At 49.2% G+C, this 243,793-nt stretch overlaps 4 protein-coding genes and 1 non-coding gene across 10 annotated transcripts; 1 reads left to right on the top strand and 4 right to left on the bottom strand.

The window, feature by feature from the left end:
* Positions 1 to 395: 395 nt before the first annotated feature.
* On the bottom strand, positions 396 to 77,862 carry C6H4orf50 (chromosome 6 C4orf50 homolog). The gene is made up of 12 exons (XM_069594698.1): positions 76,850 to 77,862; positions 71,039 to 71,435; positions 63,793 to 63,931; positions 59,232 to 59,825; positions 47,322 to 47,433; positions 45,919 to 46,046; positions 26,364 to 26,525; positions 18,245 to 18,301; positions 15,873 to 16,055; positions 7,472 to 7,520; positions 5,716 to 5,837; positions 396 to 1,292 (listed from the first exon to the last, which is right to left on the bottom strand). Exons 2-12 carry the CDS (start codon positions 71,332 to 71,334, stop codon positions 1,047 to 1,049), a joined length of 2,088 nt encoding a protein of 695 aa, XP_069450799.1. The 5' UTR covers positions 71,335 to 71,435; positions 76,850 to 77,862; the 3' UTR covers positions 396 to 1,046.
* JAKMIP1 (janus kinase and microtubule interacting protein 1) lies at positions 77,566 to 237,173 on the bottom strand. Of its 6 annotated transcripts, XM_069594691.1 has the most exons (22): positions 236,809 to 237,131; positions 206,919 to 207,087; positions 152,504 to 152,768; positions 143,699 to 144,193; positions 135,876 to 136,085; positions 134,901 to 135,020; positions 131,473 to 131,619; positions 130,422 to 130,562; positions 128,690 to 128,749; positions 114,994 to 115,122; positions 113,648 to 113,776; positions 112,226 to 112,309; positions 108,976 to 109,038; positions 106,932 to 107,030; positions 103,991 to 104,092; positions 103,201 to 103,254; positions 95,612 to 95,680; positions 94,131 to 94,208; positions 90,545 to 90,748; positions 83,755 to 83,820; positions 80,439 to 80,483; positions 77,566 to 79,301 (listed from the first exon to the last, which is right to left on the bottom strand). In XM_069594691.1, the coding sequence occupies exons 3-22, from the start codon at positions 152,630 to 152,632 to the stop codon at positions 79,272 to 79,274; spliced, it is 2,454 nt and encodes an 817-aa protein (XP_069450792.1). In that variant the 5' UTR covers positions 152,633 to 152,768; positions 206,919 to 207,087; positions 236,809 to 237,131; the 3' UTR covers positions 77,566 to 79,271. The 6 variants fall into 6 exon arrangements, with proteins under 6 accessions (XP_069450792.1, XP_069450793.1, XP_069450794.1 ...); XM_069594692.1 differs by lacking the exons at positions 77,566 to 79,301; positions 80,439 to 80,483; positions 83,755 to 83,820; ... (1 more) ...; positions 94,131 to 94,208; positions 95,612 to 95,680 and adding an exon at positions 102,304 to 102,672; XM_069594693.1 differs by lacking the exons at positions 77,566 to 79,301; positions 80,439 to 80,483; positions 83,755 to 83,820; ... (4 more) ...; positions 103,991 to 104,092; positions 236,809 to 237,131 and adding exons at positions 211,215 to 211,293; positions 212,019 to 212,067 and having other exon boundaries at positions 106,624 to 107,030.
* LOC138442846 (uncharacterized) lies at positions 119,702 to 119,963 on the bottom strand. The gene is made up of 2 exons (XM_069594999.1): positions 119,858 to 119,963; positions 119,702 to 119,811 (listed from the first exon to the last, which is right to left on the bottom strand). Exons 1-2 carry the CDS (start codon positions 119,961 to 119,963, stop codon positions 119,702 to 119,704), a joined length of 216 nt encoding a protein of 71 aa, XP_069451100.1.
* Positions 195,559 to 195,792, top strand: LOC138442935 (small ribosomal subunit protein uS14-like). Its single transcript, XM_069595053.1, has one exon. It carries the CDS (start codon positions 195,573 to 195,575, stop codon positions 195,741 to 195,743), a length of 171 nt encoding a protein of 56 aa, XP_069451154.1. The 5' UTR covers positions 195,559 to 195,572; the 3' UTR covers positions 195,744 to 195,792.
* TRNAC-GCA (transfer RNA cysteine (anticodon GCA)) lies at positions 199,371 to 199,442 on the bottom strand. The gene has a single exon. It is a non-coding gene; the product is annotated as a tRNA-Cys (tRNA).
* Positions 237,174 to 243,793: the final 6,620 nt, after the last annotated feature.

Genomic DNA, 243,793 nt, shown 5'->3' with positions numbered 1-243,793 from the left:
GGCAAGGGACTGCCCTACCTGTTTCCCCTCTGGTTGCACACTGAGAAGTTTCATGCCTCAGACTTTGGCCCCTGCTGTTCCCTCTGACTGTAAGACCCTTCCCCACCTCACCCATGTATTCAGTACCTCGTTGGGCTTAGGGACTCTGCTCAGCCATCCTTCCTGAATGACTTCCCATTCCCCCAAGCCAGGCAGAACTAGCCCTTGCCTTTGTCTCATGTCCCAGGGCACACTTAACCATGAGTGCATGGTGAACTGTTTACACCTGCATTTCTCTGTCGCCCTGTGAGCCCCCAGGGCAGGGACCAACGTGACCTCACTTCCTTCTCCCTCATATCTTATTGCCTGGCATACGCTGGATTCCACAAATGTCTGTTGAATGAATGGACTTATCAGAAAGTTCTAAGTGGTTTTAATGTTCGAAAATGTAAAAGAGATATTGATTTCAATCAAGCATCTCCTTTGGTAGACAAAAATCTTTTAAAACGTGGGGAGGGGCCTCAGTCAGGAACGTAACCAAACAGCTGACAAGGTTAGGAGCTATTAGATCAGGTCAGAACCTCCCAACCCGGCACTGCTGACACCTGGGGGGGATGACTTTTTTTGTTTTAGGAGGCTATCCCAGGCACTGGAGGATGGTGAGCAGCATCTCTGACTTCTACTTGCTAGATGCCAGCAGCAGCTTCCCAGTTGTGACAACAAAAATACTGACATTGTCAAATTTTGCCCTGGGGGTGGGGGTGGGGGATGAGGATCACACCCAGTGGAGAGCCACTGGGCCGGCCACTTAGTAGGTTTGGGAACAGTCGATACTCCCTTTGCTGCCTGGATGTTTGCAAAGCTGCGCTCCTAAGAATTTGCAAGTCCAGTGTATCTCCTGAGCTCTGACAATCACCACAGCTCCTTAAGCCACAGGCAAAGCCACTTGCTACAGAATGAGGGGTTTGATTGCTACCAATTTCTTAAAATGTTCTCTGAAAGTTCTGCTTCAAATTATTTATGGTGTGGAGGAAATGGCCCCCAGAGAGTGCACAGTCCAGTTCTATTTATAACTCCAGTGGTGATTTATTGACCTGGGAAGTGCTGCTGAAGCTCTGCTGAAGCTCTTGGTCCAAAGCCAGGATCTGTGCAGGGCTCAGGAGCTCGGGAGACGGCAGGAGGTCATCAGACTGGAGGCCTGGACAGGACGTTCTGGCTTTTTCTTGCAGACACTGCACAGGGAGCCCTGGTTCCATGGTGACGGAAGCCTGGCATATTTCAGGATGGGCCATCAGCCCCAAGGGCAGGGGAAGCTGGAGGCAAGAGCACAATGAAATGGTTTCTGATTCTAATGTTCGTAAAAGCCCCTCTGACCCCACATTTTATCCAAGGAAGAGATGGCAATGGTAATGAACATTTATTGAGCACTTTCTGTGCCTGGAAGCTTCTATTACATTTCAGCAAGGCACACGCCATCAGCACTGAGTTATGGATGGAAGCGGAGATGGGGGTGGGGAAGGCTCAAACCCCGGATCCTCTAAAGTCCTGGGAAGACCGTCACTGGTATCTCTGTAGTGATGTCCTCTGTAAATTTTGTGTGTGGTTCACAGTGACAAGAGATGGTGACCTTCTCATTACAAGGAAGCCAGTGTCCACTGGATGCCAACCTCCTTCTTCCCCTTTTTTGTTTTTTCCTTTAAGCTCAACCATAAAATAATTGTGACATGTGACAAATTTAGTTACTGCCCTTCAAAAAATGACCCCGTTTTGCTTCTAGGTCATTAATCCCCTGGTGTCATTTAGAGTTCATTTTCACTATGGGAAGCTCTTACCCAAAGCTGGCCCAGAGAGACGGCTGGCAATCTATTTTTCTGCAGGGCAGAGAGCTCTGCTCAATGCCTGTTACAACTGAACAGAACCAAGGCTGCGGGCGAAATGCAATGCTGGGGATGGACGAGGTGTGAGCATGACCTTCGAGAGAAATCACCCAACAGCCCCCTCCCACTGCCTCATTCTTTTTCCAAATCCACTCAACAAGGCCTCCTATGGGCTTGGTACTATGTACAGTATTGAACAAAGATATTTACATCAACCATTCTGTCATTTCGCAATAAACTATCCTATGGCCTTGAGATCATTCCAGTAAAGGAGATTATCCAGCGGCCTTCTATGGTATGGCAAGAACTCTGAGGAAGGTTGAGGAACACCTGGGAAACCTGGAACCCTAAGAGTATTAAGATGCGCCTGGGTTGGTTCATTCATTCGATTTATGCTCCAACTCTTTCCTCAAAAGCTTGGCTATCGGTTTCTGCCCAATATCACTGACTGCAGACATTGGACGGTGTTTTCTCACATTGAACTCTAGACTGTAACCTTAACGAGGGCAGGAGGGACAACTTTCAACCCCCCTAATGAAGGCCCAGCACAATCTGGACGCATGATGACTGGAGCACCAGCTCGCGAGCCGGGCTGCCCGGGCGGGAACCCCAGCTCTCCAGCTGTGTGACCTGGCTAGTTATCCTCTCTGTGCCACACCTTTACTCGCAGATGAAGGGGAGCAAATGTTGATCTGTTTTGTGGGTTTATAGTGAGTACCGGGGAGAAGGCAATGGCACCCCACTCCAATACTCTTGCCTGGAAATTCCCATGGACGGAGGAGCCTGGTGGGCTGCAGTCCATGGGGTCGCTAAGAGTCGGACATGACTGAGCGACTTCCCTTTCACTTTCCACTTTGATGCATTGGAGAAGGAAATGGCAACCCATTCCAGTGTTCTTGCCTGGTGAATCCCAGGGATGGGGGAGTCTGGTGGGCTGCCGTCTATGGGGTCACACAGAGTCGGACACGACTGAAGCGACTTAGCAGCAGCAGCAGCAGCAGCAGTGAGTACTGGATAAGCTGATGTACTGCACAGAGTATGCAGTCAAGAAATGAAGGCAGGACTTCCCTGGGGTTCCAGCGGTCAAGCATTTGCCTACCAGTGCAGGGGACATGAATTTGATCCCTGGTTCGGGAAGATTCCACATGCCATGGGGCAACTAAGCCTGTGAACCACAACTACTGAGCCCATGCTCTAGAGCTCTATGGGCCACAACTGCAAACACTGAAACACCCATGCTCTGCAATGAGAAGCCGACACACTGCAATTAGAGAGTAGCTCCCGCTCGCCACAGCTAGAGAAAGCTCGAGTGCAGCCACGAAGACCCAGCACAGCCAAAAATAAAGGAACAATAAAGACATAAATGTTAAAAAGAGAAATAGGGGCCGGGGCTCTTTCTCATGGCTGTTCTCATCAACAGCATCATTACGATCTCCTAGACTCCCCTCTCCTTCAGGCTTCAGCCTCGTTTAATTTCTTGCCAGTCCCCCAGTGCTTTAGGATTGCTCTCCCCTCTGTCTTTGCAGTTATCATTCCTTTTGCCTAAAATGTCTTCTACCTGCTTGTGATAAGGTAGGTCTACGATCAAAAGTCAGGTGTAATTTTCCTAGAAAAAGATCAGAGCTGGAAAGATGTTCTCACTATTAGATAATAAGCCTGTTGACAAGTAATTCAAAATGAACGTCATCAGGAAAAAACAAACAAACAAACAAATTTTAAGGTCAGTCAATAACACAGCTGTCACTTATTGAACACCTCCTGCGTCAGGCAGTATGGTAATTGCATTATGTGCGTGATTTCATTGAATTTCCCCAGAGACCCTGAGAGGTAAATATTGGCTCCATTTGTTAGATTAAAAAAATTAATATAGCATGAAGGCAGGAGAGAAGCCACAGGAAAAAAAACAATAATCATAGGTTGAAATAAAATGCTCAGAATAAGATCAGTTTCCTCCTAAGTAATGGTTGCTATTCTTTTTTCTCGAGCATCTCTTATATTCCAGACACATATTCAACTCTGCTTATCTGATTCTATCCTCATATCAACAGTAGGCGTCATTATCCCCATTTTACAGACACAGTAAGTAATCTGCCCAATGTCACACTGAATTACAACTGAGATTTGAACTCAGACCTGTCAGGCTTCAAATCTCATAAGTAAAATAGGTTTTCTCTGGGAAAACAGAGTGCTGCTCTGGCTCCGACTGCGTGCTACTAAGTCAGCTTCAGTCACGTCTGACTCTTCGGGACCCCAAGGACTGTAGCCCATCAGGCTCCTCTGTCCATGGTATCCTCCAGGCAAGAATACTGCAGTGGGTTGCCACACCCTCCTCCAGGGACCTTCTTGACCCAGGGATCGAACCTGGGTTTCTTAAGTCTCCTGCACTGGCAGGCAGGTTCTTTACTACTAACTAGTGCCACCCAGGAAGCCCTGACTCTGGTTTGGACATTCTGGACCAAACCTTGAGTAAATGCAACTAGGAAAGCTGGACAAAATGTAACGAAAGATCCACTTGAAAGCATCTGAGAGCCCCAAAGACCGTAAGGATCCATGGGACTAAAATTCAAGACAGGAGAGAAACCAAGTGTAGCTGGCCCACATTTGAAGGTTGTATTTCCCCTTCAAGTGAAGGGGGAGCCTGTGTGTGGTGGTGGCAGCTAAGAAGTATTAATAGAAAGCTAAGCAGAGCTTTTGACAGCCTCATGGGGTGGGCAGGGGCTAGGGGAAGGCCACTGATAAACATTACAGGCTTTTGCTTAGAATCCTGAAAGGCTGGGCCCTATGAATGAAAGTGACCAAGAAACAAACAAATCTTATAAGTATGAAACTCATCCCTGAATCAGTTCTGGTGTGAAGAATGGAAAAAGCCCTGTCTGGATGAAGATACTATCAAACAGATTCTCAAAATATGCCTTCACATTTTTTCACACATGATGTCTAGCACTCAATGAAAAATAACCAGACACAGAACACACAAAAATAACCAGACACAGAACAAAAGATAAAATTAAAAAACAGAATAAAAAGAGACTATAAGGGAAACCTGGCAGCTCAGCTGGTAAAGAATCCACCTGCAATGCAGGAGACCCTGGTTTGATTCCTGGGTTGGGAAGACCCCCTGGAGGAGGGACAAGCTACTCACAGTGTTCTTGGGCTTCCCTGGTGGCTCAGATGGTAAAGAATCTGCCTGTAATGTGGGAGACCTGGGTTTGATCTCTGGGTTGGAAAGATCCCCTGGAGGAGGGCACGGCAACACATACCAGTACTCTTGCCTGGAGAATCCCATGGACAGAGGAGTCTGGAGGGCTACAGTCCATGGGGTTGCAAAGAGTCAGACATGACTGAGCAACTAAGCGCACACATAAGGGAAACTGGGGCCGGGGGGAGGGCAGGGGGGTGTTTTGTGGTCACTTTCTAGTTCTTGACCTGGTGATGGCTTTATGAGCATAAATTGCTTCACAGCAATTCACTGAGCTGTACACTTCTGAGTTGTACCCTCTTCTGTATGTGCATTACCTCTGAGCCACCAGGGAAGCCTATATCTTCAATAAAACTGTTTATTTAAGAAATTAAGTGACTGGGACTTCCCTGGTGGTCCAGTGGTTAAGAATCTGCCTTCCAATGCAGGGGACATGGGTTCAATCCCCGGCTGGAAAATTACGAGTCCACGTGATGCTGGGCAACTAAGATGGTGTGCCACAAACACTGACCCTGTGCTCTCTGGAGCCCGCTTACCACAACTACAGAGAAGCCTGCGTGCTGCAATGAAAGATCCTGCATGCTGCAGCTAAGACCCGAAGTAACTGAAAAATAAATCAATATTTTTTTAAAAAAAATTAATTGACTGATGTCTTCTCACCTTCAAATAATCCAGTTGAGCTGTCCATGCTGGCCACTCAGCCTCAGGAATAGGCCAGGACTCTGAATGCAAAGGTCTCTGCAGGACACTGTCCATTTGGGGATTCAGGAGGCATTTCTGAACTAGAAGAGGATATGCCCACACAAACCTCAATCCAGAAATCTATTCTAAAAACTAGCAAGTCTCTGAGCCTTTTCATTCTCTTTCATTCCCAGATCCTTCACCCCATGACAAAGTCCCTCTTCTAAAGGGTGCTTTTGAACTCTATGAGTGCCACACCCACACCCCTCTGATGGTACTGCCATGGTCTTCGGGTATCCTCGAAAACTGCCTGCCTGCTTCACCGTCTACTATCTGGCTATAAGCTCCTTCAGCACAAGGACCACCACCTCTGCAAGCCAGCTCATCTTTGTAAACCCTACAACACTGATAGGGGTCTGGCATGCAGCAGCCTTTTGGAAATGCTGAGTGAATAAGTAACTTCATCAATCTGGTACACTTCTTTCTTTCAAGGATGAAGAAGCTGAGCCCAGATAAAGGAGGAGACTTGCACAAACTAGTGGCAGAAGCAGGACCAGCTAGAATTGATGTGCCTCCAACTGTGAAAACAGATGCCAACCCAGACAGAGGTTGGCAGAAGGGGAGGTCCATCCTGAGCAGCTGAAAACTGAAGCCAGGTCTCTCTTCCTATTTGTTGGCACCGTGCAACATACCAGGCACTAACACATCTGAAAAAGATCACGTTATCCTCCTTTTAAAGATAAGGGTCCCAGGCTCAGAGAGGTTAATTAACTCATCCAAGATCACATAGCTGGTAAGAACAGAATCTAGTAATAAGAATCTCTAAGCAAGCAGTTATCAAGAGCAGCTCAGTTGCCTAAAGGTAACATTATCCATACTTTCTTCACTTTTATATTGAGCATCTTAAAACAAAATAACCCTAAATACACCCTCAGGAAGCCCCGTCCCCCAGGGCTGACAGTCCACTGCACTAGTAAGCTAAGGCTCAGGGAAATTCTTTTCTTTTTAATAATAATAGAACAACAAAATCCCACCCATGTTACCATCTAAGTAACCATTGTTGGCATTTTAGTTTATCTTCTAGCCTAAGCTGCCAGTCACTCACAGATATTCATCTACAGTTTTATCAGTGGTGTATATGTTCACTCAGTCGTGTCTGACTCTTTGTGACCCCACTGTCTGTAGCCCATCAGGCTCCTCTGTCCATGGAATTTCTCAGGCGAGAATACTGGAGTGGGTTGCCAGTCCCTTCTCCAGGAGATCTTCCTGACCCAGGAATCGAACCTGGGTCTCCTGCATTGCAGGTGGATTCTTTTACCACAGAGCCACCAGGGAAGCCCCTCATAGTTAATAAATAAGAGTTAATTAATAATACTGGAGTTTTCCTGAATAGTTTTTCACTGTTATAAATAACCTGGCATGTATATGCCTGTCCACTGAGCTTTTCCACACATAGAATTATTTACTCAGGATGAATTTCCAGGAGTGAAACTACAGGGCTGCAGAATTTGGCCATTTGGGTATGGCGGTATTTTTCTAACATGTCCTCCTTAAGAGTGAAATGAAAAGGCAGAGCCAAGCAGGAGAGAGAGTGCAAGACAGCAGGCTCTGGTTTCCTTTAGTCATCTGCACTTGGCCGTGGGTGTTTCCCCACCCTGGCCCACCTGTCAGATTGTCTTGCTGGCCTGGAATGGTCTGAGTATGCAGACTCTTCCTAACTGAAAATCGCACTGACCTCTGACAAATGCCGTCATCTCAGACTCGATGTCCAGGTGGTGGCTTGTCTGGAAGAAAAGACATCCCAGCAGTTACTCTGCATGACATGGGAGGAAAAGCCTTCCATACTTGACTACAACTGGAAAGAGCAGCCCCTGGCCCCTGCAGAAAGTGCATCCTATAGCCGGATCCAGTTTCCCATGTGTGCTAACATGTAGGCAGGGCCCCCTTCCTCCTCTGCCCAGGACCCCCAGGGGAATCCAAGGATTTGCTCCCAACGATACAGGTGTAAGGAAAGCTTCTATTTCCTTTATTCAAACTGAATCTCCAAGTGGAGACTGATGAATAGGTTTTAAAAGCAGTTACAAACATAGACAATGTGTTACAAAGCAAATATATCACTTTGTTGACTCACGTCTGTATACTCAAAGGTCTATGGTCTTTCCAGATGTGAGAGTTGGACCATAACGAAGGCTGAGCACCAAAGAATTGATGCTTTTGAACTGTGGTGTTGGAGAAGACTCTTGAGAGTCCTTTGGACTGCAAGGAGATCAAACCAGTCAATCCTAAAGGAAATCAACCCTGAATACTCATTGGAAGGACTGATGCTGAAGCTTAAGCTGCAATATTTTGGCCATTTGATGAGAAGAGCTGACTCACTGAAAAAGACCCTAATGCTGGGAAAGATGGAAGGCAGAGGGAGAAGAGGGTGACATAGGATGACTTGATTGGATGGCATCCCCATTGCAATGGACATGAACCTGGGCAAAGTCCGGGAGATGATGAGGGACAGGGAGGCCTGGCGTGCTGCAGTCCATGGGGTCACAAAGAGTTGGACATGACTTGGCAACTGGCCAACAACAAAAAAGGCCAGGGAGCAGGGCAGGGCGAGGAGGGCAGCCACACAACAGAGTCTCCAGGAGAAATACTCTCTCTGCATGAAGGTCCTTCTGGCCCCTTGTGAGAGCTGATCACTGAGCTGCTCCTGTGACCCCTGACTCAGTACCCAGGAATCCAGGTCAGGCTGGACCCAAGTCCCTGCACCACTCCATGGACCAACTGTCCTCCTCTTCCCCACAAGTGCACAGGCTCTGGAAGAGCTGAAGTGGCAATAGGAACTCAGCTGGTCAGCCTGGCAGCTCCCAATGGGTCCAACAAGAGCAACAGCTGGATCTTCAAGGCAGGTTACAGTTGATTCCAGACCAGCAGCCCAGATCTTGCTTCCTCCTGGGTTTTCCAGTGGGGAAGGGGCCCCGAGTGCAGTGTAGCTGTGATAGCTCCCTTCTCCCATTTCCACTGTGTCCTCCAAGTATCTGCACCAGCCACCTTCCTGCCCAGAGGATCCTGCGCTCTCATTCTCTGGTGAACTTGTATGCATACATCAATAACTAACCCAAGTGTCCCCACCTCTATGAAATCTTCCCTGACTCCACTTGGCTGAGTTCAGCCACCTGCCTATCACACAGCCCCTCTATGCTGCACTGGAACACCTGGGCTCTTTGACTATTCCTCTAAATGGATTGACTAATCCAGAGACAAATATACAAGGGCATGGATGATGGCCCTACCATCTTCTGATACTAATCCAATCACACCACTGCTCACTGGGAGCCCTCTGCACCAGGCCCAGCGCCTGTTCTCTCACTGCATTTCCTGCCCTCAGAACACTCCACTTACCTCTCCTAAAACTCTGTGTCTTCGAGGACCATGACCCTTCACGCCCCAGTGCCTTTGCACATGCTGTTCTCCCAGCCTAGAGGGCCTTCACACCATCCATCTAAATCCTTAAAAGCCTAGTTTTGTGTGCTTCCTCCTCCAGGAATTATATTTCCAAATCAGACTCCTTCTCTCTGCTCACTGCTATGCTTCAATTGAATGCTTTTGCTTGCACCTGGGTTTGGAGTTAGTTTTATTAGACACAGATTTCTTCAGGTGTCCTTGCCTTTGTGTCCAGAGTAGCCTCATAGGCACTAAACTACTTCCAGAGGCACTGCATTCAGTACGTGATCAGAGATCGATCTTTCTCCTGCTTCTCGTTTATCACATCAGCCTGGAGAGGCACGGAGCAAGGCAACCTCAGGTTGAACCTGGCTCTGCCGCTTACTGGTTCCATGGTCCTGGCCAAGTGAGTTGAATTCTCTGAGTCTTGCCCTCTCCATCTGCAGAGTGGAGCCATGAAAATGCCCCTTGCAGGGTTTTGTCAGAATCAAATAAGAATAAACATCTACTAAATGTTCCACGCAGAGTAACAGACGGATAAAGCCTCACCCTACACACTCCACTACCCTGCCTCTCTCCCCAGGTAAATTTTTTGGGGCGATATTCTCCATAAAAGGCAGCAGATGAAGAGAAACTAATTGCCTGGATCCTTGGAGGCCCAGTCTTAGGGTCATTGATTTAATGAATTAAGGGAGTTTAGGGCCCTCAGTCTCGCTGTTTCTTTCAAGATGAGATTCCATTTCCAAAGGCTCATATATAGATCTTGTTGACCAGTGCCCAGAGGAGAGCAAGATGTTTCCAGGACGTGGAGAATGGAGGAAAAAGCAGGGCAAGAGGAAGTGGAATTAGCAGCTTCCTCCTCTGGTTGCATGTGTCTTTTTAAGGCTGGGGTCTCAATGACCCTCTGGTGTTAGTACACCAAGCCCCTGACCACCCTCAGTGGAGCAATTTCTGCTTGACCTTATATCCTCTGTGAATATCTTTATGTGATGGCAACGTGATGGGCATTTGAGGGGGGGTCTCACAGAGCCCTACAAGAGATTAGCAACCCCTACCCTGTGCTATCCAGGCCTAAAAAAGCAGGTGACTTCAGGAGGTGAAGGGTGAGCATTGGGCCACAGGGTGGCTATTCTTCAGGGTCTGGGTTTCTTTATCTGCCAAAGGAAACTCCATGCTCATAGAGAGGCCAGGGAACCTCAAGTCCCAGAAACAGCAGGGAGCCAGGCAGGGCTAAGACATCTAGTGCTCTGATGGATCTTCTGTTTGCTGAGCTGACCCCACCCCCACTGGAGCCTGCAGGAGGCTGGGCATGGGCCGTAGGGCACCCTTTCTCCACCGCCCCTTGGCACCCAGGCATCTACCTTCAAAAGCGGATGACACCCGAGCACAAGTAACAAAAATGGTGTTTCCTTCTTAGCTTGAGAATGTCAACAGCCTAGGTCCTGGTGAAATCCAGAAAAAAAGAGATGTCCTGGGGCTCGGGGTCAGGAAAAAAGTTAAGGGGGCCCCTTGAAGGTGCCCAGAGACATGCCCAGTCAAGTCAGTTTGAGGATGAGGTGGGACTGAGAACCCCCATGTCCATTTGAGAGTCCAAGAATGGAAGGAATCTGCCCTCCTCGCACTCCCATCTCAGCTGAAGCCAGGGAGGTACCAACACCCTGTGTTCCCAGCTGAAAGACAGCCAATCTGGCCTCATGGGATTCCCTGCTTCAGGACCAACGCTCGAGAGAACCTACAGAGCTGGGTAAGGGCACCAGGTCGGATGCAGGGCTGACCTGGAGACAGTGGCAGCCTGGACAATGAGGCAGGTCAGGAAGATGGCAGCTCTCAGGGCTGGCCGCCCCCATCCCACCCACATGCTGTCCTGTGCCCTGAATGTCTGTGTCCCCCTGAAAACTCACATGCTGAAATCTTAATCCCAAGTGAGGGAATTTGGAGATGGGGTCTTGGGGAGGTGATCAGATCATGATGACAGGGTCCTCTGGCTGGAACCAGTGTTCTTGATAGAAGAGATGCTAGAGAGCCGGCTTCTCTGTCCACCATGCGACGACACAGTGAGAAGGCAGCCGTCTGCACCCCAGGAAGAGAGCCCCCACCAGAATCCCACCATGTGGCTGATCCCCAGCTTCCAGTCTCCAGGACTGTGAGAAATAAGATGCTTGCTGTTTAAGCCACCCAGTCTGTGGTATTTTTGTTAAGTGAGCCCAACAGACTAAGACACTTTAGATGCAGCCCCGAGAAAAGGGCCTGGGGCCTGAGCCCATTGAGGCTCAATTTCTATCACCCACCCAACCAAGGTGAGAGGAGGAAGTTGATGGGAGGCGATCACTGACCCTGAGCCACTGCTATGGCGGGGGGGGGAGCACCCTCTTCCTGAAAGGGTGGAGCTCAGATGGACCCCAGCTCTGAACCCCAGCCTGCCACCCCTGGGTGTGACCTTGACCAGCTTTGATGCTGGGGCTCAGTCTCCTCCTTGACGAGGGGGGATGTTGGGAGGATGAAGTGAATAAACCACAGAAAGTGCTGGCTCAGGGCAGGCTCTGTGAGTCTCCCATTATCACTGACTCCCAGGAATAAATGAACAGCAGCCTGTCCATATGGGACGCCCCCCTCATAGCCCATACCCTGCCTTCCCTCAGGAGGCTGTGGTTAACGGGAGCCCACTCCCGAGCGCAGGGCTCCCAGGACCTGCCCTCTCGGCTCTGGCACGTGCCCCCCCTCCTCAAGTCCGTTAAGTGTCCCCCCAGCCAGTCGGGCAGCCCTCCTGGGCTCTGAGCCCAAGCCCAATATCCCCACTGGGAATTCCATCTGTGTTCTCTGAAACGAAAATCAGCACCAGTAAAACCCACTTCCTGCCCAGCTGCCAGCGGGAGGAGCTGCTGCCACCATCACGAAGGGTCTCTGTACCCCCAGGGCTCTGCTCGGCTGCCTGGGCCTTGGGTATCTGCGGCCTGAGCCATCTGGCTGCCATGCCCATGGCCTGCCTGGGACTCTGCAGCCCAGTCCAGCCCACAGGCCTGCTGGGATCATCCTCCCAAAGCACAGCAGTCACTGTGCACCTCTTTGGCAGCTCCCCATTCATTGAAGAACTGGGTGCAAACACTCCTGTGGCCAGTCAGGTGCCTGTGACCTCCTATCCAACCTCTCAGAACTTCTCCACTCGGAAGCCCCCTCATTCCAGCCAGCCTGGAGCCCTTTTTGCTTCTTAAATACATCACGTTTATTTTTCACTGCGTTATATTAATATAGGGCTTCCCTGGAGGCTCAGATGGTAAAGAATCTGCCGGCAATGCAGGAGACCCAAGTTCAAACTCTGGGTCAGGAAGATCCCATGGAGAAAGGAATGGCTACCCACTCCAGCAGCTTGCCTGGGAAATATCATGGACAGAGGGGCCCAGTGGGCCACAGTCCCTGGGGTCACATATTAATATCTGCACACAAGGATCGGCCTTGCAGGGACAACAGGGATGGACTCACTGAGGGCCTGGCCTGTACGTGCCAGACCCCTGCTGCTGCCCACATGCCCCAAAGGCCCACACCGCACCCAATACACACTGCCTTTCCACCCTGCCGTGGCCCTGCACAGAAACCCACAGCCAGGTTCAAACCCCAGCTCTGCTTATGCAAATGACTGAACACACAAAAGGCTGAGCTAGACAGCTGCTTGTAGACATGTGTCTTTGGGCATAACCTTCTTGAGCCTCAGTTTTCCCATCTGGAAAGGTGGGGGATGATAATAACAGCACCTCCCACACAGGAGGACTCCCTAAGTCAGTTACATAAAGCCCCCGTGGTGACACATGTCAGTGTTCCCTCCTAAGGCCACAGAGTAAGACAGTGGCAGAGCTAAAATCTGAACCCAGGGCTCCTGGATGCCAGAGCCCACCCCCTTGACAACTGCTCACATGAGGACCAAGTTCCTACCTGTGGGACATCCCTGTACAGGGTGTTTCATGAGTTATCTCCAACTTCTTCATGTTCATTCTACCAAGTAGGACGTAATATTCCTATTTTACAGATGAGCAAAGCAGGGCTCAGAGCAATTAAGGCACACACGCAGTCTCCATCTTTTCCTTTTTGACACTCGCTGTAATTTATGATTATTTCTCTCCTTGTCTGTGTGCACATTTTGGCCTGATTCATCATTTCTCCCCAGACCCCAGCACCATGCTCAGCTCGTGACAACAGGTGCTCAATAAATATCTGTGAAGTGAAATGGCGGAGCGAGGCTTTTGTGGTTTGTGGAGGGGACAGTAAGCTATTCCTCAGATCAAGAAAATGGGGGTGTTCTTGGTGAGCTGCAGCCATGAAATTAAAAGATGCCTGCTCCTTAGAAGAAAAACTATAACCAACCTAGACAGCAGATTAAAAAGCAAAGACATTACTTTACCAACAAAGGTCCGTCTAGTCAAGGCTATGGTTTTTCCAGTAGTCATGTATGGATGTGAGAGTTGGACTACAAAGAAAGCTGAGCACTGGACGGATGCTTTTGGACTGTGGTGTTTGAGAAGACTCTTGAGAGTCCCTTGGACTGCAAAGAGATCCAATCAGTTAATCCTAAAGGAAATCAGTCCTGAATATTCATTGGAAGGACTGATGTTGAAGCTGAAGCTCCACTACTTTGGCCACCTGATGTGAAGAACTGACTCACTGGAAAAGCCCATGATGCTGGGAAAGATTGACGGTGGGAGCAGAAGGGCACGACAGAGGATGAGATGGTGGGATGGCATCACCAACAGGATGGACATGAGTTTGGGTAAGCTCTGGGAGTTGGTGATGGACAGGGAGGCCTGGCGTGCTGCAGTCCATGGGGTTGCAAAGAGTCAGACACGACTGAACAACTGAACTGAACTGAATTTGGTGAGCTGATTTGTAAAATAATGCAAAATGGGTCACAGCAGATTCAAAGTCACCTGAAAAGGAGGGAGTATAAGTTTATGATTGGCCATGGCCTTTCAGAATATCCACAGGGGAGACATCCTGGCCCCTGGGGAGGCCTATCCAGGCCCAGAAGCACATCCTTCCAGGAAATGAACGCTTCAGGCTGATGACACCACTAACCCTCTCTGTTTTCATTCCAGGCCCCCAAATGACCTTCTGACTACAAATGCTGATTGACTTATAAATGAACCAATGAACCATGAACTGGACTTTCCAGATAACTTCACTACAGGGAGAGAACGGGCTGATTGTTTTTCCATCCATCCAATATTTCAGCCTGTGCATAGCTTGATCTTGCGTGAGAAATGATTGTTAGTGTTCAGGTTTATACCTCAGACTCTATGAATTTGGTCAATGTAAGTCAGTCTGTCCGGTCCCAGTGAACAAATCAGGTCTAGTTTCAGAGCCTGCCAGACAGAACAGCCCCTGGGTGGGTGGGAGGGTTCACTGCAATGAGGCCTTCTCAGCCCACAGCCAGCCTCCCTCCCAGGAGAACCCTGGCACATCCAACAGCTTTCTTGGAACTCTGCTTTCAGTCCTGCCTTAACTGAGACATGGGGACTGTGCCAGGCTCCTCAACAAGATGCCAACCTCTCTCTCCACCCCTATTCTGCCTCTGAAGAAGCTTGAAAGCCTCAGGCAGAGGGATGAGCACTGGTCTGGGAGTCAGGGGCTCTAGGTTCAAATTCTGACTCTGAACCAAGTTGCTGTGGCCCTGAGCAGGTCCCTTGGCCTCCTGGTGTTCACATGGCTGTGTGGCAATTTGGATTAGAGGACACCTAAAACCCTGAAGGCTGTAGGGGAAGGAACGGACAGAGAGGATTGGCCTGCAGAGGCTGGGCTGGGAAGGCCATCAGGGAGATGCAGACGTAGGGCTACACTATCAAAAGCAGGCCCTTCTGACTGCAGAGCCCCGGGGAAGTGGTGGAGAACAGGGCCGGCTATATCCATAGCAGCAGCTGCATTTCCCCCTCGCACAATCAGGAACTGAGCTAGTTTGGTAGGGGTGCTGCTAGCTGGTCCCCAGGAATGGGGTTGTGTGCCCGACGAGTGTGTGTATGTGTGTGTGCTGGCATGTGAGTGAGTCTCCCAACCTCTCTGAGCCTCAGTCTCCTCTTTCATCGACCACTGAAAGAGGAGATTCTCATTCATTTAGTTCATGACTTCATTCATTCAACAGCTAGTCCCTGAACAGCTTTTCTGTGCCTGGGACTAGAGAGACAGAAATGGTTAGGGAGTAGCTCTGGCCCCAACAGAGAGGCTCATAAAAGTCTTCTAACAGTAGGGGGAAATTCCTCTAACTTGCCACATCGGTCGTGCCCACGTGCCATGTAGGATTCAAGGCCGGCTCCTGAGCAAGGCCACACCTGAACTGGGCCCTAAAGGACAGATGGGAGGCTGCAGGGCAGACAGGAATCCTGCCAGAGGAAGCGGCAAGTGCTAAGGTCCTGGGGCACCCATGAAAGAAATGTCTGATGAGACAGAACTTGTATGACACTGAATTAAAGTCACGGTTTCTGCGTCTGTCTCCCGCACCATGTCATGAGACTTTCTGAGGTTAAGGATAACTGGATCACGTCCGTATGCCAGCCCTAAGCAAAGGCGCTGGCACGGAGGAGCCATGTTCCAGGCAAGGTCAGCGGACAGAAGGAGGGAGGTCAGGGAAGGTGGATGACAGGGCAGGTCAGGAGGTGGACAGGCAGGTGCATGAGCCCACAGTCCCTACAGGAAGAGGGGCAGGGCAGTCTGTGGGACCCTACCTCTGGGACCCTGGGAGCCAGGAAGGTGGCTGTGTACTCGGCCAGTGCCACGTCGTTCACCATGTTCTGCACCATCCGGGAGAGCAGATGGTTGTCCGCCCCGTGTCTGCGCAGCTCCTGAAGCAGGTGTGTGATCAGGTGGTTCCTCTCCCAGCACTTGTGGACCAGGGAAGCCAGCTTGGCCTGAAAGGGTGGGAGTGAAGACACAGTTGGTGGGTCCATGGATGCCGGGCTCCTATGGGGATGGGGCGGCTGAGCAGGAGGGGCGGGGCACTGGCTCCAGGTTTTGCTTCCCTCAAACTCCGGGTGGCTCAGCTGGTAAAGAGTCTGCCTGCAATAGGGAAGACCCAGGTTCAATCGCTGGGTTGGAAAATCCCCTGGAGAAGGGAATGGCAACCCACTCCAGTATTCTTGCCGGGAGAATGCCATGGACGGAAGAGCCTGGCGGGCTACAGTCCACGGGGTTACAAAGAGTCAGACACGACTGAGCAACTAACACACACACACACACACACACACACACACACACACCCCTGTCTTAGCTCAGCCTCCTTTCGGCCATCCCTCCCTTCACACAGAAGCCAGAGGCAGCTTTGAAAACAACGGGCCACACTACTGCCCATCCCCTTCTGGATGCCTTCTGGATGGGTCTTCAGCCCCTCCACCAGCCAGCTATGAGACCAAGCTCCTCTCTATCCCGTGACTTGCTCATCTGTACAATGGGCACTGTTGCCACGCCAAGACAGAAGGAGACGATACAAGACAAAGCACGCACACCGGCCGGCCCAGGCAGGTGCCCACGCATGAAAGGTCGAACCATGCCTCTCCAGCCCCAACACAACGATGACCCTCTTTTTCATGCCTCGTGTTCCAGACACACTGACCCACTCCCCACCCTCGACACCCCAGAACTTCCTCACTACTCCTCTGTGGCTCCGACATGTCCTGAGCCCAGGAAAACCTTGTGCAGATCTGTTCAGAGGCCAGCCTGGGCAGTGCCTCCCTGGGCAGGTCCCCCTCATGCTCAGAACTTGGGTCCCTCTGTGCCCAGGCTCCTGGCTCCTACTGTCCCAGGAGTAAATCTTTACATCTGTGGTTCTGTCTCCTCCATAGCCTGGGGGCTCCTTAAGGGCAAGGCTGACATGCTCCTGGATTCCCTGCACTGTCCTCATTCCATGGCTCCGCACAGGAGAGATCTGTTTCGTGGGTGATGTGAGTGTGTGACCCTCTGGCCATGAAATGACCTCCTGCTTCTGTGCACATTTGGAGGAGCTGTTCCATCGGAGGACATGGTGACCCCTTCCTGCCAGAACTCCCTTCCAAGCCCAGCCCAGAGGGTCTGGGACCCTTGCACATCAGTTTCTAGGCAGTGATGCCCCAGTGCCCAGTACTGCTGATACACAGCAAATGACGAAAATAACAGAGGAGCAAGAACACCTCCCATTTTCAAGAGCATTACAGTTTGCACTCTACTTTTCCATCAACGCCATATTCACTGAGGGTCAGAAGAAGCTGTGAGAGCAGGCCAAAGGGTATCACTATTATTTCAGAGGGGGTGGGATTCGGCAAAGTCAGTAGGGTCTGGGGGCTCAACTATGTCCTTCTAATTCCCAGCCCAGGGCCCCTTCCGGCCCACCTTGCCTAGAGAGTGGGAAAAATGGACAGTCCCTCCAGGGACTTGGCACTGCCCAAGTCCAAGTGCCATGTGTGAGCTTGCACGTGTCATCTCACCCAAACTACATCTTCAACTAGCATATTGAACCCTATGAATCCATAATGCCTTATCTGGAATGTGTCCTCAAGAAATGTCTAGATGTATGGAGAAAACTTTTCTAAGGAAAAAAAAGTGCAGCATGGTGCTTATGCGGGATAATGCAAAAGAGACAGGCAGGGAGCAAGAGAGGCAGGGAGCAAGAGAGGCAGGGAGCAAGAGAGGCAAGGAGACTGGACAGAGGGATTTGAACACCCGCAGGGTCTGGAGGCTTTATGAACTGCAGTCTCCTGCTTTAGATCTGGCAAGAACGGCAGCTTCTAAGGCTGGTAAAGACCCACGTGGCACAGACATACCTACGCAGGTAGAGTAGGGTCTCAGACACATGTAAAATACACTAAAATAAAATACATGAAGACGCCAGATTCAGAAGGGAACCTGGGGTGCTGTGTTTCTCTTTCTTCTTCTTTCCAGTGTTTTTATACAACAGACATGCACTAGTTCCTAATGGGAAAAATATCGGGTTGGCCAAAAAGTTCGCTTGGATTGTTCCATAACATCTTACAGGAAAATCCGAACAAACTTTTTGGCCAATCCAGTACTAGGCTCTCTTTTTCTGTTTTGAAAGAGGTATTTCATGCTGATTTCACACATGTATTACCTTCAAAGGCGTCACAGCCAAATTCACTTCATGGTGCTTTTTCTGAAGCTCATCAAGCTGAAAGAGAACCAAGATTTTTGATAACACTGAGTGGTGGGTTCCACAGCTTGCTGCATGTACAGGCAAGCTGTGCTCAGAGAGCTTGGCTCTCATCTCTTTTCCCCCAGTAGTTGGTGGTGAGAACACAGGCCTTTCCCATCAGCTGCTCAACCAGAACAGAGGAGGAAGGATTCTCTGAGCACCAGAGTATGAGCTCTGCCACACCGCAGGTGCTGAAACCATTCTATTGCCTCTTCCTTCAGGAAGCAGGGCTTCCTAGGTAGCTCGGTGGTAAAGAAATGGCCTGTCAATGCAGGAGCTGCAGGAGACACGGGTTCTATCACTAGGTCAGGAAGATCCCCTGGGGGAGGAAATGACAACCTATCTGTTATTCTTGCCTGGAAAATCCCATGGACAGAGGAGCCTGGCATGCTATATAGTTCATGGGGTTGAAGAGTCTGACATGGCTGAGCATGCAAGCATGCAAACAGAAAGAAAGATTTCCCCATTCCCCATGCAGAGGCTGCCAGAGTTTTTTGGTGCAGTGTCAAACCTATAGGTTTCCTAGACAGATGTCCTGAGTCCTGTGACTTTGCGAAAGTCAAGTCTTTCTGTGCCTCAGTTTTCTCATCTGTAAAGTAGGTGCAATGCTGTTGTTGTTTAGTTACTAAGTCATGTTGCACTCTTTGCGACCCCGTAGACAGTAGCTTGCTAGGCTCCTCTTGTCCATGGGATTCCCCAGGCAAGAATACTGGACTGGGTTGCCATTTCCTTCCTTAGGGCATATTCCTGACTGAGGGATCAAACCAGTGCCTCCTGTGTGACAGGTGGATTCTCTACTACTGTGCCACCTGGGAAGCCCAGGGGTAATATTACTGTCCACCTAATGAGGAAGATTGGATGAAGATTCTATGAATCAATTCCTATAAAGCACTTAGAACAAGGACTGTTATCTGGCCAACATTCAATGAATATAAACCATTATTATTCTCTGAGGCAGGCACATGTATGAAACCACCTTGGACCGTCCAGCCTAGCCCAGTGCCCAGCTGAATACCACTGAGTGATCCTCACTGATGCTCTGCAGAGTAGAATTGTGCAGCCAAGTCCTGCCTGAAATTCCTGACCTACAAAATCATAAGCTACAATAAGATGGGTGTTCTGGGAATCCTTCTCACTCACTCTCTGATTTTCTTTGTAATCACTACAAGAAAGCTAGATGGATAAAAGTCCTCTTTCCTCTCCCCCAAGCTCTTCTGACCTCTAATACTATTTTCAATCCTGCATACCCATAATCAGAAGCCATATGTGTGTATACACACAGATGAAACTATATCATATAAAATGCTTTACATCTTGTTCTTACAGCTTGCTGTTGTCATTTAATATAAAATCAGGGGTGTCTATTCCACCTTAATACATACAAACCAATCATATTTTTAAAAAATCTTGCATATTATTTAATCATGAGATTGGAACAAAATTATTTAACCAATTCTTTGTTTATGAAAATTTATATTGTTTCTACTTCTTTGCTTTAAAAATAAGACTTTAATGAACATTTCCATATATCTATTTTGGCACACTTCTCTGAATATATCTAAAGATTAAAATGCCAGCTCCAAGCAGACTGTCTTCTATTCAAAATGCACACCATAATATTTGCAGGCTTGGATGAAATCTTCTCTCTACTTCAGTGTAAGAAATAGCATGAATATATTGCTGTGAGCCATTCCCTTCTCTTCCCATGGAGAAGGGAATGGCAACCCATTCCAGTATTCTAGCCTGAAGAATTTCATGGACAGAGCAGCCTAGTGGGCTACAGTCCATGGGGGTCGCAAAGAGTCGGACGCAACTGAGCGACTAACGTGTATACTGGGTCATTTGCAATTAAAAAACAAATGAGAAGTAAAAAGACAACAGAATGGGAGAAAACACACATCCTATAGTTAATAAGAACCCTGTATCTATAATATATAAAAACTCTAACAACTCAACAGCAAAAAAGAAACTATCCAATTACAAAATTGAGGGAGGGAGGATCTGAATGGACATTTCTCCAAAGAAGACACATGAGTTGCACATAAATACATGAAAAGATGCTCAAGTTATTAGCCATTAAGGAAATGCAAGTCAAAACCACAATGACATAGCACCTCACACCCACTAGGATGATTAGCAACTAAAAGACAGACAGAAGCAAATGTTGGTAAGAATGTGAAGTTGGGACCTTCATCCATCACTAGTGGGAATGTAAAATGAAGCTATCAGAGACAGATCTGACAGTAACTGTGATTAAAACACTTAATAATTATATTACAAGACTTTCATCAGAGAACTGGAAGCTATCCAAAAGTAACCAAACAGAAATTCGAAGACTCCAAAATACCATACCTGAAATGAAGAACTAAAATAATGAGTTTAACAGCAAATTTGATCACCTAAAGAGTATTATCGGAGAAGGCAATGGCACCCCACTCCAATACTCTTGCCTGGAAAATCCCACGGACGGAGGAGCCTGGTAGGCTGCAGTCCATGGGGTCACGAAGAGTCGGACACGACTGAGTGACTTCACTTTCACTTTTCACTTTCATGCATTGGAGAAGGAAATGGCAACCCACTCCAGTGTTCTTGCCTGGAGAATCCCAGGGACGGGGGAGCCTGGTGGGCTGCTCTCTATGGGGTTGCACAGAGTTGGACACGACTGAAGTGACTTAGCAGCAGCAGCAGCAGCAGCAGCAAAGAGTATTATATAACTGAAAGGTGGATTATAAAGAAATATCCAAACTGAAGCAGAGAAAGACAAAAAAGAATGAAAGCAATTGAAAAAAAAAAAGACAAACACATATTGGATATGGTAAAAAAAAAAAAAGTTCTAACGTGTATAATTGGAGCTATATTTTTCACACATCAGTGACAGACAGGACAAAAACGTCAGCTTACCTCCCACATTGGTTGAGGGCACAATCAAAAATATCCCCCCGTGAATGGCTTTGACTGTGGAAGTGGGTGCCAGCATTTTATGGAAAGCAAATTTGCCATATGTATTTAGGATGAGCACTATTTCTTCTCTTTGAACCAGTAATCCCACTTCTCTGAACTACTGTAAAAAAAAATGATATATGTGCTAAGTTGCTTCAGTTGTGTCCAACTCTCTGCAACCCAATGGACCTTAACCCACCAGGCTCCTCTGTCCAACAGATTCTCCAGTCAAGAATACTGGAGTGAGTTGCCATGCCCCTTTCCAGGGAATCTTCCCAACTCAGGGATTGAACCCATGTCTCTTAGGTCTCCCACACTGGCAGGTAGGTTCTTTACCATTAGTGCCACCTGGGAAGCCCCCTTTTCCTTATAAACATACTTGAATATGTAAGAAACTCCCCCCAACCCCCTACTTCATTTTCTTTAAACATTACACCCGTTTGAAGGATCTCAGTTCCCTGATCAGGGAAGGAACCTGGGTCCCCTAAAAATGATTTATAAATTAATGGAAATATCTATAGATCCAACAGTAGGGGAACAGAAATCACAAACACCCTATAGATTACTGCACAGTCCAAAAAATAAAGGACAAAAAGGCTATGAAGCAATATGGATAGAGGACATAAAACTCCACGTATAGTGTATTCGATTATACAAAGAATGCATTAAAAGGAGTCAGAAATCACATCAAAATGTTGATAGTATATTTTCATTCATCAGTTTGTAAAAAAAAATATAAAGTGTGATATGATTCCGGGTAACCAGTTGTGGGCAAACAATTGCACTCATTCCTGGTGAGAGTCTAAATGACATAACCATTTTGGAGGGCTATTTGCCATTATTGATCAAAGTCAATATAGCCTTTGACACAGTAATTCTTTCACTAAGATTTTAGCTTTTGCATATGTTGCAGAAACATACTCTAAGATAGATGCATAAAAATGCTTGTAGAACAAAGTAACAGAAACAATTTAGATTTCCTTAAACAAAGATTCCATTAAGGAGGTTATGGTTTGGCCTCTGGAAAAATTATATGCAAGAGTTTAAAATACTGTAGTTCAATTTGCATGTATTGATTTGAAAATATCACCAAGATTTTTTATTAAATGATAATATCAAGATACAGAATATTTCTGTATGGTATGATTTCAGTACATGAAAACTCAGCAGTGGCCACAGGACTGGAAAAGGTCAGTTTTCATTCCATCCCAAAGAAAGGCAATGCCAAAGAATGTTCACATTACCACACAATTGCACTCATCTCACACACTAGCAAAGTAGAGCTCAAAATTCTCCAAGCCAGGCTTCAACAGTTCGTGAACTGTGAACTTCCATATGTTCAAGCTGGATTTAGAAAAGGCTGAGGAACCAGAGATCAAATTGCCAACATCCACTGGATCATCCAAAAAGCAAGAAAGTTCCACAAAAACATCTACTTCTGTTTTATTGATTATGCCAAAGCCTTTGACTGTGTGGATCACAACAAACTGTGGAAAATTCTTCAAGAGATGGGAATACAAGACCACCAGACCTGCCTCTTGAGAAATCTGTATGCAGGTCAGGAAGCAACAGTTAGAAATGGACATGGAACAACAGACTGGTTCCAAATTGGGAAAGGAGTACGTCAAGCTGTATATTGTCACCCTTATTTAACTTATATGCAGAATACATCATGAGAAACGCTGGGCTGGAGGAAGCACAAGCTGGAATCAAGACTGCCAGGAGATATATCAATAACCACAGATATGCAGATAACACCACCCTTAAGGCAGAAAGTGAAGAGGAACTAAAAAGCCTCTTGATGAAAGTGAAGAGGAGAGTGAAAAAGTTGGCTTAAAGCTCAACATTCAGAAAACAAAGATCATGGCATCCGGTCCCATCACTTCATGGGAAATAGATGGGGATACAGTGAAAGCAGTGGCAGACTCTTTTTTGGGGGGGGGGCTCCAAAATCACTGCAGATGGTAACTGCAGCCATGAAATTAAAAGACGCTTACTCCTTGGAAGAAAAGGTATGATCAACCTAGATCGTATATTCAGAAGCAGAGACATTATTTTGCCGACTAAGGTCCGTCTAGTCAAGGCTATGGTTTTTCCAGAAGTCATGTATGGATGTGAGAGTTGGACTGTGAAGAAGGCTGAGCGCTGAAGAATTGATGCTTTTGAACTGTGGTGTTGGAGAAGACTCTTGAGAGTCCCTTGGACTGCAAGGAGATCCAACCAGTCCATTCTGAAGGAGATCAGCCCTGGGTGTTCTTCGGAAGGAATGATGGTAAAGCTGAAACTCCAGTACTTTGGCCACCTCATGCCAAGAGTTGACTCATTGGAAAAGACTCTGACGCTGGGAGGGATTGAGGGCAGGAGAAGGGGACGACAGAGGATGAGATGGATGGATGGCATCACGGACTCGATGGAGGTGAGTCTGAGTGAACTCCGGGAGTTGGTGATGGACAGGGAGGCCTGGCGTGCTGTGATTCATGGGGTTGCAAAGAGTCAGACACGACTGAGAGACTGAACTGAACTGATGCAGATGACACCACCCTTATGGCAGAAAGCAAAGAACTAAAGAGCCTCTTGATGAAAGTGAAAGAGGAGAGTGAAAAAGTTGGATTAAAACTCAACATTCAGAAAACTAAGATCATGGCATCTGGTCCCATCACTTCATGGCAAATAGATGGGGAAACAGTGGAAACAGTGACAGACTTTATTATTTTGGGCTCCAAAATCACTGCAGATGGTGACTGCAGCCATGAAATTAAAAGACGCTAGCTCCTTGGAAGAAAAGTTATGACCAACCTAGACAGCATATTAAAAAGCAGAGATATTACTTTGCCAACAAAGGTCCGTCTAGTCAAAGCTATGGTTTTTGCAGTAGTCATGTATGGAAGTGAGAGTTGGACTATAAAGAAAAGCTGAGTGCCGAAGAATTGATGCTTTTGAACTGTGGTGTTGGAGAAGATTCTTGAGAGTCCCTTGGACTGCAAGAAGATCCAACCAGTCCATCCTAAAGGAAATCAGTCCTGAATATTCACTGGACAGGCTGATGCCGAAGCTGAAACTCCAATATTTTGGCCACCTCATGCGAAGAGCTGACTCATTGGAAAACACCCTGATGCTAGGAAAGATTGAAGGTGGGAGGAGAAGGGGATGACAGAGGATGGGATGGTTGGATGGCATCATTGACTCAATGGACATGAGTTTGAGTAGGCTCTGGGAGTTGGTGACAGACAGGGTGGCCTGGTGTGCTACAGTCCATAGGGTCGCAAAGAGTCAGACATGACTGAGCAACTGAACTGAACTGAACTGAACTGAGGCACACAAATAAGTACTGAAATGTGGGTACATAGGATTGAAAAGATAGAAGTCAGAGAGGTTGGGGTTGAGGGGGAGAAAGGACCATATTGTTCTGCCTTTTTAAAATATTGAGATAATTTTAGGTTTATATACAGTTTTTTCCCTTTTTTATTTTTCTTAATGGAGGATAATTGCTTTACAATATTGTGTTGGCTTCTGTTATGTACAATTTAAAAAAAATAATAATAATACAGAGAGATCTCTTGCATATTTTGCCTGCTTTCCTCTAACAGGGAGGAAAGTTTTCTGTAAAACTATAGTATATTACAAGCAGGTATTGATGTGGATACAATGTACCATTCTTTTTTAAAATTTATTTTATTGAAGTATAGTTGATTTGGGGTTTCTGTTGTACAGCAAAGTGACTGTTACACCTATGCTGCTGCTGCTGCTGCTGCAAGTCGTTTCAGTTGTGTCTGACTCTGTGAGACCCCATAGATGGCAGCCCACCAGGCTCCCCTGTCCCTGAGATTCTCCAGGCAAGAACACTGGAGCGGGTTGCCATTTCCTTCTCCAATGCATGAAAGTGAGAAGTGAAAGTGAAGTCGCTCAGCCATGCCCAACTCTTTGCGACCCCATGGACTGCAGCCCACCAGGCTCCTCCGTCCACGGGATTTTCCAGGCAAGAGTACTGGAGTGGGGTGCCGTTGCCTTCTCCAGTTATACGTATATTATGTTCTTTTTCATATTCTTTTCCATCATGATTTATCACAGGATATTGAAAATAGTTCCTTGTACAGTACAGGGCTTCCCAAGTGGCTCAGTGGTAAAGAATCCGCCTGCAATGCAGGAGACACAGGTTTGATCCCTGGGCCAGGAAGATCCCCTGGAGGAGGAGAAAATGGCAACCCACTCCAGCATTCTTGCCTGGAAAATTCCAAGGACAGAAGAGCCTGGTGTACTATGGTCCATGAGGTTGCAAAAAGTCAGACAAGACTGAGCAACTGAGCAACATACACGCTAAACTGTAGGACCTTGCTGTTTATCCATTCTATACATAATGGTTTGCCTCTGCTAATCCCAAGGCACCATTCTCACTTGGATCTCTCTAGTGTGTGTGCGTGACTGTATGTGTGTGTGTCCCAAGTTATGAACAATGTTACCACCTACACAACCTTGTGTCTCCACCCCCACAGACACAATACCAAACCACTCTAACGACTGCTCTTGTTGCTCTTTTATAGTCACACCCACTTCCCTCCTACAGAGAAAAGACTTTTATTTATGTACCATTTGACTTTTTTTGTTTTGTTTTTTGAATGTTGAGTTTTTTTTTTAAATTGGAGGTTAATTACTTTACAATATTGTATTGGTTTTGCCATACATCAACATGAATCCGCCACAGGATGGGGAACATGTGTATACCATTTGACTTTTTAAAAAGCCATATACATGTATTCCTGGAGGAGGGCTGGCATCCCACTCCAGGCTTCTTGCCTGGAGAATCCCATGGACAGAGAAGCCTGGCGGGCTACAGTCCATGGGGTCGCAAAGAATCGGACACGACTGAAGTGACTGATGTACGCACACATTTGCTATTTTTAGATCCAGTAGAGGTTACCCAGATGGAGGAATTACAAGTCTTGTTTTTCTTTCCTACACTGCTCTGTACTTTCAAAATCTAATAAATGCTTGCAAACTGCTAGAAATGTCCAGTGAGCTCTTAATTTGTCTACTTTCTAGTCTTGCCGGAGTGAGGGAACGTTAGTTTACAGGCTGGAAAGGAAGTGTGCGCCCGGCCTACCTTGCCCTTGAGATGCTCCGCTTCCTCGCGAGAGGCCTGCAGCTCGCGGTGCACAGACCCCTGGCCTCGGAGCTGGTACTGCAGGGTCAGTACTTGGTGATGGAGTCGTCTGACGCGCAGTCTGAGGTCCTCCTCGGAGGCCGAGGCCTCCTGGTCCTGGAGCTGAGGAATAGGAGTCGAATGCAATTCTTAGGTTATCTTCCAAGTAACGTGCCTTGTGACAGACAGTACCTGTTTTCCTTCTCGTGTTCCTGGTTGTATGTTTCTCATAGTCCACAGATTTTATAAAACAAAGTAATAGAAATCACTCCAAAAACTATTAGTCAGCATAAACATCATTCCCACCCATTTATTTTCTTATATTTCCAGTCCTTCATCACTGACTCAATGGACATGAGTCTGAGCAAACTCCGGGAGTTGGTGATGGACAGGGGAGCCTGGCGTGCTGCAGTCCACGGGGTTGCAAAGAGTCAGACACGACTGAGTGACTGAACTGAACCCATGTACACATACGAGTGAGCAGCCTTGCTGAGTTTCTTGAGTAGGGGAGTTGGGGAAGGTCCAGGGAATCACAAAATAACATTCTAGAGTGTTATTTCTTAAGCTTATTTTGGCATATGAAAAATACGCAAATGGCACAGCATCCCGGAGTTTGTTTTAATAGACGCCCATCACCATTGTACTGAAACACAGTATGATGACTGAAATTTAGTGTTCACGTCCAATTATGAGATGCTTATTACACTAAAGTTTCATATATTCATAAGAAAGAAAAGATACTGCATTTTCCTTAAGTACTTTTCTTAAATCAGTACAAAACATCCTCTGACTCTTCTTGGGTCAAACCTGAGCAGGTTTCATATGAACATCAAGTAAGGAATTTCTGGGAGTGCAGAAAGTGAGAAGGGAGAGGCTGATTTATCACCTTGAGATATGTGGTCAAATAGTGGTGATGCTACTGCCCCCAATGGTTCTGGATGTGTATGTATAAATACATACGCATAGGCAGGCTTATATGTGTGTATGTATGTGTATACACACACACGTACACAGAGGGCTTCCCTGATGGCTCAGTGGGGAGAGAATCTGTTCTGCCTTCAATACAGGAAACACAGGAGGCCCAGGTTCTATCCCTGGGTCGGGAGGATCCCCTGGAGGAGGGCATGGCAGCCCACTCCAGGATTCTTGCCTGGAGAATCCCATGGGCAGAGGAGCCTGGAGGGCTGCAGTCCACAGGGACTCAGAGTCAGATATGACTGAAGCAACTGAGCATGCACACACACACACATAAGTAGCCACATATTTTTTCTATATAACATTTATATGCCACATATATCTTTTGTATCCTGCTTTTCTCCCTTAATATCATGTCATGGGCATTTTTCCATATCATTAAATAATGTCTAAGACCCTGTTGTTAGTTTCTATATGGCATCCTGTGGTATGCCGAATACTCAGATTATTCTAATATTTCGCTGCTGTAATTGGGACTGTGACAGAAAGCCTTATCTGACACAGCTCTCATTCTTCCCCTAAGGTCATCAGAGGGTGACTTTCTGTATCAAGGGCCTGAGCATCATTAAGCTCTTGATTCATGCTACTAAGGTGGCCTTGGGAGGGAGCAGTCCTGCTAATAATAAAAGCTCCAACTGCAATGAGTCAGGGGCCCCAGAAACCTGAGACGTCTCACACAACCTTGCTCATGGTCCCAGCTGTCTGCTTTCATTGGAAGCAGCCTCCCTGGGAATTGAAAGTCCACAATACATCTCTTCCACGTGTTCCTGACCTGAGTGTGAGCTGGCAAGAGGAGAGAAGAGAGAAGATGGCAGGGAGGTAGAGAGGACAAAGTGTGACTTGGTGGCTTGTAAGCCAGGAATACGATAGCAGAATGTGTGTGTTTTTTTTTAATTAATAGAAATCCATAAAGCGTGGGCCTGAGATTCACAGACTGGGCCCCCTCAAGAACAGATGGGTGCTCCGAATGGCTCTGTAAAATCTAACACTTGCAAAACAACTTGGCCTTTCTGGGAAGTTTTGTGTCTTCACTGCCTCCCTGCTCTGCAGTGACTTGAGTTTCATCCCCAGCATCCTGGGAAAGCGTCCACAGGACATTCTAAAGTGTGTGGGGTGGAGGCCAGCCCGGCCTGCCATGTGGGACTGCCCCAGACAGTGACCCCTGTTACTGGAAGAGATGGCCAGAGCCTGGGGCAGGCCCACTTTCAGAGGCTCTCTCCACTCTCCAGGGAGGTAGGACACACAGATGTGCAGCATTTGCTGACTTTTGTAGTGTAAACAGCATCACGGCCAACTGCAAGCTACAAAAATGGCATCATGGGAGTGATGCGCGTGAGCCATCTCTGCACAGAATCCATCCTGGAGGGTTGGGAGGAGATGCCCTAAAGTGAAGGCTTCCCAGTTGGTACTAGTGGTAAAGGACCCACCTGCCAATGCAGGAAGTATAAGAGATTTGAGTTTGATCCCTGAGTAGGGAAGATCCCCTGGAGAATGAAATGGCAACCCACTCCAGCATTCTTGCCTGGAGAATCCCCTGGATAGAAGAGCCTAGTGGGCTGTAGTCCACGGGGTCACAAAGAGTCAGGCATGACTGAAGTGACTTAGCCCGCATGCAAGCCCTGAAAGGAGACCTGGAGGGTGAGTAGCAGTTCCCAGGAGAAAGCTGGGATGTGGGAGGAGCAAATCTAGGATCCAGAAGTGTAGAGATTGGGGACCTACCTAGCAACAGCTCACATTTCCAAGGAGCCAGATTATAACTCACGAAAACGAATCTGGACTTCGTACCAAGTGCAACAGGAAGACACAGGAAGCTTTAAGGGTTTTTATTTTAAACAAATAAAAACACAATCAGGTTTGTGACTTGGGATGAAGGAAATGGAAAGCTTTCCTCCCCCTCTGCCTTCTGTCCACCAATTCCACTGATTCCAACTCTGGTTTTTGTCTGGAATCCTCTATGTTTTTTTTTAAAATTTCAAATTCCTCTATGCTAGCATCATCTCTCGGCAAATTCCTCTTAACTGTTCTCCTTGTGTCTTCCCTGTGCCTTTAGAGCAAACAGTGTTCTTTTTACCATAGAAATGTAATCATGTTGTTCTGATGAAAACCCTCCAATAGTTTCCCACTGCATGTAGAAGTGATCATAATTAGAGCCTACAAGGCCTTCTGTGGTCTTTCTCATGACAGCTTTCCCATCTACACCTCAAGTTATACCTCACACTTGCCCAGTGTGACACAGCCACGCTGGCAACTGTCTGCTTTTCCAATAACCCAGGCTCATTCCTGCCTCAGGGCCTGGCCACTTGCTTCTCCCTCTGCCTGGAATCTTCTTCATCTGCTTCTCCTTTCAAACCTTGAAACTCTGAAGCTTGAAATTCACCTCCTCAGAGTTCCAGTCCCCAACTGGTCTGACTAGCTGGGATTTGACAACTATAAGATATGAGGAAACTACATAAAAACAGTTCTCTGCAGGCACGAATGGCGACCAGTGCAGGGCTACCATCCTTGAGAAAAAAGGAAGCCCAACAAGACGAGCTCCACATTCTCCCTGGAACATTTTGCAAACCATGGCTTAGGGAAATAAATAGATCCCAAGCTGAACACTGCAGTCCTGTTAAGTGAAACCAGAGACTGGGGTCAGGGATGCTATGACAGCTGGGATGTGTGGGACAAAGTAGCAGAGAGAAGTGAACTGCAGAGAAAAACTCCAGACACTGTCTTAGAAATATCCTTGGGTACTTGGTTGAATCATAAGCAGCACAGCATAGTGCAAGACTCTGAGATGGTGAAGGACAGGGAGGCCTGGTGTGCTACAGTCCATGGAGTTGCAAAGAGTCAGACACAACTGAGTGACTGAACAACAGCAACGGAAGCCTAGCAGAGAATAGAAGCTGGGAGGTCAGTTGCTGTAGAGATTTTGGAGGTCATGCCCTGCTACAAAGATGGCCAAGCAAAAGTGGAGAATCTTTAGTCAATGCTCTGAGAACTCGCCTGATGCCACTGAAAGGCCATGCCCTAGAAGCAAGGGCCATACTTTAGGAGTAAAATCAAGCCCTGGTACTGAAGGGGAAGCTGAAATAGACATGCAAGGGAATAATATGGTCTGCTGGTCATTCAGCTCCCTACTAGGACAAAACTCACTCAACCTACTCTAGAGGAAGCTAATAAACAGGAATCCCCACAGTATGTTCTGCATGGTGTCCAACATTAAAAAAAAAATTACTAGACACATGAAGAAGCAGAAAAGTGGGATTTAACTGAGAAACAAAATAGTCAATAGAAACAGACTCAGAGTGATCTACATACTGGGGTTAGCAGATAAGAGCTTCAAAATAATTATGATTAGATTTCTTTAAAACACAGGAAAAGATGGAGCAAAATGAATGGCAGTATGGAGTATTTCAACAGAGAATCAGAATCTCTTTTGAAAGGGTAAAAATGAATATTTGATTGCAAAATACAATAAATGAAATTAAAAACTAATTGGATGGATTTATTAGAAAACAGGACATGGCAAAACTTTTAGTGAGCGAGAAGACAGGTCAATAGAAAACTCAAACTGATGCACAAAGAGAGAAAAAAATACAGAAGAGTTTCAAAAGATGTGGGGATAAAGTAAAAAAAAAAAAGCCTGGGTTTCTAGGAGGGAAGAGAAAAATTGAAAAGAACAAAATATTTAAAGAACTAATCACCAAGAACTCTGCAAATCTGATTAAAGACATGACTCCACAGTTTCAAGAGGTTCAGAAAAACCAGAGGAGGATAAACATAAATAAAACCTCGTGTAGACACATCATAGTCTGACTGCCAAAACCCAAAAATAAAAGGCAAATCTTTAAAAATAGTCTGTGGTAAAATGACACATTTCTGTCAAGGGAAAAAAAGGCAAATTATTCAATTTCTGAATAGAAATTGTGAGAACCAGAAGACAATGAAATGAGGTTTTTAAAGTGTCAAAAGAAGGAAGCATATCTGCCTACCTGAAATTCTGAATCAAGGGGAAGAAATCTTTTAAAAGTGGAATTGAAAAATTGTCCTCCTAAAAAGAAATTTGAGAGAATTCATCACCAGCAGACCCTAAACTACAAGAAACAAAAAAGCTCTTCAGGTGAATGTAAAAGACATCCACAGAAGTAGAAGAAAGAATGAATAGTACAAGAACGTAGAAAGATATGAGTAAATAAAAAAAAATTAGTGAGCGTTTAAAACAATCTTAACAGTGCTTTATAAGGGATGTTATACACAGAAGCAACATAGTTGACAAAAATAAACAATGGAAAGGATAAAAAGGAATAAATGGAGTTAAACTATTAAAAGATTTTTGCATTATTTGAGACATGGTAGAAGTACTAAAGTAAATTTTAATGATTAATAGATACATTTTGAAATATTCAGGGTAACCACTAAAAGAGTGACACTAAAATGCATGAAAAAGATATCATAGGAGGGGAGGGAAAGATGGCGGAGGAATAGGACGGGAAGACCACTTTCTCCCTCACAAATTCCTCAGAAGAACATTTCAACGCCGAGCAAACTCCACAAAATAACTTCTGTAGGCTGGCAGAGGACATCAGGCAACCAGAAAAGCAGACCATTGTCTTCAAAAAGAGGTAGGAAAAAATATAAAAGACGAGAAAGGAGACAAAGGAGGTGGGGAGGGAGCTCCGTCCCGGGAAGGGAATTTGAAGAAAAGAGGTTTCCAAACACCAGGAAACACTCTCCCTGCCGAGTCTGTGGCGAGCCTTGGAAACACAGAGGGCAACATAACAGGAAGGAAAAATAGATAAATAATTAAAACGAACAGATTACAAGCCCACCAGTAACTCCCCCAGCGGAAAAGCAGCACAGACGCCTGCATCCGCCATTGGGAAGTGGGGGCAGGGCAGGGACGCGCGGGAGGCGCGGGCTGCAGAGCTTTGTAAGAATCGGGCAGGAACGCCCCACGCGCAACCAGAACGATCTAACTTGGGCTAGCAAACCAGACTGTGGGATAGCTACCACGCGAAAAGCTCAAACATAAGACACCGCCAGGACCGAGCACAGAACAAAGGACGGAACGGAAAAGCCGGCTGCAGACCATCCCCCGCCGGGGACAGGCAGCCAGAGCCGTAAGGACTGGAAAGGGGCAATTGCAGACCCGGAGAGACTTTACTTACCTAACTGCAAGCAGGCTCCTTTGCTAAGACTTCTGGAGGTGCTGGACAGTCACAATCTGCCTCACGGGGTGCGCCAGCGGTCCACCCAGAAAGCTGAGCAGCAGCGGCAAAAAAGGTGACAAGCCGCGGCGATCGCGCTTGCCAAACTCCTGAGCTACTCGGACCTGGGAAGGGCACAAAGCGCAGTCCCAGCCGAATTTGTGCCTCTGAGGGATGCCTGAGCGCCGAACCTGAGCGGCTTGGACCGGGGAAGTGCACGCAGCCTAGGGCTGGCCCCAGACGGTTCCCGGCTGAACATCGTAGAGCTGGAGCGGTTTGTGCGCCACGAGAAAGGACAGGTCAAGCGGGGCTGAGATACTGGGTGCACACGACGGTGCTATTTGTTTGCAGCATCCCCCCTCCCCACAGCGCGACTGAACTAGTGAGCCTAAAAAACCAGCAAACAGAAGTTAAACAGAGGGAACCACCTTGGAAGTGATCCCACACGGCCCATAACATCAGAGAAGGGCTAGATATATTTTTGACTATTTTTAAAATCATTCCTTTTTTTTTTTTTTTGCTTTTTTTTGTTTTTTTTTTTTCTTTTTTTTTCTAACTTTTTTTAAATTGTTAAGTCTTCTATTTCTCCTCTAATTTTTATTTCTATAACCTATTATTACTATTTTTAAAAAAAAGACCTTTTTTTTTTTTAAGGCAAACACCATATATAGTCTTTGGATGGCTGTTGGTGGTTTGTTTTTGTTTGTTTGTTTGTTTTTTAATTCTTTTTTTTTCTTTCTTCCTTTTTCCTTCTGCTTTTCTTTAATATTGTATCTTTGAAAATCCAACCTCTACTCTAGATTTTTAATCTTTGCTCTTAGGTTTTTGTTGTCAATTTTGTACATTTAAAAACCCAAACTTCACTACCCAAGTTTACCTGAGAGCGAGATTACTGGCTTGACCACTCTCTCCTCCTCTGGACTCTCCTTTTTCTCCACCAGGTGGCCTCTGTCTCTTTTCTCCCCCATCTCTTCTCTATCCAACTCTGTGAATCTCTGTGTGTTCCAGACGGTGGAGAACACCTAAGGAACTGGTTACTGGCAGGATTTGTCTCTCTCCTACTCATTCCTCTCTCTTATCCTCCTGGTCACCTCTGTCTACTTCCTCCCTTTCCTCTGCCCCGTATAACTCTGTAAATACCTCTGAGCGGTCCAGACTATAGAGCGCACATAAGGGAGTGACTACTGGCTAGCTTGCTCTCTCCTCTTTTGATCTCACCGCATCTCATTCCAGTTACCTCTAACTACCCCCTCCATCTTCTCTTCTCCTTGTAACTCAATGAACCTCTCTGAGTGTCCCTCAATGTGGAGAAACTTTTCATCTTTAACCTAGATGTTTTATCATCAGTGCTGTATAGATGGAGAAGTCTAGAGGCTACTGTAAAAATAAAACTGAAAACCAGAAGCAGGAGGCTTAAATCCAAAGCCTGAAAACATTAGAGAACTCTTGAATTCAGGGAACATTAAGCAATAGGAGCTCATCAAATGCCTTCATACCTACACCGAAACCAAGCTCCACCCAAGGGCCAACAAGTTCCAAAACAAGACATACCACTCAAATTCTCCAGCAACACAGGAACACTCCCCTGAGTTTCAATATACAGGCAGCTCAAAATTATCCCAAAACCGTTGATGTCTCATAACCCATTACGGGTCACTCCACTGCACTCCAGAGAGAAGAAACCCAGCTCCACCCACCAAAACTCCAACACAAGCCTCCCTAACCAGGAAACCTTGACAAGCCACTAATAGAACCCCACCCAAAGTGAGGAAGCTCCATAATAAAGAGAACTCCACAAATTACCAGAATATAAAAAGGCCACCCCAAACGCAGCAATATAACCAAGATGAAGAGACAGAGGAATACTCAGCAGGTAAAGGAACAGGAGAGCTGCCCACCAAACCAAACAAAAGAGGAAGAAGTAGGAAATCTACCGGAGAAGGAATTCCGAATATTGATAGTGAAAATGATCCAAAATCTTGAAATCAAAATGGCATCACAGATAAATAGCCTAGAGACAAGGATTGAGAAGATGCAAGAAAGGTTTAACAAGGACCTAGAAGAAATAAAAAAGAGTCAAAATATAATGAATAATGCAATAAATGAGATCAGAAACACTCTGGAGGCAACAAATAGTAGAATAACGGAGGCAGAAGATAGGATTAGTGAAATGGAAGATAGAATGGTAGAAATAAATGAATCAGAGAGGCAACAAGAAAAACGAATTAAAAGAAACGAGGACAATCTCAGAGACCTCCAGGAGAATATGAAACGCTCCAACATTCGAATTATAGGAGTCCCAGAAGAAGAAGACAGAAAGAAAGATCATGAGAAAATCCTTGAGGAGATAATAGTTGAAAACTTCCCTAAAATGGGGAAGGAAATAATCACCCAAGTCCAAGAAACACAGAGAGTTCCAAATAGGATAAACCCAAGGCGAAACACCCCAAGACACATATTAATCAAATTAACAAAGATCAAACACAAAGAACAAATATTAAAAGCAGCAAGGGAAAAACAACAAATAACACACAAGGGGATTCCCATAAGGATAACAGCTGATCTTTCAATAGAAACTCTTCAGGCCAGGAGGGAATGGCAAGACATACTTAAAGTGATGAAAGACAATAACCTACAGCCCAGATTACTGTACCCAGCAAGGATCTCATTCAAATACGAAGGAGAAATCAAAAGCTTTACAGACAAGCAAAAGCTGAGAGAATTCAGCACCACCAAACCAGCTCTCCAACAAATTCTAAAGGATATTCTCTAGACAGGAAACACGAAAAGGGTGTAAAAACCCAAACCCAAAACAATAAAGTAAATGGTAACGGGATCATACTTATCAATAATTACCTTAAACGTAAATGGGTTGAACGCCCCAACCAAAAGACAAAGACTTGCCGAATGGATACAAAAACAAGACCCCTCTATATGCTGCTTACAAGAGACCCACCTCAAAACAAGGGACACATACAGACTGAAAGTGAAGGGCTGGAAAAAGATATACCACGCAAATAGAGACCAAAAGAAAGCAGGAGTGGCAATACTCATATCCGATAAAATAGACTTTAAAACAAAGGCTGTGAAAAGAGACAAAGAAGGCCACTACATAATGATCAAAGGAACAATCCAAGAAGAAGATATAACAATTATAAATATATATGCACCCAATATAGGAGCACCGCAATATGTAAGACAAATGCTAACAAGTATGAAAGGGGAAATCAACAATAACACAATAATAGTGGGAGACTTTAATACCCCACTCACACCTATGGACAGATCAACTAAACAGAAAACTAACAAAGAAACGCAAACTTTAAATGAAACATTAGATCAGTTAGACCTAATTGATATCTATAGGACATTTCACCCCAAAACAATGAATTTCACCTTTTTTTCAAGTGCTCATGGAACCTTCTCCAGGATAGATCACATCCTGGGCCATAAATCTAAACTTGATAAATTCAAAAAAATCGAAATCATTCCAAGCATTTTTTCTGACCATAATGCATTAAGATTAGATCTCAATTACAGGAGAAAAACTATTAAAAATTCCAACATATGGAGGTTGAACAACACACTTCTGAATAACCAACAAATCACAGAAGAAATCAAAAAAGAAATCAAAATATGCATAGAAACTAATGAAAATGAAAACACAACAACCCAAAACCTGTGGGACACTATAAAAGCAGTGCTAAGAGGAAAGTTCATAGCAATACAGGCATACCTCAAGAAACAAGAAAAAAGTCAAATAAATAACCTAACTCTACAACTAAAGCAACTAGAAAAGGAAGAATTGGAGAACCCCAGAGTTAGTAGAAGGAAAGAAATCTTAAAAATTAGGGCAGAAATAAATGCAAAAGAAACAAAAGAGACCATAGCAAAAATCAACAAAGCCAAAAACTGGTTCTTTGAAAGGATAAATAAACTTGACAAACCATTAGCCAGACTCATCAAGAAGCAAAGAGAGAAAAATCAAATCAATAAAATTAGAAATGAAAATGGAGAGATCACAACAGACAACACAGAAATACAAAGGATCATAAGAGACTACTATCAGCAGTTGTATGTCAATAAAATGGACAACGTGGAAGAAATGGACAAATTCTTAGAAAAGTACAATTTTCCAAAACTGAACCAGGAAGAAATAGAAAATCTTAACAGACCCATCACAAGCATGGAAATTGAAACTGTAATCAGAAATCTTCCAGCAAACAAAAGCCCAGGTCCAGACGGCTTCACAGCTGAATTCTACCAAAAATTTCGAGAAGAGCTAACACCTATCCTCCTCAAACTCTTCCAGAAAATTGCAGAGGAAGGTAAACTTCCAAACTCATTCTATGAGGCCACCATCACCCTAATACCAAAACCTGACAAAGATGTCACAAAAAAAGAAAACTACAGGCCAATATCACTGATGAACACAGATGCAAAAATCCTCAACAAAATTCTAGCAATCAGAATCCAACAACACATTAAAAAGATCATACACCATGACCAAGTGGGCTTTATCCCAGGGATGCAAGGATTCTTCAATATCCGCAAATCAATCAATGTAATTCACCACATTAACAAATTGAAAAATAAAAACCATATGATTATCTCAATAGATGCAGAGAAGGCCTTTGACAAAATTCAACATCCATTTATGATAAAAACTCTCCAGAAAGCAGGAATAGAAGGAACATACCTCAACATAATAAAAGCTATATGTGACAAACCCACAGCAAACATTATCCTCAATGGTGAAAAATTGAAAGCATTTCCCCTAAAGTCAGGAACAAGACAAGGGTGTCCACTTTCACCACTACTATTCAACATAGTTCTGGAAGTTTTGGCCACAGCAATCAGAGCAGAAAAAGAAATAAAAGGAATCCAAATTGGAAAAGAAGAAGTAAAATTCTCACTGTTTGCAGATGACATGATCCTCTACATGGAAAACCCTAAAGACTCCACCAGAAAATTACTAGAGCTAATCAATGAATATAGTAAAGTTGCAGGATATAAAATCAACACACAGAAATCCCTTGCATTCCTATACACGAATAATGAGAAAATAGAAAAAGAAATTAAGGAAACAATTCCATTCACCATTGTAACGAAAAGAATAAAATACTTAGGAATATATCTACCTAAAGAAACTAAAGACCTATATATAGAAAACTATAAAACACTGATGAAAGAAATCAAAGAGGACACTAATAGATGGAGAAATATACCATGTTCATGGATCGGAAGAATCAATATAGTGAAAATGAGTATACGACCCAAAGCAATTTACAAATTCAATGCAATCCCTATCAAGCTACCAGCCACATTTTTCACAGAACTAGAACAAATAATTTCAAGATTTGTATGGAAATACAAAAAACCTCGAATAGCCAAAGCAATCTTGAGAAAGAAGAATAGAACTGGAGGAATCAACTTGCCTGACTTCAGGCTCTACTACAAAACCACAGTCATCAAGACAGTATGGTACTGGCACAAAGACAGACATATAGATCAATGGAACAAAATAGAAAGCCCAGAGATAAATCCACACACATATGGACACCTTATCTTTGACAAAGGAGGCAAGAATATACAATGGAGTAAAGACAATCTCTTTAACAAGTGGTGCTGGGAAAACTGGTCAACCACTTGTAAAAGAATGAAACTAGATCACTTTCTAACACCGCACACAAACATAAACTCAAAATGGATTAAAGATCTAAATGTAAGATCAGAAACTATAAAACTCCTAGAGGAGAACATAGGCAAAACACTCTCAGACATAAATCACAGCAGGATCCTCTATGATCCACCTCCCAGAATTCTGGAAATAAAAGCAAAAATAAACAAATGGGATCTAATTAAAATTAAAAGCTTCTGCACAACAAAGGAAAATATAAGCAAGGTGAAAAGACAGCCTTCTGAATGGGAGAAAATAATAGCAAATGAAGCAACTGACAAACAACTAATCTCAAAAATATACAAGCAACTTCTGCAGCTCAATTCCAGAAAAATAAACGACCCAATCAAAAAATGGGCCAAAGAACTAAATAGACATTTCTCCAAAGAAGACATACGGATGGCTAACAAACACATGAAAAGATGCTCAACATCACTCATTATTAGAGAAATGCAAATCAAAACCACAATGAGGTACCACTTCACACCAGTCAGAATGGCTGTGATCCAAAAATCTGCAAGCAATAAATGCTGGAGAGGGTGTGGAGAAAAGGGAACCTTCCTACACTGTTGGTGGGAATGCAAACTAGTACAGCCACTATGGAGAACAGTGTGGAGATTCCTTTAAAAATTGCAAATAGAACTACCATATGACCCAGCAATCCCACTGCTGGGCATACACACCGAGGAAACCAGAATTGAAAGAGACACATGCACCCCAATGTTCATCGCAGCACTGTTTATAATAGCCAGGACATGGAAACAACCTAGATGTCCATCAGCAGATGAATGGATAAGAAAGCTGTGGTACATATACACAATGGAGTATTACTCAGCCATTAAAAAGAATTCATTTGAATCAGTTCTGATGAGATGGATGAAACTGGAGCCGATTATACAGAGTGAAGTAAGCCAGAAAGAAAACACCAATACAGTATACTAACACATATATATGGAATTTAGGAAGATGGCAATGACGACCCTGTATGCAAGACAGGAAAAAGACACAGATGTGTATAACGGACTTTTGGACTCAGAGGGAGAGGGAGAGGGTGGGATGATTTGGGAGAATGGCACTCTAACATGTATACTATCATGTAAGAATTGAATTGCCAGTCTATGTCTGACACAGGGTGCAGCATGCTTGGGGCTGGTGCATGGGGATGACCCAGAGAGATGTTATGGGGAGGGAGGTGGGAGGGGGGTTCATGTTTGGGAACGCATGTAAGAATTAAAGATTTTAAAATTTAAAAAATAAAAAACTATTTAAAAAAATAAAAATAAATAAAATAAAATGCATGAAAAAGCAAGCCAGTGGAGAAGAAAATGGAATAACAGAAAATAGTTTACCAAAAACAAAGGAAAGAAAGCAGGGATAAAAGAAAACAACTGATCAGACAAATAGAAATACCAACAAGGCAAAAATAAAGCCAATTATACCATTATGTATATGAAACAAAAATGGAACGAACGCTCCAACTAAAAAGCAGAGGATGTCAAACTTACTCAGAGCTAAGTTTTAAAAAAGCCATATGCTGCTTCTAAAAAATATGCTTTATATATAAAGATACTGATAGATTGACTGGAAAAATATGGATGTATAAAAGTTATATACCATGGAAACACATACGAATAGAAACTGTTGTGGTTATTTTAATATCAGACAAAGTCCATTTTAGGGCAAGAAAAGTGAGAAATGAGAGACATTTCATCATCTTTAAAGAACTGATTCACCAGGAAAACATCATAAACCTAAATCTGGGCGTAGCTGAGAAATACCTTCAAAAACAGAAATCAAAACTAACATAACAAAAAGAAGAGATCCTAAAAGTCATCTCAGTAGATGACAAAACGAATAGGCCACACATCAGTAAAGTTATTGGAGATTTGATTAGCATAATTAACCAGTCTGGCTTAATTAATACTCAGCAATAGCAGAACATTCATTCTTTACAAGGGCACACAGAATATTTCCCCAAATAACCATCATATGGTCAATAAAACCAGTCTCAATGAATTTCAAAAGATTACAATAATATATATAGTATGTTTCTGACAACAATGAAATAAAACTAGACATCAATAACAAAAATATAACTAAAAAATTACACAGATGCTTGGAAATTCAACAACATGCTCCTAAATAACCCATGGGTCAAGGGAGATATCACAAGATAAATTAGAAGCTACTTTGAACTGAACAGACATAAAAAGTATAACTTATCAAAATGTGTGGGTTGTAGTTAAAACAGTGCTTAGAAAGAAATGCATAGATTTAAATGCATGAATCGCAAAAGAGCAGTTGAAAATCAGTGATCCAAATTTTCAACTCAAGAAGCCAGAAAAAGAACAGTCAACTAAACCAAAAAAATGTAGATGGAAGGAAACAATGAAGTTATTAGAAGAAATCAATGAAATAAAATATAGACATTCCTTGGTGGCTCAGATGGTAAAGAATCTCTCTGCAATGCAGGAGACCTGGGTTTGATCCCTGGGTTGGGAAGATCCCCTGGAGGAGGAAATGGCAGCCCACTCCAGTATTCTTGCCTGGAGAATCCCATGGACAGAGAAGCCTGGTGGGCTACAGTCCACGGAGTCACAGAGTCAGACATGACTAAGTGACTAACCATATACAATAAAGAACATCAATAAAACCAAAAGATGATCCTGTGAAGTGATGGATAAAATTGGAGAGAAAGAGAAGAAAGACAGAGGCAGAGAGATCAGATATGAGTATACAAAGGGTACACTGTATATCTTACAGACACTGGAACAAGGTCATGGGCATTTCATCCTAGGAGGCCTGAAAGTGGAGTATTGTCCACGGATGAGGAAAACAACTCAGAGAAGTCATGGACGGATGTAGGCAGTGCAGAGGTGAGTTTGAACCTTGTTTAAATTCTAAAGCCCCCTGCTGTCTCCTTTTTAAGCCCCAGTGTGCAGCGTGATAGAGGTGTTGGCTAAAGTTGTGGTGGTAATCAGATTACAATGTAGAAATGTATCAAGTCAACACACTGCACACCTTAAACTTCCACAATGTTGGGTGTCAATTATACCTCAATATAAATAAATACATATATACCAACAGAGACTTGATAAGTAGAATAATGACTTGAGCTGTTTGAAAAACTTCTTGGTCTGAAAATATAAGCTCTCATCTTAAAGGATAAACACCTTCTCCATGTCCCACCAGTTACCCATCTGAGCAGCCTGAGCAGAGAGGCAGACTCGCATCTTCTTGTCGTAGGCAAGAATACAGACTCTGGAGCCTGAACCCCCAGGTAGAATGTGGGCTCCATCCCTCCCAGCTGTGTGACTTGAGGCAAGTCACTTAACCTCTCTGTGCCTACGTCTCCTCTTTTGGTAAATGGGGATGGCGACTGTTCCTCCCTCTCAGGGCCACTGGAGAACGCGGGAGTAAAGGATGTGGTCAGTTCTACAGAAAGTCAGCAAGATGATTCAACAGCCACGCAGAGTCAACCTACCCGGATGCCACCACGCGGGGACCTCGGTGCTCGTCCTTGGTCCGCAGAACAGCTTGGTGCTTTTTCCTCTTTCTCCAAATGTGCTTCTTTCACTCCTGACCCGTCCGCATTTCCTTGCAGGGCCCTGGATCCTGTGGCGTCTCCCCAGACCAGTGACGGAGCAGTAGAATCAGCGCCGCATCTGGAATCGTCCAGGCCTAAGCATGGTCCCGTCCACCCCTCAGCCAGACCCATATCCTGCTCCGAGGGCGGCCCGGGGCCTCTGGCAGTCGGTTGCCCTGACATCTGAGTCACCTGCACCCCTCTTTCTACTGTCTTCACCTGGTCTACCATGCTTTTCTCCTGGAGATGCTCCTCTGCTCTCACCAAAGGCCCCCCACCTGTGCTGCTCCCCAACACAACCTCCCCTTCCAGGACTTGGATCCTTCTTAGAAGGTGTTCATTCTCCCCTCTGAAGGTGCGGATCATGTCTTCTATTCCCAGGACGATATCCTTTATCAGCCATTTGTAACTGATCCCGAGCTCCGAAGTCAATGCATCGAGCTCCCAGTTTTCCAGGGTGACACGCTCCATCACACCTTTGGATTTCCGGATGCTCGTGGACATGGCTTTCTGGATTTGCCCCAGGTGCCCTTTCAATCTTTCGTTTTCCTCTTCGAGCTCAGAAATCTTGCAGTAACTCTTCCCATTGCAGTCTTCAAGCTCAGAAATGACCTGCACATACTGGTCCAGTTCCCTCTTTAAGTGAGAGATGTCTCCTAATAGCATGCTCTTATCCTGTTCGAGCGCGGATATTTTTTTCACATTTCTCTCCCTCTCTTTTTCCAGGGCGCGCAGTTTTTTGTGGCATCTCTTCTGATCTCCCTGAAGCCTGGTGTTATCACTTAAAACGTTGTTTCTCTCATTCTTCAGTACAGAAATGAGCTGATGAAACCTGCTCCATGCTCTCTCAAGGGCTCTCAGCGGCTGCGAGAGGTGGTTCCCACCATGCTCGGAGGGCCCCGCTGGAGGGCCTGGGCTCAGGTCAACCAAATCCAACATCAGTCCTGGAAGAAGGCTGCAGGTTCCCAGGGCCTCAGTCTCTCCCCGCTTAACATCTTCACCAGGCTCCTTGGGGTTTGTTCTCTCAACAAAACAAATATCCAAACCCAGGTGTGTCAAAGCCTGCTGAGGGTGCACGACCCCTTGGCAGCTGCACCATCTCTGAGCAAAGCCCCAGGTTTCTCCTGCCAATGAGGAAGCTCTCCGTCCACACCCCCAACTCCCAAGCTTCAGGATGGAGAGGCCTTGGAAACAAGCCTCCATCTCCCTTTCGAACTCCTCTATTCTGAGTGCAGACTGGTCAAGGACTCTACTTGGAGCTGAGGGGTGACGGGTGGCTCTGGCCTCCTTGGACCAGAAGGCCGATCCAGGAGATGGTGGCAAACCTTCTTCCTCCAACAGGGAAAGCATTTCCTTGGCCTCACTGTCCTCCGAGCCAGGCTCCTCCAGGACATCGCTGCGACCCAAGCTGGACAGCTCCTTCTCCCCCTCTTCTTCCTGTCCTTCGTCCCCAGGGCTTACCTCTGGAGGAAGCAGAGCATTTCCAGACCACACAGGGTCTTCCTCCTTGCCCTGAACTCTCCCGATGGCTCTGCTCTGCTCTGTAAAGGGCTGGGCATCCACTGAAGATGGCCCACTGGTGCCCAGAGACCCAGAGAAGGTGGCTGCGGGGGCCTCTTCCTCTTCTAATGATGATAAAAGCCTTCGTCCTCCTCCTTCTTCTCCTCCTCCTTGGAGGCCCCAGACATGCCCTTCCTTGTGTCCCCACCTGCTCAGGGATTCAGGACCCTCCAAGGACACTGAGGTCTCCCCCTGCAGAACAAGCGGTGGAAGCTCCCGCTTGTGCCCAAGGCAGGATGCTGCGGCCAGGGGTTCAGAAGCCCCGGCCTTCATCCATGCGCCCTCCGGGGCCCTGACCCCAGCCTCCACCCTCAGATTCTCCCCGATTTCCTGACCCGGCTGACACCTGTCCCTGCTTTCTGCCTGCTTTCTGTCCCAAGTCCTCACCTCCTGCCTCTTCAATCTCCACCCTGACCCTGGGGCTCCTCCTCCCCACTTCCCAGAGTCTTTTCCATCCTTGGCTCCTCTCTCGGGAATCTGGTGATGTGAAATGTGCGAGGCCTCCTGGCCGAGCAAGGCAGTGCGGCCTCTTGCCCGGTGGTGGCCCCAGCTGGGGTGTCCTGCGGCGGAGGGAGTGGGCAGGGGCCGGGCCTCCAGCACCTGTCGGGTGTGCAGTGTTTCTGGGGGAGCTTCCAGGAGTAGCAGCGGCAAGGGAGCTGGGCCCACAGCCCGGCCCTGGGGAGGGCATGCAGATGCCTGCACATGGAGAGAGGATCCCTGGGCAGGCCTGGCTGTGAGCTTCTGCCCTGGAACCCAGGTCAGCTCCGCGGGGACTGGTGAGCCGTCCATGGACCGCCCTGGGGGGCAGCCACGAATGAGAAAGAGAGTCTGGTCATCCAGGCAGGGCTCCGCTGGAGTAAACTAGGGATGGGAAGGGAAGAGAAGGTGTGAGGCGCCTCTCTCCCCACCGGGACCCTCTCCACTCTGGCCTCATCTCCCCATCCAGCCAGATGGGTCTTCCTAGCACAGGCAGGCCTGTGAGCGCCCCCAGGGCCTTTACGCCCACTCTCCCCTCGGCCTAGAATGTCCATCCCGCCGCATACCTCTCTCTCTCTCTTGCTTCACTAACACCTCAGCTCAAATACTACTTCCTCAAAAGGGACCCCCTGGCCACTTCCTCCACTGTCTGTCCATTGACCCCACCTGACCTCCCTCCATCGCGCCCTCCACTCACTCAGATCATGTAAGATGTTTGTGCGTGTGTTGTCGAACCCATGCGACCTCCCGCCCTAGCCCCGCACCGCCCACATGGGGCTCCTCAAATGTAAACCAATTAAATAAAAGTTAACGCTCAGTTCTGCAATCACGCCAGCCACGTTTCAAGTGCCCAGAAGCCACATGTGGTTCACGGCTCCTCTGCTGGATGTCACGGACATAGAGCAGGCCAGCGCCATGGGAGGCTCTAGTGGACACACAGTGTAGACCATCTGCCCCCCGAAGGCAGGGACCCTGGGCCTAGAACAGTCCAGCGCACACGGGAGGGGTTCCAGAGATACTTTTGAATGTATTTTTATAGTTACTTGGTGGCTCAGATAGTAAAGAATCCTCCTGCACTGCAGGAGACCTGGGTTCAGTCCCTGGGTTGGGAAGATCCCCTGGAGAAGGAAATGGCAACCCACTCCAGTATTCCTGTGTGGAGAATTCCACGGACAGAGGAGCCTGGTGAGCTACAGTCCATGAGGTCACAAAGAGTCAGTCATTAACACTTTCACTTTTCATTCAATGCATTTAACCAGAGAGGAGGACTGGCCCAACTCAGAGAACAGACCCAGTCTGGGAGGTGAAACCCAGCTTCGTTCGGTCGCACCAGGAGCCCTCGGTTCACCTGTGATCATGACCCCGCCCCCAGCCCACGGCCCCTCCCAGCTTCGCCCCCTTTACCTGGCGGGCCCTCCCATCTGGCCTGCCCTTCCGCTGCCCTGCCCTGGTTTCCAGTCTGTCTAACTCCGTCCTTCCATTGGGGTCCAACTTTTCTACAAAGCTCTTCCCACCCCAGGGACTGCTCTCAGCTCTTTTCCACTTTGGACATGACACAGCACACCAGGCAGGGCTCAGGGCAGGAGGTGAGCAAATGCAAGTAATGCAGGAAGACCCCTCTCTCTAGGACCACACCAGGGCTAGTTGGAACCAGGCTCCCAACCCTTAGGGGACGGCATGGTGCAGAGTGTGGGCTATGGAGACAGGACCTCAGTCCCTTCCAGGGCTGGGAGGCCTTGGGAAATCACAGCCTCCTCCTCTGCAGAACGAGGGGATCATGGCTCTTGCCCCACAGATGGTAGGGAGGTTTCAAGGAGATGAAGTTTGCTATGTGGCAGCTGGGCCCATGCACACAGCTGGGGCTCCCTTCCTGTCCACTCCTCACCCGGGGCTCAAATTGCCCTCTCAATTATTTCCAGAATCTTCTTCCAACCCCGAGCTTCTTCCCCTCCCTCTCCCACTTGCTGAATGGTGGTCACACTGTGCACAGCAGGGCTGATCGGACCCAGGTAGCACCCCAGGCGTGGAGAAAGCCGCGGGCCTCACCTGACCATGGTCAGATCCTGCAAGGTCTCTGGGGAGCTTGTTCGTGGTCTGCGGGCCAGGAACCAAAACAGGAGGGCCTCGTCCAGCCCGGACACAACCCCATGCATGGAGCCCCTTGGCGGGCTGTCCTGGGAAGTGACAGGAAAGAAAGAAAAGAAGGAAAGTGAAGTCGCTCAGTGGTGTCCGACTCTTTGCGACCCCATGGACTGTAGCCCACCAGGCTCCTCCGTCCATGGAATTTTCCAGGCAAGATTACTGGAGTGGGTTGCCATTTCTTTCTCCAGGAGACCTTCCTGACCCAGTGATCTAACTCGGGTCTCCCACATTGCAGGCAGACGCTTTATCGTCTGAGCCACCAGGGAGGAGACCCTCCCAGGAACTTTTCGGAGAGTGTCACCAACAGCAACATCTGCCGTTAGGATGAGGCAGGATGTCTTGTGACTCAAGGCCTTTGAGCCCCCAAAGGTGGCCTTAGGGTCACCACTGCCTGTTTGGTGAGGAACCCAGCTCAGTGATGGCGAGTGACCATCCATTGATGAGCAGCAGAATCGGGTCTGGGAGCCACCTCTTCTGACCACAAAGCCCAGAACACCTCTCTCAGCCCTGCACCCTCGTGGTCACGCAGGGTCGTAACTCCCGGGCCCCAGCCCCACACGGAGTGGACGGAGGAGCTGATACCCAGGCTTCGCCAATGGATCCCGCTTGTTTCCCCAAGGACAAACTTGACCTTGTCTGACTTATCTGCTCTGCTCCCCAGAAATGTGGAGGGGAACGGTCAGCCTTGCCAGTCAGCAGCACCACTGGGTATAACTGACCTTATATGGAAACTGAACTTGACCTTGGAGGACTGCATGCAAACCACAGACAGCCAGGTGGACCCTGTGGCTTTGGGGCTCCCTGAGTGCACCGGCTTTTGCAGCAGACACCCCAGAAGCTGCACCCGAGACTGTGAGCAGACACACTGGTTCCCATCAGCTTAGAGACAAGCGGCTTTCGAGCCTGGTTGCTCCCAGACCTCACACCTGTCTCACACCTGAGCCATCACTGGGGTGGGCAGGAAACAGAGCAGCTCCTGGCCAATCACATGGTCTCCAAAGACAAATCCCCCTGAAAGGACCCTGCTGCCCAAGGCTGGCACATGTGTTGCCTGGCTGGCACCCTTCTGAGGGCTGAGGGAGTGAGCCTAAATGTTGGGTTGAGCTTGCATCACAGACCTCGTCATAGGCATTTGTGGAGGCTGAGCCCACTTTTCCCAGCTGGGTCGCAGTGAGCAAGGGACTCTACCTCTCTGAACCTCAGTTTCCTGTCTGCAGAGCAGGGACCACCACCCTGTTGGGTAATCAGGACATCATAAGTGAGCTAGCCCATCAGTGGCTGTCCATGAAGACCCCTCCTTCACGCACCTGCTGAGCCCCTCTGTTCAGGTGCCCGGTCAGGGTCTTGGCTTCCGCAAGCATCCAGCGCCTCCTCCCGGGGCGGGGACAGCGATTCATCCTGAACATGGCCCAGGGCATCCTTGACGAAGACACAAGAGGTCAAAAGAGTGGTGGGTGTCCCTGGTTGAACTGCTCTCTCCAAGCCTGTCCCCGTCAAGCCCTCCCAAAGACCCTAGGAGGGAGTTGAACCCCCTCCCCTGGTGAGGACAGCAGAGGGCACGTGGCCTGGCAGAAGAGCCCTGGCCCCGTGTGCTTGGTCCTGCCAATGAAACTGCCTCCTATGAGCTCCCAGACTCCACTTAGCAGACGACGAGCTTGTTTGTTCAGCCAAGACAACCCCAGGTTCCCCAAGGCAGCATCAAAGGCTCCAGGCCCTTCCCCTTCCTGGGTGGAAGTTTCCTCTGTGTCCACTCTCAGAGGTGGCACCTGCCCAGGGGCTCTGGGAATCCTGTCCCTCAACTTTCCACAGGCCCAAATGGCCCAGCCAGCTGTCCCCGCCCCAAAAGACAAGCAGGGATACATTCGTGGGGCTTCCCCGACCCAGCACACGCGCCCTTCCAGCCTGCGGAGCATGTGACAGGCAGCAAGCACCCTGACTGCAGCTACAGCAGAGAAGCATGGGCCCAGCAGAAACACTCAGCTCCGGTCAACGTCCACGAGGGGCAGGGGACAGGTCTCCTGCAGGCTCCCACGGCCTCGGGTACTTCTAGCCCGGTTCCAATGGGTGGTGCTTGCTTCCCCCCTGCATCCACACTAGCCCCGAGGTCCTTCAGGAAGGAAACTTGCCTTCATTCTGTCTTCACTGTCACCCCTGCCAGGCACACACTAGGTGCTGAATAAATGTTTGACAGTGGATGAACAGACAGAGCAGGTGTTTCGAACTCAGGGTGCATTTATTCAGCAAATATTGATTAAGCTTCTATATGGCTTCCCCTTATCAACTCATCTTCTTTCCACAGAAACAGACCCAGGATTTTATTCAGGGATATGATACATCACCCAAGAGACTGTTTCTGCTACTAAGTCGCTTCAGTCGTGTCTGACTCTGTGCGACCCCATAGACGGCAGCCCACCAGGCTCCACCGTCCCTGGGATTCTCCAGGCAAGAACACTGGAGTGGGTTGCTATTTCCTTCTCCAATGCATGAAAGCGAAAAGTGAAACTGAAGTCGCTCAGTCATGTTCGACTCTTAGCGACCCCATGGACTGCAGCCCACCAGGCTTCTCTGTCCATGGGATTTTCCAGGCAAGAGTACTGGAGTGGGGTGCCATTGCCTTCTCCATCCAAGAGACTACATTTCCCCAATATCCCTTGAGTGCACAGTTGAGTAGATCTGGTGTGTGTATCTTCTGGGAAAGCTTCTTATAGGAAACTGACTCAACTGAGCAGGGCTAACCCCACACCCAGAGATCTGGTGTGTTTGTCTTCTGGGAAAGCTTCTTATAGGAAACTGACTCAATTGAGCAGGGCTAACCGCACACCCAGGCTTCCCTGGTGGCTCAGAGCGGAAGAATCCGCTTGTGACACAGGAGATGAGGACTTGACCCCTGAATTGGGGAAGATCACCTAGAAAAGGAAATGGCGACCCACTTCAGTATTCTAGCCTGGGAAATCCCCGGACAAAGAGGAGCCTGGCAGGCTACAGTCCACGGAGTTGCGAAGAGATGACTTAGCAACTAAACAGGTGAGGAACGAGTAATCGGTCAGGTGCTTTTCTAGGGGGGGAAGAAATGGAAGTGGACAGGTGATGCCCCGTGCCCTCCTCACCTGTCCCCGGGCCCTCACCTGCTCTCAGCAGACTCCTGCATTGACCCTTAACTGGGTCTCCTGCTTCCCCTCCCATCCTGCCCACAGTTGCCAGAGACATCCCCTAAAATGAAGAACTGATGCTTTTGAAGTGTGGTCCTGGAGAAAACTTTTGAGAGTTCCTTGGACTGCAAGGAGGTCCAACCAGTCCATCCTAAAGGAGATCAGTCCTGAGTGTTCATTGGAAGGACTGATGTTAAAGCTGAAACTCCAATACTTTGGCTGAAGAATCCGCCTTCTTCCAATGTGAAGAACTGACTCATTGGAAAAGACCCTGATGCTGGGAAAGATTGAGGGCAGGAGGAGAAGGGGACAACAGAGGATGAAATGGCTGGATGGCATCACTGACTCGATGGACATGAGTTTGGCTAAACTCTGGGAGTTGGTGATGGACAGAGAGGGCTGGAGTGCTGCGGTCCATGGGGTTGCAAAGAGTCAGACACGACTGAGTGACTGAACTGAACTGAACTGACCAGCAACACCCCCCTCGGCTCCCCCTCAGTCCACTGTGCTGCAATCTGGCATGGGAGGCCATCCAGGGCCATCACCGCCGCCCCTGACACTCCCTACCCTGGCTTCTGCTCCAGCACCTCCTTGTCCCCTCCCCACCCTTTTCCTGCCTGCCTCTGCACCTCCGCACACACTGCTCCTCCCGCCTGCCTGGGAAGGGTAACTGGTCACCTGCTGCCTCCTCGCAAAGCCCTCCCTTCCCTTCCCTACCCGGCAGCAGCTGAGCACTCACTCACTGAAATGAAAACTGGGTTGGGTTGCCCTCCTGTTTCCAACCCTTCCATGCTTCCCACTGCCCTGAAAGATAAAACCCCCACCAGCTCGGCCTCCCCACCCCCATCTCAGCTCCCTAGATGGACCTTCTCCCGCCCGCCTTGGGGCCTGGCACCCCTAGTGCCTGCTGCCCGCACCTCTCCTCCCCACACCTCGGCTCACCTCACCTGCTCCTTGTCGGGGCCTTCCTGACTCTCCCCCAAATGAAACCCCTCCCTTCCATAGCACCCCATCCTCATACCCCAATCTGTGACCTTGCAGTTACTGTGTGACAGTCTGTGTCTCGTCTAGTTCTCCTCAGAGACCCAGGGGAGACCAGACCCTGGCCACACCTTAGAATCATCCACAAGCTTTTAACAAGTATCTGAACAAGGCCTCAGCCAAGACCAATTAAAAGCAGAGGGGTCTGGGCGCGGCCCTGCTAGGCACTCAGACGGGCCCAGCTGACCGGCCAACAGGTCTGTGGGTGTCTTCTGCCCACAGACCTTGGGTTGTTCCTTGGTTTTCTCCACTGGCTTCCCACATGATCAGAAGTAAACATTTTTGTCAAGAGCTTACAATCACCATTGGAACTAGGTGGAGGCGAGGAAATGAAGGAGAGAGAGGGAGAAGGTAAAAGAGGAAAAGAGAGGGAATGGGACGCAGAAGTGGAGACCAATTCGAAGATGCGAGAACAAGCAAGAGAGGAGCAGAAGGAAGAAGCAGGGAACAGATGAAAGGGAGGTGGAGGGAGGTGTTGATGGCCACCACCATTCTGCGGTTCATTTCTATTTGAATTTTGTTCTAACACCCAAGTTGACTTTGACTCAGTTCTACAAATACTTTGAGTCCCTACTACGTGGCCGGCCCATTTCTGGGGCAGGGACACAGCCATGGGGAACACACACAGACCTCTGCCTTGAGGAGGAGACTCAGGGGAGAACTCCTGAGAAGATGATGCCACACCCATTTCATGTCACAAGTGATGAAATCAATTCTCAGAGAGGGACAGTGACTGGCCCAAGGTTACCCAGCACAAACAATGGGAAAAGAGGACCAGAATTCCGGTCTCTGAACCTGATCCGGGTCTTCTCTCCACCTTCCTGCCCCTCTCTGCTCAGTCTTGTCAGCCCTCCCTACTTTCCACACTCTCAGAAGCATTTGCCTGTAACTTTATGTGGTTTTAGTTTTAACCTGTCAATATTTTGAAAAAAGAAAACAAGGAATACAGTGACATCTAGGCACAAATACTATAAATGTGTTAGACTATATCCCTCTGGGCTTTTTTCCCCCTTTTCTATGCATAGATATTTAAATTATTCCAAAAATCTGTTTCTACAAAATGTTGACTTTTGCTTTCTGAATTTATCATGGGATGGTATCAGAAAATCATTTCCACAACTTTCGTAATTTCTACAACCTCTTCTGCAAAGCAGTGCTTTAGGGTCACCTTATTATAATCTCTGATGTAAGGAATGCCTTCACTTACCAAATCAGGTCCTTCTGATCAGACATTGGGGTTGTTTCCAATTTTCACCAACTATAAACAATGTTGAGGTACTTTCAATATTTAAGAAATATTCAGAATCTTGAGGTTTTGCTCATTTGTATTTGTTTTACAAGTAATGGAACTGACGTTTTGTGTAAGACCACTGGCCATCTATATTACCCTTTATGTGACTTTTGCCTAGGTTTTTATTTTTGACATTATGGACACTATTTTAAAGCCTTTGCTTGCTATGGGAGTGAGTAACAAGTGTGTGACACGCACTTCTGCACAGATGCAAGCTCTGAGCATGGAGAGGTTGCCTAGACTTGAAGGAACAATGAAAAGATTCTCATACCCGCCACCAAGGATGTTCTATTCACACTGCTGGGGCTGAGAAGCTGACCGGAGCGTTCACTTTTCCTGAAGCCGCTGCCACCTGGAGTTGGGGGGGCGGGGCGGTGGTGGGATCTCAGCTCTGGGATGACAGCCTGACACTGACAAAATAAGAGACTGACTTTTAATCTCTGTACAGCCAACTTGTTACCCTCCAGGCCAGGCAACAGCCCCTGGGCTGTCCCCTGTGGCGGCGATCATCATGCCTGTTTCCCCTACAAGCCTTTGAAAAGCAGGGTCACCTCTCCAGCCCCTCATGTCCTGGCATGGTGCTTGGGACATGAATGGTGTCTGATGCACACTTGCTAAAAGCATTCAGACACATCTGCAGATAAGCCTTGCTTATCTTGCAAACCAGGCTTCCCTGGTGGCTCAGAGATAAAGAGTCTGCCTGATATGCAGGAGATCGCCTGCAATGCAAGAGACACACTGTCCAATGTGAGAGACCCAGGTTCAATCCCCGGGTCAGGAAGATCCCCTGGAGAAGGACATGGCAACCCACTCCAGTATTCTTGCCTGGAAATCCCATGGACAGAGGAGCATGGCGCACTGCAGTCCAAGGGACTGTAGAGTCAGACACGACTTAGCAACTAAACCACCAACATCTTGCAAGCCAGAGTCCTTTTAATTTTATTTCCCCTGGGATCCTGAGTAAACACTCCCTCCCCAAATTCCTCCCCAGGTCTGGACTTTGTCCTTGAAATGACTGTTTCTTCAGGGAGCTGGGTTCCAAGCAATTTGCTCTAGAAACTGTATACTATGTGATCCTAGATAAGGCAAGTGCCTCCTCTGTGGGGTTGGGGACAAGGACACTGACTCCTGCCTGGCAACCTCTCAGCATTGAGGAGATCTTGTTTGGGAAAGTGTTTTGTAAATATGAAGCAAATAAAATATCCTCTCATACAGATCATCTTCACCATAATTCACACCATGATGCCCAGAGTCTTCAGATGCAAGTAACCAACTGGGGGCGGGGAGGGTCCTGGGTGGAGGCACCCTAACAATTTGTAATAATTTTCTCTATGACACCCACTTGCCAGGGGCTAGACTGCCCTCTGGTTTCCCACTTTCTATACCTCACTTCAGCATTTCCATCTTGGGGTGGTCCCTTCAGCCAGAAGTTTCTATTTCCCATGGGCATGGAGCAAATATCTCCTTTGGGTCATCTATTCACTGAGTCACTTGCTTGCCAAGCATTTCACAGCGTGTGTCCAGGGGCTGAATGGTACCCAGCTGGTGATGATGAGGAAGGCACAGTTGTGGGGAGGTAGGTAGCCAAGTCTGGCACAGTGAGAATTAGGGCCCCCAAGGGTGGGTCATGTCATGATGGGGACACCAAGGAGGGAGTGAGATGATGTGAAATCAGGAAAGTCTTCCTGGAAAAAGTGGCATTCTCACCAAATGTAGAGAAAGAAGCAGGGGTTTACTGAGAGGCCAAGGGGAGCAGGTGGTGGAAGCCTTTAGACCCAGGGAAGGTGAGCAAGCTGGAGGAGCAGGAGCTCAAAGTGGCTAGAGTGGGCTGGAGGAAGGGCTCTGCAGTTAGCCTGAGTACAGGGCTGGAGAAGCAGGGCCCTGAAGGCCGTGGTTAGGAAGTGGAGCTGGAGCCCCAGGCGATGGAGCTGCTGGGGGCTTGTGAAAGGAGATCATTTGGGGGATACACCATTACCCAGATAAAAGGCATTGAAGACCTGCTGTAACTCTTAACCCCTTTGGGTCTAACCCTTTTGGAAATGCAGTCAGCCTTGGGAATTCATACAAGCACGCAATAATCTCAGAACTCCAAGTACAATTCCATATGTACACAGTCCTGGGCAAGGGGCAGACCGAGACCCTGAAGGACGCTCTCTGGCTTTACAGTGTGGTTATTGATACGTTGTAGCATTTCAACTTTAAACCTGCAGGTACTGCTCCTCCATGAGCTGGTGACTGGCTGGCACTTCCCATTGCCCAGCGGCCCCCTGGAGGATTTCTTCCTCTCCAAGTGGCCCTTTCTGACTCCAAGATTCACAGAGTCGGGGCTGTCAGTGCCCTCTGAGAGGAGGACAGCTGGAAGACTGTGACATACCCCGTGGCCCTGGGTGCATTCCCCTCCCAAACACCAAGGTCCCCAATAGTGACCCACAGACTGTCAGGCCCCTCCCCCTTCCTCTGTCGGCACCCTCTTGCCTTAGGCGGTCTTGCCATCCTGTGCGGGCAAGGGTCTTATCTTACTTCCCAGCCCCAGTACTAAGCTCACCACATCATGTGGAGTGGACACCTGTTAAATGCTGATTACTGACCCACAGACCAGTAAGTTACTGGAGGAGCAGAGTGTGGCACCCACCAGTGCATCCATCCACCAGGACGTAAATCCTTCCCCATCACTTAGTGTCAGTGGGAACCCTGGGGCTCTCCATGCCTCCACTTCCTCATCTGTAAAATGGGGGTAAAACAGCACCTCCCTTGAAGGTCGCTGAGGGACAAAAGGAGTGGACAACAGATGTCGAGCACGAGAAATGGCATCTGCTGCAAAGATTCCCTAATAAATACAGGGATCATTTTGTACCCACACGAAGCTGGTGAAGAAGCGCATCAAGGAACTAGAACCGATAGTTCTACCGAGTCATGGGGCCTCTGTGACAATGCATCCAGTAGGGTGCACTGGGTGTGGCCTCCAGTGTCCTCCCCAAACTTCCTAAGTTGATGTCCTCACCTCCAGGACCTCAGAACATGACCTGATTTAGAAATACAGTCCTTGCAGACACAGTTAATTAGGATGGGGTCATTAGGGCGGGCCTTAATCCACTGTGACCACTGTCCTTATAAAAAGGGGATATTTGAACACAGACACATACAGAAGGAAGATGACGAGACACAGGGAGAAGACGGTCAAGGAGAGAGGCCTGGAACTGATCCTCCCTCACAAGTCTCAGAAGGAATGACCCTGCAGACCCCGTGATCTCGGACTTCCAGGCTCCAGGACTGTTGTTGAGGTCACCCAGTCTGTGGTCCTTTGCTAGGGCATCGCAGGAAACTCTCATAGCACTTACCTCTCCATTTGATCAACAGGGAAATCGAGACATAAAATGGAATGATGTGCAAGGCTCCCAGGGCTCCCAGAGGGCAAGGCCAGGCTCCAGACCCACCAGGTTTGGGGACTTGACCTTGCCTGTCTCCATCTGGGAGAACTGCTAATGTCTGGAACAAGAAGCTGATCACCCAGGTTCCGGGCCCCCTCGGAAGCGAAAACAAGCCACTCGAGAAACACACAAACCATGATGAAACAGACACCGACAACCAAAGCAAGCCCTTGCCAATAACACTCTCCCAGACAAGCCGCTAGATTGCTAAAAGCCAGAATCAGTGACCGTCCCGTGACATTTTATACTGAAATGGTCCCTGACGTTTGTTCCATGTTTAAAGGGCTCTTGCATTCGTGTTCCAATGGGCTCTTCACTCTGACACACTTAGAAGGCAGCGAGCAGTGCTAGCCCTTCGCCCAGCAGACAGGTGCTAAAGACCCCAAGTTCACAGGGTCAGAGATGGCCGGGAACCTAGAGCAACTGAGCCGCAGGCTGAAAAGGGCCTGGACCCACCCGTGGGGCCCCAATAATAAGAGACAGTCTGTGGTCCTTTCTCCCTCCTTCCTTGCATTTCATAAATATCTAAGTTCCTTCCCATGTCAAGTGCTGTGCTGGAGCTGGGGTTATGGCAGAAAACGGAGAGGACCCGAAGGATTCTGTGTGTGGATGGAAGGAAGCAGAGAGGAAAGGAAGGCTGGTGAGAAAGAAGGCGGAGTGGGGATGGGGGCGACACGGGGCACCTCACATGGGGTGGGGGCAGGGTCCTTGCACTTGCACGACCACAGAGGGTGGCATGAGTCCAGGTATGTTTCCATGGGCTGTTACCATGCCAACCCCCTGCCTGGGGCGGTCTTTCAGGATGACTATGGAAGGAGCCTGAGGGCCCTGCCTGCAGCAGCTCACCCTGCGGTTCACGGGCACTTGCTCCAGAGAGGCTGGGCCTGGCACCAAGGATAGTGCATCATCTGGGCCTTCAGCCCAGGTCCCAGGAGGACAGAGGAGGAAACACTACCTGAAGGAGGCCGAGGAGGAGGAGGAGGCGAGGCCGGAGTCATCGCTGGCCATGTGACAGCGTGACTGTGGGCTGAATTGTGTCGCCTAAAAGTCAAGTTCAAGTCCGAACTTCCCCGCCCCACGCTCCCCGCCGCCAGCACCTGTGGCTGTGACCTTGTTTGGTAATAGGGTCTCTGCAGATGCCCCAATGACCTCCCTAATAAGGGTGAGGTCATCCTGGAGCAGGCCGGGCCTCGCCCATCTCACCTGCCCCTGCAGACTGCCTCTGAAACCAGGCAGAGGTTCTCAGCCCTTTGGCCAAGAGAACCACTCCTGGGGACAGCCCTGCCCAGAAAGCCACCAGTGCTCTCCGTCTCCCTCGGCCCATGGGTTGCTGTGATGGGGGAGCTGGTGATCACAGGCCCTGCCCACTCCAGGGCCTTGTCAGCCTGTGTTTCCATCAGCATCTTCCACAGATTGGAGGAGACAAATCGCAGTCACCTTTAACCGACTCCAGGGCTTCCCAGGTAGCACCGTGGTAAAGAACCCACCTGCCAGTGCAGGAAACGTTAAGAGATGCAGGTTTGATCTGTGGGTCGGGAAGATCCCCTGGAGAAGGAAATGGCAACTGACTCCAGTATTATTGCCGAGAGAATCCCATGAACAGAAGAGCCTGGCAGCCTACAGTCCATGGGATTGCAAAGAGTCAGACACGACTGAAGCGACTTTGCACGCAGTGAAGCCTAAGCTCTCGGGGCAAACAAAAAGACAAGAAAGAGGAAACCATGATGTAAGCAGTGTGAGTGATTCCATCCAGCCTCCGCTGGACGTGACAAGCCCATGAAGACGTGATGGTGAAGATGACGATGGTGATGGTGACAATGATGTGACAGAATCTAAATCCTACCGGGTACCAGGCTCTGTGCCGGGGCCTTCCCTGCACTTTCTCATTGCATCCTCATAATCACACTAGAAGCAGGTCTCAGTATCGTTCCCATTTCACAGTTGAGAACACTGAGTCACAGAAAGGCTTAGTAACCTGCTGGACTGGTAAGAGAGAGAGCTGAACTGCTCTGTCCACTTGGGGTCCCACTTGCCACTTAAAGCATGAGCCTCGCACCCCAGTGCATGTGGTTCCCACGTTTAAGGATCAGCATTTTCTATTCCACAGGCCCCTGCTCCCTCTGCTACTCATCTGATAACGGGCCAGCTTCTCCCAATGCTAGAGGCAAAAATGGCTGGGGACCACACTTGATGAGCAATTCAGGGAATTTTTGAGAGACTTTTGACTGGGCACCGCAACCTCCAGCAAAGTCTTGAGAGCATGAGCCCCTCAAGAGATGTAGCTCTCCTCCAGTTTCTTGAGAATTTTCAATGATAAGGCCTGAAACATCTAAAAAGTCACAGATGTGTGTCAACAAGGGGCTTGTAACTGATGGCACCCAAACCACTGAATGCAGCCACCGATGCTGCACCAAACTGCTCAAGACCCAACTCGGGCCCCAGGGTCCCAAGGTAAGGACAGCTTCTTGGAGTCACCGCCCTGATCTGGCCCAGGTCCCCTTGCTGGCCCTGATTCTTTGGCGACCCTCCTGGGTCTCAGTTTCTCCATCTAGTCAGTGGAATTGCACCTGGCTTGCAAGGCTGCTCCAAAGATTAAATGAGAGAATGTAAAACGTACTTACTCCTCACTACAGCATTTAGGTATTCAGCCTTTCCCTTTGATAAAAGAGAGAGCAGCAGGGCAGAGAGACTGGGAGAATAAAGGCTGTAAACCAACAGCCTAAATTAAAGCCTTACATTTAGGAAAATTACAGAAAGGATTCTAAAGGACAGTTTTCATCTCTACACCATTTATTTTCTGAAATTACAACAAGGTGCCAATATCAAAGGTACCCTACTTTCCTTTTATCTGATGAACTTAATGGAGAAAGAACGAACAGGAAACGCAAAGGTGATATTGGCAGGATGAAGTACTAAACAGAGAAACTGTGAGCACAGACAAACTCATTATTAAAACAGTCTAGACAGGATACACTTCATGATCTTGAGGAAACTCAAGTTCCAGTTAATTTGGAATAGATTGTCCAGGCCAAAAGATAAATGTGATTTTTTTTTTCCAATGAGCCATCTTCTTTGGGTTAAGGTGGCTTCCTGATTTTTCCTTAAATGCAAATCGAACCACTGGGACCTTGACCTCTTGGAGGGAGCTGACTAACTCTCTCCCTTTACAGGGAAGAGGCCTCGTATGCGAGAAACCGAGCACCCTGGACTCACGCGCAGCGTGGATCAAATTCCAGTTCTGCCTCTTCTGAGCTGTGTGACAATAGGCCAGTGCACTGCCTCTCTGAGCCTCAGCCTCCTCTGCGGAGTGCGGACATGAACAGTACCTGCTTCACAGATTTCCGAACATTAAATGATGCCTTTGAAAACACTGCAAGGTGCCAAGCACATGGCAGGAGTAATATTAAACACACATTTTTGCTCTTCTAATCAGTTAGATGATAACATAAATGTCCAGCCTGCCCTTGGCTCCAGAGCTTAAGAAACTTGCTCAGGGTCACATAGCCAGTAAACAGGAGAACTAGAAAGGGGCCCAATCCTGCATATTCTCTACTGCACCAGCCTTGGGGGTCTCCTGTGTGCTGCTGCTTGGACTGCGGCTATGGAACCCATCTGACCTGGACCTGCCCTTGAAGGGCTCACAGTCTAAAGAAGCAGAGATGAAGATGCATATACAGGACCACCAGGCTGGGAACCATGGTCACCTTTGGAGCTGTGAGAGAGGTGGGAAAGGCTGACTGCTTTCCCAGGGAGAGGGTGGATTGGGGAGGCAGGAGCACAGGACAGTTACTCCACATTACACGTGGAAGAGAGCACCTGGGGCCTGGCACAGGTGGGGACCCATGAACTGTCGGATAGATGGACGCACAGGAGGGACAAATGATGAAGGATGAAAGGAAGCTGGCTGGCTCCCTGGAGAGTGTTGGATGCAAAGATGGAACAACGAGATGGTCCGGTGAATGAGATGATGGAGGGTGAGTAGGAGAGCATGGATGGATGAACAAGAGATCGGGTGAGTGAGTGGAAAGGTGGATGGGTGGCTGAGCAGGTGGACAGATGATGGGGAGGTGGCTGGACTGGTGAACGGGTGAGTGAAGTTGTATGGGTGGACCGGTGGCACCAGGTGGGTAGATGGGTGGATGGGTGAGTGGATGGAATGAAGGAGGGATCGATGGGGATGGTGGTTTGGAGGGGTGGGTGAAGAGGAAGACTGGGGAATGAAGGAGTCCGTGACTTGACTAAGTGGCTGGGCGAGAAAGTTAAGAGGAAAGCAGAAAATCACTCGCGCCCTGGGTTGTGGTCACTTACCAGGCCACGGGGACCAGCGGGGCCCTTGCTGAGAGCTCTCTCCCCGGGCGCCTGGGCTCCCAGTTCCCCTCGTAGGCTCTCGTTGTGCTGGGTGAGCTCCTCCACCTGGGCCTGCAGGCCGATCTCCGACAGCTTCAGCCCATAGATGGAGCAGCGCAGCTCTTCCAGCTGCCCGCGGAGCCGCCGCTCGGTGGCGCGCTGCTCCCGCAGCCGGCGCGCCGCCTGGTCCCGCTCGCGCTCGCCGCGCTCGGCCCTGGCCCTCAGCGCGCGCAGCTCCGCGGCCCCTTCGGGGGCGCCCCGGAGGTCACCCGGGCCGGAGGATCGGGGGCCGCCGGGGTTCGGGGCGTCGAGCTCGGCCAGCAGGAGGCCGGCGGCGCGACAGAGGCGCCGCACGTCCAGCTCCAGCCGCTGCACCTGCGCCCGCAGGACGCGCTCCTGCTCGCGCACCAGGCGCAGCTGGCGCCGCTGGATCCGCCGGCCGCGCTCCAGGGCCGCCGCCTGCCGCCCCAGCGCCGCGTCCTTGCGCCGCAGCCGCTCCCGCAGCCGCTGCAGCCGCCACCGCTGCCGCCGGGCCGCGTGCTCCTTCTCCCGAACCTACGGGTTGGCGGTGGAGGAGGGCGTCAGGAAGGCCGCCCGGGGTCTCACTGAGCCTGTCTTTATTTGAAACTTCGATATTTTGTTGTTCAGCGTGCCTTTTCTTTTCGCATTAATTTTTACATTAAAATATTGCTTCGAACATTATTTATCTCAATGACGGTTACTGGCGCCCTCTTAAATGTTGCCCAGGATGCTAGTGCCTTCCTTCACGTCCTCTTGAGCTCCAAGGACAAGGGCTCAGGGAAACTTGGTCAGGATGGGGACGGGCTGGTGCACACTGGGAGGGCCAGTGGTTCCAACACGGAGTATCCTCACACCAGTTTGAAAAGAGCTGACACCTGGAACCCCCTGGGTGTCGCTTCTTCCGCGTCAGAACCTCCCAGACCTCTCCGTTGTTCAGTGCCTGAAAGGATCATGCCTGGTCCAGTAAGGGTCAGCTGAAAACCGTGACTTCTGGCCGAGACAAGATCAACAGTGTCACAGCAGCCATTCCTTACTGTGAATATTACCCCGGGAGCTACTGAGAAATGAACTGCAGAATGTCAATCAGCTAAAAGTCCCTGATCCACCACGTGTCTGTCTCAAGGATTTTTGTTTCTGCATGGCTCCTTGCCTATCCAAGAACACACCTCCCTGTTCTTAAACCTTGACCTCCCAGACCCATGGGCTATACACACTGGACCAGGGTGACCCACTCACTGCAAAAAAAACCAGGGTCCTGGCTTAACATTCAGAATTAATTTATGCACATGGGTAGACTTGTCTTCCTGTTAAGATCTCTTTCAACTGTTAGTGCCTACACATGTATTTCTTAAGAGCTTGCAGAAGACAAAACAAAGAAGAGCAAACGAGAAACAGGAAACCTGAGAAGAGCTAGGCAGGCTTTGCTTTCAGGGGAAATTGGGGCAGAAGGAACTGGAGTCAGATTCCCTGCAAGGGCTGCCTGATGGTGCGAATCCCCAAGTCAGTGATGCTTAGAGCCCAGAGCTCCGTTACCTAGACTGGTCTACCTCGATCACCTTTGGGAGTGACCACAGGTCGCCACAGAAATGAGGTGTCTTTGTATGCAAATGATTATGGCAAATACAGTCAACAGTGGGGCAAATTGTCATTTGGCAGATATCAGGTACAAAGGGCAGAGTTCACGCACTTCTGCAAACTTGCCCTGAAATGCAGATAGTTCCAGGCAGAGGTGGAGGGTTAGCATCTGGGCTGGGTTGAAGCTGGGCCAAGTGGTCTCTGAGGTGCCCCTGAGCCAGCCCCCTCACCACTCTGAACGTCTGCCCTTCACCTGGAAACAGTGTTTTGTGACAGGACGTTCCCAGGAGCATCCTGATGACAGAACAGAATGCAAGGCGTGTGGGCCACAGAGCTGCAGGTCCTGCAGTGTCTGAAGCTCACTCCCAGCATTTCTCTGGCTTGTCACCCTCACTTCTGTCTCCCCATCAAAGTATGAACCTCTGGTGATTGCAGGGCTTTGCATATATTTTTCAAATGTATTTTATTTTTTTGGCCACGCCACAAGGCATGAAGGAATCTTATTTCCCTGACTAGGGATCGAACTCATGCCCCCTGCAATGGAAGCACAGATTCTTTACCTCTGGACTGCCAGGGAAGTCCCAGGACTGTGTATGCTTACCTGGGAAATCCTACATGTATATAAGACTTTATTATAGGCTTTATTACAGGATTTTCTACAAAGAGATTACATGGTTGATGGCGGGAGCCCACACAACACCACTGTATTTCGGGTTAAAAAGTCCTGGATCTTGATGATGATGGCTTGTGAACCCAAGAGGACAGACTCAACTTTCTGCACCTAAAGTTCAACGTAAAGGGAGAAAGCGGCACTTGCGTGTCTCCCTGGTATCTCAAAGGCTAACTTCGATTTAATTGAACTTCTTATCTTCCCTGCTTCACCTCTATTTCCTTTAAAAGCTAATCGATCTGGTGTTTTTCAAACTTTTTGGACTGCCTCCCACGGTAAGAAACATCTTTTAAGAACATGACCCCGTTACACACGTGGCAGGTGTTGACAACTGGAACAAGCTTCACGAAACAGCACTTCCCTTCACACACATGATGTCCTTTCATATTTCCTAGTCAATTCCATCTTTAAATGCTGGTTGCAAGTTACAGAACTGATTTCACAACCCACTGGCAGGAGTCAACCTGCAATTTGACAATTGCTGTGCTCGCCTGTGAGTAGCAATTTGCTAAAAGAGGATGCCTCTCAGGATCTTTGGGTCTCCGCCCACCAAGTCTCTGCTCTCCAGCCTTCGTCTTCTCTCCCCTGGAACACTTCAATAAAGACTAGTAATTACAAAAGCGACTAGTGCTATTTAAATGCCTACTGTTGTGCGTGTTTTACACATATTAACGGATGCTGAAGTTGAAGCTCCAGTACTTTGACCACCTGATGTGAAGAACTGACTCACTGGAAAAGACCCTGATGCTGGGAAAGACTGAAGGCAGGAGAAGAAGGAGACGGCAGAGGATGAGATGGTTGGATGGCATCACTGACTCGATGGACGTGAGTCTGAGTGAACTCCAGGAGTTGGTGATGGACAGGGAGGCCTGGCATGCTGTGATTCATGGGGTCACAAAGAGTCGGACACAACTGAGCAACTGAACTGAACTGAACTGAGGGAAGCCTGACGTGCTGCAGTCCATGGGGTCACAAAGAATCGGGCACGACTGAGCGACCGGACTGAACTGAGCTCTCTTAATGTGTGCGTGTGCTTAGCTGCTTAGTTGTGAACGACTCCTTGTTAACCCCATGGAGCCTGTAGTCCACCAGGCTCCTCTGACCATGGGATCCTCCAGGCAAGACTACTGGAGTGGGTTGCCATTTCCTACTCCAGGGGAATCTTCCCGACCCAAGGATTGAACCCGTGTCTCTTGCATCTCCTTCACTGGCAGGTGGATTCTCTACTACTGCACTACCGGGAAAGCCTAACTCCCTTAAACCAGACAACAATTTAGGAAGGTTGGTGCTGTATCATTCCCATTTCACAGAGGAGGAAACTGAGGCCCAGAGAGGTTAAGTCATCTGGCCTACATCACAGAGCTTATGAGGGGCAGACCAGGGTTGGCTCCAGACATCTGCCTCCAGAGCCAACTCCCTTAACTACCCACTTCTTCTCCAGTTATGCTCTAACTTGCTCCCTCCGTACATCACCTCTCTTTCCCATTCGATTAGAGTGATATCCCTGAAACCCTGACTTGAGCCTCTCCTGCTCAAAGTCCTGCCCCCCTTGGCTTCCAGACTTTGGTTCACACCATGGTTCTGACGATTTGTCCTCCTTGGGACCCTCCTGTCTTAACTCCCGGTCCTGCTATGCTCTTGCATACCTCCATGCCTTGCCCAGGCTCTTACCCACCCTCTCATGCTGTTCCGCAAGGCCCAACTCACAGGGCCCAGATCACTGCAGCCTTCCCCGCTTCCAAAAGCACACTGCTGCCTGCACGTTTCCTCATGGCTCCATCACCCGGTTTTGGAGTTACTTGCCTTCCATCTGTGTCCCCACCCACAAGCCAGCTCCTGAAGGCAGAGACTCAGCATCAGTCTTTCTCCTTGTCCTTAGGCCAGAGCTGGCTCCCCTGATGTCAGGCAGCAAGCCCACAGAAATGAACCTCTGGCCAGAGCTCCTAGTGGGTGCACAGCTCCCACAGGCCACCCAGTGGACCCCAGCCAGAGCCCTGTGAGGGGGCAGGGCAGGACGCGAGCCCCATTTCACAGATGGGTCAGTTGAGGCCCAGGGAAGTCACGTGACCTGGCCCAGGTCAAGTGGCCCCTGACTGCATTGCTAGAAAGAGGACCCCTCTCACCCTTCCTGTCTGGCTCTCCAGGCCTGCCCCCATGGTCTATATTCAGGCGCAGCTGCTGCCACGTCCAAACCCATAGGGTGACTCTGCTGGAACAAGAAAAAAGTGCCGGAAAGAAGGAGGAGAGGCTGTATACCTGGCTGGCAAGCTCCCCCTGCAGTGCGTCCAGCTGCTCCTGGGCCCGGAGAGAGGCACTTCGCTCCTGGAACACGCGCGTATTCAGCTGGTCCACCTTCTGGAGGAGGTTCCTCTCCGACAGCTCCAGCTCTTGAATCCTGCGCATCAAAGCAGCAAGGCACTTACTCAGTGTTGAGTCCTGCCCCGGCCACAGGTGCAAGGCCTTGCACCAAGGCCACAGCAGCAATGCCCAGAACCAAGGACACCTCCAAGGCTAATTGAGCCCCTTTGTAACTGTTGCCAAAAAACCCCCTGATCACCACTAACAAGCTTCCTGACTCCCAGTTAGGCAAAGAGGCCCACTCCAGTAAACACCCTATTGCGCCCCAACCAGTCACCTAACACCAGCCTTCCAGCAGCAACGGTCTTTGTCTTGAGGCTATAAACATTGGCTATTGACCGACAAAAGCTGTCGACTCTGGCCCATCAGGAGTCGTTGGCCCTCTGCGCTCACAGCGACCACCTTATACCTGCTCTTTGTTCCTAATACACTCACTCTTTCCTGCGGTCCTCTGTGTCTGGAAATTCTTTCCCAACCCATGCGCAGACTGCCCCAACACTCAGGATGAGGTAAGCGTGGCCTAAGGTTTTCACAGACACTGGGATTATCTTTTTTTTTCTTCTGTTTTTTGGTCAATTTGATATTCAGACAAAAAATGACATTTTATAAAACATTCATATGTATGTTTTTCAAGATAATCTAAAATACTTTGGAGACCTCTTTTGAATAACAAGGCACCAGGAACCTTAACAGTGTTCTCAACCCTTCAACCCTAAACCAGTAATTCCCAGTACGGGTTATACCACCGAAGAAGGACTGAGCCCGGACCAAACATCTGCATTGTCTCAATAAATCCTCATGTGATCAGCCTTAAAGTGGGCTCCTTTTCTCCTATTTTGCACATGAGGAAACAGGATCAGAGAGGCCGGGCAACTTGCCCAAGGTCACACAGCATTATGGAGTCCAGGCTGCATGACTCCCAAAGTTAAAGTGTTAATCGCTCAGTCATGTCTGACTGTTTGTGACCCCACAGAGTGTAGTCCACCAGGCTCCTCTGTCGGAATTCTCCAGGCAAGAATACTGGAGTGGGTTGCCATTCCCTCTCCAGGGCATCTTCCTGACCCAGGGATCGAACTTCAGTCTCCTACATTATACAGGCAGATTCTTTACCATCTGAGCCATCAGGGAAGCCCATGACTCCCAAACTCAGGCTCTAATCCTGTGCTCTGATGCTTTCCACTTGAGCTACAGTCTTGCAAATCTCTTCTAGGGAAATGATTAAAATGCAGAAAGTTTTTTTGTGATTACAAAAACTCTGAATTACTTACAGAAGTGAGAAGTTGGAAATGACCTGTGTAATAGTTATGGAGTATTCTTGCCTAGAGAATCCCAGGGATGGGGGAGCCTGGTGGGCTGCCGTCTATGGGGTCGCACAGAGCCGGACAAGACTGAAGCGACTTAGCAGCAGCAGCAGCAGCAAGCCTCTGGAAGTCTTCTTTATTATCCCGAGGAAGAGCTGAAGTTGCATCATATGCAAAGTAATACCCAGGCTGGAAGTGAGCTCTGACCTCAGCTCCATAGACAGGAGAAGTACGTGTGAATGAAGGGAAGCCATAAGGGAAGGTCTGCCTGCTGGTCCCATTGAGAGAGGAGGAGCTACAGTGACTCACTTGTCTGTCTCCTGCCTCGTATCCAAGTCCCTTTCATGTTCCAGTCTTACTTCTGTACTAGATCACCACGAAACCCATGGAAAATACATCTGCTGCCTATGTGGACAAGCTCTACCCATCCTCATCCTTCACCCAGCTCCACACCATGTGACCTGCACCTCCAGGACAGACTCTGCTTCCCCGGGAGAGGGCCCAGATTTGCCTCCTGGCTCTTCCACTCACCAGTCATGAGGCCTTAATAGGGCTCGTTCACTACTCTGACCCCCAGGATCTTCATGTGTAAGAAGTAACTGCACCTTGCTCTGGGAGTTATTGCGATGATTAAATAAAATGATGCACAGTTATTAATGATCAGGCCAAGAGCCCCTTCTCCTACTCTAGTTTTGAGGCCCGGGGGGAAGGTCTCTAAGATGACAGAAGGGAGGGTGCTGTCTTGTATAGATGAAAATCATGTTCCTTCTAAAATGAACCAGAGGAACAGCGCTCATGCTTAGTCGCTCAGTCGTGTCTAACTCTGTGCGACCCCATGGACTGTAGCCCACCAGGTTCCTCTGTCCATGGGATTCTCCATGCAAGAATCCTGGAGTGGGTTGCCATGCCCTTCTCTAGGGGATATTCCCGACCAAGGGATGGAACTAGCATCTCCTGCATTGGCAGGCAGGTTCTTCACCACTGAGCCACCAGGAAAGGTTAATCAGTCAGAGAGTTGGGAGGAGTACCTTTTGATTGATTATAAAATGTGGTGATACCTGAATGAGAAAAGAGAAGCCTAACTTTTTTAGTTTTTGAGACCAACCGGAAATATTAAATCCGAGACAATATTTAATCCTGGTATTATCCCATTACTTAAATTAAGCAGAAAATGATTAATCTCATTGCATCAGGCTGAAAAATGGCCTCCAAATATAACGAGGATCTATGAATATAACCTTAAGGTGCCAAAGAGACTGTAGATGTGATTATGTTAGGTATCTTGAAATGGAGAGATTATGCTGGATTATCTGGGTGGGACTAACTGCAATTATAATTGTCCTCCTGAGAGAGTGGCAGAAGGTGAGACCACGTGACCACTGAAGCAAGATGCCACACTGCTGGCTTGAAGATGGGGACGGGCCAGAAGCCAAGGAATGCACCTATAAATGCTGGAAAAGGCGGACACAGATTTCCCCTACCCCGTGACTGTCAGCCAGTGAGGCTACTTTAGAACTTCTGCCTCCAGAACTGAAAGACGATGAATGTGTGTTGTTTGAAGGCAGCACGTCTGTAGTAATTTGCTTTAGCAGCTGTAGGAAACATTTTTGTTGTTTAGTCGCTCATTCATGTCCTACTGTTTGCAATCCCGTGGACTGTATGTAGCCCAACAGGTTCCTCCGTCTATGGGATTCTCCAGGAAAGAATACTAGAGTGGGTAGCCATTTCCTTCTCCAGGGGATCTTCCTAACTCAGGGATTGAACCTGCATCTCCTGCATTGGCAGGCAGATTCTCTACCACTGCACTACCAGGGAACCCCCTAGGAAACATAGACACCTAACAGATAAGAACTAAACAATGAAAATACTTTTTTCATTGATTAGTGATGTTAAAAATATATTATACTATGTAGAACTGCAAAGAGTGGTATGAAACTGGGAGACTCTATCAGGGAAATTCCACCAGGATAAATTGGTGCCTTGTCGCTGCAGGTACCATTGGGCAGGCTGCTTGGGTCTGAGGGCCAGCGTCCCCACGTGGTTGCATGTGTGACTGGGGAGAAGTTATTAAATACTTAAGCCAGCATCTTGATTTCCCTACCTAGAAATTGAAGATATCAATATTACTTTATTTTAAATATTTTTTAAGGATAAGTCACTCTGCTTATTTAACTTATATGCAGAGTACATCATGCAAAATGCCAGGCTAGATGAAGCACAGCTGGAATCAAGATTGCTGGGAGAAATATCAATAACCTCAGATATGCAGACGACACCACCCTTATGGAAGAAAGTGAAGAGGAACTAAAAAGCCTCTTGATGAAAGTGAAAGAGGAGAGTGAAAAAGTTGGGTTAAAGCTCAACATTCAGGAAACTAAGATCATGGCATCTGGTCCCATCACTTCATGGCAAAGAGATGGGGAAACAATGGAAACAGTGACAGACTTTATTTTGGGGGCTCCAAAATCACTGCAGATGGTGACTGCAGCCATGAAATTAAGACGCTAGCTCCTTGGAAGAAAAGCTATGACCAACCTAGACAGCATATTAAAAAGAAGAGACATTACTTTGTGCACAAAGGTCCATCTAGTCAAAGCTATGGTTTTTCCAGTAGTCATGTATGGATGTGAGAGTTGGACTATAAAGAAAACTGACTGCTGAAGATTCATGCTTTTGAACTGTGGTGTTGGAGAAGACTCTTGAGAGTCCCTTGGACTGCAAGGAGAGCCAACCAGTCCATCCTAAAGGAAATCAGTCCTAAATATTCATTAGAAGGACTGATGTTGAAGCTGAAACTCCAATACTTTGGCCACCTGATGTGAAGAACTGACTCACTGGAAAAGACCCTGATGCTGGGAAAGATTGAAGGTAGGAGGAGAAGGGGATGACAGAGGATGAGATGGTTGGATGGCATCACCAACTCAATGGACATGAGTTTGAGTAAGCTCCGGGAGTTGGTGATGGACAGGGAGGCCTGGTACGCTGCAGTCTATGGGGTCGCAAAGAGTCGAACATGACTGAGTAACTGAACTGAACTGAACGATTAAGCCTGTTAATACTTGTCAAGCACGTAAATAGTACCTTGCCCAGAGCAAGCACTCAACAAGTATTCAGTTGTTATTAATTTTGTTGCATGTAAGTTGGAAGTGAATTTGCAACAATGATGGTGTTATGGCCCTGTGAGTGGGGTTCTCTTTCTCAAATTTCTAACACTGTGGTTACATTAGTTTTACCATAAATACTTTAAAATTTTAACTCTTTAATGGAAGTGAGATCCAATGTACACTATCGATCTTTTACTGTGCCTTACCTGGAGGAAATCCACGGTGACATTAGCCTGAAGTCTATATTCACAGTTGCGTGATCAGACCCTGGCTTCAGCTCTTAGTGACCCTGGATAATGTATTCCATCCCCTGAGCCTCAGTTTCCCCACCTGGAAAAGGGGCTCATATCACTTTGTGTGTCACAGGGTTCAAGAAACAGCTATCTTCACCCGTGTGTGGGAGGACCTGCACTGTGGCCCAGGCCACAGGCTCTTGGTAAGCCTTAACTCTTTTTCTCCGAACCCTTGCCATGGATCTTGCTTCCCCTTCCACCCTGCTTCTGTGGGACACAGCCCACATTTGGGGAAGGGAATGGCTACAGAGGACATGAGAACTGAGGACCCAGCCCACATTTCCCCATAGGTGGGTACAGGATACCCTCCTTCCCAGGATAGCCTCACCCTAGCCCCAGCCACAGAGGCCCTTCCCCTCCATCACTCATGGTGCCTCCAGGCTGTCTTTTCCTCACATGGAAGGGTCTCCTCTGGCAGGGGTTTCCCACCCATCTTTTCCAGGCCTCGTGACCTCATTTACGCTGCCAGGTATAACCAGTTGTGGGTTATACTTTTATCTCTCCAGGCTGGGGCCCTGCCTTTTCCAGCTGTCAATCCCTAGAACTTGTGTTTTGGACTGTGTGTGTGTGTGTGTGCCTCTTAGTCATGTCCAATTCTTTATGACCCCATGGACTGTAGCCTGCCAGGTTCCTCTGTCCGTGGAATTCTCCAGGCAAAAATACTGGAGTGGGTAGCCATTCCCTCCTCCAGGAGATCTTCCTGACAACCCAGGGATCAAACCCAGGTCTCCCGCATTGCAGGCAGATTCTTGACCATCTGAGCCACCAGAGAAGCCCCTTTGGACCAAATATGTCCCCTGAAATACATATGTTGACGTTAGCTAACCCCAGTACCTTAGAATGTGACTGTATTTGGAGACAGAGTTTTTTTTTTAAAGAGGTGATTTAGTTAAGATGAGGTCATTAGGATGAGCTTTGATCCCATTTGACCGGTATCCTTATAAGAAGAGGAGACCAACATGCACAGAAGGCACAGAGAGAAGGCAAACAACATCAAGCCATGGAGAGCAGTCTCAGAGAAACCAGCCCTGTCCACGCCTTAATCTTTGACTTCCAACCTCCAAGACTAGGTGTCAAACAAGAACATAGGCTTTGGATAAAGACCTGGATTCAAATGCCCCACCTTTGGACCACGTTGCTTCCATTAGAAAAGAGAGCCTATGCCAGGAGGTTCAGCTATTTTCATGCTGTGCTGTGCTCAGTTGTGTCCAACCTTTTGCAACCCCATAGACTGCAGCCCACCAGGATCCTCTGGCCATGGGATTTCAGCAGGCAAGAATACTGGAGTGGGTTGCCATTTCCTCCTCCAGGAGACCTTCCTCATCCAGAGATCGAATCCACGTCTCTTGCATCTCCTGCCCTGGCAGGCAGATTCTTTACCACTGAACCACCCGGGAAGCCAGGAGGCTCAGCAGTGAGAATCAAACAAACACAGGAAATCTGCTACAAAGATGACAGAAGAGATGAAAAGCCAGACAGAGCGGACAGGCAACCCAGAGGTTAGCCACCACTGGGGCCACTTCTGCCCCTGGGGCTGGAAGGACAGATAGAGAGAAGGTGGAGACACCAGGGCCCAGGAGCAGGACCACAGAGGATGCCAAAGGCATGACTGAATGGCAGCCACTGTGGGAGATGTCACCCAGAGCAGAAGAGAGGTGGGAGAATCCTGGCTTCTCCTTTCTCCTCCCTTCAGCACCTCCCATTGGCTGGATCCACATGAAAACCAATGAGCAAGGGAGCCTGGGAAACAGGCTCAGTGTCTGTGGTACAGAGCAGAGGATGGGAAAGACAGAGGAGCCAGAGGCTGCTGTGGGCAGACTATGGAACACTGACTGTTTTGCCTGCATCCTTAGCCATAGAATGGCTTCCCTTGTGGCTCACAGGGTAAAGAATCTGCCTGCCAATGTAGGAGACCCAGGAAAAGTCCCTCGGTTGGGAAGATCCCCAGGAGAAGGGCATGGCAACCCACTCCAGTATTCTATCCTGCCTGGAGAATTCCGTGGGCAGAGGATCCTGGCGGGCTACAGCCCATGGAGTCACAAAGAGTCAGACACAACTGAGCGACTAACACTTTCCTTTCCTTCAGCCATGCTGCTAAGCTGCTAAGTCGCTTCAGTCATCTCCGACTCTGTGTGACCCCAGAGATGGCAGCCCACCAGGCTCTCCTGTCCCGGGGATTCTCCAGGCAAGAACACTGGAGTGGGTTGCCATTTCCTTCTCCAATGCATGAAAGTGAAAAGTGAAAGTGAAGTTGCTCAGTCTTGTCTGACTTAGCAACCCCATGGACTGCAGCCTACCAGGCTCCTCCGTCCTTGGGATTTTCCAGGCAAGAGTGCTGGAGTGGGGTGCCATTGCCTTATAGAAATGATTTAATACACCCTTCTACCACGATGAGGCCCTAGGATTCTTAACGTACACAAAGAAGAGGTCCAAAGGCTATATTTACCTGCTCCTCAGCCCAGACTCTGGCATCATGTACTTGTCCACAGCTGCCAACAGCTTCTGCTCTGAGGATTCCAGCTGCTTCCTGAGTGTTCCCGTGTCCACGTCTGGGCTTCTGGCTGCTCCTTCAGGAAAACATCCCTGCTCCTCATCACGCTCCTCTACATCATGGAAGATCCAGGACGTGTCGATCTTCACATCAACATTCATTATATCAAACCCATCACTGCTGGGGGCTCTGACAACGTAACTGAAACTTTTTTCAGTCCGTCCTTTAGTGTTCGGCTCCATCCTGTACATTGTTCATGGGCCAAGACTGAATAAAATTAAGTGAATCTGTAACATTGACTTTCTGGAGACTTCCAGGTGGCTGCAGTGGCTTGATTGTGCAGGAAAATATCCTTTGAGGAGGGCAAGAACAGGTGGATTATTTATGAGTGGGACACTTGGGTTTCACCTGCACAAACGTCATACAATATGAATGAAAGCCTCTCGTTTTACAAGCCGGCATGCCCACACTCATCCAAAGCAGAAAAGCTACTTGGAGTTACAAACTGAATCATGTGTACAAAGAGGTAAAGTAAAATTTCCAGGCAGAACCATGAGCGTGTTAGAGATTCTCAAGAGTGACACTCAGGTTTTCACCCAGCAATAAATGATGTTTTAAACTTCCTTTCTGAGTCCAGCAAACACTTATCACTGGCTTGGAGTTGACTAGGTGGAGGGGAAGGGAAACTAGCACTGCCCTGGGCCATCTTGCCTTACTTAGTCCAGTTCTCCTGCCTGATAACCCTGTGAGATGGGCATTTTCAGAACCATTTTATAGATGACATGATGAAACAGAGGCTCTGGAAGGTAGAAGAGCTTATTCAGGCCTCACAGATGGGCAGTGGCAGAGTCAGGATTCAAATCCAAGCCTGGCTCCAAAGCTCGAGGGGCTGGGCTTCCCTGGTGGCTCAGTGGTAAAGAATCCAGCTTTCAAGGCAGGAGACATGGGTTTGATCCTTGACCTGGGAGGATCCCACGTGCCACAGAGCAACTGAGCCCACGTGTCACAACTACTGAACCTGTGCACCAGAGCCCAGAGCCACAACTACTGAGCCCGTGTGCCCTAGAGCCTGTGCTTGGCAACAGGGGAATCCACTGCAATGAGAAGCCCATCACCACTAACCAGAGAGTAGCCCCGCCCCTGCTCTCCACAACTAGAGGAAAGCCCATGCAGCAGTGAAGACCCAGAACAGCCAAATAAATATTAAAAAAAAAAAAAAAAGCTCAAGGGGTGAAGGATGAACCAAGACCCTGAACAGGAGGAAACACATCATGTCGAGTGTAGGGGAGCCTGAAGCTGGAAAGGTGGCCAGGGAATGACCCATCACAGCCGGCAAAGGTGGGCAGAAGGCTCCTCCAGGGGGAAGCAGCATCAGGACCGGAGTCCCAGGACAGAGTCAGGAAGGTGAAGGCGATGGGAGCGATTGGGTTTGGCTGGCCCAGTGGACACAACTGAGGGGGAAATGAGGACCCAAGCAGGACAGGTGACTTGTGGCCATATACTTGTGGGCCTTGGGCTCCAGGATGTGGACTGTGGCATCTCTGTGTGGGAAGTGGGGGTCCCTGGAGTGTTTAGAGGCAGGGGGGCCCTGGTCAGATCTTACTTTGAGAATTGGAGCACTGTGAGGGTGTAGGAGGTGAGAACAGAGGCAGCTGGCCACAGAAGAGGAGCCAGTGCCATAAACAGGCCCAGTGGTACAGGAATCAGTAGAAATTTAAACTAAGAGGCTTAATTCTCCGTAAAATGATGGACATCATTAAAGAGATGTGTGTGCATGCTAAGTCACTTCAGTCATGTCTGACTCTTTGCAACCCTGTGGATTGTAGCCTGCCAGGCTCCTCTGTCCAAGGGATTCTCCAGGCAAGAAGACTGGAGTGGGTTGCCATGCCCTCCTCCAGGGGATCTTCCCAACCCAGGGATCAAACCCACGTCTCCTGTGTCTCCTGCATTGGCAGGTGAGCTCCTTACCACTAATGCCACTTGGGAAGCAAGAGTGTGTGCTTAGTCCCTCAGTCGTGTCCGACTCTTTGCGATCCTTTGGATGATAGCCCACCAGGCTTCTCTGTTCACAGGATTTTCCAGGCAAGAATACTGGAGTGTGTAGCCATTTCCTCCTCCAGAGTAAAGAGATGGACATCTCTAAAAATGATGGATGAGACTTCCCCTGCCCTTTTCTGAGAGCATCTACTTTAGAAAACTTATAGTTATTTCTTCATCTCTTTGAAATACATGTAAATCCTTTTAAAAGCCCCATAAGCCTTTTGCCAGTTTTATGACCCAGGAACATCTTTCTGAAGATCCTGGAAGCCATCTCTTTGGCATGCAAACATTCAAGGAAAATAGGACCTCATATCCCAGTTCCTGCGGGAGGTTGGAGCCTACATTCGTGATCACCTGGCTCCAAGTTGCACAACCACCTCTTGTTCTAAAGATATGAGGAACTCCATTTTCCTTTGTATAAAACAAATCAACAAACACAGAGGGTCACCTCAATAGCCAGATGGATTTAGGGCAACATACATGTAATAATTAGTGTTGCCAAGTTCTTTAATTTGAGAACAAATTATTGCTTATCCATAAAATCTGTATGAATAGGGTCTATCTCCTTGGCTCATAAGATTATGAATTCTTTTCTGTCTTTGAAAATCTCTTAGCAGATGGTCTGTGATGCACATCACATTCCGGTTTGGTGCTCATTTGATAATGATTGTTTTCTCTCTTATCTACCTCAGGAGAGAGGTAGTCTGGCTTGGGAGAAGATTGTGTTTTAAAATATATTTCCCAACCAAGCTGGGAAAAAATTTAAAATTACCCCAGCAAGATCCTATTGTATAGCACAGGGAACTATATTCAACATCCTATAATATATCATAATAGAAAATGAAAAATTTAAAATATTTTTCCCCAACAGTGGCCACTCTGTAGGGTGGCTCAGGGGCTTGCAATAGACACAGGGAGGTCAGAGGCGGCAGGGCGGGGTATTGGCCGCGAGGGGGCGCTGTGGGGCAACTTAGATATCTTGTATTTATCCAATGGAACTTCGGACAAATCATTTAACTTCTCATAAAAGTTAGGGGTGGGTAGTAAAAACAGTACCGACATCAAGAGCTGTTGATGCATAAATGGGTTGCTGTAGGCAAAGCACTCCTGTACAGAGCCCGGCACCCAGTGAACACAGCGGGCAGGTTGTCAGGTGGTGGACAGAGGCAACCCCTTGCAGTTACTGGCTGCCTGCCTGGGCTGTGTCCACCTCTGTCTCTTATGTGTCAAGTTCTTAGGGAATTAACTCTGCCTCTTGCAAAACAAGGTGAATAGCAGTCTCCTCCCTGCTGCTGCATGAGTCACTTAGCTCTCAAGTGCCTGGTCCTGTGCCTGGCACAGTGAGTCCCCAGGGACCCTGGCTCCAGGAGCCTCCTCAAGCAGGGGGATTGATTGACAGCTGACTGAGACAGGATGACCACCTAAAAAAAAAATCACAGTGCCAGGCCTGCGAGGAGGAGGGAGCAGGCAGCCCTTTCTTAGAGAAGCAGCTGGAGTAAAGGTGCATCCTGTCTCCTCCCTCCAGGACAGGTGAAGGGCGTTTGAGCCCCCAAACCTCCGCTTAACAATGTGTCTTCAGACTCTTTTTGGATAAGCCACTAAGACTGTGGGGTCCACTTGGAATGAACCGTCTGTGTCTGAGGGTGAAGGGCAGGAATGTGGATTATCAACTCTGTGGGCTTCTCAGAGCTGGAGACCTGGGGTAAGGAGACTGATGGCCGCAGCGCAGCTGTAAGGACAGGGCCCTGCATCTTCGGCAGCCTGGGTGAGGCTCCCCAGGGCTGAGGTCACAGGAAGGACACACAGCTTGACCTACAGCAGGGCACAGGGGTTCCCCCTTCAGACCAGACGGCAGCCCCAGAGAGGCTGAGGGGTAGGGGAGGGTTGAGAGGGAGGTGAGAGGAGGCTAGGGGTCTGGAAACCCACAGCTCTGCCCTTTGAGCTGGAATTGGGGGTACAGTGTGGGGTCTGTAGGAGTTCCCAAGGGGTCTTAGACAACTTCGGGGGAGAAGCACCCCAGTTTGGCAGGCATCTAGCAGGGTCTGGTTAAATGGAAGAAAAGAGAAACAAACATGCATTTTTTTGTACTGGAAACATCAGGCGGGGTTTCCACTCATCACACACTGAATCTGGAAGGAGAGTGGAGAGCAGACCTCCCAGATCCTGAGGCTCAACTGTGTACCTCAAGGATCAAGAAAGAGGGAGGCGGCTGACAGGAGGAGAGAGAATGCAACTGCCAGGCAGGCACCGAGTGAACGCTAAATCATGAAGCCCAGCTCCCCGGGTGACCAGGGCCCCTCAGCAGGGCCCGTGCACGTGCAGAGCACCTCCGGGGCTGTCCCCTCTCCAGCGGCACCTCCCCCCACCCTACCTCCCGGCCCTCAGGGCCATGGGCACCAAGTCAGTGCATCTGGGATATAGGACTCAATCAGCGCAACTCAGAACATGCAGTGGAGGAAAAACCGCCCAGTGAGCCCAGGACTTTCCTATTTTAGAACTGGAAGTCCTGACCTGGGTACACTCAATGGCTGGCCACCTGCAGGGCTGATCCCTGGGCCCACATGACTGCCAGAAGGTGGTGGCAGGGCACATTCTGTCATCTAAACTTCGCTGCTCTACCCCTCACAAGTTTCCACTGCCAAGAACTGAGGGGAAAGGAGGGGGAGGAGGAAAAGAAGGGAGGAGAGGAGGAATGAAGTGTAAGTTGTGAGGGGAGGGGTGAGGTGTAAGAGTGTGAGAGGAGGGGTGAGGTGTGAGAGGAAGGGTGAGGTGTGAGGGGAGGGGTGAGGTGTAAGGGTGTGAGGGGAGGGGTGAGGTATAAAGGTGTAAGGGGAGAGGTGAAGTGTAAGAGGAGGAGTGAGGTGTAAGGGGAGGGGTGAGTTGTGAAAGGAGGGGTGGGGTGTAAGAGGAGGGGTGAGGTGTGAGGAGAGAGGTGAGGTGTAAGGGTGTGAGGGGAGGGGTGAGGTGTGAGGGGAGGGGTGAGGTGTAAGGGTGTGAGGGGAGGGGTGAGGTATAAGGGTGTGAGGGCAGGGGTAAGGTGTAAGAGGGGTGAGGTGTGAAAGGAGGGGTGAGATGTGAGGAGAGAGGTGAGGTGTAAGGGTGTGAGGGGAGGGGTGAGGTGTGAGGGTGTGAGGGGAGGGGTGAGGTGTAAGGGTGTGAGGGGAGGGGTAAGGTGTAAGAGGGGTGAGGTGTGAAAGGAGGGGTGAGGTGGAAAGGTGTAAGGAGAGGGATGAGGTGTAAAGGGAGGGGTGAGGTGTGAGGGTATAAAAGGAGGAGTGAGGTGTAAGGGGAGGGGTGAAGTGTGAGGGGAGGGGTGAGGTGTGAGGGGAGGGGTGAGGTGTGAGGGGAGGGGTGAGGTGTGAGGGGAGGGGTGAGGTGTGAGGGGAGGTGTGGGGCATGAGGGTGTAAGAGGAGGGGTGAGGTGTGAGGAGAGAGGTGAGGATGAGGAGTGGGATGCTGGGCACTTAATCAGCATGGCATAGCATGAGATTCCTGTATCAGATCTGTTAGAAGGCAGGTGGTAAAGGGTGGACCCAAGCTTGCTCCTCTCTGAGTGAAGACTGACTTGGGTTCAGTTGACTCTGTAGCTCTTCTTCCCTGGAAACCACACTTGCGCAGAAGATCAGCTGCCTTGCTAGGCAACAACCACACCTGTAGCCCTGAGCCCTGTGCCTCACCCGGGCTCGTGGACAGCTGTGGATGGCCTCTGAGAACATGAGTACGCACCTGGTGGGCCACCGGAGCTCTGAGGCCTGCTGAGTTCAGTGGCTCTTGTGACTGGGCCTGTCCCTGGCAGGAACCTTGGAGGCGATGCCTAGGACTGTCACAAGAAGTGCTGGCTCTTGTTGAGGACTTTGGGCTTGTAGGCCAGGGCAGCTCCCACACCTGGCTGTGTAAGTCTCACTCCCTTGCACCTGGACTTTCTCCTGGGGGCAAAGAGAATGGCTCCTGGTCCCCTGTGGGCCTTAAGGTCTCCTTTGAGGACAACTCCTGCAAGGGTGTCTTCAAAGCTGTCTGCTACAGCTCCTTCCAGTGTCTAAGAGTCTTTGGGTCTGTCTAGTTGTACCCAAAGAAAACCTTTTGTGAGGTGCTGGGTGGGAATATCACCCCCTTTCCACAGATAGAAAAAATTAAGACTGAGGGGCAAGTATTTTGCCAAGTGTCCACTGCAGGGGAGTGGCAGGTCTGGGAGTGGACCCGGATGGGTCTGACATCAAAGCCACCATTGTTCGTATCCTCTTGTCTGAGTGGGAGAGCTGAGTAGACAGAAGTGTGGGGCAGGAGGACAGAAGACCCCACACTCCTGCAGCAGGGAGGTGATAGGTGCTCTGTGCTGTGGGTCCAGCTTCCCAGGGACCCTGCACGCCTCCCAGACTTGAGCTGCTAAGTTAGCAAAGCAAGGCTTCTCTGTGCTTCTTTGGCTCCAGAGAAAGCAGGTGTGCTTTTTCATTTTTGTTCCTTGTGTGGTTCTACATTCCCATTGCTACCTGGAGTGCTCAGATGCCTGCTTTTTCCAAGCAGAGACATCAGTTCATTTGCTTCTGGATGTCAGATGCTGGAAAGTCATGGGGCTGGTGTGGTGGTGCTTTGGGTTTAGATTTCAAAAGAGGAATGGTCGCTTCTCAGCTGTCTTGGGTGTCTGTTTGCTTAGAGCCCCCTAATCCTTTGGTTTTGTTTGAACATCCCTCTCTGTCCGGCTGGATGCCCCTCTGTACTGAGATCCATGTTCTCCATCCTTGGGTCTGTCCTTCTGAGAACTTTCAGCTCTTTTCTTAGATTCTCCTCCCCTCCTCAATTCCTCCAGTGGCCTGAATTTTGGTCATTTAAGTTTTCTCCAAAGGTTATTCTCACTGGAAAATACAGGATTGCAGTTGCAGTCCAACAAACACAGAGTAGTGAATCTTTCCATCCTTGGGATCAAACCATCCTTGCCTTCAGGTGCTTCTTTCAATAAGACACAGCTATCCTCTCCTTCACAGCCATTACCTTCTATTTCACTTTATCTATTTTGATTCCAAAAGTTTTCCTTCCAAGAGTTTGGGAGGGGGCAGTCATATGAGCAGGTGTCTTCTCCTGGAGACGCTCCCGCACCCACCCACTCACTGCAACAACATCCAAAAGGGACTTCTCTTCTCTGGGATTCCCTCCTAGACTTGGCTCCCACTAGCTGGTGTCCTGCCCTCCTGAGCTGCCCCACTCCATCTGTTCTCCTGAGAGGCTTGATGCAGAGGTGGGTCTCCTGAAATCAGGAAGGGCTGCCTCCTTCTCTGTGGTTGTAAGAGAGCAGACTTGGTCTCAGACCATGGCAGAAGGAGCCTCAGTCCTCACAGGCTCTCTAGAGAATCACTTCATAACACAGCATTTCTTCCTTGCCAACCCCTTGCAAATGACAACCCAGGTGCGAGACAGCCCAAGGGTGGTCTGGGTGGGGGCTCTATCCACCTCTCAGTCCTTGTTCCACCATGACCCCAAGTGCAGTCAGGCTCTGAAACTTTCACTGTGTTATACCCACAAGAGTGATGGAGCCTGTGGCTTCCCCCTTGTAAATCTGAGGTCCTGGAATCCACCATCCCCAGTGGGTGAGGCTCCAGCTGTCTCTCTCTGGCCTTCAGCTGCTGAATCCAGCTGCACATGGACCTGGAGGGCTTTGGTGAACGGGTCTTGACTTTGCATTCAGATCACAGGGACATTTTCGAGTCCCTCTGGCTGGCAGACTCTGGGATGCACAGGGTACAGCTCATGGAGACATATGTATACAGTCAGTGTCTAGCCGGACACATACACCACGGCCGGGGAGGCATGCCGTGTGGGGACAAGGACGCAGGTCTGTCCCGAGACAGTGCAGCGGCTCTCCAATCAAACAGTTTCTAGTAATTGCACTTGGTTTCCTGGTATTCGGGTCTCTGCCCTTCGGGCTCTTGAAGGTGCCACAGCAGGGACTCAGATGTGGCCCTGAGCTTGACAAATTCCCCTTGGTCCCTGCAGAGCTCCTACAGCCGACCCACCCAGGACCTAGCCGTAGATCCTAAATGCCTCCCCTTTGGACTGTCATCAAGTATCCACAAATTCTGGTTTCAGTCTCTGGGCTTGGAATAACTTGTTTTGCTGTCAAATTTTGGTTTGAGTGGGGTCGGGGTTGCCATAGGACTCAGTTTATTCCATAAGCTTTTTTTCTATCCTGGAAAATTAAAAAAAAATTGGAAATGACACAAGAACCCAGGGTTAGGATGGCTAGAGAAGTCCCTGCTTATCTGCCCTCACCTTTCCCCACCATTGTCCCGAACCTTCCAGCCGAGCCCCCTGAGGGACTTTCCCCGACAATCCAGGAGAAGAGGAAATGGGGTTCAGATAGCCTGTCCTCCTGCACCCACCCCAACCTATTATAGTGACCCCCACTCTGGTCTGATGAGACCTGGGGTCTTTCCTTTACTTGCCACACAAGCACTGAATGAACATCAACCACATACCAAGTGCTGTCCTAGGACTGGGCACAGAGGACCCGAGGAAAAGTCCTCAGGTGCAAGGGTTGGGCATCGGGCAGGGACACAGTGTCTGAGCTCAGTCTGGGGGTCCAGGCAGCTAGTGGGCTGTGAGCATCCCTGGAGCTAACAAGGCCTTCACCTGGGCTGGACTCAGGGGGCAGAACTCTAGATTCTAGGGGCCTTGGCAGTCCCTAGTCCATGGTGGGCACTCAGAACAGGGAGAAAGGGGGTAGGCCTGGGTGCCAAAGCAGGAACTCAGTGTGAGACAGGCAGGGTCCAATGATTAGAGAAGGACCAGCTGCTGGGATGGCATCAAAACCAGATCTGCAGTCAAGGGCAGGGCAGGGGGAGAGGCAAGGGGCTTGGGATCTTTACACAGGCTTCCTGGGCATTTTGCCTGCAGGCCATGGACTCCTGCAGACCCCTGACCCCAGAAGCCAACTCTTTGGTGAATTTACTGGCCCATGGGAAATACAGAGCCTATAATGGACCATACGGTGAATTTATTGGTTCACGGGCAATAGAGAGAACCAAAAACCAAAGCCAAAACAGAGAGGACCTTTGGACAAAACCGTAACCACCTTTTCAAGATGAAATAACAATAGGGTGACAACCAGGTTTCCACTGTCCAACCTTATTCACTGAGAACTCCCCAATCTCCCTCCCAGGGGTGGAACGTGCCAGCAGCCCCTGGATGCCTCTAGCCCAGTGGGCCTGATACTGAGCAATCTATCACAAGGCCACCTTCCACGTCACCTAAAGGAATGTTATGGTCAGAGTTGGGAAGAAATCTCCTTTTTAGAAAACATGAGTGAAAATGAAAGGATACCAACCCGAGTTCTTGGCTCACTGAAGTCATCAAGGCCACAGAATGAATGCTAGTGAGAAAAACAAAAAAAGGAACAAAAACTATAAAATAAGACCAAAAGAAAATGAGGAGGGGGGAAGAAAAGAAAGAAAGATGTGAGATATGTAGTATGGAACTCAGTGACAGCATTTCACAAGAACCAGGGCCCTGGGGTTGGGTTTGGAAAGAGACCCAGGAAGTCCGTGGGCTTTAGAAGCTGATACCACCTGAGAAACCCATTCTGTGGGATTCCTTGCCCAGGGTGGATTATCCCCACACAGTCCGCAAACATCTGGCTAATACAGACGGGGGAGATGTACACCGTAGTGAAAGTGTTAGTTGCTCAGTCATGTCTGACTCTTTGTGACCCCATGGACTGTGTAGCTTGCCAGGCTCCTCTGTCTATGGGACTCTCCAGGCAAGAATAAGGGAGTGGACTGACATTCCCAGACCAGGAATTTTTGGTGCTGGGGTGTGACTTTCTTGAAGAATGTGGCAGGATAGTATATATCCAGGAAGAACCCTCTGATGGTCCTGGTTGATGGTCTCACCAAAGGCGGGGCATGACATGCATACAAAGATAAGGAAGACTCCACCCAGGTCCCAGGGACAAACAGACCCCCTCCCCCTCCCCCAGCCCTGCCAGGGCCCACTCTTCCAAGAGATTCATTGTTTAAAATCTTTTATGTCATTGGTTTTTCTGCTTTAAAAAGAAAAAAAAATCAGCCAAAAAAAAAAAAAGTGGCCCTAAAGGAGTGAAAAATTGTACAGATCAGTCTGAAAATAGAGATCTTCCTTAGCTTATTTACAACTTGATTTATTCAAAAAGAACTGCTGGTGATTCTTTTTGGAGATTAGGTTAGGAGAAACATGTCTGAATATTACCTGAGGTGTTTGAAAATAATTCATTGGTTTTTCCCCCCCAAATCTCAAGGTAATAGCTCCCCTAAATTGTTACTGAAAAAATGAACATCCAGATAGCCAACAAATTTTAAACACATTTTAGGATCACTGGAAGTTAAAGCTAGAAGGAACATTTAGAATCATCTAGCTCTTGATTTTCTACATGGGGAAACTGAGACCTGAGGATGGCGAGGTCCTTGCCGAGACCACCCTGTGGCATGTGGTGGGGAAAGAGTTCCTGACCTCTGACCAAGGTGGCTGGAGTTATTTTTCCACCAGCCCAGGCCAATAGTGTCCATGGGGAAATCCTTGAGGTGTCCTTGAGACCCCCTAGGCTGCTCCAGTCCATGGGGTCACAAAGAGTCTGACAGACTGAGCAGCTAATACTTTCACTTCAACTTATCGTTAGGGCTTCCCAGGAGGCACTAGTGGAAAAGAGTCTGCCTGCAATGCAGGAGATTCTGGTTCAATCCCTGGGTTGGGAAGATACCTGGAGATGGGAATGTCAGCTCATTCCAGTATTCTTGCCTGGAAAATCCCATGGACAGAGGAGCCTGGTGGGCTACAGTCCATGGGGTCACAAAGAGTCCGACACGACTGAGCAACTAACACTTTTGCGTTTACTGGCTGCTCAAAATAACCTCAGAAGTTGTGTGTTGAGGAGGGGGGAGTGGTGAGCAGCTGTTTGATGGGGATTCTGCTGCTGCTAAGTTGCTTCAGTCGTGTCCGACTCTGTGCAACCCCCATGGACCGTAGCTGCCAGGCTCCTCTGTCCATGGGGATTCTCTCCTGGCAAGAATACCAGAGTGGGTTGCCATGCCCTCCTCCAGGGAATCTTCCTGACCCAGGGATCGAACTAGAGTCTCCTGCATTGCAGGCAGATTCTTTACTGCTGAGCCACCAGGGAAGCCCGATGGGGACTCTAGGGGTCTCCTTAAACCAAATTCCTACGGGGTTTCCAGGGCACGCAGAAGAACCGGCCCAGATCCTCCAGCCATTACCCTCTGCTGCCCCCGTGAGGACACTGCCGGTTGTGCAGGCTGGGAGGCCCTGGGGTTCCAGGTACAGGAGGGAAGACGCTAGGAAGGTGAGTTAATCTGTGTAAAAGCTGACTTTCAGGACAGAAAGCTGGTGTAGCATCTGAAGAGCTGCTATATCTCTTTGGGCCATTGTGTTTGATTCCCTCTAGAAAGAGTGGGCTGTCGTCCCATTTGCAGACAGCCCTGAATCTGCCCTCTGGTGGCTTTCGTGACTTTGGCCCTGCTCTGTCCATGGAATGAGTCAGCTTCCTCTCTCCAAAGATCAGCCTCAGACACCTGAAGCCCAGAAATCTCCTTTCTCCATCTTCTTTTCCAGGGAGGCAGCACATCATCCCTCAAGCTTTTTTGGTGCATGCTGTCCCCAACAGACACCCCCCGTCCCAAGTTGGGGTCAGAGTCCATCACCTACTCCCAAACATGAGCTTACCTCTACAACATAAAATGTGCAATTGTGGGTTTTCCGTGTGAGTGTGTTTGTGTGTGTGTGTGTGTGTTAGTCCATCAGTCATATCCAACTCTTTGTGACCCCATGGACTATAGCCTGCCAGGCTCTCTGTCCATGGAATTTCCCAGGCAAGAATACTGGAGTGGGTAGCCATTCCCTTCTCCAGGGCATCTTCCTCACAACCCAGGGATCAAACCCAGGTCTCCCATATGGGAGGCAGATTCTTTACTGTCTAAACCATCAGGGAAGTCTGGGTTTTCTACTCATCTATTACTCATCCTGCAAACATTTCATGATGCCCTATTTCACGGCAAGAACTGTCTTGGATAAAGAGGTAAATAAAAGCTGGTCCCTGAACTCAAGGAAGTCCCGGCCACTGGGCAGAAGAATAGGACGTGGTAAGTGCCCTGACAAAGATGCCACGTATATGGACTCATTCAACCGTCTCAACCAGCAGTATGTGGCAGGGGCGCTGGTGGGGTGACTGTGGAATCCCTGGAGACCTGGGTTATCCCAGCTGTGGGACTGTGGACAAGTGTTTGAATCTTTCTCAGGCTCAGTGTCCTCACCCGTAAAGTGGTGACAACCATAGGGGCCAGTGGGACTGGGCATCAGCATCACTTCCTGCTGGAAGGAAGAGACTTCCCTGAAGGGAAGAACACTCATTGGTTCTAGGCATAAATGTCATTTAAGGAGAATGAGTCCATGAAGAAAGTGACGTCCCCCTTCCCGGTGAGGTAGTGTCAGAGGGGTTCAGACTTTCTTCCCTAGAAAAGTACTTATTTCTTGGACTGCCAGTATGGGGGACATGGGCAGAGAAGAGAGGGCTGAAGACAGAGCCTGTTCTTCAGAATATTCCACATGAGCGGTTCATGGAAGGAAGCCCGGGACTGGTGCAAGCTCACACCACCTACCTTTTCCTCCAGTTCTTTCAGGTGTCGCTTCTGGATCTCCAGCTTATCCTCCAGTTCTCGCACTCGCTGCAACACATTAAGTTCTGGATCAGAAAAAGTAAATTTTCCAGGTTCAACTCTCACTCTTCATTGTTTGCCTAGTGTAGAGTGTAAGCAGCGACTCGTTAGAAATGAGTCGGGAATGATTGAAGGCAAAAGGAGAAGAGGGCAGCAGAGGATGAGATGGTTAGATAGTATCACTGACTCAATGGACATGAGTTTGAGCAAATTCTGGGAGATAGAGGAGGACAGGAAAGCCAGGCATGCTGCAGTCCATGGGGTCAAAAAGAGTCAGACACAACTTAGCAACTGAACAACGACAATAAGCTGCTTAATATACAAACAGTAAGTGGGCAACTCGACTAACTTTTATATGTTGAACAGCCTTGTCTCTCCACCTCCTGAATCAAGACTGAGGGCCTCTTCAGCATTCAGGAGGCTCCCTGGCCCCCAAGTGACTCTATTCTGACCTCTCACTAAAGGTAGATTTTTGCATGTTCTTGAAATGCATGGAAACAGATTGCACTCTTAGGGCAGGATCTTTTGAAAACATAAACATCAAGATCAGACCAAGACACGGAGGTGCCTTTTGGGCAGGTCAATAAAGCTCATGGATTTGAAGCAGCACCAAATGACATGTCCAAGATTTATTTAGCTGGAGCCTGGGAGCAGGGGCAGAGGAGATGAGTGTTGATGGGGGGCATGGCTGCAGCATCCACCCAGGTTCTTAGGTTTAAGGATGACAAACTGTCCCCGTGAGCCTGGGCCACTCCTGGTTTTAGCACTGAATGTCCAGAGTCTTGAGAAACTCATCAGTCCTGAGCCAACAGGGAAAGATGGCCACCTGCCTGGCTCTGCTCCCTGGGGTGCACACCCACCGGTGCTCAGCAATTTACCAATCTGTTTCTTCCAGTTCCACGCAGCATCTCACCAGGAGGTCTGGCAGGCATGACCTTTTCCAGTTTGTCATGTGTCCAGTAGGGCTTCATCACCCAACAGGGCTGATAGGCCAGGATAGCTGCTAGCCTCACCAGCCCTGAATGCAGACGGACACCTCATTCCTTGGGAGAAGGCTGTCGGACTGAAGGCCAGGCAGTTCACATCAGCCTGAATTAAGCATGTAGACCCATCCTCAAACCTGGAGAAACCTTCTGCCCAGATTCCTAGACTCAGCTCAGCATCACCTGGAGGCCCTGCGGATCCCAGGGGCCCTGCCCCAGAGTTGCTGACTCATCAGTTCCAGGATGGAGCCTGAGAAGCTGTGTTTCCCCACAGATTCCCAGGCGATGGGAATGCTGCTGCTCTGGGGATCCAACTCTGAGAATCACCACTGTGGGCACATGCGCCCACTCAGCAGGTTTGGCTCAATAGGCCCTGTGCCCACTCAGCAGGAATGGCTCAATAGGCCTGGGGCCTTGAGGGGTTTGTGGTCCATCAGGTTCAGCCAATGGAATTATGGAAATACATGGATGATGCCCTAGATAAATACAGACGTCACAGAGAAAGTCAAGTGGGGTAGGGAAAGGGAAGGGGTGTTATTTACATGGGGTCTCAGGGAAGGTCAAGCTTGAAGGGGTGTTATTTACATGGGGTCTCAGGGAAGGTCAAGCTTGAGCAGAGAGGTGAGGGGGGTGAGGAACTGAGGTGTGGGCTGGGGGGCCCCGAGGAGGCCCACGGTAGCTTTCCAGATGCAGGAAAGGGGAAGGATCCAGGCAGAAGGGATGACACGTGTGTGCAGGGAGCTGGCGGTGCCAGGGGGCAGAGGGTCTCAATGTTCCAGTGAGAAGCTTTCCGGTGAGGAGCTTGCAGATTTAGGGGTGTCATGGGGAGTCTGTGAAGGGTTTTAAGTAGGGAAATGATGAGATTTTGATTTTGGAAAGATCACACTGGCAGCAAAATAGAGTGAATTGATAAAAAAAAGAAAGTGAAAGTCACTCAGTCATCTCGACTCTGCGACCCCATGGACTACTCAGTCCATGGAATTCTCCAGGCCAGAATACTAGAGTGGGTAGCCTTTCCCTTCTCCAGGGGATCTTCCCAACCCAGGGATCAAACCCAGGTGCCCTGCATTGCAGGTGGATTCTTTACCAGCTGAGCCACAAGGGAGGCCCGGATTGATAAGGAAAAGACACACAAAAAACCTCCCCTTAGATATGTGACCTTGGGCAAGTAATTCAGCCTCTCTGGCCTTGGTTTCCTTATCTGTAAATTGGGAGTAATAGTGTTGCCCACATCTGAGGATTTAGCAAATGCATCTGCAAAACGCTTAGAGTAAAGTTGGCAGAGTATGTGCTCTATAAAGGAGACCGGATATGTTTCTAACCTTCTTTCACCTGAGGGAGACAGTGACCGCTCCTCAGAGATTCCCTTGCAAGGCGGGGATGGTCTAAAAATGAGCACAAACTCAACTAGACTCTGGTTTGGATTCCGGGCCCCAAATTTATCAGCTGGTGGACTTTGGGGTGTCATGTAATCAATTAATCTCTCTGTGGAATCCCTCTTCTGTAATAACTGCACGGTGACCCTGTGACTCTGGGGGTGAAATGGGCACCCAGGGAACAGTGCCTTGGAAATCACAGTGCCACATGGAAGGGGGACAACCTCTTATAGTTTTTGAAGGATTTGCAAAAATGTCCCAGGAACAGCTTCTGGGCTTTGAAAATCAGTCTGAGTTCCTTTGTATCATTTTTTTTAGATCCCACATATAAGTGATGTCATGTGGCATTTGTCTCTCTCTGTCTGTGTTACTTCAGACAGAGAGCTATTACTTCTGTAGGATAATCTCTAGGTCCATCCATGCTGCTGCAAATGGCATTATTTCATTTTTAATGGATGAGTAATATTCCATTATATGTATGGACCACATCATCTTTCTCCATTCCTCTGTTGATGGACACTTAGGTTGCCCCCATGCCCTGGTTATTGTAAATAGTGCTGCCATGAACACTGGGGTGCATGTATCTTTTCAAAGTATGGTTTTCTATGGATACATGTCCAGAATTGGAATTTCTGGGTCATATGGTAATTCTGTGTATAGTTTTTGAAGGAACTTCCATACTGATGTCCATAGTGGCTGTACAATTTACATTCCCACCAACAGTGTAGGAGGGTTCCCTTTTCTCCATATTCTCCCCAGATTTATTGTTTAAAGATTTCTTGACAATGGCCATTCTGACAAGTGTGAGGTGATACCTCATTGTAATTCTGATTTACATTTCTCTAATCATTAGTGATGCTGAGCATCTTTTCATGTGCTCTTTCGCCATCTGTATGTCTTCTTTGGAGAAATGTCTATTTAATCATCTGTCCATTTTTTGAACTTACTTACAAAACAGAGACAGACTCACAGACTTTGAAAACAAACTTATAGTTACCAAAGGGAAAAATTGGGGTGGGAGGGATAAATGAGGAGTTTGAGATTAACATATGCATATGAAATATATTATCAACAAAGACCTATTGTATAGCACAGGGAACTCTACTCAACATTATGTAATAACATATAATAAAATAATCTGAAAAAAGTGGATATATGTATATGTAAAACTGAATCACTTTGCTGTACTTCTGAAACTAATACAACAATATAAACCAACTATACCCTCAGTAGTCATGTACGGATGTGAGGGTTGGACTATAAAGAAAGCTGAGTGCCGAAGAATTGATGCTTTTGAAATGTGGTGTTGGAGAAGACTCTTGAGAGTCCCTTGGACTGCAGGGAAATCCAACCAGTCCATCCTAAAGGTGATTAGTTCTCGGTGTTCATTGGAGGGACTGATGTTGAAGCTGAAGCTCCAATACTTTGGCCACCTGATGCAGAGAGCTGACTCATTTGAAAAGACCCTGATTCTGGGAAAGATTGAGAGCAGGAGGAGAAGGGGATGATAGAGGATGAGATGGATGGCATCACCGACAGATTTATTGTTTAAAGATTTTTTGACAATGGCCATTCTGACAAGTGTGAGGTGATACCTCATTGTAATTCTGATTTACATGGTTTTGGGTGGACTCCGTGAGTCGGTGATGGATAAGGAGGCCTGGTGTGCTGTGGTTCATGGGGTCACAAAGAGTCAGACACGACTGAGCAACTGAACTGAACTGAATACCCCCAATATAAAGTAAAAAATTTAAAAAAAAAAGATTAAGTGAAAAAAAGTATCTTTATCTAAAAAGAAGTCAGCCTGAGAAGCTGACTCATTCTAGTCTTTCATGACTTTAAAAAAAAAACAACCGGGGTCGGCCTCTCACCTGGTTATGGGAGGCTGGAAGGGGCAGTGTTTAAGAGTTTTGCCAATCTAAGGATATGGATTACCATCCCAGCTCTGCCACTTCCTGGCTGTGTGACTTTGGGCAAGTTGTTTACCCTCTCTGAGCCTCACTCACTTCACCTGTGAAACTGCATCAACGGCCCCCACTCGGAGGGTTGGCGTGACCCTCAATGGACCAACATTTATTGAGCCTCCTCTAAGTGCCAGCACTGGTCTGTCTCCCTGCTCTGGAATATAAGCCTCAAGAGGGCAAGTGCTGTGTCCCCAGCCTGGAGAACAATGCATCGTAAGCAGATGTCAGAAAAGTTACAAATGGAAACAGTGTGACATGGAGCAGGAAAAGCTGGTGAGAGGCAGCCGATGCATTTGTAGAGGTGAGCACGGGGCCCAGGGGTGTCAGGAGGTCAGGTTACGCAACCCAGGCTTCATCCTCTGGGCACTGAGGAGCCAGGGTGGGTCTTTGGGCAAGGGTGGTACTGCACTGTGTTAGGAAGTCTTCTGGGGTGCAGTGGATGGATTGGCAGGGACAGAGGTTGTGGGGCTGGGGAGGGATAGGACAAAGCAAGTTGGCATGAGTGGATTAGCTCCAATCTTCACTACAGCGGAACATGGTGCAGATGGGCCAAATGCGTCTGTTGGGAAAGGGGCCATGTGCTGATTGATTTTTCGCCCTCTGCATCCACTTTTCCCCTTAGTTAACAGCGCTTGAAAAATAAAACGTCCACAGGAGTCACAGTGGTGACGTCACTGCATCCTATGGGCTAGATGCAGGCAAAACGGACCGCCGCAGCCCACGGCAAACTGGGACGTGTCCTTCTGGTCAAACCAGGCATCCGGTGCCCCAGGCTGGGTCAGATACGGCCGAGTGCTGCCAGAGCCCCTGACGGTGCTGTGCTGTGCTATATTGTGTCGTGCGCTGAAAGTTGTCTGTTGCATGTGTTGTGTGTGCTGCAGACATCGGACTGGCTCGGGGCCACGCCCATCAGAGGCGGGGCGCTCAGGAGCCACGCCCATCTGAGCCGGCTAGCTCAGTAGCTGGCGAGCAGATCACAGCGGCACAGGAGCCCAGCGGCTCCTGCAGGGGCTGCCCGGGGTCCCTTTGCCCAAATCAAGAATGGAATGAAGAACTCGCGTTCATACCTCCAGTTACCCTTTCCCCTTTGGTCACGGCCCTTTCACTCCTCAACCAAATGCAGTCAGCTGTGCCTGCCCCGCCCTTTTCGCACTCAACGGGAATCCGGCCTCTGCTGCCTGGGACAGAAGGCACTTCTCCACCGGCTCCTTCTTCCAATTCTGTCTCCCTCTCCTTCGGTGCCATCGACTCCCACTGGTTATCTAGATCCTTCCGCACTGGCAAGATTCCTTATGAGCTGTAGGGCCTTCAGGCACATGAGTTAACCTTCCTGAGTCTCGGAGGTAATCGTCCCACCCGCAGGAGTGCCGTGGGGTAAGAGATCTAAAGCAGTGAGCCTCCAAGGACGGCCAGACCCTGGGGCCGCCTCAGCTCCAGCAGCACGACGGGTCCTGGGAATCAGGCCCCCGGTGGGCTCAGCAGCACAAGAAGCTCACACAGGACGCCGCACACACTTGGGAATACATTCGGTGTTCAGAGGTAACAAGTGATACAGCTTCCTGGTCCAGTCCTCAAAGCAGTCGTCATCACAAAATACAGCCCTAAAGTAAACTGGCCCGCCGGCGCCCCTGGTTACAAGAACCTGAGTTTAAACAGAAGACAGATGCTGGAGGAAGTGGGGACGCCTCCTTTTGGTTTGTGTTACCATTTGGCAGGGTGGGGACCTTGTTCAAATGTATGATTAGAAACAGTGGGCTGTATAGTGTGCCCGTAAGCAACACCCCCCTCCAATCACTGAGGGTTCACCGGGTTATGAGGGCGTCCACGGGAAGACACCCCCACTTCACGGAAACCTGCTTTACGGCCAGCTCTCCAGTGAATGGGCCCTCAGAGGTGTCAGTGTGCCGACAGGGGGCAGGAGGGGTGGAGAAGTGGGGACGGTGGACAGTGGTGCCCGGCGGGACGCCTGCTCCTACCTGCCAGGTCCTTGTCACTACCTGCCGGCCCCCGCCCCTACCTGTCTGCCCCTCCCCCTTCCTGCGAGGTCCCTCCCCTTACATGGCCATCCCCACCCCTACCTGCTGGACCCCTCCCCCTACCTACTGACCCCTCTCCCTACCTGCTGGGCCCCTCCCGCTACCTGCCTGCCCCTCCCCTCTCCCTACCTGCTGGGCCCCTCTCCCTACCGCCCCGCCCACCACCTGCTGGCCCCTCCCCTTACCTGACTGTCCTTTCCCCTACCTGTTGGCCCGTCTCCCTACCAACTGGGCCTTCCCCTCCCTGCCTGTCTTTTGCCTTACCTGTCGGCCCCTCCCCCACCTGCTGGGCCCCTCCCCCTACCAGTCCCTCCCCCACTTGCCTGCCCCACCCCTACCAGCTAGGCCCCTCTCCCTGCCGGCCCCTCCCCTACCTGCTGGGCCTGTTGCAGCAGCTCCATGCGCTCCCGCAGGATCTGACTGTCGAACTCCCGGCTCTGCCGCAGGATCTGCCGGCGCAGCTTTTCCACGGCAGCCTGCAGGTCCTCCCGCTGGCCCTCGCTCAGCGCCTCGCTGGCCCTCCGCCCCGGCTCCTGTTGCAGCGCATCGTACAGCGTGGCCTCCAGCTCCTGGATTTTCTGAGCGACCCACATGACACAGACAGTGGGAGGTCACAAGGTGAGGGGGACAGGAAACCCCAGGACCCTGCAGCTGAGCGAGGCTGAGCTGGGGGATCTTGGGCGGGGTGGGGAGGCAGGCAGGCGGGCCGAGCAGAGCGGGGTGGGGTGAGGGAGCCCCTTCCAGCCCCCTGCACAGTTTTGAGAACATGTCTTACTCTATTCAATCAAGATGTTCTGCTCTCTACAGATAAAGAAAAAATAGTCATAACCTCTCCTTAAAATATCTGATTCAAAGAGAGGTTTGATTGGACTCATCTTTATTTTTATCCTTGGCTTCCAATTTACTGTCTCCAGCTTGGGAAACAAATCTCTTTTATCTGGAGTAGCGTGGGAAAATGTGTTCCAAATTGCAGGCACTTGTCGTTCAGCTGGCTCATGAGAAAAGCGATTTCAACCCCAAGCAACTGGGGGCAATGTCCTCATTGCTCCCTCCTCCCCGCGAAAAGCAAGACTCCCTTGGTTAGCAAAGCACATGAGAGATTAGTAGCCAATGGAGGAGATCTTTGTGAAAGATTGGAGTTTTCATCCTGAGAGGATGTTATTTCTTTTCAACTTCATGGTGAGACACTTAAATACAGTTACCTTATAGGAATATCTAGGGATGAAAGAGAGAAAGAAGTATTTCCTTCTCTTTTTCCCTAAATCCCCACCTGAATCCCTTGCTAGGAGCAGCTCCTTCTTTTCCCAAGATGCTACCGACCAACAACCAGTTTTAATGGAAACTGCCAGGAAGAGGCAGGAGGTGGTATGAAGCAGAGGGTCAACACAGGTAGCCCTCTGTGCCTGTGGCCATTTGCTCCTGTAGCCTCCCCCATTTCAGCACAGCTGTGCCAACTCTGCAAGGGAATTCCAGGCCCACCAGACCAATTTTAGCCAATAGGCATTGGCTTCCTCTCTCCCAATTCCAGCGATCACCCCAGGAAACTAGAAGGTGGGAATGTGTCCACTGACACAGCTAAGGGGTCCCCATGGAGTGGGAGCTTGCCTGTGTCTGCTGGCTGCCCCCCTTCAGCAGCTGAACTCCTAGGAGGCCCCCAAGTGGCCAGTTTCCAGCCAGGATCTCACCATCCAATTCCAGAAGCTCTACTGTGGCCCTGTGCCATCTCACTCTGCACGATGACAAAGGAACACAGGTGTGTGTCTGGCACCTGCTGTCCTTGCTTCTGCCGGGGCACATGGTACTGCCACCCTCGGGAGCATTTTACTTCCCTGACTCTTCAGGTCGGCCTCACACTGATCACAGCTCCAACCTCAACATGTGCCTGAAATCCCACTTGAGGCTCTGGAATAGTCTTTTTCCTTTTTTTTTTTTTTTGATGTGGATCATTTTTAAAATCTTTATTGAATTTGTTATAATTTTGCCCCTGTGGTTTATTCTGATTTTCTGGCCTTGAGGCATATGGGATCTTAGCCCTCTGACCAGGGATAGAACCCACACCCCCTGCATTAAAAGGCGAAGTCTTAACCACTGGATTGCCAGATAAGCTCCTGGAATGTTCTTTGGGTAAGAATGTTGCTTCTACCCAGCAACAGGATCAGCCTGCCCAGCGGTCTCCTCTACAGAACCAGGACTCAGGTTCTCAGGGTCCCCCAGGGCCTTTCTGCACACAGCACTTTGACAGCCAAGGGTGGACACCGAGTTTCCCAGAGTGTGCTGGGGAACACCAGCCTTGCAAGATGTCCCTTGAGAAGAGGGTCTGAGAACCTGTGAACTTGACATATGACTTATTCTGTTCCTCTTGGAGTCTTAGCCCATCCTTAAGCATATTAAGGAGCCAGAGGTCAACAGAATTACTCTCCCTCTTTTTTTTTGGCCACAGGTTTCCATGTTATCCCCTGAAATAGTATTCCTCGGAACTTATTGGGGAAGCCCAGGGGAGGACAGAGATGGTGTATAATGCAGCAAGAAAGGGTATTTGCAAAAGGATGGAATCAAGATAGAATTGATAGAATCAAGGAAAACCCAAAAAAGTGAGAGGGAAAAAAGAATGAACAAGTTCTCATTTTTCAGTTGCTCTGACCACCATTACAACATTGTATGCACAGAAATGACAATCGAGAGGAAAACGCCTTGTCTTGATGAGGCTGAAACCTTCCGGACCTTCACCATCTGCGGCTCCCTGCCCTAGGGGTTCAAGCCTCCGGAGCCTGGACGTGAAGTGTCAAGGGGAGGCAGACCAGCCTTCTCATCCAGAATGTCCTGCCGGTGCTAAGCCCAGCCTCCTGCTCTCTGTATTTATGGAAGTGGGGATTGCAAGTTAATGTTTAGTTATTGATTCTGCGTTTGTTAGGTGGAAACCCTCTTTGTCAAAAGACTTAGCTACAAATGATCTAGGCAAAGTCTTGCTCCAGATGTTGCTACTCACTGCTTCTTCCTGAAAAAGCAGCCTTGAGCTCAGAGTTCTCTCTGATGTGGGGAACATTCAGGAAATGCCCCCTCAAAGCCATATGACCTATGAACCTGAACATGGTCCCTCCTTACACTCATCACCTGGAAGCCCACAACTAGTTCTGTGACCCAGGCTTGATGTTGCACAGAACCTCATGACAAATAATTCTTGTTCTGATGATCACCTGCCCTCCACTCACTGCTTTACCTGTGTTCTTTTTAAAAAAAAATTTTTTTTGCCATGCCATGTAGCATGTGGGATCTCAGTTCCCCAACCAGGGATCGAAACCCATGCCCCTGCAGTGCAAGCGTGAGTCTTAGCCACTGAACTGCCTGGGAAGTCCCACTTCTGTGTTCCTTTGTGACTGTCTCTTTCTGCTACTTATGGGAAAGCTTGCTCTGGGCTTTAAGCATGTAAATAAATATTAATAAAAATAAATAAGCAGAAAGTTTCTTTTCCTTCATCTCAAATGGTTACTAGAACTGAGTGTGTGTGCTGAGTTGTTCAGTGGTGTCCAACTCTTTGCGACCCAGTGGACTGTAGCCTGCCAGGCTTCTCTGGCCATGGGGATTCTCCAGGCAAGAATACTGGAGTGGGTTGCCATGCCCTCCTCCAGGGGATCTTCCTAACCCAGGAAGTGAACCCAGGTCTCCCACATTGCAGGCAGATTCTTAACTGGCTGAGCCACCAGAGAAGCCCAGAACTGAATAAGTATGCCCAGAGAAATTGATCAAGCTAAGTAAATATATTGGAAAAATCATGACTGACTTGGAAAAAGTGACCATTTATCTGTACAGTTGTTCAGGTTGAAACCGAAACGTGGAGGCGGCATTGCGATCTCGCCCATGCAACACGTCATGGACCCCACATTCGCCATCAGCCCCCAAGGGAGAGCAGCCTGTAGTGCTGAGTCTAAAGAACCAGAACATCCAACCCACTTCCGGTCCTACCAGGTAAGCCTGGTCGAGGGCTTGCTTCCTGTAATCCAGCTCCTCCTCCAGGTAGCCCTTCTGCCTGCTGAACAGATCCTGAAAAAGAGGAGGTGCCCAGGGTCAAGATCAGCACAAGGACTCATCACCAGGCAGCTCTTCAGAGCCAGCCTACTCACACTCGCTGGGGAGTGACAGTCCCACCGAGGTGGGGACCCATCAGGTGCTCGAGTGAGAAGGGGGGTCAGATCTGCCCTGGTCGCTTCTGTGTGAACCCCCAGCAGGAGCTTCCCAGGCCCAGGAACCTCCATCAAGCCTTTCCCCACACCCCCAGCTTCCTTCCTCTTGGGTGCCTGGCCTGGTTCCCAAGCCCAGGTTGTAGGAATCCTTCTGAAGACCATTTCAATAGTTCTCTGATGTGGCTCTTTCTCCCCCCACCAGCAGCATCACCCATCTCCTGGGTACTCTCCCTGCTGGACATGTTCTCCTCACCCTCCATCACTCAGTCCCCCCCAAGCATGAGTTCTCCAGAACCCCAATATCTTCCTGTTACTGACTGGAAGATTTCAGGGTTAGAGCTCAGCTGTTGCAGCCACTTGATTCTGTAGAGGAGGAAACAGAGGGCCAGAGAGGACCAGTGCCTTGTTCTAGATGCCACGGTTCACTGGTGATGGAGGTGGACTAGATGCCCAGGCCTGGGGATTCAGTTCAGGGCTCTTCCCATGCCACACACTGCTTCCAGGCCTCAGGCTCTTCCCATGCCACACACTGCTTCCAGGCCTCAGGCTCTTCCTTATTCCCCTCACTTCTACTTGGGGAAATTGGTCTTTGAAAGCTCAAGAACCATCTCTTCTGGCAGCCTTCTCCAACATCCCCAGACTGGGTATGACAGATCCTGCTCTATGCCCAGGGCCCCTGGTGAATAGCCACCATCACTGTTAATCAGGTGCCCATAGGTGCCAAGCACTGTGATAATGGGCTATGCGTCCAGCATCGCTCATCCCTCCAGCTCACCGAGATGGAGATAGAAAACCCCATTAGCCATAAGAAAAAGGAGGTCCAGGGTGTCTCTCCCAAACTCAAGTCCAGGAAGGGGCAAGCGAAGACGGGAGCCCCTTCTTTGTGTCTCCAGAGCCCCTGGTCCATCTGCTTCCATATCACTGACCTGCCTCTCGTAAGGTTCTCATGCTGCACCGTGGCTGTCCGCTCCCATGCACATGTCCCCATGGGCTTTTGGGCTAGACCCTCAAGGCAGGGACCCTGCTATTCATTACTGAACCCCTAAAACTGTCATAGTTTCCAGGATCACAGAGGCTCCAAAAAATGTATCAAGTGAATAACTGAGTGAATAGATGATGACCACACCGGATAGGGATGAAAGCAAAAGCAAAATTTAGAAATACATGCAAATCAACACAAAACACACGTAAATCCTTCCCGGGAAGCGAGTTATCTGCACTCTGTCAACCCCCTCCATCCCAGGGTCGGGGCATGTCCTTTACCTTCTCCTTCTCCAAGTCTAGCATCTTCTGGGTCAGGGCCGCCTCCGTTCCCTCTATTTGCTTCAGCCACTGGAAAACAGCAGGGACAGAGAGTGCAGCTAGTCAGAACCAGTGCCCATCATCGGGCCGCCCTCCTTGAGGAGGCTCCTGGCCCAGAGGGGTCCCCCCACATGTCCCATGGTGGTCCTTGAAATGGAATTTCATAGTCTGCACAGATGTTTCAGCTTCAACAGATGTTTGCTCAGGAATCATGGGTACACACATGTGCATATGTACGTGAAGGTGGGTGTGAGGTGTGTGTCCAGGTGAGCCTGTATGTAGAGGAGGTGGTGGGTATGCACGGTGGACCCGTGCGGAAGGCTGCGAGCGTGTGCCCTGAGAGCCCCCCAGGTGGGCCGGCAAGCCTCCCTGGGTTCTTCCCTGCTGTGTACTGGTGGCTTCCTGCCTGGGACCTCACCCATCCCCCTCACGACCACCCCGTGGAGAAGGCAGCGTCACTCCACACTGCAGGTGAGGACATGGCAGCTAAATTAAGTCACTTGTCTAAGGTCACACAGGTGAGAAGCGGGGTTTTGTACCCTGCCCGCAGGTCTGCACCCCCACAGCTGCCCCCTGCAGCCACCTGGGGCATGTCTGAACAGCCAGGGGCACCATGGGGTGCAGGAATGAAGGGGGTTCTGACCAGGTAGGCTGTGATGGCCTGAGAAAACCCGTGGGGGCAGCTGGATGGGCTGGTGATGGGGGTGTGTCTGCCCATTCTCAGGTCTGGGCTGGGGGTAAGCAGGCACAGGCAGCTGCCCCCCAAGTGTGGGCATGCAGGTGTCTCTTTACGAGGAGACCACCTGAGAGCCGGGGCGGGGCGGGGCGGGGGGGGGTGGGGAGGTCCAGGTAACTGGGTGACACTCTGTGGAGGATGTTTTAGGGTGTCCAGGAGGGTCGGGTTTGACACCATGTATGAATATTCACCTCCTCGTTGCTAAAGCCCACAGACGAACTCCTTGCCACGGGGCTTGCCTGCTACTCGCCTGTGGACGGGCCCCGTCCCGACACCCCAGACCTCTTGTCCTCCTCCTCTGGACATGGCTGCCCCTCCTGGACTCTCGGGGCCCTTAGAGCCCCTGTCCTTGGTCATCCTCTCTCCTCGAGGGGTTCTCCTTTGGGGGTTCTCACCTCCCTTATGGGTTCTCCCTCTTTGAAATGTCTCTGAAATGCCCCCTTTAGCCCAGACATGTCTCCCACAGCCTGACGCCTCAAGTCCCTGAGAAAGGGCTCACTGGCCCCCCTCTACAGGGAAGACCCCATCTCTTCTTTACCCTGGAAGGGAACTGAGAGCGACCATAGCTCTTCACCTTGACCCCGGAAGGGAAAGCTGAGAACAGCCATAGCTCCACCCTCTTCACTTCCCGTGTTGGTTCTACCTCCTCTTGGTTCAAAACCCCGCCCACCATTCTCCATTGCCACCGCCCAAGGCAGGCCCCCTCTCAGCCCCTAAGCTTGCGTCCAACTCCAAATCCCCTTCGGCCAGTGCCTTCCCTCAGAAACATTTAGCATCTACTTGTGGACCTTCCCTGCTCCCACTTAAAGCCTCCCAGGAGAGCCTGGCACTCCTGACAACGCTGGGGGAACAGCCCCGCCTTCCCTCACCTCAGGGGCTCTGCCCACCTCCTCTCTCTGCCCGGAACATCACCACTTCCATCCCCAGCCTCCGCCCGGGTCTGTATAGAGGTAACATCTACTCAGCCTGTGGACCTGTGTTAGGTGTCACTTCCTCCAGGAAGGCTTCCCTGTTGGCTCAGACAGTAATTTCCCCACAATGCAGGAGACCTGGGTTAGATCCCTGGGTCAGGAAGATCCCCTGGAGAAGGAAATAGCAACCCACTCCAGTGTTCTTGCCTCGAAAATTCCATGGACGGAGGAGCCAGGTGGGCTACGGTTCATGGGGTCGCAAAGAGTCAGAGACGACTGAGCGACTTCACTTTCTTTCTTTCTTTCCTCCAGGAAGCCTGCCCTGCTTCCTGAGTTTGTGGGATCCGAGGCCTTCCACGGATCCTGGCACAGCTCTCAGCTGACAGATTGCTGCTTCCCTTGTCCCACCACATGGGGCGTGCTCTGTTAAGTTTCCTCACCCAGCCCGGGGCCTGGCCTGAAGAAAGCTCCGACAGTCACTTGCTGAAGGAAGGGGGAGGTGGGGCTGAGGAGGTGTGTGGGGCGCATGCTGGCTCCATAGCAGGAACAAGCCTAGATAAAGCTGCACCCACAGAGCCTCCCCCTAGAGTTCACGTTTGCTGTGCCCCCAAGGGTGGCTACAGAGGCAGCCATGGGAGCAGGTGCCCAACACAGCATTTCCTTAGACTAGGCTGAGTGGGTGTGCAGTGTCTTAGAAACTGGGAAACATATTTTTGACAAGGAATGAAAAACACTTTCTTTGTACTATCCTAAGGCAAGCAATCATAAAATGAATAAACTAAAATGGAAAGAGAGTCCAGTTTCGAACCCTTACAACAAGCTGCTCTTCGCTTTTATAGAATATGATGCCTAGTTTTTTTCTTATTGCTAAGAAAAAAGATTTGCTATGCACATTATGCATTCAAAAAAAAAAACCCTAAAACATTTTGCTTTGTATATTAGCTGTCTGTACTTAGTCACTTAGTCATGTCCAACTCTTTCTGACCCCATGGACTGTAGCGTGCCAGGTTCCTCTGTCCATGGGGATTTTCCAGGCAAGAATATCGGAGTGAGTTGCCATGCTCTTCTCCAGGGGATCTTCCTGACCCAGAGATGGAACCCAGATCTCCCACACTGTAGGCAGATTCTTTACTGTCTGAGCCAACAGGGAAGCCCAAGCATACTAGAGCGGGTAGCCTATCTCTTCTCCAGAGGATCTCCCTGACCCAAGAATCAAACCAGGGTCTCCTGCATTGCAGGCAGATTCTTTCCCAGCTGAGCTACTAGGGAAGCCCGTGAATACTGGAGTGGGTAGCCTATCCCTTCTCCAGGGGATCTCCCTGACCCAGGAATCAAACCAGGGTCTCCTGCGTTGCAGGCGGATTCCTTACCAGCTGAGCCACCGGGGAAGCCCGCTCACAACAGGCACACACACAGAAAAACTTGACAGGTCCTTTCCACCCACTGAGGGAGTAAAGTGAGGACAGAAAGTGCTGGCCCTGGGCACCCGGGCATGTGAGGGCACGGATTTCATATCAGAGTCCCACCAGATGTCTATGGGCCCTCGCTCTGGGAGGGAACTTGGATGTTCAGGGCTGTGCCATCCTCCAGAAGGGAGAGGCTTGGGGATGGCACCTGCTGCACCCAAAACACTGAAGGAGAAGTGAGACAGCCCACGGGGCACGGGGAGAGGGCCTCTCATGGTAGGCATGGCCAGTGAATACTGCCCTCTCCCCCACCCCCCCGTTGGCACTTTGCCAACCAGTGCAGGACTCTGGTCTCAGAGCCCAGGGGTGGGGAACTTCCTCCTTGAAGACCCAACCCTCCTTTCAGAGAAGGGTCCCAAGGCCTTGATTCTGGGCCAACTACTAGAAAACCTGCCTGTGGCCTAAGCCACATTTCTCCAATCTGTCGTTACCAGTGAGAGCCCAGATTTTTAAAAACTTCCATCTTTGACTGATTTTGACCTTGTGGGAGCAGAGAAGTGATTTGTGATTGCTTGTATGCCCCTGGACATCCCGTGTTCTCTGCTCAGCCTCTGTGTGGTGGTGGGTGGCAGGCAGCAAGGCAACACCCCTGATCTTGGACTCCGTTGACCAGAGGTGGGTCTGGCGGGTGCTGAGATGGGCCAGACCTTCCAGGAGGAGAAGGGCTTCCCCAGGTGGTGATGGGAGAAGGGTGAGCTTCCCAGGCAGGACCCCATTTGCACACCCAGGTGGCTCTGGTGTCCATCTGCCAGTGCAGGGGACAGAAGCGATATGGGTTTGATCCCTGGGTTGGGAAGATCTCCTGGAGGAGGAATGGTGCCCCACTCCAGTATTCTTGCCTGGAGAATCCCACGGACAGAGGAGCCTGGTGGGCTACAGTCCATGGGGTCGCAAAGAGTCAGACACGACTGAAGCGACTTAGCACCTAGCACCAGCACCCGAATGCCCAGGGCCATGCAAACTAGTTTGAGTGGGACTTCACTCACAGGCTATGAAAGGGGTTTCATGCTCTTAGAGAGAAAATTGAAGTGTACCTCAGTTTGGTCGGATACCAGAATTGAATGGCAATTTTCAATGACTTGGTTGAGGGGGGCTGGCTGAGGATGTCACCGGGGCTCTGGGTCCCACGGCCAGCTTTCCTACAGCACCTGTCAGCTCCAGGGTGTCCAGCTTGTCCCTGTTTGCCTGGGACTGTCCCCGTCTCAGCACTGAAATCCCACATCCCGGGCAAACAGGACACTTGGGCATCCTGGCTGACCTGTAGGTGCTTCCAGGGTCCCACTGACCCACTTTTCCTCTGGCTGTGCGCGCTCAGCGCCATTTTCTCTGAGAGGGAGACACAGCACCTCCCAAACACTGGGTCTTCAATCACAGCAGCACAGAAAGTGAGACATGTCCCTGAAAAAATGAGAGGACATCTGTCTCTAAGTCCAGTCTCCATGGACTGTCCCAAATGAGGAGCTGGGCCCCTCTCACTGGCACAGAGTCCAACTTCTAAGCACCAGTCCTGAGTATTGTGCCAACCCGGCCCCCATCACTCCTGCCGCCACCCTTGTGGGGTGTCAGAGGGTGCTGGTAGGCGAGGCCGCCTGGCACAGGTCTCTGCATTTAGGAAGCAGAGCATGGTGCTGGCCGTCCAACTTGGGACTCTATGGTCAGCGACCAGCAGGGGCTGCTATAGGTGGGCAAGGAGTGGGCGATAGGGTCAAAGTAGATAGCAGCCGCATGCCAGGCAGGCCCCATGTTCTCAGTGTACAAGGGATCTATGCCACTCACCTTGCACAACTGTAGAGGAGCCCTGAAGGTCTGAGGTGGGGCCAAGGCTGTGAGTCTATAAAGACCTCTGTTTGCTGCATGTGGGGAGGAGCTTATTGGGAAGGGTACAGGTGGGAGAATTTGGTACCTGGCAGAGGCTGTTCTCAGCAGGGCTGGGGACTCCAGACAGCCTGCCACCCTCCAAGAGGCTCAGGGGGGTAGAAGAGAGGGAGACTCCCTCCCCGGGCCCACTGCTCCAGCCCCACCCTGGTCCCTGGTGTTGCCTGCTCTTTGCTCACCATCCTTATACATCGATCGGTCACCTCCCAGTACCCAGCCTGGCCCCAGGTGCTTGGCAGCGGTGCCTGGTCCCAGTTAAAAGTGCCGTGTCCTGGAGTCCTGACGTTCACCAGCAAGGCTAGGGGCTCAGGGAGATGGAGGGGCCGGCCTGCAGCAGCCCCTGCAGTTAGCGGGTGTGGGGCTGAGAGCCAGCCTGGGAGGGGCCTCTGGGGAACCAGAAGGGAGCCCTGGGCACATCCTCAGGCGTGCTGGGTAGTGCATGTTGGAATGAACATGGAATAAACTGAAAGCGCTTGCCGGGTTCTCTCCATGACCCCAGGAGGCTACACTGTCACGTTTGGCTCTCCTCTTGAGAGGATATTTTCGGAATGCATTCCATGTCACTGTCACCTACCATCACCTGGATCTGAGGGGCCAGCAGCCAGCCAGGTGTGAGTCCTCCTCACCCCGCTCACCTGAGGACACAGACTCAGCCAGGGGACTGTGACAGTGGCGTGGGCATCCCCACTTACCAGCTGTGTGACCTCAGCAAGGCTTTGCCGTAAGTCTGTTGCCAACATTTAAGGCCCTGTGCACAGGGAAGGCTGGACAGGTTCTCAGGGGGAAAAAAAAAAACTATTTACATTTTAAATGTCCTCCCAAAGATTCCAGAAGGAATCCTGATGAAAATAATTAAGACTTCATCATTATAAAAATAGCATTTTAAAATTTAACTTGTGTTTACAAGAGAAAGATCCACAGACAAGACCACATTGAAAAGTCGGGTATGTCGTAAAACACCCTAAATTAATGTAAAAGGCAAACCAGGAATGTATTTTTAAAATAAATATGGCAAAAGTTATTATCTTTGGCATGTAAACCTCACAGAGAAGTCAGTAAGAAAAACCATTATTACGACCAAATTCATATTAAAAAAGTGAATAGATGAAGGCATGATTGAATGAAGCTATGAGTGAATGACGAACAGAATGGAATGTAATTACAATTCTCAAGGAACAAGAAAATGGATAATACACAAAAAATTCATTATCACTAGCACTTGAACAAATGAAAATTAAAGTAATGACATCATATGATTTTTGCCTGTCCTATCAGCAGAATTCTTAGTGGCCACATATGCCTTGCTGAACAAGAAACAGGTTCATGTAGAAGGCGACTTGGTACCATTTTCCTGGAAACGACTGGACAGTGTCAAAGCTCTTAAAAACCCTCTTACCCATCGGCCCAGTGATCCCACTTCTAGAATCTATCCTGTGGAAGTGTTTTAAAACACAGATAGAAACTTATGATTAAAGATGCTTGCTCATCGCTGCATGATGATAAACAGGTAAAAAAAAAAAGAGCAGAAATACTCCACTATGTTAACAGCGGAAGAATATTTAACTGAGGGCGTGGCTGTAGGTAGAATGATGCAAGGCCGTTCGATCTCATCGGGGAAAGCTTATGAAGCAGGATTAAAAGCTATAGTCAAGTATGACCCCAAAGTTTGTTTATTTTTTTTTAAAAAAAAGGGGCGCGGGGGGAAAAAGTGGAAGGAAATAAAACCAACTGTCGCAGACGGGGTTCCTCGAGGGGAGTTTGATTTTCTTTCTCAGTCTCTAAGCTTTCTACCATAAGCATGAGTGACTTTCCCCTGGAAAACGAACAGGCGTGCACGTGCGCATGCAAACGCAGACAGGAAACCAGAACCATGCTTCCAGAACAAAGCGAGACGCCAATGTACAGTTTCTTGTATGGTGCCAGGAAGCTCGGACAAGGTGTATGGACAGAAATGCCGCTGGGCTCTACCTTTTCACACAGGGCAAGCACAGTTCCAGCCTGGATTATTGCAACCTGTTCTTCATTTCTCAAATTCTAAAACACAAAAATGGGCAAGGGCGTTTTACACTGCTCCCACATCCCGTGCAGACAGTCAGCCCTACGCGACTCTGAAAGCGGCCTCCCCAGGGTCAGCCCCAAACTCATAGAAGTGACAGGTCTGAGGACCGGCCCTTCGGGGGTGGGGACACCTCACACAGCGTCCCCGAGCCTTTTAGAAACAGGGCCTCGCTCAAGCCCAGTCTTTTAAGAAGGCAAAAGTCTCACTTTGGGATTTCAGAGATCTTGAGTGCTTCCACTTTCTTTCCGGGCATTTATTTTTAGGCCTTTTTAACCCTCATTACTCACACGCTGTCAGGATGACCTAACTTCTGAACCCCACTTCTGACGGATGCGGACCCAGCCACCCACGCAGGAACATGGCCATACAAAAGCCTTACATTGTACTTAGTCGATCTCTTAAATCAGGAAGAAATTAAAACAAAAACGGAAACAAAAGCCACAACAGAGTACACCCGAATCAAAACAAGGACACGAAACCGGAAACCGATCGCTCATAGTTACCCCGTTATCGCCAAGGATATCTAATTTCTTCATAAGGTCAGAAATATTCACATCCTGGAAAAGATGTCCAACGTTCATTTTGTGTGAGCTACAAAGGCCATCCACACCAATCTCTGGGGCCACAGCCCTCACTCCTTGTAAGACACCATTCCCTTCCTTGGCTCTTAGTATATAAGGCCGGGCGGAGAGTTATTCTTGGTGGTCCCTTCAAGCAGAGAGGGCTGCTAACTGCTGTGTATTGGCTGAGTTTTACACCAGCACAAACACTGCTTTCTAGAAATTCTCATGGGATCCTGTAGGTCGAAAGGACCTCTCTGTGCCCGCGGGCCTAGGATTCCAGGGTCACGGCCAAGGGTTGTGAGAACCACACCAGCTCCCGAATCTAGAACACTCAGCATGCTCTGAGCACTTCACTGAGTCTTCAGGTTCATTATCTAGCTTAAAAACTGTCACACCCCTTTCACGGGGTGGGTGTTGCCACTCAGATCTCCTAAATGAAGAGACTGAGGGTCAGACAGGCTCTCGGCCAGAGCCAGGAAGTGGCCAAGGTGGGTTTGCTTTCAAGCCTGTATCCCATGGCTCTGCTCTTTTTAACGTGAATACAAATTTGGTGACCCACCTGGAGTAATAAACTCTGACTTTCAAAACAGAGTGGAGCGACAGGGGGTATCTTATTAAAATCAATTCTAGCCCTGGCACAGGCACACAACCCCCTTTCCAGCTGAGCCTGGCATTCGGGCGAGCGGGCCATGGCCGTAACAGAGTGGGGGCACCCCCCCAGGCACGCTACCTTAACTCCTTCCTGGCGACAGAACAGCTGGAGGGCGCTGCTGTTGTTCTCGGGAAAGGTGGTGATTTGGAGGTTAAATGCTGGCGACCTCCGCTCTCTCTCCTGGGGAAAAGATTTGGTTTAAAAACAGAACTTTATTGTATTATTTCACCACGTCATTTTCCCACGTTATTCAGCAAAAAAACAAGGAATTCCAGTTGGCAAAGTTGTTCCTAGTAAGGGCACACTCAGGCTACGGTCTCGTCCGTGGTGGAGACGCTGTCCTGTCTGCCCCGCAGCGGATCCCCTGCGGACACTGGGTTACTTCTTAACCTAGTCAGCTGGGAAGAAATGTTTAGCAGAGTGTCCTGAGTGGACCTGTTGATCAAAGCCCAAGAAGTCACACAATCATCATTAAATACTTGATGAAGAACAATCGCGGGAAATTTCAATAGAAGTCATTGTTAGCTCACTTCATCGTCATATAACCCCAGGAGGCAGCTGTGAACGCTTCCGTTTTGTGGACAGAGAGAAGGAGGCTGTGAGACAGGACCCCTCCCAGGTCCCATGAGATTGAGTGACAAGGCCAGACCCCAGACCCTGGCTTCGTATCTTTTTCAATACGATCTTCTGACTTTGTTCACAAATTTTTTTTCTGATCTGCGCTAACCTTACAATGATCATTCTACCCTTGCCTTATAGTGATAAGTCAAATCTCAACTACTAAGAAAGGAGAGCAAGCATTTTCCCAGAAGTAGTACATTAATCATAGGTAAAGCGACAGATTTTTAAAAAGGAACTGAGATGCCCAATTACTTACAGAAATAAAGGACAGCAGCAAAACAGTGCTTTGGTCTCAAATGCATTTCCTACACAGAGCTGTCTTTAAACCCCGAGCAATGGACAGGTCAGCCAGCAGCCAAGGCCTCGCCAAATGATACCTTGAAATCAAACTGCTTTTATTTCCTCAAAATTAGAGTCAGTAAGCTTGCTTTGGACCACAGCTGCAGAATCGAGCCACAGAACCAAAGAGTTACTTTAGCCGTTAACTAAGAAATGTAGTCAAGGCAGCCCTGGATGGCAGGTCCCTAAGCAGATCCTCTAAAGGAGAGGGGGAGGGCGGGGCCATTAATTCAGTTAATTTCCACGAAGCCCCAATCTGGCTAACCTGGTTTGAAACAGTTTAGATAGAAAACCTTATTTCCCTCATTAGACTAGAACAGCCACATTCACAGTGGTTCCGTGCTATAGATGTCTCTTCTACCTGTAATACTTACTTACAGGGGGTCTCCATAGAAGAGCTGACATAAGAAAGCTCATGTTTTATATGAATGAAAGTCAGAAAACTGATTTCTAATGACTCCTCCAAAGGATGGTGGAAACGCTTGAAAGTTCTAGAAAAGTGCCAATGCTTATGGAATTCTCATGAGAAATGGCGGGTAGCAAAGAGCCGTGAAAGGTTTTCTGACAGTGGTAGAAGTATTCACCATAATCCTTCTTAACTTCTCCTGCTGCTGCCTGAACGAAGGACTCGGTTTATGTTTAGACAAGAGCTGAATCACACGGCAACACCTGGCTCTGAGACAGGCAGGCCGTGGTCCACGCTAGCACAACAGAGTACAGGATGAGATGCCCGAGGGAAGGGAAGTGAAGTGAAAGTGGCTCAGTCGGGTCCGACTCTTTGCGACTCCATGGACGATTCCATGGGATTCTCCAGGCCAGAATACTGGAGTGGGTAGCCTTTCCCTTCTCCAGGGGATCTTCCCAACCCAGGGATTGAACCCAGGTTTCCCGCATTGCAGGGGGATTCTTTACCAGCTGAGCCATAGGGAAGCCCTGTTCTAGAGAAAGCAGAATTTTAACTGCAGCGGAGAGGAGAAAACGAAATCTGAGAGACACCAACATCGCTAAGGAGCTCACTTTTACCGAGGATTCAGGACATGCAAAGGCTTCAGCCGAGGGAAAGGACAGCTGTGTCACCACAGATGCTTAGAGAAAACCAGACACAAACTCCGGCGATGTGTCACACGTAGATGCGTTTGAAATGGAAACAAACAAACGAAAAAGGATTATGAAGTCAGGTGGTAGCAAGGCAACACAGTAACATAGCTGAGGCAGGGTTCCAGGTGGAAGCAATAAACCCATCCATGTCCTCAGCCTGGATCCAGCTCTGTGTATCTGGGAAGTCACTGAAGGTTTGCAACAGGATTTCTACCTGTGGACAACAGTCAATCTCCCTTCACGCTAAGGGAATCATTCTGAGTTGCAGTCTGAGTTACAGATATATTTAGTCCAGTATTGCTCGCGATGCCCAAGTTGGTGCTCACTGCGTCAAGGAGTTGGAGTAATGTTACAAGCTTTCTCAACTACCTATTGCAAATACCTCCTCTTACCCTGTTTACTTACCTTGTGTTTACCTTGGCAAAGAGAAAACAGGCCAAACTAGCAGTAAACACATTATGGAGTCAGCCGCAGGCCAGGTCAGACCCCGCTCTTTGAAAAGGTGAGATTCATGCATGCAAGGTCACTTTAAAAAGGTGTGTTATCAATTGCAACAGTGCTTCTGTCCGCGTTTGCAGAAGGCATACCAGGTGACTATGCATGCAGGAAAGAAGTAGTTATGGAAATGAAACACAAATAAAAAAGGCAAAATATTGCAAAAACAAATTATTTTATTAAGTGCAAAAAACAAGCCGTAGGCAATAAATAGATTAGCTCTGGTACATGTCCAAGGACTTCGGTGAGCATTCTCTTCAGAACATATTAAGGCAGTGAAATTATTCTCAATGTACAGATTTAAAAAAAAAAAAGAAAAAGAAAAAGAAAGAAAGAAAAGAAAACAAGTGTCACACGTCCCCTTACACATGCTTGAAAAACATCTGGGACTTTACATGAATTTCAGTTTGGGCTCAAAGAGAATGTCTGCTCCGTTTGAGAGTTTACAACAGATAGAGTCTCTTACTTCGAGTTCTAGCACTCTGAATTCTAACAGCTCGTTCTGATCCTTTGCGTCTTGCATTTCATTCTTCAGCTGGTTCTCTTCCATTTCCAGCCTGTAAATCTAGACCAGAGACACCTGCAGGTTAATGGCGGGAGAAGCACTGTTTCTCATCAGGGGCCGTGAGAACGTATCACCCCGTATCACGGACCCCCGGGGTTGTTGACCTGGGGACACAGGGGCCATCACCAGGGGTAGGGTAGGAAGGGGAGGGTCTCAGTGGGTGTGCAAGGTGGGCCCTTTCTGCTCCAGGGACTGGGATGGCCCAGATCAGAGGCTGTGCCTGCTTCGTCCCTGCAGCCCAAGCTTGGCCGGGCATGGGGGCCAGGTATTTGCTGACTACACGAATGGTGGAGAAACTAAGCCACAGAGCAGTTGAGTCCCTTCCCAAAGGTCAGTCCTGGGGAAGCAACAGTGATCCCCAAGCCTGTCTGAATTCCTTCTATCCCAATCTCCCAAAGTCAGTCCACCCAGGGTCTGGCTAGTTGCAGTAGGAAGGTGCCCTGGACTCCCCAGAGGGCTCTGATGAGTAGGAGATCTGAAAGTCTGGGAAGTGGGGCTGCCTGGGTCCCAAACCCACTGGGAGACTCTGGGCCAGCTATGTAGCTCCTTGGATGACACAGAGGTACACAGCAGCCACCACTTGGCAGCCTGCAGTGAGGACCCAGACAATGCATGGTAATGAAGGTCCTGATGGTTCAGTTGGTAAAGAATCCACCTGCAAAGCAGGAGACCCCAGTTTGATTCCTAGGTCGGGAGGATCTGCTGGAGAAGGGATAGGCTACCCACTCCAGTCTTCTTGGGCTACCCGGGTGGCTCAGATGGTAAACAATCTGCCCACAATGCAGGAGACCTGGGTTTGATCCCTGGGTTGGGATGATCCCCTGGAGAAGGGAAAGGCTACCCACTTCCAATATTCTGGCCTGGAGGATTCCATGGGCTGTGCGGTCATGGAGTCGCCAAGAGTGGGACACGACTGAGCGACTTCCACTTTCACTGGTGGGTCTTGGTCACCTTTACTCCTGCCTCCCCACCTCTAATGGGGCGGTACTGCCCCCAGGGGGACATCTGGAAACAGCATAAGAGTTTTCCGGGCCTCTCAGAATTTAGCCAGAAGGACCAGGGATCCGAAATCTCTCCCAAAGCCTGCAGCTGCCTCACAGGAAATGACCAGCTCTGTCCCAATGCCCCAGATGCTGTGGAGGGACATGGGACAATGAATGGCCACAGGACAGGTCAGTACAGAGCTGGGACAGGACCCCGCCGCCCCCCAAGGGGGCAAGGCTGGGCTTGTCCGGTTGGGACATTTGAGGATGTTTAGAAGCTAAGGTCTAACACAGTCCACTCCCACCAGCACAGAAGGTGCAGAACAAGCAAATCCGCTGGGACAGAAAGGAGGTTTCCAGGGGCTGCGGGGTGAGAGACAGGGGTGACTACAAAGGGAGCAAGAGGGATCTTTACGGGAGGCTGAGAATGTTCTAAAAATTGCATGGTGGGGCTGGGTGCACAACTCAGTAAATTTACTAAAAAGAAAAAATAATCATCACTGAATTGTTCACAAATAAGAAAAAGATGAAGCTGAGGTCTCGTCCCAAAGCATTAGATTTACCACTTAAGCTGATTCCCTACAAGTTCCATGACCACAGAGGGAAGGACAAGCTTGGCTCTGCCAGCACCACGGCCTCCAGTCGATGAACTGGACCATGACTGCCCGAGGATCTGCCCACTGACCCCTGCCTGGGGAGCAGGTGGTGGGGGTGGGGGGGGGGGTGGGGAGTGGTCTGGAATCCAAGGCAATGGCAGAGGCGGCTTGGAAGCCCAGCATAAGGGGGGCTGGCAGGCCTCACCATGTCTGCAAACCAGCTCTGTGGGCCCCGACCCAGAGGACAGAGACAGGACCAGTGGGTAGGAGCCCTCAGGACGGGCATGGGTGAGACTCCGGCGGCCGGAGCAGGCCTCGGGCTCCATGATCCCCTGGGGCAGAGCTCAGGGTGTTGGTGCCACGTACCTTTTCCAGCAAGTCTTGGTTTGTTCTGATGAGTAGCTGCTTCTCTTCAACCCATTTGGAATCCTAAGGAAAAGTACTAAATATGTTCATACTCATTGAAGCAGACAGCTAAGTAACAAAGCATCAGTGGGAAAGGTGACTTCATAAGAACCTTTCTATGAAAAGGCCAGAGAGAAGGAGAGCAGTTAGAATGATCTCATTGTCCCTCTAAACCAGGGGTCCCCAACCTCCGGGCAGGGGAACCAGACTTCTTGTCAGATCAGTGGAAGTGTTAGATTAGAAATCAGTCAGTCCAGTCGCTCAGTCGTGTCTGACTCTTTGCAACCCCATGGAAGCATGCCAGGCTTCCCTGTCCATCACCAACTCCCAGAGCTTACTCAAACTTATGTCTGTCGAGTCAGTGATGCCATCCAACCATCTCATTCTCTGTCGTCCCCTTCTCCTCCCACCTTCAATCTTTCCCAGCATCAGGGTCTTTTCTAGTGAATCAGATTAGAAATAGAGAGCACAACAAATGGAAGGTGCTGAATCATCCTGAAACCAACACCCCCCCACCTTGGTCAGGGGGAAAACTGTCTTCCATAAAATTGGTCCCTGGTGCCAAAAAGGTTGGGGACCACTGCTCTAAACGTTTAATCCTGAAAAAGAGAATTGGCAGGTCTGCAGTGCATTCCTCCTCCATTCATGTTCCCTAAATTTCAGGGAGCTCATCTGTGTCAAAGCTACTGGTTTTTCTAGTAGTCATGTATGGATGTGAGAGTTGGGCCATAAAGAAAGCTGAGCACCAAAGAACTGATGCTTTTGAGCTGTGATGTTGGAGAAGACTCTTGAGAGTCCCTTGGACAGCAAGGAGATCCAACCAGTCCATCCTAAAGGAAATCAGTCCTGAATATTCCTTGGAAGGACTGATGCTGAAGCTGAAGCTCCAATACTTTGGTCACCTGATGTGAAGAACCGACTCTTTAGGAAAGATCCTGATGCTAGGAAAGACTGAAGGCAGGAAGAGAAGAGGAAGACAGAGGATGAGATGGTTGGATGGCATCACTGACTCAATGGACATGAGTTCGAGCAAGCTCTGGGAGTTGGTGATGGACAGGGAAGCCTGGTGTGCTGCAGTCCATGGGGCTGCAAAAAGTTGGACACAACTGAGTGACTTAACTGAACATCTGTTATCACTGACAGAAAAACACCTGAAGCACAACTGAGCTGGTCCTAGCAGACCCTTCCCAGGCTTGCTCTCTTAGGCTCAAGGGCGAGTGTCCAGGCCACACCCCCATGGATGTGCCTGTGGACCTGGTGTCATCACAGTAACACACTTCTGCTCATCTGAGACCCTCTGCCTAACCACATCTTTGTCTGGACAAGTTCTGTCCAGGAATGTTCCATGAGGCGGGGGGCTAATTCTGTCCTTATACCAGCATCTCTAGCACCTAACACGGTGCCCAGCACACAGCCGATGCTCAGTAAATGCCAGGGGATGGATGAAGGCATAAACGAGGGAACTTTCTCCCTCCCTTGCTTCCACCCATTGTGTCTCACCCTGTGTCTTCCCAGGATAGACACACATGCAGGCCCACAAGGCTGAGTCCAGAGCTGGGTCCATTCATCTTTTCTCCTGTGGGAGGTTGTTGGCAATGTCCCTCCCATTGCTCTGCCCCTTTTCAAGGTGACTCTGCAGCTCCTCCCAAAGAGCAAACTCACCGCTGGGTATGGCTGCAGCATTCTTTGGTGACTGGGATATTAACCAATGTGATGCAGGCAGAGGCATGGCCTATACTTATGCTTTGGAGGCTGCCCTTTCTTCCTGCTCCAAGACCTTTACTTAAAGGAGCCAGCTTCCTTGAGGACGAGAGACCATGGGAGCCTAGCCAACAGCTGGCACTAATGCAAAGATAGGACAGTGAGGTTATTTGGGGCCATCTAGCCCCAATCACCTGCAAAATGAAGCCTCTAGAGTGACCCCAGGGGAGACCAGCAGAAGAACCACCCAAACTGCTGACCCACAGAACTGTAAGCACACAAAATTTCTGTTATTTGTAAACAACTCAGTTTTGGGGTGACTTTTTAGGCAGCAATAGCAAACTGAGGAGGCAATGGCAACCCACTCCAGTACTCTTGCCTGGAAAACCCCATGGACGGAAGAGCCTGGAAGGCTGCAGTCCATGGGGTCGCTAAGTCGGACACGACTGAGCGACTTTACTTTCACTTTTCACTTTCATGCATTGGAGAAGGAAATGGCAACCCACTCCAGTGTTCTTGCCTGGAGAATCCCAGGGACGGCGGAGCCTGGTGGGCTGCCGTCTCTGGGGTTGCACAGAGTCGGACACGACTGAAGCGACTCAGCAGCAGCAGCAGCAGCAAACTGATACATTATCCCACACGCCGAGCACAGAGCCTAGCACAGGGCAAGGCTCTGGTAAAGTGCTTGCTGAATGAATGGCCGTGTGTTTTGTCCCAGACTGGCCCCATTATTTAGCAGGAACTGGGGGCAGAGCACGCCCCAAAACAGGGCCTAGCGCCTCAGGTGGGAGGTTAACTTAATCATAGACTGTGGTTGGGCGAGTTGCAACCTGTGAGCTCAGCCTGAAAGAGGGAATGGCAGGTGAGGACAGAAGTGTGAAAACAGCCTCATCTTTCACCTGGACTCCACCCAGGCTGCTGTTGAGTCTCCCTCCTCCCCCATTCCCTATTTAAGTACTATTATTAGCCCCATTTTAAAGATGAGGAAACTGAGGCACAAGAGATCATGTAATTTCCCCAGGGCTGTGCAACAGGTCAGGGGCAGGGCTGGCCTGTGGCCTGTTGGCTGCAGTGTATGGTCTGCACTGCTCTCCTGCCTCATGGAGAGTTTTGGACCGGCTCCCAAGGCCACCTCTGCCATTACTGAGAGCTGGCTGCAGGCTCATTTGCACAGCTGAATCCTCATGGGCAGTGTCTTCCAGATTCAAGTCAGAAAGACTCTGCTGATCACTTTATGTTTGGAGTTGTCTCCTATTCTTGTACACTTGGCAAACAAAGAAAAAGCCAAGTTAGACTCTCAGAACATGTTGGATTTTTAAAAACTTGGTAAAGAGGCAGATGAGCTGGGATAGTCCCGCCTGAACTCTGCTAGCATTTTTTTTTTCTCTCACATCTCCAGAGCAAATGATATAGCTTGACAGACCATCCCCTTGGGCACAAGACCCCCAGTGACACCACCAAGGGGACAGAAATGCAAAGAGCTACAGGTCATGTGACCGTTTCTGCTCACCTGGCCCTTCTCAACCAGTAACTTCTCCAGATCCTCGATTTTTGCCTGACACCTCAGCAGATCAGCTTGGAGCTGTTCCCGAGTCTGAAATGCAAAAGACCAGGAAGTCAGCAGGTCCCCCCGGACGATGACAGAGAAGGGGAAAGGACAAAGTGGCATCCGGTCCCGAGAAACGGGTCCTTTTTTTAGGAGCACAGGTGCCGACTGGCCTGCCTGGTTCCTCTGTCACCCACGGGTGTGACACCCGGAAGAACTGCAAGGCCTTGAGAGGCCGTCAGCGCTACCCCTGTTGAGAGACGAGCCTGCAGCCTGGAGAAGCGGCCAGCTTCTACACGAGGGCAAGTGAGGGGCCAGCACGTCAGCTCCCAGCCCAGCTTCCTGATCCAGTGCCGTGGCCATACCACCAACGCCAGCCACACTTTCACCCTTGCTCAGCCCAACTCCTGACAAAGCTGTCACCGACAGCGAGGGCTGAAAACCAGATACCCCGAGGACCAGGCGGGTAGTATAAATAAGAGAGACCACCTGGGTGAGGGGTACTAGGGAGTGGTGGGGACTGTGGCAAACCAGGGGCACATGTCTCAACTCAGGGGGGGCGCTGCCACTCAGCAGCTGCAGCCAAAGGTGACTACACGGAATGGGAAGACTGGTGCTGCCAGAGGCTCTGAGCTCTCAAGAGAAGCCAGGAACCCGGATTTCTACGTGAAATCTCTCAGCTTTTGAATGGTGCAAGGAGGTGAAGTTTTTTAAATAAGAAATCCATGCTTCAGTCCAAACCACCTCCAGCAGTGTACTTCCTCTGACCTACAGATTACAGGCTGACACTATTGTGGCTGAGGAGCTTCCCTCCACAGCCTCATTTGCCACCCTTTACCTCATGGGGCTGTTGTGGGAATGAAACGGGTGTGTGCCTTCAGACTGGTCTGTGCGACTCCTAAAGATGGGCTAATGGCCAGTGAGTGGACATTACTGGAAGGTGGAGGTCAGCCCAGCCACAAGGGCTGGTATGGTCCAGACCTGGGTGGCCAGCAGGGACCAGAGAAAGCGCTGGGTGGGCTTTGAGCAACCGGGCAGCCCTGCCTGTGCGCCTTAGGAACATTCTTGGAGGTTTTTCAGCCAGGAAAGAGAGATGTCTGTTTCACAGTGAGTCTGATTTCATCACTGAGTCAAACTTCTGAAACCCTTCTTGCCAGCGGAAGGGGCACAGGACACTGAGACAGCAGCATCTCTTCTGCAAATGCTGCTCCCGCACTAAGGACGAGCAGGTAGCTCCCGCTGGATTTGCCAAATGCTGCAACGTCACCACAGTGGGGGCTGCCAGGCAACCCCCATCCCCTCTCAACAGAATCCGGCTGCTGGCAAGGGCATGCAAGGGACACCCAGCCTCTGTCCGACCCCTCAACGCCTCCCCCCAGCACCTACCCGGGCCTCTCGCTCGGCGTCCAGTGTCCCGCCCACCTGCTCCTGAAGCAGGGCGTAGGCTCGCTGCAGAGCCTGGTACTCCCTGGTCAGCTGGCAGAACCTCAGGTCAGCCTCTTCTCGGGTTGTTGTCTTCACATCATGGAAGAGAAAAGTGTGAGGAAGCCCGTGACTTGATGTGAACGGTGGTGCCGGGGTCAAGTCAGGCAAAGACAATGTGCAGATGTCACGACTGCTGCCAGCTGTTACTTAGCAGACCGGCCACAGCCAGGACCTAACTGGAGGGCTCTGGAGAGAGCGCTGGAGAGAAGATGCCTTCTCTGCCATCTTCCCCGGAGCTCCCTGAACCCCGGGAATCACTGAATTGTGTGCAGGGGAACAAGGGTGAGCCAGTCCCGACTGCACGGTGTGCGTCTATGTGGTAAAAGGCGCCCCTCCCACCCCGCAGGTCTCATTCTGGGGATTTCTCCTAAGGAGACAACCACCCAAAGAGCATCACTGCAGTTGTGAAAAGTTGGAATCCCCGTAACACCTCTCATCAGGAGCCTGATAGGCTGGACGCACGTACGGATCTGTGAAGGTCCACTCCAGATGGAGGATGATGACTAACACAGCATCTGGTGCTGAAAGATGCCTGTTACACATTCTTGGTGAAAAGGGCAAATCAAAAAGTGTGTGTCCGACGAGATCGTATTTGACTGGGGTTTCCTGAATGAATCCCAGCGGGTGGGGCAGGGTGGGGAGACGGGGGCTGCTCTTTGCTGCTGTGTGACTCGGGCGGGGTGGGGAGAAGGGGGCTGCTCTTTGCTGCTGTGTGACTCAGGCTCTCTGGAGCAGAGGACAGGAAGGTGGATGTATGGAGACAGAGGGTCAGGAAAGCGTGAGAGAGAGGAGCCAGGGTGAGAGGCTCCAGCTGGGCTTCCCTCTGCTCTTTTCTGTGCTGCTGGCATCCTCTCCTACAGTGACACGCCATCTTTATATACACAGGTGTGTGTGTGTGTGTGCGTGTGTGTGTGTGTGTGTGTGTGTGTGTGTGTACAACCCTGGGGGGTGGTGAGGGGCAGACCACCACACAGCAGTTTTAATGACAAAGGGCGAGTGGCACTGCCGTGGCTACAGGTCTCTGGTGTGAAATCTATGCTGGGAAGGGAAAGGGTCCCCCCCAGGCTGCAGGCACCCCGGCATCACCATTCTCAGAACCCATCAAAGTGGGGACCACCCTCCCTGGCCACAGGCTGTGACCACACAGGTCCTGTGAGGTTCGTCTCACAGGGAGGGAGTGCGGCTACAGAGGCCAGGTGAGGCGGGAGGCACCCCCTTACAAGCACCCGGGGGTGAGGCCCGCTTACATCATCCAAGTCCTCCTCGGGTGTGGCCGGAGCCCTGTCCGTCCTGTCCGTGTTGCAGGACGTCTCTGACAGCGTTTCCGAGTCCACAGACTCCTCGTCAAATCCAAAAAATGTCTCCACAACATGCTTCTGTGAAAGGCAATTTGCACAGCATGAGAGAGGGACTCAAGAGTCGCCTCGATACCCCCACCCCGTCATCCGTGGGCAGAGGGGCGACAGTGCGCATCAGGGCCACTGGGGCATCCCAGGAGAGGGGAGGTGGGGGGGTCATGACTGCTGAGGGGGAAGGAGGAGGCCAGAGGTGGTCAGAGGGTGGAGGGTGGCCGCAGAGGGTGCTGGCCCGGCCCTGGCTCCAGGCTCACGAGCTGATGACCTTTTTGCAAGGGAACCACATAGCCTGTCTGAGAGCCAGCTTCCCTCTCCATCAGAGGGACACAGGACCCCCACCTCACCCCTGAGCACAAAGTGAGGTCACTGAGCAACGTGCCCAGCATGGTAACACGTGGTGAGTAGCATCCTTGCTATACTGAGTTGGGGAGGGGAGCGCAGGGGCAGGCCACGTGTGATGTCGGGCTCTAGGTCAGACACGGAATGGAGAAAGGGGCAGAGTGTCCACAGGTGGACCTGGGGTTCTGACTGGCTGGGCAAGTTGGGGGGCAGGGGGCCCAGGTCCTCACCAGACGTGCCCCAAGAGGCAATTTTAGTTTATTTTAACAAGCACACTTACAAAATTAGAAGGAATGGCCTAATGGACCCATATACACCCAGTACTCAGATTCAGAGGCAGTTCTGAGGCTCTGTGTGCTGGGCTTCCAGCTACCCTGTCCAGCACTCTCTCACCCCAAATATCACAAGAGATGGGGTTTCATTCACTCACTTACTCATTCATTCCTTAAGTGAACACCTGACTGAGCGCCTTCTATGGGTCAGATCCTGGGTGGGGCCTGGGGGACCACAACCGATCAAAACCAGGCCTGGTCCCTGACCCAAAGAGCTTCAGTCCCTTGGGACCTCAGACACCAACCCACAATCACCAGATCAACATCCCTTGTCCTAGAAACACTGGCTTTCTTCCCCGCTTAAATAGCCCCTGAGAAGGATTTTTGTTTTTACACATCAGTGGATGCTCTTGACCATGAAGAAAGAACCATACCTAAATCAGAGCCAAGCTCCAGGCTCCCACTCGTTAATCTGAACCAGGTTCTCCCAGAGGTCCCTCCCCACCGATCATCACACAGAGGTGCTCCCTACATGCTCAGGCACCTCCCACTCTGTCAGAGCCAATGCTTGTGTACAAGCTCTTGGGTCCAGATGTCAGAAAAATGTGGCTGGTGCCACTAACAGGATTAGGGAGGCTCCTTTGTCATCCTGTACAGTTAAGCATCTCTCATGAGGCTTTGAGGGAGGCACCCGGCCACGGCTGTCACCCACAATGGCCTCGCATTTGGCATTTGTGTTTCTGCAAACCGCTTTTGCCTTACGCTTTTTGTTTATTTAGCACAGGTCGGGCACGTACTGCCCCCTGAACTCCAGGGTCACACGTCAGCCACCTCCTCGACAGTCCCAGGGAGGCTGGAGAATACTGACCTAACACTCCCGAATCTGCTGTCTCCATGTTCAGACTAACCTGTGTTCACCGCTGGCAGCTCCACCTCCACAGTTCCTCAGGCCAAAACCCAACCCCTTTCTCCACTCCATGCTCCACACCTCTGAGAGAAACCCTGCTGGCTCGATCTTCAACCCACAATCGAACCCTCCACGAACCAGCACCTCCCTCGTGGTCCAAGCCACCATCACCACTTACTACTGGTCTTCCGGCTTCTGCCTTTGTCCCATAAACTGGTGGCCAGAGGGACTATTTTGTAACAAGAATCCTGTTGTGTTGGTCCTTTGTTCAAAGCCCACTGGCCCTGCACTATACTTAAGTGGAGGCCAACATCGACAGTGCGGTCCACAGGCCCTGCGCCTGCCCCCACTCTGCTCTGGCCTCATCCCCTCCTCCCCACTGTGCTCCAGCCACACTGCCGAGCACACCTCCACCCCTTCCACATGCCTGCCACAGGGCCTTTGCACTGCCGAGATGCTGTCCCCCAGAACCCACGTGACTCTCTCCTTCCCTTCCCTCCAGTTTTTGCACAAACATAACTTATCAAAAGACTTCCCTGACCACCACATCAAAGTCTTAACTAGCCCCTCCCCCGCCTCTCTGTTCTTCTTCCTATATTTTTCTCCATAATGCTCATCACTGCCTAACATAAGATACATTGTGCTGATGCCAAGGTCTGACACGCTCAAGAAATACTGGTTGCTCAATGAGTATTTGCAAAGAACTCAACAGTAAACAAATGTTCACCCACGAGTAGTTTTGGGTTTGCACGTGGTGTCCCTTCCTTTCGCTCCTGCAGCCAGCATGGGTGGGCAACCACCTGGCTGTGCACCCCAGGTGAGTCCATCAGGTAGAAACATGAGTCCCTACTAGACTCCGTCAATGTCAAATGCAATCCTCTCTGAGTGGAGGTTGGAGGAGACAATTCTATGCTCAAAGGCACCCTCCCAGCCCCCTGGGTTGAGAAATGCCCCCTGAGTCTGTGTCAACGATGCTCCAGACGCCACACCTCCAGGGAGCCGTGGCCATGACCTTCGACAGTGGACACATTCATAGCACTCAGTTCCCCTGCACACACGCGGTTCACCTGAGCCCCAGGCTCCTTGTTTTTCTGGGAAGCCACTCAGCTGACCTTATTTCTTGTAAACACTGCTAACTGCAAGGCCTCCAGGGACAGGCCTGTTGTGCTGATCAGCAGTGAGCAGTGACGCAGCGAGGGCCCTGCCCGGCACATGGATGCAGCCCCAGGAAACAGTAAGCCTCACGGGCTCCACACGGCCAAGACACGAGGCCAGGCGGCGGTCACCAACTGCAGGCATTGCAGACTATTCTAGGCGGGTGATGACTCAGTGCTCCATTACCTAGGGTGACCTGCTTTTTGAAACTTTGTGGGACTGAGAGTTAAATACTCAATTGCGTGCATGCTAAGTCACTTCAGCTGTGTCTGATTCTTTGTGCTCCTAAGGATGGAAGCCCACCAGACTCCTTTGTCCATGCGGATTCTCCAGGCAAGAATACTGGAGTGGGTTGCCATGCCCTCCTCCAGGGGATCTTCCCAACCCAGGGATCGAACCCATGTCTCTTATGTCTTGTGCACTGGCAGGCGGGTTCTTTACCACCTGGGAATTACTGAGCCCTAAAACAGAGTATTGGGCTTCCCAGGTGGCTCAATGGTAAAGAATCCGCCTGCAGTGCAAGAGAAGCAGGAGATGGGAGTTTGATCACTGGGCCAGGAAGACTCCCCTGGAGAAGATAATGGCAATCCACCGCAGTATTCTTGCCTGGAAAATCCCATGGACAGAGGAGCCTAGCAAGCTACAGTCCATGGGGTTGCAAAAGAGTCGGATATGATTTAGTGACTAAACAATGACAAATAACAACGCGGGGTATTAACTACAGACGCTGTAACTGTGCATTTAAAATTGACCTCCCTACACCCCAGTGGAGCGCCTTGAAGTATCATGTGGCTCCAGAGACAGAACCCGAGGAAGCACGCTGCAGGGAGGGAAGGAAGAAACAGCTCTGAAGGCGGGATGAAACACACAAGGACATTCAAAGTATAATACAGAGAACTGACTTATGAGCACAGGAGGGGAAGGAGAGGGCGGAGCAAATTGAGGAAGGAGCACTGACCAATACACACTGTCCTGTGTAAAGTAGACACTTAGTGGGAAGTTGCTGCAAAACACAGGGAGCCCAGCCTGACACTCTGTGATGACCTAGGCGGGAGGGCTGGGAGGGGAGGGAGGCTCCAGAGGGAGGGGACATATATATAAAATTAGGACTGATTCACGTTGCTGTATGGCAGAAACCAACATAATACGGTAAAGCAACTTTCCTCTAATTAAAAAATTAAAAATATATAATCCCATAACCACAAAGGAGACAAATTCCAAGGCAGTGGGAAGGTCACCACAAGTCACCCCCACCTTGTGTGACATATGGGTTGGGTTGGTTTGTTTCCTGAGAGTTAGTTTTTTGTGTTTTTTTTATTGATTGTATCATATGGGAAGCCAAAATGCACCACAAAATTTATGCCTTTATTAATAAAAAAACAAGCTTTAAAAATAAAAAAGACATCTTAACGTTTCAAGTGAAAATCTGGTGGCTGTCTTCTCTGGAGACCAAGCAACCCTGCCTTCCACTGCATGTTCATATACACGAAATTACATACAAGACTCCAAGGAATGAAAGGAAAATCACCTGGAAATACTGTTTCTCAAACCCTCAGCTCATAATGGGGTTTTTAAAGAAAGTCAAGCACAATAGAAACTGTCGATTTTTTGGCGCCTCCATCATTCAAAAATTCCCTGGGAAATTCCTAAGGAAAAAATAACTTCAGGAGCATAAGATTTCTATCTTTGCTCACTCCAAATGCGTCATCTATGGAAAAGGGCCCACCTCTCCGGACTTCGATTTTCTTTTGCCACCAAAGCCTTGCCTTGCTGACATCTTTCTATAAACCAACCCAAACGCTTGAAATGCAGTTTGGGCAACTATGACTGGAAAATAAACATTCCTTCTCCACTGACATGCTGAATATAGAAAGGTGCTCATTCTTAGCAGATCACGTGAACAGAGAGGGAAAAGGGAGGCACCCCCTCAAATAAACAACCCCTTGGCTGAGCCCGGCTTCTCACGGCCTCCTCTCTCCTCGTCCACGTCATTCCCAATAATCCTGGGCACAGGAAGGAGCTTTCCGATCACAGCCGCTGATAGTCACAGGACCGCAACTGACCCCCAGAGCTGGCCGCTTACCTTCATGCTTGTAGGTCATCTCCTGGCAGCCAGAAAAATACAGGCACACCAGGGTGCAGAGACAGAGGAAAAAGGAGAAGTACAGCACGAAGAGGACGTACTCCATGCTGCGGACGCGGGGGCGGGGCAGAGCGGGACCCGCTAGCCCCGGTGCGTCAGGGGAGCTGCAAGCCGCATCACTGCCACCAGATTCCAGGCCTCTCTCGGGTCCTGGGAGGAAGCACCGATTCTTCTGCAGAGCACTCTCGTTTCCTCGACCACACTAGGTCCACTGCCTTCCTTCTCCGCTGCACCGTTCCGAGAACAACCGGGATGCTCCAGAAGGGGTGCCTTTATCAAAAGGGACGCCGGCTCTGGGGCAGATCGTGGGCTGAGAGGAGCCAGTTTCCAGGGGCGGGGCCTGGATGAATCAGTCACAGCAGACAGCCTTCAGGCTGGCTGATTCTCTGGGGGCTTTCCTCCCAGCCTGGGGCTCCCCGAGTCTCCCTGTTGTCAGGGCCCCTGGGAACAGCCCTAGCAACCGTGATGCTGAGAGAGCCTTCTTCAGGACCAGATCACAAAATGGGGAGGTGCCTCCTGCCTCGTGTGCTTAGGAAATTTCTCTGTTCATCCCCTCACCCTGTGCGTGACCCAGACTAGCTGAACTCGTGGGTTCTTAGCAATTCTTCCATAAGCATTTGTTTTACCATTTATATGAACCGAAGCAAACCACCATCCAATAGAAAAATGGCGACCAGAGTGGTCCTCAGTTCCCACACCCATGTAGCACCTATGAGGGCACCTTCTTGCAGAAGCTTCTCTAGCCACAAGATCAAATGTAAAAACCCTCCTAGAGGGAAAAAAGGGTAGATTTCACCCTTAAAAAGTAAACCTTTTTATTTGAAAGGTATTAAAGCAACCCTGGAGGAGGGCATGGCAACCCACTCCAGTAATCTCGCCTGGAGAATCCCCATGGACAGAGGAGCCCGTCGCAAAGAGTCAGACACGACGGAGCACCTAAGCGCAAAGCAACATTAAGAGGCAAAGAATAATTCACAAAAGTGCGTGCTAAGATGCTTCAGTCATGTCTGACTCTTTGCAACCCCATGGACTACAGCCTGCCAGGTTCCTCTGTCCATGGGGTTCTCCAGGCAAGTATACTGGAGTGGGCTGCCACGCCCTCCTCCAGGGAATATTCCCAACCCAGGGACTGATCGAACTCAAGTCTCTTAGTTTCCTGCACTGATAGGCAGGTTGTTTACCACTAGCACCACTGTGGAAGCCCCAATTCACAAGAGAAAAAAATACGTAGAGCCAAGTTCATATATATTTCCACTTCAATAATGTTTGACCCTTTCAAAGTAGCCATGATATGAGCTATGTAACCAGGTCACACTATGCAATTTAGTGCTAAGTCTTTAAGTTGTCTTTCCAAATGAGGTGCCACCAGAGTTGGGACTGGGTCAGGAATGGACCTGTGACCAGGCTGAACCAAGGCGCACCAGTCCTGGGACTTTTGCTGGAACCACTGAGGAGAGATATCCTCTGACCACAAAGGTTGGTTGTCAGGTATAATGCCAGCCTGAACCTGCTAAAGCTGTTTGGGCCACCACATGGGAGAGTCTGCTTGGGAAAGAGGACAGTCCAGAGGAAAGCACACTTGAAAATGAAGATGGACAAGTCCTTGATAATTGCACGTGAGCATCTGGATCCAGCCGTACCTGAAACCGAACCTCTAGACTTCTCAGTTACATAAATTCATTTATTTGCTTAAACGACTTTGAATTTTTGGCACTAGCAATAGAAAAAAAAATCTCGGCTAATGAGGAGGAGGGAGATAATCCTAGAAGTCAAGCCATCTGCAAACTGTTGAGCTCTGCAACAAGCCTACAGACTTGATTTCTCTCTAAGCTGCTCTGCACTTGGACCCTCAAGAAAAACCAAAGACAGCCTCTGCCTGGCAGAAGGATTCCTGGCTCTGCGGAAACCATGACACGTGTACCGTGGGCTGCCTCCTGGATCTACTTAGACCCACTTTGCCAGAAACTCCTCAAGAGTGAAAATTCCTCTGTACCCATCACCTGATGCTCTCTTATGCTCAAGGCAACAAGATGCACGAAGACAATGGTGAGAGGGATAGGGGGATGGGAGAGGCTGAGAGCTGTTCTTCTTTGGCTGGACATGAGCTGCCACAGGGTCGGGGCAGGAGGTGAGCAGGACCAGGTCAAGAGCCCAGCCAAAGAGCTCTAGCTTCATCTCCTAAGAAACGGAGAACCAGTGGAGGGTTTTTTTAAGGAAGAAGGTGGCAGGGTAAGACCTGTGCCTTAAAAAGACAGTTCTGGTGGGAGGAAGATGCTGGAAGCAGAGGAGCAGCCAGAGAGCTGTAGCAATGGTCCCAGAACAGCAGATGAGGACCCAAAGGAAGGAGGTGGAGACAGATAAAGAAGCAAGGGCCTGGAGGAGAGGGTCTGGAATCAGGGAGTCTTTGCCTCAAGCCCCTCCACACTGGATCTAGGGTCCCCTCCTAACTCCAGGCAGGGGGCCAGGAGCTGCTGCAGACCTGCCTTCTAGCCCAGTCCTCTCTGAAGACTGAGTCTCACCCCCAGGCTCACTCCTGGTGTTGGGGTATCCTGTCTTGCTAGAATATGTTGCCTATGACCACCATTACTTCCTGTCTATTCCAAAGTCTTTGGAAGTGATCTGGAAGTCCCCATGGGCATTGCTGTGCTAGATGAGGTGCCCTGGGCAGGTGAAATGGCCAAGTCAGGCTCCTAGCTCTGCTCTCCCTCTCTCCATTGCCCACCAACCTGCGATGTTGCCCCAGGTAGGACAGTACAGACTGCGTGTGCAGCTGAGCCACTCAGCTGCCTGAGTGTGGCCCTGCACCTTCAAAACCATGCCTGTATTCCATCTCCAGGGCCCCAATTGTTTCCCAAGTCCTTTACCAAAGGGCCCACAAACTCAGCAGGCAGCCCTTGGAGCAGCTCCCAGGGGGCTTCACGTGCTTCTGATATGAAGCTTAGCCAACCTGCCTGGCCGTTGAGGAGGGAACAAGATGATGGGCTGCTGCCCAGGCTGGAAGGGCCAAGCCCTCATCCCTTCCAGGGACCGAAACACGGAGCGAAAGCCCTTGGCTGTCTGCTGCTTGGAGGAGATCCCCGGCAAGACTGCAAGGATGAACAGCCTCTTTAGTCCATGCAATCGAGCCCCACGGTGCGGGCCGGGTGCTGTGCTAAGGGCGGCTCATAACCTGGGAAACGAGGCAAGAGCCAGCCCTCCCCATGCTGAAAGGCTGATGACGGAGCCGTGGGGGAAAGGCGGTCCGGGAACAAAGTCAAGTGGAAATGACCAGAGAGGGGAAAAAGGGTTTCTTTGGCTACTTAAAAATGGAGAAAGTGTGCATGTGACGGAAAGCACTCAGGCATGTGGCCAGGCTAAGGCATGGCACCCCAGCTTATGTCCCAGGGCAGCTTCGGATGCCCGAGTTCTTCCTCCCACAAGCCTTGGGGCGCAAGGTCAAGTTTGGACAGGTTTCAGGTGTACTGTCAGAGTGAATGCAGGAGCCGCGGACCAGGAGTGACCTGCGTCCTGGTGACAGCAGATGCCTGGTCCATTCGGGAGAGGGGACCACAGACCTGGTGCTTGGATCCCAGGAAGGGCCTACTGTCCAGTGGGGCTTTGATGTTTCCCAGCCTCCCTCAAAGGATGGGGATGTCACCTCACTGCTACCTGAGACTACCTCTCTCTTTTTAAAAATGCAGTAGTAGTAGCGTTAGTTGCTCAGTCGTGTCTGACTCTTTGCGACCCTGTGGGCTGTAGCCCGCCAGGCTCCTCTGTCCATGGGATTCTCCAGGCAAGGGTACTGGAGTGGGTACATTTCCTTCTCCAGGGGATCTTCCTGGCTCAGGGATCTAACCCAGGTCTCCTACATTGTAGGCAAATTCTTTACCGTCTAAGCTATAGGGAAGCCCCCTCTTTTAAAAATGGGGGCCATGAATTAGAGGGGGGTGGGGGTGAGGCAGGGCCTCACATCTAACCCCTCATGCAGGGCCTGCATCTAACAGGCCCTCCAAAGGAAAGCTACTCATTTAACATGAAGGGGGAAAGAAAAAGGATAATATAATTTACTGATTCCTGTCTACTCTTCAGGCCTGGAGCCAGATGCTCCATTTGATCCCATAGATATGATGCGTGTTGTAAGAACCAGGAAACTGAGGTTCTCAGAGTTCAAGGCTACACAGCTAGGAGCTGGCCTGACTCCCTGCTGCTCCAGGCTATGGTTCCTGAGCCTAATCCAAGATCTCAGCTCTACTTTCAAGGCAAGTGAGCAAACCGTACTCATTTTAGCCATTCTTTATGGGCCCAGCTCTCTCCTAAGACACATCTCTCCCTTGCTAGGCTGCACGTTCCAATGGCTGACCCACTACCTCCTGCCACTTCAGGGCAGGGGCTCTGTTTCCAGTTAGGTCCTGATCACACCTTCCTCAGAGCAAGCCCCGAACCCTGGACAGGGCCCAAGGAACCACTTAGGATCCTTCTCCTGCAGCCCCCACCCAGGGCTGAAAAATCAACAGCAGGGTCCCCAGGCAGGGACAGCCAACACCAGTCTTGTCCCCAGGAGCCCAATGAGACAGGTCAGGAGCCGTTGGGGACATGCTGCCCCCCCGGAAGATGACTGCTATGCCCTCAGAGCATCTGCAGCAGCTGGGCTGTGGTATGGAAACGGAGGAGCCCCTTTGCAGGGAACTACAGAGTCCAAGGAGGCTTGCAACAGCTGGAGAGCAGGGATGGAAAGTTCTGGAACCTTCGATGCATTCACCGAGACACTCTGGCATGTAAAGACCCGGACAAAGTGATAAAGTGCATGTAGGCATGAGGGACACAGTGCAATGAAGATTATTTAAGGAGAGAAAAGAATGTACTGATCCCTGCTGACATGTGGGAAAGAAGGAAGGGAAGCTGCCCAGGCCTGAGGGGCAAGCCCTGGGGACTAAAAACCTGCCCAGGTCCCCGATGAATCCACACATCCATCCCGTCCAGCCCTGGACTAGCTAGGATTAAGCAGGAGCATAAGGGAAACAGCTGTACATTGAATCCTGAGAAAAAGGAAAATACTGGTGGGTCACAGTAAGTGGGAAAGACCCCCAAGCCAGGTCAGGAAATTTCCCTAGAGGTTCCAAGACTCTGCCTTCTAGTGGCATCAAACTCTTGTAATTACAGTGACCAAACTTCCACATCCTGGAATGATCCAGTGTTAGGTAAATGCGTTTTTTCCAGTAAGGGCAATTTGTTTATTCAGTCAACAACTATTTAGGGACACCCACTCTGTGCCAGGCAATGACCAGGACACAGTGAGCAGGACACAGCTCCTGCCCACCTTGCCTGCAGTACATGCAAGCCTAGCAAATCCTAAGTCCAGTCTGCTGCTGCTACTGCTAAGTCGCTTCAGCCGTGTCCGACTCTGTGTGACCTCAGAGACGGCAGCCCACCAGGTTCCCCCGTCCCTGGGATTCTCCAGGCAAGAACACTGGAGTGGGTTGCCATTTCCTTCTCTAATGCATGAAAGTAAAAAGTGAAAGTGAAGTCGCTCAGTCATGTCCGACTCTCAGCGACCCCATGGACTGCAGCCCACCAGGCTCCTCCGTCCATGGGATTTTCCAGGCAAGAGTACTGGAGTGAGGTGCCATTGCCTTCTCTGAAGTCCAGTCTAGGCCTTTGTAAAGTTCTCTTCCCATAGACACATTCAGAAACAGGAAAAGGGGAAATAATCTCTTGCTCTGGATATTCTGACAACATGTGAAAAATATAGTCATGGGACAAAACTGGGTTTCCTGAAACCCTTTCTGGGGTATATGAGGGCACAACACAGCCAGTTCATGCAACAAACTGAATTCCTTTAGATGGTTGCTTTTTAAACATGTCTTGTAGTGAAAATGGCCATCATGTACATTACTGACAACTGGGCAAAATGACACAACCCTTCTGTAGAGCAGACAGAAGGGTGAATGTTCTTGACTGAAGCCTTCACACCCTCTGACCCACATGTAGGCTTCCGGCAGTCTATCCATGGGAACTTTCCAGACTATGGACACAGTTTTCTGGACAAAAGGAGTTCACTGTGGTTACATTTACAGAAGCGGGGAGTCCAAGAAGACGGAAAGGGTGGTCACTCAATGAAAGGTTCAACACTCAGAGAATCTAGCAGAACTGGCTGGTGAAGAGCAGTCTGCTAAGCATAGACACATTTACTGCAGCATTATTCTCAACCGTGAGGAGCTGGAAGCAGACACGTCTGGTGGACACAGAACGTTAAATAAATTTATGGCCCATCCACTCAACAGATTATGTAGTCTCAAAAATTCATATTTATGATGACAGCACCATAACATGGAAAAATGCTTTCTAGTATAATCGTAAGTAAAAACCCAAGGGGCAAAAATGTATGCTACAATTACAGCTACATTATCTAAAAAATCTGAAGCAGAACAAGGATGGGGGGAGGAGATTGCATTAAAATGCCAACATTGATTTCACTGGGGAGGCACTGCCATGATGGACCACTATGCTCCAGATAGTCTATACTGTGGCTATGCTACTTCCATAATAAAAATATGTATTTAAATATAACCCAGTTCTGCTGAACCGCTTCCCGTTTCTGAGAGTCTAATGTCAGTGCATAGAAAGTTGTACCTCGTTCAACCTGACTTGGTGGCATAAGCTTGGGCCTTGGAGCCCCAGACTTGAGTTTAAATGTCAGTCTGTTACTTTTCCTCTTTGACTCATTTTTATATTTTATACCTATATACTTCCTGAATTTTAAAATTAAAAAAAAAATAACACCAACCTCACAGGGTTGCTATGACTATTAAATGAGATGCTGTAAGTAAACATTTACCCAAATGTACAAATTTGGTTCAAGATATATTTTATTTGGCCCACAGAGTGTACTATAAACAATTTGCACCAACATTCACAAGGATCTCCCTGGTGGCTCAGACGGTAAAGCGTCTGCGTGCCATGTGGGAGCCCCGGGTTCGATCCCTGGGTTGGGAAGATCTGCTGGAGAAGGAAATGGCAACCCACTCCAGTAATCTTGCCTGGAAAATTCCATGGACTGAGGAGCCTGGTGGCTACAGTCCATGGGATCACAAAGAGTCGGACACAACTGAGCGACTTCACTTTCACCAACATTCACAATCCTGAGATTTTACATAACAGTGTTATGGGTTGAACTGAGCCCCCCGACCCCAAAAGGTTATATTAAGGCCCTAACCCCCCAGTACTTCAGAGTGTGACCTCACTTGGAAATAGAATCATTGCAATAATCAGTTAAAATGAGGGCACACTGGATTGGGGTGGACCCCTAATCCAATGTGATTAATGTCCTTATGAGAAGATGGCTATGCAAAGACAGAGACACACAGGGAAAACAGCACAGCACAACAGAAGTAGAGACTGCAGCTGCGCAGCTTTAAGACAAGGAACAGAGAGGGGTGGTCAGGGAAGCCTGGCGTGCTGCAGTCCATGTAGTGGCAAAGAGTCGGACACAGTTGAGTGACCGAACTGGACTGAACTGAAGACGAGGCAAGTCTTGTCAAATAATACCAATTTTCCAGTAAGTCACCAGAAGCAAAGAAGGATTTCCCTAAAGGTTGGGATCATGCTGCCAACACCTTGATTTTAGACTTCTAGACTCCAAAACCTTGAGCTAATACATTTCTGTTCTTCTAAGACACCCAGTTTGTGGTACCTTGTTACAGAAGTCCTAGGAAACCAATGCAGAGATTTCCATGTCTCTTGAATGACTAAATTATCTGGCACCACCTGGCTCACTTTCCTACAGCAGCTGATATTCTGGACCCAGTTTTTCACAGACACCTCCACTCCCTATTGTCCCACTGACACCAAGGCCATATATCCGTGGTCATTCAGTAAGACATCTGCATGGCTGTTTTCTTTATAGATGAGAAATATTTCTATATAGCCATATCTCTACCAAAAGATAAACCAGGAGGGGCATCTGGTTTAGTAAGAAGGCGACCAGGCCCATATCTTCATGGAAGTGAAAAATGTTTCCAGGTGTTAATACAAACTAAGGCCTTTTAAAAAATAGCAATTTGCAGGACTTCTTCAGCAGTTCAAAGGTTAAGACTTCACCTTCCAATGCAGGAGTGTAGGTTCTATACCTGGTCTGGGAACTAAGATACCAATACCCCCTTGTCAAAAAACCAGAACATAAAACAGAAGGAATAGTGTAACAAATTCAATAAAGACTTAAGAAATGGTCCACATCAAAAAAATCTTCAAAAAAAAAAATATACCAATTTGCTCTTTTACTTTCCAGCTTGGTCCCTGTGGGCATCTGAGTTTTCCAAGACTGCCTCTGCTCACCTCACTGGACATTTGGACAATGTCTCTATAAAAAGGGCAAAACCACATTTTCCAGGGAGAATGCATTCTGCATCATTCCAAAAAAGCCTGAAGCCCCTGATTCTTCAAAACAGGATATATAGATGTTATAAACCAAGACCAGGTATCCTTTAAATCCTTCAAAAGGTCTAAGTATTTATGTTTTTAATTTTGGGCGCACATCCCCAGAGGCCTAAATACAGGATATGTCTGTAAATTTTCCATGAATAAATGACAGTAACCAGGTCCACGGCCTAGTTATTTATGTTGCTTTGAGAAGTAGCTATAACAGGTTTTTCCGCATCAAACATGCACAGATGTGAGGGTGCGTGCCTTCAGGGCCCCTCTATGGGTTGCTCGCTCCCCTCCCCCATCCCTGGACCACCCGCCCTGCAGATCCTGGCATGGAGCCAGAGCAGGGCAGCTGTGCCACCGCTGGCTCACCTTGGGTGGCTTCAGGCCCTTCCCGCGATGTCTTCTGGACCGCAAGAGCCGTTCTCTCTCCTAGAAGGAAACACAACCGTTTGCATCTTCAGCCAGTCTTCACATCACACCCAGCGACCTACTGGCTCCAAGAGGGCATAACTCACAACTCTGTTGCGCCTACCTATCTGCACCGGGCCTGAGTCGGCCCAGGTCCTAAGCACCCAAGGCACGGCTGCTTCTCAGAACTGACAGCTACAGAGCCACACCGTGAACTGGACTTGGACCCTCCCAGAAAAAAAAAATGCCAAGGCTGGCCAGTACTGTAAAACTCCACCCTGGCTGCCTTTGGGGCTGGAAGCTATAAAACTTCAGGCGATGTTGACTAGTTACCTACTGTCAGTGACCCCAATAGAAAATAAATAATCTTGTGGCTTCGATCTCACACAGAGCTGTGGCCAAATCCCCATGGGGATGACACACACCTCATTTCTCTGATTCTCAGCTTCTTCCTTTGCTATAAGTGCTAGAACCTACCCTGCAAGAGACTGTGGTTACCTGTGGCTTCTGTCAGTAGAAACGGCACCTATAGGGGTAGTGGCAGGAGTAGCAGCATTCTGCCCCAGAGGAAACCAGCAAATTCTCTCCTTCCTGATTATCTCCTTTCTGATAGGATGTTCCTATCCTCTTTGGCTGTCAGGAAACCCAGAGACAAATACGGTGCCTGGCAACAACCCTTATGGTCCACCCCTGCGTCCCTCCTGATCTTGACTGACGCTGCCATCTTTATTTTCTCTCGTCTTATCTGTTTATTATTCCTCTTTCGACCCTGCCATCGTTTTGTTGGGTGTGTTTTTTCCACCTTATGTGGCATAAAGACTTTTATGTGTAATGAAGCAAAGATGAATGGAAGGTTGAATGAATAAATGGAGGGGGGTGGAATAAAGGCAGGATGGAGAGAGGAAGGAATGGACGGGAGGGGGGAGGATGGGAAGGTGGATGGAAGGAGGGGAGGGAGTATAGATGGGTGAGTGGAAGGAGGGAGCAGAGATGGAGAGACAGGCAAGCAAAGTGAACTGGACAACTTACAGTCAAAGCCTTTCCTAGAGCTTTGCTCACTGGCTTTTCTATTTTTTGAAGTACTCTTTGCTTCTAAGATGCAACTAAAGCTCACTATAGATGCTCCCTTCATGGTTCCTAAGCTCCTTCCACAGAGAGCAGCAGAACTCTCTGGATGTCACACTCAACCTCCTTAAGACATACTCACACTCCCCCCTCCTTGATCTTACAAACACACACACACACACACAACACACACGTTCTTAGCAAGTCCTTCAAATTCCGGTCTGATTATAAGGTTCCGGTTTTCAAGTTCACATTCTGCAATAATAGGCTAAAAAAAAACATCAGACTTATCCAGGACAGATCGATCACACCCACTCTGTAAAGGCCAGAGACTCTTTTCAAAAGAGGCTGATGCTGCTTCTTAATGGCAGCAAACTCGGCATAAGGGCTGAGCAAAAAGAGTAACCATGGAAACCGCTCCCAGATACCGGGTGATGTTGTGTAAAGCAAGTGGAGGCTGCTTTCTGGAAGAATGGAGCAGGAAGCCCCCATCACCAGGAGGAGCTCCGTGAGACGCTCCCCTGCCCCCCTGTGCCCCCACACTGCTTGCAGCCCTGATGCCATTCTGGAGGCCCATGTCTCCTGGCACCCCACGGAGGGCTTGGCACTGGTGCAGGCGCAGACATACCAGTGAGAGATCGTCAATGACGTGTTGCTGCTCCAGCACCTGCAGTCTCAGGAACTCGATCTCCTGTTCGTCCCGTGTCAGACTGAGGTCGTTCAAGGAAGTGTGCCTCTTCAGGGATGCCTGGGCCGACAGTTTCTCTTTCTGCAGCCAAGGAAAGAGAGGACACTGCAGGGCTGCTCGTCCGTAACCCTTGTCAGGGACCCACCATGTGTCAGGGCATAGAGTGTGGGCTTGGGGATATGGGATGAAAAGACGGAGGGAGGGATGACTGCTCCCTGGTCCCCACTCTGGAGGAGCGGACAGCAACAGACCAGAGCCAGGCTCGAGGCAGGGCTGACTGTGCCCACTGCCGACAGGAAGGGCTAGCAGACAACGGGGTGGGAGAGGTGGACTTCTGCCCTGAGCCTAGAAAGCTTGGGTGCTGGGGGAAGAGAGCATGCCATGTGGTAACAACGCACACTCACAGCTGGACCTTCCAGGGAACAGGGAGAAGGGTGTTCCGTCTCCCAGAGCCTCAGTCTTCTCAGCTGTACAATAGGCATGCTTGAGGCTACTTTGGACAATGAAACTCAGAGTATTCCTTGAACCATCAGCTGCAAGACACCACTCTGACCACAAAGACCAATCATTCTTGCTGGAGCAAATGAAAGGCCCTGATTCAAAGCACTTGGAGCAAAACTGTAATTGTTGGCCTACTGAGCTGCCCCAATGTCCCAGGTCTCCTGTGAGAACCTTCTGTGTCATCACTCCATCCTGTCCCTGACCCTACAGCACTGATGTTTGCAATCCCATTTCATGGATGAGGAAGAGGTCTGGGCCCAAGGACCCCAGGTGGAGATGGCAGAGCGGAGGTGCAAACCCGCTGTCAGGCTGCCTGGTACACGCTCCTTCGGGCACAGGTGCCCACAGCACTGTGAATTCTGGGGAACGGAGGCAGGAGGGATGGGGTGGGGTTGGGGGCGGGTGGGAGATGGCCCGGGAGAACTTGGACTGATCGGGTCAGGGGCTGGAGGAGCCCGGGCGAGACAAGGGCTCCAGGTCCGCGACTCACCATCTCCACGTTTTCCCGCGTGAGGTTCTTGATCTTCTCTTCCATCCTCTGGATGCTCTGCAGCAAGTCCTCATTCTTCTTGTTCATCCGCTTGTTCTTCTCCACCAGGGGCTTCAGCTGGACCTCCGTCTCGCGGGAGCGTTTCAGCTGCGATCGGACAGACACAGAGAGCAGCAGCCGTAAGACCCAGCTGTGGAGGCCAGCGGAGATGCCACCTGGCTGGAGCCGCCCCTGAGGGGACCACATCGCCTGCGTGATGCAAACACCAGGAAGAGCCCACAGATACCTGGCTTCCAGACACAGGCTCCCACCTGAGCCTCAGAAGGCCTCAGGCAAGGCAAGAGGAAGGGGTACAGCCCAACACGGAGACTCAGAGATCTGTCTCAGGTCACCCTGCTGGCAAGTGGCCTGAGCTGCATCCACACTTCCCTTACATCCAGGCAAAACCCCCAGAGGTCAAGGTTCACATGCATAAAGGTCAGTCCAGCCATCTAGCTCTTCCTGACCACCATTTCTCCCCAGGCACAGACTTAGCTGAAAGCTCAGCACTCTTCAGACAACAGAGGATCCCTGGGCCTGGCACAGTGCTGCGGGTATGAGATAGATGGGTAGCACCAGGCCCTGAGCTGCTCCCCGAGTACTCTGAGCATGGTCCCTGTGACCATGGGGTGTCCCTCCACCCTCTCATCTTGTCAGCATCTGGAGGGCCCCTCTTGGGCCTGGGTCCTGTCCTGGGGGCTGTGTCAAAGGGAAGACACCATGGGGGTGACCATCCAAGAGATGGGGGAAGAGAGCAAAGATGGTAGCAGAGGTAAGAACACATTGAGACAGGTCCTCATGGATGGTCCACACAGGGGAGGCACGCTGTCAGAGGTCAGAAGGGGCAAGATCAGGGCGTGTCCAAGGAGCTTCATGGACGGCAGTGGGAACACGGAATGTGGGGATGGGAAGAGCTGGGCAGGCCTGGTGAGGCCTGATTTAGGGAGCTGAAAACTCTATCATTGGTTTCCACCCCCAGCTCGCTGGCCCTCCCCACCCACCCTCCTCTGGCCAAAGGCTTTGAGGCACAAGCATTCTGTGGTCGGGTCTGCCTTCTAGAACAATCCATCACTCTGACTGCTGTGTGCGGGCCAGCCCAATGAGACAGAGACACGAGAAGTGCTGGTGGAGGGGGATACGGAGCAGGGACTGGGAGACTGAACAACTAGAAGCATCCACTCTTCTTCCTTCTGTACACAGTGTCCTCGGTGACGCACACTAGCTGCAAGGCCACAGCCAAACTTTCAGCCTCAGTTTTCTCATCTATAAGATGGGAATAACAGTAGCAGACTCCGGGAGACAGTGAAGGACAGGGAAGCCTGGTGTGCTGCAGTCCATGGGGTTGCAAAGAGCCCAGCACGGCTGAGTGAATGACCAACAATGGTATATCTGCCTCAGACACTTGTTGTGAGAACTAAATGCATGGGTATAGCTTCTGCAGGGTTATTTTAATGGATGAAAATTAGAAACAACTTAAATATTCATCAATATGACGACAGTTGCAAGACCCATTGCATCAGGTACTCACCATGTGTCCAGGCATCCCCTCTCCATTAACCCTCACCTTGATCCCAGGAGGGGCTCCCTCCCATCCCCATTTCACGGACAAAGAACCTGGCCACAGAGAGGTGGGGCGATGTGCTCAAGGTCACACAGCAAGTGCCAGAACCAAGAACCAAACACAAGGGACTGACTACAGACCTCTGCTTTGGGTCACCAGGATGTGAAAGTTAAGATGAAACACTGATGGTAGTCATTAAGATGTAAAATGTACCACGCCTTATACATTGTACCGCTAGAAATCTATCCTGCAGAAATAAAGGTTCAAGGGAATAAAAACAAAAATGTATCTTCTGTGTGGCATTGTGTACAGTAGCAGAGAAACCTGCTGCTGCTGCTGCTGCTAAGTCGCTTCAGTACTGCGTGTAAAAGATTTAAAAGAAGATAAAAATGATAGCTAGCGGGAAGTTGCTATGTAACACAGGGAGCTCAACCTGGCACTTTGTGACAACCTAGAAGGGCTGAATGCTGAGAGTGGGAAGGAGGTTAAAAGAAGGAGGGGACATACGTATACTTATGGCTGATTCACGCTGTTGTATGGCAGAAACCATCACGACACTGAAAAGCAATTATCCTCCAATTAAAAATAAGTTTTAAAAAAAGATCCCAGTTCTGGCAGGCTTATCAATTCTTTCTTTAAATGCTTCAGAAGGTCTGAATTGTTTCAAGCAAGGTATTTTTTCTAATCCATTTAGTAAACTATTTTGCCTCTCATGAGGGATATTTTTTAAGCTCATGAATATTTACCCAATAAGTGGAGACATAATATGAGATGGACTGTCTGATGAAAGCTATATAAAAATATGCCTTTAAAAATACTGGAAGGAAATGAAATTATTCTGATCCTGTTAAAACCATGAAGAAGTGACACTTATTAACACTTTTTATCTCCATGTGTTTCAAAATTACAGATACTTTTGCAATAAAATTTCGAATAAAGAAAAATACTATGAGGCATTAGTCAAGAAGTTTATATATTGACTACCACTCCATAAAAATTAGTTTAACTGTTTATCCTGCATTTTCAAGAAGTTACTATTTTTACTTGAGTTTTTTTTTTTTTTTTTTGGCTGTTCCCGGCCTTAGCTGCAGCATGTGGGATCAAGTTCCCTGACCAGGGATTGAACCCTGGCCCCCTGCATTGGGAGCACAGAGTCTTAGCCTCTGGATCACCAGGGAAGGTCCTTGAGATTTTTTTTTTTTTTTAACCAGAAGTTCATATCCACCACCTTTAAAAATAGAACTATGTGAACTTTTATGCAAAAGAAAGTAAACAGATAAGCAAAAAATAAAAACTATCCATAATCATACCACCTAAAACAACTTCCCATATCCAGGATGATGATAATGTGTTTTTGTTCTGTAAACCGCTTTTATCATTTAATTTATTGTGGACAAATTTCCGTGGCAGTTAAATATGATTTAAAACACCATTCTTAATGACTGCATACAGTTCACTGCGTAAATGTTCCATGATTATTTTGATCAGTACTTGAGGATCGAACAAGTGGGGTTTGGTTTCGTCTGGGTTCAGTTTTGGTTGCTACTGTATAGAGACATCACTGCTATGAACACCCTCTCCACGGACCCCTCACTGAACTTTTCTGATTGTCAGCTCAGGATAAATTCCTACAGAAACTAAGGATACTAACAGGTCTCTTCAACAAGCGTGTGTTCAATTTTTAACCAGGAAGAAATTAGGGGAAAGTAGAGAAAACCAGACGGCCTGGGTATCAACTTCCTGTTTAGAGCCTGGTTTGTGGCCCCAGGACTGCTCTCCCGAACCCCGCAGGCTCCATCTGCCTCTGAGGGGGTGGGGGGCTGATTACCAGTTCATTCCTCTCGTCTGCCAAGAGGGTATTTCTGTCTTCCAGCTTCCGTATCACCGAATTCAGTTCAGCAATTTTTAGCTGAAATCGCCGCACGTCTCGCTCATCCATATGTTGATCCTAAAATAGAATCAAGACACAAATGTACTTTGAAAAAGCTTAACTGAGTCAGAGCGCTTCATGGACCCTTCTCGGAAAACTCTCAGGACAAAGGTGAGCTCCTCATCAGGGGAAGTCAGCACAGTCAGCCGTGCTGGGGCTCCCCCAGGTCAAGCAAGATGTGGAAAGACCAGCTCCAAGGCGATGAGACGGCAAACCCTCCAGCGGCTCCCTAAGATCTGGGGACCTTCCATCCCAGCCCCTGCTCTCTGAGCATCTCTGATGAAGGCACATCACCAATATGCCAGGCACTGACTGTGCCCACCTCGCTCACCACTGAGATGCCAGGACCTCATGTGGGTGTCTGCATACAGCCTGCCTGACAGACTTCAGTATTTAGTGAATGAATGAATGAGTGAATGAATGAATGCCTGCAGCTTCGGCCTCCTCTGTGCCTCTTAACTACCAGCTGTCCCCAGGTGCCCTGTCTGTTGGCTGAGCTCCCTCTCCTGGGCAGGGGGCTCTGCCTTTAAATCATATTGTCCTCACTGGGTCCCTTTCTGAGCTCTTACTGGATACTCGGCATTCATGCTTTCATTTCTTTCTTTTTAGTTGAACTCTAAGACCACCAGAGGCAAGAGCAGCCTGTTCTTCACCTCTGCACTCCCTGTGCCAAGCACTGGGCCTGGCCGCAGTGAATGTCTGTATGTGTAGCGGGATGGGTAAGGGAAAGAAGGAAGGGTATGCAGATGGATGGGAAGGAAGGAGGAGGGATGGGGGGAAGGCAGGCAAGCGAGTTCACCAAGAATGATCAGTTGGGAGGAGTGATGGGTAGGCGGTCGGCTCGATGGCCCCGGTGCGTCATGAGCCCCTCACCTGGACGCCCATGAGCTCGGCCATGTCCCCTATGCCGGGCGGGAGCTCTCTCTTTGGACTACCGTGGTACCGCTCAGCCTCTCTGACCTGAACCAGCTGCTCATCCAAAGCCTCTTTCTGAAGCAGCAGCTTCTGGGTCTGCCCAGTCTGCACGCCGAGCTCCTTCTCCAAGGCCAGAATCACACGATCTTTCCCCTTGATCTCATCCATCTGAAAAGAGAAAGAACAAGCAGCTGACTGTAGGGGCTTGTGACCAAGGAGAGCTCTCCCTTGCTGGCCTCAGGCCCAGGGGAAGGTTCAGCAGCTCCGTGGATCCAGGGCCGCTGGACTCAGCAACACGGGACAGAGAGACACTGCAGGGCATGGCCCAGGCCCTGCTCCCCTGTCAATCACCGGCCCCAGCACAGAGAAGCACAGAGCTGAGGGTTCAACCTATATCATCAACCAGACACTTACCCCGAAACTGATCTATGTTTCTTTCTCTTACCTTCATGACATAAAGTCAAATCCTGACTGTCCAGGGTCACCCAGCCACTCCCCACCCTGCCCCAAGCAGCTCAGCTTGGTCAGAGTTGGTTATCCTCCTGCCTCCCACTCCCGTCTGGCCGTGTCTCCTGCTGCTGCTGCTGCTAAGTCACTGCAGTCATGTCCGACTCTGTGCGACCCCACAGACGGCAGCCCACCAGGCTCCTCTGTCCACAGGATTCTCGAGGCAAGAATACTGGAATGGGCTGCACCCCTCCAGCAAACAGCTCTCACTAAGGTCTCCAACCCTCTCCTGGCCCCCAAACTCACCAGACAATTTTCTCTCCTCTCTCCTCACCCCTTCTGACACTCTCACCCACTCCCTGCTTCATCAACTCCCCCCACCTCCTGCCCTCCATGGGACTATCTCCATCTGCTTTACAGACTCACCTTCCCCTGGTCACCATGGAAGTCTGTAGTTTCCAAGTAGTTTCCTCTTCCCATCTGTAGCCCCTCCCCGACCAGCCAAGTCCTCACGCTCAACACTAGCTCCCTGTATGTGGCTGGCGCTCCATCCTCCTCCCGCTGCTCTCACATCTCTAGGAGTCCCACAGTCAGAGAACAGACTGGCTGCTTCTTGGGGCCCCAGAGTGCCTCGGTCTCCCCATGTGCAAGTCTCGGCATGAGCCCCAGCTCACCCAGCCTCATCCCTCATTCCCTACAGGAAGCCAAGCAGAAAAAAAGCTTATAGGAGGAAGCTTCTGCCATATACCATACACTTCAGTTGTTTCTGGACACAAAAGCCAACAGCTGGGAAACTGCCCCAGGAAGGGTGCTGTGCTGGCATGCCCCCTCCCCAAATCCATGCCCTTCTTACCACCTGGGAACGTGACTTCATTTGGAAATAGAGTCTTTGCAGATATAGTTAAGGTGAGGTCACAGCAGAGTCGGGTGGGCTCTAATGACTGGGGTCCTTATAAGAGGAAAGAGACACAAACAAGGGAGAAGATGAATGCAGAGACTGGGGTGATGGAGCCACAGCCACGGAACACCTGGAGCCACCAGAAGCTGGAAGATGCAGGAAGCACCCTCCCCTAGAGCCTCCAGAAAACAAAGTCCTGCAATACCTTGACTTCAGACTTCTAGCCTCCAAACCTGTGAGTGAATACATTTCTGTTGCTTAAGCCACCCAGTTTGTGGTACTTTGTAACAGCAGTCCTAGGAAACTAATACAGGTGTTAAAAGAGAAAATTTCCCAGTACTAGAGTTTCATTAATTGACAAAAATCACAATAGTTTCAACTACAGTGATTATCATCACAGAATTTAGGAATAAATTCTGAGATAAGGTATACAAAAAACTTCTGAAAAGAATACTAATGCTTTCGTAAGGATGGTTTCAACAAGCTCTGGATAGAGTCTTTATGACATGGTACTGTTGAACACATACCTGTGCATGCCCACCATGAGCAAGCCTGTATGTAAAGTGATATAACGTGGATATTGCCTTGATTACCCAACACAAAGGTTAAAGCCACATGCTATAAAACAGCTTGCCACAGAGGGAAAAGTACTAGGCATGGTATGAACTGGAGACTAAACCCCCACTGGTGAACTGTGTGACCTCTGGCAAGGCATTGGACCTCTCCAAGCTTCAGGCTCACTTGTAAAATGGGGATGTAGGCAGCTCCACTTAGAAGGGGAACTGTGAGGACTGAAGGGGACAGCAGACAGGCAGGCTGCTTAGGAGCAAGGCCACTGGATTGCTGGGTCCTGGCCCTAAGGCCACCACTCACTGGCTCTATTATCTTGGTTTGGCTACCTGATTTCTTCCTATGCCTCAGTTTTCTCATCTGTGAAATGGGGATAATCATGGGGATGTTGTGAGGGTGAAATGAATACATGGAAAGTGCTTAACACACAGTAAGCATAAAGTAAACAACTCTAATTACAACTGCTGCAGGCACATAGTAGGTCTCAATAAGTAGTAGCTCCTGTCCTTCCTAGACTTTTATCTCCTTTGGTGTGCAAATATGAAGAACACTACAGTGGTTTGAATTATGGTTCCTAAAAGGGTATATTCACATCCTGACTTCAGATACCTGTGAATAGAAACTTGTTTGGGAAAAGGGTCTTTACAGGTGTAATTAAGGACCTTAAGATGATGAGATAACTGGGTGGGTCCTAAATCCAATGACAAGCATCCCCACAGGACAAAGAGAAGATGCATAGGAAGAGGGAAAACACAGAGGCGAGCCGTAAGAGGGAGGCAGAGATTGGAGTGGTGCACGCACAAACCCAGGAACGCTTGGACGCCCCAGAAGCTGGAAGAGCAAGGAAGGGCCCTCCCCGAGAGCCTTCAGTGGGGCATGGCCCTACTGACCCCTTGACTTTGGACTTCTGGCGTCCAGAGCAGTGAGGGAATAAACTTCAGTGTGTCTGTGGCCATTTGTTAAGGCAGCCCCAGAAAACAAATACAAATGCCCTTCTCATTAAGCACACTCTCAGAGGGTACACATTGATTGTAACCTGAATCAGAAGTTGAAACTCCTGCCTCTGAATCAGACACCTTGAATTGAGACACAGATCGCTCAAGCAGAGAATACTGATTAAGAGCCCTGTCCTGGGCAGACAGAAGTAAGTTCAAATCCCCACCCCCACCAGCTGTGTAACTCTGGGCAGGCTGGGTCATCTCTCTTAGCCTCAGCCTCTGTGAGGTGGGGACAATGAGAACACCCTGTTTAACTAGGGGGAAATTCAGATCAACCATGGAAAGAATTTATCACAGAACCTGGTTATCACAGAACCTGGCATCTTAAAAGCACACAATCAATGTTGGCTGCCATCATTAATCTACTTTAGCTCCTGGCTATCTTATTGAAACAGCAGACCATGAAAAACTGATAAAATATAACTGAGATTTACAAAGGAGGAAAATGGTATCCCTAACACTCCGGACTGAGGTTTTCAAGCAAAGTCCCAGAGTTCTAACAAGCTCTTTGAGTGGCCTTTCTTTGGTAAAAAAAAAAAAAAAAGGCTTCTCCCCTTCCCTCTGCATCCCTCCCTGTCCCCCAAGACAATCTCCCGCAGCTCCCCGCTTTGACTAAACCTGATCTGAAGGTGTGGGGAACAGCGCCCCTACTGTAGGGAAGAACTCTTGGTGATGCAGGAAACATTGTTGCCACTGCCGATTTCAACCCAGAAACTGTAAGAACAATGTGAAAGGAGTTAACCACTTAAACTTGTTTTCCTGAATTCAACAATACTGAGGGATGCTGGGAAACACTGATGAGCAAAGCAGATCAGAGTCCCTGCCTCCAGAGCTTTCACTCCAGAGGGGAGGGGAGCTGAAAGCAGAAGTCAATACTGGAATAGACTAGAGCATGCTTAGTGCTAGGAGAAAAAATAAAGCCAGGGGAATTAGTGGTGCGAGCCGTTACGAGTTAACAGGTAGGGTTCCAGTCTGTCCCCCTCATCATTCTGGCTGCACACTTCTGGCTTTGCTCTGGGGCCAGGAAGCACTCCCTTCCACCACCACATTACACTAGTCCCTTCCACAAGAGGGCACAGCATCACAAGCAAGATGTCTCCGGAAATTCTCAGCTTAGAAGAGCACTGGTTTCCTACTTGATTCCAGTAAGTGAGCAAAGGGCTTAAACCCAATCACATGGAACAGGTTCCTAGAAAACAGCCTCCACTAGTGAAGATGGCATCCAGGAATGGATGGACAATGTGAAATAGATTATGGAGCCAACAATTTCTAGGTTGTCACATTTCCTCAGCCAGAGTCCTGAGGTTCCAGAGGTTAGGAGACCTACCAGCTCACACAGCTGTGAAGGCACTCTTATTTGTTGACTCCGGTCTGGCTCCCAGCCTGATCTTAGTGATCTTTCCCCCTACCCTGAGGATGGTGAGGAAGTGTGAACTTGACAGTGACCTTGACCTTCCCTGAACCCCATCACCTGAGTGTGCGGGACATTCCTGGATTGGTCCCTGCATCCATTTCCCCTTCTCCGACATTCTCACTATCACCATGAGAGGGGGCGGGGCTGCACCACTCCGAATTCCCAGGGCAGGCCCTGATTGGCTCACAACACCTGCACGGGCCCACCCCTTAATAGTAAGTGGTTCAGGGATGGATACATGACCCACTCAGAGCCAACAGCCTGAAGAGGGTGTCGCTAGGACCGTCCTATTTCTTCTTAGGAGTTAAGAAAGAGCTTCTCTCACTTTCTCTGAGCTGTTTCTTGTGAGGACGTGGAGTCTGACACAATGATGGCATCTCACCAGCACAGTGAGAGACTAAAGTCTGAACGATAAAAGACGGGGCAGAGCCTACGAAACCCAGGTCCTGAGAGACATCATTAGTCCCACTGGGGCTGTGCCAGAGGCTAGTCCAGATACTTTAGTGAAAAAAACTGGTTTGAGGTAGAGTTTCTGTCACTTGCAGCCATAAGACTCTAACTGACGGGGAAAAAACAACAGTTCTGGATGATGGCTATCAGTTCTTACTTACATGCTACTGTGAGCTCAGGAAGACATTTGTACTTAAGAGACATGCTCTTTCTCAGTTTTTAAAAGACCCTCAATGTAGACATTATCCCATTTTACAGATAAGCTTGAGGCCCAGAACAGTGAATGTGCCCACACTCTAGGCAGCAGCAGATCCATGAATCAGATTCAAGCCAGCCTCTCTTGAGTCCTCCCTATGCTGTCTCTCTGCCCCAGAGGCACAGAATCTAGCCACTTCTCCGCAAGCACATCCAACAGCACACGTGTCTCAGTAAACACCCCAGTTTAGCCAGCTCCCAACAAATCCATCGACTGGGGGATAATTTCGTTAGCGCTTCTTCATTGCAAAGTCTGAGGAATCAAGCTGCTACCCCCAGACCCATTCTCTTCTCCTCCTTGGTACCTGCGGATGAATGGTGTCCCCATCTAATTTCACATCTACCTGGCAAATCAGAATATGAACCTATTAGAAATAGGATCTTTACAGATGTAACTAAGATGTTAAGCTGAGATGAAGTCATAACAGATTGGGGTGGGCCTTCCCTGGTGGCTCAGATGGTAAAAAATCTGCCTGCAATGCGGGTAGACCTGGGTTCGATCCCTGGGTTTGGGACGATCCCCTGGAGAAGGGAATGACAACCCACTCCAGTGTTCTTGCCTGGGAAATCCCATGGACAGGGGAGCCTAACAAGCTACAGTTCTTGGGGGTCCCAAAGGGTCAGACACGACTGAGCAACTAACACAACACAACTCAATCCACTAACTGGCGTCCTTATAGAAAGAGGACAAGACCCAGCCATGTGGAAAGGCAAAGGCCATGTGGTGGCAGAGGCTGCAGTGACACAGTATGAACAAGGAAGGCCAAGAATTCCCAGCAACCACCTGAGGGCGGATGACGACTACGCCCTCCTTCATCTGTGCTCCTACTGCCAACCCGGGATAAAGATGTGATGGCTGGCACTCCATGGCAGGAGGGGCCGTGAGGAACAGGGCCTCCTCGCAGAGCCCCTTCTGAGGGGAAAGCTGAGAGGCCCTGTGGCCTGCACTGCTCTGTGAAGCCCTTTCCAGACTTTGCACATTAACAGAGAAATAAATTCCAGATTTTAAGCCCCTGTATAACAGGGTTCTCAGACCTAATCCTAACTGATCTAAGGAATGAGTCCAATGGCCCCACACTGACCACAACTGCCTTTTTCTCCTCAATTGTTTCTTAAGAGGCATGTTAAATGTGTAAGCGGAAGCCTGGAAGCCTTCCTGCATTTCTAATCCAATTCAGCTGACAAAGAAACAAAATGCAGGCCACCTTCTGAATAGTTTGCCAAGAGGCCTGTCTGAGGAGGGACATTTATCAAGTGGCGGGAGAAATGGACATTAATTCCTTTCACTCTATTCTCCTAAGTGGCCCCCATACACTGAGACAACCTGAACTGGGGATAGTTCTACTTGGCACTGGAATGGAAACAGATACCAAGTCCTGGGGCTTCTCTGATGCTCAAATGGTAAAGAATTTGCCTGCAATGTGGGAGACCCAGGTTCAGTCCCTGGGTTGGGAAGATCCCCTGGAGAAGGGAATGGCAACTCACTCCAGTATTCTTGTCTAGAGAATCCCATGGGCAGAGGAGCCTGGAAGACTACGGTCCGTGGAGTCGCAAAGAATTGGACACAACTGAGCGACTAATACACACACGCGCACACACACAGACACCAAGTCCTTGGTACATTTTAAATTAAGCTCAGTCCATCTCTTGGGCAAATACTTGTTTTCTCCCCATTCTATTTCCCTTAAATATACATTTCCTGGGGCTTCTCTGGTGGCTCAGCCAGTAAAGAATCTGCCTGCAATGTGGGAGACCTGGGTTCGACGCCTGGGTCGGGAAGATCCCCTGGAGGAGGGCATGGCAATCTACTCCAGTATTCTTGCCTGGATAATCCCATGGACAGAGGAGCCTGGCAGGCTCCATGGCGTTGCAAAGAGTTGGACACGACTGAGCGACTAACACTTACATTTTTTTATACATTTCCTATGACAGAGGAACATACTTTATATGTCTCCTATTACAGAAACTATAGGCTGTTGATAAAGACTTAGTTAACTTAATTCTCAGCACGCTGGAACAGATACGTGATCATTCCTCCTTCTGTAGATGAGGCACGAGAGATTTAGCGACCGTATGCAACCTGATTGGGGTCACAGCTGACAGGAGTCTGGATTCACACGCAGAAGAGACCTTCTCCAAAGCCTTCTCTTCCTATTAAGTGACAACACCGCCCCCACACACGGAGGGGAAAGGGGCTGCGGAACACCTCTAAGACCTCAGTCCTGGTATGTGCTTAGATTTTCTATACATTAGAAATTTAAAATCAGTGCGACTCTTCTGCCAGTCCAGGTACTGGATTGTTAAGATATGAACTGATGCTCTGTCATTGGCTGGTGACAAGTCTAGGGATGGTCCTTCCACCTCCAGTCCTTCAATTTCTTACGGTGTTTCCCACCGACAGGACAGCCCTGCCGGAAGCCTCCATCCCGCACCCAGGATGGGAGGGACTTTGCTGGAACCCTAGGGCCTAGAGACAGGCTGGGAGCACAGTGGTCCCCGTTTATTGCTCCAAGAGGGGAAGATGGGGCACGTGCTTGCAGAGAGGTCACACGCATGAGTCAGGGAAGGATGAGGCGCGTGTGCACAGAAGGAGGGGTTGTCTGTGGGCAGGGAGGACAGGGTGCCTGTATATAGAACAGAAAAGGTGCCTGTGTACGAGAGAGACAGGGCGCGCATGCGTGGGGCGTGCGGGAGTGCGTGTACTGCAGGACCGGCGCGCACGCAAGGCGGGGCGGGGCAGCACACGTACCAGCCGGCGGATGTCGCGCTCGCACTCGCGCTTGATGCGGTGCACCTCGTCCTGGTGCGCCTGGTAGGCGGCGCGCAGGTCGGCCGCCTTGGTCTTGTCGGCCTGCATGCAGTTGCTGAGCGCCTCCTCCGCCTGCTTGCGCGCCGCCTTGAGCTCCAGGATCTCTTGCTGCAGCCGCAGGCGCTCGCCGTCGAAGGCCCTGCGCGCCTCTTCGCGCGCGTCGGCCAGCAGCGCCGTCTTGACCTTGTCAGCCGCGCCGTCGCGCAGCACGTTCAGCGTGGCCTGCAGCCGCTGCAGCTCGCCCTCCTTGATCTTGGCCGTGCGCGCCGCCTCCTGCTCATGCTGGCGGATGAGCACCTCGCGCAGTGCCTGCAGCTCCTTGGTCTTCTCCTCGTGCAGCTTGGCCCTGAGCTCCGAGATGTAAGCCGTGTGCCGTCGCTGCTCCTGCTCACGCTCCAGCTTGGCCTCCTGCAGCCGCTCGCGCAGCTTACCCACCTGCGGCCAGAGCGGGGAGACTCGGTCAGGGTCAGGGCCAGGACGGGGGGCGCCGGCAAGGCTTGCTGGCACCTCCCCAAGTCCCTTTTTGTATGACAGGCCCCTGAGACCCTCCTGGGCCCCCACCCTCCAGTTCCCTCTGCCGCCACCTCCATTAGCCCCACCCAGACTCTTCCCTACTGTTTTACTGAGATTTCCCCAGCCGTGGAAAACCATCTGAAGGTGTTGGAGGAGGGTCAGACTCTGACATCCCCTCTGATTTGGAGTTTTTCCGAGGAAGGACAATTTATCAGTCACAAAATATGCCCTGCAGTAATCATCTGTCTCATCAAAGTGTAGACCAGAAATACATCTCCAGTGCTCCTGCCCTGAGCTCTGGAATTCGAGACGGAGCAGGTGAAGGTAGAAAGGGGTGGAGGTGGGGGAACGGAGGTGCCCTCACTCCCCTGCCAGGACCAGGGGGCTCCAGTGCCACAGCAACATGAACCCCTCACCACCCAGGAAGGGGACAACTGTTTTGCCTGAGGCAGCCAAGGTTTGGACTTCCCAGGTGGCTCAGTGGTAAAGAATCTGCCTGCCGATCCAGGAGATGTGGGAGACGGGTTCGATCCCTGGATGAGAAAATCCCCTGTAGGAGGAAATGGCAACCCACTCCAGTATTCTTGCCTGGGGAAATCCCATGGACAGAGGAGCCTGGCGGGCTATAGTCCGTAGGGTGACAAAGAGTTGGATATGACTGAGCATGTATGCAACCAAGAGATGTCCCAGTGACCTGCCTGGGGTGAGCGGCTGCCAAGGGGCCAGGCAAGGCTTTACCCCCGGGTCCCTGGCCCCAGAGAAAGTGGGATTCTGCAGCTGCCAGGCTGCCAGCCCCACCAGAACGTATTCATCTATTCAGCAAACAAAACTTTATTTGTAAGATGTGCCAAGGGAGTGTTTTCTTCAAATACCCCAAAAGGCTTTATTCGATCTTTCCATTTCAAATATCACACGATTACATACATTACACAAGAATCCATTTGCTTTCTAAATGACACCCATCTCCAAAGAACCGAAACAAATGTGTCTCTCATGGACAGGCTGTTTCCATGGAAAGTGGCATAATTTCCCCTGGACCACACTGTTTATAGCACACCAACATGCTGAAATTAATTTCAGGTGAGGAGTTTTACAGTGTTACGTAGGGTGGGCAAATCTTTACTTAAAACAGCAGGGAAAAAGCAAATCAAACCCACCAGGCAAAGACACAAGTCTCCTTACAGCAAACATAATCACGGAAATTAAACATGAACCCAGTCAGAAGGCCCATTTTGCCTGAGAGTTAGAATGGGCCTCTTCCTAAGGGACTAAGGGCCGGGATGCCAGAACTTTAAATACTGAACATGATTTCCCAGGGAGGGACTAAGTACTTGCAGCATGTTCCTTCCAAGGGAGCAACTCAGTGTCCTGACTTCCTGGGTTAACACTGACAGTGATCTGAAATCAAGAGGATGGGATCTTGTCGGATTCTGAATCTGTGCCGATGAATGCATTTCCCTTGGCAAATTACCTAACCTCGAGATGGTTAATGTGTCCACTGGGCAGGGCTGTGGTACCAGGTCATTCAGCCAAACATGAGTCTAGATGCTGCTGTGAAGGTATTTTTAATGACATATTTAAATCAGCAGCCCCAGAGTAAAGCCAATGATCCTCTATCATGTGAGTGGACCTCACTTAAGACCTTAAATCAGTTGATGGCCTTAACAGAAAAGACTGAAATACTCTGCCTCATTAGTGTGAGATTCATGCTCCCTGAAATTTCCAGCCTGCCTGCTCTGCAGATTTCAGATTTGTCAGCCTCCATGACCAGGTGAGTCACCTTCCTGGGAAAAAAAAAAAATCCCCCTCCATCTCTCTCTCCTATTGGTTCTTTTTCTGTCTGAAGAACCCTGACTATAAAACCTCCCAGATCCTTCCCTGTGAAACAAGTCCATTAACAGCTGCCCCGTGAAGACTCTTGGGAGGAGGAAAGTGGATGAGCAGATGAAGGGAAGTTTGATCCCCCATAAATGAGGGAGGGATGTGGACAGTGTGAACAGAGGTGTGTGCAGGGCAGTCTGAGGGTTGGGGAGGCTGGGCCTGTCCCTGGGAGAGACAGAGGGGGCCACTGACACTAACAGTAACAGAGGGGCCAGGGATGCTCACAGTGGATGGGCCAGGGGAGAAGACCCTGCTGGTCCTACCAGCTCTACCTAGAAAAGCCCAAGGTCAAGCCCAGGCAAGGACCCAGGTGTAGCACAGTGAGGCGGGGGCCGCCCCAGGTGTGCACAGAGCACCCCCTCCTTACTCCATCCAGCTGAGCAGGTTGACAGAAGTCACATGTCATCTCACTGGCCAGACGCCTCTAAGCCACCCCACCAAGTCAAGAGGGGCAGCAGGAGAGAGGGGACCTTACCAGCCTTGTCCCAGCACCTGGGCTCTAAATGCAACAAGAACAAAATGACTGAGAAAGGGCATGCATCGAGGCAGGTGGGGCTGGTGGGAAGAACGCTGCCCACCCCACCCTCCAGTGGGCACAGTGAAGTCAGCCTCCGCTTGGCTGTCTCCCCTGCTCCTCAACCCATCCCTGCGACCACGCTGGCTCAAGCCGGCAGCTGCAGCCCTGTAAGAGACCAGGGCAGTCAACCTCACCAGTCGCCCTGTGTCTGCCCCTGTGCACGCGCCCCTGCGTCGCCCCCTGGTGGCCAGCACAGGCCTCAGACCTCAGATGATTTCCCTCCACTGCCCTCTGAATTCTTAGGGTGCAGGTTAATTGTTCTGGAACCACTGTGTGTGCAGAGCGTTGAGTAACTAAGTGGGTGGTGGAGTCAGGCTCTCTCTGCTGGAGAGAGGACACCATAAGCAAGGGGAGGAGGCCAGAGGATCCAAGTGGTAGTGGATTAGGCTGGGGACGTCAGTAAGAACTCACCTTTAACTTAATATACATTTAGAGGTTACATTAAGAATAGCTTAGATATGTATACATACACAGTTAGTATATATGCATACGCTTCCTTGCTCTTCTAGCTAAGCCCAGAAGTAATGGCATGCAAGCAGTGGTGAGCACCCCCAGTGCCCAGATCTCGGTTTCTCACCATTTTCCAATAAAAGCGACCAGAGGGCCTTGGTGAGTGGCTCTAGGAATGGGGCAGGGAACATCCAAAATGAACCAGGAGGACCTTACAGGACCAGAAAGTAGGGGTGTGCCTGAGAAGAAATTAACAAAGGCCACAGTGGCAGGGGTGTGTCAAAGGGACACAGGAGCCGGCTGGAAGAGATCCAGTGGCCAAAGCTGGAACGGTTTGAGTAAAATAAGGTATCAGGTTGACTAAAAAGTCCACTCGGTTTTAAGTTAAAATAAAATACATTTTTCATTTTCACCAAGAACTTCATTGAACGATGTATTCATTAACCAAATGAACATTTTGGCCAACCTAATAGTATTGGATGACAACCCAAAGTATAAAATCAGAGTTTGTAGTGATATAAAGGATTGAATAGATACATACAAAAAATGCAAAAGAACACAAACAGAAACCCTCGAGAGCTCTGTGGCATGCAACACACAGGCCTGAGTCCTCCCCGGCCCGCAGGACTGACCCTGGTTTATGGCTCTCTGGTCCTCCTCCGTGACCGCCCAGCTCAGGCCACCTCCCTGCCCACTGCACCTCGGACACACAGACACCTTCCCGCCTGCAGGCCTTTTCCTGAGCTGTTCCCTCTGCCTGGAGGGCTCCCGGCCAGGTCTCTGCAGGGTCTGCCCTCCCCCACCTGCAGCGCCCCTTTGTTGCCGACCACCTCCCAGAAGAGCCGCCCCTGCTCCAACCCCACTACTCTCCACTTGCTTCTCCAGCCTTACTTTCTTGACACTTTTCACTATGGCACAAATATCACATGTTAATCTCCTGGCCTTTGCTCCCCACCTCCCCCACTAGACACCAGCTCAGGGAGAGGGTCTCCAGGGCAGTGCAGTTTCTGGGACAGAGCATGGCACGTGGTGGAAGCTCAATAACCAAGAATGAAAGGATGATGGGCCTGGCAGTTTGTAAATAATCAGTGACAGCATCCACTCCCCAGGGGCTCCCGGCTCCTAGGCTTGCTGGCCCCTCTGCCTGGTGCCTTCCCTCCATTCCCCAGGAGGGTCTGGAAGCCTTCCTCGATTGGGTCAGGGCCTCCTCTGGGTCCCTGGAGTGTGATTCCCTCCATCACCACACAGACCACACCCCAGTTCCAACCCTCCCAGCATACCCACTGGGCCAGCCCCTGAAGGGCAGGATGGGGCCTGACTTGCTTCTGTAGCTAGATTAGTCCCTGACCCAGGGTAGATCAAGACCAGGATGGGCTGCTCACTGCAAGAATCACCAGCTGTTGAGTGGTGGGCAGCAGCTAGAAGCTCCATGGCCCGTCCTGAGCCCATGTGCTGACCATTGCCCTCTCTGCCCCTACCCACCCCAGACTGTGGGCTTCAACAAGCCAGGGACTCTGCCTCCAGTGGCCTGGCACCCCAGGTGACACTGAGGAAGCCCCCAGGTGATGCTGGATACTTGGGATGGTGTGAATCCTGCTCCCTTTCTCACCAGCTAGCAAAATCCTTCAGAGCTGGCTCCACACCACCTCTGGAGAGAGAAAGCAAAGCTTTTTCAGGCCCCTCTGACCACTGCATGGTTTCCTAAAACCTCTGGTGCCACAAGCCAAGTACTGTCATCCACCTAGCTCCCTGAGCATCTTAGCACACAGCCTGTCTGTGAATGGGGTCATTTCTGAGTCATCTCCAAATGCCCAGCCCAGCCCTGGGGCACAGGCCCAGGGGGCTCGAAGAACCAACAGGTGTGTTCCCAACAATCCTTGATTCTATGGGTTCCTCTGCTGAAGTAACAACACTGTAAATGCAACATCAAAACTGGCTATCACAAGATCATATAGAAGTAAGAGTTATATGCAATTGTAAGGTTTATATGTATGTTTATCATGATAGCTCAGTTGGTAAAGAATACACCTGCAATGCAGGAGACCCCAGTTCGATTCCTGGGTCTGGAAGATCCCCTGGAGAAGGGAAAGGCTACCTACTCCAGTATTCTGGCCTGGAGAATTCCATGGACTGTATAGTCCATGTGGTCACAAAGAGTTGGACACAACTGAGCGACTTTCACAGGTGTCATACCAGCCAGTAAACACACTGCTGAATTCTCCAAGAACAGAAACCCTCTCCGCACACCCTTGGAAGGGCCACGAGGTGGCTTGATTGAGAACACAGCAGCCAGGGCATGTGGGGCAGGAGGTGCTGGGGACAGGGAGGCCCAGCCTGGGGTTCTCGTAGGCCAGGCTTCCAACCTCGTGCCAACACCTACGACTGGACTGTTCTGCTGTGATGGGCTGAATCGTGTCCACCAAATTCCCATGTGGTTGTTCTAACCAACCCCCCACCCCAACCCCCGCCAGAACCTCAGAATGTGACTGTATTTGAAGACAGTCTTAAAAGAGGTCACCAAGTTAAATGAGGTCATGAGGGTGAGGTTCTGATCCAATATAACTGGTACCCTTATAAGAAGAGATTAGAACACAGATCCAGGCGGAGAAGACCATCTGAGGATGCAGGAAGAAGATGGCCATCTACAAGGCAAGGAGAGAGGCCCCAGGAGGAAACCAACTCTGCCTGAACCCTGATTTCAGACTCCCAACTTCCAGGACTACGAGGAAATAAATCTCTGTGGTCGAAGCCTCCAAGTCTGTGGTATTTTGTTTACAGAAACCTGGCCACCTCTCCTCCCTGACCCTCAGTCTGCTCACCTTTAGAGTGGGGGAGAAGGGGGCTTCCCAGGTAGCTCAGCAGTAAAGAACCTGCTTGCCAATTCAGGAGATATGGGTTTTATCTCTGAATCAGAAAGATCCCTTGGAGAAGGGAATGGCAACCCACTCCAGTATTCTTGCCTGGGAAATCCCGTGGCCAAAGAAGCCTGACAGGCTACAGTCCACGGGTCACAAAAAATCAGACACGATTTAGCAACTAAAGGACAACAAAGTGGGGAGAGCCTCATCTAACCTCACAGGTCACTGCAAGGGTCAGGAGGCTCTCCACGGTACCTGGTGTGGCCTGCATAGCAGACACATAAGAAATGTCTGCCAAGCCCTGAGTAACTACAACGTGACAGGCAGTGCCCGGGGCCCTGGATGTGACCCTTAGTCATTCCTTAAACAAACCAGAGAGGCAGACACATCAGATGTCCCCATTTAACAGATGGGGAAACTGAGGCATAAGGCAGCTACCCGGCTTGCCCCAAGACCTCAAGGCGGATTAGGTGGTGGAGGTGGGATGGAGACCTGGTCAAATGACAATGGTCCCACAGACACAGCTGCTGTTGCTCCTTCCTAGTCAGCTGCTCAGGCCCAGCTGGGCAGCAGATAACCCCAGGGGATCCTGGCAGGTGAATCCTTCCTGGGTTGGGCAGGGCGTGCACAGGCTGCACCGCCAGCAGCTGTGCTGAAAGACTGCGGCTGCACTGTCTCTGGAACTCATGAGAGTCTGGGCACGGGAAGGGGCATACGTGTCCCCAAGCTCCAGAAGCCCAGTCTTCATCGCCCCAGCTCAAGGACTCTGCCTCTGTTCTCCACGCAGCCATCTTGAGCTGGGCTCAGAGCCAAGGACCAAGCCTCAGCCCCCTCCCCACCTGGAAGCTGGACCCTGCTTAGCACTCCAGCTGCTGCCAGAGTCCCAGCTCTCAACCAGACACCTGCAGCTATTCCTGGGGCAGGCCCTCCCTGCCCTCAGGTCTGGGGGCAGGGCGGGAGGGGACCTGCGGGGCTGAGAGTACAACCTCCGTGTCCCCAGCCAGACAAGGTCCTCAGATGGGTCCCCCAGGAACAAGCCCAAATCCCATCCTCTTTCTCTTCTCACACAAGTGGCGGCTCCTCTCTGGGCTGGCAGAGCACCTCCCACCTTGCCTGCTTTTGCCCTCAAACCACCTGGGTCAGAACCACACCAGCATAAAGGACCGTGGCTGTGCAAGATGGGCTTTCTTTGTTTCCATCACCTGAGATCTTTCAGTTCAGGTCAGTTCAGTCACTCAGTTGTGTCCGACTCTTTGCAACCTCAGGGACTGCAGCATGCCAGGCTTCCCTGTCCATCACCAACTCATGTCCATGAGCTTACTCAAACTCATGTCCATCGAGTCGGTGATGCCATCAAACCATCTCATCCTCTGTTGTCCCCTTTTCCTTCCACCTTCAATCTTTCCCAGCATCAGGGTCTTTTTCAATGAGTCATTTCTTCCTATCAGGTGGCCAGAGTATTGGTTTCAGCTTCAGCATCAGTCCTTCCAATGAACAGTCAGGACTGATCTCCTTTAGGATGGACTGGTTGGATCTCCTTGCAGTCCAAGGGACTCTCAAGAGTCTTCTCCAGCACTACAGTTCAAAAGCATCGATTCTTCAGGACTCAGCTTTCTTTACAGATCTTTGGTAGTAGTTTAATCGCTAAGTTGTGTCTGACTCTTGCAACCCCACGGACTGCGGTCCGCCAGGCTCTTCTGTTCATGGGATTCTCCAGGCAAGAATACTGGAGTAGACTGCCATGCCCTCCTCCAGGGGATCTTCCTGACCCAGGAATTGAACCTGGGTCTCTTGCACTGCAGGCAAGCTCTTTACTGACAGCTACTATGAAGGCCCAAGATAACCTTAAATCGGGCAGTCACTATGATACCCATGTTATAGATGAGAAAATGGAGGTTCAGAGACTTCAGGTCACTTGTCTAAGACTGTGAAGTCAGTCAGGAGCCTAGGTGAGGTCTAAAGCCAGGTCTGCAAGATTAGACAGCCTGGGTTCCTCCCACTGTCACTAGCTGCCCATCATGCCTGCCCTTTGACTGGCACTCAACTGGGTATTGTACTCACTGGCTCCAAAGCTCATACCTGCCTTACCAGAGCAAAGGGTCCCATCACAGAGCCAGGCTCCATACTGAGCCCTTCATGTATCTGTATTTACACCCTTACTCCTGACCGTTGGCCCATCAGGTGGCCTTATTATGGTCCCATCCTGCAGGCGAGGGGAGTTATGGTATGGAGAGTGAAGTAACTGGCCTGAGATCAGAGCCAAAGGTGGGGGATGGGACAGGATTTGCACCCACGTGGCCTCTGTACCGATGTTATACCCATTTTATTGAGGGGCAAGTTGAGGCTTGGAGAGTGGAAGTGCCCACTCTCACCCCAGCCCTGGGACACACCTTCCCAGGGCAGTCTGTCCACCAGGAATTCACAGCCCACACCTTACCCGAGCCGGGAGACCCACACCCCTCCCACCTTGCTCTTTTCCTGCTGGAACTCGATCTGAATGCTGGTCAGTTTGGCCCGCAGCTCCTCGTTTGCCATCTGCACCGGGTCCATCTCCATCTCGGGCTTCTCGCCCTTGCTCCGGCCTTTCTTAGACATGCTTCCTCTCAAGTTGAGATGCTGAGATCTTGCGTTCACTCCCGCCAGCCAGCAGGCACCGCTCCCAGCTCCGCCGTGCTAACCAGTCTCGCAGGGCTCAGCTCCTCCTCCGTGTAAACCACCATCACTTGGGATCCTGGGAAAAGAAGGAGGCCAGGTCAGCAGAAGCAGTGGGGGCAGGGAAGGGAGGTAGTGTGCCTCTCGCCTGGGGCACTCTTAACAGGAGTGCAGCTAGCATTCACCGAGGCCTCCCTCCCAGAGCTTGCACTGCTAACCCAAGGATGCCCTGCCATTCAAAACTGACCGAGCACTTCTCCAGCTAGGGCTGCGTCAGAATCACCTGGAAGCTTATTATGGTCCTGGGATCACCCCCCAGAAAGCTGATTTGCATGTCTCCCATGCTCCCAGGTGGAGGTTCCTTGTGACCACTCCTCACTGAGTAGCTCTATCTGGTCCAGTCCTGGCCTCGTCAAGATGAGACTATGCCACCTAAGCAACTGTAAGCCTTGGTCTGCAAATGTCACTGAGCCTCAGTCACCAGATGCCATTTCCTAAGGCAGGACCCCAGGGGGTCCCATGGTATCAAGGTACAGCCCACCTGGTATCACAGTGTGCTCCGAGAGCACAAAGCCGGAGCCGGGATAAGGACCGCACTCTGAAAACTGGGCTTTCAGACTCCTTTATGGAGTCTAACCTTTATGGTTAGCCGTTCCCTCCGCACTCCCAGGACAGCCCAGCACTGGTTGCCTAGAACAGCCAGCTCTGGGCCCAGCGGAGGTGCCCAAGCCAGCCTGGGGCAAGACAGTACAGGCTCCCAGCTCCCAGTGCTGCGCCCAGCCAACCCCAGGCTGCTTTGCGCTGTAAGCTTGACTCTGGGGCCCCTGCCCCTTGCTCTGCCTTGCTATTGCTTTCCATGTGACAAATGGACATTCACTTACTTCCTGTCTATTTCCCCTACACCGGGATATGAGCTTCAAGTAAGCAGGGCCTATATCTGTTTAGTTCTCTCGGTGTTCTCCGCACTTAGTAGAGCTCAGCATGCAAGAGGCACCCCATCAACACTTGCTGAGTGAATGAGAGAATGAATGAGTGACCACAGAAGGCACCTATTGCGTGCCGAATCCTGTGATGAGAGAAGGGAAGCGTATCATCCTTGCAGGACCTGGAGAGGTAGGTAGTTATCAGACCCATCATGGAGATGAGACAAGTGAGTTGCAGAGAAGCTAAGTAAGCTACCTAAGGCCATACAGCTAGTAAGTGGAAAAGAAAGTTTAGTCACTCAGTCGTGTCTGACTCTTTGCAACCCCATGGACTGTAGCCTACTAGGCCCCTCTGTCCATGGGATTTTCCAGGCAAGAGTACTGGAGTGGGTTGCCATTTCCTTCTCCAGGGGATCTTCCTGATCCAGGGATCAAACCCGGGTCTCCCACATTGTAGGCAGACGCTTTATCGTCTGAGCCACCAGGGAAGTCTTGGGAGAAAATGAAGAGAGGAAAACAAGAGAGCATTCCAGAGTGGTGGAAGACCAACCTTGGGAGGTCAGGGAGGAGATACAAAATCAGCAAGGAAAACAGTAAACGAGAAGTCTGCAGATTGAAGGAGAAAAACGGAGAACCAGGAAAGCTAAGGGAAGAAAGTGTTTCTAGAAGAAGGAAGGATCTGACAGGGGCAGCTCCTGAGAAGTGAAGGGGAAGACTGGAAAGTGGCCATCAGATTCAGCAACATAGGGTCCGTGGCCTGGGCAGGGCTGCTTGGTGGGGTGGGAGTTCAGAGGGGGCCAGGGGAAGTGTGGGACGGGGATTGGGGGGGGGGGGCGGTTCTTGTCAATGCCAGTGGGTCTGGTGGGCTAGGGACATGCAGTGGCCATGAACTCCAGTCCAGTATGACCTGCTAGCCCTGGGGGCCCGGGATGTCCATCCAGCTAGGAATCTGGGAAGGCAGTAATGGAGGCCAGTTACACTTGAACAGGAGACAGAACTGTCTCTCAGCGTGCCATGGAGGTTTATTTGGCGTAATCAACCTCCCCCCCGACCCCGGATCGATTCCAGAGCGGTACATTCTGTCTTCAGAGAAGGATGAACTCCATTTGCTCCAATCGGACTTAATCAGAGCACAAACAATAATTCATTCTCTCCTCTGACCTGCCTGCTCTTGCACCCGCAGTGCTTCTCAGAAATCGGCCCCTGCCGTGTGCCTCCCCTACAGCCCGAGGAGTAGGAAGCATCTTCCAGACACCCGGGAAAGGGGAGGTTGCTTCCTCTGTTCCATCCTGTGGCCCCACAACACCCCTTCTAGGAATGCACTTTAGCTAAGCAGAGATTTGGTCTCTGGACGAACACACGGATGTTCTTCCCAGCGACGAAACGCTCAGCCACAACAGACGGGTCAGGTAAATTACATCCAGGCGGTGAGAGCAAACCCCACAGGGAGAAAGGCCAGCGTTGCAAAGAGTGAAAAAGGCAGCGTCAAAGGACAAATATGATTTGCGATTGCAATTTTCTGAACTGTATTTGTTCATCTTTTGCATTTGATCACAACTATGTGTTGAGCACCTGCCTGCGGCAGGCCCTGCGTTCTGGTGACACAGGGGTGAGGAGGAGGTAAGTGCACCTCCCAGGTGTCGCAGGGACAGCCTAGTGACAATGCACCAGCAGCTACTTTTTCTCTTTATACTCTTCCAAGTAAATTGAATTTTCTATTACTGTTTTACAGAAAAAATGATGCCGTTTTTCTTTAAGGAAGGTGAAGTGAAAGTGAAAGAGAGGTGAAGCGAAGCTCAGTCGTGTCTGACTCTTTGCGACCCCATGGACTGTACAGTCCATAGAATTCTCCAGGCCGCAATACTGGAGTGGGTAGCCTTTCCCTGCTCCAGGGGATCTTCCTGACCCAGGAATCTAACCCGGGTCTCCTGCATTGCAGGTGGATTCTTTACCAACTGCGCTATGAGGGAAGCCCCAAAGGAAGGTGAGTGAGCAAGTTTCAGGAAACTAGCTGGCTCTAGCTGGGAAGGACAGGAGAAAGAAGCTGCTGCTGCCAGCTGCCCTCCAGGTGCAATGGGACGCAGTTCCAGCTCTACCTGACTCCACCTGACCCTCTCACGGCTGCCCGGAAGGAAAAGATGCTTCCCCGAGAGGGAAGGTGAAAGGCCACACCCCCAGGACACAGCTGACCATTCTGCAGGATGCCCTTGTCACCCCAGAAAAGGGCAAGGGCCCATCGTTTAGAATGAGGCAGACCTGGGACTGAATCACTGAACTTCTCTAAGAAGACTTGGTTTTCACATTTGTTTAATGGGACCCACGTGACTGACTTCATGAAAGTGAAAGTGTTAGTCACTCAGTCGTGTCTGACTCTTGTGACCTGGCTCCTCTGTCCATGGGGATTCTCCAGGCAAGAATACTGGAGTGGGTTGCCATTCCCTTCTCCAGAGGATCTTTTTGACCCAGAGAGCTAAACTGGGTCTCCTGCATTGGCAGGTGGATTCTTTACCATCTGAGTCACTGGTCCTGGGCAAATCCCTGAACTTCTCAAAGACTCAGTTTTCATATCTGTTTAATGGGACCCATAGCACTCACTTCATAGGGACCAGAATTTGAAGTGCTGGCAAGGTGCCTGGCCCAGTGAAATACTCACTAAACAAAACAAAGCTAAACCTATTAGGAAGAGCAATGCCAGCCTCCAGTTGTCTCCATGAAGGCCAAGGTGATCTGTGCTGCATCTGGGCACTGCTAGAAGCCATGGTATCAAGGCACAGCCCACCTGGTATCACACTGTCACAGCCTGCCAGTGGCCTGACAAATGGGAAGGCCCCTTTCCTTCCCAGCAGCCCCTCCCATGCTCACTGAAGATGCTTGGGAAAAGGGAGGTTTCAGATGAGGCTCTGGGCCCAGGGAAGCAAAGCACCTGCTCGAGGCAGCAGAGCAGGCTGGACACAGGTAGCCAGACTGGACCACCACTCCGTGAGACCCTGGGACGGCAATCCAGCCATGGACAGCAATGGGAACAGGAATGGAAACCCAGGAGCGTCTGGGGGTTGTGAGAACAGTGGCTGTTAAGTCTCTGGGGCCAGTCCCAGACACCACCTTTTTATCAGACCCTGGACTGGCTGGACCCAAGGCCCCCTGGGTCAGGCTTTCATGACCCCAAGAGCAGAACAGGCAAAGGGCAGAGATAGGAGGCCATGCCTGGGGATGACCCAGTTTCTTACCCCAACCATAGCACCCCTTGGAAAAGTATGTCATCTCATTAGAAGCTCAGCACACATCCCCCATTTTACAGATGAGAAAACTGAGGCCGCAAAAGGGAAAGTCACAGAGATTCTCCTGCTTAGAAGCCATCTAAGACTCAGGCTGCCTCTGAAGAAAACCCTGACCCCTGAAGGGGTGCAAGCCTTTCAGGGTCTGAGTCACGCCACACCCCCAACCCCACCACCTCTCCCGTAGCCACCTCACACTCCAGGCCCGATACACTCCCCAGCAGGCCGTGGTGATGCAGTTCTCTGACAGAGAAAGCCAATTCCCCACCCCTTTTCACGGCCAACTCCCATTATGCCTCCTCCAGGAAGCTTCCCCAGATGCCTTCCATGTTGGTCAGGTGCCTCCTCTGAGCACCCCCAAACTACAGGCTGAGGGCTGCCCTATGTCTTTGCTCATTTGTCAGCCCTACATGACAATCAGCCGCTCAAGGACAGGACTTGACTTAGAGCTTTGTCTGCTTTACCCTGTGCTCAGCCCAAAGTCTGAGCTCAGTATTTCCAGGACAAATAGACTCCAGTAAACTAAGGCCAAGCCTACTGCTCTCGACACCCACCTTCAACATCTGCCAGGCCGGGGCCTCAATAAATGTTGAGTGTGATGTTGAATGGGACTCAAGAGGGGAAGGTACCCAGGGTTCTGGGCCCAGTCAAACTTGGCCTTGTGTCAAGAACACACCCAAGGCCAGTCCAGCCCAAGGCTTAGAGTGCCACACAGTGTCACTATGATCAGCCCATAGGCAATGACTTCTGCAAAGGCCTTGACCTCCAGGAGCAACTGTGGGTCATGCTTCCACCTGAGATGAGCCTGGTGCCCACTCTGTGCCACGGCTTTTCATTTAGAGCTCACAGCGGCCCGCAGAGCCCGGCACAGCCCAGTCCTCACAGAGGAGCCCAAGAGTCTCAGCCAGGAGATGTGACTGCTCGGCACCACGCTGGGAAGGAGAGCGGAGCCAAGAAGGTACATTCCAGAAATCACGCTAGCCCTGGGGGGCAACGGAGGACCAGACGGGGTCCCGGCCATCACACAAGTTTCTAGCCAGGGAGACAACGAGGGAAATGAACACATAAATAACCTGGGATTGTGACTGGTGCTAAAAAGAAAGAGGAACCAGGGTATTGGAACCTATAACAAATATCACTCAAGTCATCAGTGGAGACAAGGGCTGCAAATGTGTCAGGCCTCCTGGGACCTGCAGATCACAGACCGGGCCAAGACCAGCTTTAGAATGTGCAGCCCAGTGCGAAATGGAAATGCAAGGGTCTGGGTTCAAAAGCTATTCAGACTTTCATGACGATGACACAGAGCATTAAGGCCCATTAAGGTGGGCCCCCTGACGGCCTCTATGACCTCACTGTGCACCGGCGACGCTGGCCCTGGAAGGAGTTTAAGCGTGACTCTATGGGTGCTTGGTTGGGCAGCAGGTCCCAAGCAACATGGGTCAGCTTCTGGCTGATGAGGTCTAGAGTGGGCTGAACGGTGGCCCCCAAAAGATATGTTCACATCCTATTCCTGGCAGCCAGAAACCTGCTCTGGTTTAGAAAAAGGGTCTCTGTAGATGTAATCAAGTTGAAGATCCCAAGATGAGAGCATCTAAGATTAGGGTGACCTTGACCTTGGACTTCTGACCTCCCAAACATGTAAGAAAGTAAACTTCTGTTGTTTTAAGCCACTCTATTTGTGGGAATTCTTTATGGCAGCCACTGGAAAGCAATACATTGGGAAGGAGGAGGGAAAAAGCTCAGGGCACACTTTGTTTAATGACTTAAGATAACTTAGCTTCTTAGCGCTGAGCCCTGCTGCTTTCCCTGTTGCCTTTCACATCAGTCATAAGCCAGCACACACCACCCCACAGGCAACTCCCCTGTCCTTCCCTCCCTCATAGCCTACCATCTCATGATTTACACACAAGGCTAGCAAGCTGAGAGGTCTGTCCGCCCAGCTCAGAGCAGAAGGGAAACAAATTCGCTTCACTGTGCAGCAGAAACTAATACAACATTGTAAAGCAATTACATTCCAATAAAAAAAAAATTAAAGAGCAAGGACATCAGAAGGGCAAAACAACAGCAGAACGCACCACACAACTGGCAGATGGTATTCTGCAAGAAGCAAACAGATAGGAAAATGAGAAGAGAGCAAAGATTTTCTAGAGAGCAGTTTTTTGGCCACAGCTTCCACCCCGCAAAAAATAGAGTAAATAATAATTCCTTTAACACTTAAAAAGTCTGCAAGGTCTAAAATATTAACATTCTGAGGACATCTCATTCTCCAGTTATAGCAAATTAATAAGGTGCTCATGCACACTGTCCACACTCTTTTCTTATTCAACACGAGTGTGAAATAGTCAGTGGAAGTTTCAAAAAATTATAAGAAGTGATAAGTAAAGTCAACCAAGTCAGGGCTGTCCTGACACGTTTTCGAGGCTCAGGTGTGAAGAGCTGGAAGGGGCCCCCAGAACGAGAAGCAGGGCTCAGTCACTCAGCCCAGCCCTGCCACCAACCTCTGTCATTTCCTAGGACTTTCCAGCCACAAAGTGGAACGGGCCACACATCCAGTGTGTGGGGACTGGCCTCACGGCTCCCTCCAGGGCAGACCTCCTGCAGCCAGGATTCCAGGGCCTCTGCGTCCCGTCACACACCCCAGGACCCCGGAGCTGGCAGGCCTCGGAAGTGATGACAGAACAGCCACTGGCCCCAGCAATCCGGGAGCGCCTGGCCGCCTGGGCCCTATTCTACACCTTCTGGGTGGCACTCAGCCTTCACCTTGGCCCCCAGGGCTCCTGACCCTCAAGTGTCCGGCCACCAAGCCTTGTTTTCCCCAGTTCTCAGAGGTGTCCCCTCCTGCGATGGCTCTGGCCAGCCCTCACCACTTCCTGCCTGACCGTGGCTTTCCCTGTCTCCTGGTCTGCACGCAGCCCCCCTCACCCAGGGGCAGTGGGGTGACCCTCCCCCACCACTCCCTGCTGACCACCTGCAGGGGACAGGGCCCATGGGCACAGAGAGCAGCCCTCCATGCAGCCCGAGCCAGCGGGAGCCACCGTGGGCCACACCTGCCGTCCCCTCCAGTCCTCAGCACATGTCTCCCCCTGCCTGGCAGAGCCACCCCCGGCCACCTCCTAATTGTCCCCAGGAATCGACTCGGGCCAGGCCTCCTCCCTCTTTGGCCCCACAGGCAAGGTTGGAGTGTCCTTGCAGCCCAAGCCTCATCAGGATGACTCTCAGTCACCACCTGGACTAGGAGGCCAGTGGGGTTGGGGATCACCACAGGAGAACATACCCATTCTACAGATGAGGAAGCTGAGGCCCAGACAGGTCAGAGTCACTGGGATTGGGGGCCCAGCGGGGAGAGGAGAACTCATCACTCCTCCAACCCCACCAGAAGGTAAGCAGAGCTTGCCAGGTGCTTCAGAGGCTATAGGGTGGGTACCACCCACATAGTCACCATGGGCACACTGAGGTGCCCTCAGCTTCCGCGGCCCCACGGCTGGGGGCACCAGTGATGTCATTCATCACAGCAGCTGGGTGCCCCACTCCCAGGCTGGCTGACCTTTCACCTAGGACCCCCTCATTCCAGGGGCCACCAGAGCCAAGATTCCACCCCACCAAGACTCTCCCTACACCCAGGGCCACCCACTCCCACCAAGCTGGGACTCTTGGCCCTTGCTACCAAGTCTCCCAGCTGCGAACCCTCCCACCAGGGGGCCTGCATCAGGCTGACTTCCTTTGCTAGTCCAGCTTATACCTTTTGCATCCAAGGAACCTCTGAGGATCCCTCTAACGACAGGCAGGGGTGGATTCTGTTGATGTTCTACATACATCACGCAAACACACACATACATCTCACAAGGCACACATTATACTGAAACACACACCCAACATACAGGCCACACATTCATGCAAAGAAGCACGCACACTGCATATACACACACACATAGCACACATATACCACAATGCACACGCTGTCCTGAAACACACGTGCAATGTACACATCACACACATGCACCACAGAGGAGTGAGTACACACACACAAGATAATGACCGAATGCTTGTGTGTCTCCAGTGTTCATAGGTCGAAATCCTAATGTCTGATGTGATGGTATATTAGGAAGGGGACCTTTGGGAAATAATTAGATCAGGAGAGTGGAACCCTCATGAAGAGGATTAGCATCTTTATGAACAAATAAGGTAAACAAAGATGAGGCCAGTGGGCGGGGAATCTGGAGCCTGTCATTCCTCTGTAGGAACCCCATATGGCCTTCCAGCTTCTCCACAAAGTCCTTCCAAGGACAGGAAGGCCCCCATGGGATCATCTGCTCCCCAGGACAACCTTACTTTAGAAATCACTTAATTTTTCTAGCCACAAACACACAAACCAAAAGGGCCACCTTCTGCTGTGAGCACCTCCAGCACCCGCAAGCCGCCCCAAAAGAGCCCACTCCCCTGGACACACAGAAGGCTCTTTAGAGACTAAAGATGCCCATCACACATCCTGCATTGTCCTCTCCTCCAGGTGATGAGGCATAAGAAGAGCGTGATGGGAAAGGCAATCCTGCCAACCAGCACCCCTCATCAGGCGCTATGGTCAGCCTTTCAGAGGACAAACCCATTGAAGTCTCCCAGCGATTATGCTGCAGGTGCTATTATTACCCCATCTTGTGGATCTCTCTTGAGAGTCCCTTGGACTGCAAGGAGATCCAGCCAGTCCATCCTAAAGGAAATCAGTCCTAAATAGTCATTGGAAGGACTGATGTTGAAGCTGAAACTGCAATACTTTGGCCACCTGATGCAAAGAGCTGACTCATTGGAAAAGACCCTGATGCTGGGAAAGATTGAGGGCAGGAGGAGAAGGGGACGACAGAGGATGAGATGGTTGGATGGCAGCACCAACTCAATGGACATGAGTTTGAGTAAATTCCAGGAGCTGGTGATGGACAGGGAGGCCTGACCATGGGGTCACAGAGAGTTGGACACGACTGAGCAACTGAAGTGAACTGAACTGAACCTGTGGATGGAAAAACTGAGGCCCAAAGACCCAAAGACAATTAAATAAGTTGCCAGCAGTCGTCACAGTTGGAATAGAGGCAGGCAGATGTGGATGCCAGTCCCAGGTCAGTCCCTCTGGTCTGCAGTCCCTGACCTGGGTTCTCCTGGCCCCAGTTCCCCCCTCTGTGAAGCGGAGCCATTCTTCTCGCTGTTGAGAAGGTCCTGGACAGTAGGTGCTCAGTGAATGGCATCTCTCTGTGGGGCTGGGGCCAGCCAATACCAGTTTCCTGTGGGTGTGTTTTTCCAAACATGCAGACATAGTGTTCCGTGTCCCCGAGCTGGGCACCACGGTTGGTGGGGTGGATGGAGCTCAGAGGAATGAGGGTGGAGGAGGGGGTGAAGGGAAGACTGGGGCTTGGAGTCTGTCCCCATGGCAGGGCACCTAGCTGGCAAATGGGCTTCTTCAAGTGGAGAGAAAAGAATGGATGTTCCCTATGGACAAAGCCCAGCTCTGGGGGACACACAGGCCACGGGCCCCTCCTCCCACCACTGACTTTGCTGCCTACCCTTCACGGGTAGCACCCAGACCCATGGTGCCATCTGCCAGATTCCTCCTAGTGTTCTTGCTGTTCCCTGCACCAGCCACCTGCAGCCTGTGTGTTCAGTCGCTCGGTTGTGTCTGACTCTTTGTGACCCCGTGGATTGTAGCCCACCAGGCTCCTCATTCCATGGAACTTTCCAGGCAAGAATCCTGGAGTGGGTTGCCATTTCCTTCTGCAGGGGATCTTCTCAACCCAGGGATCGAACCTGGGTACCACTGTGCCACCTGCAGCCTGGTGGACTTCAAAACAGCCTCTCCAGTTCCCCTACCCCAGTCACCCACCCAGGGCCACAAGGGGAAGCCTCCTGAAACAAAATCCTGCCTGCTTTACACCTCTTTCCAATACTTTGGCCACCTGATGCCAAAGAACTGAATCCTTGGAAAAGATCCTGATGTTGGGAAAGATTGAAGGCAGGAGGAGAAGGGAACCACAGAGGCTGAGATGGTTGGATGGCATCACTGACTTGGACATGAGTTTCAGCAGGCTCTGGGAGTTGGTGATGGACAGGGAACCCTGCAGTCCATGGGGTCGCAAAGAGTCGGACACAACTGAATGACTCAACTGAACAGAACTTTGCCCCTCTACCCAGAAAATAATCAAAACAACAACATTAATTATAACACACCATGTCAACCTGCTGTGGTCCCACTGCCTCAAAGGAAAGTCTGAACATAGTGAGGGGATGCCTTGCGAGGTTCCTGCCATTGGGACCAACAGCTGCGTCTCCTTACGTCTCCTCCGCATCTGCTTGCCCAGCTGGATTCTCAACTCCTATGAAACCATCTTATTCACTTGACTCTCCAGTACCAAGCAACGTGCCTGCCCAGAGAGGTGTTTGGTGACATCAGGACCCCTTGTGGACGTCTACTGAACTGTGAAAGCATTACATACAGTCCTTTCACATCCAGCCCAGGAGTGGTTTCACAGCTACAAATTTAAGGCAGGACATACCCTTCAAGGGATGCAGGGTTCCTGAGTCCTTGGTTAAAATAACCCCCCAGCCATGAAGCCAAGCATCACTGTGTAAGAACTGACTTCTGTGTGGACAGAGATGTGAGTGCCCATGACAGTGGGCTTGGCTCACTTGCCAGCTGAATCCACACGCCCCCTCCCATAGTCAGATATGGTTCCCAGCAAAATCACAAGCTCACAGCATCAAGGACCTCGGTCTTGCCCTTGGGTAACCATGTTGGGTGCTGAGAGTGGCTTGGCAGGTTGAACACGTCACTCCCTCATTTGCCCAGCACAAGCTCTCGGCTTGCCTCCTACCTTCAGGCACTGTGCTGGGCATGGGACCACGATACTGAGTATCTGCCCTCCCCTCCCTGCTCTTGGGATGATGCTGACGGCCTCTCCAGCCCAAAGCTCCCTTCTCTCAGACCCCTTGACGCTTTCCATATCTCCATATGCAGAATAGGAGGAGACCTGTCCTTTGTACCTTAAAACGGTCGAAAGACCGTTAGAGGGAAATTTCTCCAAGGACCACCACTCTTCAATCCCTAGAAAAGTAACAGGAGGTCAGAACGCCCCTTCCTTTTGATGGCAGCATCACCTGCCACCGTCACTTGTCATTGTCACCCCGGCCCCAGAATCAGCATGATCACCTTATAAGTCAGGGTCATGGGAACGGTTGCAGCCTTCACAGCAGAGGACACCAACTTTGACAAGGATAGGAGGGCCAAGGAATCTTTGGACAGCCTCCATCGCCTGGTTCTAACATGTCCATCTTAATATGTCCCAAAGAAGTAAAGTGCAGCCAAGTTCAGGGAAGGGAGGCCTTTCTGAATTTGGGAGACTCTGGAACAGCAAGACTCATACCCAGGGACCCAGAGAGGGCACATCGAAACTCGTGGGTGCCACCTCCCCAAAATACCAGAGAAAGTGAATAGTAAGGTAACACTGCAGTTATTCGCCCTGTGGCCACTTTGGCAAAGTCTTGCCGAAGGAAGAGGGTGGAGGGGGCCCACCATAGGAGGAAGGAAGGGAGGAAAGATGGGGAAAAAAAAGTATGAGGGGGGAAGGGAAGGAAGGAAGGAAGGACATAGAAACAATGGAATCAAACTTCCAGTTTCTGGTCTGGTGTGTAAGAAACTTGGGAGTCATCATTCTCATTCATATAAGAAAAAAGCTGAACAAATGGAGAATCAGTCACTTTTCTTGTCTCCATCAGAGAACTGAGATCATAGGGCAAATGGCTGTTGATAGGTAAACACAAAGAAAAACAACTTACCAAAACGGCAACCCAGGAACAGAGATCTTTGTGGGAACCAGTTCAGTTCCTTTTACCAAATACTTCCTGTCCAGCTTTTAACAACAATAACAACAAAACGACAAAGCCTACTAAAAGGCCAAAAAAAAAAAAAAAATTTGAAAAGACAGAACGAGCATCAGGACCAGACTAATATACGGCAGTGATGTTAGAATTGTCAGACTGAGGCTTTAAAATGATTCTGATCAATATGCTAAGGGCACTAATGGAAAAAGTAGACAACATGCAAGACTAGATGACTAGTGTCAGCAGAGACGGAAATTCTAAAGAAGCACCCAAAACCCTGGAGATCAAAAACACTGTAACAGAGATGAAGAATGCCTGTGATGGGCTCCTTAGTAGACAGGTCATGGCTCAGGAATCAGTGAGTTTGAAGATATATCAATACAATCTTTCCAAACGGAATGCAGATTTTTAAAAACACTGAAATGAATAGAATACCCTATAACTGTGGTATAATTACAAAAGGTATAGTGTATGTATAATGGGGAAGAAAGAAGGAGCAGAAGAAATATTTGAAGCAATAATGTCTGAGAATTTCTGAAAATTACTGATTCCAATCACAAATCTGAGACGCTCAGAGAACACCACACAGAATCAATGACCCAAAACCTACACCTAGGTATATCATAGTGAAGCTGTAGAAAATCAAAGACAAAGAAAAACCTTGAAAGAATCCAGAGGGAAAAATATAACATATAGAGAACAGAGCAAGGATAAGAATTAAATAGGAATGCTTTATTATAAGGTATTCATACTACACATGAAGCAATATGGTGCCGTTTCAAAGTAGACTTGGGTTGGTTATATATATGTACTGCAAACTCGAGGGTGACCACTAAAAAATAATCTTTTTTAAAGAGGTACAATTGACATACTAACAAAGGAAAGAAAAAAAATGGAAACATATACAATGCTCAATTAAAAAGACAGAAAGCAGAGAGGGGAAGAAAACCAGAAACAAACAGGGTCAAAAATAGAAAGCAATAACAAATATGATAGACATTAATACAATCACATCGATAATCACTCATCAGTGGTCTAAGGGGCACAACACACAGCAAGGTGACTGTGGCTAGCATAGTTAACAATATTGTGTTGCACACTTTAAAGTTGCTAATAGAATGGATCTTAAAGTTCTCATCACAAAAACAGTAATTTTTGTAAATTTGCCTGGTGACAGATGAAGACTAGATTTATTGTCATGATCAATTTACAATACATATAAATATTGTATCATTTGTTGCTCACCTAAAGCTATTATAATGTTACATGCCAATTATACCTCAATAAAAAATAATCAATGGTCTAAGTACATCAATTAAAAGACAGAAACTGTTAGAAGGGCTCAAAATACAAGACCCAACTATGGGCTCTCTACAAGGAAACACTGACCTTGTAGGGCTTGGATGCGAAAAGCCAGTCAACTTCTACGAATTCATCGTCAACAAAAGGAAATGAAAGCTCAAATTGACACCCAGTGTTTATCTCTCAATGTTGCCACAATTTCCAAGCTACAACCAAAAAGGTACAACTCACCCCTTTTGAATTAAAGAAAGATCTTTGTAATGCATTCAATAAGATTAAAATCGTATTACAAAAATGATACTCAAGAAGCACATTATAAAATAACACGACCCAAAGGAATACCAGCAATCATAATGATGGTCTAAATTAAATCACAAAGACAAAGCCCATGCCAATTAGAGTCGTGAAGTTACCTATTTAGGAATCTCAGCGTGTGCTCCTGAATATTTTATGAGAAAATCTCACCCCCAGCATCTCCCACCATAAATGGGATTGTAACCCAGTTCACAATTTCTTTGTAAGGCTTCAGTTCAGTTCAGTCGCTCAGTCATGTCTGACTCTTTGTGACCCCATGGACTGCAGCACACCAGGCTTCCTTGTCCATCACCAACTCCCGGAGCTTGCTCCAACTCATGTCCATTGAGTCGGTGATGCCATGCAACATCTGTCATCTTATGTAAGGCTTAGCAGACTCCTAAATACAAAGATTTTGTTTCCATATGAAAAAGCTTATTTATGTTTTGAGAGGGAGAGAGGGAGAGCAAGAGAGAGACGGGGCCAATGTTACACACCCAACTCCTTAAAAAATGTATTGAAAGTCTACAAACAAATTAATCCTTGTATTTTGTAATCAGATTCCCTTTACCTTCTGAACTCTTATTCTGTCCACCGGTCTCTTTTGCAACCATGATATAAATACTCAATATGGGTGGGGGAGGGGTTAGTTTTATCGAGTTTCTTGCAGAGCTTAAAGCTCTGGGGCTGGAACCACATTCTCTGAGGCCCTGGCACCTCTGGAAGTGGGGTCCCTGCATGCTCAGCAAATCCCCATTCACTTCCCTCCATTTCGCAGACTCCCCTACAACATGTGAGGGTCACATGACTGCCTGGTCAATGATGTGTGAGGAGCAATGACCTCTCTCCCTTCTGTGCGAAGGCACATAAGAGCCAGTGTGTTTCCTCTTCTCTCTCTTCCTGCTGCACAGACCTCAGAAGTCATGTGTGGAGATGGTGGCCTGACCAGATGGGGAGGGCTGGATCCCTGAATCACTGTTGGAGGAGAGCTCCAGTGGACCTGCCCCAGCGCATGGGTGACCTAGAACTGAACTTTCAGGGTTCTTTCGTTACTGCAGCACGGCCTCATAAACCTCGCTGATACTCTCCTCCTGAAATGCCCATCCCCTTCCTTTCCACCTGTCCATCTTAAAAATTCAGCGGGGGCATCACCTCCCCCAGGGACCTTCCATGGATGCCACTTCCTACCCACCCCCCAAAGGGTAGGGGGCTTCCTCTTCACACCCACAGTGCCCTGGGCTTCTCTTCCTCACAGCCTTGACCACACTGCGTTGGCACCGTCTTCACCACTAGACTAGGCACTCTGCGGCAGTGAGACCGTGGCATTTGCCTTGGAGCAGCTGGCGAGTGCCTGTGAAACAGGAGATTGCATGTTCACACAGGTGACATTGCAGGGCCCTCAGGCACACCGCATATGGCCCAGGGGTAGAAAAATAAATCTCATCCGCCCTCCTACCAGAACTTCAAGTCCAGCAGGGAAGGGGTGATGTGTCCATAATTGATCGCAGCCCCAAACAGAAAATGATAATGCGGGATAACCCTCTGGGGAGACCCAGAGGCAAGAGACGTGGTTTCCAGCTGGGGGCTGGGTGATGGAGGCAACGTCTTGAGCTGGCCCCAGCCAGACAGCAGGACCTGGGCAGAGGGAGATGAAAGGTGCAGGCCCATTTGTTGAGTCTGGGGGCTCGGGCTGGCTGGCTCAGCCTCCTCGGGAACCCCTCCTCCCCATCCCCCAGCTGTGGGAGGTCGCCAGAGCTGATCCACCCCCCTCCAGGGATGGGCACTTCCCAGACGCAGCCTGACCCATCCTCAATAAAAATGCCATCATGAACAAAGCGCTATGCAGAGTGAAACACGCTAGTGCCCTTAATAATCACTGCATTAAAACCCTCACAAACCCTTTGGGAAGTCATTTATGGCCCCCTTTTACATGGAAGGAGAGGATCTCAGACCCACAGCCTGCCTGGATTTGAATCCAAACACTTGACAGCCAAGTTCCTCCCCAAAGCACTGCCCAGTAGAACTACTGGCTCCCACAAAAATGCTTACAAATGTTTTCAAATCACCACCTAACCCCTTGATAGAGACTGGGGTCTTGGGGATAAAGAAATAATGGGAGGGGGAGATTTATATAGTGAATGGACCACTCCTTCAGCACTTATGGAACTGTTCTGGCTTCCAACAGGCGCCTGTGAATCCATAGTTAAGTCTCTTTACACCCAAATAAACAGAATGGGTGAATTTAACTCAGATGACCATTATATCTACTACTGTGGGCAAGAATCCCATATAAGAATGGAGTAGCCATGATAGTCAACAGAAGAGTCCAAAATGCAGTACTTGGGTGCAATCTCAAAAAAGACAAAATGATCTGTTTGTTTCCAAGGAAAACCATTCAATATTACAGTAATCCAAGTCTATGCCCCGACCAGTAATGCTGAAGAAGCTCAAGTTGAATGGTTCGATGAAGACCTATAAGCCTTCTAGAACCTACAACCAAAAAAGATGTCCTCTTCATTATAGGAGACTGGAACGCAAAAGTAGGAAGTCAAGAACTACCTGGAGTAACAGGCAAATTTGGCCTTTGAGTACAAAACAAAGCAGGTCTAAGGCTAACAGAGTTTTGCCAAGAGAACACACTGGTCATAGCAAATACCCTCTTCCAACAACACAAGAGAAGACTCTACACATGGACATCACCAGATGGTCAATACCAAAATGAGACTGATTATATTCTTTGCAGCCAAAGATGGAGAAGTCAGCAAAAACAAGACTGGGAGCTGACTGTGGCTCAGATCATGAACACCTTATTGCCAAATTCAGACTTAAATTGAAGAAAGTAGGGAAAACCACCAGACCATCCAGGTATAACCTAAGTCAAATCCCTTACAATTATACGTGGAAGTGAGAAATAGATTCAAGGAATTAGATCTGATAGACAGAGTGCCTGAAGAACTATGGATGGAAGTTCGTGACACTGTACAGGAGACAGGGATCAAGACCATCCCCAAGAAAAAGAAATGCAAAAAGGCAAAATGGTTGTCTGAGGAGGCCTTACAAATAGATGAGAAAAGAAGAGAAGTGAAAGGCAAAGAAGAAAAGGAAGGATATACCCATTTGAATGCAGAGATCCAAAGAACAGCAACGAGAGATAAGAAAGCATCCTCAGCGATCAATGCAAAGAAATAAAGGAAAACAATAAAATGGGAAAGACTAGAGATCTCCTCAAGAAAATTCGAGATACCAAGGGAACATTTCATGCAAAGATGGGCTCGATAAAGGACAGAAATGGTATGGGACCTAACAGAAGCATAAGATATTAAGAAGAGGTGGCAAGAATATACAGAAGAATTGTACAAAAAAGATCTTGACCCAGATAACAATGAGGGTGTGATCACTCATCCTGGAATGTGAAGTCAAGTGGGCCTTAGGAAGCATCACTACAAACAAAGCTAGTGGAGGTGATGGAATTCCAGTTGAGCTATTTCAAATCCTAAAAGATGATGCTGTGAAAGTGCTGCATTCAATATGCCAGCAAATCTGGGAAACTCAGCAGTGGCCAGAGGACTGGGAAAGGTCAGTTTTCATTTTAATCCCCAAAGAAAGGCAATGCCAAAGAATGTTCAAACTACTGCACAACTGCACTCATCTCACACACTAGCAAGGTAATGCTCACAATTCTCCAACCCAAGCTTCAACAGTACATGAACCATGAACTTCTAGATGTTCAAGCTGGATTTAGAAAAGGCAGAGGAACCAGAGATCAAATTGCCAACATCTGCTGGATCATCGAAAAAACAAGAGAGTTCCAGAAAAACATCTACTTTTGGTTTATTGACCATGCCAAAGCCTTTGACTGTGTGGAACACAATTAACTGTGGAAAATTCTGAAAGAGATGGGAATACCAGACCACCTGACCTGCCTCTTGAGAAACCTATATGCAGGTCAGGAAGCAACAGTTAGAACTGGACATAGAACCACAGACTGGTTCCAAATAGGAAAAGGAGTACATCAAGGCTGTATACTGTCACCCTGCTTATTTAACTTATCTGCAGAGTACATCATGAGAAATGCTGGGCTGTAAGAAGCACAAGCTGGAATCAAGATCGCCAGGAGAAATATCAATAACCTCAGATATGCAGATGATACCACCCTTATGGCAGAAAGGGAAGAACTTAAAGTTGAAAGTGAAAGAGGAGAGTGAAAAAATTGGTTTAAAACTCAACATTCACAAAATGAATTCACAACATTCACAAAAAGATCGTGGCATCAAGTCCCATCACTTCATGGCGAATAGATGGGGAAACAATGGAAACAGTAAGAGACTTTATTTTGGGGGGCTCCAAAATCACTGCAGATGGTGACTGCAGCCAGGAAATTAAAAGACACTTGCTCTTTGGAAGAAAAGCTATGACAAACCTAGATAGCATATTAAAAAGCAGAGACATCACCAACAAGGGTCTAGTCAAAGCTAGGGTTTTTCCAGTGGTCATGTATGGATGTGAGAGTTGGACTATAAAGAAAGCTGAGCACTGAAGAATTGATGCTTTTGAACTGTGGTGTTGGAGAAGACTCTTGAGAGTCCCTTGGACTGCAAGGAGATCCAACCAGTCCATCCTAAAGGAAATCAGTCCTGAATATTCATTGGAAGGACTGATGCTGAAGCTGAAACTCCAATACTTTGGCCATTTGATGTGAAGAACTGACTCATTAAAATGAGAATGGAAATGAGAATGGAAAAGACCTTGATCCTGGGAAAGACTGAAGGTGGGAGAAGAGGATGACAGAGGATGAGATGGTTGGATGGCATCACCAACTTGATGGACATGAGTTTGAGTAAGCTTCGGGATTTGGTGATGGACAGGAAAGGCTGGTGTGCTGCAGTCCATGGGGTTGCAGAGTTAGACATGACTGAGTGACTGAACTGACTGACTGACACCCAAAGAACCATGAGAATATTTAAGCACTTTTGAAATATTCTATTTCAGCACCCCAGCAATAATATCTCTTCTGGCAATGAGGGAAGTGCCAATTAGGGACAGAGGAGAATGTGCTAAGTGTGGGCACAGAGTCACCCCATCAAGCCTCGCGAGCCCGAAAAGGAGGCTTATGTGGAATACTTTGTACACAAGACAGCTCAGGCCCAGAGGGGCTCAGCCTCTGCTCACGCTCACACAGCCAGAAAGGGCCCCTGCCGTCACCACTCCACCTTTTACCCCTTTATTGCTTGTTTTTCTTCCTTTTGATGGTGCTTAAAACTAGTTAATAGTCAAACTAAGGTAAAGAATCTAGATTTCCGAGAAATGACCAGCCCAGGAAAAAAAAAAAACAAATCAGGTCTGCTTCCCCTCCACTGTGGTCATCTGATTGGAGCCCACAGGGCAGCAGGTCCTAATCGCACCCAGAAAGTTCCTTCACCTTCCAGCCGTGCCATCAGCACCCGCTGCCCTGTTCCACACCCCTATCTAGAGGGGCCCGACAGAGTTGCAACTGAACAGGGATGGAAATGGGGGTGCCCCAGAAAGCTGAGTTAAAATGAAAGAGGAAGACACAGCAGTGTTAAACGACACAGTGGAAAATCCAACACTTCATTCATGCTCACTACGAATAGACCCTGCCTCACTCCACCTCCCTTACACTCCACCAACACAACATCTCTTTCTAGAACCTCAGGATGACAGTGGAGTGGAGGGTTCCCAAGGGCTGGCTCTGGCATCAGACTGAGCAAGCTATAGTCCTCATTAGCTGTGTCTTTCTGAGCACGTTACCTGCCCTCTCTGAGCTTCAGTTTCTCCACCCAGGAGTATGAGGAAAGTAATAACGACCACCTCAGGGGGCTAGGTTGTTGTGAGTACAGCATGAACTGCATTAACTTGTTAATTAAGTCACAATTTAATTTTTATTGTGATTAATATTAATGAGTATAAATAGTTAATAAGTATTACATGTTCATTGTGGAAAATGTGAAGAAGACAAAGACAAAATTAAAAATCACTTATTTCCCCACCCCTCTGGGAACAGTGGGGACAATTAATTATTAACTATTAACCATTTCATCAGTTAATATTAATAATTAATACTCTGACAGACACCCACACATACACACACATGCAGATACACACACACACACACACACACACACTACAGTAGAGGCCAGCCCCACTCACCTCTGAACTCCTCTGAAACCTGGGTACCTCTGTCCCTCCCCAACTTTAACATGAGTTTAAGGGTGTCACAGGGACTTCAACATTTCATTGTTGAAAGGGTTCCACACTAAGTACAAAAACATTTGAAAACCACAATGTCAGAACATTTCATGATACTGAGAAATATTCTTGATGTATGTTACAGGTTAAACTCCTCACCCTCCTGTAAAAATCTGGATGTTGAAGTCTTAACCGCCCAGCATCTCAGAATGTGACCTTATTGGGAAAAAAAGGTCTTCAACAAAGTAATCAGGTTAAAGTGACGTCATCAGGGTGGGTCCTAATCGAATACGACTGGTGCCGTGCAGAAAGGCACATTTGGAAAGACAGGCACGCAGAAGGACAGCGTGTGAAGATGAAGGCAGAGATCGGGGGGATGGAGCTATAAGCCTAGGAACTCCAAGAAGGGCCAGCAAGGCCCCAGGAGCTGGGAAGAGGCCCAGAACAGATCCTTGCTCACAGCCTCAGAGGGAGCAGACTGCAGCCTCCAGACCTGGGAGACAGTAAGCTTGTGTCATCTCAGCCGCCCAGCGTGTGGGCCCTTCAGCCAGCAGGAAACTAATGCAGACTATTTACTAAGTAGCGGCATCTGCATGTAAACTGCTGTCCCAGTGTTTAAGGGAACCACTTAGTACACGCAGGGAGAAAAGACTGGCGGGAGTAGGATAACGGTGAATGATGGTCCTTCTGCTGGACTTTGAGGTTGTCCCCTGCTGTTCCTCTCCTTTATTTGTGGGGGAGGGGCTTGTTGAGAGACAGACAGACTTCCACACACACCTCCCCCCATGGAGTGGATGGCTCAGCTGTGGGGGTGCAGCCCGAAAGGCTGTACCGAGGGGCATCGCTGGAGCATGTACCAAGGGCCTGCACGGGGCCTGACAGACGTCCAGTCTCCCTGGGTCAATTTTAGGCTGTTCCATGGGCACAGACTGGCCTTTCTCAGACTGCTCTCCTGGGTCAGAGACGAGCCCTCCTGCTGCTGTAAGAGAACAGACTTGACAGTCACTTTGCAGGGAAATCAGTGACTTTTAATCTCTTTGTCTGTCTCCTCCAAATTTCCCACATGAACATGCAATGCTTATATATAAAAAGGGGGTTAAAAAATATGGATACCTATGGCTGATTCATGTTGAGGTCTGACAGAAAACAGCAAAATTCTGTAAAGCAGTTATCCTTCAATAAAACAATAAATTCTTTAAAAGAAAAAAAAAAAATGCTCAGACATGGACTTCCCTGGTAGTCCAGGGGTTGGAAATCTGCCTGCCAACGTAGGGGACATGGGTTCGACCCCTGGTCTGGTAAGATCCCACCTGCAGCAGGGGAATTAAGCCTCTGTGCCACAATTACTCTAAGCCCTTGCACCCAGAGCCCTGGCTCTGAAATGAGAAGCCCGGGCACTGCAACTAGAGAAAGCCCACGTACAGCAACGAAGACCCAGTGCAGCCAAAAATAAAATTGAGTAGTTAACTTCAACGGAGTTTGCAATGACCAGTCATACCTCCTCCCTTTAAAAAACAATGCTCAGACAACTTGATAGAATAGTATTTCTCAGATATGATGGAAGGTATCCTTTGGGCACTGAGAAAGACGTAATTAAATAAGAACTGCAATCAAGATAATTAATGTCAACTGAAAACACTTTAAGAGGGCACCAGTGAGAAGCACTTCAATGCCTGTGCTGTAGCACACACTCCAAAACAGTGTCCTTCTTCCCCACCCTTCACAGAATCAGGAACTGAGGGTTTGAGACGGTGAAGTGCTTTTCCAAGAGCCCAGAGCTGAGCCATGAGGGAGCCAGAGGTGTGGAGCCGTAATCCCAGCACAGCGTGTGCACGGAGCCCAGCACTCACAGTGAGATGAACATTTCTGAATGGAGGGTGCCTCCCCGCCTCGAAAGGTTGATGCCGAACCACGAAAGACACCGGGATTCTTGGCCTCTGGAGGAGAAGAATTCAATCCAGGGCCAGAGACGAGGCTTGATTGCTCAGAGCTTTTGTGTAATAAAGTTTTATTAAAGTATAAAAGAGAGAAAGCTTCTGACATAGACATCAGAAGGGGCCAGGAAGAGTGCCCCGCCTGCCTTGCTAGTGTTAGCAAGGGAGTTATATACTTTTAAATTAGTTATTACAATGAATCAAAAGAATGTCTGCCCGTTGTAAAGATCTTACTAGACCCACTCCCATAATTTACATTTTAAGATAATAAGTGAAGTTGCTCAGTCATGTCTGATTCTTTGGGACCCCATGGACTGTAGCCTACTAGGCTCCTCTGTCTATGGGATTTTCCAGACAAGAATACTGCAGTGGGTTGCCATTTCCTTCTCTGGGGATCTTCCTGACTCAGGGATCAAACCCGGGTCTCAGGCAGACGCTTTACCCTCTGAGCCAGGAGGGAAGATCTTTTGAGAGAATAGGATTAGCCAGAAGGTTTTCAGGAAGGAGAAACTGCCCTCAAGCAGGATACATTGTTGTTAAATAATCCTTAGTACAGAGTTTAAACTGAGTTTGTTGTGTAATTATCCTTTAGAGGCTTAAAGATAAAAATAGTTTTATGTGACTGAGACTAAGGAATGTAGAGGAAAAAAAAAAAGTTTTTATTTTCCTCCTCCTTGAGAATTCCAGACCCCTATCTCCTCCTCGAGAACCCCAGACCCCTTTCTCCTTGCGGACCCCTGGTCTTCTTATCAACCTGCGTAGGAATCGACTCTCAAAGCCTCAGTCTCGACCATCCTAATCACATCACATAGAATGAGAAACAGCTCCCAGGTCAAACGTGGTATATACCCTAAATCCTTCCCAACAGTACACAGAACAAATACTGGTCATGGTCCTCACGACCCCTCCACAAGGTCAGTGCCTGGCCTGCAAGTCCCCTGACCCCCTATTCATGAGTTTCCTTCCTCTTAACTTGCTGGGAGCTATGTGTGCACCGAATGGAAAGTCCCCCAGGACATGGATGCTGAGGACTGTTATTGACCATCACGGCTCTAGGTGACCTTGGAAACCACTGAGAGGCCTGCCCAATGGGGAAACCGCTCCAGGCTCTGAGAGGGAACACCCAGCCCTTGAGGCATCTGGAGTACTTTAGGCTTTGAAACAGTGCTGGTCAGCTTTTCCCTTCACTTTAAAAGTCTGTCTACTCCACTTAAAAAAGCATGCCCAGGTGGTGCACTGGTAAAGAAATCATCTGCTAATGTAGGAGACACAGGAGACATGGCTTTGATCCCTGGGTCGGGAAGATTCCCTAGAGGAGGAAAGGGCAACCCACTCTAGTATTCTTGCCTTGAAAATCCCACGACAGAGGAGCCGGGCAGGCTATGGTCCATGGGGTCGCAAAGAGTCAGACACGACTGACTGAGCACACTACTCCACTTAAGGGATGTGGGAAAACACAGAGAAAGAAGAAAAGAAACTTCTTTTTATCCCCAAAACCCACCCTGAGCACTGGTAGCATTTTGATGTCTTCCTCCCAGTCTGTCTTGTTTTTCTAGATGTAGTGTTTACTGTTCACTTATTTTTCAAACTTGTGTCCACCGATCATTTTCTATCTTGTCTTCACCACTTCACATCATAAAATAAGCATTTGTGTGAGACTCTGAAAAGTGGCAACACCATACTGCTGCTGCTGATGCTAAGTCACTTCAGTCTTGTCCGACTCTGTGCGACCCCAGAGACCGCAGCCCACCAGGCTCCCCCGTCCCTGGGATTCTCCAGGCAAGAACACTGGAGTGGGTTGCCATTTCCTTCTCCAATGCATGAAAGTGAAAAGTGAAAGTGAAGTCGCTCAGTAAGTGTCCGACTCTTCGTGACCCCATGGACTGCAGCCTACCAGGCTCCTCCATCCATGGGATTTTCCAGGCAAGAGTACTGGAGAGGGTTGCCATTGCCTTCTCCGGGCAACACCACAGAGTGTATCCATTCTGATTTTTGGACACTGAGTTATTGCTGATGCTTCTTCGTTGAGAGGAGCTGCACTGAACCTCCCTTTGCAGGCACTCTGTAAATATTTAGAATTATTCCCATCCCAGGAGTGGGTTCTGTGGCCAAACCTTGCAAACTTTCCAGGGGGCTTGAACCCATTTAGACCTGCACAAGCAACGTTAGCCAGCCCAACATGGGAGTCCTATGTTTTCATAATGGTTCAGTTTAATCGCTCGGTCGTGTCTAACTCTTTGCAACCCCATGGACTGCAGCACACCAGCCTTCCCCGTCCATCACAAACTGCCAGGGCTTGCTCAAACTCATGTCCATCAAATAGGGGATGCCATCCAACCATCTCATCCTCTGTCATCCCCTTCTCCTCCTGCCTTCCCAGAATCAGGGTCTTTTCCAAGGAGCCAGTTCTTCACATCATGTGGCCAAAGTATTGGAGTTTCAGCTTCAGCATCAGTCCTTCCAATGAATATTCAAGACTGATTTCCTTTAGGATGGACTGGTTGGATCTCCTCATCCAACCAGGGACTCTCAAGAGTCCTCTCCAACACCACAGTTCAAAAGCATCAATTCTCCGGCGCTCAGCTTTCTTTATAGTCCAACTCTCACATCCATATGTGACTACTGGAAAAATCATAGCTTTGATTAGATAGACCTTTGTTGGCAAAGTAAAGTCTCTACTTTTTAATATACTGTCTAGGTTGGTCATAGCTTTTCTTCCAAGAAGCAAGTGCCTTTTAATTTCCTGGCTGCAGTCACCATCTGCAGTGATTTTGGAGCCTCCCAAAATAAAGGCTCTCACTGTTTCCATTGTTTCCCCATCTATTCACCATGAAGTGATGAGACCGGATGCCATGATCTTACTTTTCTGAATACTGAGTTTCAAGCCAACTTTTCCACTCTCCTCTTTCACTTTCATCAAGAGGCTCTTTAGATCTTCTTCCCTTTCTGCCATAAGGGTGGTATCATCTGCATATCTGAGGTTATTGATATTTCTCCTGGCAATCTTGATTTCAGCTTATGCTTCACCCAGCCCAGCATTTCATATGATGTACTCTGCATATAAGCTAAATAAGCAGGGTGACAATATACAGCCTTGATGTACTCCTTTCCCGATTTGGAACCAGTCTGTTGTTCCATGTCCAGTTCTAACTGTTGCTTTTTGACCTGCATACAGGTTTCTCAGATTCTGCTTTTTCTTAGTCTAGAGCTTTTGGTGTGACATTTTTTTTGCAGCTTCAGCCAGAACATTGCACTGATCTGTCATACAATAAAAGTTCCAGGTAAACTTGGTGATACTAAAAAGTTGTATACTTTGATTTTATTTCGTATTATTGGTATTGTTTAAACCAACATAGCAAAATGTTGCTATCCGCATTCTAATCTTAAATTCTTAAAATATATCCAGAGTCACTGCCCTCAGACTTAGAAGGCAGCTGGCGTAGGGGTCAAGTTCACGGCTTCTGGACTCTGACACGAGGGTTCCAGGAGATGACGATGGAAAGCTCCTAGCACAGAGCATGGGCCACAATCAGCATTCAATCTGCAAGGGCTGAGATTAACCTATGACTAAACCACCAAGAGACACATTTTTCTAAATACTCCCAGTGCAGTGTTTCTGTGAAGTGACAAATGACACCGTGGGAGTGACCCTGGAGATAATAACTTAACCTCACTGTCCACTGAGGACACTGAGGATGGAGAAGTTAAACGGTGCAGTGGGAAGTGACAGAGGTTAACCTGGGATCCTGGTTCCCTCGGTCCAGCACTGTGTGTGTGTGTACGTGTGTTTGTGTGCACACACACATGTGCACGTGTGGCCTCCTGTCTGAGACCACACTATCAACATGAAGAGAAAAACTACCCTGATGACTTCTAGGGGCTCTGGGAGACTCAGGTTCAGTACACATTCTGGCCATGTCTGGCTGGGTGACTGTGGGCAAGTTATTTAACCTCTCTGAGCCTTAGTGGCCCATTTGTACAGACGGTGACAGCTCTCACCTTAAAGGATCAGATGAATTAACACATGTAAGGCACTTTGCACAGCACCCTGACACCTGGTGGAGTTTGCAGAAAATGTTAAGTTTTTAGTATTCTGTTTCTATTTGGATATGTTGGGTATGTTTGGGTATGTGCTGAAAGCTTTCTGAACAGACTTAGGGGCTTTGTGGCCTCCCGTCTGAATGTGGATCTGGAAGCGGGAGACCTCCTTTTGCCATCACCAAGGCGCGAGGCTCAGCTGCCACAGACTCCATTTGGGGCCCTCTCTGAACTCAGGCTGATCAGTGACCAGAGCCCCTCAGGGGTTAGCCCCCTCACACTCCAAAACAAAGACAAGAGGCAGGCCTGCTGTATTCACCCCAGGTCCCACTTAGCCTCTTATAGTTTCACCTATGGCTGAAGGATAATTTTTTTTTTAATATTAACTTAGGATGCCTCCCCTAGAAAAGCAGTTCTCAAAGCGTGGTCCTTGGACCAGTAGCAGCATCAACTGGAAGCTTGTTAGGAATAAAAAGCCTTCAACCCCAACTCAGACCTACCGAATCAGAAACTAGGGGTGGACCCAGCAATGTGAGTTTTAACATGCCCTCCAGAATATTCTAATGCTTGCTGCTCTGGAACAGCAAGCATTATTTATTATTTTTAATTAAAATGGAGAAGAAAAAGAATACTCTCACAGTGATTCTTTCCAGTCATCAGAGGACAACAGAAAGCCTGCGAATGTGGAGCCAGGCTAGCCTTGCTCCCTGGCTACTTACTGACTCATGGATCTGGGCCAGTACCTTCCCTTCCACGCAGTCTCCTCATCTGGAACACGGGACCACAGCATCACTTCACACACCCATTAGATTACAGGGGAGATGCTGACCCAGGCTCAGAGGCTGGCGTGGGTGGACAGGCTCGAGAGGAAGGAGCTTTATCATGATGCCAGCAAAGGTCTGATTGGGGCAAAACATCCACTACTTCTGCCTATGCATTTTTATAAAGCATGCGTGCGTGCTCAGTCACTCAGCTGCGCCCAGCTCTTTGTGACCCCATGGACTGTAGCCTGCCATGAGATTCTCCAGGCAAGAATACCTTTCCCCAGGGGATCTTTCCGACCCAGAAATCAAACACAGGTCTCTTGCATTACAGGCAGATTATCATCTGAGCTATCAGGGAAGTGCTAAAGAGTGAAAATCTGATGCAAATTTATCCTTTAAAGCTCTGGACAGAGAAGTCTGGCAGGCTACAGTCCACGGAGTCGCAAAGAGTCGGACGCGACTGAGCGACTAAACGACAGCAAAGTAGCCCTAGCCGTGTTAGCCACTGCTTTCCAACTCAGGGAACACTGTAATGCCATGATAAAGATGAAAACTATTATATATTAGGACATACTTTACACCCAGATACAAAGCAAGCCCAGGCCTAGACGGCTTCACGGGAGAGATCCACCCAACACTAAAGAAGAATCAATACTTTGCGTGCATGCTCAGTCATGCACGACTCTTTGTGATCCGATGGACTGTAGCCGCCAGCCTCCTCTGTCCATGGGATTTTCCAGGCAAGAACAGTGGAGTGGGTTGCCATTTCCGGCTCTGATACTAAACTCTTCCAAAAACTAGAAGAGGAATGAACAGTTCCCAATTCATTATATGATGACAGCATTACCCTGATACCAAAACCAGGCAAAAACATTACAAGAAAACAAGCTCCTTCTCCAGGGGATCTTCCTGACCCAGGGATCAAACGTGGGTCTCCCACATCGTGAGCAAATTACCATCTGAGCCACCAGAGAAGCCCCACAAGAAAACATTACAACAAACTAATATTCCTTGTAAATACAGGTGCAAAATTTTTCAACAAAATATTGGAAAAATAAACCCAGCAACAGATAAGAACTATATACCATGACTAAGTGAGATTAATCCCAAGAAAGTAAAGTTGGTGTAACATCCAAATGAATCCATTTAATAACTATATTAACAGAATAAAGGACAAAATCCTCATGACCATCTCAATGCTTAAAAGGCATGTGGCACAATCTATCACCCTGTCATGATTCAAACACTCAACAACCCGAGAACAGAAGAGAACTTCCTCAACCAAATAAAAAGCATCCACCATACTCAAAACCCACAGTCTAAATTACACTCAACGGTGAAAGACTAAAAGCTTTGCCTCTAAGTTCAAGGACAAGTCAAGGATGTCTATTCTCATCACTTCTATTTAACACTGCACTAGAGATTTATCCAGGGCAATAAGGCCAGAAGAAAGAAAGAAAAGGCATCCATATTAGAAAAGAAAAATTAGAACTACCCCTACTTGTAAATGACATGAACTTCTGTACAGGAAATCCTAAGGAATCTACAAAAACCTCCCCACAAAACTCTTAGAACTAACACACAAGCTCAGCAAGGTGGCAGGATACAGGATTAGTATTCAACAATTAATTGCATTTCTACACATTAGCCATGAACCATGAGAAAACACAATTAAGAAAACAGTTACTGTCTGAAGAGCCTAAGCTATTCCATCTTGTAAAAGAACTCCATTTTGTAAAGGTACTGGGCAAACAGACTTAGACTTTGGATACTGCCTAAACTTGCCCCACTGTGCGCGAGCCAATCAGCCCTTAGGTTCAGCCTCCTGACTTTAAGTTCAAGAATTTGTGATTTACCTTGGAAGTAATGATTTACCTTTGTGGTTTACCTTGGAAGTAATGAGTTACATTTGTGATGATTTACTGTGGAAATAAGAAAACCAATCAGAACCCAACACCTAACCCTTCCACAGAAGATAACCAATTAGACATCTCCCAACCCGGAAACTTCTGTTTTTCAAATTTTTCGCGCGAGAATACCCTATATAAGCAAATGTAACCCAGAGTTCGGGGCTCCTCTCCTTAGCCACTGCGTCGATAACAGTAGGAGCCCCAGCTCGAGCTTGGTAATAAAAACTCTCTTGCTTTTGCATCGGATATCGGCTCCCTGGTGGTCATTGGGAGATTTCACGACTTGGGCATAACACTGTCCAGAAGACACAGGTGTAACTGTGCATCCCACTGGCCTGGCACGATTGTTAACAATTGTAAAAGCAGCCACGACAGCACGAGTGCCTGCTCCATCCCAGGCGCTAAGCCAGGCTCTTCCCATGCAGAATCTCCTTCCACTCTCACACCCTTGCAAATGGTGTTTTCCTCATTTGACTGATGAGGAACTTGCGGATCAGAGAGGTGGAGGGACCTGCCCAAAGTCACCTAGCTGGAGAGAGGAGGCACCAGGCAGTTTGACTCTGAAGCTCATGGTCTTGTCCCTGTGCTGGACCCCCACAGCCCTCATGCCCCAGTGGTTCCCACACAGAGCCCCTGGCACATCAGAATCTCCCAGGACTCAAAAATACCATCCCTGACCCCACCGGAAAGAATCTGATTGAACTGATCTTGGAAAAGCCCCTGATGGTGGGAAAGATTGAAAGCAGGAGGAGAAGGGGACATCAGAGGATGAGATGGTTGGATGGCATCACTGACGCAATGGACATGAGTTTGAACGAGCTTGAGGAGCTGGTGATGGACAGGGAAGCCTAGCATGTTGCAGTCCATGGGGTCGCAAAGAGTCGAACACCACTGAGTAACTGAACTGGCTGACTGACTGACTGACTGGGTAGGGCACAGACATGGGCATTTTTCTAAGCTTTCAAGGAGATTCCAACGTGCAGCTTGGATGCCAGGGTTGAGGCTCTGCTCTGGACATCCACAGCAGTGAAGGCTTCTCCAGGGTCTTCTCGCACTTGAAACTGAAAAAGTGAAAGTGAAAGTCACTCAGTCGTGGCTGGCTCTTTGCAACCCCATGGACCATACAGTCCATGTAATTCTCCAGTCCAGGATACTGGAGTAGGTAGCCTTTCCCTTCTCCAGGGGATCTTCCCAACCCAGGGATCAAACCCAGGTCTCCTACATTGCAGGTAGATTCTTTACCAGCTGAGCCACAAGGGAAGCCCCGCTTGACCCCACCTCAAAGACATAGGCTGCCCCAGGGCAGCAAGTATGCTTCCTCCTAGATGCAACATCTAGAATTCACGTAGGGAGGCAGCTTGGACAAGTTCAACTTAGGCACACATTTGGCACCTTGTAACTTGTAAAAACTAACAAATCTGTGTGCTGACTGTTATAAGCAGTCATTCTTGGCTTTTAAGCATTAGCATAAATGGAACATCTAAAAGACACACAATTGTAATCTCGAAAACCCAGTCCAGGTAAATAAGGTGGAGGTTGCAAGACCCGCAATCAGAAGACTCCCGTCCAGTTCTCCGCTTTGGACTTCTCATCTCTGCCTCGACACTCACGCGATGGAAATTATCACTATGCCCTGTTCCCAGGCTAAGAAACTAGAAACTCAGGCCCAGAGACATCACATGGCTCATACGTGGCAGCACAGGGATTCAAACACGGGACTGATTCATGCCAAAGCCTGGCCCTGCCCACTAGACCCAGCTGCCCTCTGTGCATATGGCAGTCCAGTACATGTGAAGGCAATGACCTTCAATTACTGGGTAACCTCTTCCCTGAAGCCAACCTTAATTAGAAAAGTCTGATCAATAAAGGCAACACTGACTCCATCGGATCAGATGTATCATCTCTGATGGGCGGCGCTTATGGTGGACACGCTCCACGCATTATCCCTTATAAATATCACCTCACCCGCCACCTCCCATATCTCACAGCTCAGGACACTGAACCGCAGAAAGGTCAGCAATGCCCCCCACCCACCAACCCAGGTCACACAGCCAGCACATCACGGGAGCAGGATTTGAACCCTGGTCTGAGCTCTTCCCAACGTAAGCTAGAAGTAGTGTGAGAGAATGACACTTTACTTAAATAATGTTGTCCGGATTCTGCAAGGATCAACTCTTAAAACTCATTCACTGAAGGGGCCGAATTTAGAGTTAAAGTACACATCAGTAAGTCACAAAGAAATCCAGACTGGCTGTCCACAGAGAACAGATTTGAGCCAGTCACAGAAACGTGAAAGGACGTCTGGGCAACGCCATGGTGAACTGACAGCTGTTCCTCAGGCTCTGGGGGCTCCAACTGTCCTCCAGGTTCCCATCACGTCATCCCTCTGCCTAGATGGCTTCACAGGGTCCTCCAGGTTTGGGGTTCAGCCTAACCCCAAGACTCTACCTCCTGCCTCTACTTCCTCTGATGCCATGTGGTCAGCTCTCCAAATGCCCACCTTTCCACACAGTTCACCCCAAAGCTCCTAGGTCCCACCAGGCGTGGCTTCTGCCTCTGTGCCTCCCTCTGACCAGGGGTCTTGTTTCAGTCTGGACACTATCTTCCCCTGAGCTCACAAGTCTCCTCCCCTAGAAGCTTCCGTAATCTGCTTCAGGGCACCCACAGCTCCTGCGCTTTCTTCTGACAGGGCTGGTCTAGCCATGCTGGGCTGGCGTCAGCTGCTTGTTCCCACATAATTATTCATCTGGTCGACAAAGGATTATTGAATCTCTACTCTGAAGGACGAGGTTCTCAGCACTGAAACCGTGAAACAGACAGAAATCCCAGCCCTCGCAGAGCTGACCTCCTCTGAACATCCGCTCCTTAGGTGCTAGGACCTGGTCAGGTCAGCTCTGTGCTCCAGGATTGACCACAGTGCACGTGGGCAGACGAGGAGCTCAGAGAACAGCAAGACAGGTCAGGCAGGATTTTCATCTCTGAACAGCTTTCGGGAACTGCTGTGGGTTGGGGAACATGTACATGCTAACTGAACTCTATGGCATATTCCAGGTTGAATGCAGGCTGGAGTGGAGTGCGATGATGTGATGGCCACGGTGTGCCAGGGCCGGTGTGTTTCCTGATGAGATACTCCACGCAGCCGACTGACTTACTGTCCCCAGTGCTGGCTCACACCCAGCAGATGTTTCTGGAGCAGAAGACTGGTGCCACTTTGCATTTGTTTCTCCCTGAGCAAATGAGGGTTTTCAAGCTTCAGCTCCTGGACTGCAGGAAAGGCATGTGAACACATGGTTTTGCAAAGATGAGAGCCTGATCATTCACTCAGTCATGCCCAACCCTTTACAACCCCATGGACTGCAGCCCCCGAAGCTCCTCCATCCATGGGATTTTCCAGGCAAGAATGCTGGAATGGGTTGCCATTTCCTCCTCCAGGGGATGTTCCTGACCCAGGGTTCAAACCCCGGTCTCCTGCACTGCAGGCAAAATTTTTACCAGTGAGCCACTAGGGAAGGTTTGCAAAGGTACCAGGGTCCAACCAACTGTCTTCCTTTCTCTGGCTGCCCGGGAAGTTTCAAAGCTTTGGAGCAGCACCATGGGCACAGGGCCTCCTGAGTCCCACACCTGCCACCACTGGGCACAGGGCCAGTCTGCAGAGGCAAAGGCCCAACTGAGCAGATTGCCTGTTGTGGCTTTTCTTTGTAAGTCATATTCTTAATTATAAAAGCAAAATCATGCTAATCAAAGAAAAAAAATTGAAGGGTTCAGAAAAGAAAACAAAATTAATTTACAATCCCATCCTCTCCCCAACACATGGTGTCTTTGCAGCTTTTCTTCCCAGAAGGGAAGGACCAGCTGTGAACGGGCACGTCCAGGCCCGGCTCTGTGGGGCCATCCCACTGGACCCTCAAGTCTTCTGTTCACAGAATGACTCTCACACTCTACAGATGGGAGAAGAGCGTTTCCATGAAATTGTGACATGGCCCAAAGCCACCCAGGTAAGAAATGCTGAGGCCAGGATCTGAAACCAGAACTGACTGCAAAGCACTGTTTGTGCTCAGGATGGAAGGAAAGTTCACTTCATCTCTCCTCCAAATTAAAACAATATGGCAAAAAAAAAAAAAATCACCTAACTTAAAATTCAATATTTATATATCTGCTCACAAAGTCCAAATGATATCAAGTTCTCTTTCTACCTGTGGGTTCTTTTTATCCTGACCAGGCTGTAAACTTGGGGAACGGGGCGGGGCTGCACCTCTCAGCTCCCAACCAGCACGGAGCAGGCCTCCATTTGCCACCCAGCCTGGAGAAGATGAGGATACACATCTCTTGTTGTTGCTGTTCAGCCACTAAATCATGTCTGACCCCATGGAGTGTTGCCTGCCAGGCTCCTCTATCCATGGGATTTCCTAGGCAAGAATACTGGCATGTGTTGCCATTTGCTCCTCCAGGGGATCTTTCTGACCTCGGGATCGAACCCACATCTCCCACATTGACAGGTAGATTCTTTACCTGGGGAGTCCAAACATTTCTTGTCTGTGTTAGTCACTCAGTCATGTCCGACTCTTTGTGACCCCATGAGCTGTAACCTGCCAGGCTTCTCTGTCCATGGAATTCTCTAGGCAAGAATACTGGAGTGGGAAGCCTGTCTCTTCCCCAGGAGATCTTCTGGACCCGAGACTCTGACCTGCGTCTCCTACACTGACAGGTGGATTCTTTGCCACTGAGTCACCTGGGAAGCCCAAACATCTCTTCCTCAGGCTCAAAAGACCGACTCAGAACCTCAGAGAGTATCCAGCTGGTGGTCAAGAGTTGAAGTGCGGCCCAGCTGATCTCTCCCACTCCACTCCCAGCTCTCCCTACAGAAACCTGTTCTCCAGCCAGGCTGCCCTCCTCACCCTCCGCCCAGGCCTCGGGTCTCCCAACCCCTGCACCTCTGCCCCCTTCATTCAGAACCCTGCTTGTCCCGAATACACCCCATCTTCCCAGGTCTCCACTCGCCTAAATGCCAAACTCTCCAAGGCCATAATCACATTCATTCTTTCAATAAACATACTACAAAGTTTGCTGTATGCCAAGCTCTGGAGGTTAAAAGGTGAGTGAGATGGCGAGGGTCCCCCACGCTGCTTCTACAGAGCAGAACACTCTGGAGAGACAGAAAGAGGAGCAGCTCCCAAGAGCAGACTCCTGCTACATCCTCAGTGATCACCATAATTCTTTGAAAGAGATGCTCTCATTCTCCCCACCGCACCCCCCATTTAAGAGAAGGGGAAACTGAGACCCAGAGAAATGAAGTAACCCGCCCAAGATCACGGGCTGGGAAGTCGCATCCACCCGTCAGGGTTTGGTCCACCTAAACCTTGACTGTCGCACCCTGAACCTCAAGGGCAGCGTGTGCGCTCACCCACCTCTGTGTCTCCAAGGCCCTGCCCAGCTCCTGATGCAGCAGGGACACAGCCCTGCTTGCTGAACTGAGTGGTTTCCGCGTCCAGGAATAGACACATGCTTCTACTCCCGGCTTCTGAGCAGCGTTCCCCGAAACAGCCTCTCTCTGGTGATGAATAACCCTGGGAGCCGGCAGCGCCTGGATTAGCGTCTGCCTGGCTTCCTCCCTGAAACCTGACAGGCTCCATCTGGGTCCCAGAAAATGGCCCTGATGCTGCTGATAAGAAGCAAAATCGTTGCAAAGCACCTTTGAAAATGCCGGTCTCTAAAACCAGCTCCCTAGACTGCAATGGTTAGGGAACAGTGACAGGTTCCTGTTTGTCTACACCCCAGTCTCGCGTTCCTTTGTTTTAGCTGGGTAGTCGTGTCTCCAGACAGAAGACACCCACTGCCACCCCAAGAAGATGGTCTTTTGGTGAGCTCAAGGGGACGCACACCTGCAAGATGGAATCTTAAATAACCATACCCAACTCTCACTGTTGTTGTGACAAGTAAATGGGATAATATAAGTAAAAGCTTAACACAGCACTGGGCGCCTGACACACACTCACAAACATGAGCTGACATTACTGTGATGACACAGCACCCATTATAGTCCTCGCCACTCGGGTTGATAGACCGTGAACCACTTTAGAGAGGAAGGGAAGGAAGGAGGAAGAAGAACGAGACCAATCATCCTACCTGGAATAGAACCACATAACCAACAGACAGTGCCCTAAAGGGCAGCAAAAAAAGCCAAATTTCTTCTAATTCTGGCCACGACACCCCACAGCTGCTCTGATGAACTATCCTAAGCCTGATGGCTGAGAGGGTAAAGAATCTGCTTGCAACGCAAGAGACACGAGAGCCGTGGGTTCGATCCCTAGGTCAGGAAGATCCCCTAGAGGAAGAAATGGCAACCCACTCCACTGTTCTTGCCTGGAGAATCCCAGGGACAGAGGAGCCTGCCGGGTTACAGTCCATGGGGTCGCACAGAGTCAGACACGACTGAGCAACTTCACTTTCACTTTTCACTTTCATCATTGGAGAAGGAAATGGCAACCCTCTCCAGTGTTCTTGCCTGGAGAATCCCAGGGACAGAGGAGCCTGGCGGGTTACAGTCCATGGGGTCACACAGAGTCGGACACGACTGAGTGACTAAGCACACCACACCTTATCCAAGCCTGACTTTCATCCTCCTTGGTGAAAGCTGCATTACCTGAGCCTGGAGCCTCTGTTCTCAGTACCCCCCCACCCCCACCGCACCCACCCTCCCTCTAACCTGCTGAGGAATCTCAGAGCTGCTCTGTGTGCCATGAATGAAAAGATAAGACCAGGCACCGGACGAGCTGGGTCAGACCTCAAAACGCAGGAGGTCAACAAGAGAGTCATAACATCTGAGACCTGACAGTGTTTAGTGACGCTTTAACTCCCAAGTTAATCTAAACTCTGGTTATTTGACCTTCACTCTTGCCACAGGGATGTCTTCAGAATCTTCTTCAAGAAGTGGTTATTCCTAAGCAACTCTAATAACCCACACCACCGACCTGCTCATCTGAGGACCATCTGTTTTGCTGTAACCAGCCACACCCAGGCACATCCACCACTCCCGCCTTCCTTGACAAATAAGCAGGCAAATGCAGCCACCAGGTCTCAAACTCGAGCCCCACCCAGGAAGTTGTGCACCTGGCCCAGACACCTGGTCCACGTCCCCAGCACTCAGATTCCCCCTCCAGGGCAGCCTCCACTCCGGACCTTGCTGCACTCCAGCCTCCCGTTAACACAGGCCTTGGAGGCAAGGTGGATCTGGGGTGAGAAAGGGCGCCTCTGAGCTAACTGCCATCACCCCTGGGTTTTGATTCCCATTCTTCCCTCATAGGCCTCTGGTGGCTCAGACAGTAAAGAATCTGCCTGCAATGCAGGGAGACCTGGGTTCAGTCCCTAGACTGGGAAGGTCCCCTGGAGAAGCACATGGCAACCCAGTCTGGTATTCTTGCCTGGAGAACTCCACAGACAGAGGAGCCTGGTGGGCTACAGTCTATGGGGCCACAAAGAGTCAGACACAACTACTGAGCAACTTACACTTTCTTCAAAGTGCTGTGTGACCTTGGGCCATGAATCGCCTCTCTCTGGGCCTCAATTTCATCCTTTGAAAAATGCACATTTGGGCTGGACATTGTTTCAAGTCGTCCAGTTGCAGCTGCTGTAATTTTTGCATAAAACACATACAACGTGTACTACTTTTTAAAAATCAGCTTTAAGTGGATACCTCAGAGGGCTTTTGCAATTGAGATAGAGAATATTTGGGGGAACCTCTGCCAAAATTCCCTCATGCCCCTTTGCAACTTCCCTTTAATTGCTTAATATTTTTCTTTACAATGACGTTTTAAAAACATAACACTGCTTCAGCCTGATTCTAAGCAATAATATCCACAAAATCACAAGCTTGATGGGCTAGGTATATTTTCTGTTATACACACAAAAATAATTCCTATTAAAATAAAAAGTCAGGACTCCCCTGGCAGCCAGGTGGTTAAGACTTCACCTTCCAATACAGGGGGTGCAGGTTCGACCCCTGGTTGGGGAGCCAAGATCCTACCTGCCTCTTGGCCAAAACATACAGCAGAAGCAATACTGTAATAAAGTCAATAAAGACTTTAAAAATGGTCCACGGCAAAAAAAAATCTTGAAAAAAAATACCCAAGTGCCACCTAAAATCTTCTCACACACCTACAGAGCCATGTGTGCCCCACGGAGAAATACTCTATGAAATGACCACTCCCTCCCGAGGCCTCTTTAGCTCCGAAAGTCTGGATTCCATCTCCTGTCACCGAGCCTGTCCTGTATACAGAATGCAGGCATGCATGCATGCTCAGTTGTTCAGTCACGTTTGACTCTTTGCCACCCCATGGACTGGGGGCCACCAGTCTCCTCTGTCCATGGGATTTCCCAGGCAAAAATACTGGCATGGGTTGCCATTTCCTTCTCCGGGGGAATCTTTCCAACCCAGGATTGAACCCAAGTCTCTTGCGTCTCCTGCATTGGCAAGTGGATTCTTTACCACTAGCTCCACAGCATGCATGCATGCAAGCTAAGTCACAGCATGCAGGCTAAATACTGGCTGCTCGACACAAGGGACAATCCGTGGCCCATCTCTTTTCCATCTCTGATCGACATGACCGACATCCACCACCCCCGGTGGGAGGCAGCAGCTGGCATTCCTCAGAGCTGATAAATGCTGCATTCAGAGAGATGGCCACCCCAGAGGGAGAGGGGGGCAGATGCAGAGCCAGAAACCAGGCGGGTGAGGAAGAAAAGCAAGTCAGTGAAAGTGCCGAGGCTGCGTTCGGGGAAGCTGCTCCTAAGTCTCCACCCTCTGCTTGCATGGTTTTAGCCCACGAAGTTATCTTAATAACTCGGTCGCTTTCACAGCAAAACCTTTTGCTAGAAAAGCCCTCCAAGATGTCGCATCTGCATTCCCAGAAGGGATTTACCACAAAGAGCGCAGAGAGAGACTGGTCGCCTTCCAAAGCCCCAGTTTCGCGACGATCTAAATAATTGAAGGGAAGCCTTCTGCGTCCTTAGCAACTGAGCAAGGCATCAGCTGTTTACAGCCCTTTAAATTCTAGAAATAGAAGATGAACGGAGAAGTGAATCGCAGCTCAGAAAAAGGCACTAACGAAAAGGTAGGCAGGGAAACTTAGCATGATTTCAAGAGCCCTGACATGGCAGGCCCACTGCATGTAGGAACTGTGCCCCAACTCTGCAACCCAGCACCGGGAGCGCCTTCCGATACAGCTCACAGCTGCAACCTTCTCAACATACTGACTACCCAGCCCCATCCCAACACCCCACACCTGCCCGCAGTGATCTACTGACATCACCCCAAACATTCAGCTACACTTTTGCATGTGCTGGTTCAGCAGTCAGGATAGTCCTTCTTCCTTTCTCCACCTGGAAAACTCCTATTCATTCCTCAAAGGCCCAGGAATAATGGCCAAGTTCAACCATCACCTCCCACTGGAAGTCTCCCCTCAGAGAGTCTCTCCCTCCACAGAACAGCACAGAGTATATGGGACGGGGTAGGGTGGGGTGTTCTTTGGGGCTGGGGCAAAGTTCTAAAGGGCCTTCCATCCTTGTCCAGTGTGGAAGGAATTTACAGTTCATTCTCACACAGGGTGAGAAGTCAGGGAGGAGCTATGAGCAGAAAAACATCCAGACCAACTTGGTAGGAAATTTCTGGTGACAATGTGGGGGACAGATTGAAGTTGGATCCATGATGACAAAGTGAGTCTCCAGCATCAAATCGTAGCTGCTTGGCTGCTGGTATCCAGAGCTTCCTTCCAGAGTCACTGCTGTGCACAGACAGGGGCAGAGAAAGCAGGACCCCTCCCTCACACCAACGTGGTATCACCACCACCATAGCTCAGATGCACAAAACATAGCCTTTCCATTTATCAGCCCTGCTCTAAGCACCTACACTGACTCCTTACAATAGCCCTAAAATGTAGCTACTATTATTGCCCTGTTTTAGGGATGAGAAAATCAGGGGAAGATTCAGGAAGCTGCTCAGAAGTGCCCAGCTAACAAGTGGGACAGGAAGCCAGACAGTCAGGCCAGAGCCAGATATGGTGGCTGGGAGAGCTACATCAGACCCATACCTCATCCTTAGAAAGTCAGCCACAGTACCCAATGTTCCCGAAGGAAACTAGCTGCAAGGACATTCACCTTGCAAGGATGTTTTATTCACCAGAGAAAAACCAAGAAACAAACTAAGTATCTGCCAAACATCCAAATATTAGCAAATACCCTGAGCTACTGTGGAGCATTTCGCAGTGGGCTGCTATGAAGTCCTCAATGTGCTAATAGAGTTGTAAACTCTATTTCTCACATTTCGGTTTGAAGTCCTCCTGTCCCTGGATCTCCCAGGGTGCCTCTGAAAATGCAGTTCCTGGGTCTCTCTTGGACCTGAGGGCCCCCCGGGTGGCTCAGTGGTAAAGAACCCGCCTGTCAATGCAGGAGACACAAGAGATGTTGAGTTTGATCTCTGGGTCGGGGAAGATCTCCTGGAGAAGGAAATGGCAACCTCCTCCAGCAGATTCTTGCCTGGAAAGTCCCCTGGACACAAGGAGCCCGGAGGGCTACAGTCCATGGGGTCGCACAGAGTCGGACACGACTGAATGCACACACATCCTGGACCTCGTGCCAGACCATGTCTGGAAGTGGGGCCTGGCAATCAGAATCTTTGTGTGAAGGCTTTTCTGCATGGTAACATTTGAGAACCACTGCTGGAGATGAATATCCACTGCCATGGAAAGGGTCAGCTCCATGAGCAGTTTTGTTCACCTCAGGGTTTCCGGTGCCTAGAACAGTGTCTGGCACACAGCAGATGCTCCCAAAATCTTTGGTGACTGAATGAACCCATCAATCCATAAGCGATTCTGCCATGAGCTGTTGGCAGATCTAAGTATCTGACCAGTCTGTGTGCCTCAGAGGACCTACAACCGGGGTCCTGTGCACATAATTTCACCTGGCTGTACCCAGCACAAAGTCAGCCCTCCGACACGATCCACCAGCACGTGAACACATGAACACTGACATGTGCCTTGCTTCTGAGCTGCATGCTCTCTCACTCTAGACACAGAATGTGTCTTACGACCTAGCTCTGTCACGGTTTAGCTGGCAGCATCGTTTCTTCCCTTTCCTTAGTGGTACAAAAAAACAATAAAGCACCTCTCAGTTGGTGTCATCTTAGATTTATTCAAATACGAGAACTGAGTACATCATTCTGATTTCAAAAAAAATTCAAGTCAGACGCCAATACGGCTAACAGATTGCTGTGCATTCCCTCTCTTATGATTTGCAAAAATCAGCCCAATGCCATCTGTCCTGAGCTTTTGGCTGCAGGAGGCCCCAGTAGTCCTGGTCATCCAACCCTTTGCTGCTGAAGTGCAAACCCATCATCTGATGTGAATGACAGTCTCTCACCTGTCTTCACCTGGGAAACTTCTGACAGCATCATTTGGAAGGCTTCTCTACATATCTGGAGGCCGCAGGATGTGCCAGAGGATGGTTCTGGCCCATACTTGTGTTCATCCCAGCCCCACCACTCCCCGGAGGTTCATCCTGGCACGTGGTCTGTCTGCAACAGCTACTGGTCCTCTTGTGACTTCTCAGCACTTGGAGGACTGATGCCCCTTGGCTAATGCTCTACAGCCCTGCACGTGCTGTATCTGGTCCCACAGTTAGAAGAGAGCTGGATCCCCTAGGCTGGTTACCCTCATGTGCAAAAAGAGGGATGGGGATGCGAATCTGGCCCACTGCACAGGGTCGTTCTGAGAACCAAATGAGGTTCATTTGAAAATGCTCTGGAGAGTAGCAATTTCTATACCAGGTGATTCATGACATTTAGAAAGATACAAATGTGTAGAACATCTCAAACTGAGAGATGAAACTTTAGCACCTACTTTCCATTGTAACACCTGCCTTCTTTTGACTAAAATCTACCATTATCTAGACCTTTTTAATGAGCTAGTGGCATAAACTGTCAGAGCAGTGAAGGGCCAGGAACTCGAACCAGAACACCACCTTGTCCCCCTGGGCTGCCCTGGACACGCCACCTAAGCTCCCTGAGGCGCCACCTCCTCGTGCATAGACTGGGGCTCGCTGTCTACACCATCCCTTTCCCTGTGCAGTTAGAGCTGCCTCTCTGTAAAGCACCCGGCACGGAGCCTCCCACAGTGCGTCTGTATGAGGGAGTCCACTCCCGGGATGTCCTCACTTAAAGCAACAGCACTAGGTTGGCACAGATTTTCTTCTATGGAGCATTTTATTCCCCCAAAGAACAAAGCTCAGTCGGTAAAGAATCTGCCTGCAATGCGGGAGACCCAGGTTCGATCCCTGCGTTGGGAAGATCCCCTGGAGAAGGAAATGGCAAACCACTCCAGTATCCTTGAGTGGAAAATCCCATCGACAGAGGAGCCTGGTGGGCTGCAGTCCATGGGTTGCAAAGAGTCAGACACAACTAAGTGACTAACACTCTCTTTCAACCCAAAGAACAAGAGCTAACTAAGCTTCTACAGCTTCGGGAGTTATTTGGGCCACATTTCCAGGGCTAAGCCAACAGAGAACAGCGCTACACGGCAGGACCCCAGTTGGAGGCTGGCTCCACCCCTTCCTCTGTGGGGGACCCTGGCCAGGTTCCTCTGCCCTCACCTCACCGTCTCCAGCCCGCAACCTGGAAAGTAAGGATGATGAGTGTGGAGCACACCCCAGGGATGCTCTCAGGACTGTGGACAGACAAAGGTAGCACAGAGGGAGTGCTCCAGACACCCTAGCTAACCCCGGGCATCTGCCAGCTTCCCACAACCTCAAACATGAAGCCCTTGAAGGCCAAGAACCTTCCAGCACCGGGATGGCAGTGGAGCGGTGGTGTCTGCCTGCCCACCAGCTGCCAGGTAGGAAATGTCACAGGTGTTGTGAGTGAACACAGGTCCACAGAGGCTTTGTGCTGGGTGAAGAAAGCAAGCAGGGGCCGTGGCTTCTGAAGCCCCTGCTTAATTCATGTGGCTAACCCAGTACAGGGTCTGGCAGAGGAGGTGGCAAGCCAGTGTTTGTAGGTTAAATAAAAATTTAGTTTTGGAGCCGCTGATGAGATATAATCAGGCAGAAAGAAGGTATGAGAACATTCCAGAGGGTCGGAAGTGTAGGGGTGATCACCTCTCAGGGTTTTCTGGGCTTCCCCAGATTGGATCAGTGGTAAAGAATCTGCCTGCAGTGCAGGAGACCTGGGTTTGATCCCTGGGTCAGGAAGATCCCCTGGAGAAGGGAGTGGCAACCCACTTCAGTAATCTTGCCTGGAGCATTTCATGAACAGAGGAGCCCACAGTCCATGGGGTCGCAAAGAGTCGGACACGACTGAGCGACTTTCACACACACACCCGCAGAATTGTCATCCTCAGACAGGAAATCTATTTTTTTTGAAGGAAAGGAAAACCTGGTTTGAAAACTTCAAGCTGGGAGTCTGTGCCTCTTTCCTGAGGGATACCATGTGGGCTGATCGACAGATCGGTGAGATGGGAGAAAAAGTTCAAAAAACAGATCCAAGGACAGACACAGGAATTTAACCCACATAAATGAGGAGAGAGAGAACAGCTCATGCCCTACCACTGGACTGGGATAGAGGACAAGCTATTTGGGAACAAATAAAACCAGATATCTATCTAGATCCTTAAAGTAAAACAACTTTCATGTGGATTACACATTGAGATAAAAACAAAGCTTCAGTAACAGATGAATGGATTAAGAAGATGTGGTATACACAGATGTATACATATACATATGTGTATATACACATACCCATATACATATACATTTGTGTATATACACATACACATACCCATATACGTATACCACATCTTATATGTGTATATATATATGCACATACATATATTTACATATACACAGTGAAATACTACTCAGCCATAAAAAAGAATGACGTAACGTCATTTGCAGCAACATGGATGGACCTAGAGATTATCATACTAGTGAAGTAAGTTGGACAGAGAAAGACAAATATCATATGATATCACTTACATGTGGAATCTAAAAACTTAATACAAATGAACTTATTTACAAAACAGGAACAGACTTACAGACTTAGAAAACAAATTTATGGTTACCAGTGGGGAAAGATGGAAGGGGGAAGGATAAATTAGGAATTAACAGATATTTACACTACTATGTATAAAACAGAGAAACAGCAAGGTGCTATCGTATAGCACAGGGAACTATATTCAGTATCTTGTAACAATCTATAATGGAAAATAATTTGAAAGATTAGATGTGTGTGTGTGTATCTGAATCACTTTGTTTCACACTTGAAACATTGCAAATCAAACATACTTCAATTTAAAAATACATTTTGGCCTTTTACCTCGTTGCAGCCGAGAAAGCAACATGGGTCACCAGCAACTCTATTGGAGCCATCCGAGAAAATTCAGCCAGGGTCCTCCCTCTTGCCAGGTCTGCTCAAACTGGCATGGTCTAATCCGGAAATACTGCCTCAATATGTGCTGCCAGTGTTTCCGCCAGTATGCGAAGGACATCGGCTTCATTAAGTTGGACTAACCGAACTTCCTTAGATGGCTCATCCAGCACATCATCCTTAGGCGGAAATAATACTGCTCTTTGTATATAAAATAAAAGTTCTCAAAACTTCAAAAATAAAAATAAAATAAAATAAAAATACATTTTGTTTGTTTTGTTTAAAGAAACCACAGAACAAAGAAATCTCCTAAAAACAAGTATTACAGGAGGCCAACAGTTCAAGCGTCCACAGAGGGCACTAAGGCTAAACTTCTGGTGGGGAAAAGCATCCCAGAGTGAAAACATCAGAGCCCAAGATGGGAAAAAAAAATTATTGCAACATATTAAAGACCAGGGGTTAATATCCCCTTTAGGTTATGAAGCTTTACAAATCAAATCTGCTTTAAGCGACGTGCCAACAGAGAACTAAGTATAAACAATGAAGAAGCGATTCTCCAAAAAGAAAAGCACGTGGCCAGCACACAGGCGACAAGATGCTCAGCCTCCTGAAATCCAAAAACGAGACTAGGAATGAAAATTCTCACTTGTCACGCTGGCAAAGGTCTGCACTGTTGGCAAGGTCCTGGGACATGGCTATTCCCATTCACTCCTGTGAGTACAAATTGGCACAACTCTTCTAGAGTGCCATTTGGCAACCCCTGTGAAAAATTTTAAATACGGATTGCTTTCGCTTAGTAGCTTCACTTCTAGAATCTTTCCTAAGGGAACAATCAGACAGGGAGATAATCCATAAAGAAGGGAATAAAAAGGGACTCGTTAAATAAAGCCAAGCAGCAGAGGCCGTGGCAAGATGTCTTTGTGTGAAAAGCTGGTCACAAATCGAGTGATCCCTTTTCTCAGGGGAAAAGCCCCCAGTCGAGACACTCACTGGCATCACAGCTCTAATGAGCAGGATAAGCCAAGAAAGTATTTCCATTTAGGGGCAGGGGAAGGCGGCTCTGTGAACAAAGAGGATTCTTAGAAAGACAAGGTGGAAGGCTGCTGTCAATGGTGGGAGGAAGAGAAGAACCAGGAAATGGAGCGGGGGTAGGGTAGGTTTGGGCCAAGAAAAAGAGAGGGAGAAGAAAATAGGCTGCAGAGAAGCGACAATGGCACCAAGAAGATGAAATATACTAAACATCCAATTGGGACTAAATATACTAATGGGACTTTTAGAATCCCCCAGAGTAGATGAATGGGTCTAACTGACAAAAATAATAGCTTTCTTTCCTACATACCAGCAATAACCAATTCATGGATAAAACTGGAAGATGATTCCGTTTGTAACTGAATCAAAATGAGCTAGGAATGACAAGTACAGACTGTTCAGGAGAGAGGAGAAAATGGTATTTCTCTATATGGGACAGAGCAAGCTGAAATGGGAAGCAGACAGTCACTCTCAAGCTTGCACTCCCAAAATCAACACCTGCTTCTTCTCTGGCCTTGGACCCCTTCTCAGTCCCATCTTTTACCAAACCTCCCTCCTTTGTCCCAGCTACTGCAGCGTCACCTCCCTCCAGGGCTCCTCACCATCAACGTTATCTACTTCAGTCAATTCCATTAAAATAAACAGACTTCTCTCTGTCCCCAACACCCGTAACCTCTGCCTCTCCATCTTTGAGGCTGTCAACTAGACTGCCTCCTCATTTCCTGCGGGCTGTGAGCTTCCTGGGGGCAGGGACAGGTCACCCAAGTCTCTATCCCTCAGCACAGAGTGCCATGTGGGATACCCTGGTGATGGGGTTAAAGAGGCGGGAGGGTGAATGGATGGAAGGATGGATGGATGGATGGATGGACAGATGAACTCAGAAATAAAGAAAAAAATGACTCCGTTTAACTCAGAACGTCAATATAGCCCAAGCAGAGTTTGGTGCCAAGGTCCCTGAGACTCCTTCCAACCTGAGTTACTAAGACTTTATGACGCAGTCCCCCTGATGCCTGGGATCCGGACCTCAATTCCTAGGCTCAGCTTAGAAAGAAAACCTTCAGAAGAAACAGCACTCAGAGGAGGGAAACAAGCATTTCTCAAACTGGAGGAGTCTCTTCCAGTGGGGAATTTTGTTCTGGGGACAACCTCTAAAAATAAATAATATTTAAAAGAATAAAATGGATCATATGGCAGTTTTATTCCTAGTTTTTAAAGGAATCTCCATGCTGCTCTCCATAATGGCTATATCAGTGGGAGGTGGGAGGGAGGTTCAAGAGGGAGGGGACCATATGTATACCTATGGCTGATTCATGTTGATGTGTGGCAGAAACCAGCACAATATTGTAAAGCAACTATCCTCCAATTAAAAATATAACTTAAAGAGAATAAAATGGATTTAGAGTGAAAAATATAAAATACTGTGGAGAGAAATTAAAGATGACCTTAATAAATGGAGAGTGTGACCTTAATAAATAAATTTATTTCTTTATAATAAATAAATCCTATGTTCATGGATCAGAAGATAATATAGTTAAGACCAGATTGATCAACTGATTCTACAGAATTCCTATCAAAATCCCAGCTGACTTCTTCAAGAAGATAGTCCTAAAATTCACGTTGAAATTCACATTTCAACATGAACAACCTTGAAAACAAGCAACAAAAAAAGTTTGAGGACACAAATTTCCTGATTTCAAAATTCGCCACAAAGCCACAGTGATCAAGACAATGTGATACTTGTATGAGGTCAGACATAGAGATAAATGGAAGAGAACTGAAAATTCAAATATAAACCTTTACATTTATGGTCATTTTTATTTTTGACAAGAATATCAAGATAAACTGATGGAAATAACAGCCGTTTTAACTCATGGTGCTGGGACAACTAGATATTCACAAGCAAAAGAGTGAAGCTGAACACCCACTTCACATCATATACCAATATATATATATATATATATATATATATATATATATATATATATATATATGGAAGGAAACACAGGAATAAATCTTCATGACCTTGCACTGGGCAATGAATTCTTAGATAAGATATGCAAAGCACAAATGGCAAAAAAAAAAAAAAAAACCACAGATAAACTGAACTTGACCAGAATTTTAAAATTTGAAGGACACTGCAGTGGTTTGATGCAGTGGTTTTGGTGTTCTTCAAAAATTCATGTCCACCAGGAACCTCAGAACGTGACCTTATTTGGAAATGGGGTATGTACAGACATAGTAAGTTAAGGATCTTGAGAGGAGATCATTCTGGAACTGGAGTCTATGAGAAGAGACACCAGAAAGGCACACGGGGAAGAAGGCCACGTGAAGACAATGGTGAAGGTTTGGAGTGATGTGGCCACAAGCCGAGGAATGCTTGGGGCCACCAGAAACTTAGAAAGCGGCGGGATGAGACTTCACAGGGAGTGTGACCCTGATTTCAGACTTCTGGCCTCCAGCACTGGGAAAGGATAGATTTCTGTTGTTTTAGGACCACACCACCCAGTTTGTGGTCATTTGTTATAGCAGCCCCAGGAAACTAATACAGACGGCACAAAGAAAATGAAAAGAAAATCCACAGGAGAAAATATTTGCAAGTCATATATCCAATGGTGAAGTCGCTCAGTCATGTCCAACTCTCTGTGACCCCATGGACTATGTAGCTTACAAGGCTCCTCTGTCCATGGAATTTTCCAGGCAAGAGTACTGCAGTAGGTTGCCATTTCCCTCTCCAGGGGATCTTCCCGACCCAGGGCTCGAACCTGGGTCTCCTGCATTGCAGGCAGACGCTTTACCATCTGAGCTACCAGGGAAGCCTCCCATATACCCAATAAGAGGCTGTCAACTACAAACTGGCACTTATCAAGGGCACTGCCACTGAGTGAACAACAAAGGCATTTGCCATCTGCCTCTAAGAAGATTGAACCCCATGCTGCTGCAGCTGCTGACCTTCAACAACCCTTTAGGGAGTTCAGGGTAGGCTGAGGCACTCTGTGCTCCAGGGAACATGGTGGGACAGGTCTTTAGATATTGGATGTTTTTAGGAACAAATTTCATGATCTCAATCCTTGCATTTCCTCATATCTAGAGAAGCACTATATCCCTTCATGGTGACATCAGATCCTCATGACTAACAAAAAACCTTTTGTAAAATGAGTACTTCGTGGTACTCCCCCTTCACCAAAACCTTATATATTGACTTCCCTCACTGCTGCTTTGGAGCAGCCTCTCAGCGCTATCTGAGATGCTGCCTTCCGGGCTGCAGTCCTCATTTTGCCCCAAATAAAACTTAACTTGCAATTCTCAAATTGTACATCTTTTTTTAGTCGACAGGGCCTATATCCAGAATATAGAAAGAACTTTTACAACTCAACAATCGAGACAAACAACCTCATTTTCAAATAGGCAAAGGATTTAAATAGGTATTTTTCCAAAGAAAATATATACCGACAGCCAACAGACAGATGAAAATGTGCTCAACATCACTAGTCTTTAATGAAAATCAAAACCACAATGAGACAGCACTTCACATCCACTAGAGAAAAAAACACCTGCTTTAAGCCTCCCAGCTTGTGGTATTTTGTTATAGCAGCCCTGGGAACCTGTTTATGTGTGTACACACATACACATGATTTTTTTCTTTTTTTTTTATATTGAAGTATAATTGATTTACAATATTGTGTTAGTTTCAGGTATATAGCAAAGTGATTCACATATACATACATATATATATATTTCAGATTCTTATACAGGTTATTACAACATACTGAATATAGTTCTTTGTGCTATACAGTAAATCCTTGCTGTTTATTTATTTTATACATAGTAGTGTGTATCCGTTAATCCCGTCGGTCAGTCGGTTCAATCGCTCAGTCGTGTCCGACTCTTTGCGACCCCATGAATCGCAGCACGCCAGGCCTCCCTGTCCATCACCAACTCCCGGAGTTCACTCAGACTCGCGTCCATTGAGTCAGTGATGCCATCCAGCCACCTCATCCTCGGTCATCCCCTTCTCCTGCCCCCAATCCCTCCCTGCATCAGAGTCTTTTCCAATGAGTCAATGCTTCGCATGAGGTGCGTACTACTAACTTACCCCTCCCCACTTTCCCTTTTTTTTCTATGTCTGTGAGTCTATTTCTGTTTTGTAAATAAATCATTTGCATTGAATGTTATTTTTCAGATTCCACATAAGTGATACCATATAATATCTGCCTTTCCTGTGTGGCTCAACTGGTAAAGAATCCAACTGCAATGCAAGAGACCTGGGTTCTATCCCTGGGTTGGGAAGATCCCATGGAGAAGGGAAAGGCTACCCACTCCAGTGTTCTGACCTGGAGAATTTCATGGACTATATGGTCCATAGGGTCCCAAGGAGTCGGACATGACTGAGCAACTTTCACTCACTTCACTTTATCTCACTTCACTCAGAATTAAGTCTTCCATTTTTCTGCAAATGGCAATATTTCATTCTTTTTTATGGCAGTATTTCATTCTTTTGGGGGGTAAGTAGTGTTCCATTGTTTGTATGGACCACATCTTTATCCATTCAGTAAATGGACATATAGGTTGTTTCCATGTCTTGCCTATAGTAAATAGGGCTGCAAAGAACTTTGGGGTGCATGTATCTTTTTGAATTATGGTTTTCTCCAGATATATACCCAAAAGTGGGATTGATGGATCATATGGTAACTCTATTCTTAGTTTTCTAAGGAACCTCCATACTGTTCTTCATAGTGGCAGCATCAATTTATACTCCCATCAACAGTGTAGGAGGGTTTCTTTTCTCCACACCCTCTCCAGAATTTATTTGTAGACATTTTGTTTAATGGCCATTCTGACCAGTGTGAGATCGGACCTCGTGGTCATTTTAATGTGCACTTCTCTAAAAATTATCAATATTGAATATATATGATTTATTTTTAAATTGACTTTTAGCCATTAGGCAAGGGAACCAAACAAAACCCTCAAGGCTGAGAGGAGCCATGTCCATGCCCACAGTCTACCAAGGACAGCTGTAACCAGGCCTGACCCAAGACACTAAACCATTAACTATGGCCTCCAAGAGGCAGCCTCAGAGCAGGTGTCAGGAGAGGGAAGGGCAGAGAAAGTGAGGCAAGGGGTTGACAGCACACAGGGGAAGCAACGGTCAAAGTGTTGCCTAAGGGCCAAAGCAGACCATAAGCAAGACCCAGAGCCAGTTCATGGCACACAGCCTCCTGTCAGATGCTGCAAATGGACCTCACTCACATGACCAGATGTCAGTGTCACAGCGCAATACAAGACGCGCCAAGTGCTGAAGAACCAGAGCCTTTCCTTAGAGATGGTAGGAATATAGCCCAGGACTGTCCCATGTGTTTCAGACATGTCTCCAAGTACCATCCATACCATCCTGCTAACCCACAGTCATCTTATAATAACCAGCCAAGAACTGGGCTCCCCACTTCCCATCCTTACATCTGTGCTTCTCTCAAGTTCCTCACCCCAGGAAATACCCCACCAGCCCCCCAGGCCAGAAATCTGGGTGTCCTTGGGCTTCCCTGGTGGCTCAGATGGTAAAGAATCTGCCTGAAATGCAGGAGACCTGGATTTGACCCCTGGGTCAGGAAGATCCCTTGGAGAAGGACATGGCAACCCACTCTAGTATTCTTGCCTGGAAAAATCCCATGGGCAGAGGAGACCGACAGGCTGCTGTCCATGGGGTTGCACAGTCCAAGACAACTGAGTGAGTCCTTCTTAGCTACTAGCTAATAACAACCACCAGATTATTCTAACATCAGTGGTTTTCAAACTGCTGTGCACCAGAAGCCCTGAAGCCTAATGAATCTCACAGAAGCCTAAAGTTCCCCCAGGATTCTCCTGCTCCTCATGTTTCAGAGCCGCTCCATTTGATTTATCAATAATAAATAAATAAAATGCAGCCACTGATCTTGAGGGACACTCCTGAGTGTCGGGGTGCTGCACAAGCCATTTATAAACATTATTTCTCAGGCAACTCCTTGGAGCAAATAGTTTATTTCCCTCACTGTATAGATGAAGGCAGAGCTCAGGAAGGTTAACTAAGTTCCAAGAGGTCACACAGCCCAGTGGGGAGCAGCAGAAGTGGAATCTCTGCAGAGTCTCTTTGAGCACAAGGCGCTTCACCTTGCCAAGGGCAGGAATTAGAGGCTTGGAGCGTGAGGCCAGTCCTCAGGACCCATGGCCAGCAGCACAGGAGCCTTAAGAGGCCAAGCACAAGCTCTCAGCCCAGGGCAACTGTTCCCAGCCCTGCTGACCATTGGAAAAGCCCAGAGAATTGATTGTTCATAGCCGTGCCCAGCTCCACTTGGCCCCTGAATCAGAACTCTCCAGGGGCCAAGACGGTATCATATTCTCACCTCCCCAGGTAACTAGGGTTAAAAAAAAAAAAAAAAAATTGGCTCCAGCAGCGGTTCTCAACCTTGGCTGAAAATTCCTGATACCCAGGCCCTGCTCCGTCCCAGTGACTCAACATCTTGAAGTGGCGTTCAGGTCTCAGTGGTTTTTTAAGGTCCTCAGGTGATTCCAACGTGCAGCCAAAGCTGCAGCCGCTGGTTTTGGGCCTTGCCTGTTCCAGGTGTGGCCTCCAGGTCCGGAGCATTGGCACAGCCAGGGAGCCTGTCAGAAACACAAGATTTCAGGCCCAGCCCAGACCTCCTGAATCGGAAATGTGGGGGTGAGTTCAGCCAGTCCTTCAGGTGCCGCTGATGCAAGTTCAAGGATGAGAATCTCTTGCAAGTCAAAAGTGGGTCCACAGGCTAGTAGCGTCAGCATGCCCGGGATCTCATGAGAGATACGGAGTCTCAGTCCCCCATCCCCAGACCCAGACTCAGAACCTGCATTTTAACTGGATGCCCAGGTGAGTCAAGCACACAGTGAAGAGAGGATCTGCCCTTCTGCCCCTTTCCCTGCTCCCTTCTGCTTTGGATTAGCTCCCATCTCACCAGGAAGGAGGCCACAGTCCTGATGCTCTGGAACACACAGGCCACTCGGAGGAACAAGGCTAGAGACACACAGTCAGTTACACGTTGACTGACTGACTCAGCAACTGAGAGCAGGACAGGGTGACAGCTTAATGTAGTGCTTCTCAAACTTTAATGTGCTTGAGAACGACAAGCTCCTTGAACGTCCCTTAGTTGGCCCATCCCCAGTAATGCTGATCAAATGGGTTGGGCCCATGAGTCAGCATTTCCACAGGTGATGTCATGCCAGAGGTCCCAGGATCACACTTGGCTAACCCTGATTTAGTGTGGATGGAGGAGGCTGGTAGGCCATGGTCCAGGGGGTCACAAAGAGTCAGACACGACTGAGCGACTTCACTTTCTTTCTTTCTTTGCTGAAGCCAGTCTATCAGGGTTCGAATCCAACCTTAGCATGCACTGACTGTGCAGCCCTGTGTCTCACCGGGCAAAGGAGCCTAGCGGTGACTCCAACCTCATAACTTGTTATGAAAAGGCAGCAGATTGACAACTAAAGTGCTTGCGTGAGTGCCTAGTACAAGTGGACCCATACTTTTAAGTTTTACTGCACACATAGGGATTCCCTAGTAGCTCAGCTGGTGAAGAATCTGCCTGCAACGTGGGAGACCTGGGTTCGATTCCTGGGTCAGGAAGATCCCCTGGAGAAGGGAACAGCTACCCACTTCAATATTCTGGCCAGGAGAATCTCATGGACCATCTACCCCATGGGGTTGCAAAGAGTCAGACACAACTGAGCGACTTTCACTTTTATACTACCACCAAAACCACAGCCACCCCCATCCCTCCCACCACCAGCCCTACTATGACATCACCCTCACCACCACCACCATCCTCACAACCATCATCAATACCATCACCATCACCATCATCTCCACTACCAACACAATATTACCATCACCCACAACACCACCGCCTCTCTCACCACCACCATCACTACCATCACGTGTAAATCCTGTGCCACTCCAGCCCTGGCCTGGGCTTCTTCCTCACCCCAAAGACCCCCAGGGGGACAGCCTGTACTGGGCCTGGGGGAAAAGAGAGGACCCAGCCCCGGCCCCACCCTTGGTCACTCATGACCCATCCCACCAGCCTGGCCTACACAGGGCATTAATGTGAGGACAGCCAGGGGCCTGGGAGCCTCAGGGTGGCAGTGGCCATGTTCCCCAAAGTGACTTTCTGTCCCCGGATGCCCAGGCCCTGGGACTCTTCCTCAGGGCCAGAAGGAATGTTTGAAGGAGGAGGCGTCTCCTACCTTATCAGTAACCAACACCCATCACCACAACCAGCCTCACACCACCACCACCGATGCCACCACCATCACCAAGATCATCACCATCACCACTCTCCCCACCACCCAACCACCCCACCACTCTATCAGCATCATTTCCACCATCACTACCATCACCACTGCCACCAGATAATCATGATCACAACACCCATCACCAAAACTACCCTCAAACCACCACCATCACTGATACCACCACCATCACCAATATCATCACCATCACACTCTCCCCAGCACCCCAGCACCCCACCACTCTATCAGCATCATTTCCACCATCACTACCATCACCACTGCCACCAAATTATCGTGATCACAACACCCATCACCAAAACTAGCCTCAAACCACCACCATCACTGATACCACCACCATCACCAATATCATCACCATCACCACTGCCAGCACCAAAGTCACTTTCACCACCACCTCCATCATCAGCATCACCATAATTACCACCATCACCATCACCCATACCACCACCACCCTTATTACCACAACACCATCACCATCACCTCCCTCCCCACCACCCTCCCAGCACCACCATCACGACCCCCACCACTGGGTATTCACAGTACAGCCCCAGTCATCAAAGACTGTTAGCCTAGGTGGACAGGCAGATAAGACACTGAGAGAGAGAGAATACAGAACCTCCTGTCGTGTAGACCAGCAGTCCCCAACCATGTTGGCACCAGGGAGTGGTTTCATGGAAGACAATTTTTCCATGGACCTGGTAGGGGATGGTTTGGGATGATCCAAGCACATTACATTTACTGTACACTTTATTTCTATTATTATTACATCAGCTCCACCTCAGATCATCGGGTGTTAGATCCCAGAGGTTGGGGACCCCTGGTTGGTTAGACCAACTCAGTTCAGCATTTGTTCAGAGACAAATACCAAGGAAATGAACGCCAAATAGTGATGGGTGTGGGAAGATGGAAGAGGGATCTTTACATGTCCTGAATGTTGGTGGTCCAATCTCAGAAACCACCTAGACCAGGTGAGATTAGGGCTGTGCTTATTTCATCTCCAAATGTCAACTCCCAGTACAGGGCCTGGCCACGGAATCAGGAATGAGTCCACAGACTTGACTTTTCAAAGTCACTTTCCTACTCAGTTTATGCTTCCATTAAATAGGGAAAATGCTAATTTCAAAGTTGCTGAAGTGTATATTCTTACAGAGCTATGAAGATATCTAATAGTTAAGCATTATTGACATTCATCATTAATAACTGAAACTAACAGGAAAGCTGAATTTCTCACTTCTCCACAGGCTCCTCAATTGACCCTGACCACTCTTCCCAGAACACACACCACGTCACAAGAGAATTCTCAGCCCACTCTCTTCCAGTAATGCAAATCCTCTGAAACCTCAGTCCAATGTTCTAATGTCTATAGTCCTGCCTTCAGGTGAGCTGCAATGCCCTCAGTCTGAACCGGCAGGCGAGCTCAGGACAGCTGCCCAGAGCAAGGGATGCTCCTGTCTACACTCCCCAGCACACTAGCTGAGATGCCAGCCCCTCAGCTTTACATCCTGCTGATCTTTCAACTTCCTCCAGCTGGCTATGCCCTGGCTCCCTGGCACCAACTGAGCGATCTGCAGACAAGATTAATAAATCCCAGCTGCAGAAAGCAGTGCCTCTAATGAGGACGGAGCCAAAACAGGGCAAGATAACGAGACCCAGGCCAGGCCCATGTCTAAATCCTGTGCTTCTCCAGCCTTAGCCTGGGCTACTTCCTTGCGCCCAAGACCACCAGCTGGCCAGCCTGTCCTGGGCCTGGGGGAAAAGAGAGAACCCAGCCCCGGCCCCACCCTTGGTCACTCATGACCCATCCCACCAGCCTGGCCCACACAGGGCATTATTGTTAGGACAGCCAGCCAGGACATGGGAGCCTCAGGGTGGCAGTGGCCATGTTCTCCAGAGTGACTTTCTGTCCCCAGATGCCCAGGCCCTGGGGACTCTCTTCCTCAGGGCCAGAAGGTATGTTTGAAGGAGGAGGCGTCTCTTACCTGGAAGGCTCTGCTCAGGCAGCATCCTTGCCCAGGATGTTGGCCCTGCCCATCTGTTCCCTCCACAAACTCCTGGGCTCCTGGCTTGAGTACAGATGATGAAATGGAAACAGCTGCTGCCCTTGCATTACCCACGATCTGGCAGGAGTGGTGGCTTATAATCAGATGACTGCAATGAAAGAAGGTCAGTGCTCAGAGCCTGGAGGGCTTCCTGGAGAAGGGAGCCCTTAAGTCATGTCTTCATGGAGAGGTAGGGATCCCAGATTAGCAAAGGATAAAAAAAAAAAAAAAAACAAAGACACCAAGCCCTACGTGTGTGTGTGTGAATTTCTATGTGTTCCTACAAGCATGGGGGAAAGTTCTGGGGTTCCACCTACCATGGGTTACATCACATGAGATGGAGAGAATGTATTTATTTCTTTATTCTCCTCTTTGTTTGAATAGTTACAATAAAAATATGACTTTAGTAATTTTAGAAGGCAACACAATAAACATGTAAAGGAAGAAGAGAAATGGAAAATTTAAGGAAAATTGACCCAAAAGGAAAGATTCTGAAAATGAAATGATTTCTCTAAAGAAGGTAGAATGAATCCTGTCAAAAGTCTGTGTCCCTGATTCCAGACTGTTCCCCAAGGGGCTGATCAGAATGGAACTGTGGAGTGAGTAGTTCTCTCCACCTAGAGGTGATGGAGAGGCTGAAGAGGCCGGAGACCAAAGGGTGGATGGTGAATATAGCCAAGCCTCACCAAGCCTCTCCCACTAGGAGTACAAATTGAAAAGTACAAACTTTTCAATTTGCAAAGTTTAAAAACTGCAGAATAGTATAGTGAACTCTCCACATCTTCCTTAGACTCACCAATAGTTCATAGTTTCCCTCAGCTACTTTATCTATAAAGATGTTTCTATACATAAAAGTCTATTTTTTTTTTTATGAACCGCTTGAAAAAAATTGCAGACACCACAACAGCTCACCCTAAGTGCTGTGGCTTTCATGTCTTAACATCAAAGACATGATGCGATCACAACACAATTATCAAAACCAGGAGATGTTATCACTGATACGTTTCCCACTCCAATGTATGTCACCAATTGTTGCAGTGATGTCCTACTTAGCAAAATGATTCTTTTTCTTGACCCAGCACTTTAATTAAAGAGCAGTTGTATGCAGGATGAGGTCATGTCTCTGTCAGAGGTACTCCAAACCACAAACAAACTTCCCCAAATAATCAAGTGGAGAGGTAAAACATAAAGACAATCAGAATAATAAGCCTCATTAGAATAATCTTTGACAAGTAGTAGGACAGGGCAGCTGGACAGGGTTCTAGGCACCGTGATCGAGGATGATGAACCCTCAGGTGATACCAGCCTTGGTCTTCGGCTCTGTGTCTAAGAAAAACACAAACCACATGCCCGCAGGCATGACAGTGGGGTCCTTCTGTCCTTGGGAGCTGGCAGCCTGGGTCACGTGGGCCACAGTGCCGAAAAGCAGGGGATCTGGGCTCCCACGTCTCAATCACCGCGTTTACCTGGAGAAGTCACATAGACACTGTGAGCCTCAGTTTCCCCATCTGTAGGGATGGAGTCTGGCCACTTCCTCACCCTCTGCCCCCTTCCTCACCCTCTGCCCCCTCATTCATGGCCACCCTGAGCCCTGCTGAGTTCTGATCCAGGGTCCCCGATCCAGGTGTCTACCACTACGTTTCTGAGAATCTGAAACAGTAAAATATATTTGCAGACTGTCACTGGCACCTCACTGCCCTCAGGGTGAAAACCAAACTCCTTGGCTTGGATAAAGCCCTTCCTCATCTGTCCCCTCCTCCTCCTTCCCATGGATCCCCTGAGACTCTCCTCACCAGTATCCCAACCAATGTCAGAAAGCAGCAGCCCTAACCAGCAGCGGTGTTTTCTCCAGAGCATTGATTGCTAAGGCCATGGAGGCCTAGGGAGGTTGAGGAACTGGCCCAAGTCCAACAGCTCGGGAGTAATAGAACTGAGGCACCAAGAAACACGCTCCAAACCAGAGCCCTTCAGCCCACATGGAAAGCAAAATGCTTCACTGACACAGGTCTCGACCTGCTGCCTCTGGACAATGCTGGAAAAGATACTAAAACAGTGGTTCAGAAGGTGCTGGGAATAAAGATGAATGCTGGTGGCTTTTTCTTCATGAAATGCTTTCATTACTTCTGTATAGCTTTAAATTTCACAGTGGAAAAATAATAGTAACTAAAAATCCACAAGCACTAAGTGATGAAGAGTCCCACAAACATCTGTCTCACTATCACTACATCACTGATACGCTATGCACAGGAAACAGAACTGGTAGCCTGATTTCAACTGGGAGCTCATCCCAGCATGGCGGGCATGGGCAGGATCTCCCACTCAGCTCTGCCCAGGCAGGTGGATGCTGCCTTAGACCAGGACCCTGCCCACAACTGGAGCATGCCTACCAATCCCGGACTCTCTCTGCACCTGGAAAAGATTTCCAATTTTTTTTCTTCCAACTTAAGTAACAGATGCCTTATGTGTCTGCATGTGCTCAGTTGCGTCTGACTCCTTGTGACCCCATGAACTCTAGCCCCCCAGGCTCCTGGGTCCATGGAATTTTCCAGGAAAGAATATTTCAGTGGGTTGTCATTTTCTACTCCAGGGGATCGTCCCAACCCAGGAATTAAACCCACATCTCTTGTGTCTCCTGTATTGGCAGGTGGATTCTTTATCACTGTGTCACCTGGGAAGCCCCAGTAGATAACTCATGGCTCCCTTTAAAGAGCTTAAGAGACTAACTATATATTTATTTAATGATTATTTTTAATTCTGTCAAGACCCATTGTCCTCTCTGAACCCCAGGTTCTTCATCTGTATAAGAAATAGGAACACTGGCATCCAAAGGGCTGTAAGTTAAACTCCTAATAGCAGAGGATGTGTTCTGCTCAGTAGATACAGTCACAGACAGCATCATTACCACTTCCTGACAATCTACTCAGTGTCAGCTGCTGCTGCTGCTAAGTCACTTCAGTCGTGTCCGTTCTGTGCGACCCCACAGACAGCAGCCCACCAGGCTCCCCCATCCCTGGGATTCTCCAGGCAGGAACACTGGAGTGGCTTGCCATTTCCTTCTCCAATGCGTGAAAGTGAAGTCGCTCAACAGTATCTGACTCTTCGAGACCCCATGGACTGCCGCCCACCAGGCTCCTCCATCCATGGGATTTTCCAGGCAAGAGTACTGGAGTAGGGTACCATTGCCTTCTCCCAGTGTCAGCTACCAGGCACTAAAAGTACATAGATGAAGAAGTCACAGTGCTACCCTGGAGGAGGTGGGGGGCGGGGGAAGGACGATAAATTCCTAAAGGGCTAATACTTGACCCTGAGCACAGCAGGAAGCCACTGGAGAGGTTTATGGCCAGGAGGACAAGATCAGACACATTTCTGACTGCTTGCTCAGGGTCAACACAGAGGGCTGCCTGGAGGGGCCCCCCAGAGGCAGAGACAGTGTCCTGAGGCTGTGTGTCTTTACCTGATAGGTGATGAAGAAGCGTGAGGTGACATCATGGATGTGAATATTTCAAGAGGCAAAACCGTAGGAGTATAGTCCAAGTGCACGAGGACAAAGAATTACTAAAGCTTGAATTGAGCTGTATTTTACATTTTGAAAAGTGAAAAGTGAAAGTTGCTCAATTGTGTCTCTTTGCAACCAACCAACCTCATGGACTATAGGCCACCAGGCTCCTCTGTCCATGAGATTCTCCAGGCAAGAATACTGGAATACGTTGCCATTCCCTTCTCCAGGGTATCTTCCTGACTCACGAATCAAACTTGGGTCACCAGCATTGCAGGCAGATTCTCTACCATCTGAGCCACCAAGGAAGCCCTGTATTTTACATTTTAACCTAATTTTAAATCTCTTCAAACATTTACCAAGCTCCTTATCACTCCTACCCCAGGGCTACTTCTCTACAGAAATGGGAAGCAGCACAGTCTCAAGAAAACCAAGAGGATTGGGGCAGGGGTAGGGGGTGGCGGTTGGGGGTGGGGAGTTTAGAGGATTTGGTGAGATAACACTTCCCTGTTAAAAAATATGGAAATTGAGGTTCTCTGTGTCAAAGGACTGGCCTAAGTTTCCACTGAACATGCAGGAAGACTGGGATCCGAACACAGATCTGTCAGGCCCCAGGGCTCACTCCCTATCACCCAGCGGGTGAATCTCGTAGCATCACTGATAGCCTGGGTGGTCAGCAAGAGTTAGGAGTCTTTCAAAATGGCGGGCACAGTCTTGTTGTCATGAACAGGGACACCTACCTGGACACCCACTGTCATCCTGCAATCAGGAAGGGAGCTCAGGAAGTGAGGCTGTGTTGGCAGTCAGACATCAGGCTTCCTCAAGAGAAAAATATTTAGCAAACACTTACGTAGAGACGGAGTGAGCCCCACACTCGGAAGGGATGTTGAGAAAGGCCATCTGGCCCTACTTCCCCATTGTACTGACGGGACACGGAGCCCAGAGAGGGTGTGTCTAATGCAAATAGACACAAGGAGGCGGGATTTGAACCCAATCCTCTGCTCTCCTTACCCTGGCCTCATGCTTAACCAAGTAAAGGTGTATAAGCCACATTACTGCCTGCTTCAGAAGTCCTCCATGACTGCCAACACTCCTGCCCCTGAAAACCTGGGCCTCCCTAAAAAAGCCTGGACTTCCCTGTCAGACCCCAAGTTGAATCCTGGCTCCGTTTCTTACAGCCTGTAGGACCAACATCAAGTCCTGTTACCTGAGCCAGAGAAAACTCTGTCTCCGGAGAATGCTCCATGGATTACGACAGGCCACCCCTATCGTAAAAGCAGCCCCTTCCATGGATGGACCCAGAGAGCAGTCATACAATAATGGCTGCCTTCCCCTGAATGTCAATGCCAAGCCCAGTTCTCTCCTCCAATGCCACTACCTACAATAAGAACCACCATCTTATTTTCTCATTGGCTTGGGAAGCACTCGGCTCTGTTCTATCTCGCCTGCTGCAGGTCATCCCTCTGTCCAGACTCCTCTCTTCCGCCCCTACCAAGCCTCCTCAACTCCAAAAGCAAATACGTGCACTAATGCACTGAAGTTACCTCAAACACCCCAACTCTGACTCAAGCCTCTCCCACTTCCGACCAGTCCAGAATCACTTCCTGCCACTGACTCTTAAAGTTGAGCCTGACTCCTCCCCTTCCACTTCCTATCACCACCCCGCCTCCTCGGCCACGCCCACCACCTGCTTCCTGTCCCTGTTCCAAAGGAACAGTATCATGGGGAAATCTTCAGCAGGGATTTCTGCACTTAAAAAGGGCAGGCTACAAAGTTGGTGCAGTATGAACTCCAGTAAAATGTAAAGCTAGCACATGTGTTGAGAGGACAAAATACATATATACATATGAAGTGAAGCGAAGACACTCAGTCGTGTCTGACTCTTTGCAACCCCATGGACTGTAGCCTACTACGCTCCTCTGTCCATGGGATTTTCCAGGCAAGAGTACTGGAGTGGGTTGCCATTTCCTTCTCCAGAGGATCTTCCTGACCCAGGGGTCGAACCCAGGTCTCCTACACTGTAGGCAGATGCTTTACTGTCTGAGCCACCAAAATACATATATATGAAAATTAGAGGTGTTTTCAGATATTTTTTGCTTTTTTTTTTCCCCAGGAAATGAAATCTTGCTCAGTCCACATGAATCTGCTCTTGGAAGGACCCACTCCCAAACCTCAGCCTGTTATAATCCCCTTGCTGAGCCCACCCAGAAAGGTCCAGCATGGGTGGAGAGATGACAAGGCTCTCCTGCTCAGGGTCCACCATTCACTGACTCTGACTGTTAATGACTTATGTAACCTCGCATAGCATCTGTTTCTTCCTACCTTCTCTGAACAGTGGTTCACAGACCCATTTCAGTTCGGTTCAGTTCAGTCGCTCAGTCGTGTCCGACTCTCTGCGACCCCATGAATCGCAGCACGCCAGGCCTCCCTGTCCATCACCAACTTCTGGAGTTCACTCAGACTCACATCCATCGAGTCAATGATGCCATCCAGCCATCTCATCTTCTGTCATCCACTTCTCCTCCTGCCCCCAATCCCTCCCAGCATCAGGGTCAACCCTTCACATGAGGTGGCCAAAGTACTGGAGTTTCAGCATTAGCATCATTCCTTCCAAAGAAATCCCAGGGCTGATCTCCTTCAGAATGGACCAGTTGGATCTCCTTGCAGTCCAAGGGACTCTCAAGAGTCTTCTCCAACACCACAGTTCAAAAGCATCAATTCTTTGGCGCTCAGCTCAGAGACCCAGAGAGGAGCATAAAGCATCCATCCAGGGGTCACTCAATAAATACCACAGTGAAGAGACAGACTGGATGGATCGGGACAGGATGATCCATAGCAAGTCCGAAGTGGCTGGCTTGGAGACCTCATCCCATCTACCACCACATGCCTCCTCCACCTTCCAGAAACTCACAGGTGCCATCAACAGGACAATGCTGCAAAGCCACAAGCCCACAGGAAACCAGGCCTCTTGCCCCACACACAGTTACCTCCTCTGGAAAAGGTGACCCTACCCATCCTGCCAGCCAACAAGAGAAAAGTGGCTGAGGGTGGCCCAGAGTCAGACTGCATGGGTCTCTTGAGGCCTGACTCCTTTCCCTGAACCCTAAAAGCAGCAGTTAAACCAAGAGTTGCCATATATGAGAGCCTACACTATGCCAGGCAATGTGTTGGGGATATCCATCTCAATCCATCCTCAAAACCGCCTTGTGAAACAAGTAACAGTAATATCCCCATTTGACATATAAGGAAACTGAGGCTCAAAGAGGTGAAGTCACCTGCCCAAGGTCCATAGCTTGTAAGTGGCAAAGCCAGGACTGAACCCAGGTGTATCTGACTCTAAGGTCACTTTTTAGGTGCCCAAAGAATTGTCAGTTTTGTCTATCCCCAGGACCCAGCACTATGCCAGGCATGTTCTTAGAAGGCATCCAAGAACATTTTTAGGAATGAAGAGCAAGGCTCCTTCCTGCAACCTGTGCCATCACCTCCAAGAACAAAGAATACTGAAAGCATATATCAAACATCACCAAATTAATAGCAACGCTTATATAAAACAGTAAAACTTCTTCAATCACGAACAACTTTCAATATCATCAGAAAACCACCTACTTCAGTTCCCTACTAAACACAAACACAATTATTGATAAAATTGCTACTCATATTCAGGACCCACATAACAAAATTCTCATCAACTAGAGGAATGAGAGTTATTTAACAACACTCATGAAAACATGGTGAAACTTCCTTTAGAACATTCGGTGCATGTGAGGTTTTCCTTTTTCTTTAGCTTTTCACTGTAAAATCTTACCAGATCCTGAACGAGAGAGAAACTTTGAGGTGGGAAAGAGCAATGGGAACCAATAACTGTGCTGCAAGGGAAATAAAGCATCATGGCAGCAGCGACGCTCCTCTCCCATCAAATAGAATTTGATACAATTCAACAAATATGCACTCAGTAGTAGTAATCGTTAACAGTCGCTGATTATCTAACAGTCTATACTAGAAATTCTTCGAAACGCTCCAAATTCTAATTCCACACCCCATGACATGAGTATTATCAGTGCCCCATTTTAGTGTTCAGGCAGAAAAGATGGAAGTACTCTGACTGGGTGGCATAGCTAGCAAGTAGGTGTGGGAGGTTGTACCAGGTGGTCTGGGTCCAATGTCCACGTTTTTACCGGCTCTGCTATGTAGCTTCCAGGTATCAGATATTGTGCTAGGTTGTAAAGATAGAGCCACAGGCGAGCCCAGGCATTGCCTCATCCACAAAAAGTCAAAGAAACTATGTTTATAATACTAAAGAAGTCACAGCCATTCTGCATATCTGGGGATAGATGGGTGCCACTCCTTAGGCAGCAAGAAGGCATCAGGTCTTTACATACATAATCCTGGTTCTCACGAGGTCCTGGAGAAGCACAGGTTATTTTCTCATTTAATAGGGACACAATTTCAACTGAATGCAAGTAAAGGACTTGGTTAAATCCTCACCTGAATACAAAGCATTTATTCTTTCTGCTGCTACTGGCTGACTCTTCACAAACTCCCTGCACCATTTTGGAATCTCCCCTTTATTAATGTACAAGGGCCCCTTAACAAGTCCCAGAAAAGGCCCCAGCCGTCAGGCCATTTCTCTCTCACCTCTCTTGAAATGAATCACATAATCACACCGCTGAGAAGAAGCAGGGTGACTGGTGACTTTCAAGCTAAGAGCAACTTCTTTTGTGGTTTCCACATCCTTTGTACACCAGCCACTCAGTGCGGCTCGATATGCCTAGGGCACTCCTCGCCAGACAACTACAGAGCACCTGCCGTGTGCACAGAGTTGGAGGAGGGGCACACAGAGCTCATCTACATCCTGGCTTCTCTCAAGAGAATGACTCCAGAGCTGGTGCACAGGGGTGAGCTGAAGCAAGCGAGGTGAGACCAGGGGTTTGTTACAGGGCTGGGGTGCCTGGACCAAGAAGAACATATGGCCAGGTTACTCACTACCAGGTTACTACCATCACAGGGAAGGAAGATGCTTAAGGAGGACGTCATCTGGTGCAGACATTTGCCCAGTCCCTTGAATGTGATGGCTCAGGGCTGTGTGACCCAGTAGTGCCCCCACCCGCATGAGGAGTTCCAGCTGAGTCAGGGAGGCAGGCGAGGAAACAAGAGTGTAGCAAGCCCGGGTGATAACTGCAGACCTGGGGCTGTGGCTCCCAGGAGAGTGTGAAGAAAGAGACATCTGACACGGACCCTGGCAGGAATGAAATGCAGACATGCAGACAAGGCAGCAGGGGTCTAAGGAAGGTTGAATGGCATTGAGGCAGGAAGGGCAGGAGCATGCGCTCCATTCATTCATTAATTCATTTGTTTATTCACTCATTCACTCAACATTCCAGTGGCTGCCCATTTCCAGGCCCTGTCCTGGGCACAGAGGCCTCAGACACAAATCCCACCTAGGTCCTGGACTCCCACCAGTGAGGAAGACAAACTATGAAAGACAATAGCCTCACAGTTTGGCCAAGTTTGGGACAGAAAGATATGCAGGGCCTAGGGAGTCAGGAAGTACCTGAGGATATGAGCCTGAGCCACTTTTAGAGGGGGCAGAAAGGGTGTGCTATGGCGAGGACACAGATGTACAAAGACAGGAGGAATGAGGGCAGATTCAAGGAAGACAGATTGTTCCATAAGGCAGGGGGCAGTGTTAGGGACTGAATGTTTGTGTCCCCCACAAATTCATATGTTGAAACCCTAATCCCCAAAGTGATGGCATTTGGAGATGAAGCCTTCGGGAAGTGATTAGGCTCACATGACAGGATCGGTGTCCTAATAAGCAGACACACAAGAAAGCTTACTTCCTCTCTCTCTGTCCACTTCACGAATGCACAGTGAGAAGGCAGCCACCTACAAGTCAGAAGAGAACTCTCACCAGAATCAGCCCGCACCTTGATCAGCCCTAGAATTGTGAGAAGTAAACTTCTGTTGTTTAAGCTGCCCAGTCAATGGCATTTTTTTCTTATAGCAGCCAGAGCAGATGAAGATAAAGGATGAAAGCAAGAGCATCAAGAGATGAGGCCACAGATGTGTTGACAGGGGCTGTGGACTTCATCCTAGGACACAGGGAGCCCACTGAACAGAGGGGTGACACAGCCAGGTGTATGGTTTCTGAAAGACATCAGCCTTGCTTGGTATGACTAATCATCCTTCCAAACACTCCCAGTAACCCAGTAACCCAAGGTCTGTTTTGAGGAAGAAATGAGTGGGTAACACCATTAGATTATCCTTGGAGAGCACTGGATACTCAAGGTCTGCTCACAGAGGCCTGGGAGGTGAGTGTGGTTCTAACATGGCTCTTTCTCCAGCCTGGCTCAGCTCCATCAATGACAGTCCTGGAGGTGCTTCCTTCCCAGTACATGGTCCTAGGGATGTGAGGACATTTGGAGGCTGAGACAGAACAAACAACCAAATGTGATATACTGAGCAGATGGCAACACAGAAGCACAGGTGTCTGCGAAGAGACGGCGGCCAGTATTGATGCTTTTGAACTGTGGTGCTGAAGAAGACTCTTGAGAGTCCTTTGGACTGCAAGATCCAACCAGACCATCCTAAAGGAAATCAGTCCTGAATATTTATGGGAAGGACTGATGCTGAGGTTGAAGCTCCAATACTTTGGCCACTTGATATGAAGAGCTGACTCACTAGAAAAGACCCTGATGCTGAGAAAGAGTGAGGGCAAGAGGAGAAGGGGGCAACAGAGAATGAGATGGTTGGATGGCATCACCGACTCAGCGGACATGAGTTGAGCAAACTCTTGGAAATGGTGATGGACAGGGAGGCCTGGCGTGCTGCAGTCCATGGGGTCGCAAAGAATTGGACAGGACTGAGCCACCGAACAATGACAACAATAACCACCTAAAACAGAGCAGACCATCAGGACTGAGGGGCACTGGGAGATGGCGACCAGGCCTGGGTTTCAAACCACATTCCATGGAGCCCTGGTCCTCCCTGAAGGTGCTTAAGGTTGTCAAAGATCAGGGTGCTGGAGCAACAATGTTTGATTCTTCTTTTTTTTTTTTCTGGTGCAATAATTTTAAACTACAGACAGAGCAAACAAACTCAAATGAGATGCACACCTAAAGACTCCAGCACATGGACCTGGGCTACTAGGTGAACACTCAGCTTTGTGCATTTCTTGGGGTTGAGACTTTCCTATCATGTCCAGGAAAATGGATCCCTAAAAGGCAAGACAAGTTGTTGACAAAAACGCTACCATTTGCAAATGTGATGGGTAAAAAATTCTCAAACCAGAATAGTTTCACACCCACAATAAAGCTCAAGTAACACTCTAAACTTAATTTTGAAAGTTGTATTCATCAGACCAACCTCACTGTTCTCACGGGCTGACTCATAACTTGAAACGCTCTAAGTTTAAAGTCATAAAATAAATATGATGGTAAATTAGTGCCTCCCTGTTTTGTATATTGGGGGAGGAGATTAGCTGTTAAAACAATTAAAAAAAAACAAAAAACCCGCTTCATTATTACAGATGGGGAAACAGACCCAGACAGAGGGAAGGGTATTGTGTCATTCTACTATTATCTTTGATTATCACCCTTGCTCAATGGGCTTCAAGAGAGCAGAAAACAAGTGTCCAGCACACAGCAGGCACTCCCCAAACAACTGTGTAGAGGAAGGACCCCTGCAAAGCATTACAGGCAGGGGGTGGGCAGAACTCAAACCCAAGCCTGTGACTTCTGGCTCAGGGTTGGTTTCACACTCCGCTGTCTTCACTCCTTTCCTAGAAATGATGAAGCAGAACACGCCCAGCACCCTGAGGGACCGAGTACAGTGGAACAGGGCCAGGCGGCCCTCCTTCTGCAGGAAGCCGCTGACAGCTGACACACCCTTCACTCTGAGCACCAATTTGAAATGTGTGCTTGCTTAGGTGGCTTGTTATTGTTCAGTCGCGAAGTCGCCTCTGAGCGGACTGTAGCACACCAGGCTCCCCTGTCCTTCACTATCTGTCAGAGTTTTCTCAGACTCACGTGCATTGAGACTGTGATGCCATCCGACCATCTCATCCTGTCACCCCCTTCTCCTCCTGCCATCAATCTTTCTCAGCATCAGGGTCTTTTCCAATGAGTCGGCTCTTCCCATCAGGTAGTCAAAGTATTGGAACTTCAGCATCAGTCCTTCCAATGAGTATTCAGGGTTGATTTCCTTTAGGATAGCTTCCCTAGTAGCTCAGTTAGTAAAGAATTCGCCTGCAATGCAGGAGACCTCAGTTTCATTCCTGGGTTGGCAAGATCCCCGGAGAAGACCTCAGTTTGATTCCTGGGTTGGCAAGATCCCCACAAGATTCCCTTGTGGCTAAGCTGGTAAAGTCTCCGCCTGCAATGTGGTAAGACCTGGGTGCGATCCCTGGGTTGGGAAGATCCCCTGGAGAAGGGAAAGGCTACCCACTCCAGTATTCTGGCCTGGAGAATGCCATGGACTGTACAGTCCATGGGGTCGCAAGAGTCGGACATGACTGAGCGACTTTCATTTCATTTCCTATAGGATTGACTGGCTTGACCTCCTTGCAGTCCAAGGGACTCTCAAGAGTCTTCTCCAGCACCACAGTTCAAAAGCATCAATTCTTCAGCACTCAACCTTCTTTATGGTCCAACTCTCACATCTGTACATGTTTGGGTGGAGAACTATCCTTTACACTCTACGAATTAAGGTCCCCTAGTCTCACCTACCGGAGAAGGCAATGGCACCCCACTCCAGTACTCTTGCCTGGAAAATCCCATGGACGGAGGAGCCTGGTAGGCTGTAATCCATGGGGTTTCAAAGAGTCGGACACGACTGAGCAACTTCACTTTCACTTTTCACTTTCATGCATTGGAGAAGGAAATGGCAACCCACTCCAGCGTTCTTGCCTGGAGAATCCCAAGGACAGCAGAACCTGGTGGGCTGCTGTCTATGGGGTCGCAAGAGTTGGACACAACTGAGCGACTTTCATTTCATTTCCTTTAGGATTGACTGGCTTGACCTCTCCTCCAAAGAGTCTTCTCCAGCACCACAGTTCAAAAGCATCAATTCTTCAGCACTCAACCTTCTTTATGGTCCAACTCTCACATCTGTACATGTTTGGGTGGAGAACTATCCTTTATACTCTACGAATTAAGGTCCCCTAGTCCCACCTACAGATTCAGCAAGATGGTAAATGTGATTCATCCTTATTGGAGGGAATCAACCAGTTGCCAGCTATTTTAGAAACAACCCAACTATGTAACTACAAGACAAGTGGGGGACCAGTTCTGCCTACTCTGATTCTCAAACTGGAGGGAGGGCAGGTATCAGAACTCCCCAGACAAATTTAGTTAAAAGCCAGACTTCTGACTTTTAACCCAGTGTTTCTGGTCCAGCAGCTCAGGGTGGGGCCTAGACAGCGCATTTCTGAGACGTTCCCAAGCAAGGCTGCTACTGCTGGTCCAGGACCCTACCTGAAGAACCACTGCTATAATCTATTCATTACAAAGTCTCCTTAGTGTGACTCATTAAGGCAGGTGGTCATGGAAGCCTGCACAGGTAGGTCCTCCTAAGACGGGGAGGGTGGAGAAGGCAGAGGACTAGGCATTCCAGGAAGTGAGCAGCATGAGCAAACACATGGCAGCTGGAAACGGCGGGTAAGGAAGTCAGTAGTTCACTGCGGTCCAACGGGTGACGAGGAGCAATGGAGGATGAGGAGGGAGGAAAAACTGTGGCTGGAGATGACAGGCTGACAAGGGTGAAACTGAGCATCAGCTCTGGACCAGGCCCTGTGTTTGCTGCTATTGATTTCCAATTTCATTGCAATGTGGTCAGGGAACATACTTTGTATTATACCTATCCTTTGAAGTTTATTGAGTTATTTGATGGCAAAGCATATGGTCTGTCCTGGAGACTGATCCATGGGCACTTGAGAAGTATATTCTTGGTGAGGAAGTGGAGAAAAGGGCACCCTTGTGCACTCTTGGTGGGAGTGTAAATTGGTGCAGCCACTATGGACAACAGTAGGGAGGCTCCTCAAAAACTTAAAGATAGAACTGTCACATGATCCACCATTTTCTGCTTCTGGGCATTTATCCAGAGAAAATGAAAATACTAACTTGAAAAGATATATGCACCTCTATGTTCACGGAAGCATTATTTATAATGCCCAAGAGATTGAAAAACCCTAAGTACCCACTAGGTTGTCCACTGGTCGCAAGTTCCCTGGTTGTTCCCTGGTGGCTCAGATGGTAAAGAATCTGCCTGCAATGGGGAAGACCCGGCTTTGACCCCTGGGGTCAGGAAGATCCCCTGGAGAAAGGGAAAGGCTACCCTCTCCAGTATTCTTACCTAGAGAATCTCAGGGACAGAGGAGCCTGGTGGGCTACAGTCCATGTGGTCGCAGAGTTGGACACGACTGAGCGACTAACACTTTGACTTTCAAGTGTCCCTTAGTGGATGAATGGATAAATAAAATGTAAAATAGATAGATATAAAATGGAATATTATTCAGTCACAAAAAAAGAATGAAATCTTGCCATCTGTGAGACATGGATGGACCTTGAGGTTATTATGCTAAGTGAAATGAGTTACACAGAGAAAGAAAAACACCACACGAACCTCACTTATATGTGGAATCTTAAAACAACAACAACAAAACCAAACTCACAGACAGAGAACAGATTGGTGGTTGCCAGAGGTTGGGAGTGGGTGGGTAGGAGAGTGGGCAAAATGGGTTAAAGAGGTCACCAAGCACAAACTTCCAGTTACAAAATGTAAAAGTCATGGGGATGTAATTTACAGCATGGTAACTATAGTTAATAACACTGCTTCGTATATTTGAAACTTGCTAACTATAGTTCGTAATATTGTGTTGCATATTTGAAACTTGCTAAAAGAGAATATCTTAAAAGTTCCTGTCACAAGAAAAAAAATTTGGGGTAACTATATATAGTGACAGATGTTCACTAAACATTGCAGTTATCATTCCATAATGTATACAAATATCAAATCATTATTTTATACACCTGAAACTAATATATTATGCCTCAATTATACCTCAATTTAAAATATATTATTTATACACACACACACACACACATGGACACACACACACAGAGATTTCCCTGGTGGCTCAGATGGTAAAGAATCCACCTGCAATGCGGGACTGATGAGCTCAATCCCTTGGTTGGGAAGATCCCTTAGAGGAGGGCATGGCAACCCACTCTGGTATTCTTGCTGGGAAAATCCCACAGAGAAGAGCCTGGTGGGCTACAGTCCATACAGTCACAAACAGTCGGACATGACTGAACGACTGAGCACAACACACATATACACATACATATTCTGATGTTGTTGGTCGAGTATTCTTTTGCTATCTGCTAAGTCTGATTGGTTTATAGTGTAGTTCAAGTTTTCTATTTCCTCACTGATCTGTCTAGTTGTTCTATCCACTATGGAAAGTAGGATATTTTAGTATTCAACTATTATTGTTGAATTATCTACTTCTCCCTTCTTTTCAATTAGTGTTTGCTCCATATATTTGGGTGTTCTGCTGTTGGTGCGTATGTGTTTATAATTGTTATATCTTCTTGTTGAATTTACCCTTTTATCATTCAGTATTAGTATCAGTTCAGTCATTCAGTCGTATCCGACTCTTTGTGACCCCATGAACTGCAGCATGCCAGGCTTCCCTGTCCATCACCAACTCCCGGAGTCCACCCAAACCCATGTCCATTGAGTTGGTGATACCATCCAGCCATCTCATCCTCTGTCATCCCCTTCTCCTCTTGCCCTCAATCTTTCCCAGCATCAGGGTCTTTTCAAATGAGTCAGCTCTTCGCATCAGGTGGCCAAAGTATTGGAGTTTCAGCTTTAACATCAGGACTGATCTCCTTTAGGATGGACTGGTTGGATCTCCTTGCAGTGCGAGGGACTCTCAAGAGTCTTCTCCAACACCACAGTTCAAAAGCATCAATTTTTTGGTGCTCAGCTTTCTTTATAGTCCAACTCTCACATCCATACATGACCACTAGAAAAACCATAGCCTTGACTAGACAGAACTTTGTTGGCAAAGTAATGTCTCTGCTTTTTAATATGCTGTCTGCTGCTGATGATGATGCTAAGTCGCTTCAGTCGTGTCCAACTCTGTGCAACCCCAGAGACGGCAGCCACCAGGTTTCCCCGTCCCTGGGATTCTCCAGGCAAGAACACTGGAGTGGGTTGCCATTTCCTTCTCCAATGCATCAAAGTGAAAATTGAAAGTGAAGTCGCTCAGTCGTGTCCGACTCTTAGTGACCCCATGGTCTGCAGCCTACCAGGCTCCTCCGTCCATGGGATTTTCCAGGAAAGAGTACTGGAGTGGGGTGCCATAATATGCTGTCTAGGTTGTGTAATTAAATGTAATTATAAAGTATCCCTCTTTATCTCTGCTTTTTTACTTTAAATCTAGCTGATATGATAGCAGTGAGTAGGGCATGGCAACCTAATCCAGTATTCTTGCCTGGAGACTCCCCATGAACAGGGGAGCCTGGCGGGCAACAGTCCATGGGGCTGCAAAGAGTTGGACATGACTGAGCGACTAAGCACACACATGGAATCAGTATAGTCACTGTCGCTTTCATATAGTTGCTCTTCAAATGATGTATATTTTTCCATACTTTTACTTCCAATCTATTTGTATATCTGAGTCTAAAGAGGTATACACCTGTAGACAGCATAAAGTTGTCATTTTTAATACTTTATTTATAATTTTTAATTTATAATAATTAATTCTTTTAATACATTTAATACATTTTTAATACTAAAAATCTTCTGATTGGTTTGTTGAATCCATTCACAGTTAATGTTATTAATATTATTGATATAGTTGAGTTTACACCCTTCACATTACTTTTTGTTTCTATATGTCCCATGTCATTTTAGTCCCTCTGTTCCTCCTTTACTATGTTATTTTGCATTAGATGAATCAGACCAATGTCACAGCAAGAACTTCAAAGAGCTAACTCTTTTTAATTTGGATACAAAATTACCTCTCCAACAATTTTTAGGTTCTTAAATGGTTCACTTTCTAATCCATCCTGATTTTTTCTCTCTGGTTCCAGTAAACAGGAGCAAATCAATTATTCACCCAGTAATCATGGAACACCAACTACAATAATGTCCATTACCAGCTTCCTGGGGTAGAGAATTTGAGGCTACAGTTTGACCTTCCCACCCAGAGGAGGGATAGAGCCATTCACAACATTTTGAGGATCATGTTCATGACATGTGATGATGAGAAGTGCTATAACAGTTCAGTGTTTCAGACCAAGGTGGAAAAGGATGGTTCCATGGGGGATTTTCAAGTGCCACGGCATTGCTTTCACAGACCTGGCACAGATGCTAACAAAGATCTAATGAGCAAGAGACTTTTCTACAGCTGCGACAATGAACAGGTAAGACACCACAAAATGATCAGCGTACATGCCTGCCTGGAAGTGTTAACACCTCTCCCCACCAATCTCCTTGTCACTTGACCTCTTAGTTTACCTACAAAGCCCTCTGTTCAAGAAAGTGAAACTATGATCTAGGAGCTTATGAATTATGAAATCCAAAATTTACAATGTATGTTGTAAACATCTGAGGTTTGGGGCACCCAGAACTCCTTCCCCATCTTCTAGCTGGGGCACTCCCAATTTCTGATATCCTCTCCAGCTACAGGACTTGTTTACGTATTTCAGTATGAAGTGTCTTGCATCCATCTTGCTAGTGGTAAAGAACCCACTTGCCAATGCAGAAAACATAATGATATGTGGGTTCCATCCCTGGTCAGGAAGATCCCCTTGAGGAGGGCACGGCAACCCACTCTAGTATTCTTGCCTGGAGAATCCCATGGACAGCTATAGTCACTAAGAGTCAGGATACAACTGAATGGACTTAGCATGCATGCATGAATGTCTTGCATGCACCTTTAGCCATGTCTATAGAAAACTCAGGAGATCTGTAATGCCCAAGCCCTCATAAACTGGACTCATCCTGGGTATCTGGAAAACTTCCAGGGAGAGACAGATCATGTAAGTAAAACACCCATTTGCCCAACAGTTGAAACCGATTAGGCAGAATCTGGGTGGGGAGGGACATCCAGGCCTTTGTTCAAAATAAGGTGTCTGGTGGGCAAAAGAACCTCTTCTGGCCCTGATCCTGAAAGGCTCCAAGACTTGCCACAGAAACTCAATTGCTGCCAGGCTTAATGAGCTCACTCACCCAGCTGCCCTGGCACACGAAGCAGCCCTGCCAATTTCCAAAGAGAGATGTGTCTACCAGAGCATGTTCTGAGGTCCAGCTTTGGAGAAATGGAAAAAATCAGACCACTTTAACAAGAAGTACGACCTGAACACAAGAACATGGTTTGGATTCTGAAGAACAGCTTGCCAACATTTTTTTTCTGCCCTAAAGTAAAAGCAGGCTGCACTGTAAGGCAGTGAAATGCCCCTGTGCAGAAGGAAAACTTTATTAAGTTCCGTAGAAGCTTCACTCGAGAAGGCAATGGCAACCCACTCCAGTATTCCTGTCTGAGAATTCCCATGGACAGAGGAGCCCGGCAGGCTACAGTCCATGGGGTCACAATAAGTCGGATATAACTCACAGACTAAACAACAACAGTAGAAGCTTCACAACCATCATCTCGGGACTGATGGAGCAGCCAGGGATGTTTCAGTCGAAAGTACTGAGGCATCCAAGGTTTGCAGAGTTTATGTCACTAGAGGTGCCCACTGCCAGGAAGGAGTGGGGCTTATTAAGGGCAGAATGGATTCAATGCAAACAACAGAGAGAAGAACCAACGGCACTCGGTTAAGGTCCCTCCCAACACTGACATTACAGGCAGATGAAACATACTCATTTTTCATTTTCTGGCTTAGATGTGAAGACAAATCAGTCATCATACTATCAACACCAAACACTGAGGCTAAAGGCCAAAAGCTATTGACCACCCACTGTGGCCCGACCCTGTGCCGGGCTGTGGGAGGCCCCCTGTGGACTAGGCAGCATCTCCACTTCCTGGAACCTTCTGTCTAGCAGGAAAGTCTGGCAAGTCACTGGCAGCTGGAATACAGAATCCAGGGCAGCAGGAGCCCCAGGGACACACGCAACGTGGCCTGCAAATGTGGAAGTACTGTCAAAGAAGGTTTTCTGGAGGAAATAAGGCTGATGATGGATGCTCAGCACATGCAGAGGACGTTCACCAAGTGAATGGGGTAGGGAAGGCTAATTGGCAGATCTGCCAGAGGGACCGGCATGTGCAAAGGCTAGACTCACTCAGGAATGGCAGGCAGACAGTATGGCTGGACAGTATGCTCTGGTGAAGGCCTGGGAGGACAGAGGCAGGGGCAGGCCATGACACCCTGGGCAGAGCAGGAGGAAGCCTCTTTAGTCTGTTCCTCTGCCTCCAGGCTCTTTCTGTCTTAATCCAGCCCCACTGACTTCATTCACTGTGTCTTCACTTGTAGATCAAGCTGATAGGTCCCTCCTGGGGCCCCACCATCCAGGCTGGGCTTTGGAGCCTGCAGGGTTTCACAAGTGGGGGTGGGTGAGGGAGGTGTTGCAGGCAGAAGCAGCTGGCAAGCAAGGGTCTAGGAGAAGGGACAGTGCTTAGGAGAGGGGTACCATTCACTGGGGGAGATGCAGGAATTGAGCTGGAAGCAGGCCATGGGGGCCTTGAAGACAGGTGAGGTGGCTGCACTCTTCAGTAATCAGCAATTGTCAGAGTAGCCAGAGATCTGACCCCCCAGCCCCACCACGTGGGCAACCTCGGGTAACTCACTCGTTCTCCTCAATGAGTGCGGCCCAGCGAGGGCTGGAGGGGAAGACTCGCTGTCACCCGCAATAACCCATTTTCACTTACACATGTGCAAGGCCCACCCCTAAGCCCTCACCCAGGCACCTGCTGGCAGGTGTGTGTGTGTGGAAGATGAGGAGAATGCCCCTGACCCGTGAAAAACTGGGATAAAACCTCCCTGGGCATTTCTCCACGTGAAGCACATGCATCCCTGGCCGGGGTCCGGGTGTGACCCTCTCCCCAAACGCCAGAGCTCCCAACAGTGAAGTGATTTGTCTCTCTCGTAGCTTCTGGCAAGATCAAGAGGGGCTCAATACAGGCTCCCTCCCAAGTGCAGAAAGCAGAGAAGATGCGGTCTCCAGCAGTGAAGGTACACACCACCAGAAGACAGCCTTGCCACGACCAGAGCATCAGCGGCCCTCGTCCAATCAGCGCTGACCATGGAGCAGCCCCGCCCACGAGATGCTCGGTGAGATCTCCGTATTCCGGGCGAGTGAAAGTCGCTCAGTCGTGTCGGACTCTTTGCGACCCCATGGATAGTCCATGGATTCTCCAGGCCAGAATACTGGACTGGGTAGCCTTTCCCTTCTCCAGGGGATTGTCCCAACCCAGGGATCGAACCCAGCTCTCCCGCACTGCAGGTGGATCCTTTACCAGCAGAGCCACGGGGGAAGCCCACATTCCCCGGGGCCCTCTGCGAAATGAACTGCAAAGTCTTCCCAGAACATAAAAATTCTGGTACAGTTATTATATGCAGAGGGATTAAAAAGGCCAGAACCGCTGAGTGGAGGCGATTCTGAGTAGAGTGGCCCAATGTTCCAGTGCTCTCGGGTCATCCCAAAGTGTTCATCTTGGCTGCCAGTTACAGAGCTTATCAAACCCCAGGCTATAGGTGGATTCACCCCAGCTCTCCTCACAGTTCAGTTCAGTTCAGCCACTCAGTCGTGTTCGACTCTGCGACCCCATGGACTGCAGCACGCTAGGCCTCCCTGTCCATCACCAACTCCCAGAAATTACTCAAACTCATGTCCATTGAGTCGGTGATGCCATCCAACCATCTCATCCTCTGTCGTCCCCTTCTCCTCCCGCCTTCAATCTTTCCCAGCATCAGGGTCTTTTCAAATGAGTCAGTTCTTCTAATCAGGTGGCCAAAGTTTTGAAATTTCAGCCCTGACCTCTCCGAGCTAGAGACCCAGCCCTCTTCACTCTATCATTATTTGTCAGGTATCCTTACTTATACCTTCCAGAGAATAATCACAGTCTTAGTGGCGGGGTTTGTGTTTTCTGTGGGTCTCCCCTCTCTCAGACTGAAAGCTGCCATGGGCAGGGACCTAGCCACTCGTGTTCATGGGGCTATAGTTCCTTTCAGGGGCACACAGGAGGCCCTCAAATGTGCACTGTCATTGTTTGTCATCAGATTGAGCTTCTTGTTTACAGAGGAGGAAACTGGAAGCACGGAAAAAATGTGACTCACTTGCCCAGGGCCACACACTTCACAAAGGCAAAGCCACCAACCTCTGGAGCAGCACTGTCCCCCAAAATACAATGTGAACCCCACATGCAATTTTAAAATTTCTAGCAGCCATATTTAAAAAATGTAAAGATAAACAAGTGACACTAATTTTAATAATACATTTCATGTAGCCAATATATCCAGAACGGTTCCGTTGTAATAAGTAATCAATGTCCAAGTTATTACTGAGATCTTTCTCATTCTCTTTTTCCTACAAAGTCTTTGAAATCCAGAGTATGTTTTCCACTCTCCAGGGCGTGCGAGCATATGACTTAGGAGACTCATTCACAATTATTATAAGCAATGGAACCACCAGCAGCAGCAGCGCTTACTAACATCTACTATATACTGACAGGCTCTGGGCCATCTACACAGTTATTTCTGACCTCCACACTAACCCCAAAGGCTCGGGACACTGGACTTTCTCCATACTGAACAGAAGAAAAAGGTGAAGCTGGGAAAGATTAAGTAACAGGCTCAAGATCATCAAGCTAGCGAGGTGAAGTTAGGAAATTAACTCACATCTGACTCCAAGCGGTAGCAACACTTATTTCTTGGGCAGCTACTGCATGCCTACGTCCTGGGCTAGGAGACAGAAAACATGCCAGATTAGGTTCCTGCTCTCGCGGTGCTTTCAGTCCAGCTTATGAGGACTAGGGCAATGATCACAAATGGGGAAACAAACCCACTTCAGATCTTGATGTCAGAAGCAACAAGGGGACAAAGGGGAGAGTAACAGAGGAGGGGGCAGGTGGGCATCTCCTGGGGAAGGGCAGGGAAGACCTCTCCAAAGAGGGGAAATTTAAGCTGACATGAAGGGTGAGAAGAAGCCAGTTCTGGAGAGGGCAGGAGATGAAGAGGCCAGGAAGCAAGGGGCAGACCTAACTGCAAAGCATCTGGCACATTCCAGGAACACACAGAAAGGTGGTTGAGCTCCCTGCCTGTGCCAGCTGCCTCTCTGGGCCACTCAGGTGCCCCGTGCCGGCCCTCCTGCCTCTGGGTACTCCCACACTCTGGCTTGGAAAGTGAGAAATCAATAAACCGTTCTACAGATGCCAAGAGCAAGTCAAGGCTGGAGGTCCCCATCATAGAACTGGGCATGGGGGACACATCCACAGCTATCTGATGAGTGTCTGAACAGATGAATTAGTGAGTAATGGGGAGAGTGAGTGGAAATGCCAAAACAGAACCTTGGCAGCCGGGGCCGCAGGAAGAGGGGCCATGCTTCAAACAGTCTGCACAATAGCCAAAAGGTGAAAACCTCCTGAGTGTCCATCCTTGAAATGGAAGCAATGAATGGGTCACAAAATGTGGCCCATCCTTACAATGGAACAGTACTCAGCCTTAAAAAGGACTGAAGTATGGATGCATGCTATGATCTGGATGAACCTTGAGGGTACTATGCTCAGTGAAAGAAGGCAGACACAAAAGGCCACACATTATATATGAGTCTGTGTATATGAAATTCCACAACAGGGGAATCACACAGACAGAAGGCAGGTGGGTGGTTGCCAAAGGCTGCAGGAGGGGGAAGGGGTTTTCCTTGGGGGTGATGAAACTGTTTTTAAACCCAGAGGTGTTGACTGTACAACACTGTGAATCTATTAATACTAAATGCCACTGATTTGTATATTTTAAAATGGCTAATCTTGAATTCCAGCTCAGCTTTAAAAAGGAGAGGGGAAAGGAGGAAAAAAGGAATTGTTTCAACAGAAGAGTCAGGTGATGATTCTGTTAAATAAAATAAAACCCCATGTCTCAGAAAGCAGGTAGGAGTGATCAGCCTCCAGAAGTACCAGAATAGAAATGGAAAAAGAGAGAAGAGGACTTTCCAAAGCTGAAAGAAGTAGAAAGCGACTTTACCAGATCACTCTCGCCTCCACTATTTGTTGCTGCTCAGTCACTCAGTTGTGTCCGACTCTTCGCGACCCCATGGACGGCAGCACGCCTCCACTGCAGATGCCTGTAATCCTCAGGGTCTGTCCCATAAGGGCAGCAGGACACTCCTCAGTGGTGTGTCCCACTCCCCACAGGCCTGAGGAAGGGACCAGGGGCCAGGCCAGGGCTCCTGTATCAAAATACAGCTGAGATGGAGGCTCAGGGGCCAGCAGGCCAAGCCAGCGCATCCCCTGACCTGGCACACACAAGGGCATTACTGCCACGATGGGCGGCCCTTGGCAGCCCCAGGATGGCCTCAACAGAGCCTCCTTTCATTCCCTAGAGTGGCCCTTCAGCCAAGTCTGGGCCGCAGGGGAGAAGGGACAGCAGGAAAGCTGCATCCACGCAGCACAGGGGTCCCCTGAGGTCTAGCTGGGGGCTTTAGGATACACGATGGGTCCTGTGGGTGATTCCAGGACCTGGAAAGGATAAAGGGACACCACGAGCCACACAGAGAGGACAGACCGGCCTCACAGCTGTTTCAGGTGTGGCTGTTCCAGGGACAGCATCACAGATACCATCCAGTGCACGAGGCTGGCCTTTCCCCTCTGTTCTTTATTTCATCCTCGCACCCACATGGTCTGCAGGGACAGGGACTGGGGCTATGCCCATTTCACAAATGAGGCCACTGAGCTCCAGAGTGTTCAAAGGGTACAGACGATCATCCACGGTCAGTATACTGCAAAACAAGCATTCAATCCCCAGGATTCCACCAAAGCCTCCTGTGCTAAATTATAATGCTGCTGATGCTTGCTTTTTTCTATAAAACACCCACAAGGCAGGATGGGGTTATGGTTAAGAATGTGACCTGCCAATTTGGGAAGACAGAAAAGTGCTGAAGATGGATGTTGATGGTGGTTACGCAACACTATGAAATACTCAATGCCACTGAACTATATGTATGGATTTGAAACAAAGATACTTTAAGAAGTCATCAGGTACTGGGACATTAAGAAATTGGGGGATCGAAATTTTTAACAATAGGTATCATACGGAACCACATTCTCTGAACATGTATAAGATTCAATTAGAAGCTAACAAAAAATATAAATTCTTCCCCTCCTCAAAAAAAAAATAAATAAATAACATGGGCTGCCAGTTTTGTGACCCTGGGTAGGCTTCAGAGCCTCTATGTGCCCACCGATAAAATGAGAAATGCAAGCATCTTCCTCCAGGGTTGTGTCCAAGTGAAAATCACTCAGTCACATCTGACTCTGCGGCCCCATGGACTATACAGTCCATGGAATTCTCCAGGCCAGAATACTGGAGTGGGTAGCCTTTCCCTTCTCCAGTGGGCTCTTTCTAACCCAGGGATGGAACCCAGGGCTCCCGTATTGCAGGCAGATTCTTTACCAGCTGAGCCACAAGGGAAGCCCAAGAATACTGGAGTGGGTAGCCTATCCCTTCTCCAGGGGATCTTCCCTGACCTAGGAATTGAACCAAGGTCTCCTGCATTGCAGGCAGATTCTTTACCAACTGAGCTATCAGGGAAGCCCCTGGGGTTGTATCCAGGACTGGATGAACTCAAACCAGGGAGAAAGCACAGACCAGGGGGCAGCAAACTTCTGCAAAGGGCCAGGTAGTAAATGTTTCTGACTTGACAGATGTCTGCACCAACTGCCCAACTCTGCCAGTACAGGACAGAAGCAGCCATAGATGGCAGGTACACAAATGGGCATGACTGGGTGCCAATAAAACTTTATTTACAGCATCAAGCACCGGGTGGATGAGCTGTAGCTTGTGGATAGTCTGGCATTTGGTACGTACTCAGGCAATGTTTCCATTAAGGAAAACAGCATTTGTCTCAATTCATTTCCGTAGACTTCAGTGAGAGGAACAGTATTCCTTGTGGTTCTGAAAATAAATACGATCACCAAAGACAAGAGCAGAGGCCTCCTCCCCACTGGGGGGCTGCCTCCTCCCTCACTCTGAGAACCCCAATGCCCTTTCTCTGCTGCCCCGTGCAAGCTAAATGGTGTCAGTCATGTCTGACTCTTTGCAACTCTATGGACCATAGCCAGTCAGGCTCCTCTGTCCATGCAATCCTCCAGACAAGAATACTGGTGGGGGTTACCACGCCTTCCTCCAGGGGATCGGGGGATCTTCCTAATCCAGGTATCCAACCCACCTCTTAGGTCTCCTGCATTGGCAGGCAGGTTCTTTAGCACTGGCGCCACCTGGGAAGCCCCACTGCTGGGTACCAGCATGTTAATTACGCCCTGGTAATTAAGACCTCCTGGGCCACTCCCTGCAAGCACTAGTGCCCCTTCCCACTCCCTACAGGTGAGGCTCCTGACCCCTGCCCTTCACACCGGGAGGACCCCAAGACCCCCTTCCTGGTCCTTGCCCCTCACTGCTGACCCACAGTGCCTGGGCTGTCCCTCTGGCTTTGGAAAGGCATAAGCAAAGAAAACATTTTCCTAAGGCATTCAGGGCTAGAGTGACAAGCCAAGGTCCCTCTGGTGGCCAGCCTGCAGGCCTTTTTCTGAGCCTCAGGCTACAGCAACACCAAAAGCTACTACTGGCTTTAAGGTAACATGTTTCTATTAAAAGCACTAAGAAGGCTCTTCTGATTGATTTCTCACACCAGTCCTGCAGGAAAGTTGTCTTTCCGTTACAGGAATTGGTGTGCTTCATGGAGCAACACCTAAGCTTTGGAGGGAGACCATCCCTCGCCTCCACCACTGCTTAGTTCTTCCAGCTCCATCTCTAGACACAGCCCCTAACAAAAGGGTTCATGCAATCCTTACCCTGCCTGCTGCTGGGCAGTTTAAATTAAGATAATTCATGGCAAGAGTGGGAGTTTAAGCAACCATAGAGAGCTGTTTTCCTTCAGTGAACATCACGAGAAAGGAACTGGGCACAGGGAGGTTAAGTGACTTGCCCAAGGTCACATAGCCAGTAGGGTCTGAGCTCGTTCCTCAGAGCAGGTCCTGTAACCCAGCCCTGTGCCTTCACAGCCCACCTCACCTAGCTGGTAGCCACAGCCTACAACCATTATTTTTATTAAGGGTTTTCCCTAAAACAGGGAACCAACCAACAAGGACCTACTATACAGCACAGAGAACTAGGCTCAATACCTCGTAATAACCTATAATAGACAAGAATCTGAAATATATATATAACTAAATCATGTTGCTGCACACTTGAAACTAACATAACAATGTAAATCAACTGTATTTCAGTAATTTTTTTAAAAAAAAAGAGTTTTCCTAAGAATTGGATGGAGATGACTATAATCGCTTCACTCCAGCAATGAACAGGAAAAAGTCCAGACAAAAGAGGCATCAGAGGATCTGCTCTGGGGCCAGTGGACTCTGAGTTCAAGATTCCTGCACCATTCTCAGCACCTTCTCGCACAAGTCTGCACAGTTGGAATTAGTCAACACAGCACCCATCCCCTTCATCTTTCATTCTTGCTTACTGAATATTTAGCTTATTGGCCTGATGATGTTAGCTTGGGAAGGACAAAGAAGGTGAGGGCCTCTAACCAGGGCATTTACTCTGTGACAAAGCTAAAGGGTTTATTTTCCCAAATCATGTTGTTGCTGTGCAGCCGCTAAGTCGTGTCCAACTCTTTGGGACCGCATGGACTGCAGCATGCCAGGCCTCCCTGTCTCTCACCATCTCCCAGAGTTTGCCCAAGTTCATGTCCATTGAATCATCATCATCACCACTTATTTAAGTGCCTCAGATGCCCAGAGGCCACACTTCTGATCCCCACACCAATTCAGCCAAAAATGGACCACTGCCCTTATTTGCATTGGAAATAGAGGCTCAGAGAGGTTAATCCTCTTGCCCAAGATCACACAGCTGTCAAGAACAGGACACCGTTGAGCGCAGCTTCAGGAGCCCTGCAGGTTGGTCCAACCACAGTGGGGAAGGAGGCAGAGAGAGAAGAACCAGGATACACCCCAGCCTCTTATGTCTCCTGCATTGGCAAGCGGGTCCCTTAACACTTAGGGAGATAAACAACCCACAGCACGCAGGGGCAACTGCTGCTGGTTGACGGCTTCCTCAGAAACCGTTCCTTCTGCCACTCATCTCCCAGCCTCAACGCGCTCTGTGCACTAAGAAATCGGGCTCTGGGGGCCTCCCTGGTGGCTCAGTGGTAAAGAATCCACCTGCCAATGCCAGAGACATGGGTTCGATCCCTGGCCCAGGATGATTCCACATGCAGCGGAACAGCTGGGCCCAGACGCTACAACTATTGAGCCTGTGCTCTTGAGCCCAGGAAGGAACCGCAACCACTGAGCCCTCGCGCTGCAGCTACTGAAACCCAAGCACCCTAGAGTCTGTGCTCCACAGCAAGTGAAGCCACTACAATGAGAAGCCCGTGCAAAGCAACTCGAGAGAAGTCCCCACTCTCTTCAACTCGAGAAAAGCCCTCACAGCAATGAAGACCCAGCACAGCCAAGAATAAATTTTAAAAAAAAAGGGCTCCATCCTGCCTCCTCCTCGTGAAGCCTTCAGGTCGGGGAAGCGAGCTGTCATGCTCTCTCCCTGTCCCTCAGCATGTGTCTCTCTTATAGCGCTGACAGTACAGGTGCCTCCCCAGGAAGACAGAGCCCCACCAAACAGGTGCTGCCTCTCAGATCTCACTGTGCCTCTCATCTCTGGTGGGCAAAGTCTTCTAAAGGAAAAATGACATAAATATTATACAATGTACGGATATAAGGTTCTGCAAGAGCTAAGTGTGTGTTAGTCGCTCAGTGGTGTCCGGCTGTTTACAACCCCATGGACTGTAGCCAGCCAGGCTTCTCTGTCCATGAAGTTCTCCAGGCAAGATTACTGGAGTAGGTTGCCATTCCCTTCTCCAGAGGATCTTCCCAACCCAGGGATCAAACCCAGGTCTCCTGCACTGCAGGCGAATTCTTTCATCATCTGAGCCAGCAGAGAAGCGAGAGATAAGAGAACCACATAATCTGTTTGAGGAGAATCGAGGAACACCACAAGACTCTCCACCACAGAATCTCCCACGAGAGCTGGGCCTTGTCATATGAATAGGAGTTCTCCAGACACACAAAGAAGGGGAAACTTTTGGGGAGAAAACACAGCCTGTGGGGAAACCCTAAATGTGAAGACACATCTGGGGACACAGGGGTGGCGTGTCTGCCTCAGACGGTGTGGCAGGGAGATGGAGAGGTGGCCCAGGGAAGCTGGGACGGGCAGAACTTTCGAGGAGGTCATGGAGGCAGGGGGAGCTGTGGGTGGTTTGTGAAGGAGGAAAAATGGCAATGAATTCATTTGCTGGACCCACATTCTGACCCTTTTGAGGGGCTTCTCTCTAGGACAAGACTCAAGGTAAGAGTGAACAATCCCACCCCAGACTCTGAACAGGGACGTTTAGTATTACAAACCACATGCAGAAGTCTCAACAACAAAAGCTTTGCAATCATCCAGTAGGCTCCATCGAGTTGTATAAAACAAAAAGATTGCTCAGAGCAGCGGGTCTCCGCGAGTTAACAAATGTCCTGCTGGACAAGCATCCTAGGGGAAGGAAGGGGAAGTGGGGGCTCCTCACCACCCCATCCCATCTCCAAATCTGCCCCTCCTCCTCATCCATTCCGGCTCATGGTAGAGCCACCCACCTGCTCAAGGCCCTGGAGAAGAAGCCGGCCCCTCCTATAGCCTTGGCCCTCACCAGTGGGTCACCCTGAGATGAGAGGCATACGCCCTTAGGCCAGATATTTACTCTGGGTGACTCCCCCTGTGAGGGGCTGAGGCTACCTGCACCCCACTCCAGGACCTCTTAGTCTGATCAGGGAGGCGGAGGCTATCGGAGAGGATGGCAATGTGTCCAGCTCTGTCATACAGGGACACTCAGGCGGGTGGCAGGGGTGGGGGCGGGGGGCGCGGAGGGAGGCCCGCCGTGCTCTCCCTGCCTTGTTCTAGAAGGAGCTGTCCAATTGAAGGAGGGATGTTCCCGGAGAGGGAACAGCACAAGCAAAGGCCAAGGACAGTGTGCCTGTGAGTGCGCAAGGAAGGGGTGGGGGCCGCGGAGGAGGGCCAGGGTTAGATACAGTATCTCTGGAGCTTACAGAGCTGGGCAGAGGCTGGCGCAGAGCCCAGGCTGCCCCAGACGTCCGGAGAAGGGCAGACCAGAGTGTGTGGGGAGGGGTGGTGCTGGTGGTGTGTACGCGGAGGGTGGGGGTGGAGGGTGGGTGGTGGCTGCTTTTAGGTAAAAGGCTCCAGCGTGGGAAGCAGCCTCTATCAGGGAGGACAAGACCGGATCCTCAGGAGCCTAAAGCCAGAGGGTGGAGTGATGGAGCGATGGAGCGAAGGGGCCGGGAAGCGAAGGCGCAGGAGGCCAGAGAGGCTGCTGGCCTGAACGCAGGGCATCCGGCAAGGTGCCGGGCCCCGCGGGAGCCATCTCCGGAGGCCGAGTGCGCCCAGGACGCGCCGGCCAGGCGGGAGGGTGGGTACCAGCCTTTCTTCGCGTTTCTCTAGCCTCCTCCCTGGCGCCCACGTGGGCGGAGCAGCGTGGGGGTGTGCAGTGCGTGGGGTGGGGCGGCCTCGCCCTCCCGGCCCCCAGCCTCCAAGGCGCGGCCCCGGGGCTCCATCCTCTGGGCCATCTCGCCCGGCTGAGATCCGGGGGACCCAGACCTACTCAGTGGGTGGGACATCCAGGGAACCGGCCGACCACGCCCCCCCATCCCCCGCGCCACTCCCGGGAGGCGCCCGGTGGGTCCCCATCCCCCTCCACAGATTGGGGGCGGAATGGGGAGAGGAGTGGAAATGGGGGTGGCGTGAGGAAGAGAGGCGGGGGAAGCGTCTGTAGGGAGGCGACGCAGAGTCCTCCGGACGGGATACGCCGCAGGGGGATTTGGAAGGGAGTGGGGGATGGGAACGGAAGGGTGGGGAACCTCGGAGGTGAGATGCGAAAGTGGCAGCGGTATTAAAGGGGGCGCGAAAGGCTGGAGGAGGGGAGAGGCAGGTGGGCGATGGGGCGGGGCGGCACCGGTCACTGCCTCCCTTGCCACTGTGCCAGCCCCATCGATCGCGGGGTCCGCGGGTTCCCTTTGGCCAGCGCGCGCCTCCCGCCCCCCGGCGCACCTGTACCCACCTGCTCGGTGCTCAGGCCCGAGCCGGGCAGCAGCGGCAGCAGCAGCAGCAGCAGCGGGCGTAGCGAGTGCAGCCCCGCACCGCATCCTCCGGCCGCCCCCTCCCCGCCCCGAGCTTACGCTGCCACCGCCCCCGCCTTAAAAAGGACAAAACGGAACGGAAGACGGATTCATGCAAAATTTCAAAATAAAAAAATCGAAAGAAGCAAATGAGAAAGACTAGCTGATGCGCGCGTGGCTCGGTTGGGCGAGGGGCGAGGTGCAGCGACGCCGGGTGACCGTGCTCCGGGCAGCCTGCCGGCGCGTGCCGCACACTCCCGGCTGCAGCTAGCTCCGCCGCCCGCCGCCCGGCTCGCAGCGCGGCCCCGCCCCTCACTCTGGGCGCCCCTCCGGTTGGCCCGTCCTCCTGCCAGTCAGAGGGGAGGGCCCGGCGCTTGCCCCGCCCCAGCCCAGGGCAGTTGCCGGGAGCTGTTCTGCCGCCTGGAGGAGAGTTTTGAGGAGGCCTGAGTTTGCGCAGTGGATCCGGCGACTTGTGCCCGGGAGGAGTGGGGGTCCCGCTGCTGAGCTCCTCCAAGCTAGCAGCTCTGCCGCCGCCTTAGTCGAAGCTGTTGTTGCAGGCAGACGGCTCCACCTAGAGCTAAGGGCCCCAGGAAACTCATCCCTGCCCTCAGGGGGTTCACATCCATTTTGGAGGGGGTGTATATCACCTGGAACTGTGGCTGTCCGGGGCCACCTATGGTCTGGAAGACACAACCAGAGATAGCAATCTGAAGGTCAGGAGTTAAAGGAAAATATTGAAGGTGTCACAGCCAGCAGGTGGCACAGACTTGGCGACTAGGCAAAAGAGCATCACCCAACAGTAGTAAAATGGACCATGTGATGTCCAGCTGAGGGTTAAAGAAAGGGTAGGATTTAGTTAGGCAAAGATTCATTCATTCGCTTTCATTTTATCTCGTTTCGTTTGATCTCCTTGCAGTGCAAGCAACTCTCAAGGGTCTTCTCCAGCACCAGGATTTGAAAGCGTCAGTTCTTCAGCGCTCAGCCTTCTTTATGGTTCAACTCTCACATAATGTTACATATTTGAGAATCCAAAGTGTGGGATGGGAAGGTAGGCAGAAGCCAGCACATGCAGGCTACAAGAAAGAGTTTGTTTATCCTGAGACTGTCTCACCAGGTAAGGGGGTCTATAAGACCACTGTCAGATTTGTGCAAGTGTATACATCAGGATAAGCTATATGAAGCCCAAGTAACAAATGAACCCAAATATCACCATCGTGTTTCTTGCTCACATCCTACCTGAGCCAGCAGGGCACTCTGTTGGCTCTAGTCAGTCAGGAGCCCAAGCTGAAACCATGTACGCATAATATTTTTGGCACTTTGAATGAAAGGTGGCAAATTTTACCAGCTTTTAAAGCTTCCTCTTGGAAGAGACATATCACTTCGCTTTATGACTCGATGGCTAAAACAAGTCATCGGCCATGCCTGACTTGAATCAGGGTGGGAAGTGCAGACCTCCCATGTACTCAGTAAACCTGGAATATCTGTGAACAGATCTGACTCTCATTAACAGATACACTGGCTGTCTATGAATTTCAGACTGAAAAGGCAAGTGGAGATCAAAGAGGTGCGTGGGCATAGCTTCAGTGACAAGGGAAGAGGAGCATCAGAGAGGATCAGGCAGTTGATTTGGCAAGACTTAATGCTTCAGAGAAGGCAATGGCACCCCACTCCAGTACTCTTGCCTGGAAAATCCCATGGACGAAGGAGCCTGGTAGGCTGCAGTCCATGGTGTCGCTAAGAGTCGGTCATGACTGAATGACTTCACTTTCACTTTTCACTGTCATGCATTGGAGAAGGAAATGGCAAGCCACTCCAGTGTTCTTGCTTGGAGAATCCCATGGACAGTGGAGCCTGGTGGGTTGCCATCTATGGGGTTGCACAGAGTTGGACACGACTAAAGCGACTTAGCAGCAGCAGCAGCAGCAGCAGCACTCAATGCTTGGTCAAGAGGCACCCAAAGAATGGAGGCACTGGGGATGGGCCCTGGTGTTACGAGTTGAATTGAGTTCCGAAAAAAACAAACGTTGATGTTCTAACTCCCAGTGTCTCAAAATGTGACCTTTTTTGGAAATAAGGTCATACAGATTAATTAGTTAAAATGAGGTTGTACTGGACTTTCCTGGTTGTCCAGCGGTTTAGGAATCCATCGACCAGTTCAGGGTACATGGGTTCAATCCCCTGGTCCAAGAAGATTCCACATGCCAAGGGGTAATTGAGCCCGTGTGCCACAACTGCTGAAACCTGCACACTCTAGAACCCATGCTCCACAGCAGGAGAAGCCACCGCAATGAGAAGCCTGTGCATCCGAACCAGGTAAAGAATCTGCCTGCAATGCAGGAGACCCTAGTTCAATTCCTAGGTCAGGAAGATCTGCTGGACAAGGGATAGGCTACCCATTCCAGTATTCTTGGGCTTCCCTGGTGGCTCAGGTGGTAAAGAATCTGCCTACAATGCAGGAGACCTGGGCTCGATCCCTGAGTTGGGAAGGTCCCCTGGAGAAGGGAATGGCTACCCACTCCAGTATTTTGGCCTGGAGAATTCCATGGTCCGTATAGTCCATGGGGTCGCAAAGAGTCAGACATGAATGAGCGACTTTCACTTTCTTTCCTGCTCACTGCAGCTAGAGAAAGCCCGTGTACAGCAACGAAGACCTAGCACAGCCATAAATAAATAAATAATCATTTTTTTAAATGAGGTTGTACTGAGGTGGGGTGGTCCTTAATCCAATATGACTGGAATCCTTATTAAAAGGAGATTTAGATGCAGAGACACACACAGGGAGAATGCCATGTGAACGTGAAGGCAGAAAATGGGGAGATGCATCAGTATGCCAAGGAATGCCAAAGATGAACGGCAGGTCCCCAGAGCTAGGAAGGATCCCTGGAATACACCTTCCCTGGCACCTCCAGACGGTGTGTGGCCATGCTGCCGCCTTGATCTCAGACTTCTAGCTTCCAGAACTGAAAAACAATCCATTTCTCTTGTTTAAGCCATTGAGTTTGGGATACCTTGATACATGTGTATTAGTTAGGGGTTAGGTTTGACTGTGAGTAATCAAAATGCTGAGACCGTGGCTTAAGCAAACTAAGCATTTTTTTCTCACTCAGGAAAAAACCCAAAGGTAAACCTCCCGGATTTTATCCCCTTTCACTCCTTCATCCTCAACACATACTTTTCTTCCTCAGAGTATCTTCATGGTGGCAAGGTGGCCACCCTTCCCCCAGGATCCCAACACTATTCCAGTCAAGACGAAAGGGAAGGGCAAAAGGCATGCCTCAGCTGAGTTGGCTCCCTTTAACCACTTTCCTGGAAACTCTTCTCAGAGACTTCTATTCTTTTTTTTAAATTAATGTTTTAATTGACGTATAATTGCTTTACAATGTTGTGTTAGATTCTGCTGTATAATAAAGTGAATCAGTGACATGTATACATCTATCCCCTCCCTCTGGGACCTCCCTTCCGCCCCTCCAACTCCAGCCCTCTAGGTTATCACAGAGCACCCAGCTGAGCTCCTTGCACTGCATAGTAACTTCCCGCTAGCTGTCTAGTTGACACTTGTGTGTTAGTTGCTTAGTCGTGTCCGACCCTCAGCAACCCCATGGACTGCAGCCCGCCAAGGCTCCTCTGCCCGTGGAATTCTCCAGGCAGGAATACTGGAGGGGGTTGCCATTTTCTTCTCCAGGGGAATCTTCCCGACCCAGGGATTGAACCCAGGTATCCTGCATTACAGGCAGATGCTTTACCGTCTGAGCTGCTAGGGAAGCCCCATAATGTCAACGCTACCCGTCAATTCATCCCGCTCTCTCCTTCCTCACTGTGTCCACAGTCCACTCTCTATGTCTGCGTCCCTATTCCTGTCCTGCAAACAGGTTCATCAGTACCATTTCTCTAGATTCCAAATATATACAATAATATACGATATTTGTTTTTCTCTTTCTGACTTGCTTCACTATATAGGACAGACTCTAGAGTCACCCACATCACTACAATGACCCCCATTTCATTCCTTTTTATGGCTGAGTAATATTCCATTGTCTATATGTACCACCAGGTCAGTATCACATGGCCACCCCTGGCTTCTTGAAAATTTTTTTTAAAAATTAAGGAGGGTTCATTGTTGCCTGAAACAAAATCAGGGTTCCGTTGGTAAGGAATTGGGGAGAGGATTTTGAGTGGGCAGCTAGCAGTGGTGGACCAGGTTTCATAGCACCTGGAGCTTTCACGATTTTGAAGGTTCTCTTTAAGAAAAAGAAAATTTAAAATTATATAACAAAACTAGGTACAAAAGTGAACGTTTGTTTAGAATAATTTAAAAAATCAGAACAAATGTTTAAATGTTTTAAGTTGTCAACTATCACAAGCAATATAAAATCCAGGAAATAAGATAATAATTTTTTATAAATTTATTTTTAATTGAGGATAATTGCTTTACATATCGTGTTGCTCTCTGCCACACTTCAACATGAATCAGCCATAAGTATACACAGGTTCCCTTTTTCTTGAACCTTCTTTCCCACCCCTTCCCAACCCTCTAGGTTGTTACAGAGCCCTGGTTGAGTTCCCTGAGTCATATAGCAAATTCCCATTAGCTATCTGCTTTACATATGTTAGTGTGTATGTTTCCATGTTACATTCTCCATTTGTCCCACCCTCTCCTTCCTCCCCTCTGTAAGTTATAATAATTTTTAATTAACGAATATTCACCTTTATAATATCTTTCTCTACATTTTTTTAAAAATTTTTCATCCTTTTGGATTGTGTTTCCGTAAGACAATTTTGCAATATTTTTTTCTATGGAGAAAAAAGATAATTCAGAGTACTCCTCTGATGATGGATTTTTTTTAAGTGTTAATTAGGAATTTTTCTTTTGGCTTCATAATTCACCACTAGTAGTCATGGACATTTTTAGGATTGTTGTCAAATTTGGGACAACCTCTATCATTCTTTCATAAGTGAACACTAGGATTTGGAAGAATTGCTTTTTCTCTTTTTTTCAGTTTCTCCTTGTGATTTTATTAATTTGGGGGATAAAAGACAGTTGTCCAAATTCAAATAAATCTTCCAGAAATTGTATAAATCTTCCAGAAGATGACTCTGCCAGTTTTTCCAAAACCTCGGTGCCCCTCACAGGCACAGAGGGAAGCGTAAAAAACTGCAGATGCCCAGTTCCTCTGCTCCACTATGAAGAGGGACCTTGGAATGGCAGGGCCCAGAAATGAGTATTTTAGTAAGTGCCTCAGGTGATTCCAGTGTCTGCTAAAGCCTGAGAGGCCCTGGATTAGATGATTCCAAAGTTGTCTTGTGACTCAAGTTCTGCAAATCCAGGTCACCTCACGGGAAGGACTCCCTTTTAAACCTCATGCTTCCTTTACCCATATTCTCAGGCAAGGTGCCCGTGGGTTGGCACAGCATAGGGGAGGGCACACTTGGCAGTCATCAGAATCGCTTAAGGAGCAATAACTCAACCTATACAGATCGGGGAGGATATAAACATTGCCCAAGAAGCGCATATCAAGTCATCCTCCAGTCAACTTCCCTTCAGCTACATCCCCAAAATGCCTTCAGCCACCCCAGCACTTCCCAATAGGAGAAGTATGATGATGCGAAGCTGGTGGGAAAGAGGGGAGGAGGGAGTTGCGGGCTTAACTGGTCCCCCGCAAATTTGTATGTTGTAGTCCTAGCCCCCAGCACCTCAGACTGACTATATTTAAAGATAAGGTCTTTAATGAGCTAATTAAGGTAAATGAGGTCTTTAGGGTGGCTCCTAATCTGTATGACTGGTGTCCTTATAAGAAGAGGAGATTAGAGACACAGACACGCACAACAGGAAGGCCACGTGAGGACACAGGGAGAAGACGGCCATGTGCAAACCAAGGGGAGAGGCCTCGGAAGGGACTGACCCTGCCGACACCTTGATCTTGGACTTGTAACCTCCAGAATTGTGGGAAAATGGCTCTGTGCCGTCCGGTCTATGGTACCTTGTTATGGCAGCCCTAGCGGTGGTCTTGACCAATTGCAGCTAAAATATCTCACGTTTGCAAAATTTCTAAGACTATGTGACCACCTGAACCCATAGCTCAGGCCCCCCAGAGCTTGGAGGCACCTGCACCTTCACCGTCCTTAGCTTTGCAGTGAATCTATGCCCCTCTGCTCACTACACACCCTCAGGACAAGCCCCTGAAGCTGGTATGGTCACTTCCTCCTCACTAGTGCTGAGGGTCCCCAGGACATAGCAAGCAGCCACATGGGGGCTGGGAACCCATCCTTTCCTCCAAAAGGCGGCCTCCCTGGCACATGGGCTTGTGGTGTGTGACCCAGGCCAGGATGTCACGGAGGTGTGGTCTCAGCTCAGCATCATGAGGACATCATGCCTGTGATGGCCATGAACTTCGGAGAGTGTTGGAGAAGGGATTCTGCCAGGGTGAACTTGAAGCTCCTGCTCGTCTCTGCGGGAGCCAGGCTGCCTGCCCTGGATCCTGCCTCTGCCTCTTCCTAGCTGGTGACCTTAAGCAAGCCATTGCCCTTGACTTTTCTCGCTTTCCCCATCTGTAAAGTGGAGCTTATAATGGTAATAACTTCCTAGCTTTGAGTGGAGATTAAATAAGTTAACGTATATAAATCTCTATTGGTTTCCTAGGGCTGCCATAAACTGGGCGGGGGGCGGGGTGGGGGGGGCTTAAAACTGTAGAATTGCCACAAACTGGGAGGCTTAAAACAATAAATCTATATCATTTCTGTTGTTTTAAGCCTCTCAGTTTATGGTAATTGATTATGGCAGCCCTAGGAAACCAATAGATGTGTAGATGTAGGGGGTAGGGGGAGTGGGATAAATCACAAGGTTGGGATTGACATATATATACTACCATACATAAAACAGATAGCTAGTGGGGACCTGCTATATAGCACAGGGGGCTCAGCTTGGTGCCC

This window comes from Ovis canadensis, chromosome 6, assembly GCF_042477335.2.
Source record: "Ovis canadensis isolate MfBH-ARS-UI-01 breed Bighorn chromosome 6, ARS-UI_OviCan_v2, whole genome shotgun sequence".
NCBI lineage: Eukaryota > Metazoa > Chordata > Mammalia > Artiodactyla > Bovidae > Ovis > Ovis canadensis.
Note: the sequence above shows the minus strand (reverse complement) of the source record. Positions and strands in the feature narration are given on the sequence as shown.

Bases quoted from the DNA above. Each gene is read 5' to 3' on its own strand.
- C6H4orf50 (XM_069594698.1), bottom strand. From the start codon at position 71,334: ATGTACAGGATGGAGCCGAACACTAAAGGACGGACTGAAAAAAGTTTC. The intron at 47,434-59,231 runs GTAAGTGACCAC...GTCTTCGTCAAG, and splicing joins CCGCTGGTCCCCGTGGCCTG to GATGCCCTGGGCCATGTTCA. The intron at 26,526-45,918 runs GTGAGGCCCGCG...CCTATTCCTCAG, and splicing joins CAGGATCTGACCATGGTCAG to CTCCAGGACCAGGAGGCCTC.
- LOC138442846 (XM_069594999.1), bottom strand. From the start codon at position 119,963: ATGGAGTACGTCCTCTTCGTGCTGTACTTCTCCTTTTTCCTCTGTCTC. The intron at 119,812-119,857 runs GTAAGCGGCCAG...TGTGACTATCAG, and splicing joins GATGACCTACAAGCATGAAG to CGGCTGTGATCGGAAAGCTC.
- JAKMIP1 (XM_069594691.1), bottom strand. From the start codon at position 152,632: ATGTCTAAGAAAGGCCGGAGCAAGGGCGAGAAGCCCGAGATGGAGATG. The intron at 128,750-130,421 runs GTATGTCTGCGC...GTTTCCTTCTAG, and splicing joins TCATTGACGATCTCTCACTG to GAGAGAGAACGGCTCTTGCG. The intron at 80,484-83,754 runs GTAGGTGGTGTG...TTTTCTCACTAG, and splicing joins TGAAAGAACTGGAGGAAAAG to CATTCATTCTGTGGCCTTGA.
- LOC138442935 (XM_069595053.1), top strand. From the start codon at position 195,573: ATGGGTCACCAGCAACTCTATTGGAGCCATCCGAGAAAATTCAGCCAG.